General features: G+C 43.7%; 2 protein-coding genes across 4 annotated transcripts; both read left to right on the plus strand.

Moving 5' to 3' along the window:
* Window positions 1–54,268: 54,268 nt before the first annotated feature.
* On the plus strand, window positions 54,269–196,846 carry LOC120989484 (protein mono-ADP-ribosyltransferase PARP14-like). Its single transcript, XM_040417611.1, has 15 exons — window positions 54,269–54,496; window positions 60,149–60,243; window positions 73,244–73,271; window positions 95,988–97,192; window positions 110,936–111,193; window positions 153,740–153,964; window positions 163,675–163,741; window positions 167,463–167,606; window positions 169,182–169,241; window positions 178,523–178,702; window positions 180,519–180,713; window positions 185,874–186,518; window positions 187,827–187,957; window positions 188,669–188,846; window positions 195,781–196,846. Exons 1-15 carry the CDS (start codon window positions 54,286–54,288, stop codon window positions 196,068–196,070), a joined length of 3,912 nt encoding a protein of 1,303 aa, XP_040273545.1. The 5' UTR covers window positions 54,269–54,285; the 3' UTR covers window positions 196,071–196,846.
* LOC120989485 (translation initiation factor IF-2-like) lies at window positions 147,205–152,391 on the plus strand. 3 transcript variants are annotated; one of them, XM_040417612.1, is made up of 3 exons: window positions 147,217–148,189; window positions 150,663–150,743; window positions 151,666–152,391. In XM_040417612.1, exons 1-3 carry the CDS (start codon window positions 147,295–147,297, stop codon window positions 152,259–152,261), a joined length of 1,572 nt encoding a protein of 523 aa, XP_040273546.1. In that variant the 5' UTR covers window positions 147,217–147,294; the 3' UTR covers window positions 152,262–152,391. The 3 variants fall into 3 exon arrangements, 2 of the variants coding, with proteins under 2 accessions (XP_040273546.1, XP_040273547.1); XR_005776268.1 differs by having other exon boundaries at window positions 147,205–150,743; XM_040417613.1 differs by lacking the exon at window positions 150,663–150,743.
* Window positions 196,847–288,358: the final 91,512 nt, after the last annotated feature.

Below are 288,358 nucleotides of genomic sequence, written 5' to 3' on the forward strand. Positions count from 1 at the left end.
GATTCTCAATTGGATTCAAGTCTGGACTCTGGCTGGGCCACTCCAAAATGTTAATGTTGTCTGCTAACCATTTCTTCACCCCTTTTGCTGTGTGTTTTGGTTCATTGTCATGCTGAAATGTCCATTGGTGCCCAAGGCCACATATCTCTGCAGACTGCCTGATGTTGTCTTTGAGAATCCTCATGTATTGCTCTTTTTTATGGTGCTGTTTACTGTGATTAGGTTCCATGGTCCATTGGCTGAAAAACACCCCCAAAGCATTAGGTTCCCACCACCATGTTTGACAGTGGGGAGGGTGTTCTTTGGTTTGAAGGCTTCTCCTTTTTTACACCAAATGAAGGAAACATCATAGTGACCAAACAATTAAATTTTTTGTTTCATCTGACCATAACACAGAAGACCAGAAGTCTTCTTCTTTGTCCAGATGAGATTTTGCAAAGGCCAAGCAAGCTTTTGTGTGCCTTATCTGGAGAAGTGTCGTCCTCCTTGGTCTGCATCGGTGGAACCCAGCAGTGTGCAGTGTCCGTTGGATTGTCTGCCTTGAGACATTGCCACCAGCAGAGCCCAGATTCACCAGGATGGCCTTGGTTGTGATCCTTGGATTCTTTTTCACCTCTCTAACTATCCTCCTGGCCAGCACAGGTGTCACTTTTGGCTTCCGACCACGTCCTCTGCGATTTTCCACAGTGCGGAACATCATGTATTTTTTAATAATACTTTGCACTGTAGCCACTGGAACTAGAAATGGCCTTGTAGCCCTTTCCTGACTTGTGAGCAGCCACAATGCACAGCCGCAGGTCCTCACTGAGCTCCTTTGTCTTAGCCATGACTGTCCACAAACCAACTGCAGAGAGCTGCTGTTTTTCACCTGTTGAGTTGATAAAAACTGTTCCCAATTAATCAGGGTAATTAGGATGCTTTAGAACAGCTTGGACTATTTGGAATGGTATAGAACTTTTGATTTTCCCACAGACTGTGACAGTTTGTGAAGGGTATGAATAATTTTGGACTGGACACTTTTTGCTCAAATGTAAATAAAAGCTGAGAAATGTCTTTCTTTTTTACAAAATAATGCCTCTTGTACATCATCTTATTATCTTTTGGGAGACACATGTCATTTCCCGTCAAAAAAATTACTTGCTGGTTGAATAAAAGTAACTTAGTCAAAATTTGCCAGGGGTATGAATAATTATGGGCAGCACTGTATACACACCTTTTTTGAAAGGCCTCAAAGGCTGCAACACCTAAGCAAGAGGCATCCCTAACCAAACACTGCCATGAAGACCAAGGAACTCTCCAAACTAATAAGGGACAATGTTGTTGAGAAGTACAAGTCAGGGTTAGGTTATAAAAAAAAGATCCAAATCTTTGATGATCCCCATCAAATCTATTATAACCAAATGGAAAGAACATGGTACAACAGCAAACCTGCCAAGAGACGGATGCCCACCAAAACTCACGGACCGTGCAAGGAGGACATTAATCAGAGAGGCAGCACAGAGACCTAAGGTAACCCTGGAGGCTCCCAAAATATATGGACTAAGGCTACTTTCACACTTGCGTTCGGAGCGGATCCGTCTGATGTTTCATCAGACGGATCCGCTCCGATAATGCAGACGTTCGCATCCTTTCAGAACGGATGCGTCTGCATTAAAACTTAGAAAATTTTCTAAGTGTGGAAAGTTGTCTGAGCGGATCCGTTCAGACTTTACATTGAAAGTCAATGGGGAACGGATCCGCTTGAAGATTGAGCCATATGGTGTCATCTTCAAGCGGATCCGCCCCCATTGACTTACATTGTAAGTCTGGACGGATCCGCTCGCCTCCGCACGGCCAGGCGGACACCCGAACGCTGCAAGCAGCGTTCAGGTGTCCGCTCACTGAGCGGAGCGGAGGCTGAACGCTGGCAGGCGGATGCATTCTCAGTGGATCCGCCTCCACTGAGAATGCATTAGGGCCAGACGGATGCGTTCGGGACCGCTCGTGAGCCCCTTCAAACGGAGCGCACGAGCGGACACCCGAACGCTAGTGTGAAAGTAGCCTAAGGTGCTCTGGTCTGATGAGACTAAAATTGAACTTTTCAGCCATCAAAGAAAACGCGATGTCTGGCGCAAACCTAACACATCACATCACCCAAAGAACACCATCCTCACAGTGAAACATGGTGGTGGCAGCATCATGCACTGGTCAGAGTTGAGGGGAAGATGGATGGTGCTAAATACAGGGATATTCTTGAGCAAAACCTGTAACACTCTGTGCGTGATTTGAGGCTAAGACGGAGGTTCACCTTCCAGCAGGACAATGACCCCAAACACACTGCTAAGGCAACACTTCAGTGGTTTAAGGGGAAACATGTAAATGTGTTTGAATGGCCTAGTCAAAGCTCATATCTCAATCCAATAGAAAATCTGTGGTCAGACTTAAAGATTGCTGTTCACAAGCGCAAACCATCCAACTTGAAGGAGCTGGAGCAGTTTTGCAAGGATGAATGGGCAAAAATCCCAGTGGTAAGATGTGGCAAGCTCATAGAGACTTATCCAAAGCGACTTGGAGCTGTGATTGCTGCAAAAAGTGGCTCTACAAAGTATTGACTTTAGGGGGGGGTGAATAGTTATGCACATTGACTTTTTCAGTTGTTTTGTCCTATTTGTTGTTTGCTTCACAATAAAAAAAAAATAAACAAACATCTTCAAAGTTGTGGGCATGTTCTGTAAATTAAATGATGCAAATCCTCAAACAATCTATATTAAAGGGTTTCTGTTACCCCATTAAACCGTTTTTTTTTTTTCTTTACTAATAATCCCTATAGTGCGATCTCATGATACATAAGCAAATTAATCATTTTGGTTCAGTAGAATTTGCTAAAAATCGATTTTTAAAATATGCTAAATACCTTGCTACCAGCAAGTAGGGCGGCTACTTGCTGGTAGCAGCCGCATCCTCCGATGGTAATGACGCCCACTCGGCATGCTGATTGACAGGGCCAGGGAAGGGAATCGTTCTCTGCTGGCGCTGTTAGAATTTGAAATCTCGCGCCTGCGCCGTACCTGTCTTCAATCGGCGCAGGCGCACTGAGAGGCGGCCGCTCTCTCGACCGCTCCATCCTCAATGCACCTGCGTCGATGACGTCATCAAGTACACCCGGAAGAGATTTATTATTAATAATCGTTGGTGGTATAGTGTTAATAACTGTCATTTTTATAAAATTATTTATTCCCATTTCATTGGTGGTTTTTGTGGCAGCATGCTTATTATGTACATACTTACCTGATTCAAGCATCCAGCGACGTCACCAGACTCTCCGCCTCCTTCCAGCGATGCCGGCGTCTTCTCTTCCGGGTGTACTTGATGACGTCATCGACGCAGGCGCATTGAGGATGGAGCGGTCGAGCGAGCGGCCGCCTCTCAGTGCGCCTGCGCCGATTGAAGACAGGTACGGCGCAGGCGCGAGATTTCAAATTCTAACAGCGCCAGCAGAGAACGATTCCCTTCCCTGGCCCTGTCAATCAGCATGCCGAGGGGGCGTCATTACCATCGGAGGATGCGGCTGCTACCAGCAAGTAGCCGCCCTACTTGCTGGTAGCAAGGTAATTAGCATATTTTAAAAATCGATTTTTAGCAAATTCTACTGAACCAAAATGATTAATTTGCTTATGTATCATGAGATCGCACTATAGGGATTATTAGTAAAGAAAAAAAAAAAAACGGTTTAATGGGGTGACAGAAACCCTTTAATTCCAGGTTGTGAGGCACCAAAATATGAAAAAAAGTCAAGGGGGGTGAATACTTTTGCAAGGCACTGTGTGTAATATATATATATATATATATATATATATACACTGCTCAAAAAAATAAAGGGAACATAAAAATAACACATCCTAGATCTGAATTAATGAAATATTCTTCTGAAATACTTTGTTCTTTACATAGTTGAATGTGCTGACAACAAAAATTAAAAATGGAAATCTAATTTTTCAACCCATGGAGGTCTGGATTTGGAGTCACACTCAAAATTAAAGTGGAAAAACACACTACAGGCTGATCCAACTTTGATGTAATGTCCTTAAAACAAGTCAAAATGAGGCTCAGTAGTGTGTGTGGCCTCCACTTGCCTGTATGACCTCCCTACAACGCCTGTGCATGCTCCTGATGAGGTGGCAGACGGTCTCCTGAGGGATCTCCTCCCAGACCTGGACTAAAGCATCTGCCAACTCCTGGACAGTCTGTGGTTGGTGGATAGAGCGAGACATGATGTCTCAGATGTGCTCAATTGGATTCAGGTCTGGGGAACAGGTGGGCCAGTCCATAGCATCAATGCCTTCGTCTTGCAGGAACTGTTGACACATTTCAGCCACATAAGGTCTAGCATTGTCTTGCATTAGGAGGAACCCAGGGCCAACCGCACCAGCATATGGTCTCACAAGGGGTCTGAGGATCTCATCTCGGTACCTAATGGCAGTCAGGCTACCTCTGGCGAGCACATGGAGGGCTGTGCGGCCCTCCAAAGAAATGCCACCCCACACCATTACTGACCCAATGCCAAACCGGTCATGCTGGAGGATGTTGCAGGCAGCAGAACGTTCTCCACGGCGTCTCCAGACTCTGTCACATGTGCTCAGTGTGAACCTGCTTTCATCTGTGAAGAGCACAGGGAGCCAGTGGCGAATTTGACAATCTTGGTGTTCTCTGGCAAATGCCAAACGTCCTGCACGGTGTTGGGCTGTAAGCACAACCCCCACCTGTGGATGTCGGGCCCTCATATCACCCTCATGGAGTCTGTTTCTGACCGTTTGAGCAGACACATGCACATTTGTGGCCTGCTGGAGGTCATTTTGCAGGGCTCTGGCAGTGCTCCTCCTGTTCCTCCTTGCACAAAGGCGGAGGTAGCTGTCCTGCTGCTGGGTTGTTGCCCTCCTACGGCCTCTTCCACGTCTCCTGATGTACTGGCCTGTCTCCTGGTAGCGCCTCCATGCTCTGGACACTACTCTGACAGACACAGCAAACCTTCTTGCCACAGCTCGCATTGATGTGCCATCCTGGATAAGCTGCACTACCTGAGCCACTTGTGTGGGTTGTAGACTCCGTCTCATGCTACCACTAGAGTGAAAGCACCGCCAGCATTCAAAAGTGACCAAAACATCAGCCAGGAAGCATAGGAACAAGTGGTCTGTGATCACCACCTGCAGAACCACTTCTTTATTGGGGGTGTCTTGCTAATTGCCTATAATTTCCACCTGTTGTCTATGCCATTTTCACAACAGCATGTGAAATTGATTGTCACTCAGTGTTGCTTCCTAAGTGGACAGTTTTATTTCACAGAAGTGTGATTGACTTGGAGTTACATTGTGTTGTTTAAGTGTTCCCTTTATTTTTTTGAGCAGTGTACACTCACCTAAAGAATTATTAGGAACACCTGTTCTATTTCTCATTAATGCAATTATCTAGTCAACCAATCACATGCAGGATAACAGGCCGAACTGGATGGACTGGATGGACAAATGTCTTTTTTCGGCCTTATGTACTATGTTACTATGTTACTATGTTACATGGCAGTTGCTTCAATGCATTTAGGGGTGTGGTCCTGGTCAAGACAATCTCCTGAACTCCAAACTGAATGTCAGAATGGGAAAGAAAGGTGATTTAAGCAATTTTGAGCGTGGCATGGTTGTTGGTGCCAGACAGGCCGGTCTGAGTATTTCACAATCTGCTCAGTTACTGGGATTTTCACGCACAACCATTTCTAGGGTTTACAAAGAATGGTGTGAAAAGGGAAAAACATCCAGTATGCGGCAGTCCTGTGGGCAAAAATGCCTTGTGGATGCTAGAGGTCAGAGGAGAATTGGCCGACTGATTCAAGCTGATAGAAGAGCAACGTTGACTGAAATAACCACTCGTTACAACCGAGGTATGCAGCAAAGCATTTGTGAAGCCACAACATGCACAACCTTGAGGCGGATGGGCTACAACAGCAGAAGACCCCACCGGGTACCACTCATCTCCACTACAAATAGGAAAAAGAGGCTACAATTTGCACGAGCTCACCAAAATTGGACTGTTGAAAAATGTTGCCTGGTCTGATGAGTCTCGATTTCTGTTGAGACATTCAAATGGTAGAGTCCGAATTTGGCGTAAACAGAATGAGAACATGTATCCATCCTCTGATGGCTACTTCCAGCAGGATAATGCACCATGTCACAAAGCTTGAATCATTTCAAATTGGTTTCTTGAACATGACAATGAGTTCACTGTACTAAAATGGCCCCAACAGTCACCAGATCTCAACCCAATAGAGCATCTTTGGGATGTGGTGGAACGGAAGCTTCGTGCCCTGGATGTGCATCCCTCAAATCTCCATCAACTGCAAGATGCTATCCTATCAATATGGGCCAACATTTCTAAAGAATGCTATCAGCACCTTGTTGAATCAATGCCACGTAGAATTAAGGCAGTTCTGAAGGCAAAAAGGGGTCCAACACCGTATTAGTATGGTGTTCCTAATAATTCTTTAGGTGGGTGTATATGTGTATATATATATATATATATATATATATATATATACACAGTACAGAACAAAAGTTTGGACACACCTTCTCATTCAAAGAGTTTTCTTAATTTTCATGACTATGAAGGCATCAAAACTATGAATTAACACATGTGGAATTATATACATAACAACCTTTTGCTTTGATTACTGCTTTGCACTCATGGCATTCTCTTGATGAGCTTCAAGAGGTAGTCCCCTGAAATGGTCTTCCAACAGTCTTGAAGGAGTTCCCAGAGATGCTTAGCACTTGTTGGCCCTTTTGCCTTCACTCTGCAGTCCAGCTCACCCCAAACTATCTCGATTGGGTTCAGGTACGGTGACTGTGGAGGGCAGGTCATCTGGCGCAGCACCCCATCACTCTCCTTCATGGTCAAATAGCCCTTACTTTCAAAGTTTTCCCAATTTTTCGGCTGACTGACTGACCTTCATTTCTTAAAGTAATGATGGGCACTCGTTTTTCTTAACTTAGCTGCTTTTTTCTTGCCATAATACAAATTCTAACAGTCTATTCAGTAGGACTATCAGCTGTGTATCCACCTGACTTCTCCTCAACGCAACTGATGGTCCCAACCCCATTTATAAGGCAAGAAATCCCACTTATTAAACCTGACAGGGCACACCTGTGAAGTGAAAACCATTTCAGGGGACTACCTCTTGAAGCTCATCAAGAGAATGCCAAGAGTGTGCAAAGCAGTAATCAAAGCAAAAGGTGGCTACTTTGAAGAACCTAGAATATGACTGTTTGTTATGTATATAATTCCACATGTGTTAATTCATAGTTTTGATGCCTTCAGTGTGAATCTACAATTTTCATAGTCATGAAAATAAAGAAAACTCTTTGAATGAGAAGGTGTGTCTAAACTTTTGGTCTGTACTGTGTGTGTATATATATATATATATATATATATATAAAATCAAGGAAAAAAGGCGGCACTGGAACAAAATCAAGTAGAGTTAGGGTGCACGTTCCAAGGGGAATAGGCTTCTTACCCCAATGTATAGATCCAGAAAAACGGGCGGCACTCCAAAGGATAAAAGAAAGTGAACCTTTATTCACCCAGGTGGTGCAATGTTTCGGCTCTGCACTTGAGCCTTTTTCAAGCAAAGATACAACTCAAATCACAGCATTATATACAAGTGAATCAATTAGCATATCAACATGTGATCACACTCCACCCAGTGGGTGTGTTACAAATCATGACAATCATATGTGAAAACAATGTAAGCATCGCATAAAGACAATAAACAAAGTGCGGATCAGGTAGGAAATACATGTAACATACATGTCATATATAATGTGACTAGAAACACATGCCACAAATATCTGTTAAAAGATCGATCTATCCGATCGGTGCATTTTAGTGTAATATACTTTACAGGAGGGAGGAACAGAGAGGAGGGGCGATCAAGCAAACATACCAAGAAGGCGAGGTGATTCCTGTCATGCCGCTGTTCGACGTTGTTTACCATTGTCTTTATGCGATGCTTACATTGTTTTCACATATGATTGTCATGATTTGTAACACACCCACTGGGTGGAGTGTGATCACATGTTGATATGCTAATTGATTCACTTGTATATAATGCTGTGATTTGAGTTGTATCTTTGCTTGAAAAAGGCTCAAGTGCAGAGCCGAAACGTTGCACCACCTGGGTGAATAAAGGTTCACTCTCTTTTATCCTTTGGAGTGCCGCCCGTTTTTCTGGATCTATATATATATATATATATATATATATATATATATAGAGAAGAAAATCCAGTGGGAGCACCAACCAGAATGTGGGTGCACGGTCCAACGTAGGGAAGCGGCAATCCCCAATGGTATATAGAAAGGAAGAAGTAGGACTGCACTCCGGAATAGTGGTAAAAACAGCAGTAATTAATTCACCCATACTATGGCAAGTCTTGCGACGTTTCGGCTCACAAGAGCCTTCCTCAAGCATGGTAACAGTGAAAGTGAAGACATATAAAGGCATTTACAAAGTGTCCAACCCATCAGGGTGTGGTTACAATCAGTTACAATTACATACATCTGATATAAAAAAAGTGCGTGTGCATAAAGTGACATGTGACATACAATCTACAACTTAGGGATGCCATCCCTTTTAATGTGGAATAAACTGTATACAGTACTTAGTTTAAATTGCATTCGTAGTTGCATAAGTGATAGTATAATGAATATGGATCACAGAAATAAGACCTTGGGTAGCCATGGGGCCCGCATATACCATCGCGTTCGTTGCGCGTCTCCAACTCTTCATTGCGCATGACCACACTGACATCATCGTATGAGTCATAGTGCAAAGGTCATACGCAAGCGTTCTATGTAGTCGACATAAGAACGCCATTTTACTTAAGGGAAACATACCCTCTAGTTCCGTTCGTGTTCTGTACCTAGCTGCTATCTGGACAAAATAATGATATACGACCGCTGTAGGGATCTCCTACATATCCCAGCATCTGGACCGGGATCCCGACCTTGCGAGCGGCACACCAGATCAGAAAGCCGCGAGTGTCAGAGGGGGACATTTCCATGATCCCCGCCGACAGTCAAAGCCCAATTGCTGGTAATTTAGCAGTCATGGAGGGATGGTCCCTCTACCATTACAGCAGCCATATCTTGTTAAAGGATAGTAATACATCTGGAGTAGCGCATAAGTACAAGAACGCTGATGTCCGCATTGGGCCGCATTGCTTCCAAAAGGTCAAAGTTCAAGGATCCACACCGCCTATATCTCCTCCTTTCATCAACGATAGCCGTAATCTAGCGATGCGCGAGCTCGCGCATGCGCAGTTCTTTCCCTGAGGCTGATGCCAGCACAGGGAAGGAACACTATACCGGCACTGCGCATGCGCGAGCTCGCGGCTATCTATCGTTGATGAAAGGAAGAGACATAGGCGGTGCTGGGCTCCTTCACAGGCAGGCGTGGCTGGGCACAAGGAAGGTTAGTCACCTGAAGTAGGCGGATCGAATGAAAGGGAGGGCGGCGATTTCAGCTCAGAAGGCGGCGCTGGGCACCTAAACGAGATGGCTGCAGCCGGGCACCTTTCACCATGAGACGTCCCCTTGGACACATTTTGAAGTGATTGAGAGGTGATATAAACAGTTTTTTTTATGAATATAGAGCCACAGGGGCATTTGATAAACTCACTTTAGGATTCTGTGTTTTACAAGGGACATCGCCATATGTTTAGCTTATAGGGCTCATTTCTGATGACAGAATCCCTTTAAAAATAAACAGATGAAAAAAAAATATATATCTGCACCAAATAAATGAGCCCAGGTGCTGAACAGTCTATTATGGACTGATCAGCGCTTGGCGTTCACAGCTTGCACACAAAAAATCTGGTGCAGAGTAGGAAAAAAAAGCCAGATAAAAGTGACAAAAAAGGTCACAATTTGTTCGCCATTGGCAAAATCAGACGCAGGAGGGGGGGGATAGGGACAGGGATTAGGGCTTGGGGAGGGGGGTTGTATTAGGGATCTGGAACTTCTGCTGCTGCAAAAAAAATATATCACTGCAGCAGATGTTCCAGGTGTTCTTCTTTCTTCTTCTTTACAGAAAGCAGTAGATCGCTGTGGTGGTGAACCACAATTCACAGAAAGCAGGTACAGCACAGAAGGGCACAGGTCCACTCTGCATGCAGTCGCCAGCTAAAATGACTGCATGCAGAGGGATTCTTCTGGTTCCCTCTGCTGCTGTAGCACTACCATTGGCTGGAGAGTTGTTCCAGCCAATCGCAACTCTGGCAGGGGATGCCAAATACTGAAGTCCCCTGCCTGACCTCAAAGGAGACTGGTGCTGACTAGTTCAGCACCAGTCTCCTCCCCATGACCCGCCCCACAGCTTCCTTCTGCTTCCGGCGCTGCGATGTGCCGGTCTTCGTTGACCGGTCAATCACAGTGCTTGGAGCTGCAAGGGGGGGGGGGGGGGGGGGGGGGGGCGGAAATACACCATACTGCCCTTACCTGGCATGGATGCCTGCCGGTAAGAGCAGCCATGATGCCCTGATTCCTCCGCGATTTCTTCCCAACACCCGGAGGACCTTACGCCGTACATGTACAGCGCTGGTCCTTAAGTCACGTCCAACTGCGCCGTACATGTATGGCGTGGGTCTTTAAGGGGTTAAGCAATAACAATATATGAGGTACTTAGCAAATATACATTGATAAAAATTCTTTATGCCCATCCACCATGTCCAGGTGAACTCTTTTAGATGGGACACTAAAATGACTCCTCTCCTGGTGCGAATAGGCCTCAAATGAATTCAGGAAAAGTAGGCTCCGGCTATAAACAGATTAAATACAGCTTGTGGAAAAGATTTCATAGGATGTGCATTTAGAGGTGTGGCTGTCTCCATCTTGTCATCCATTCCTAATAACCCAACTTTCCCACAGGGTGATAGCTGGAGCTTCCTTTCCCTCAATTCATTTGAGGCCTGTTGCACGAGTAGAGGAGTCATTATAGAGAAGGGTCCCATCTAAAAGAGGTCACCTTGTCGTGTTGGGTGGGCACAAATGATTGCGATCAAAATACATTGGCTAAGTACCTGATTATTTTATACAGTGAATATAGCTTTAGTTAAATGTATTATATTCAGTGTATGCAGAAATCTGTTGCATTGTGTTTGGTTTTATTTCATTACTTACTTTGGCCTCTGTTGGGCAGATATGCAGCACCATTTTATTTAATAATTAATAGTAATATAGTAAAGGGCTGCAGACCTCACTTCCTATACAGTGGGCCACTGCAAATATCAGTGTACTGTGTGTGATTGGTATCGCTCTTCCTATAGGAGAATGAAGCTGGTCAATACAGATTTTAGCAAAATGACTAGGTTAGTTTAATTAAAGAGTAACTAAACTTTTAATTAAGTTTTTTGTAAAATGTCCTAAATTCCCTAATAATACTTTTTGTATCATACTTTATTAATGGATTTTCCCATGCACCTTTCCCTATGCACTTTAAATTCACTTTTCTGTACACCGCTGACTTCTCAGCAGTGTACAGTTTATCAACACATTGCTTCTCCTGCCTGTACCCCACCGAGGTTTACTAAATCCTGGAATAGCACATGGGTACCCTGTAACCATGTGCTATGCCAGGATTAGCTGAGCGGAGCTGCTCCTGCCTGTGCCTGCTTCGCTAAGCTAAGAGCTGACATGCAGTGTGTGCTCATGCCTGTACTCCGTGCGCTGTGGCCCCATTGATAAACTGTAGACTCCGTACACTGCTGAGAAGTCAGCGGTGTGGAGAATACAGAATTTAAAGCACACAGGGAAATCTGCGCTTTAGGGAGGGAAAACTATAAAAAATCCATTAATAAAGAATATTACAAAAAGTGTTATTGGAGTATTTAGGTTATTTTTACTAAAAACTTAATTAAAAGTTTAGTTACTCTTTAAGTCACCTAGTGCCACAGAGACATAGGGTCTCTGTCATCAGTTTTTTCTGCCCTCAAGACAGCATAAAATTGCTGAGGCTAGTTTCATACTAGCGTTCGGGAGATCCTGCAGGCTGTTTTGGCATGGAGCAGCCTGCCAGAGGTCTCTGGATCTGGGCCCATTCACACGTCCGCAAAATGGGTCCGCATCTGTTTTGTGGAATGGGTGTGGACCCATTAATTTTCAAAGGGGCCGCAAAAGATGCGGACAGCACACCGTGTGCTGTCTTCATCCGCACTTCGGTTCCGCGGCCCCGGAAAAAAATAGAACATGTCCTCTCCGTGGACACTGTCCACGGACAAGAAAAGCCATTTCTATTATAGTGCTGGCCATGTGCGGTCCACGAAATGCACATGGCCGGTGTCCGTGTTTTGAGGACCGCAAAACAGTTGCGGATATGTGAATAGACCCTAACTAATAATGGGGACCGGTGGAGATCCATACATACATCATCATTGCATACAACAGCCGATCTCTCACATGCCAACTCTTAACTGTCTCTTAGGGCTCATGCACATGACCGTTTCCTATTTTGTGGTCTGCAAATTGCGGATCTGCAAAACAAAGATACCGGCCATGTGCATTCCGCCTTTTGTGGAACAGAACTTCCAGCCCATAATAAAACAGTCCTATCCTTGTCCATTATGTAGGCAAGAATAAGACATGTTCTATATTTTTGAAAGGACATATGGATGTGTGCTGTCCGCATCTTTTGCAGCCCCATTGAAGTGAATGGGTTCGCATCCGACCCACAAAAAATGCAGATCGGATGTGGAGGAAAAAATGTTTGTGTGCATGAGCCTTTAATTTTAGTAAAGTCAATGAAAATGGGTTTAAATGCCTTTCAGAGGTAAATAAAAAATAAAATAAAAAATTATATGAAATATACTTACCTCAGCTACTTGAACGAGCTGACACTCGCTCTGCATTGGATGGCATGACACTGGGAGCGTCAGGTCCTTCCAGTGAAGAGAAAGTGTCAGCATGTTCAAGTGTATTTTTTTTATTTTTTTTGGGCACCAAGAAAGAGTTACTAATTTATACTGGAGGAGCTGTTGGTGGCATTTGAAAAACCGGGGAGGGGGGTTATTTAATACATAAGGTGGCACTTTTGGGGGATATTTTATACTTGGGAAACACGATTGGGGAGGATTTTATATACAAGAGGCACTGTTGGGGGGATTTTACATACAGGGGGCACTGTGGGACCTTATACAGGTTCTTTAAAAAAAATTAGCATATTGTGATAAAGTTCATTATTTTCTGTAATGTACTGATAAACATTAGACTTTCATATATTTTAGATTCATTACACACAACTGAAGTAGTTCAAGCCTTTTCTTGTTTTAATATTGATGATTTTGGCATACAGCTCATGAAAACCCAAAATTCCTATCTCCAAAAATTAGCATATTTCATCCGACCAATAAAAGAAAAGTGTTTTTAATACAAAAAAAGTCAACCTTCAAATAATTAAGTTCAGTTATGCACTCAATACTTGGTCGGGAATCCTTTTGCAGAAATGACTGCTTCAATGCGGCGTGGCATGGAGGCAATCAGCCTGTGGCACTGCTGAGGTGTTATGGAGGCCCAGGATGCGGCCTTAAGCTCATCCAGAGTGTTGGGTCTTGCGTCTCTCAACTTTCTCTTCCCAATATCCCACAGATTCTCTATGGGGTTCAGGTCAGGAGAGTTGGCAGGCCAATTGAGCACAGTAATACCATGGTCAGTAAACCATTTACCAGTGGTTTTGGCACTGTGAGCAGGTGCCAGGTCGTGCTGAAAAATGAAATCTTCATCTCCATAAAGCTTTTCAGCAGATGGAAGCATGAAGTGCTCCAAAATCTCCTGATAGCTAGCTGCATTGACCCTGCCCTTGATAAAACACAGTGGACCAACACCAGCAGCTGACATGGCACCCCAGACCATCACTGACTGTGGGTACTTGACACTGGACTTCAGGCATTTTGGCATTTCCCTCTCCCCAGTCTTCATCCAGACTCTGGCACCTTGATTTCCGAATGACATGCAAAATTTGCTTTAATCCGAAAAAAGTACTTTGGACCACTGAGCAACAGTTCAGTGCTGCTTCTCTGTAGCCCAGGTCAGGCGCTTCTGCCGCTGTTTCTGGTTCAAAAGTGGCTTGACCTGGGGAATGCGGCACCTGTAGACCATTTCCTGCACACGCCTGTACACGGTGGCTCTGGATGTTTCTACTCCAGACACAGTCCACTGCTTCCGCAGGTCCCCCAAGGTCTGGAATCGGTCCTTCTCCACAATCTTCCTCAGGGTCCGGTCACCTCTTCTCGTTGTGCAGCATTTTCTGCCACACTTTTTTTCCTTCCCACAGACTTCCCACTGAGGTGCCTTGATACAGCACTCTGGGAACAGCCTATTCATTCAGAAATTTCTTTCTGTGTCTTACCCTCTTGCTTGAGGGTGTCAATGATGGCCTTCTGGACAGCAGTCAGGTTGGCAGTCTTACCCATGATTGCGGTTTTGAGTAATGAACCAGGCTGGGAGTTTTTAAAAGCCTCAGGAATCTTTTGCAGGTGTTTAGAGTTAATTAGTTGATTCAGATGATTAGGTTAATAGCTCGTTTAGAGAACCTTTTCATGATATGCTAATTTTTTGAGATAGGAATTTGGGGTTTTCATGAGCTGTATGCCAAAATCATCAATATTAAAACAAGAAAAGGCTTGAACTACTTCAGTTGTGTGTAATGAATCTAAAATATATGAAAGTCTAATGTTTATCAGTACATTACAGAAAATAATGAACTTTATCACAATATGCTAATTTTTTTTAAAGAACCTGTATACACTGGAGCTACTATGGGCAGCGTTATAGAACCTGGGAACATTACACTGTGGGGTGAACTGAGGGTACTGCAGGGGTTAGGTCCATTCACATGTTTGCAAAATGGGTCCGCATCCTTTCCGCAATTTTGCGAAACGGGTGAGAACCGGTCATTTTCAATGGGGTCGCAAAAGATGCGGACAGCACACGGTGCACTTCCATTCCGCGGCCTCGCAAAAAAAATAGAACATGACCTATTCTTGTCCGTAGTCATGGACAAGAAAAGTCATTTCTATCATAGTGCCAGCCATGTGTGGTCCGCAAAGTGCGGAACGCACATGGCCGGTGTCCGTGATTTGCGGATCTGCAGTTTGCGGACTGCAAAACATTTGCGGATGTGTGAATGGACCCTTAGAATGCTGGCACGTCGAGCTGACACATGCGTGGCCTAGGTAAGGCCTCGCTCCATGCTGCCTAGGCCACTTGGAGGAAGATCCCCAAGGCAATTAGGGGCTTGTTTAGGGTCCCTGGGTGGCAGGACTGACCAGTTGTTCTTCCAGCACCAGCCACCTGGACCATTCTTTACTGGTGAGCAAGGTGAGCCATTTTATAGTTGGGAGAGATCTCCTAAATTCATGATTCCATAATGAGATACCTGCAACAATTTTGGCCACAGTGATTCCCCCCATTGTTCATAAATATACCTTATTGAATTTCCCCCCACCTACTCATTTATATTAACCTTCATATGGGGACTGCTCACAATATTCTTATTTCTCTGCCAGTTGTAGGACGCTACTACCATTTTGTGGCTGATCCTGGAATATGTGGTGTACTCCTTCTGTATTTATGCTGTGCTTTACCTGCTATGCTCACAGATATAATGCTACTATGGGGAGACACTCTCCCAGTGGGGGACTCTCCTGTAACTGTATAAGGCCCTAATTGGACTTTAATTTAACTCCCTCCATGGAAGTTTAGACTCTCTGGTTGTTGCAATTTACTCCTGCTCTAGCCATATCTACTATTTGTGCCTGTTACTTGCTATCATCCTCCTCTGCTTTTTTATTCCCCTCTACCTGGAGTTATGGCTCCTAATAAGGGCTCATTCAGACGGCCATATGCTGTCCGCAAAAATGCGGATTGCATTGTGTTTTTTTGCTGACCCTTGCACTTCAATGGGGCCATGTCTTGATTTTCACTGATAAGTAGAGGACATGTTTCATTTGTTTTGCTGAGTCGTAGAACAGAAGAAAAGGGCCCCATAGAAGTGAATGGAACAGCATCTAATCCACAAAAAAATGGATCCGTTTGAATGAGCCCTAATGCTGTACGGAGCAGTATAAGGCTACATGCACAAGAACGTTGTATGTTTCTGTGTTAAATTCATTTCAATGGGTCCGCAAAAAATGCGGACAGCACACCGTGTGCTGTTCGCATCAGTATGTTCGTTCCGTAGCCCCGCAAAAAAAATAGAACATGTCCTATTCTTGTCCATTTTAGGCTACATGCACACTACCGTATGTGTTTTGCGGGCCGCAAAAAAACTAATGACATCTGTATGCCATCCGTTTGTTTTTTTGGGCGGATCCATTGTAACAATGCCTAAAACGGACAAGAATAGGACATGTTTTTGCAGGGCTACGGAACGGACATACTGATGCGGGCCCATTGAAATGAATGGGTCCACATCCTATCCGCAAAAAAAAACGGAATGGACACGGAAACAAATGTTCGTGTGCATGTAGACTTAGTCATTGTTACAATGGATCTGCAAAAAAAAAAATGATGGCATACAGATGTCATCCGTTTTTTTTTTTTGCAGACTGCAAAACACATACGGTCGTGTGCATGTAGCCTTAGTATGTATTGACTCCGATGAGCCGAAGTTATTGTTTTGCGAATCAATTTGTACTGTAAAAAAACATTTCCCGAACTTGGGTTCGGTTACAAGTGGTACCTTGGAACTGAACCCCAGTTCGGTAAATGTTTTTTTACAGTACAAATTAATTTATGAAGTTATTATAAACTAGTTATTATATCCCTAGTGAGGATTACTGCTCCTTCTAAAACTCAGTAATCGGAAAATCCTCCTATACGTGCTGCTGAACCAACAGAGCAGCACACTGAGCAGGAGACTACCCCACGAATACAAGCTGGACCAACCAATTTATTTTCTTCACTACCCTCACAGATGTACTCAACATCTATCACAGACTTTTGCGCTGCCCTCACTGGGAAGATTGATGCCCTCCAGTCAGACTTCAGTCTCCTCTGGGATGTACAGACCTTGCGGGAGCACACCTCTGGCACAGAGTCCCACATTTCTAAGTTTGAAGATGTAGTGACGCCCCTTAGGGGTTGACAATAGACATTAGATGACACTTCAGCTGCCCACTAGAGATGTCCCGAACTATTCGCCGGCGAATAGTTCCCGGCGAACATCGCTTGTTCGCTGCGGCGGGCGAACATATGCGATGTTCGGTCCGCCCCCTATTCGTCATCATTGTGTAAACTTTGACCCTGTACCTCACAGTCAGCAGACACATTCCAGCCAATCAGCATCATACCCTCCCTCCCACCTCCTGGACAGCATCCATTTTAGATTCATTCGGAAGCTGCATTCTTAGTGAGAGGAGGGACAGTGTAGCTGCTGCTGCTGATTTAATAGGGAAATCGATAGCTAGGCTAGTGTATTCAGTGTCCACTACAGTCCTGAAAGACTCATCTGATCTCTGCTGTAAGGACAGCACCCCAAAAAGCCCTTTTTAGGGCTAGAACATCATTCTGCTTTTTATTTTTTTTCCTGTGTAATCTAATTGCAGTTGCCTGCCTGCCTGCCAGTGTGTGTGTCAGGCTCACAGCGTTTACTGTGCCCACTTGCCCAGTGCCACCACTCATATCTGGTGTCACAGTAGCTTGCATTAAAAAAAAACTAAAACTTTTTTGACTGTAATATAATAGCAGTCAGTTGCTGGCACACGTGTGTGTTTCATGCCCTGAAAGTGCACAGTGTCACCAGCGCAACTCATATCTGGTGTCACATTCGATTCCATTTAAAGAAAAACAACCATTTTGACTGAATAAATAGCAGTCAGTTGCACACACGTGTTTGTGTGTTTAAGGCCCAGCTGCAAGCGCATAGTGTCACTTCAGCGCCATTCATATCTGGTGTCACATTCGATTCCATTTAAATAAAAACAACAATTTTGACTAAATAAATAGCAGTCAGTTCCACACACATGTTTGGGTGTTTAAGGCCCAGCTGCAAACGCATAGTGTCACTTCAGCGCAACTCATATCTGGTGTCACATTCGATTCCATTTAAAGAAAAACAGCAATTTTGACTGTGAATAAATAGCAGTCAGTTGCACACACGTGTTTGTGTGTTTAAGGCCCAGCTGCAAGCGCAAAGTGTCACCAGCGCAACTCATATCTGGTGTCACAGTAGCTTGCACACATAGTACAACTTAACGAATCTAAAAAAAATGACAGGCAGAGGCAGGCCACCCCGCAGGGGCCGTCGTGGTGCTGTGATTCCCTTTGGCCCTAGAATAATGCCCAGTGTTCAGAGGCCACGTACCCTGAACTCGAAAAGTTCTGAGGACATAGTTGACTGGCTAACACAGGACACCCAATCTTCTACAGCTTCCGCCCGGAACCTTGACGCACCATCCTCCTCCAGCTCAGCTTCGGGCACCTCTCAAGTTACCACTCGCCCGCCTGCCGCAACCACCAACACTAGCACCACAGCTGCTTCACTTGATCTGTCAGAGGAGTTATTTACACATCAGTTGGAAGAAATGAGTGATGCGCAACCATTATTGCCAGAGGATGTAGATAACAGGGATATGTCTCAGTCAGGCAGCATTACACACATGGACGTACGGTGTGATGATGATGATGATGATGTTGTACCCGCTGCTGCTTCCTTTGCTGAGTTGTCAGATACAAGTGAAGCGGTTGATGATGACGATGTGTCCGTGGATGTCACGTGGGTGCCCGCTCGAAAAGAAGAAGAACAGGGGGAAAGTTCTGATGAAGAGACAGAGAGGAGGAGGAGACGAGTTGGAAGCAGGGGGAGGTCATCGCAAGGAGCTAGTGGCACAGTCAGACAGCATGCATCGGCACCCGGGGTCAGCCAGACAGCACGCCAATCAACGCATGCTGTTGCCACCACCAGAATGCCGTCATTGCAGAGCTCAGCAGTGTGTCTGCCTCTGACAACAGCGATGCTATTTGCAACCTGTGCCAAAAGAAACGGAGTCGTGGGAAGTCCAACACCCACCTTCGTACAACTGCTTTGCGAAGACACATGATCGCACATCACAAACGCCTATGGGATCAACACATGAGTACAAGCAGCACACAAACTCAAAGCCGAAATCCTCCTCCTGGTCCAGCATCTTCAGCCACGTCAACCACTGCTGTCCTCCTTGCCCCCTCTCAACCATCCGCCACTCCGTCTCTCGCCTTGAGCAGTTCCTGCTCATCTGCCCACAGTCAGGTGTCTGTCAAGGACGTGTTTGAGTGTAAGAAGCCAATGTCACAAAGTCACCCCCTTGCCCCGCGTCTGACAGCTGGTTTGTCTGAACTCTTAGCCCGCCAGCTTTTACCATAAAAGCTGGTGGAGTCTGAGGCGTTCAAAAAATTTGTAGCTATTGGGACACTGCAGTGGAAGGTACCCGGCCGAAATTTCTTTGCACAAAAGGCAATCCCCAACCTGTACTCGATTGTGCAAAAGGAAGTAATGGCATGTCTGGCACACAGTGTTGGGGCAAGGGTCCATATGACCACTAATACCTGGTCTGCAAAGCACGGTCAAGGCAGGTATATCACCTAAACTGCGCATTGGGTAAACCTGCTGACGGCTGCCAAGCATGGAATGCGTGGCTCTGCAGAGGAGTTGGTGACACCGCCCCGACTTGCAGGCAGGCCTGCTGCCACCTCCTCTACTCCTCCTACTCCATTCTCTTCCATAACCTCCTCAGCTGAGTCCTCTTCTGCTGCTGCGGCTTGCTCCACATCAACGGCACCCCCCCAGCTCCCCAGGGGCTATTCCACATCCCGGATACGGCAGTGTCACGCCGTCTTGGGGTTGACTTGCCTGAAAGCAGAGAGTCACACCGGACCAGCACTCCTGTCCGCCCTGAACGCACAGGTGGATCAGTGGCTGACTCTGCACCAACTGGAGATCGGCAAAGTGGTGTGTGATAACGGAAGCAATTTGTTGGCGGCATTGAATTTGGGGGTGCATGGCACATGTCTGTAATCTGATCGTACAACGCTTTGTGCATAAGTACCCAGGCTTACAGGACGTCCTGAAGCAGGCCAGGAAGGTGTGTGACCATTTCAGGCGTTCCTACACGGCCATGGCGCACTTTTCAGATATCCAGCGGCGAAACAACATGCCAGTGAGGCGCTTAATTTGCGACAGCCCAACACGTTGGAATTCAACACTCTTAATGTTCGACTGCCTGCTCCAACAAGAAAAAGCCGTCAACGAGTATTTGTATGACTGAGGTGCTAGGACAGCATCTGCGGAGCTGGGAATTTTTTTGCCACGTTACTGGACGCTCATGCGCAATGCCTGTAGGCTCATGCGTCTTTTTGAGGAGGTGACAAACCTAGTCAGTCTCACCGAAGGCACCATCAGCGACATCATACCATTTGTTTTCTTCCTGGAGCGTGCCCTGCGAAGAGTGCTGGATCAGGCCGTAGATGAGCGTGAAGAGGAAGAGTTGTGGTCACCATCACCATCACCACCAGAAACAGCCTTATCAGCATCGCTTGCTGGACCTGCGGCAACGCTGGAAGAGGATTGTGAGGAAGAGGAGTCAGAGGAGGAATGTGGCTTTGAGGAGGAGGAGGAAGACCAACCACAACAGGCATCCCAGGGTGCTCGTTGTCACCTATCTGGTACCCTTGGTGTTGTACGTGGCTTCGGGGAAGAACATACCTTCAGTGAGATCACTGAGGACGAGGAACAAGACATGAGTAGCTCGGCATCCAACCTTGTGCAAATGGGGTCTTTCATGCTGTCGTGCCTGTTGAGGGACCCTCGTATAAAAAGGCTGAAGGAGAACGACCTGTACTGGGTGGCCACGCTACTAGACCCCCGGTATAAGCAGAAAGTGCCTGAAATGTTACCGAATTACCGCAAGTCGGAAAGGATGCAGCAGTTCCAAAATAAATTTAAAAGTATGCTTTACACAGCGTATAAGGGTGATGTCACAGCACAATGGGAATCTAACAGGGGAAGAGGTGAAAGTATCCTCCCACGACCACGCCGGCAAGGACAGGACGCTTTACAGACGTGTTGTTGATGGAGGACATGCAGAGCTTTTTAAGTCCTACGCATCGCCACAGCCCTTTAGGGTCCACCCTCAGAGAACGACTCGACCGACAGGTAGCAGACTACCTCGCCTTAACTGCAGATATCGACACTCTGAAGAGCGATGAACCCCTTGACTACTGGGTGTGCAGGCTTGACCTGTGGCCTGAGCTATCCCAATTTGTGATAGAACTTATGGCCTGCCCTGCTTCAAGTGTCCTGTCAGAAAGGACCTTCAGTGCAGCAGGAGGTATTGTCACTGAGAAGAGAAGTTGCCTAGGTCAAAAAAGTCTAATTACCTCACTTTTATTAAGATGAATAAGGGATGGATCCCGAAGGGACTGACAGTGGGCGATACAAAAGGCATGATGAGATGAGCTGCCTTGGGCTAAAAATGGTCCACACGCTGCTGTATTTTATCTCTGAATGCCGGGTGACTTGCGTGACTTATCCACCACCAACTAGGGTTCAAGCCACAATGTTTTAGGGCACTTTCTGCCTGGGAAACAAACATCAATTTTTCTGGCTGCTGCTACAGCAGCGGCTGCAACAATACCTAATTTTTAAGGCATGTGTACATGCCTAATTTTTCTGGCCTCTGGTGCTGCACTGTGGCTTCAAAAACCAAACAAAAAAAAAGGCACATACATGTGTCAATTCCCCTTCGTGATCGTTACCTTCTTGTGGTGAAGGGGCTTGCGTATCACAATGAAGCGACCACCTCTATGAGTGTGTTGGCAATGGCAATGTTGGCACACCCCAGATGATAAGGTCGTTGCTTCATTGTGAACAGACCAAAAGCGATCGGCTGGATAATTTTGCATAGAAAAAACATTCATTTTCTTTGTGATCATCTAAGGTGATCATTAAAGCCTACTAGGCCAACAATGGGCCCACACTGCAGACTCATTGTTTTCTGGGTCACTTAACTGTCACTGAACTACCTCAGCACGACCATAGGCTTTGAAAAAACCTCCATCGCCTGCAATCTCCCAAACGTGCGCATGAGCAGTCATAACTACACCAAGATTGACGCATAGAGGTATAAAATTTATGTCATGAGTGTGTCGACTATTGACAACTCTTTGCGGTTGTCTAAAATCTATTCCATACACCTCCCCTGATAGGGGACGTAACAGGGATTAAACTGATAGGAATAGTACTACTTAACACACCACTCATATCTGGTGGCACGGTACATTGCACGGCGCACGCGATGTGCCCCAAATTGGAAGTAAGAGGACCAACCAAGCATCTTTTTCCATCTCCCAGTTCCTAAAATCTATTCCATACACGTCCCCTGATAGGGGACGTAACAGGAATTAAACTGATAGGAATAGTACTACTTAACACACCTTATAATAACACAGAGAGAGGCAACGCAGAGAGAGGAGTCTGAAGAAGAGGAGTCAGAGGAGGAAGGTGGCTTTGAGGAGGTGGAAGACCAAACAAAGCAGGCGTCCCAGGGGGCTTGTTGTCACCTTTCGGGGACCCTTGGTGTTGTACGTGGCTGGGTGGAGGAAGAGACCTTCAATGACATCAGTGAGGACAAGGGACGGGACATGGCTAGCTTGGTATCCAACCTTGTGCAAATGGGGAGTTTGCGGTTGTGCAAATGGACTGCTTGCGGTTGTTTGCGGTGCATTAAACAGGGAGTTTGGTCTGTCACTGTGAAGCGGGCGTAACCGTTACACTACCTGATCGATACAACATCATACCTGATGTTTTAAAGCACGTTATTCCAAACAATTTAGGAATGTTAGGTGATTTCTGCCCTTTATGGATTAAAACCCGACTCTGTGTCAACTACGTAATTTTCCATGGGAGTTTTGCCATGGATACCCCTCCGGCATGCCACAGTCCAGGTGTTAGTCCCCTTGAAACAACTTTTCCATCACTATTGTGGCCAGAAAGAGTCTCTGTGGGTTTTAAAATTTGCCTGCCCATTGAAGTCAATGGCGGTTCGCCCGTTCGCGGACATTTTGCGAAAATTTGCGTTCGCGGCATTTGCGAAAATTTTATGTTCGCGACCTCTCTACTGCCCACCAGAGAAAGATCGACATTCTGGTAAACCGCCAGCAGAGATGTAACATCGCCTAGGGGGTCTGCCTGAGGGAGCAGAAGGAAAATCTCCTTAAAACTACCTTTGGAGCTGACTCTTTTTCTCCTCTATGTGTGGAACACGCTCATAGTATCCCTGGCAGGGCCCCTCGCCGTACCTTTTATAGCTAAGTTGCTCAATTATCGGGACTGTGATAAACTCTTGGATCTTAACCCAGGGATCCCATTATTGTTAGAGGGCAGGAGAGTAAGATTTTTTCTGATATTTAACTCGAGGTTCAGAGGAGGTGTCAGAAATTTACAGAGATGAAGGACCAAACAACTTAGTTATGCTATGTTGTATCCTGCTAAACTTCAGGTCTTGAAGGACGATTGCGCACACTTCTTTGAGAAGCCAGAGGATGTCATTGATTGACTAGAGCACAACTCGACAATTTCCTTGTTTCTGTTTCCTCAGCCTGATTTGCACTTGAGTTGTCTCCTGTTGCTGCTATCAAGAACTCTCAGCATGAATATGTTATCTCTGTTGATATTGCAGGGGGACACCTACTGGGTATTTATGGTCTCTTCTTCTATCATTAATTACGTTTGGACTTTTATTGAGGTTGCATTCTTGGGATATAATAATTGTATTACTTTGCAGAAGAGCTTCTACTCCTTTTCTGCTGTTGAAGGGATAACCTTTAATTAGTCCCCCTTCTAGTTAGTGCTAGGCAGGCTTAGTTATCCTCTCCATTACTTTAGTTGTGGTTATGGGATATAGACCTGTTATGGGTGGGGTGGGTTTGGGATACTGTTTTATTAACATACTCTATTGCAATTGCTTTACCTGTGGTTTGTTCTCCCTCCCTTTTTCTTCCCTCTAGCGCAGCCATCTCCTTCTGACCTTACTTTTGTAAGTCCACATGGCTGATTTAAAGTCTAAAGTTATATCGTGGAATATACGAGGTCTCAATTATAAAAATAGCAAAATAGCCTTAGGCTGGGTTCACATCACTTTATCCCATCCATTTAAGGCCTCTTGCACACAACCGTGTGCCCCCCGTGGCCGTATTGCGTCCCGCATACGGCGGGTCCGCAATACACAGGGCACCGGCCGTGTGCATTCCGCATCACGGATGCGGACCCAATCACTTGAATGGGTCCGCATATCCGGAGATGCGGAACGGATGCATGGAACAGAACCCTACGAAAGCACTACGGAGTGCTTTCGTGGGGTTCCGTTCCGTGCTTCCATTCAGCAAAAAGATAGAACTTGTCCTATCTTTTTGCAAGACAGACGGAACGTGGACCCCATTCAAATGAATGGGGTCGCGATCCGCATGCGGCATCCCCACGGTCGGTGCCCGTGCTTTGCGGGCCACAGCACGGGCACGGCCACCACACGTTCGTGTGCAAGAGACCTAACTTATACAAAAAAACTGATACGTTAAACGGATCCCTCAGACTCATGCCATACAGTGGCATCCGTTCACCATAGAATTCCACTGTAAAAAAAAAAAAATTAAATATATATATATACAGTGTGTGTGTGTATATGTATATATATATATATATATATATATATATACAGTGCCTTGCAAAAGTATTCACACCCCTTGACTTTTTTCGTGTTTTGGTGCCTCACAACCTGGAATTAACATGGATTGTTTGAGGATTTGCATCATTTAATTTACAGAGCATGTCCACAACTTTGAAGATTTTTTTTATTTTATTTTTTATTGTGAAGCAAACAACAAATAGGACAAAATAACTGAAAAAGTCAATGTGCATAACTATTCACCCCCCCCTAAAGTCAATACTTTGTAGAGCCACCTTTTGCGGCAATCACAGCTCCAAGTCGCTTTGGATAAGTCTCTATGAGCTTGCCACATCTTACCACTGGGATTTTTTTGCCCATTCCTCCTTGCAAAACTGCACCAGCTCCTTCAAGTTGGATGGCTTGCGCTTGTGAACAGCAATCTTTAAGTCTGACCACAGATTTTCTATTGGATTGAGATCTGCGCTTTGACTAGGCCAGTCCAACACAATTAAATGTTTCCCCTTAAACCATAAAGTGTTGCTTTAGCAGTGTGTTTGGGGGCATTGTCCTGCTGGAAGGTGAACCTCCGTCCTAGCCTCAAATCACGCACAGAGTGGTACAGGTTTTGCTCAAGAATATCTCTGTATTTTGCACCATCCATCTTTCCCTCAACTAGGACTAGTTTCCCAGTCCCAGCTGCTGAAAAATTGTGTTCTTTGGGTGATGTGTTGGGTTTGCGCCAGACATAGCATTTTGTTTGATGGCCGAAAAGTTAAATTTTAGTCTCATCAGACCACAACATCTTCCTCCATACATTTTGGGAGTCTCCCACATGCCTTTTCGCAAACTCACAACATGCCTTTTTGTTTTTAGCTGAAAGTGATGGCTTTCTTCTGGCCACTCAGCCATAAAGCCCAACTCTATGGACCATACTGCTTATTGTTGTCCTATGTACAGATACTCCAGTCTCTGTTGTGGAACTCTGCAGCTCGTCCAGTGGTACCTGAGGTTTCTGTGCTGCCTCTCTGATTAATGCCCTCCTTGCCATGTCCATGAGTTTTGGTGGGCGGTCGTCTCTTGGCAGGTTTGCTGTTGTGCCATATTCTTTCCATTTGGTTATGATAGATTTGATGGTGCTCCTGGGGATCATCAAAGATTTGGATATTTTTTTATAACCTAACCCTGACTTGTACTTCTCAACAACATTGTCCCTTACTTATTTGGATAGTTCCTTGGTCTTCATGGCAGTGTTTGATTAGTGATGCCTCTTGCTTAGGTGTTGCAGCCTCTGGGGCCTTTTAAAAAAGGTGTGTATATGTAATGACAGATCATGTGACACTGAGATTGCACACAGGTGGACATCATGTCACTAATTATGGGACTTCTGAAGGTAATTGGTTGCACCACAGCTTTTTATGGGCTTCCTAACAAATTCACCATACATACGCACATCCCAATTTTCTGTTTTCTATTTCTAAACAGTAGTTTTATTTATATATTTTTCTAATTTCACTTCACCAACTTAGACTACTGTGTTCTGATCCATCACATAAAATTCAGATTAACAAATCATTGAACTTGGTATCTGATATTACTGTAGGGGAAAGCTTGGGATCTAGTGATCACCAGTCAGTGTGGTTTACTATAAGTACAGTGATTGATTCACACCACACAAAAACAAAGGTTTTAGATTTTAGAAAAACTGACTTTTCTAAAATTAGATTAGTGGTATACGAGTCCCTATCAGATTGGAACAGTTTCAATGGAGTCCAGGAGAAAAGGGACTACTTAAAAGTGGCACTATTGAAGGCAACAGAAAATTGCATTAGGCATGTCAGTAAAAGCAAAAAAAGGAAGAGACTACTGTGGTACTCAGCAGAAGTGGCCAAAATCATTAAAAACAAAAAGATAGCATTTAGGAATTATAAAAAATAAAAAAAACGAGGATGACAGGCTAATTTACAAGATTAGGCAGAGAGAGGCCAAACAAGTTATAAGAGCTTCTAAAGCACAGGCAGAAGAGAAATTAGCTCAGTCAGTGAAAAAAGGCGATAAGACATTCTTCAGATACATAAATGAAAAAAAGGAAACTAAAACAAGGAATTACCAAATTAAAAACAAAAGAAGGAAGGTATATGGAAGAAGATAAAGAACTAGCCGACTGCCTCAATGAATACTTTATGGATCCAGAAACTGGGGACATTAACACCACACGGCCTAAATCGCGAATGTGATTTCTTTATGAACTTGTGACAATATTGATGTATATGAACATATGTGTCTCTCATTTTTTCTACAGACGCACTGAATTGTCCACAGCGGGTGAGGGTGATGTATTGGCCTCTGTTCCCCATGTTCCCTTTCTCCGCTTCCCCCCCCTTCCCCTCCCCCCCCCCCGCCCTTTACCTTTCCTTCCCCCCCTACCTAGACTATATAATGCCTTTTTGACTAATGTAGTTGTTGTCTCCTATATACCCCTGGGACCTAATAATCACATATATACACATACGTGTAGAGGATGCCATAATATAGCCCAGTAAGACACCACTGACCGTTATATATAGATCTCAACAGGGTTGATTTCGCCCACATTTATCCTCGTATCATATTACATATCTAGGTAGTCGTGCTCTCTCACCAACAGAATACTCTGATATTAATATACCATGCGTGTAACCTAATCCCACACCCACGAGGCCACCTACCTCCCCTCCCTATCTAATATCCTTAGAAAAGGCTAGTGTCACCTTTCCTAACAACCTCCAAAGCAATCCATCCTCATTCTATATTATTACACTCTATTCTTCCCCAATAACGTTCATTCTAGACTAACGTCATTCCCCTTGCAGATCGCATCCCATTCCCCCCCTATCATATTCCACTATCCCATACTATATAGATCGAATCACATACAGTGGGATATAACGTTTATCTAGCTCTATCCGCAGTGGAACGCATAATTATAACTGTGAATGTCCACATGCTTATATAACATCCCCCATGGGATGTATAGCCTGTTTTTTCAGTACTTTATATCTGTGAATATCCACATGTCTACATAACATTCCCCATGGGGTCTATAGCCTGTTCTCTCCATATGTTATAGCTGTGAATATCCACATGTTTATATGACATCCCCCATGGGATCTATAGCCTATTTTTTCAGTATGTTTTCTCAGTATGTTGTTTTTTCCGGGACGTCCTCCCAACATGCTTCTCCACATTGGATATAAATACTATGTTCGATTAACCGTCTATGCAAATTGCACAAGCATCCATGGGATTGGAACTTAATATACGCAGTTTGAGCAAGCAAATCTCCACGAATATTGCCACATCTGACTCTGACACAGATGAGATGCTTTTTAGTGCAATTAACATAGACGATACAACAACGATCTTTATAATCATGTTTCAAATTCCCATAGAATAATGTTTTTTTTCCCCTCTTTCATCATTTGCCCCCCATTATAATTCCTCTGGTTCACATCCAAATAATCATGTTTGACAAACTACATTCGACTACTATGAATATATGAATTTTTCCATGAATTTATACGTATACGTCTCTACCAACCCCTGGACGCTTATCCACTCTGCTGCTATAACTTTATAAAATTTTGCTTGTAAATTATTTATTGTCTTGTTATGTTATATTATTATTTATGTGACTTCATGCTCTGCCATCCATATAAAAACACTTTAAATATGTATTTAATACTGTTCCAGATAACATGACCACTGATGAAGGTCCACCGTGACCGAAACGTCTGGTCAGAAATAATCTGTTATTCCTTAATTTACCACGGGCATATGGATGATGCAGAAAAATGAAAAAATAAAAAATACATTTTAATTGCAAAACTTCCAGACTGAGTGCCTCAAATTTTTATCACTTAGATTAAAACTAGAGACTTGCCGGTGGATTGGCACTTCCACATTTCTATTGCTATTATTGAGCCAGCCAGTTAGTGTATGCCCATTGGTAGTTGACTGCTAGTGATTATAATCCGGCAGTGAGTCTGGCAGTACTTGGCCTGACTAGATCTCTGCAGACACTTCTTTTAAGAGGTGTTACTTTAGACTGTCTCTTTCTCTCTGCACCCATGATGGTTACCCTATGAGAGTGGACTCTTTCTTTGAATCTGACACTTGAGCAGGGCCAGATTAAGAGCATCATGGGCCTGGTGTTGAAGATTTTAATGGGCCTTTTTTTTTATAGAAAATGAAAACGCAACGCCTATAGGCATATCTGTTTATAATAGCTGATCTATTTCTCACCTAGCTTTTCCATGCTCCTGAATGGCATATCTGCTTATAATAGATCAGGCTCAGCTATTATAAAGATATATGCCTATAAGCAGATATGCAATTCAGGAGCATGGAAAAGCTAGGTGAAAAAAATCATCACCCAGCTTTTCCATGCCCGTGAATGACATATGTGTAAATTATACAGTATAATAGGTGAGGTGAGCCAATGCTGAGTTACTTTCTTACCGCCTAATAAGTTGTTTTCTGGGCAAGTGGGCAGTACACTGAAGGCTGCTGAACGCGACTCACCGCCGGCTGCCAGAACCGCACCTGACTCCAAGCAGAAAGAATTTTTAACTTCTGCGCACAGCTGACCTGTCACTGTCCTGGTGAGTTCTGTAAAGGGGCGGCCTGGGAGATTACTCCTTGCGGCACCGGCCCTGTCATCATCTGACAGTTGGCCCGGTCCTTCTAACTGGGTAGCGGGGCGGCCACCAGGCGACTTAAGCGAGGCCGAGGCAGTGGCGGATCCAAAACCTGGTCTCGGGAGGGGAACTTCCAGATTATTTTCTGTCCGCTGCCACAAAACAATGGTGCTTATAGAACAGACTACACAGTGTAGCGGTATACTGTATATTGTGTGGCACAGTGTATGCTATATGTGTATAACAAACATATTTCACATGAAAACTTACAATTACTTGGCTTGGCCCTTGGGGATCTTGGATACCACTTCAACACTTTGGCTGGGGGGCTCAGCGGAGCTGATGTTGTGTTTTATCCTAATGAGAAAGATTTCATAATAAGGATTTGGAGAAGGGGCAGAGGGGTCGCAGAGCAGGGAGTGGCTAGTGCTGCTACTAGGGGGCTTATACCATGGGGGAGTAATAAAGCCCACCATAATGCCCCCCCCAGTAGAAATAATTCCCCTTATAATGTGACAGTGCAAAAAATACCCCCTTGTAATGCCCCCAGTTAAACTAATGTCCCCATAGTGCCTCCATAATGTGCCAGTATAAAATACCCCTATATAGTGCCCCAGTAAATGCCCCTCTCCCCTTCCTCCTAGTGCCCCCCATAATGTACCAGTATAAAATGCCCCATATATAGTGCCCCAGTAGATGCCCTCAGTGTCCCCCATAATTTGCAAGTATAAAATACCCCTTCTTAGTGCCCCCGTAGATGACCCCATAGTACTCCTCTCCCCAACAGTACCCACCATATTGTGCCCCAGTATAAAATGCTACTGTACAGAGCCTCTATAGTGCCCACCAAGAATGTGCCAGTAAAAAGTGCCCCCAATAATGTGCCAGTAAAATGTGCCCCCATAGATGCCCCCCATCATGTGCCAGTAACAGGAGGGCCCCCCATCATGTGCCAGTAACAGGAGGGCCCCTCCATCATGTGCCAGTAACAGGAGGGCCCCCCATCATGCGCTAGTAACAAGAGGGCCCCCATCATGTGCCAGTAACAAGAGGCTCCCTTATGCCCCATCATGTGCCAGTAACAAGAGGCCCCCCATGCCCCATCATATGCCAGTAACAAAAGGGGCCCCCCATCATGTGCCAGTAACAAGAGGGCCCCCCCATCATGTGCCAGTAACAAGAGGGCCCCCCATCATGTGCCAGTAACAAGAGGGCCCCCCCATCATGTGCCAGTAACAACAGTAACAATGGCTCCCTTAAGCCCCATCATGTGCCAGTAACAAGATGCCCCCCCTCCATCATGTGCCAGTAACAAAAAGACCCCCCATCATGTGCCAGTAACATGAGGGCCCCCCATCATGTGCCAGTAACAAGAGGGCCCCCCATCATGTGCCAGTAACAAGAGGCCCCCCCATGCTCCATTATGTGCCAGTAACAAGAGGCCCCCCATGCCCCATCATGTGCCAGTAACAAGAGGCCCCCCACTATGCCCCATCATGTGCCAGTAACAAGAGGGCCCCCCATCATGTGCCAGTAACAAGAGCCCCCCCATGCCCCATCTTGTGCCAGTAACAAGATGGCCCCCCCCTCCATCATGTGCCAGTAGCAGAAGGGCCCCCCCATCATGTGCCAGTAACAGGAGGGCCCCCCACATCATGTGCCAGTAACAAGAGGGCCCCCCCATCATGTGCCAGTAACAAAAGGGCCCCCCATCATGTGCCAGTAACATGAGGGCCCCCATCATGTGCCAGTAACAAGAGGGCCCCCCATCATGTGCCAGTGACAAGAGGCCCCCCCATGCTCCATTATGTGCCAGTAACAAGAGGCCCGCCTATGCCCCATAATGTGACAGTAACAAGAGGGCCCCCTCATCATGTGCCAGTAACAAGATGGCCCCCCATCCATTATGTGCCAGTAACAAGAGGCCCCCCATCATGTGCCAGTAAAAGACTTACTAAAAGTATTGTAATACATATAAAAAAAAAACACTTAGGCCTCTTTCAGACGGGCGTTGCGGGAAAATGTGCGGGTGCGTTACGGGAACACCCGCGATTTTTCCGCGCGAGTGCAAAACATTGTAATGCGTTTTGCACGCGTGTGAGAAAAATCGTGAATGTTTGGTACCCAAACCCGAACTTCTTCACAGAAGTTCAGGCTTGGGATCGGTGTTCTGTAGATTGTATTATTTTCCCTTATAACATGGTTATAAGGGAAAATAATAGCATTCTGAATACAGAATGCATAGTAAAATAGCGCTGGAGGGGTTAAAAAAAAATAAAAAATAATTGAACTCACCTTAATCCACTTGATCGCGGAGGCCGGCATCTCCTTCTGTCTCCTTTGCTGAACAGGACCTGTGGTGAGCATTCATTACAGGAAAATGACCTGTGGTGACGTCACTCCGGTCATCACATGATCCATCACCATGTTATAAGGGAAAATAATAATGATCGGGTCTCCATCCCGATCGTCTCCTAGCAACCGTGCGTGAAAATCGCACCGCATCCGCACTTGCTTGTGGATGCTTGCAATTTTCACGCAACCCCATTCACTTCTATAGGGCCTGCGTTGCGTGAAAAACGCAGAATATAGAGCATGCTGCGATTTTCACGCAATGCACTAGTGATGCGTGAAAATCACCGCTCATGTGAATAGCCCCATAGAAATGAATGGGTCGGTATTCAGTGCGGGTGCAATGCGTTCAACTCACGCATCGCATCCGCGCAGAATACTCGCCCGTGTGAAAGGGGCCTAATACTTACCTACATGTCAGCCATGCAGGCCTCTTCCGGCCTGTGTCTCGTGCTGTATGTTACAGGCGGCCTCTGATAGGCTGCCGGCACTAGGCCGGAAGCCTATCAGAGACACAGGGGAGGGACACGCCTCTCCCTCCCCTGCCGCAGGACAGCGATACAGATAGAGATGAGCGCTTTCACAATGGAAGCGCTCATCTCCCTGTGCCGACACGCCGGCAGGCCGCCACCTACTTTAAGTTTTCACCAGGGACATGGTCCAGGGCCGTGCCGGGCTGCGGCGCAAGCTCGGGGGGAAGGGGGGGCAATTGCGGGCTGCTGCCCTGCTGGGCCTATTTTCACACAGGGGCCTGGAGCTGCAGCTCCATCCGCCCCTACGTTAATCCGGCCCTGCATCCCAGTGAACCATCATTGACTTGTGTCCCTTCAAGAGTCCTGTTAAGGGCGCAGCAAGAGTAGCAAAGTGGGGAGCAAACCTTATGTAATAGCCCACCATTCCCAGGAATTACTTTATTTGCCTAGTGGTGACAGGTTGGGGCCAATGCCGTATCGCCTTTATTTTGTTCACTTGTTTGATGACTCTGTGCCCAATGACATAGCCCAGGTACTTAGTCTCTTCTAACCCTAATGCACATTTTTTGGGGTTAGCGGTTAGGCCAGCTTTCCGAAGGGAGTCCACTACAGCCTGCACTTTGGGTAGGTGACTTCTCCAGTTGGTACTGTGGATGACAATATCGTCCAGGTAAGCCGAAGAGTAATGACGATGTGGACAAAGCACTATGTCCATTAGTCGCTGAAAAGTGGCAGGGGTGCCATGCAGACCTTATATTGATACAGCCCCTCAGGCGTGATGAAGGCAGTTTTCTCTTTGGCAGCCTCCGTTAAGGGCACCTGCCAGTACCCTTTTGTGAGGTCCAAAACAGAAAAATACCAGGCTTGTCCTAACCTCTCGATGAGCTCATCCCTCAGGGGCATGGGATACGCATCGAATTTGGAAAGCTCGTTAAGTTTTCAAAAGTTGTTACAAAACCACAACGTCCCGTCTGGCTTGGGTATCAATACTATAGGACTGGTCCACTCACTTTTTGACTCCTCAATGACGTCTAGCTGCAACATTAGCTGCACGTCCTCCGATATGGCTTGTCACCGAGCCTCGGGTTACCCGGTATGGTTTTAATCAGACTTTTGCCTGTCATGCTGGATTACGGAAGTGCGTCTAGGAAGGTCCGAGAACACATCCGTATTCCGATTAACGAACTCCCTGGCCTCCTTAGTCTGTTCAGAGGAGAGGCTGTCAGCAATTTTTACTGTGGCAGCCACTTCTCTTGCATCAGACAGAGGGGCCGGTACCTCTTCTCCTAGAAAACCCAGCCGCGGGCTGTCTTCTGTACAGGTTTCCTTATCTTTCCACGGTTTGAGTAAATTCACATGGTAAACCTGCTCTGGCTTTCGCCGCCCTGGCTGGTGTACCTTGTAGTTTACATCTCCAATTTTCTCGAGTACCTCGTAAGCCCCTGCCACCTAGCCAGGAACTTACTGTCCACGGTCGGCATCAGAACCAAAACACGATCACCCGGGTTAAAGATCCGGGCCCAAGGCTGCCGATTAATTATAGACTCTGGGCTCGCTGAGCTGCCACCATATGCTCCCTAACAAGAGGCAACACTGTCTCTATCCGATCTTGCATCTGGGTAACGTACTCAATGACACTTTTATGTGGAGTGTGTTGTTGTTCCCACGCCTCTTTGGCCACATCTAAGAGACCGCGAGGGTGTCTGCCATATAGCAGTTCAAAGGGCGAGAACTCAGTAGAGGCCTGGGGTACCTCTAGCACTGCGAACATGAGATAGGGCAGAAGCAGGTCCCAGTCCTTCCCATCTTTAGACACTACCTTTTTCAACATATTTTTTAATGTTAAATTAAACCGTTCTACCAGGCCGTCCGTTTGCGGATGGTAAACGGACGTCCGTAGTTGTTTTATGTGCAGCAACTTACAGAGTAACCTCATCACCTTGGACATAAAAGGGTTCCCTTGAACGGTCAGAACCTCTTTAGGTAGTCCTACTCTGGAAAACATCTCCATTAACTCCTTAGCTATAAGTTTGTCCGAGGTATATCGCAGTGGCACTGCCTCCGGGTACCGAGTGGCGTAGTCTAGAATGACCAAAGTGGCGGTCACCCCTACCGCTGGCCCTTTGGTCTCAGGTTCCCAGGGTTCTGGTCTCCCCCCTGAGTCGGGCCACTCTGCTAGGGTTACCCCTGTCTCATGGCTATCAGTCACTCTCACAGGCCACAGTGCCGGGAAGCCCGGGAAGTCTCTCCCTATTATAAGTTCATAATGTAGATTTGTGGCGACAGCCACCTCGTGGGTCCATCTACCGGCCACCATGGTTAGAGACACCAGTGCGGTGGGGTAGTCTTTCAAGTCTCTGTGGATGCACATCAACCCGATTTTCCAGCCAGTATACCCAGTGGACTGCACCAGGGTGGCCCTTACTAGGGTCACCAGACTCCCTGAGTCAAGCAGAGCCTCTGCCAGAGTGTCTCCCACTTCCACCTGGCACAAGTGATCTAGAGGCTATGGGATACCTGTTGCACACAGCCTCCTGGCATATAGCGACTGAAGGTAGCCATAGTTAGTGTCCATGGGCTCAACCCGATAGGGACAGTCAGCCCTTACATGGCCAGGCTCCTGACACCACCAGCAGACTATCGGAGCCAGGTCCGCCATGGGTACATCCCGGGCGGGTTTTATCGGCTCAAATCTCCGGGCCTGGGGTGGAGATTTACGGGGCTTGCCAACCCCACTCCCAACAGAACCCTCCTTTAGATTCCTGGTAGCTTCATAGCGTTCCACCAGGTCCACCATCTCAAGGGCATTGCCAGGAGACACCTGACCGATCCAGTGCTGAGAGGGTATGGCAAAGCCCTCCAGAACATATCGGCTAATAGTCTATCCAGCATAGCCGGGGGACTCAGCACATCAGGCTGTAGCCACTTTTGCAAGAGGTGGAGTAAGTCATAATACTGGGTCCTCGCATGCTCAGCTCGCTTAAACCCCCACTAATGTACCCGCTGGGCCCGGACCAACACATTTACCCCCAGTCTTGCCAAAATCTCACCCTTTACTATTTGGTAGTCGGCCGCTTGATCGTCCGGCAAGTCGAAATACACCCGCTGGTAATCGGATGCCAGGAATGGAGAGACGACCTCAGTCCACTGGTCACAGGGTAGCTTTTCCCTGATGGCCACTTTATCGTACATCGCCAGGTAGTTTTCGATGTCGTCTGCGGGGGCCATCTTAGGAATCACAGCACGGACTGCTTTTCGGGCATCTTGGACACTCGGGGTTGCTCCTGCTGTCTGCAAAGCCATCACGTGTTGTAACAGCAACTGGTTAGTCTCCTGCTGCTGCTTATTAGCCTCGCGTTGCTGCAGGTTTGTCTCTCGCTGCTGCAGATTAGCCTCCATGAGGGCCTTCACAACAGCATCCATTTTGTCGTGGGGCACTGGTTGTAATACAGCTGGTTTAATGTACGACATACAACTGTGCCTGAAAAATGCAGAAACCAAAAATATCGGCGTTCACGCCAGCCTCACTGCTGTTGCCCGCATCCTCCACCCATTATAGGTACTCGCTCTAGTAGACAGGATTAGTGGATGCAGTATAGAGGCAACAACAAGTTCTTTGGATTAAACAGTTCAGTGTTTTATTCACACTTTAGGCAAGTGACAAAGCAGTCATATTCAAACAAAAAGTCACCTTGCGGTGTTGGTGGTAATTCACACCATGCGGCAATTCTGCCTCAAAGAGTCCTTGCTCATAGCAGCACCAACCTGTTTTCACACCTTCATCCAGACACAAGGCTCCAAGATCCCAACACAGAGACATGGCTTCTGAGCCCAGCTGCCTATTTAAGGACAGCCAGGTGCTGCCAAAACCCGGACCGGCATTTAAAATCCGGTCCGGTATTTCACCTCACCTGGCTGTAAATCAGCCCAGCAGCACATGCTGGGAGGAAAATACCTGTTTTCCCAGACCAAACCTCTCAGTGTATCACAATATATATAGAAATCAATTTTAGTTAGGTAGTGTTAGTGTAGATTTTGCACGCACATAATATCTGTGTGCGTGCGTCTTGCACCTGCTGAGCCCTGATCAGAAACATAAATTTTTCTGACCGGTCTGCTCAGTTTACTGCGCAGATTTTTTATTATTTTTTCTGTGTAGTTATATCTAAATATATATATAATGTAGCAAAAGAAGGCAGCACTCCAGTTTGCAGTAAAAAAGTGGACGGTTTATTCACTCATCAGCAACGTTTCAGCTCTCACATTGGAGCCTTTTTCCAGCTGAGTAACATGTGCAAAATTACATACATATATAGTGCAAGTAATTACCAAAATACAAATTAACCCATCATATAATAAAGTGCAAATGCATAGACATAATCATCACATTACAAATATAATCAGTGTATTGTCATAATTTGATATAGCAGCAATACAGACATAACCGTAAGAAAATTCATAATATAGTGGATGTGATATAAAATCACCAAACTGTCATAATGACCAATCAAATGTGAGGGTGAACAGGTGTTTTCAAACATGATATAACAATCAAAAAAGATTAAAAAACCTTTGAATGAGTCACTTGCGGCTGACAGGGCATGGTAGGAACTGTTGGCGTCCGGAAAGGAGCATGGCGCATGCGCCGCTCCAACCACTATCGCGAGATTCACTGAGGTAATGTGTGGTAAAACAACCACATCAAAGATGGCCACTTTGGAACAATGTATTAGGGCGCATGTGTGTACCAATGCTACCGCCCATACGAGTTTGACAGACACAGATACAGTGTCCGAGCGCCGCAGTATACAGCAGAAACAGCTGATCTATTCATCGGGGACCGACGGGTCAACGTGGGTCACCAGTGAGATATCTGTACATGTGGGATGATGCGGTTGTCACACCGTTAGCATCCCACTGTCCAGACTGCCAGTATATCCGCTCTATGTCCCTTATAGCCATACAGTAGACGATGTCCACTTGAAATCGGCCTGAAGGACACAGATAGAACTGCATCGGGGCTCATAGTATATATAAATGTATATAGAATAGGTCAACTGTGCCCGTCTGTATAGGTGTCACCCCAGTCCCAAAGGGGGCTTAAGTCACACCATGGCACAGACCGGTACTGACCATAAATATTAATAGAACTTATTACAAGATTATGAAAAAAGGGGATCGCCAACATGTTCCTCCAGGCTTCGCCATACGTGAACATTCGAACTTTTATGCTTCAGAATAATTTCCTATAAAAAAAGAAAAAATATTTAATGTATAGCACATGTTGTTTTCCATATGAGTCATCAAATTGGGAGAGAACACACATAAATTCAATGACTAGACAACCCTAAACTCCACATTTAAACCTTGTGGCCTCAAAGTGCCAAGTGTGTAGATCCAATAAAGTTCACGCTTTTTCAATAACTTTATCCGATCTCCACCTCGCCTTGACAGAGATATTTGCTCCAAAATTCTAAACCGTAGGTCATCTTGTGTATGTTTAGCTTCAGTGAAGTGTTTGGACACTGGGAGATCCATTTTTTGTTTTCTAATTGAATACCTGTGTTGGTTGAGACGGGTTTTGACGTCCCAAGTGGTCTCACCAATATAAAGCAGACCACACGGGCACACCAACAAATAGATGACATAAGACGAATCACATGTTAAATATTGTTTGATCTTAACCCTGTAGCCCAGGGTAGGGTGCAAAAAAGAATCCCCTCTCAACATTAGTTTACAATTGATGCAGTTATAACAAGGATAACAGCCTTTGCGTGTGGAGCCAAAGTAGCTCTCACATGTCTCCCTTGTGGATCCAATATCTGACTTCACCAGTTTATCACCTAAATTAGGGCTACGTCGGTATGAGCATAGAGGTGGCGATTTGAACTCCTGTACTTTCTCAAAATTGCTATTGAGAATTCGCCAGTGTTTTTTAATTATGGCAGCAATCTTACCACTATTGGTACTGAATTCTGATACAAAAGGGATTCTTGCCTGTGTGGACCTGTGTTCACCTAAACCTTCTCTGATGGTTTCTCTAGTAAGTGAATTGATTCTATTCAGTTGTTCTCGAATCAATTTTTTGGGATACCCACGTGTTTGAAATTTGGACCCCATTTCTTGTAATCTGTTCTCCGCTGTTTCTGGATCTTGAACAATTTTTTTGACCCTGAGAAGCTGACTGAAAGGGAGAGACCTAATCATAGGTTTGGGATGATGGCTCTCATAACGTAACAGGGTGTTTTTATCTGTGGGTTTCACATATATATCCGTCACTAACCTGTCATTTTGTATGCCAACTTGTGTGTCCAAAAATTGCAAAGATGTCTCTGAATGGGTCAATGTAAACTTTACACTGGGATCAATGGTGTTTAAAAAGCTATGGAAAGCGATGAGGTCCTCCGTGGCGCCGACCCAAATCAGGAAAATGTCATCAATGTAACGCCACCACCCCAGCACATGGCTGAAGTGGTGGCTCACATAGACGACAGACTCCTCAAGATGTGACATGTAAAGATTTGCATAGGTCGGCGCCACGTTAGACCCCATCGCGGTCCCCCGTAACTGTAAAAAGAAGTCATCCTGAAACAGGAAATAATTTCTGGTTAGGATGAACCTCAACAAAGTGCTCAAAAATCGTTGACAGTCCTGACTATAATTTGTTTTCTGTAAAACATGTTCAATAGCTTGTATGCCCAATTCGTGTTCAATCGAGGTATAGAGGCTTACTACATCGAAAGAGGCCACTAGTGCCCCCTTGGGGATGGAGAGACCACCGATCTTGGTCAAGAAGTCACTAGTGTCTCTGATGTATGATCTTGAGGATAGAGCAAACGGACGCAAAATTTTATCAAGAAAAATCGCTGCTTTACAGAACAGTGAGTCCATCCCCGAGACAATAGGACGTCCCGGGGGTGAAGTCAAAGACTTGTGTATCTTAGGCAAAGTGTATAGGATTGGCGTGGCAGGCTTATCACTATATAAAAAAGCAAAGATTTTTTCATCAATTATATCTTTCTCTTTATAATTGATGAAAAAATCTTTGCTTTTTTATATAGTGATAAGCCTGCCACGCCAATCCTATACACTTTGCCTAAGATACACAAGTCTTTGACTTCACCCCCGGGACGTCCTATTGTCTCGGGGATGGACTCACTGTTCTGTAAAGCAGCGATTTTTCTTGATAAAATTTTGCGTCCGTTTGCTCTATCCTCAAGATCATACATCAGAGACACTAGTGACTTCTTGACCAAGATCGGTGGTCTCTCCATCCCCAAGGGGGCACTAGTGGCCTCTTTCGATGTAGTAAGCCTCTATACCTCGATTGAACACGAATTGGGCATACAAGCTATTGAACATGTTTTACAGAAAACAAATTATAGTCAGGACTGTCAACGATTTTTGAGCACTTTGTTGAGGTTCATCCTAACCAGAAATTATTTCCTGTTTCAGGATGACTTCTTTTTACAGTTACGGGGGACCGCGATGGGGTCTAACGTGGCGCCGACCTATGCAAATCTTTACATGTCACATCTTGAGGAGTCTGTCGTCTATGTGAGCCACCACTTCAGCCATGTGCTGGGGTGGTGGCGTTACATTGATGACATTTTCCTGATTTGGGTCGGCGCCACGGAGGACCTCATCGCTTTCCATAGCTTTTTAAACACCATTGATCCCAGTGTAAAGTTTACATTGACCCATTCAGAGACATCTTTGCAATTTTTGGACACACAAGTTGGCATACAAAATGACAGGTTAGTGACGGATATATATGTGAAACCCACAGATAAAAACACCCTGTTACGTTATGAGAGCCATCATCCCAAACCTATGATTAGGTCTCTCCCTTTCAGTCAGCTTCTCAGGGTCAAAAAAATTGTTCAAGATCCAGAAACAGCGGAGAACAGATTACAAGAAATGGGGTCCAAATTTCAAACACGTGGGTATCCCAAAAAATTGATTCGAGAACAACTGAATAGAATCAATTCACTTACTAGAGAAACCATCAGAGAAGGTTTAGGTGAACACAGGTCCACACAGGCAAGAATCCCTTTTGTATCAGAATTCAGTACCAATAGTGGTAAGATTGCTGCCATAATTAAAAAACACTGGCGAATTCTCAATAGCAATTTTGAGAAAGTACAGGAGTTCAAATCGCCACCTCTATGCTCATACCGACGTAGCCCTAATTTAGGTGATAAACTGGTGAAGTCAGATATTGGATCCACAAGGGAGACATGTGAGAGCTACTTTGGCTCCACACGCAAAGGCTGTTATCCTTGTTATAACTGCATCAATTGTAAACTAATGTTGAGAGGGGATTCTTTTTTGCACCCTACCCTGGGCTACAGGGTTAAGATCAAACAATATTTAACATGTGATTCGTCTTATGTCATCTATTTGTTGGTGTGCCCGTGTGGTCTGCTTTATATTGGTGAGACCACTTGGGACGTCAAAACCCGTCTCAACCAACACAGGTATTCAATTAGAAAACAAAAAATGGATCTCCCAGTGTCCAAACACTTCACTGAAGCTAAACATACACAAGATGACCTACGGTTTAGAATTTTGGAGCAAATATCTCTGTCAAGGCGAGGTGGAGATCGGATAAAGTTATTGAAAAAGCGTGAACTTTATTGGATCTACACACTTGGCACTTTGAGGCCACAAGGTTTAAATGTGGAGTTTAGGGTTGTCTAGTCATTGAATTTATGTGTGTTCTCTCCCAATTTGATGACTCATATGGAAAACAACATGTGCTATACATTAAATATTTTTTCTTTTTTTATAGGAAATTATTCTGAAGCATAAAAGTTCGAATGTTCACGTATGGCGAAGCCTGGAGGAACATGTTGGCGATCCCCTTTTTTCATAATCTTGTAATAAGTTCTATTAATATTTATGGTCAGTACCGGTCTGTGCCATGGTGTGACTTAAGCCCCCTTTGGGACTGGGGTGACACCTATACAGACGGGCACAGTTGACCTATTCTATATACATTTATATATACTATGAGCCCCGATGCAGTTCTATCTGTGTCCTTCAGGCCGATTTCAAGTGGACATCGTCTACTGTATGGCTATAAGGGACATAGAGCGGATATACTGGCAGTCTGGACAGTGGGATGCTAACGGTGTGACAACCGCATCATCCCACATGTACAGATATCTCACTGGTGACCCACGTTGACCCGTCGGTCCCCGATGAATAGATCAGCTGTTTCTGCTGTATACTGCGGCGCTCGGACACTGTATCTGTGTCTGTCAAACTCGTATGGGCGGTAGCATTGGTACACACATGCGCCCTAATACATTGTTCCAAAGTGGCCATCTTTGATGTGGTTGTTTTACCACACATTACCTCAGTGAATCTCGCGATAGTGGTTGGAGCGGCGCATGCGCCATGCTCCTTTCCGGACGCCAACAGTTCCTACCATGCCCTGTCAGCCGCAAGTGACTCATTCAAAGGTTTTTTAATCTTTTTTGATTGTTATATCATGTTTGAAAACACCTGTTCACCCTCACATTTGATTGGTCATTATGACAGTTTGGTGATTTTATATCACATCCACTATATTATGAATTTTCTTACGGTTATGTCTGTATTGCTGCTATATCAAATTATGACAATACACTGATTATATTTGTAATGTGATGATTATGTCTATGCATTTGCACTTTATTATATGATGGGTTAATTTGTATTTTGGTAATTACTTGCACTATATATGTATGTAATTTTGCACATGTTACTCAGCTGGAAAAAGGCTCCAATGTGAGAGCTGAAACGTTGCTGATGAGTGAATAAACCGTCCACTTTTTTACTGCAAACTGGAGTGCTGCCTTCTTTTGCTACATTATCTACATTTGGGATCTTGGTCGCAGGTCTCCTGGGAGGATTTTTTTGCACCCGTTCATTTTTTGTGTGCTGCTTTCTTTCTTTTTCTTTTTTAAATATATATATATATATATATATTTAGTGATGCAAATTCAGGGCAGCACACCTAGTAAAAAATGCTGGTTGCCAGCGGTGTCGACACTAGGTCCAAAAGTGTCAATAGACAAAGAAATAAGCACACCGCAGCACACCCGTCTGGTGAAAAAGTGGTGGGATCCTTTATTCACCCAGGTAGCGACGTTTCGGTCCGCTTACTGGGACCATTTTCAAGCTTGAAAATGGTCCCAGTAAGAGGACCGAAACGTCGCTACCTGGGTGAATAAGGGATCCCACCACTTTTTCACCAGACGGATGTGCTGCGGTGTGCTTATTTCTTTATATATATATATATATATATATATACCAGAAGAAAATCCACAGCACTCCTTGAAGTAAAAAATGTGCAATTTATTCACACATGTCAGCAAAGACAACGTTTCGGTCCTCTCACAGGGCCTTTCTCAAGTCAAGTGAATATAAAAGTGCATAGTGCAACAATAAATACATCTCTACATCATGACCCTTTACATTGTTAACCAATAGGGTACTAGTGCACTCCCATTCGTGGGTGTGTTACAATTCATATAATTAACTCCACATGTTAACATATACACCAACGAAAGTCAAAGCGTACCAGTGATACATTTGATAGTGTTCAATCTTCATGAGTGTATACAAGTGCATACAGTAAAGTGAACAGTGCAATTTAAAAAAGCATAGACTATAATACCTTGCCAATCGCCTGACCGTGGATCAAAGAGCATGAGGAGAAGGCGTCTTTACTTGTCTTGGGAGCGCGCCACTCATCCGCGTCCACTGCTCCTTACTGCGCATGTATCTCTCCCACTTCCTCTATGACGCAGCATATAACCATCATGCGTCGCCTCTGGGGTGGACGCCAGCGTGGTGACGCCAGATCGACCGCGTCCGAGCGCAGCACACACTGAAAGTGTGCGTCAGCACGCAGCTCAATCGTCCGCGCCTCACCACGAATCCTCGTCCACCATCTTAAATCAGGGCACCCGTTTGGGCAATATCATTACGTCTCCATACCACCTCATGTCTCCTTGTCCCCATCTAGTACCCGGCACAGGCAATAGTCAATACATACAAATATATATGTTAATATAGACATATCACTCTAGCTTCTAATCAATTCACCTTATACAGCGAGCAGACAACATCAGGTCATAGGTCATATAGACTGGGTAATTAGCTAACCATTCCTCCTGTCACCCTAAATTCCACATTTAACCCTTTCGGTTTCAGGGTATCCAGCCTAAAAATCCACCTTAGTTCTGTTTTCTTTAATTTACTCAATCGGTCACCTCCTCTCTCCAGTGGTTTCACATGGTCTATAATCATAAATTTTAAATCACTTTCTTTATGATTTTTTTCCGCAAAATGCTTTGATACGGGCAAATCTCTTCTTTTATTCCTAATTGATTGTCTATGGTTATTCAACCTAGTTTTAAGATCACAAGTGGTTTCACCAACATATAATTTTTTACAAGGGCACCATAGTACATATATCACCCATGACGAGTCACAGGTGAGATAATGCCTTATTTCAAAGGTCTTACCCGTGTCTGGATGCGTGAACACAGATCCCTTGGCCATCTGTTTACAGTTCACGCATCCCAGACACGGGAAAGAGCCCGTGCGTCTTGTTTTGAAAAACGTCTGTCTCAATTGTCCTTTGACTGGTACTTTAGAGTGTACTACCTTATCCCTGATGTTCCCTGCTCTTCTGTATGCCATCATAGGTGAATTTTTAAAGGCAGCAACATTGGGATGCCCACTACTTAGTAAGCCCCAATGTCGCCTCTCTATCTTTTCAATGTCGGGACTTAACTCATTATATGATGATACAAACGGCAATCTATCACTAGTTTGTCTTAGTTTGGGGGTCAACAACTCATCTCTAGGGATCTTTTTGGCTCTTTCCGCATGTTTCTTTACTAGCCTTTTAGGGTACCCCCTATCTATAAAGGACTGTTCCATATTTTTCATCGCTGAATTCATATTCTCATCTTTATCAACTATTCTCCGTACTCGTAGCATTTGACTGAACGGCAGAGAATCCACCATCCTTCTTGGATGCCCACTGGTGAAGTGCAACAATGTATTCTTATCTGTGGCCTTAATATTCAAATCCATATGCAGCTGTTCATCCTCAATATATACTTGTGTATCCAAGTATTGCACCCGGTCAGTCGATGCCGTTAACGTAAACTGGATCTCCCGGTCAAGAGAGTTCAAGTATACGCGAAAGTCCATCAACTGCTCCATAGTGCCACCCCAAATGAGGAAGATATCGTCTATGTATCTCCACCACGTCAAAACCTGGTTGAAGTGGGGAGATACATAGACAAGACGTTCCTCAAATGACCGTACAAAGATATTTGCATAAGTGGGCGCGGCATTAGAGCCCATCGCCGCACCCATCTTCTGCAAAAAAAAAATTGTCCCTGGAACACAAAATAATTGTTCCTCAGGGACAGTTCCAACAGTGTCAGTATAAGGGATCTGTGTTCACGCATCCAGACACGGGTGAGACCTTTGAAATAAGGCATTATCTCACCTGTGACTCGTCATGGGTGATATATGTACTATGGTGCCCTTGTAAAAAATTATATGTTGGTGAAACCACTTGTGATCTTAAAACTAGGTTGAATAACCATAGACAATCAATTAGGAATAAAAGAAGAGATTTGCCCGTATCAAAGCATTTTGCGGAAAAAAATCATAAAGAAAGTGATTTAAAATTTATGATTATAGACCATGTGAAACCACTGGAGAGAGGAGGTGACCGATTGAGTAAATTAAAGAAAACAGAACTAAGGTGGATTTTTAGGCTGGATACCCTGAAACCGAAAGGGTTAAATGTGGAATTTAGGGTGACAGGAGGAATGGTTAGCTAATTACCCAGTCTATATGACCTATGACCTGATGTTGTCTGCTCGCTGTATAAGGTGAATTGATTAGAAGCTAGAGTGATATGTCTATATTAACATATATATTTGTATGCATTGACTATTGCCTGTGCCGGGTACTAGATGGGGACAAGGAGACATGAGGTGGTATGGAGACGTAATGATATTGCCCAAACGGGTGCCCTGATTTAAGATGGTGGACGAGGATTCGTGGTGAGGCGCGGACGATTGAGCTGCGTGCTGACGCACACTTTCAGTGTGTGCTGCGCTCGGACGCGGTCGATCTGGCGTCACCACGCTGGCGTCCACCCCAGAGGCGACGCATGATGGTTATATGCTGCGTCATAGAGGAAGTGGGAGAGATACATGCGCAGTAAGGAGCAGTGGACGCGGATGAGTGGCGCGCTCCCAAGACAAGTAAAGACGCCTTCTCCTCATGCTCTTTGATCCACGGTCAGGCGATTGGCAAGGTATTATAGTCTATGCTTTTTTAAATTGCACTGTTCACTTTACTGTATGCACTTGTATACACTCATGAAGATTGAACACTATCAAATGTATCACTGGTACGCTTTGACTTTCGTTGGTGTATATGTTAACATGTGGAGTTAATTATATGAATTGTAACACACCCACGAATGGGAGTGCACTAGTACCCTATTGGTTAACAATGTAAAGGGTCATGATGTAGAGATGTATTTATTGTTGCACTATGCACTTTTATATTCACTTGACTTGAGAAAGGCCCTGTGAGAGGACCGAAACGTTGTCTTTGCTGACATGTGTGAATAAATTGCACATTTTTTACTTCAAGGAGTGCTGTGGATTTTCTTCTGGTATTGATCCCGTCCCATATCGAGGGACCACCGCGGGCACCCATACCATTACAGCAGTAGCTGAAGGAGTGCTGCCTGACCTTTTTCCATGTATATATATATATATATACTAGCAGAAGGACCCGGCTTTGCACGGGTATATTTCATCTATTTCATTTAATGTTTGTGTGTGTCGTTAAAAGATATCGACAGTATCCCCCATAACAATGACCTTTACAGCACCTCGCCCCTTTAACAGTGAACTCTACAGTGCCCCGCCATTTTAAAATGGGACCTCCACAGCAGCCCATCCCCTTAACTTTGACTTTCACAGCAGTCCATCCCTTTAACAGTTAGTTTCACAGCACCCCACTCCCTTGACAGTGACCTCCGCAGGGGCCTGCCCCCTTAACAGTGACCTCCACAGTACCCTGCTACCTTAACAGTGACCTCACAGTACCCTGCTGCCTTAACAATGACCTCCACAGCAGTTGCCCCTTTAATAGTGGCCCCTTACCCCTTAACAGTGACCTCCACAGTGTCCAACCCTTTAACAGTAACCTCCCCTTAACAGTAACATCCACAGTGAACGCCTCTTTAACAGTGACCTCCACAGTGCCCGCCCCTTTAACAGTGACCTCCACAGTGCCCTGCCCCTTTAATGCTAGGGCTACACGACGACATGTGTCGCGCAACATTTTGTCTCAACAATTTTTATAATGATAGGCTATGGTGTCGCACTGCGACATGTGACATGCTGCGACTGCGACTGCGACATGACAGTTGCAGAAAATCCATACAAGATGGATTTTTCTGCTACTGTCGTGTCGCAGTCGCAGCATGTCACATGTCGCAGTGCAACACTATAGACTATCATTATAAAAATTGTTGCGCGACATTGGTGCGACATCAATATCGCACTACACATGTAGCAGTGTAGTTGTGCCCTATGTGTCGTGCGACTTATTGTCCCGAGAAACATGTCATCGTGTAGCCCTAGCCTAAAGCTGACCTACATCAGTGAAAAAAAATGGCTGGGTTGTTTTGGAAACCTGGAGTAAAACTATGTGTATGTGGAGACTAAGGGCCTGCGAGCTTCTATTGGCTGATAAGGGATATGTGACCGTGTGCATGACAGTTGGGATATGAAGAGAAAGACTTGCAGGCTTGTATTGGCTAATGCAGGTCATTTTTGGGGAATATCTCAGGAATGGTACGTCCTAGAGAGCTGTGACCCCGACAAGATTTCTTTCCAGGTAGCAAGGGATGTGTATACCAAGTTTTGTTGAAATCGATGGTTGCATTTTTGAGTGATCGAGGAACATACATACACACACATATATAGGTCCTTCTTTTTTATACCGTATTTTTCACCCTGTAAGACGCACTGGCCTATAAGACGCACCCAGGGCCGGATTAAGAGCATCATGGGCCTGGTGCTGAGGATTTTGCTGGGCCTTTTTATGGAACTGCACTCAGTGTCTTAATTACACTTAATTAAATTATGGACACAGCTCTCAGCATGCTTAGCCAGCCTTCTATCTGGCTGTGCTTCTTGAGAGTCACAGTCCACAGGCTCAGAAACAGCCTGTGTACTGTGACTCTCAAGATGCAAAGCCAGATAGAAGGCTGGCTAAGCATGCTGAGAGCTGTGTCCATAAATCATAACAGCACTATGATTGCCCTCCCTTCCAACTGGATGAGTTTATCTGATACCTGCTCCAGAAGCTCCTGATGTCTCGCGGGCTGGTGTGGCTGAGCGCTGTGGGCCGTGTGCTGGTCGAAACTGCTGAGCAGGTTGTACACAGCGCAGCCTGCAGGAGGGATAACCGCGGGCGCACTGAGGTCATATCCGGCGGGCCGGCATTACAGGAACCGCACCAGCTGCTCTGAAGTCCTGCCGCCGGATATCCTGTGACGTATATCCGGCGGCAGGACGTCAGAGCAGCTGGTGCTGTTCCTGTAATGCCGCGGCCTGCCGGATATGACCTCAGTAGTGATGGGAAGTTCGGATCTTTCAGATGAATTGGTTCATTTGAATCAGCTCATTCAAATGAACCGATTCATGAATCGGATCTTCGGTTCACTTGCTGAGTCACTGACTGCTGAGCTGACTCGCAAGTGAACCGAAGACTCTAGGTGCCGGTGCGCATGCGCAGATGCTATCCATTCGATTCACTTGCTGCTGCTGACTCAGTCGGCTCTTCAGCACTCTAATGAGTGAGTCAGGATCAGGAAGAGTGATTGATTATAGTGATAGTGAAGGGAAGCTGAGGCTGGCGCCGGACAGGAGGACTCAGGACAGGAGTCAGGAGCTGTCACTGTGGTGTGCATTGTTGTCTGTTGTGCATTGTTACCCACAGTGACAACAGTCTGACACTGACAGTAGTACAACGAACCAAGTGAAGTGAAATGTGAATGCACGCACAGGGAAAACTATGTGCTGAATTGATAACAGTATTACAGTAACACAGTCACTGGCTGATAATAAAATAGTCCCCACAGTCCCCACTTAACGGAATCCATAAAGGAGATGTGAACCCACCCTTAGTTATATAGCTACTGAACGAGATGCCTTTAACATATATATATCTCCTGATAAGCCAATTTGATCCTAAAGGGTTAATTCAACCTGTAATGTAAACTCTGTGTCATCTGTCACTTCTCTTATCTCTCTGCTCCTGTCCCTTAATCTTATCACTGCTGCAACAAAAGCATCAGCCTAAGTGTAACCTGTTCTAGACTCTGACTCACGGCTCTTTTAACTCAAAGAATCGAATGAGTCTCTAACTAATCGGATCTTTAGATTCTTTTAACCTGAGACTCATTCGATTCATTTCTATTCTTAGACTCCCTGTACAGACGGCTCAGAGCTGCTAGTGCTTGCCTTGCCTCAGCTCTGATTGGTTGGTGGGCGGGGAGGGGAGGGGCTGGCAGAAGCAGCTTCCACTCTAGGATCATATTACGCTCCTCCCGAGTCCCTCCCTCAGGCTCCCTGCTGCCAGCGTGAGGTGAGCGTCTCTGCATTGTCTGTGTGCTGTGTGACGCTGCGCTGTGTACAACAGAGGACTTTTAGCGCGGGTCGCTCCCGACGGCCTTTTGGCTGGCGGATGGGGCCATTTTATGGTAGGGGCCTGGAGCTGCAGCTCCATCAGCCCCTACGTTAATCCGGCCCTGGATGCACCTACGTTTTAGAGGAGGACAATAAGAAAAAAAAAATGTTTCATTAGACCTAAGGTCAGACCAGCAATCAGACCCCCAATATTAATCAGACCTCAGCTGACATCTCCAATCAGACCCCCCCAATGTTAATAAGACCCCAATAAAACCTTAGATCAGACCCCAAAGTGTACGGCCCCCAATCAGACCTCAGATAAGAGCCCCCAGCAGCCTCTCATCAGACCCCAGCAGCCTCTCATCAGCCCCAGCAGCCTCTCATAAGCCCATTCTTATCAGCCCCCTATCCTCTTCTAAGCCCCCTAGCCTCTCATCAGCCCCCAGCCTCTCATCAGCCCTCTTACCTTGTACACAGGAGCAGGCAGTGTGAAGACTTAGAGGGGGAGCAGGCATGTGTGGCAGGAAAGCCTGTTCCCTCGCTCCCACCAACGTTCTCACTGCCGGCCGGTCCCGATCAACAAGCCCCAGACAGGGCCGGCCGATCTCTATCACCCTACTGCCGAGCGCATGCCGCAGCAGACCTTTCCTTACCACCCAGCGCATGCCGTGGCCGGTCTCTATCAGTAAGCACGCGCTGCAGCCGCCAGGCTCTTCCTTTTCAGGTAACTTGGATGTTTGGTACATCGTAGGCTGCTGTTCGTATGCAGCGCAGCCTGCCATGTACCGAGCATAATCAATGCGCCGCACATTTTATATGTCTTTGCCCTGTATTCACCCCATAAGACGGGGAAAAAAGTGCGTCTTTTGGGGTGAAAAATACGGTATATAGATATAAATCTCGATATACATATATATAGAAATCAATTTTAGTTAGGTAGTGTTAGTGCAGATTTTTGTGCGTGCGTGCGTGCATCCTGCACCTGTAATTTTTTTCTTTCTTTTTTTTCTACTCCTTTTATCTGTATTTCAAATTTATTACAAGCCCCTTCACGTATGAAAACACAACATACACACCCCTCACACTAAAGGTTTACACATTTTTTACATCCCAATAAAATAAAAATGGCCCGTCCGTTCCAACTAGTATACTCAGCTGAAGAGGTATACACCATCCTTGCCTCCAATACTGAGTCTGCCAGTGAGGGAGAAGAGTATGCCACTTTACTCTACTCCTCTACCCCCTCATCATCCACATCCCCTTATGAGGGACCCTCTAGAAGTCACCCCAGGGTAGCATTGGAGGCAGCCCCACCCCCTGACAATTATCAGCCCCAAATTCCGGATTTTGAGGGCAGCTCCGGAATACAGATAGACTGTGCAGGCTTCACTGAACTAGATTTTTTAAAAATATTCTCAGAATTTAATGGTGGCTCAAACCAATTTATACGCCCAACAATTCATTGCTTAGAACCCTACTTCGGCATACACTAGATCCCTAGGATGGACCCCAGTAAGTGCATCAGAGATGATGAAGTTTTAGGGACTCGTGCTGCATATGGGCATTGTAAAGAAGCCAAACGTTAGACAATATTGGAGTTTGGACATTTTCTATCAGACTCCAATTTACAGTAACACCATGACCCGGAAGCAATTTGAGTCAATTTGGAAATTCCTATACTACAACGACAAATGCTCAGTGCTCCCCCAAAACGACCCGAAATTTGACCATATGTTCAAGGTTAGGCCTGTCATTGACCACTTTAACACCAAGTTTGCTGAGGTGTACAAGCCAGATAAAAATGTCTGTGTAGATGAGTCCCTATTACTTTTCAAAGGGAGGATTAGATTCCGCCAGTAGCTGCCTAGCAAACGGGCAAGGTATGGCATAAATATTGACAAACTTTGTGAGAGTAGCTCGGAGTACACCCACAAGTTCCGCATTTACGAAGGGAAATATTCCCAGATAGAACCCCCAGAATGCCCCCCCCCATCCTAGGAGTTAGTGAGAAGATCGTGTGGGACTTACTGCACCCACTGCTGGATAAGGGTTACCACCTCTATGTGGATATCTATTATACCAGCATACCCCTATTCATGTCCCTAACTGCCAGAGAGGCCTCCCTAGATCCCTGGTAGGGCAACCACTGAGAATGGGTGAAAGTAGGGCTCTCCTCCATGAGAACATGCTGGTGGTTACGTACAAGGACAAGAGGGACGTCCTTGTACTGACCAACATTCACACTAACACCAGCTCCTCTTCTCCTGTATGAGGTACCACAACCACTTCCCTGAAACCAGTTTGTATTCTGGCCTACAACAGGCACATGATAGGGGTGGATCTTTTAGATCAACTTTTGAAGCCCTACAGTGCCAAACGAAAAATGAAAGTCTGGTACAAAAAGCTGGCCGTACACATACAGACGTACAATGTGTAAGTGCTATTTCAATCTGCAGGCCACACAGGAACTTTCCTTCAGTTCCAAGAGGTGATTATCAAGGCCCTAATTTTTCAAAGCCAGGCCGGGGAGGGTCCCAGTATTTCAGGAAGTCATGGTGCCTGTGTTGTACCAGGGCAACATTTTCCAGGTCAAGTCCCCCAGATAGCAAGGAAGGGAAGGACCCAAAAAAGATGCAGGATGTGTTCCAAAAGGGGGATAAGGAAAGACACCAATTACCACTGTGAAACCTGCCCTGAAAAACCTGGCCTGTCCATTCAGGAGTGTTTTAAAATCTACCACTCATCCATGGAATATTAATTTAATTTCATCCTTGATGTACCCTGTAGTTTTACCACCTTATACAGTATCTCTGATTTAGTCTGCATAGCTTACATATCCACTTTTCACCAACCACTACATATTAATTTCTGTGAAACACCTGTTAGGTCAAAAGTACCCTTTCCACCCCTTAAAATGTTTGTACGGGGGTGCACTTTCCAAAATGGGGTCACTTCTTGGGGTTTTTAATTTCTGGGGACCTCCGGAATTTTTTAAATGTGACATGGCACCTAAAATCAATGTCTGCCAATTCAGGTCAGCAAAATCCATATTTTGCTGTTTGACTCCAGTTCCCTGCTGTGTGCCCATACATCATTTATTGAGCACATATGGTGTGGTGCCGTATTCGGGGGGAAATTGGGAACAAAATGTGGGGTGCATTTATCCTGTTACCATTTGAGAAAGTGAAAAATGTTGGTGTAAATCAACTTTTTCTAGAAAAAAAAATGCAATTTTTCATTTTCACTGCGAAGTGTTTCCTAATTCTAGGAAACACCTTTGAGGTCAAACTGCTCACTACACACTTTGAAAGATTCCATTAGGGGTGTAGTTTCCAAAATTGCATCACTTTTTGGGGGTTTCCACTGTAGGGCCACCTCAGGGTGTCATCATATGCGACATAGCTCCCAATTTCCATCCCAGCTAAATCGGCTCTCCTAAAGCCATATGGTGCTCCTTCCACTCTGAAGCCTTCTCCTATACATCAGTTTTTGAGCACATATGGGGTGTTTCTGTAAACTCCAGGACCAGGGTAATAGATTTTGAGTTTTGTTTGGCTGTTAACCCTTGATGTGCTGCAGAAAAAATGGATTCAAATTTTAAATCTGCTAAAAAAAAGGGAAATTTTGAAATTTTATTCCTATTTTCCTTTAATTCTCGTGGGACACCTAAAGGGTTAACAAAGTTTGTAAATCAGTTTTGAATAGCTTGAGGGGTGTAGTTTCTAAAATGGGGTGATTTATGGGTGGTTTCTAATATGCAAGCCACAAAAAGTGACTTCATAACTGAACTGGTCCTTAAAAAATTTGGTTTTGGATTCTTTTTTTTTTTTTTAAGATTTGCTTCTAAACTTCTACCTTCTAAAGTCTCAAAAAAATAAAATGTCATTTTCAAAATGATCTAAACATGAAGTAGACAGATGGGAAGTGTAAAGTAATAACTATTTTGGGAGGTATTACTATCTATTTTAAAAGTAGAGAAATAGAAAATTGGAACTTTGCACATTTTTCAATTTTTTTTGTAAATTTGGTATTTTTTGTAAATAAAAAAGAAATATTTTGAATCAAATTTACCACTGTCATGAAGTACAATAAGTGGCAATAAAACAATCTCAGAATGGCCTGTATAAGTAAAGTTATTACCATATAAAGTAACATGTCAGATTTGCTAAAAATGGCGTGGTCCTTAAGGTGAAAAATGGCAGGGTCCTGAAGTGGTTAAAGTCTCCCACTGCAGCTGCAGTCAGTCATTGGCCTAACAATTTTCCCCATCATCCATTTATTTTTTTTACGGAAAAAATAATTATTACACTGGATAACCACAACAGTGACATTTCAGCTACATTTATTTGACCTATAATTACTGTAGATGACACTTCGGCATGCACGTAAGGCACCGGCCACAGTGGGCCAAAATGGAATCAGGATATAATTGTAAATATTTTTGATTGTGTTCAGTGGGTTTGAGGAAGAAATAGGGATCTATTTCGAAACGCGTCTGGAATCGATGGGATATTCATAAAGAGTCCGAAATTTTAAGCATGGCCATGCAACAATGAAAGATACCAAGGAAATTACTTACTGAAACGAACGAAAGAAAACCGACTGGTGGTCGACTTTATTAACGGCTGGCTACTGATAGCAATCTATAATCACAAGATCGAAGCTTCACTGCGATGTTTAGCCGAGATTGAAGAGTCTGTATTATGCGAAAGAAAAAGTAACAGCTCATCTTGCGATAATTGAAGCGATCTTACGGAGTTCCGATTTTATGACGTCAGTAGGGAACTACACTCTGCCGTTTGCATTTGATTGAATTGACCCCGAGGTAAGCGCTCTTACATGTGGGGCGCCACAGAGTTGCGCTTTAAATAGTGAGTACCCTACTCATCATACTATGAGACTGTTTGCTATGGATTTTGCATATTAGGTATTATTTTCATAAGTACGGGACATTATCCATTTTCTCCAATTACCTGCATCTTATGGACTTGACACATGAGATAGTCCATCCATTATCTCATCCATCCCACTATTACGTGTATGTATGCTTTTATGTTTTAATAAATTGCACTATTTTACATTATTGGTTCTTTGCGGGAACCCATATGTTTGAGTGCCGGTCCAATACTATTTCATTTTACTGTTTTTGAAGGGGTGATTCATTTTGGACATTGGCACCTATCCGTGTATATAGAGAGTGAGCCGTCCCTCCCATTACTATTCATTCACTTGATCTGCTTTTATGTAGTATTTCCTTCCTTGCTTTTTGCTCAGTAAATTTCCAGCCTGATGCTTTCACTTTCATTTGCTGACTTGCTCTGATCGACTGTGGATGTCTTATTATGACCTATGTAAAACGAATATGAATAACATGGATAAGATTTCTTATTCCATAGCTGTTAAGAGCAGCAAGGAACTGAGTGAAAAGCAAGAAAAAGAACTAAAGCATTATTTTTCTTTGAGGAAAAAGTCTAATGGAGGAGAATGTGAAGTGAACAAGCTGGGCCCTTCCTTGTACAGAGTCAGCTATCAGAAGAAGGAAGGTAAGACATGTTAGTACTTGTAGTCATCAAAACCAGGATCTTGATTAGAAACCCCATGGTTAGCAGAAGGAAGAAATTGATAAGTTGGGAATAATTTAGGAAGCATAACTTCATTCGACATGTAAAATCTATAAAGGAGCATTATTACTTCAATATAAATTTTTGAATGTAATTTGATAGTTCTTTTGTATTCATTTTTTCAGTGTTCCATTTTGTTCTTGTATTAAAGCTTTTTCACAAGAAGCCAGGTAGTTAGGGCTGGGCCCTTCTAATATTTCCTGATAAAGTGCTTCAGTGATGTTTCTGGATCGCGGACCCCATTCAAGTAAATGGGTCCGCGATTCGCATGCGGCTGCCGCAATTTGCGGTCGGCAGCACGGGCCCGGCCAGCACGCGGTCGTGTGCATGAGCCCAAACAGAGCAGCAAATAGGCCAAAAAATTTGTACAAGTATGTGCACATATTAAACCTCAGACACACAGCCATAGTTTTGGTCCACATCCGATCTGCATTTTTTGCGGATCAGGCACAGACTCATTCATTTCAATGAAGCCACAAAAGATGCAGACAGCACACCCGTGTGTTATCCGCATCTGTATGTTCATTCCGCGGCCCCGCAAAAAAATATATGTCCTATTCTTGTCTGTTTTGCAGACAAATGGTCCGGTTTTCAGAAAATAGTGACACAAAAAACATGATTTATTTTTCACTAATACTTTCATTGTATAAGACTGGAATAAAATTAAAGAAATATACATATTAGGTATTGCTACGTCTGTAATGACCTGCTCTATAAAAAATCACATGATCTACCCCCTCAGGTGAACGCTGTTAAAAAAATAATAAATAAAAACTGTGCCAAAATAGCAATTTTTTGGTCACCTTGCCTGAAAAAAGTGTCATATTGAATGATCAAAAAAATCATATGTACCGAAAAATGGTACCAATAAAAATGTAAGCTCTTCCTGCAAAAAAAGAGCCCCTGCACAAGATGATGAAAATGGAGACACAAAAACATTATTTTTATTTTCAACAATGCTTTATTAGGTAAAACTGAAACAAAAAAATTTAAAATGCACATATTTGGTATTTTCCTGTCCGTATCAACCTACTCTATAAAAAGAACACATGATCTATCCTGTCAGGAAAACTCCGTAAAAAACAAAACAAAAAAAACCTGTGCCACAACAGCCATTTTTGGTTTACCGTATTTTTCGCCCTATAAGACGCACCGGCCCATAAGACGTACCTAGGTTTTTGTGGAGGAAAATAAGAAAAAAAACATTTTTAACCAAAAGGTGTGCTTTTGGTGGGTTTGGAACTAATGGTGGTCTGTGGATGGCACTATTACTGGGGATCTGTGAAGGACACTGTTATGGGGGGATCTGTGGATGACGGACACCCTTAAGGGGGCATCTGTGGATGACGGACACTGTTATGGGGGGATCTGTGGATGACGGACACCCTTAAGGGGGCATCTGTGGATGACGGACACTGTTATGGGGGGATCTGAGGATGACGGACATTGTTATGGGGGGATCTGTGGATGACGGACACTGTTATGGGGGGATCTGTGGATAACGGACACTGTTATGGGGGATCTGTGGATGACGGACACTGTTATGGGGGATCTGTGGATGACTGACACTGTTATGGGGGATCTGTGGATGACGGACACTGTTATGGGGGGATCTGTGGATGACGGACATTGTTATGGGGGGATCTGTGGATGACAGACACTGTTATGGGGGGATCTGTGGATAACGGACACTGTTATGGGGGGATCTGTGGATGACAGACACTGTTATGGGGGATCTGTGGATGACTGACACTGTTATGGGGGATCTGTGGATGACGGACACTGTTATGGGGGGATCTGTGGATGACGGACACTGTTATGGGGGGATCTATGGCTGGCACTGTTACAGGGGGGGATCTGTGGATGGCACTGTTATATATGTGCCATCCACAGACCCCCCACCCCATAACAGTGCCATCCACAGACCCCCCCAGCCCATAACAGTGCCATCCACAGACCCCCCCAGCCCATAACAGTGCCATCCACAGACCCCCCCAGCCCATAACTGTGCCATCCACAGATGTCCCCCCATAAAAATGTCATCCACAGACGTACCTAGGTTTTTGTGGAGGAAAATAAGAAAAAAAACATTTTTAACCAAAAGGTGTGCTTTTGGTGGGTTTGGAACTAATGGTGGTCTGTGGATGGCACTATTACTGGGGATCTGTGAAGGACACTGTTATGGGGGGATCTGTGGATGACGGACACCCTTAAGGGGGCATCTGTGGATGACGGACACTGTTATGGGGGGATCTGTGGATGACGGACACCCTTAAGGGGTCATCTGTGGATGACGGACACTGTTATGGGGGGATCTGAGGATGACAGACATTGTTATGGGGGGATCTGTGGATGACGGACACTGTTATGGGGGGATCTGTGGATAACGGACACTGTTATGGGGGATCTGTGGATGACGGACACTGTTATGGGGGATCTGTGGATGACTGACACTGTTATGGGGGATCTGTGGATGACGGACACTGTTATGGGGGGATCTGTGGATGACGGACATTGTTATGGGGGGATCTGTGGATGACAGACACTGTTATGGGGGGATCTGTGGATAACGGACACTGTTATGGGGGGATCTGTGGATGACAGACACTGTTATGGGGGATCTGTGGATGACTGACACTGTTATGGGGGATCTGTGGATGACGGACACTGTTATGGGGGGATCTGTGGATGACGGACACTGTTATGGGGGGATCTATGGCTGGCACTGTTACAGGGGGGGATCTGTGGATGGCACTGTTATATATGTGCCATCCACAGACCCCCCACCCCATAACAGTGCCATCCACAGACCCCCCCAGCCCATAACAGTGCCATCCACAGACCCCCCCAGCCCATAACAGTGCCATCCACAGACCCCCCCAGCCCATAACTGTGCCATCCACAGATGTCCCCCCATAAAAATGTCATCCACAGATCCCCACACAGCTCCAGTATACTAATATAAAATGTCTTATTCAATTAAGTTATTAAACATGCCCCCCAACTCCTAATAGTACCGTACATCCTAACCGCTTCAGTACAACGCAGGCAGGCCGGGCGGCCGGCGCGTCACTCACTGACGTCACTTGCCTGAGCCGCCTGCTTCATTCATAAAGTAGGCGGCACAGGCACGTGACATCAGGGAGTTACGCTGCCGCCCGCCCGGCCTGCCTGCATTCTACTAAAGCGGATGTACGGTACTATTAGGAGTGGGGGGGCATGTTTAATAACTATTAATTGAATAAGACATTTTATATTAGTATATTGGAGCGGCGGGGCTACAGTACACTGACTGAACCGCCCTGCCGCTATTGCCGGCCCCCAGCTCCTCCTCCCAGTCCCTTCCCCGCTCGCTCGTACATCGCAGCTTGCGATGTAAAACTGCTAGCATTCGCCCCAAAAAAATTGCGTCTTATGGGGCGAAAAATACGGTACCTTACCTCACAAAAAGCGTATTATTGAGCGAACAAAGTCATATGTACCCCAAATAGTACCAATAAAACTGTCACCTCATCCCGTAGATTACAAAATGGGGTCACTTTTTGGGAGTATCTTCTGTAGGGGTGCATCAGGGGGGCTTTAAATCCGACATGGCAACTTAAAATTATCCCAGCGACATCTGCTCTTCAAAATCTATATGGTGCTCCTTTCCTTCTGCTCCCTGTCGTGTGCCCATAAATTTGTGGTGTTTCTGTAAACTGCAGAATCAGGGAAATAAATATTAAGTTATGTTTCGCTATTAACCCTTGCTGTGTTACAGGCAAAATAGATTAAAATAGAAAATCTGCAAAAAAAAGTGAAATTTTTAAATTTCACTTCCATTTTCCCTTCATTCTTGTGGACCACCTAAAGGGTTAACAAAGTTTGTAAAATCAGTTTTCAATAACTTGAAGGGTGTGGTTTCTAGTATGTAAGCCCCACCAAGTGACTTCATAACTGAACTGGTCCTTATACAAGTGGGTTTTGAAACAAAAATAAAAAATGCAAGAATTACTTCTAAAATTCTAAGGCCCCTTTCACACAAGCGAGTTTTCCGTGTGGGTGCAATGCGTGACGTGAACGCCTAGCTCCTGCACTAAATCCTGGTGATGGATCATGTGACGGACCATGTGATGAACGTAGTGACGTCATCAAAGGTCCTATTCCTCACAGAACAAGACAGAAGAGATACCGAACAAGTGGATTAAGGTGAGTTAAATTATTTTTTATTTTATTTTTAACCCCTCCAGCCCTATTGTACTATGCATTCTGTATTCAGAATGCTATTATTTTCCCTTATAACCATGTTATAAGGGAAAATAATAAAGATCGGGTCCCCATCCCGATCGTCTCCTAGCAATCGTGCGTGAAAATCGCACCGCATCCGCACTTGCTTGCGGATGCTTGCGATTTTCACGCAGCCCCATTCACTTCTATGGGGCCTGCGTTGCGTGAAAAACGCACAAAATAGAGCTTGCTGCGATTTTCACGCAACGCACAAGTGATGCGTGAAAATCACGGCTCATGTGCACAGCCCCATAGAAATGAACGGGTCCGGATTCAGTGCGGGTGCAATGCGTTCAACTCACGCATTGCACCCGCGCGGAAAACTCGCCCGCATGAAAGGGGCCTAAAGGGGTTTTCAAGTATATAGGAACAAGCCATCTCATAGAAGTGACTGGCCTGTAGTTACTCACCGCTGCGCTGTAAACAATGAATGGAAGGCTGCGCTGGCATGAGCGCTGCCTTCTCTTCAAACAGCTGATCGGCAATGGTGCCAGGTGTTGTAAACCCGCCGATCTGATATTGATGACCTGTCCTAAGGATAGATCATCAATATTAAAATCTGGGAAAACCCCTTTAACATTACCCTTTGAGCCCCGGAGTTTTTATTAATTTTTGCGTTTTCATTTTTCACTCTCTGCCTTTCTGGGGACAATAACTTTTATTTTTATGTTCACATGTCCAGCAAAAATAAGCCCTCATGTGGCTAAGTTGCACTTTCTAATGTCACCATTTAATATTGCATGCAATGTAGTGGGGAGCTAGAAAACAATTCCAAATGGGGTGCAATTGGAAAAAGACGCAATTCCACAACAGTTTTATGGAGTTGTTTTTTTACGGCGTTCACTATGCTGTAAAACAGTTACTTTCATTCTCCAGGTCAGGATGATTACAGCGATACCACATACTGTATGTATACTTTTTCTTGCGTTTTAATACTGGAAAAAAAAAAATTAGAATTTTTTTTTCTGAACCCTATAACTTTTTGTACTTATGTGTACGGAGCTGTGGGAGGGCTTATTTTTAGCGGGCGATCTGTACTTTTCAACAATATAATTTATTGGGGTGTGTACAACTTTTGTGTACAATGTTTTGATCACTTTTTATTTCATTTTCTGAGCCGTCTCACAAAAAATTTACAGCAGTATGCACAATACCAAGCATTGACTGAATTGGACCAGAAAAATGAGTTGAGTTTGTTGTAGAAGGCTCAAGTGACCCTCTGAATACTGATTTGCTAAAATGTTATTTAATTAAGACAAAAATCTTTGCTTTCTCTTTAACATTCTTTATTATTATTTTTTTTTATAGTGAAGGAGAGAGTGCTAAATCATAAAGACCACAGAATAGAGTCTGAGGGAGAGTTAATACAATTTACTGTTCAGGAAGAGGAAGAAAATGACCAGGTAAGGTGGAAGGGGTTTTCCAGTCTAAAATAAGTATATATGTCAAAAAGTTTAATATGTATTGAACTGTCATTTTGTAATATAATTTACTTACCCGTGTAGACTATATCTGCAGATCAGAACTTCAGTACTCCATAAACAAGACAGAGTTTTCACCAACCTCACATCCTCTTCTTCTGTCATCTAATCCAGAGTGCATCACTAGGCAATGCTCAAATCCTTTCCACAGTCATGGCTACGTACCCTATATTAAGAGCACATGCACCATTATTAGGCCACATGCACAAAACGGCATGATCCACATTTTTTGTGGATCGCACATGGACCTATTAATTTCTATGTGTCCACAAAAAATACAGATTTCACGTAGATGTCATCCGTGTGCTGTCTCATCTGTGTTGCTATTCCACAAGATGTAGAACACGTCCTATACTTGTCTGTTTTCGAACAAGAATTGCCATGTTCTAATGCTGTGAGAAAATTGTGGAATGCACATACCGTAGCTGGTATCCGTATTTTACAAATCCGTGGTTTGTGAACCGGAAAACGGATATTGTTGTTTGCATGAGGCCTTAGTGAAAGGATTCTGACACTGCATAATAACTGCCCATGTGATGTCTGTGGAAGGTGCCAGAGTTTCGATCTCCAGATACAGACCACACAGGTAAGTAAAGTACAGTATATCACAAAACAGCGGTTGGATACATATTAAAATTGTTGACCTATATGTATTTTAGACTGCAAAATTCCTTTAAATACCAATGGACAAACAGTCCTCCATTTTTTCAGAGCATACAAAATGGTGCTGAACTAGCTACAATAAGCCCCATTTCAAAACTGTGCTCATCAACTGGTTCACATAACTATGTAAACTCTAGATACTATATAAGTAATTTAAAGCTGTTCTCTACCTAAATGTATTTATACAAAATTATGGTTAATTTAACACTAGGACACATAGGGGAAATTTATCATGAGGGTAATATTTGAAGTCAAGTTTGCTTGAGTCTGCTTTGGAGTGCTTTGCACAAAATGTATTAAAAATTGCATGTTTGTTACATTTGATGCATCTTTAAATCACTTATTTAGAAATGCTATTCTAATGTTTCTATGCCACCTCCCTTCTGGAGTGAGTTTGCAATTTTTTTTTATGACCTATTAAAACTGTTGCAGTAATAAAACTGTAGCGAAACTCATTAACCTCTTAAGGACATAGGGCGTACAGGTACGCCCTTGTGCCCTGGTACTTAAGGACACAGGGCGTACCTGTACCTGCGCGGCGGGCGGTGATCGGAACCCCGTGCCTGCTCAAATCATTGAGCAGGCACTTGGGGCAAATGCGCCGGGGTCCGGTGACCCCCCCATGTATGCGATCGCAGAAAACCGCAGGTCAATTCAGACCTGCGGTTTTCTGCGTTTCCGGGTTGTTAGGGTCTCTGAAGACCCGATAACCCGGAACAGGATGGTGATGGTGGTGTGATTTCACCCCACCAATCACCATCCAGCGATCCTCAGTGGTGATGGTGACATCACCACTCAGGATCGCTTTCTGATTGGTCTGTAGGCGGTCCGGCGGCAAATTCAAAAGAGGCAGGCGCTCCTCTCCTCCTCCTTTTGTGTTCCGGAGCCGGAGGAGAGAGGAGCTGCCTGCACGTGTGTCTGCCATCGCTCCCAGCACCCCCCATCAGGTACATAGGGACAGCACAGGGAAAGTTTGGTTTAGACAGGGAAAAAAAAGGGAAAGTTAGTTTCTGAACTTTTCTAAACTTTGATTGCATCACAGCTGTGTGACCCTAGACCCCCCAGGGGTGCTGCCACTTGCCCCCCCACACCCCCTGCCCCCCCCCCCAGCTTTTTTGGGGTGCATTTTTTTTTTTTTTTTGTGTACGCTGACTGTGGCCGGCACTTAGTGTCCGACCACTGTTAGCGCATCTCACACCCCACCGCTGATCAACTTCGGACGGTTGATCAGCGGTTTTGAATTTTTTCCCCCACATTTTTTGCCCTTTTTTTTGTTAGTTTATTTTTTATTTTTTATGTTAGTTTTAGGGTGAGTTCGTGAACACCCGTGCCCCCACACACACCCACACAAAATAAAGAGTTACACACACGCACATATACACGCAGACACACACTCCCCTATGGCCCGCCGGACGTTCTCGGCCGAGGAGGCATACGCCCAGCTTGCCTCCGACTCCGAGAGTCCCAGTGAGGATGAGGATGACCCCACATTCCTGTTGTCATCCGCATCCTCCTCATCATCTAGCGATGATGATGAGCCCCCAAGGCGGCGGAGACGCCGCCAGGCGGAGCAAGGGGACCGCCATGTTAGGGACCCTGTGGCCCACACTAGTACGAGCAGCTCTGGGGCTCGTACTGGTTTCCCGGCCCACCAGTTAAATCCACCGGAGCCCCCTGCCGGTGAACTTGTCTGGTGTAGCCCAGAGCGATACGAGCCCGTGATTCCTGATTTTGTAGGCCAATCAGGAATCCAGATTTCCACAGTGGGCTACACTGAATATGACTTTTTTTGTCATTTTTTCAGTGACCCACTGGTAAATCTGATGGTGGAGCAGACGAATCTGTACGCCCAACAGTTCGTCGCTCAACACCCGGGCTCCTTTTTGGCCAGACCCGGTGGCTGGACGCTGGTCAGTGCAGCCGAAATGAGGATATTTTGGGGCCTCGTGCTGCATATGGGCCTGGTCAAAAAACCCAGTGTCAGGCTGTACTGGAGTGGGGACGTCCTATACCAGGCTCCACTTTACAGTACAGCCATGACACGCTCCCGGTTTGAGGCCATCCGGAAATGTCTGCATTATTCCGATAATGCAGCATGTCCCCCCCGAGGTGATCCTGCCCATGACCGTCTGTATAAGATACGGCCGGTCATCGATCACTTTGGGGCCAAATTCATGGAGGCCTATGTACCTGGAAGGGAGGTCGCGGTTGATGAGTCTCTCATTGCGTTCAAGGGGAGACTCATTTTCCGCCAGTATGTGCCCTCCAAGCGGGCGAGGTATGGCGGGAAGCTATACAAAATTTGTGAGAGTACCTCAGGGTACACTTACAAATTTTGTGTGTACGAGGGGCGAGATTCCCGGATTCAACCCCCAGAATGTCCCCCCACTCTGGGTGTTACCGGGAAACTTGTGTGGGACCTTATGTACCCACTGCTGGATAAGGGTTACCACCTTTACGTGGATAACTTTTATACCAGTATCCCCTTGTTCCAGTCCCTTGCCGCCAGATCCACGTCCACTTGTGGGACCGTGCGGAAAAATCAACGCGGCCTCCCTGCCCACCCCCTCCAGGTACCTATCCCCAGGGGTGAGACCCGTGCCCTTACCACTGGAAACCTGTTGCTGGTCAGGTATAAGGACAAGAGGGATGTCCTTATGCTGTCCACAATTCATGGTAACGGCATCACCCCTGTCCCTGTGCGAGGTACCGCGGCAACGGTCCTCAAGCCCGATTGTTTCGTCGCCTACAATCGGTATATGGGAGGAGTTGATCTCTCTGATCAAGTCCTCAAGCCATATAATGCCATGCGCAAAACCCGGGCATGGTACAAAAAAGTTGCGGTCTACTTGGTGCAGGTTGCCATGTACAACTCTTTTGTACTATCCCGAAGCGCTGGCAGCACAGGGACATTCCTCCAGTTCTATGAGGCAGTCCTCAAGGCCCTGATCTTTTCGGACCGGGAAAGAGCAGGCCGGAGTACCTCGGGAACTGTAGGTGCCTGGATCGTCCCTGGCCAACACTTTCCAGGTGTGGTCCCCCATACTGGAAAGAAGGGACGAACCCAAAAAAAGTGCAGAGTGTGTCGCAGGAGGGGGATACGGAAGGACACGACTACTCAGTGCGACACGTGCCCCGATCATCCGGGCCTCTGCATTGACGGTTGCTTCAGGGAGTATCACACTTCCATGGAGTACTAAATTTATATCCCAATTTAGCACTGACATCGGATAAAAAAAATTGGTTCCCAGACTTGAGACACCCAAAAAAACTAAAATAATTTATTAAAAGTAGACATATTAGGTATCGCCGCATCGGTAATAATCTCCTCTATAAAACTACCCCATGACCTAACCCCCCAGATTAACACGGTCAAGGGGAAAAAAAAAAAAACTGCAAAAAAAGTTTTTTTTTGTCACCTTACATAATAAAAAGTTTAATAGCAAGCGATCAAAAGTCATATAGCCCCCAAAATAGTGCCAATAAAACCGTCCGCTCATCCCGCAAAAAAATGAGCCCCCACATGAGATAAATGGATAAAAAAAAATTAAAAGAAATGACCCTTAGACTTTAGAGATACCCAAAAAAAATTTGTATCAAAAAAGATAATATAGTCTAAAACCCCCCAGATTAACACGGTAAAAAAAAAAATAGGTGCAAAAAAAGATTTTTTTTGTCACCTTACATAACAAAAAGTTTAATAGCAAGCGATAAAAAAGTCATATAGCCCCCAAAATAGTGCCAATAAAACCGTGCGCTCATCCCGCAAAAAATGAGCCCCCACATGAGATAATTGGATAATTTTTTTTTTTTAAAATGACCCTTAGGCTCAGTTCAGACCTGAGCGTTTTACAGCGCGTTCCTACGCGCTGTAAAACGCTCAACAAGGAGAAACCAATGCTTCCCTATGGGAATGGTTCTCACCTGGGCGTTTTACAGCGCGTACGATCGTGCTGTAAAACGCCCGACGCTCAAACAAGTACAGGAGCGTTTTTTTGGGCGCTTGTCGCGCGTTCCCGTACATAGACTTTCGGGAACGCGCGACACTGTGTGTACGCTTGTCTCTGTATGCGCGATTGTAAACGCCCGTACAATCGCGCATACAGAGCGCTCCTTTCAGAACGCTCAGGTCTGAACTGAGCCTTAGACTTTAGAGATTTAGACTTATTAGGTATTGCCGCGTCCGTAAGAATCTCCTCTATAAAAATATCCCATTACCTAACCCCCCAGATTAACACGGTTAAAAAAAAAAAAAAAAACGGTGCCAAAACCGCTATTTTTGGCACTTTTCCATTTCAATCCGTTTTTTCCTGTAACAAAACAAGGGTTAACAACCAAACAAAACTTAATATTTATTACCCTGATACTGCAGTTTACAGAAACACCACATTTGTGGTCGTAAACTGCTGTATCAGTAAAAGGGAGGCCGCAAAAGGAAAGGACCGACATGGTTTCTGGAAGGCCGATTTTGATGGCCTTTTTTATTGACACCATGTCCCTTTTGAAGCCCCCCTGATGCACTCTAGAGTAAAAACTCCCCAAAACTGACCCCATCTAAGAAACTACACCCCTCAAGGTATTCAAAATTGATTATACAAACTTTATTAACCCTTTAGGTGTTCCTCAACAGTTAATGGCAAATGGAGATGAAATTTCAGAATTTCAATTTTTGGTAACCTTGCCTCACAAAAATGTAATATAGAGCAACCAAAAATCATATTTACCCTAAAAATAGTCCCCAAAAAAATGCCACCTTATCCCGTAGTTTCCAAAATGGGGTCACTTTTAGGGAGTTTCTACTCCAGGGGTGCATCAGAGGGGTTGAAACAGGACACGGTGTAAATAAACCAGTCCATAAAAATCAGCCCTCCAAAAACCAAACGGCGCACCTTTCACTCTACGCCCCGCTGTGTGGCCGTACAGTAGTTTACGGCCACATATTGGGTGTTTCTGTAAACGGCAGAGTCAGGGCAATAAAGATACAGTCTTGTTTGGCTGTTAACCCTTGCTTTGTTAGTGGAAAAAATGGGTTAAAATGGAAAATAGGGCAAAAAAATTAATTTTTCAAATTTCATCCCCATTTGCCAATAACTCTTGTGCAACACCTAAAGGGTTAACAACGTATATAAAATCAGTTTTGAATACCTTGAGGGGTGTAGTTTCTTAGATGGGGTCATTTTTGGGTGGTTTCTATTATGTAAGCCTCGCAAAGTGACTTCAGACCTGAACTGGTCCCTAAAAATTTAGTTTTTGTAAATTGCTGAAAAATTTCAAGATTTGCTTCTAAACTTCTAAGCCTTATAACATCCCCAAAAAATAAAATATCATTCCCAAAATAATTCAAACATAAAGTAGACATATGGGAAATGTAAAGTCATCACAATTTTTGGGGGTATTACTATGTATTACAGAAGTAGAGAAACTGAAACTTTGAAATTTGCAAATTTTTCAAATTTTTCGTTAAATTAGGTATTTTTTGGTGCAAAAAAAATATTTTTTTTTACTTCATTTTACCAGTGTCGTGAAGTACAATATGTGACGAAAAAATAATCTCAGAACGGCCTGGATAAGTCAAAGCGTTTTAAAGTTATCAGCACTTAAAGTGACTCTGGTCAGATTTGCAAAAAATGGCCTGGTCCTAAGGTGTAAAAAGGCTGTGTCCTTAAGGGGTTAAAGGGAATGTGTCACCTATTGTTTAAATCACATTTAAACCAGTTACAAAACCAAAACAAACAGTAGTCATTCACAATTAACCCTTAGCATACCGGAGGGTTTTTTTAAAAAATTTTTTTTTACTTTTTTAACGATTTTTAAGCTCGTATTTGAGCCTACAAAGTCCTTTTTTTTCTATTCTGAACAATCATGGATTGTACAGAATGGCTCATTTCTTATGTTGGCCTGCCACCTGCTGGCCAAAATAAGAATTGCAGCTTCAATACCCTGGGTCTTTTCAGAAAGACTCAGCCCATTAAATTCAATTATCTGCATCCTCATTGGTCACAGAGGATGCAGGTAAGAATTTTCACCCTTTAGATGCCATGATCTCACTTTGATCATGGCATCTAAAGGCTTTAACCACCTCAGCCCCCCTAGCTTAAACACCCTTAATGACCAGGCCACTTTTTACACTTCTGACCTACACTGCTTTCATCATTTATTGCTCGGTCATGCAACTTACCACCCAAATGAATTTTACCTCCTTTTCTTCTCACTAATAGAGCTTTCATTTGGTGGTATTTCATTGCTGCTGACATTTTTACTTTTTTTGTTATTAATCGAAATTTAAAGATTTTTTTGCAAAAAAATGCCATTTTTCACTTTCAGTTGTAAAATTTTGCAAAAAAAACGACATCCATATATAAATTTTTCGCTAAATTTATTGTTCTACATGTCTTTGATAAAAAAAAAATGTTTGGGTAAAAAAAAATGGTTTGGGTAAAAGTTATAGCGTTTACAAACTATGGTACAAAAATGTGAATTTCCGCTTTTTGAAGCAGCTCTGACTTTCTGAGCACCTGTCATGTTTCCTGAGGTTCTACAATGCCCAGACAGTAGAAAAACCCCACAAATGACCCCATTTCGGAAAGTAGACACCCTAAGGTATTCGCTGATGGGCATAGTGAGTTCATAGAACTTTTTATTTTTTGTCACAAGTTAGCGGAAAATGATGATTTTATTTTTTTTTTCTTACAAAGTCTCATATTCCACTAACTTGTGACAAAAAATAAAAACTTCCATGAACTCACTATGCCCATCACGAAATACCTTGGGGTGTCTTCTTTCCAAAATGGGGTCACTTGTGGGGTAGCTATACTGCCCTGGCATTTTAGGGGCCCAAATGCGTGCGAAGTAGTTTGAAATCAAAATCTGTAAAAAATGGCCGGTGAAATCCGAAAGGTGCTCTTTGGAACGTGGGCCCCTTTGCCCACCTAGGCTGCAAAAAAGTGTCACACATCTGGTATTGCCGTACTCAGGAGAAGTTGGGCAATGTGTTTTGGGGTGTCATTTTACATATACCCATGCTGGGTGAGAGAAATATCTTGGCAAAAGACAACTTTCCCATTTTTTTTATACAAAGTTGGCATTTGACCAAGATATTTATCTCACCCAGCATGGGTATATGTAAAATGACACCCCAAAACACATTGCCCAACTTCTCCTGAGTACGGCGATACCAGATGTGTGACACTTTTTTGCAGCCTAGGTGGGCAAAGGGGCCCACATTCCAAAGAGCACCTTTCGGATTTCACAGGTCATTTTTTACAGATTTTGATTTCAAACTACTTACCACACATTCGGGCCCCTAGAATGCCAGGGCAGTATAACTACCCCACAAGTGACCCCATTTTGGAAAGAAGACACCCCAAGGTATTCCGTGAGGGGCATGGCGAGTTCCTAGAATTTTTTATTTTTTGTCACAAGTTAGCGGAAAATGATGATTTATTTTTTATTTATTTTTTTCTTACAAAGTCTCATATTCCACTAACTTGTGACAAAAAATAAAAACTTCCATGAACTCACTATGCCCATCACGAAATACCTGGGGGTGTCTTCTTTCCAAAATGGGGTCACTTGTGGGGTAGTTATACTGCCCTGGCATTTTAGGGGCCCGAATGCGTGAGAAGTAGTTTGAAATCAAAATCTGTAAAAAATGGCCGGTGAAATCCGAAAGGTGCTCTTTGGAATGTGGGCCCCTTTGCCCACCTAGGCTGCAAAAAAGTGTCACACATCTGGTATCACCGTACTCAGGAGAAGTTGGGCAATGTGTTTTGGGGTGTCATTTTACATATACCCATGCCGGGTGGGATAAATATCTCGGTCAAATGCCAACTTTGTATAAAAAAATGGGAAAAGTTGTCTTTTGCCAAGATATTTCTCTCACCCAGCATGGGTATATGTAAAAAGACACCCCAAAACACATTGCCCAACTTCTCCTGAGTACGGTGATACCAGATGTGTGACACTTTTTTGCAGCCTAGGTGGGCAAAGGGGCCCACATTCCAAAGAGCACCTTTCGGATTTCACCGGCCATTTTTTACAGATTTTGATTTCAAACCACTTCTCACGCATTCGGGCCCCTAAAATGCCAGGGCAGTATAACTACCCCACAAGTGACCCCATTTTGGAAAGAAGACACCCCAAGGTATTTCGTGATGGGCATAGTGAGTTCATGGAAGTTTTTATTTTTTGTCACAAGTTAGTGGAATATGAGACTTTGTAAGAAAAAAAAAAAAATCATCATTTTCCGCTAACTTGTGACAAAAAATAAAAAATTCTAGGAACTCGCCATGCCCCTCACGGAATACCTTGGGGTGTCTTCTTTCCAAAATGGGGTCACTTGTGGTGTAGTTATACTGCCCTGGCATTCTAGGGGCCCTAATGTGTGGTAAGTAGGTAAATGACCTGTGAAATCCTAAAGGTGCTCTTTGGAATGTGGGCCCCTTTGCCCACCTAGGCTGCAAAAAAGTGTCACACATGTGGTATCGCCGTATTCAGGAGAAGTTGGGCAATGTGTTTTGGGGTGTCTTTTTACATATACCCATGCTGGGTGAGAGAAATATCTCGGCAAAAGACAACTTTTCCCATTTTTTATACAAAGTTGGCATCTGACCAAGATATTTATCTCACCCAGCATGGGTATATGTAAAATGACACCCCAAAACACATTGCCCAACTTCTCCTGAGTACGGCGATACCAGATGTGTGACACTTTTTTGCAGCCTAGATGCGCATTCCTTTTATGAGGGCATTTTTAGACATTTGGATCCCAGACTTCTTCTCACGCTTTAGGGCCCCTAAAATGCCAGGGCAGTATAAATACCCCACATGTGACCCCATTTTGGAAAGAAGACACCCCAAGGTATTCAATGAGGGGCATGGCGAGTTCATAGAAATTATTTTTTTTGGCAGAAGTTAGCGGAAATTGATTTATTTTTTATTTTTTTCTCCAAGGTCTCCCTTTCCACTAACTTGGGACAAAAATTTCAATCTTTCATGGACTCAATATGCCCCTCACGGAATACCTTGGGGTGTCTTCTTTCCGAAATGGGGTCACATGTGGGGTTTTTATACTGCCCTGGCATTCTAGGGGCCCTAAAGCGTGAGAAGAAGTCTGGAATATAAATGTCTAAAAAATTTTACGCATTTGGATTCCGTGAGGGGTATGGTGAGTTCATGTGAGATTTTATTTTTTGACACAAGTTAGTGGAATATGAGACTTTGTAAGAAAAAAAATATATATTTCCGCTAACTTGGGCCAAAAAAATGTCTGAATGGAGCCTTACAGGGGGGTGATCAATGACAGGGGGGTGATCAGGGAGTCTATATGGGGTGATTACCCCCCTGTCATTGATCACCCCCCTGTAAGGCTGCATTCAGATGTCCGTATGTGTTTTGCGGATCCGATCCATGTATCCGTGGATCCGTAAAAAACATACGGACATCTGAATGCAGCCTTACAGGGGGGTGAGCAATGACAGGGGGGTGATCAATGACAGGGGGGTGATCAGGGAGTCTATATGGGGTGATCACCCCCCTGTCATTGATCACCCCCCTGTAAGGCTGCATTCAGATGTCCGTATGGGTTTTGCGGATCCGATCCATGTATCCGTGGATCCGTAAAAAACATACGGACATCTGAATGCAGCCTTACAGGGGGGTGAGCAATGACAGGGGGGTGATCAATGACAGGGGGGTGATCAGGAAGTCTATATGGGGTGATCACCCCCCTGTCATTGATCACCCCCCTGTAAGGCTGCATTCAGATGTCCGTATGTGTTTTGCGGATCCGATCCTTGTATCAGTGGATCCGTAAAAATCATACGGACATCTAAATGCAGCCTTACAGGGGGGTGAGCAATGACAGGGGGGTGAGCAATGACAGGGGGGTGAGCAATGACAGGGGGGTGATCAGGGAGTCTATATGGGGTGATCACCCCCCTGTAAGGCTGCATTCAGATGTCCGTATGTGTTTTGCGGATCCGGTCCATGTATCCATGGATGCGTAAAAAACATACGGAGATCTGAATGCAGCCTTACAGGGGGGTGAGCAATGACAGGGGGGTGATCAATGACAGGGGGGTGATCAGGGAGTCTATATGGGGTGATCACCCCCCTGTCATTGATCACCCCCCTGTAAGGCTGCATTCAGATGTCCATATGTGTTTTGCGGATCCGGTCCATGTATCCATGGATGCGTAAAAAACATACGGAGATCTGAATGCAGCCTTACAGGGGGGTGAGCAATGACAGGGGGGTGATCAATGACAGGGGGGTGATCAGGGAGTCTATATGGGGTGATCACCCCCCTGTCATTGATCACCCCCCTGTAAGGCTGCATTCAGATGTCCGTATGTGTTTTGCGGATCCGATCCATGTATCAGTGGATCCGTAAAAATCATACGGACGTCTGAATGGAGCCTTACAGGGGGGTGATCAATGACAGGGGGGTGATCAGGGAGTCTATATGGGGTGATCACCCCCGTCATTGATCACCCCCCTGTAAGGCTCCATTCAGATGTCCGTATGTGTTTTGCGGATCCGATCCATGTATCAGTGGATCCGTAAAAATCATACGGACGTCTGAATGGAGCCTTACAGGGGGGTGATCAATGACAGGGGGGTGATCAGGGAGTCTATATGGGGTGATCAGGGGTTAATAAGTGGTTAATAAGTGACAGGGGGGGGTGTAGTGTAGTGTGGTGCTTGGTGCTACATATTACTGAACTACCTGTGTCATCTGGTGGTCGATCCAAACAAAAGGGACCACCAGAGGACCAGGTAGCAGGTATATTAGACGCTGTTATCAAAACAGCGTCTAATATACCTGTTAGGGGTTAAAAAAATCGCATCTCCAGCCTGCCAGCGAACGATCGCCGCTGGCAGGCTGGAGATCCACTCGCTTACCTTCCGATCCTGTGAACGCGCACGCCTGTGTGCGCGCGTTCACAGGAAATCTCGGCTATCGCGAGAGGACGCGTATATACGTCCAGGAGGAATCAATCAACCAACCACCTCCAGGACGCGTCGCTGCGTTCGGCGGTCCGGAGGTGGTTAATGACTGCGGTCGGCATTTTTGCCATTGTGGTCATTAGCCGCGGGTCTCTGCTGTTTGAAACAGCGGAGACCGGCCATGGCGCTTGCTGCACGCGTGAGCAGGCGCCATGTACGGTGCTGGTAGCGAGCGGGTTAACAGATCATATTTGGTTGTCTCTCAAGAGGTCGAATTGAAAACATGCATGGTGTCAAGCCTTTGCAATCCAGGGTTACAGTATTCTCTATGTGCTAAAAATGACATGACAACCTTATTCTGTGGGTCAGTACAATTACAGGGATCCACAATTTATAAAGTTTCTATTATGTTTTACTATTTTTAAGAAAAACCCTTTCAAAATAGTTTTTTTTATGCCATGCCATATTCGAACACCCATAACCTTTTTATATTTCTATCTAAAGAGCTACAGTATATGAGAGCTTTTTTACCAAGGAGTCCTGTACTTTTTTTTATTGGTACCACTTTTCATAAAAAAATTTCTTGGAGTGACCTGCATTCACCACATATTATTAGTTAAACATATTTGGAAGTAGCGATACCAATCCGGTGTTTTTTTGTTTATTTTTTTATATAAAATTTGGATGGTGATTTTAATTCAGAATATTTTTTTTAAATATTTTTAAGAATGTTAATTTTTTTATTTGCTGTATTTATTAGTCCCCTTAGGGGACTTTAACATGTGATTCTTTGATCACTTATACAGTAGTATACAGTAGCATACTGTTGCTGCTGATTCTTGCTGTCTTCCTTTTAAGCATTGCCTTCATAAAGCCTCAGTCTGCCATAGCAACTGATTGGAACCCTGCAAATTCACTGCGGGAGTCCGATCTAATGTCAGAGGGAGTCCCCTCCCTCTGTCCAACCTTTCAGATGCCACATTGACTGCAGCATCTTAGGGGGTTAAAATGACTGGAATTGGAGTTCTGCCATTTCAGTCATTGCAGCCAGGTATCAACTGTATTAGACACTGAGCACTTGTCATGTGTGGAGCAGGGTCAGCTCCTCAGCCTGCTCGATACATTTCTCATGCGTATATGATGGATATATCCATCATTCATTGTTAAGGGGCTAAACAATTTATATTTTTGTCTTTCTAGTTAGCCCTATTTCTTGTCTTGAAAACATCACAACAAATGTATTAATAGTCAAGAAGTAGACACATAAGAATTAAACTAGCTGACATACTTTATTTTATTTAATTTGCAGACAAATGTGCATTCCCAAGAAATGTCTGGTAAGTAAGACCCAGGAGCTTTATTAATTAGTTTAAATGCATTTTGCAACATATAGACTGCAGTTTTTATTTTAAAATATAGAACATGTAGAGCTTAGTCATTGTGTAATTAAAGGTTGAGGTGGCTATATCTCAATTTTCTTTGCATAATTAAATATTATGTTAAAAAATTCAGAATATTGTATTACATTATATGTTTTAGCCTAAAGAATTTGGATGTACACTGAACTAAAATATAAACGCTTTCGGTTTTGCTCCCATTTTGCATAAGCTGAACTCAAAGATCTGAAGCATTTTCTATATACACAAAAGACCCATTACTCTCAAATATCGTTCACAAATCTGTGTTAGTGAGCACTTCTCCTTTGCCGAGATAATCCATCCCACCTCACAGGTGTGGGATATCAAGGTGCTGATTAGACAGCATGAATATGCCTTAGACTGCCCACAATAAAAGACCACTCTGAAATGTGCACAGTTTTGCCTTACTGGGGGGGGGGGGGGTGTCAGAAAACCAGCCAGTATCTGGTGTGGCCACCATGTGCCTCACACAGTGCAACACAGCTCCGTCGCATAGAGTTGATCAGGTTGTTGATTGTGGCCTGTGGAATGTTGGTCCACTCCTCTTCAATAGCTGTGCAAAGTTGTAGAATATTGGCACGAACTGGAACACGCTGTCGAATACGCCGATCAAGAGCATCCCAAACTATCACGGCTGAGGATGGGGGAAATCCTCAGCCGTGCGCTGCCATGTGCTGTAGGCCTACTCGGCCAGGAGAACAGGATAGGGAGCAGGTCACCTCCTACAGCGTCCCTACCCTGACCCTAACTCCTAACTGCATGGGCCGACCTTAAAGGTAGGAGGACCCATGCGCAGGAACCTCGGATCCCTAACTCACCCTCCGTCCGGTCCCTGCGCTAGGAGTCAGGATAAGACGACCTACTCCTCCTAGGCACGGAGGAGCAGGAGTCTCAATGGCCAAGCTGTTGGGAAAAGGGGAACTCATACAGCCTTACGGGAATGACAGGCGAACTATTAGTTCCACCAACCTGTCACAGCCTTGCTGACTGGATCCCTGCGCAAACAGGAATCCAGAACCGTAAGCTGCACCAAACACATAGAAAGATCCCAACAGAACATAACATACAACATCAACACACAGCAGACATAAACATAAGGACAATATCTTTATGACCACAGGGGTGGCTCTCACTGGCAGATAGTAACACAGGAGACTGCTCCAGCAAGCATGGCTGAAACAACCCACAGAGCCATGCTAACAGTGAGGCTATATAGGCCAGGAAGCGACACCCCACAGTCGGACACACCCAGTGACACACACACACACTGGGAAGGAAGTTAACCCTTCCAACACCCGGGAAGGGAAAACACAACATTAAAGGGAAAGTGTCCAACAGTAGCAACCCACTGTGGTTGTTGCCGCTGGCCACGACATGGGTGGCAACCGTGTCCTGGGGAATAGCCCAGAGCCCGGGACACTGCCACCACATGTACAGACAGCCAAACGTTGCCACGGGCAACCACAGTGCAGGAAAAGTGTCAGTGCACACAACACACTACACAGAGTGCACACAGACAAACAACACAGTGAACACAATTCACACACACCTAACATAGGGGTTGCTAGGTGCAACCGCATGCACAGCAGGAAAGCTGCCACAAGCAAGCGTTGTCAGCGGCAACCACAGGTGAGGCAAATACCACTGCCCTCACCTGTGATTGACAACAAAACCAAACCGCTGACAATCGCATGCGGTTGAAGAGTCACGGTCATAGCCATGGCCGTGACACAAACATGCTCAATGGGTGACATGTCCGCTGAGTATGCTGGCCATGCAAGAACTGGGATGTTTTCAGCTTCCAGGAATTGTGTACAGATCCTTGCAATATGGGGCCGTGCATTATCATGCTGCAACATGAGGTAATGGTCGTGGATGAATGGCACAACAATCGGCCTCAGGATCTCATCACGGTATCTCTGTGCATTCAAAATGCCATCAATAAAATGCACCTGTGTTCGTAACATAACATACGTTTGCCCAAACGTTTGCCCATACCATAACCCCACCGCCACCATGGGCCACTCGATCCACAACGTTGACGTCATCAAACCGCTCACCCACACGACACCACACACACTGTCTGCCATCTGCCCTGAACAGTCAAAACTGAGACTCATCCGTAAACAGAACGCCTCTCCAACGTGCCAGACGCCATTGAATGTGAGCATTTTCCCACTCAAGTCGGTTATGACGACGAACTGCAGTCAGGTCCAGACCCCGATGAGGACTACGAGCATGAAGATGAGCTTCCCTGAGACGGTTTCTGACAGTTTGTGCAGAAATTCTTTGGTTATACAAACCGATTGTGGGTGCAGCTTTCTGGGTGGCTGGTCTCAGACGATCATGGAGGTGAACATGCTGGATGTGGAGGTCCTGGGCTGGTGTGGTTACACGTGGTCTGCGGTTGTGAGGCCGGTTGGATGTACTGCCAAATTCTCTGAAATGCATTTGGAGATGGCTTATGGCAGAGAAATGAACATTCATTGCACGGGCAATAGCTCTGGTAGACATTCCTGTAGTCAGCATGCTAATTGCACGCTCCCTCAAACGTTGCGACATCTGTGGCATTGTGCTGTGTGATCAAACTGCACATTTCAGTGTCCTTTTATTGTGGGCAGTCTAAGGCACACCTGTGCAATATTCATGCTGTCTAATCAGCACCTTGATATGCCACACCTGTGAGGTGGGATGGATTATCTTGGCAAAGGAGAAGTGCTCACTAAACTAACACAGATTTAGACAGATTTGTGAACAATATTTGAGAGTAATGGGTCTTTTGTGTATGTAGAAAATGTTTCAGATCTTTGAGTTCAGCTCATGCAAAATGGGAGCAAAACCGAAAGTGTTGCGTTTATATATTTCTTCAGTGTAGTTACAATGCGTGAAGAAATAATACATTTTAGTCTACAATCTTCCTTCCGTTTGCAAGCTACTGCTAGTTTCAGACTTTTCACATATGGATATGCCCCTGCCAGTAATGCATGCTGGATCGGTGTGTCCAGGATGCTGCTGTCTCCCCCTGCAAACTGCGTTCTATGTTATTTCCTCCCAATCTATAGCCTGTATCTCCTTCCTTTCTTCTCTTCTGTGTACGATTGTTTTCTTTTACACTGAACATGCACACTTCTTCCTACCCCTGTTGCCAGTCCTAGGCTGCTTTGTCTTTCTAGTACTTTTAGTCCTCCCTGCTGTGTAAGATTATTATCTCCTGGCAGCCCAATTCTTTCTACCCCTGTCGAATTATCTTCTATATAAAATTAATCTTCATATAAAAGAGGATCCTAAAAAAATCTAATATAAAATGATTGTATCCTCTAGGCTGACATATCACGTCTAAGTTCTTTGATAAGGAATCTTAATTTGTTTTGTGCAATCAGTGAAACAAGGGACAAATATGTATGAAAAAATATATGTAATAATTTATTTATAAATGAGTAAAATCCAATACAAAACAGACATAAAATAAATGGATAGACAAATTGACGCACTACCAACAAACCACCACTAGATGGTGGTGTAACCCAATATTAGTTTCTCACCAGCACAAAATTATCAGAAAGCCAATGAAATATATATCATACAAAATTGAAGATAAAAAGGATAAACACGGATTAATACAGGAAGAATAACTGATCCACTGTCTCCTTATGACCAATCAAAAAAATATATGAAATTAATATGATATTATACCCCACTCGGCAATCAGACTATGGAAATATAATTTCCCAAGGGTTTTTTCTCTACTCAGATAATGTCTAATCTCCCATTAGCAATATGCATCTTTGCTAAGAGGACAACTAGCATCAGGGAGGTGTTTAACACTATATGTTCCCACAGTATGGGAACTCTTGACTATATACTGAGAGGAATATCTTATTAATACCACGATCAGTAAGTACAATATACATTCACCTAAAGAATTATTAGGAACACCATGCTAATACGGTGTTGGACCCCCTTTTGCCTTCAGAACTGCCTTAATTCTACGTGGCATTGATTCAACAAGGTGCTGATAGCATTCTTTAGAAATGTTGGCCCATATTGATAGGATAGCATCTTGCAGTTGATGGAGATTTGAGGGATGCACATCCAGGGCACGAAGCTCTCGTTCCACCACATCCCAAAGATGCTCTATTGGGTTGAGATCTGGTGACTGTGGGGGCCATTTTAGTAAAGTGAACTCATTGTCATGTTCAAGAAACCAATTTGAAATGATTCGAGCTTTGTGACATGGTGCATTATCCTGCTGGAAGTAGCCATCAGAGGATGGATACATGTTCTCATTCTGTTTACGCCAAATTCGGACTCTACCATTTGAATGTCTCAACAGAAATCGAGACTCATCAGACCAGGCAACATTTTTCCAGTCTTCAACAGTCCAATTTTGGTGAGCTCGTGCAAATTGTAGCCTCTTTTTCCTATTTGTAGTGGAGATGAGTGGTACCCGGTGGGGTCTTCTGCTGTTGTAGCCCATCCGCCTCAAGGTTGTGCATGTTGTGGCTTCACAAATGCTTTGCTGCATACCTCGGTTGTAACGAGTGGTTATTTCAGTCAACGTTGCTCTTCTATCAGCTTGAATCAGTCGGCCCATTCTCCTCTGACCTCTAGCATCCACAAGGCATTTTTGCCCACAGGACTGTCGCATACTGGATGTTTTTCCCTTTTCACACCATTCTTTGTAAACCCTAGAAATGGTTGTGCGTGAAAATCCCAGTAACTAAGCAGATTGTGAAATACTCAGACCGGCCCGTCTGGCACCAACAACCATGCCACGCTCAAAATTGCTTAAATCACCTTTCTTTCCCATTCTGACATTCAGTTTGGAGTTCAGGAGATTGTCTTGACCAGGACCACACCCCTAAATGCATTGAAGCAACTGCCATGTGATTGGTTGACTAGATAATTGCATTAATGAGAAATAGAACAGGTGTTCCTAATAATTCTTTAGGTGAGTGTACGTTACCGGATCAAGGATGAACAGAGTTTCGGGTGTGATCAGTTCTCAAAAACTTTTCCAGTAGACAAAAATTAATCCAAGTTTCTTTGTGGTAAATCTTCTTATGGACAATTTTCTCTGTGCCAATGTTTCTTTGTAGCAAGTTTTTTATTTTTTGTGTTGTAGTTCTTTTTAGTTGTAGTTGTATTGTATATGTAGTATCCTAACCTCCTACATGCATACTTTATACCCCATGTTATCTAAGAACCCATCCCCTTCTAGATTAGGGATTTCCAATCAGACAAGGTGGGTGTATTCGTATGCAGATAACAATGATGTCATTTTAACCCTTGAAATACTGGTGAAAATGACATACTATTATCCATCTACCTCCAGATGGCACTGTTGTACCACATAATAATTTCAGACATTTAAGAATTAACACATATAAATGGCTTCTTATACAACTTAAACTTTAACCTTTCCCAACTTAAATCAATTAGGAGGGATTCTTCTTGGACACTTTAGAATCACTTTCCCAGACATCACGGATCCAGCTTGACAGTTAACATACCATCTTATTTATGGTCAGATAAGAGAACAATAATCTTTTAACTTTTCTCCTGGTTTGTGTACCCTAAGGCTACATTCACACGTCAGTATTTTTCTATATCCCGATTTTTGGTCCGTTTTTTGCGGATCCGTTGTTCCTGAAAAATTTTCCGTATGTCATCCGTATGTCATCCTTTTTTTGCGGATCCGCAAAAAACGGAAACATGTATAAATTTCAATAAGTAAATAAAATTGTTTATAAAAGTTTATAAAATAAAAATTTAATTTCCAGGAACGGAATCCGCATAAAACAGATGACATACGTAATGACATACGAATGTCTTCCGTTTTTTGCGGATCCGTTGACTTTGTATTGTACCAGGATCCGATTTTTGCGGAAAAGAATAGGACACGTTTTATATTTTTTCGGACATGCGGAACGGAACAACGGAAACGGACAGCACACATTGTGCTTGTAGTAAGAAGACCAGCACTCCGTAATTCCAATAATGAAAAGGATTTTCTTTATTCGTCACCCATATGTGACGCGCGTTTCGACACTACTCTGTGTCTTTGTCAAAGTACAGGTGATAACAGCTCAATTCCACATATGTAAAACACCACTTAAATACAATTCAAATAGCCCGCCTCCCAGTCACGTAAGTCATCACATGACCGGGACCGGACTAAACCGCGCCCAGCCATATGACAAGTCACGCGACCATAACATCACATTGCTACACAACCTGTCCAAATCAAGTTGAATCTTCTAGAATTGGAACGCGGTAAATCATGCATCTGAATCCATAAACCATTGGACATCTGAGCAATCCATAATAGATTATATATTAGATTAAACATTTTTCGTAATATATCGTTCAGATGCACTGAAAACATGCCGTCTCCTAGTTATGCAAGCAGTCACGTGATTCGGGAAGAATCCCGGTCACCTGACCAGTCACATGATCATGACGTCACATTGCTATGCAACTAGTCCAAACCAAGTTGGATCTAACTGAGGACAGATTGTGATGCAATACATATTGAGATCCATGCTATGTATCTACTTCTGAATCATGCGTGATCTATCACCGGACCCGGAATACACATCTGGTAAACATTTATACATATATACAAAGCACCATTATAATACCACTTCAATACAATACAAATGGCCCACCTCCCAGTCACGTAAGTCATCACATGACCGGGACCGGATTGAACCGCCCCCAGCCATGTCACAAGTCACGCGACTGTATCATCACATTGCTACGCAACCAGTAGATACATAGCATGGATCTCAATATGTATTGCATCACAATCTGTCCTCAGTTAGATCCAACTTGGTTTGGACTAGTTGCATAGCAATGTGACGTCATGATCATGTGACTGGTCAGGTGACCGGGATTCTTCCCGAATCACGTGACTGCTTGCATAACTAGGAGACGGCATGTTTTCAGTGCATCTGAACGATATATTACGAAAAATGTTTAATCTAATATATAATCTATTATGGATTGCTTAGATGTCCAATGGTTTATGGATTCAGATGCATGATTTACCGCGTTCCAATTCTAGAAGATTCAACTTGATTTGGACAGGTTGTGTAGCAATGTGATGTTATGGTCGCGTGACTTGTCATATGGCTGGGCGCGGTTTAGTCCGGTCCCGGTCATGTGATGACTTACGTGACTGGGAGGCGGGCTATTTGAATTGTATTTAAGTGGTGTTTTACATATGTGGAATTGAGCTGTTATCACCTGTACTTTGACAAAGACACAGAGTAGTGTCGAAACGCGCGTCACATATGGGTGACGAATAAAGAAAATCCTTTTCATTATTGGAATTACGGAGTGCTGGTCTTCTTACTACAAGTATCTGGGGAATCAACCTACTGACCGTGCACCTGGACCCCTACCGAAGCACAGTGCCGCCCATTTGCCTTTGATCCAGTTACTGATTTTTTGGAGCGTGCACGTGCAGCTGAGCTCGACACACAGATGAGTACCTACAGCTATGATGATGAGGAAGCCCGTGCAATAGTGGCACGTATTGATTCATCGGCAGAGTTCCTGAGAATACCTCCAGGTGAACTGAGAAGCCGTGATTTGGAGAGAACCTCCAAGCATTTGGTCTCTTTACAATTGCATGCAACGACTCTAGCAGAGTATCATCGTTCCAAGCGTATTCCACGAGGACTACGAGTAAACCTGCGACCTACTTTTTTCCGAGAGAGCGTTGAGTATTGTGCCCGCTTCGCTAATATTTTAAATAAGTGTTCATTGGACATTATAGTACTGACAATTGAACACTTGACCAAATCAATTGCAGAGTGCCAAGAGAGTATTGCTACCATAGAGTCCCAATTAAGAGACTGCCTAAAAAAAGAAGATCTTGATACCTTAAAAGAAAAAATCGATAAGCAATGTATCGAATTACAAAGCTCCATACAAAATACAAAGAGAACAAAATATATTCGGGACATGGAGGATTATCAAAGGAATCAAGAATACAGATGGCAGGACAAAGCCGGCACTGCTACATCTCAACCACCACGTCGATCCGGACGCAGAGCAGGCACAGCATCCTCCGACTCTGGAAGCGACTCTACAACTGGTCAACGCATGAATTTTTTAGGAGCACGCAGACGCCCAAGAAGGCCAACACCAGGCGCTCAGGTCGACGCCATCATCGGGGACGCCGAAGCTCCACGTCTAACTCGGTCACAGGTACTCAGCACACCTTAGTTTTAAATCTATCTTCCAAGAATCTCTCTCCACTCCAAAATGGACTCCTTGAAAAGGGACTATCCTTCAGTCCGACGGCTAGTCTGGACACATTTGGACTGGACATGGATTTGAACCGTTTTTTCCGTAACATACGGCTCAAAAGCCATTTTTCAAGTGTATCTACGCATGATTTTGTTTCCACTGATAATGTTCATTCATTGTTAAATTTGCAACAATTTGGTTTAAAACTAAAGAGCCATTACATGCCTCCGAAAATATATCATCCTAATGAAACATATATACAACTTGTGCAGCGTGATATTACTTTGTTACTTGGAAAATTTAAAAAGGGAGATTATTTCATACACCATAATTTGTCCGCTGAGGAGAGACAGGTAGTCAATCATCTGATAGATGATGACTCCCTGGTCTTTAAGCCCGCAGACAAAGGGGGAGCCCTTGTCATATTAGATAAAGACTATTATGTCAAAGAGATTCTTGGACAATTATCCGACCACAATGTCTATGAAATATTGCAGGGGGATCCGGTCTGGACAATCAAGCGGGAGTTACAGGTCTTGGTTGATGAGAACTTAGAACAACATGTCATTGATAGAAAGCTAGCGGAATTTCTAGTCAACCAACACCCTGTGACACCTGTGTTCTACACACTTCCCAAGGTGCATAAATCCCTGGAACGGCCTCCGGGCCGTCCGATAGTCGCAGCCACGGATTCGGTCCTTTCTCCCCCTGCAATATTTCTCGACAAAGTGTTGACCCCTCTCACTAAAAAGGCCCCTTCCTATCTTAGGGACACACAACACTTTTTGGAGACGGTGCGGGAGATTGAGCTGTCGCATGATTGTGTCCTGGTCACTCTAGATGTCTGCAGTTTATACACCAGTATAACTCATGAAAAGGGTCTGGAGGCTGTCCAGGCACTACTAAATGACAGCACATACACAGAGAAAGAGAAAAACTTTTTTCTGTCTTTGCTTTCTATTGTCCTACGTCGCAACTATTTTTTATTCCAAGACACTTTTTTCCAGCAGCGGTGCGGGACCGCGATGGGGTCCAATGCTGCACCGCCATACGCAAATTGCTATATGGCACATTTTGAGAGAGAGTACATCTACCCAAATGGTCTATATCAGAATCATTGCATATTTTGGAAACGTTTCATAGATGATGTTTTCTGCGTATGGCGGTGCAGCATTGAGACCCTCATGTCCTTTATGGACTATATTAATAACATAAGACCTGAATTAAAATTCACCCTGCACCAAGATCTACAACGTGTTTCCTTTCTTGACACATGGGTGATTAGAGGAATTAACAACAGGATTACCACTGACTTGTATGTCAAAGAAACGGATAGAAATAGTCTGTTATCATTCCATAGCAATCACCCCTCGACTGTGAAAAAATCACTGCCGTATTCACAGTTTAAAAGGGTGGCTAACATTGTAATGGATCAGGACACACGTGACCTTAGGATGCAGGAAATGACCCAGAAGTTCATGGATAGAGGCTATCCCCCTCATTTATTACATGAACAACGAAATAGAATAGAAAGTTCCGTAGAACCACAAAAGAAAAAAGACAAAGGACAGAGAATACCATTGATTGTAAAATACCACCCCTGGATGGATCGTGTTAAAGCTGTCATTAATAAACACTGGAGCATTCTGCAGAAATCATATCCCACGATTCAGGAATTTAGGGAATATCCCATGATGTGCTATAAGCGTAACAAAAACATTAGGGACATGATCATCCGTGCGGATATAGGAAGTGACAGGACACTTCAGCGACAGCTCACTCTCTCTACCGTCAAAAAGGGAACATTTCCCTGCCTTAATTGTGTCCACTGTTCAAATGTCATCAAAGGCTCCAACATCTCACACCCACATACAGGACAACAAATTCCCATTCGGGGTCACTTTACATGTGACAGTAGTTTCGTCATTTATTTACTTAAATGTCCTTGTGGGTTGTGCTATGTTGGAGAGACAACAATGCGCATAAAAGACCGGGTAGGGAAACATAAGTCCACGATTAGGAAGGAGAACATTCTATTACCTATCCCTCAACATTTTAAAGAAAAAAATCATCGCATCTCACAACTGCGTTTTCAAATTATAGAGGAAGTGACCCTGCCTCGGCGTGGAGGAAATCGGATCCAGATGCTCCACCAACGTGAAGCATATTGGATCCACCGGCTTGAGACGCTTGCTCCTAAAGGCCTCAATAAGGAATACTCATTAAGTAGTTTTACTTGATTCAATATATAGAACGTGTGATTACTAAGTATTATTCTGTATAAATGCTTACCAGATGTTTGTCCTTGGTCTCGTGACAGATCACGCATGATTCAGAAGTCGAAACACAGTATGGATCCCAGTATATATTGCACCGTAACCTGTCCATTGATAGATCCAACTTTGTTTGGGCCGGTTGCGTAGCAATATGATGTCATGATCATGTGACTGGCCATGTGACCAGGATTCTTCCTGAATCATGTGACCGCTTGCATGTTCAGGAGGCGGTATGACCTCAAAGCATCTGAATGATATATCACGAAAAATGTTTAGTCTGATGTATATTATATTATGAATTGCTCAGATGTCTAATGGTTCATGGACTCAGATGCAAGAATTACCGTGCTCCAATTTTAGATGATTCAACTTGGTTAGGACTGGTTGCGTAGCAATGTGATGATACAGTCGCGTGACTTGTGACATGGCTGGGGGCGGTTCAATCCGGTCCCGGTCATGTGATGACTTACGTGACTGGGAGGTGGGCCATTTGTGTTGTATTGAAGTGGTATTATAATGGTGCTTTGTATATATGTATAAATGTTTACCAGATGTGTATTCCGGGTCCGGTGATAGATCACGCATGATTCAGAAGTAGATACATAGCATGGATCTCAATATGTATTGCATCACAATCTGTCCTCAGTTAGATCCAACTTGGTTTGGACTAGTTGCATAGCAATGTGACGTCATGATCATGTGACTGGTCAGGTGACCGGGATTCTTCCCGAATCATGTGACTGCTTGCATAACTAGGAGACGGCATGTTTTCAGTGCATCTGAACGATATATTACGAAAAATGTTTAATCTAATATATAATCTATTATGGATTGCTCAGATGTCCAATGGTTTATGGATTCAGATGCATGATTTACCGTGTTCCAATTCTAGAAGATTCAACTTGATTTAGACAGGTTGTGTAGCAATGTGATGTTATGGTCGCGTGACTTGTCATATGGCTGGGCGCGGTTTAGTCCGGTCCCGGTCATGTAATGACTTACGTGACTGGGAGGCGGGCTATTTGAATTGTATTTAAGTGGTGTTTTACATATGTGGAATTGAGCTGTTATCACCTGTACTTTGACAAAGACACAGAGTAGTGTCGAAACGCGCGTCACATATGGGTGACGAATAAAGAAAATCCTTTTCATTATTGGAATTACGGAGTGCTGGTCTTCTTACTACAAGTATCTGGGGAATCAACCTACTGACCGTGCACCTGGACCCCTACCGAAGCACAGTGCCGCCCATTTGACTTTGATCCAGCACACATTGTGCTGTCCGATTTTTTCCAGGACCCATTGAAAATGAATGGGTACAGAACTGGTCCAGATCTGTTCCGCATAAAACGGAACAGATCAGGAAAGAAAAAACGGACGTGTGAATGGACCCTAAGGCTGAGTTCACACGAGTGTGTCCGGATAAGGTCCGGATGCGTTGCGGCAAACCCGCGCGAGTAGGTACCCAATTGCAGTCAGTTTTGACTGCGATTGCGTTCCGTTGTTCAGTTTTTATCACGCAGGTGCAATGCGTTTTGCACGCGCGTGATAAAAAACTGACTGTGGTACCCAGACCCGAACTTCTTCACTGAAGTTCAGGTTTGTGTTCGGTGTTGTGTAGATGTTATTATTTTACCTTATAACATGGTTCTAAGGGAAAATAATAGCATTCTGAATACAGAATGCTTAGTAGGTGGTCGATTAAGGGTTAAAAAATAAAAAATAATTAACTCACCTTCTCCTCTTGATCGCATAGCTGCCGGTCTCTTCTTACTTCTTTAATCATGAGCTGCCGGCTAAAGGACCTTTGGTGATGTCAGATCACATGGTCCATCACCACGGTGATGGATCATGTGATTGGACCATGTGATCTGACGTCACCACAGGTCCTTTAGCCGGCAGCTCATGATTAAAGAAGTAAGAAGAGACCGGCAGCTACGCGATCAAGAGGAGAAGGTGAGTTAATTATTAAAAAATTTTTAACCCTCAATTGACCACCTACTAAGCATTCTGTATTAAAGAATGCTATTATTTTCCCTTATAACCATGTTATAAGGGAAAATAATACAGTAAATAGACTGTCATTGTTGCAGAGCTTCAAAGTATACTATCAATATCTCCACTTAAATCCCCTTGTAGCTGAAGAAACAGGTCAATATCCAAGAGACATTTCCCCAGTAACTGGACGACACACAGTTTGGGAGTCAACTGACTTTACTAGGCATGCGCACCTGGTTTCAAACCCCCAAAAGCCTCATTTATATACAATACATAGATTACTATGGTACAAGGATAGGTGGGGTCAGACAATAGCAAGGGCTGATGGGAGGTTGAGGGGGGACACTGCAGCTAGTTTAACCCCTGCCCAACCGCAATCTGTATATATACCTGATAGCTGCACATACCCCATGCAGCTACCACGTATATAAACGTCAAACCAGCTCTTTAATCCAAGCGCTGCAAAGCGCTTGGATTAAAGCTTCTGCCTGAGCCCTGCTGCTGTCATGGACAGCATACAGTCTAGTAATGCCGGCAAGGGACCAATCAGAGTGGCCCCTTGCCGACAATCGATCCGATTGGTTAGTCTGTGCAGACTAACCAATCGGATAGCGGCAGTGAAAAAAATGCCGGTTTCATGCTCTGATCTGCGCTCTGCAGATCAGAGCATGAAATCAGGTAGGGTCCTCATAATACCCCCCCATCTGTGCCCCCGATCTGTGGCTGTGCACCCCATCTGTGCCCCTCCAAGCCCCCCCTTGTGTCCGCCTGCAGCTCATCTAGAGGCAGCTGCCCTGATGCGGTTCGCCCCCTCCCCGCCCCATCCCCGCCCCATGCTTTCATTCTCACCCGCCCCTCCTGCCCCAGCCTCCCTCAATATTGGAGGCCATACCCCCCCGATCCCCCCCTTTCCAGCGCTGCCCCCGAACCCCCCTGATCCCCCTGCTGTGTGTGATGGCGGCGGCTCCATTACTGAGCCGCCGCCATCAGCAGAGAGTGTCAGCTCTATGCTGACACTCTCCTGTAACCCCATAGATGCCGCGGTTGCGACATTTATGGGGTTAATAGAGGGAGGGAGCTCCCTCTCTCAACCATCGGGGCTGCAGCGCTGTGATTGCAGCACCCGATGGTTGCCATGGCAACCGGACGCTTTGCAAAAGCGTCCGCTGTTGCCACCTACAGGGCACCTAATAGTACAGGGATGGCCAACCTGAGGCTCTCCAGCTGTTGCAAAACTACAACTCCCAGCACGCCCAGACTGTCTACAGCTATCAGCCTACAGCAAGGCATGGTGGGAGTTGTAGTTTTTCAACAGCTGGAGAGCCGCAGGTTGTCCATGCCTGTAATAGTATTATACTTTGCAATGCAAGAGCATTGCAAAGTATAGTACAGCCATCAGCCCCACTGGATCTTCATGATCCAAGAGGGACTTGATAAAAAAAGAAAGTGAAAATAATAAAAATAAAAAATAAAAAAATAAATAAAAATGTAAATTAAAAAAAGAAATTGCCTTTTCCTATAAAAAAAATGAATAAATAAAATAAAATACACATATTAGGTGTCACCGCGTCCATAACAATCGTCTCTATAAATATATCACATGATAGACCCCGTCCGATAAACACCATAAAAATAAAATTAAAAAAACAGTGCCAAAAAAGCTATTTTTGTCACCTTACATCACAAAAAGTGCAGCAGCAAGCGATCAAAAAGGCTTATGACCCCCAAAATAGTCACCTCGTTCCGCAAAAAATGATACCCTATTTAAGACAATCGCCCAAATAATAAAAAAGCTATGGCTCTCAGACTATAGAGACACTAAAACATCATTTTTTTGGTTTTAGAAATGCTATTATTGTGTAAAACTTAAATAAATAAGAAAAAGTATACATATTAGGTATTGCCACGTCCGTAACGATCTTTTCTATAAAACTATCACATGACCTAACTCCTCAGATGAACGCTGTAAAAATAAATAAATGAAAACTGTTCCAAAACAGCCAATTTTTGGGTCACCTTGCCCCATAAAGTGTAATAATGTTATGATCAAAAAATCCTATGTACCCAAAAATGGTACCAATAAAAACCTCAACACTTTCTGCAAAAAACGAGCCCCTGCACAAGACGATCGGCAGAAAAATAAAAAACATATGGCGTTCAGAAAACCAATCCAGCACAATCTGCCTTCCAAAAACCGTATGGCATTCCTTTCCTTCTGCGCCCTGCCGTGCGCCCGTAAAGCAGTTTACGACCACATGTGGGGTGTTTATGTAAACCGCGGAATCAGAGTAATAAATATAGAGTTTTGTTTGGCTGTTAACCCTCAATGTGTTAAAGAAAAAAAAATTATAAAATGGAAAATCTGCCAAAAAAGTGAAATTTTGAAATTTAATCTCCATTTTCCTTTAATTCTTGTGGAACGCCTAAAGGGTTAACAAAGTTTGTAAAATCTGTTTTGAGTAACTTGAGGGGTGTAGTTTCTACAATGGGGTCATTTATGGGGGTTTCCACTATGTAAGCCCCACAAAGTGACTTCAGACCTGAACTGGTCCTTAAAAAGTGGGTTTTGGAAATTGTCTTAAAAATTTTAAGAATTGCTTCTAAACTTCTAAGCCTTCTAACGTCCTAAAAAAATAAAATGACATTTCCAAAATGATGCCAACATAAAGTAGACATATGGGGAATGTTAAGTAATAAATATTTTATTAGGTATCACTTTCTGTTTTAGAAGCAGAGAAATTGAAATTTGGAAAATTGTGAATTTTTGAAAATGTTTGGTAAATTTGGGATTTTTTCATAAATAAAGGTGAAATATATTGACTCAAATATATGACTATCATGAAGTACAATGTGTCACGAGAAAACAATCTCAGAATGGCGTGGATAATTAAAAGTGTTCCAAAGCTATTACAACATAAAGTGACGCATGTCAGATTTGTAAATTTTGACCTGGACACTGGGGCATCAATGACCCTTGGTCATGAAAGGGTTAAACAGGTTTGTCAGTGTCCCTGGGACACCGCCCTAATCTTGGGAAACAATGGAACAGGAAAGTGGGGAAGGGGAAAGGGGGTATACAGACAGTGGAACATAAAATAATATAAAAGGGTCCATCTGTTACACTGCTCCCCCTTAACCACAAGCCAGCATACACAGTCTGATCCCCCAACGGATCGGCTTGGGGATGTCTGGGAAGTACTCACAAATCACTTTTCCAGTTCAGTTTGTCGTGATAACCCGTCAGCATTGCCATTCTGTTTTCCAGGGCGGTAGTGAATTGTAAAATCGTATGGTTGTAACGCCAAGCTCCAGCGCAACAACCGGGCATTGTCCCCTGCCACACGATTTAGCCATACTAACGGGTTGTGATCCGTGAGTAATGTGAACTGCTGTCCATACAAGTAGGGTTGAAGCTTCTTTAGGGCCCACACCACAGCCAGGCATTCCTTCTCTATGGCGGCGCAGCTCACTTCCCTGGGTAGAAGCTTCCGACTCAAGTACACCACGGGATGTTCACCGCCATCTTCTCCAACTTGGCTCAGTACCGCTCCCAATCCAAACATTGAAGCATCTGTGTGAACGAGGAATCTTTTAGATGGATTGGGAGCAGCGAGTACAGGACTATTAACAAGGGCCTGCTTGAGCTGTTGGAATGCCTGCTCACACTCTGGGGTCCAGACTACTTGGCGGGACGGTTCTTTTTGGTGAGGTCAGTGAGGGGTTTGGCCAGGGTACTATAGTTTGGGACAAATTTCCGATAATAGCCCGCGGTCCCTAGGAAGGCTAACACCTGCGTTTGGCCACTGGGCTACTGCCTCTACTTTAGCAGGCTCAGGCTTTTGCTTCCCACAACCCACGCGGTGTCCTAGGTATGGTACCTCTGCCATCCCAATATGGCACTTGCTGGGCTTTAGGGTTAGGCCAGCCTCTCTGATGCGGTCTATCACGGCACTTATGTGTCTCAGATGCTCTTCCCAAGTTTCACTATAAATAGCAATGTCATTCAAGTATGCACATGCATAATCTTGGAAGCCATCAAGCAGCCGGTCCACCATACGTTGCAACGTGGCTGGGGCATTTTTCATCCCAAATGGCATGACCTTAAATTGGTAGAGACCAAACGGGTGACAAAGGCCGACTTGGGAATGGCATCTGGCGCTAAGGGAATTTGCCAATAGCCCTTACATAAGTCGATGGTCGTGAGGTATTGACCTCTAGTCATCCTATCTAAGAGCTCGTCTATCCTGGGCATAGGATAGGCATCAGAGACAGTTTTATCATTGAGACTCCAGTAATCTACACAAAAGCGGGTCGTGCCATCCCGCTTTGGTACTAGAACTACCGGAGAGGCCCAAGGGCTATCCGATGCTTCTATGACCCCTAAGTGGAGCATTTCCTGAATTTCCTGTCTCATGTGCTCCCTGACAGCCTCAGGAATTCTGTAGGGCGTCTGTCTAAGGGGTTGTTGATCGGCCATGTCTACCCTATGGGTAGCTAGTGTAGTGTAGCCAGGTGTGTTAGAGAATGTGGTGCCCTTTGTGGCTAACAGTTGACGCACCTGGATACGCTCTTGGGGACTTAGTCTCTCCCCTAGCTGAACGCCATCTAGGGTCGCTAGTTTATCATGCTCCCCTAGAAGATCCGGTAGGGGAAGATTCTCAAAGTCGTCAGAGGCGGGCGCACATATAGCGGCCACATTCTCTGTTCTCTCATAGTAGGGTTTGAGCATATTCACGTTAAACATGCGTCTCCCCCCACTACCAGAGCATGGGCCGATCACGTAAGTGGTGTTGCACCTCTGCTCCACCACTTGGTATGGGCCCTGCCAGGCGGCCTGGAGCTTGTCATGGCGCACAGGTTTCAAAATCAACACCTTTTGGTCAATCCAAAAGCTCCGGTCCCTGGCACCTCTGTCATACCATCGGCACTGACGGGTCTGCGCCGCCTGGAGGTTAGTATGCACTTTCTGAGTCAATTCCTCCAAGCGGTCACGGAACTCCAGCACATAGGGTATGACAGGGGTACCATCCTCACCTACTGCTCCCTCCCAGTGTTCTCGGATTAAATCTAGGGGACCTCTAACTCTCCGTCCGAACAGTAGTTCGAAAGGCGAAAACCCTGTCGATTCCTGCGGCACTTCCCTGTAAGCAAAAAGGAGGTGGGGTAGGAATTTTTCCCAGTCCCGACGGGTGTCAGTAAAGGTGCTAAGCATCTGTTTTAAGGTGCCATTAAATCTTTCACACAAGCCATTCGTCTGGGGGTGGTAAGGTGAACTAACGATGGATTTGATGCCGCACAGTTTCCACAGCTGTTGGGTAACTTCTGCAGTGAACTGAGTGCCCTGATCCGAGACTATCTCTCTGGGAAAACCCATCCGAGAGAATACTCGCATCAATGCCTCCGCCACCGTCTCTGCCTGTATATTAGTCAGAGCCACAGCTTCTGGATACCATGTTACATAATCCACTATAGTTAAAATATACCTTTTGCCTGACGGGCTGGGTTTGGCCAACGGTCCTATAATATCTACCGCTACCCGTCCGAACGGTTCTTCGATGATGGGTAGAGGTTGCAACTTAGCTTTGTGGCGATCCCCTCTTTTACCTACTCGTTGGCATGTGTAGCATGTTTGACAGTACTGCCTAACATCTTTAGAGATGCCAGGCCAAAAAAAAGTGTGGGTAAACCTGTATCTGGTGCGGCTGACCCCTAAGTGTCCTGCCAGGGGGATATCATGCGCGATCTGTAATAACTCCCTCCTGTACTTCTGTGGGACTACTAGCTGTCGGGTGGAAATAGGTGGGGACCCTGCTGTGACCCTTTCAGAGTCCCGGTACAATAACCACTGCTGCCAAAAATATCTCTCTCCTTCTATTCCGGTCTGGGCCTGGTTTACTTTATCCCTATAAACCTGCAAAGTAGGGTCACTAAGGGTTTCTTGCCCAAATGCTGCGGGGGTATCCCAGGGGATAGGGTGAACGTTTTGGGGAAGGGTTCTTACCTGGACCTCAGAGTGTGCCGGGTTGTTCAGGGAGTGGGCCTGTGACCTGGTGGTAACAGGATAGGTCTCGTTGGTACCCTGGGAAGGTACAAAAGTGGAAGTCATACAAAAGCGGAAGTCATCGGGCCAAGATCATTTCCCAGCAAAACATCAGTGGTTAGGTCTTTTATCAACCCAACATTAACCATTCCCGCCCCCACACCCCAATGTAGATGTACCCTGGCTGTGGGTAATTTGTGGATGGTCCCTCCCGCCACCCGTACAGCTACAGAACCCCCAGTGCAGTCGTTCTCTGGAATCAGATGTCGTCGCACCAGGATGAGAGTGGCACCAGAATCGCGCAGCCCCTGGGTCTCCTTGCCGTTGAGGATAACCATCTGCCTGTGAAGCTGTCGATTATCAGTCTCCGCCTGTATTGGGTCTGCCTCGTGTAGAACACCCCAGTGTTCCTCTGGATCCTCTGTTCTGATGTTAAGCGGGACAGCCTCATTATGGTAGTAGTGGGCGTCTGCCCGCGCTGGAGGAGGTGGACCTGGATGGATCCATGCAGCCTGGTTTTGTTTATGGGTACAGTCCCTAAGATAATGCCCAAACTTTTCGCAGGCATTGCACTGTATGGTGCTGCGATTAGGGTATTTGTTCGCTGGGATACTAGGCAGGAGCCCTGTGCGTCGTGGTGCTGGTGGCCCAGGGGGTATTGGTCTGGTATTGGGTCTGAAGCTTACCCTGGATTGTCTGCGGGCATCCTGGTAGTCATCTGCCTGTCCCGCTGCATTGGATAGAGTGGTAGGTTTCCGGTCCCTTACCCACTCCTGCACTTCTGGATTTAGTCCATTGAAAAATTGTTCCAGTAGAACCAGCTGGGTAATTTCCTCTGCTGAAAAAGCTTGGCTTGCCTGTAGCCAGGCTAGGGCTGCCATCTGCATGCGGCAGGCCCACTCTTTGTTTGAGTCTTTTTCCTGTTTTTTAGTGTCCCTGAATCGTCTCCTGTATGCTTCTGGGGTGATGGCATATCTTGCCAAAATTACCTCTTTCACCCGGTTATAGTCTGCAATCTCCTCGTCAGGTACAGCTCTATATGCCTCTGCTGCATGGCCATCGAGCTTACTAGCGAGGATCCGTACCCAGTCTGCTGGGGGTACCTGGTGTAGCCTGCACTGCCGTTCAAAGTCTTGCAGGAAGCCATCGATCTCATCCTCGGCTTCCACAAATTTTTTAAACGCATCATGCGGTACCTTGACTTTAGGTTCAGGAACCGGAGTACTAGTTAGCGATCTTTCCAATGCCCACTGCTCTGCTATCCGGAGTTGGTTCTCTCTCTCTTCCCTAGTAGTGATCAAGCTATCTACCTGGTTCATGGTGGCCTGTACCAGCTCTATTGAGGGATTCTCTCCATAAAATGCTAGCCTGCGTTTCACCTCTCTGTCGAACTCTGACTCTCTGGTTTCTGTAGCCATACTGTGTGCCCAGTCTCCCTTGGTCAGTTCGGCAATTAGTACGGCCTTCGTTTTATTGCTGGCTATCTGCCCTCTCGCTTCCAGCAATTCCTTTAATGTTGTCCGTTTTAATCCAGCATAGTTCGTCTCCATTCACAGTTCCATTAAACGACCTGTTATCTGCACGAACCGCTGCTGCTTTCTTCTGCTGCAAGGCTTGTATCACGCCGCTTGCCACCAATTGTTACGGAGCTTCAAAGTATACTATCAATATCTCCACTTAAATCCCCTTGTAGCTGAAGAAACAGGTCAATATCCAAGAGACAATTTCCCCAGTAACTGGATGACACACAGTTTGGGAGTCAACTGACTTTACTAGGCATGCGCACCTGGTTTCAAACCCCCAACAGCCTCATTTACATACAATACATAGATTACTATGGTACAAGTAAAGGTGGGGCCAGACAATAGCAAGGGCTGATGGGAGGTTGAGGGGGGACACTGCAGCTAGTTTAAACAGTTTGTCAGTGTCCCTGGGACAACGCCCTAATCTTGGGAAACAATGGAACAGGAAAGTGGGGAAGGGGAAAGGGGGTATACAGAACATAAAATAATATAAAAGGGTCCATCTGTTACAGTCATCTTAGCAACCATGCGTGAAAATCACACCGCATCCGCACTTGATTTCAGATGCTTGCGATTTTCACTTCTATGGGGCCTGCGTTGCATGATAAACGCACAATATAGAGCATGCTGCGATTTTCACGCAACGCATAAGTGATGCGTGAAAATCACAGCTCATGTGCACAGCCCATAGAAATGAATGGGTCCAGATTCAGTGCGGGTGCAATGCGTTCACCTCACGCATTGCACCCGCGCAGAAATCTCGCCCGTGTGAACTCAGTCTAACTGTCTCAGCTATTGACTAATGATGTTTGAAATAACATCAGCTCCTCTGAATGGATCCTATTAGGAAAATTCAACTTAAATGCTCTTCTACATCTTCTAAGATTATATATCCACTTAGTGAGATACACACGGTATAAAATATACATTAACAATATTTGGTTATAATATATCAATATTGCATATTATATATGAATCATTAATAAGTTCAAACGCTAAATAAATGCACACAGGAATATATATATATATATATATATATATATATATATATATGGTATAAAAAACTACTGGCAGCACCACCTTTGGAAAAGACGGGTGCAAAGTCCAAGTACGGTAACTGGAGCTTACCCACTAGTAGACAATAGAAAAATCGGACAGCACTCCGGACGGTTTCTTCAGTAAAACAAGTAGTGTTTATTTACCCATATGGTGGCAGCAAAAAGCAACGTTTCGGCTCAACAGGAGCCTTTCTCAAGCCTTGAGAAAGGCTCCTGTTGAGCCGAAACGTTGCTTTTTGCTGCCACCATATGGGTGAATAAACACTACTTGTTTTAATGAAGAAACCGTCCGGAGTGCTGTCCGATTTTTTCTATTATATATATATATATATATATATATATGTGTGAATATACAGTATGAATAGATATCTATTTCACACCAGATGTGTTTGATGGACATATCTTCTTATCAGATCATGGCTTAGCCATGAAACACCCATTGTTCCTCAGACAGACATGTTTAGAGAAACCAGTACATTCCCTATAGATAAATCCATGTCTCTAAGCAATAATTAAAAGTATAATATTCTCTATATATTCACTTTTAACACATTGAACCTGCCATGAACCCATCTTGTTTTTTTTCAGGTTCATGCTGATCACATGCTGTTAATGGCAATGATCATTTATATTGAATATAGTATCATTAGATACATTGTACACTTATGAAAATGCACAACACCCCCTAATACCACTCCAGGATGTACTGAGTGTACTGCCTGTTGTGCGGTGCTGTAAGAATACCGCTAGAGAGAACAGCCTGTGTGCTGAGGAGGTCAAGGGTAGCTTCTACTGAACCTGATTAAAGGTATTAAATACAAAATAATTAAAGTGGTTGGCCAATTTTAAAGAAAATGCACTAAATGGGCACACAGTCTGTGCTGTACTACAATAAACACATGGAACCTTTTAGCTCAGCAGAGCGGCTTGTCTGTCTACAGTCTATGTAAAATGCTGACAGCACTGGCCGCCCATCCATGGCAATCAAAATGGCTATGTCATGTGGTTTAATTATGTGAACGCTTTCTTACCAGTCCATAGCCACATCCTCTTATGCATATTTGCTGGACCTGCTCAACTACTGTCCAGCACCTATTCAGAAGAAGCCATGGAGGAGTAATAAAGCAGCCTTGTAAGTAAACCACATGACCCCCACCATTTTGGTTGCCATGGACAGTGGGCTGCTTGCATAGCCTGTGGATGGGCAGTCAGGACCTTCTGACAAGCTTTTCAGGTGAGCTTAAAGGTTCCTATGTGTTTATTGTGGTACAGCTTGGACTGTGTGCCCAATTAGCATATATTCTTTTAAAGTATCGGACCCCTATAATAAAGATGTTTTACAAGTGAAATACGTTTAGTTTTGATACTTATTGGGCCCACCTTGTCTAAAGAAACTTTTCCTTTAGGGCAGACCTAGTATATGGACTGGTGATTCCAATGGTCAACATTAAAAATATGCAATAATTATCTTTCATCAGGTAATGTTGGGAGTCTAACGGAATCGTCTAGACCTTCAGAAAACACAGAACTGAAAGAGATGAAATCGTTTATTCTATTGGACAGTAATTTTCAGTATAAAGTAGCGAAAGATAAAATTGATGCCTTATGTCAGTATTTTCCATCGTTAAAAGTTTGCTGTGAGAACAGGGAACTAATACTGTCTGGTAATTTATCAGACATAAGATCTGCACGTGAGGAGATCAAGAATATACTGCATTTAGTTAAAGTTCGAAAAATTCAAGTTTCAAAAGCCATAACAGATTTCCTTATCTTCAGGGATAGTAAGGAGATGTCTGAAAAGTTATTTGGTGACTTATCTGAAGGCATGGTGATTTTGGATATTCCCAGAGGATTTTTTCTCTATGCTTTTTCTATAAATCTTCTTGACGATGCTGAAGTGGTCTTGCAAAAACGTCTTCTGCATGGTAGTATCAACATTAAGGTAAATGAGAAAGACATTGTCTCATCAGAACCTTGGAAATCGCTGTGGGATAAGTTGATAGGTAATGCAGATATCAAAATGTCTTTTCACAGCAATGAGGACAATGGGAATCTCATTTTGTCCATTGTGGGTTTTACTGAAGAAGTGAAAAAAGCTTTGAAGGAATGTGAAGATCTTTTACATTGCAGAAAAATTGTTAACAAGGACATTTACTTGGACCCTCACGCAGGTATTTTGATAGAAAACCGAAAGGAATTGCTTGAATGGTTTAATCTTGGGCAGTTATCAGCTGCTGTACAGATTTCAAGGACCAAAGATCAAACTATGACTTTAACTGGAACACACGAGGAGGTGGAAAAATCTAAATTTGTACTCCAAAAGCTAATGCAGAAACATGTTGATAGTTTTTGTATTAATAAGTACGGGGCAACACATTATTTTAATAACCAAGGAAAAACACTGTTAGATGATGTACAAAAGAAATATGACTGCCGCGTCTTCATTCGTGACTCTGAAAACAAAAAGAACAATGCAGAAGTTATAGAAAAAACTAAAGATGGATCTGCAAACCTGGTGGACAAAGGCTTCAATAAAAAAGAAGTGAAAAGAGAGGATTCAAGAGATAAGGGGACTCACAAGGATAGAGCTAGTAGTAGTAACCAGAAAACAGAGAATCCGTTAAAAAAAACAACACCTACACTCCAGCTTGTGCTGAGCTTTGGAAACCTTGAAAATAAAAAGGTAATTTTCCAAAAATAATTTAGCGCTAAGTGAAAGTTAAATTCATGGTACATTATATATTTGGATGGTACAGTGACACAATGGACATTGCCCAGTTTGTTGACCCACTGCTTGTTTGTAAATACCCCTGTAGTTTAGTGTACATCCTTGATGGTCCACTGGTTTAACCCCTTTCAATTCTGTGCCACTATTCACTTTGAGTCCCAGGCCAATTTTTGCAAATATGACATGTGGTAATAGCTTTGAAACGCTTTTACTTATATAACCGATTTTGAGACTGTTTTCTTGCAACACATTTTACTTTATATTAGAGGGCACACAACACATTTTCCTTTATTTATTTCTGTCCTTTTAAAACAGAGTAAGGCCTCATGCACACGACCGTTGTGTGCATCCGTGGCCGTTGTGCCGTTTTCCGTTTTTTTTCGCGGACCTATTGACTTTCAATGGGTCTGTGGAAAAAATCGGAAAATGCACCGTTTTGCGTGATCCGTGTATCCTGTCCGTCAAAAAAATATGACCTGTCCTATTTTTTTGACGGACAACGGTTCACGGACCCATTCAAGTCAATGGGTCCGTGAAAGAACACGGATGCACACAAGATTGGCATCCGTGTCCGTGATCCGTGGCCGTAGGTTACTTTAATACAGACGGATCCGAAGATCCGTCTGCATAAAAGCTTTTTCAGAGCTGAGTTTTCACTTCGTGAAAACTCAGATCCGACAGTATATTCTAACACAGAGGTGTTCCCATGGTGATGGGGACGCTTCAGGTTAGAATATACTAAAAGAACTGTGTACATGACTGCCCCCTGCTGCCTGGCAGGTGCTGCCAGGCAGCAGGGGGCAGCCCCCCCCCTGTAGTTGACACATTGGTGGCCAGTGCTGCCGGCCCCCCCTCCCTCCCCTGTAGTTAACTCATTGGTGGCCAGTGGGCCCCCCCTCCATCCCCTGTAGTTAACTCGTTGGTGGCCAGTGGGCCCCCCCCTCCCTCCCCTGTAGTTAACTCGTTGGTGGCCAGTGGGCCCTCTCCCCTCCCTCCCCCTCCTAATTAAAATCTCCCCCCCCCTATCATTGGTGGCAGCGGAGAGTACCGATCGGAGTCCCAGTTTAATCGCTGGGGCTCCGATCGGTAACCATGGCAACCAGGACGCTACTGCTGTCCCGGTTGCCATGGTTACTTAGCAATTTGTAGCAGCATTATACTTACCTGCGAGCTGCGATGTCTGCGTCCGGCCGGGAGCTCCTCCTACTGGTAAGTGAAAGGTCTGTGCGGTGCATTGCTTAATAACCTGTCACTTACCAGTAGGAGGAGCTCCCGGCCGGACGCAGACATCGCAGCTCGCAGGTAAGTATAATGCTGCTACAAATTGCTAAGTAACCATGGCAACCGGGACAGCAGTAGCGTCCTGGTTGCCATGGTTACCGATCGGAGCCCCAGCGATTAAACTGGGACTCCAATCGGTACTCTCCGCTGCCACCAATGATGGGGGGGGAGATTTTAATTAGGAGGGGGAGGGAGGGGAGAGGGCCCACTGGCCACCAATGAGTTAACTACAGGGGAGGGAGGGGGGGCCCACTGGCCACCAACGAGTTAACTACAGGGGAGGGAGGGAGGCCGGCCGCACTGGCCACCAACGAGTTATCTACAGGGGAGGGAGGTGGGCCCACTGGCCACCAATGAGTTAACTACAGGGGAGGGAGGGGGGCCCACTGGCCACCAATGAGTTAACTACAGGGGAGGGAGGGGGGCCCACTAGCCACCAACGAGTTAACTACAGGGGAGGGAGGGGGGCCCACTGGCCACCAATGTGTTAACTACAGGGGGGGGGCTGCCCCCTGCTGCCTGGCAGCACCTGCCAGGCAGAAGGGGGCAGTCATGTACACAGTTCTTTTAGTATATTCTAACCTGAAGCGTCCCCATCACCATGGGAACGCCTCTGTGTTAGAATATACTGTCGGATTTGAGTTTCACGATGTAACTCAAATCCGACGGTATATTCTAACATAGAGGCGTTCCCATGGTGATGGGGACGCTTCAAGTGAAAATATACCATCGGATTGGAGAAAACTCCAATCCTATGGTATATTAACTCCTGACTTTACATTGAAAGTCAATGGGGGACGGATCCGTTTGAAATTGCACCATATTGTGTCAATGTCAAACAGATCCGTCCCCATTGACTTGCATTGTAATTCAGGATGGATCCGTTTGGCTCCGCACGGCCAGGCGGACACCAAAACGACTTTTTTTTTCATGTCCTTGGATCCTCCAAAAATCAAGGAAGACCCACGGGCGAAAAAACGGTCACGGATCACGGAAAAACGGAACCCGTTTTTGCGGACCGCAAAAAAATACGGTCGTGTGCATGAGGCCTAATACCTCATAAAACAGTTATCAACCAACATTCCCCATATGTCTACTTTATATTGGCATGTAATGTATTTTTATTTTTTTAACAACGTTAGGTTTTGAATTTTAGAAGCAATTTTTCAAATTTTCTATCAAATTTACAGAACCCAGTTTTTTAAGGACCAATTCAGTTATTAAGTCACTTTGAGTGGCCTAAATAATTGAAACCACCCATAAATGACCCCATTTTAAAAACTACACACGATTATTTTAAAAACTTTGTTAACCCTTTAGGTGTTCCACAAGAATTAAAGAAAGAATGTAGGTAAAATTTCAATATTTCACTTTTTTTTAAAGATTCTTGTGTAATCCACATTAGTATGTGTTCCATTATTGACAGCGCACTCCAGTACACATCTTGTCTAATGTATGCAGCCCTGGAAGAGCTGTTTGAGGGTGCATATCTCTGTTCAAAATGTAAGCAAATTGCCCGTTTGGAATCGCACATCGAGTATCTAAACAAGCGAGCTTTCAACACTGAGAAGCGTTGGCAATTTGGAAAAGAGTTTGCTGCTCACTGAGCAAGCACTCTATGATGTCTAGATGTGGGAGACGTGGTAGCGAGGAGGCTCAGGAAAGTGAGGTAGGCAGCTGGATAACAGAAAGCGGAGTAGAGGGAAGAGTGCCAGGGAGGCTAGCCCTGATCTGACACACCCTAACAAGGTTGGCAGATGAGGGGATGTCAGTTCAGGGACGGCACTGCTGCAGCCAGACATTTCCTCTGCCAGTCAGGGGAATGTCAACTCCAGTAAGCAGGGGACCAGAAGAGCAGGGCAGACCAGACAGGTGCTGATAGTGGGAGACTCAATTATTAGGGGTACAGATAGGGTGATCTGTCACAAAGACCGGGATCATTGAACAGTGTGCTGTCTTCCTGGCGCTCGAGTTCGACATATCGCGGATCGGTTGGACAGATTACTGGGAACCAATGACAAAGTTAGTGGAGCGTCCTTAAAAATGATTTTAGGGATTTAGGCCACAAACTTAGGCCGAGTTCACACGAACGTGTGTGACCCGTGCCTGTGCAAATAGCGGGCCGCAATGCACGATCGCCGGCCGTAGGTCAGCCGCATCGGATCGCGGACCCATTCACTTTAAGGGGGTCCGCGATCCGGCCGTTCCGCTAAAAGATAGGACTTGTTCTATCTTTTAGCGGAACGGAAGTACGGGACGTAACCCCACGGAGGCACTCCGTAGTGCTTCCGAGGGGTCCCGTCCCGTGCGGCCGTTCCGCGATTCCGGATTTGCGGACCCATTGAAGTGAATGGGTCCGCATCCGTGATGCGGAATTCACACGGAACTGTGGCCGTGTATTGCGGCCCGCGATTTGCGGGCCGCAATACGGCCACAGATCACACACGTTCGTGTGAACTTAGCCTTAGGGCAAAGACCTCAAAGGTAGTGTTTTCTGAAATACTACCTGTACCTCGAGCGACAAAATAAAGGCAGTGGGAGGTTTATTAAGGAGGTTAACAAATGGATCAAGAACTGGTGCAGGAAGGAGGGGTTTGGGTTCTTGGAAAATTGGGCTTATTTCTGTGTCGGCTACAGGCTCTGTCGTAGGGATGGGCTGCGCCTCAATGGGGAAAGTACAGCTGTTTTGAGGAGAAGATGGCTAGAATGTTGGACGAGTGTTTAAATTAGGGACTTGGGGAGACAAGGATTGGGGCTTAGGAGGGGTCTATTAGGGAACTGGAACTGCTGCAAATGGAAAAAAAATCACTGCAGCAGTCCCGAGGTGGTTGTTCTTTTATTTTTTCATTGGAAAGCACTAATTGCTGTGGTGCACCACAAGTCCCAGCAAGGAAAAGAGCAGCACAGAGAAGCACAGAACCTCTCTGCAAGCAGTCACTAGCTAGAATGGATGCCTGCAGAGGGATTCTTCTGTTTTCCTCTACTGCTATAGCACTGCCATTGGCTGGAGCTTTGTTACAGCCAATTGCAGCACTGGCAGGGGACGCCAAACATTGGAGTCCCCTGCCTGACCTCGGGGAATAAAGGTGCTGACTCATTCAGCACCAGTCACCCCTGTCTGACCCTCTCTGCATGCCCATAAATGGTTAGCAGTGCTGCCGGCACTGCATTGGGCCAGTCTTCACAGACCAGCCAATGACAATGACCAGGACTGCAGGGGGGTGGAAATACCACCAGAGTCCCTTAGTAAACATGGCTGCCAGCTGTGTAGAGCAGCCATCTAACTCAGGTTACCATGCAATTAGGCATGGCGACTGGGAAACCGGTCATCCGTATTTTTTGCGGATACATTTTTTGCTGACCTCAAAATACTGAAAAAGCCATACGGTCGTGTGCAAGAGGCCTTAATAGTATGGATGGGTTGGTATCTGAAAGTTTACAGTCTCTTGCAGACTATTGGAAGATGCCACTATATCCTAATATGGTATATTACAAAGTTTTATGCATTCAGATGTACAATATTATTGATCTATGTAAATTAAAATGACAGGGATGTTTTCATTCAAATGCTTCCTATACAATATGAATTATATTCTATTTCACTATTACTTAAAGGCATAACATTACTGTTAGGAGAATTTACTCTCTTTTACCTAACTTGTCCCTGTCTTCAGATTATCGGTGATCAGCTTGAATTAACCCTAACTGGTACCAGGAGAATGAATAAGATAACACTGAAGAGTGTGTAGTTCTAACCCATTCTGGTTTATTCACAGCTGGCAAACAGTTTTAAAAGAGGGGGTTGAGCTTCCTTTACATCCAATCATATGTTAGCATTAGTATTTGACCAATAGTATGGTCACACATAAACTTCTGCTTTAACATAATAGCTGACTCATAGTAACAGCATTTGACCAATCAGGTATATACACATAGGCCAGCATACAGTTGAGCGAGATGGCCTTTTATGGTAGGAAGGCTGTTCAAACTTACAACCTAAGGAATGTATGGATTTCATGAAACAGTTTAAGGAAGTGTCTCACATTCATAGGGGGAAGGGAGGTTTTGTAGTGCACTAACCAAATATAATACACGTGGCTAAATAAGACAAAATGGAGTCACATATATCCCATCAAATCCCCTCTTAGAACCTTATATATATACCTTATACTATATGGTTCTTTCTCTGCTCTTCCTTGGTTTGCTTGTAAGCCTTTAGATATTCCATATACCCTTCAGGAGTATAATCCTCAGGCTTTGTTGAGGTTGGGTTCACCTCTTCTACCTCTACCGGAGTATAGAGGAATGTTGAGTGTACCCCTCTTTCGGCCACATTTTTACATATGGTAAGAAGGGAGGGCACACACTGCAGACAACAGCAGAGACACACTATTGCAGCGACCACGGCAAATGCCACTCCTACAACATATCTTATTTGACCAAAGTCAGGTATCCAGCCAAAAAGCCAGTCCCACCAACCTTGGTCAACATCTTGTTTTATATGTTTTATCATCTCCTCTAATTGGCCTATTTTATCTTTTATACCACGGGAGTGATCTGATAGATTGAAACAACACATCCCTGCGAACGCTGAGCATCCTACACCATGTTGGAGCAATAAATAATCAATAGTTGCCCTATTCTGCAAGATAGCCTTTTTATATGATTGTATATCCAGCAGCATATCTTGCAGAATTGCACTAGTGATATTTATCTGTTTTACCATAAAACAGGCAAGTTTTGATATTGTCCTGTGGTTATATACGGCCAAACCTGGTACTCCTATCAAAGACATCCCTAAACTCATATATTCTGATCTAGAGAGGAGATTCACATTATAATCACAATTTTCTGGTAACTGTAGGGAAGTGTCTCTCGTGTGTCGTGTCTGCATTGCTGGGAATAGTGGTATCATTGCTAACGTCAACCTAGCTATTGTACAGGGTCCCTCTGTAATATTGGCCGGTATGTATGTGTAACTAGTATTCCCACAGGCCAATACCCATCCTGTTGGTAGAGGTACATGTTTGTCTAGGGATGGTACTGTTTTAGTAATATTACATTGCATATTTTTTCCTGATATTATCTTTTTACAACTACCTAAATCTCTATCACAAATATTTGGCTTAGTCTTATTCTGCATTTTTGCTTGTATGCAGGGAGGCAATAGTGTCTCATCACAGGTGAAGTTATAACATATTTCTGCTGCTGTGACAAGACCTGTAATTATTTCTATCATATTACTCTGCAGATTCTCATATGTAGGACAGTCATAACAAGCATGATAAGGATTTACATATCCATATTTAACATCATGATCCTCCAAGTCTGTGTCATTCCATTGGGAACGTAGGAGCCCCGTCCATACAGCTACTGGGGTGGGGACTGCTACCAGACATGTCTCCAAAATGTTAGATGCGGATAAAGTGGTTCGGAGACAAAAGTCAGTTAAGTTCAGAGTTTTGGCCAGGTACAGCCATAAGTTCTCCTTTGTCTTCCATAAATTGTCTTCCCCTCTGCATTCTGTTTTCAAGTATATCTGTCTGTCCCACAGCCATGGGACAGTAAGTAGGAGACACAAAACTGCAATTATTAAGGCACTGCATCTCAGCCATCTCGAGGAATTTCCCGACTGCGTCATCTCGTTGAGGGTCAAGGCTGTCTGCCTCCGTTAGTACCCCTTCTGTATCTTCTTCGAGGTCAAGGCTGTCTGCCTCCGTTAATACCTCTGGGCCTCGTTGGAGGTCAGGGCTGTCTGCCCCCGTTAGTACCTCTCTTTTCTTCACCAACTTAATCCTTGTGGCGTGGATCCACGTGGGCGACTGTTCAGTGAGGACTGCTGTTCTGGTGATCGCGACTACCTCGGTGGGTGGTCCGTAGGTGAAGCTTCCTGGTTCCTTTCCCTTTTTTAAGATCTTAATCATCACCTGGTCGCCTACCCGGAATGGATGGGTTGGTTCCTGTGGAAGAGAAGGAGACTTACAAGCAACTTTTTCTTCAGTTTTACTGAGGATTTTGATCAGATTAGTAACATACTCTTCCCTGATCAGGTCCAAGTCCCCTTCCTGCACCACCAAGGGGCGTTTTGCCCATGGTGTGGGGAAAGGCCTACCCATGAGAATTTCAAATGGTGACATCCCTAACTTCTTATTAGGCGTCATTCTAATTTCTGCAAGTATTATGGGTAGGATTTGCTTCCATTTTTCAAATGTACCAGCAGTGGCCTTCCTGAGTTTGTCCTTAACTGTCCTGTTCATTCTTTCCACAATGCCTGAGCTTTGTGGATGGTATGGAATATGAAATTTCCATTCCACCTGTAACAGTCTAGCTACCTCCTTGTTAAGTTTTGAGGTGAAGGCTGGCCCCTGGTCTGATTCAATAACCAGAGGACAGCCCCACCTTGGGATTATTTGCTGAGTCAGAATTTTGGCTGTAGTTTTAGCATCTTCTGCCTTTGTAGGGAAGACTTCTGGCCACCTTGAGAACATGTCCACTATCACTAATGCATACTCTTGTTTCCCTTTTGTTTTAGGTATATGCGTGTAATCCACCTGCAAGTGGGTGAATGGTGTAGTGGGGTAGTCAAGGTGTTGGTGAGGTATTTTCAGTGGGTTGTTAGGGTTGTTTCTCAAGCACGTAATACATCTGTGTATGTAGTCTGTGACTAGCTGTTTGCTATCAGTGATGTAAAAACTTTGGCTCAACAACATATGGGTAGTTTGTATGCTGTTGTGTCCTACCCCGTGAAAGTGTGCAATGAAGATGGATGCACTATGCTGAGGTATGCAAGGCTTCCCCTCCTTGCAGATCAATCCAGACTTTGGATTTTTCTGCAAGATTGGATAGCACCAATCCTTCTCCTCTGTTTCAGTTGCATACCTTTGTAGGTCTGTTAGCATGTGTGTCAAATCAGGTGAGGGTGGGTGTAGGACTGCCATTTCCCAATTGTCATGATTCATTCTATTTGGATTACTCTTGGCTGTGTCTCTAGCTACACTATCTGCAAATGCATTACCTCTTGAAATTCTGTCTTTTCCATTTGTATGTGCCCTGCAATGTACTATAGCTAGATCTGAAGGCAATCTGATTGCAGCCAGGAGGTCCGTGACTAGCTGTGCATGTGAGATTCTCTTACCGTCTGCTGCAGTGAATCCTCTCCTCTGCCAAATCATCCCATGATCCCATACTACACCATGAGCATATCTGCTGTCTGTGTAAATAGTGACAGGTTTATTGGTGTGTAGTATGCAAGCCCTTGTGAGTGCAATGAGTTCAGCTGCCTGTGCAGACTGGATGGGAATTGGGCTTGCTTCCAAGACTATATCTGGCAGCATAACAATAGCGTATGCTGCACAGAATATAGTATCAGTGGGGCGAGAGCATGATCCATCAACAAAAACTTCTGGTGCATCAGGTATGGGAACAGTTGATAAGTCAGCCCTAGGTGACGTCTCATGATTGAGCACCTGTAGGCAATCATGTGTGTCAGGAAGGGCATCTTCTGTTCCTTTCAGCCCTAGTAATGCATTCAAAATAGGTGCTGGTCCTGTAATGTTGGATGCATATTTAATCTGGAGTGAAGGGTTACTGAGCAACAGGATCTCATATCCAGATAATCTTTGCGCTGACACATGTTGTGTATGTACACCTCTGAGTAAGCCTACAACATCATGTGTAGTGTGCAAGAAGGTTAAATGTCCCAGGGTGAAAGTAGTTGCTAATTCTACCATCATTGCACAGGCTGCAAGGGAACGCAGACATGCCGGCATCCCCTGGACAGAGGTGGGCATAACCTTTGAGAAAAACGCACAAGGACGCAACTTGCCTCCGTGTTCTTGTGTCAGTACCCCCGCCATGGTTTTACAATTTTGGCGTGCAAACATGTGGAAGGGCATATTATAGTCAGGGAGGCCCAGCCCTGGACTCGACATGAGTGAACATTTTAGACAATCAAATGCATTGTACATTTCAGAAGACCATTTAATCAGATCTGGATTTCCATCCAGAGTGGCTTGCCTCAAAACATTGTCATAATAAGAGCAATCAGGAATCCATTGTCTACAGTAATTTATCATACCAAGGAAAGATAACATTTCTTTCTTGGTGTGCGGGGCGACCAAACCCGCAATAGACTGGACTCTTTCTGCGCTGATTCTCCTTTCACCTTTTGTGAGGACAAAGCCCAAGTATTCAACCTGCATTTTACACCATTGCATTTTCTTAAGTGTCACTTTGTGACCACATCCTGACAACCATTGTAACAGTGATAAACCATCCTGAATGCTGGCCTCCGCTGACATGCTACACAGTAACAAATCATCAACATATTGCAGCAACACAGAGCCTTGGGGGGGGTACCAGGATTTTAACGTGGCTTGGAGGACTATGCTGTACACTACAGGTGAATCAGCAAATCCCTGAGGCATTCTGCACCAGGTCAGTTGTCGTCCATCAAAGGAAAAAGCAAAAAGTAGTCTGGTTGCCTTATCAACTGGGATAGAGAAGAAAGCATTCTTCAGATCTATCACACTGAAATAGACAGCGTCTGCAGGAATTGCAGAAAGAAGTGAGGTGACATCTGGGACAATAGGAGCAATAGGCACAATGATATTATTTATTGCCCTTAAATCCTGCACAAAGCGGGTAGTACCATCTGCCTTTGTCACTGGATTCACGGGCGTGCTGTAGGGTGAAATCACCTCTTCCAGGATTCCCTTTTGTAGGAATTCCTTAATCATTGGCCTAAGCCCATCAAGTTTCTCTTTTGACAGTGGGTATTGTTTCTGATATACAGGTGTACTGCCCTCTTTGATGGTTGCTTTGTATGGTGTGCAGTCAATGAATCCTGTATCATAGTCCCCTCTTGCCCATAATGATGGGTCTATTTCCTCTAATTCTGAGTGATCTTGTAAGTTTGTAAAGATCAGAGGTGTGGGGGTTATTATGGGCAAAGCATCAGAGTATACACTGATGCCATTGTTCTCAACAGTAATTTGCAACTCTAACTTAATGAATAAGTCTCTTCCCAGAAGGCTCACAGGACATTCAGGTATGATGCTAAAAGCATGATTTGTAATGTGTTCCCTATCAATAGTTTCTACTGGTAAGGAATCTGTTCTGTATGTCCTCGTCAGTACCCCATTTATTCCCATAGAGGGCGCACACTTCCTTAAAGGCCCTTTGTACATTGAATTGTTTAACACACTAGAAGTAGCTCCACTATCTATTAAGAATCCCACTTTTCTTCCTCCTACTCTAAGTAGAATTACTGGTGTGTCCTTCCAATGTGTGGTGACCTGCGTGAAAGCGGGGCTTTGTCCCTCTGGGCATCTTCAGTATGAGTTTTGCTGGTGCCAATCTAATGGGAATCTGGGCTGACTCTGTGGACCTTGTCTGTGGTTTATCTGACTTGGTTGATTATTTTGTGACTGAGTGTCAGGTTTCTGTGTGTTGTAATCTTGAATTCTCCCATCCCGCTTTGGCGCACGGCATTGACGTGCCCAATGTCCTTCTTTTCCACAGTTATAACAACAATTATTTGGCAATGAGTCCTGTCTTTCATTGTAGGTTCTATTATTTCTGCCCCTCCTCCCCCTCCCCCTCCCTCTGCTAGCATATGCGTGTGTGGGGGAAATTGCTTTCCTAATCTCAAAGCATCCAGCTGCTTCCTTTTCAAAGAGATGTTTCTCAAACTCATCAGTTGTATCTGAAGTCCAAGAGGACACATTTTGTTTCACAGTTAGGATCAATTTATCTGATAGATTGTTTACAAATGTGGAGATAATCAAACTATCATTGTCACGCACAGGTAGACCCGCCTCGGTCTTCCAGCAATCAATAAATCGCTTCCAAAATTCAGTGACCGACTCAGCAGATTTCTGTTTGCAGGCTACTGCTACGGGCAATGAAGATTTTTGTTTGAATACCTCATTCATATGTTCCTCAATCTCCGCCCATATCCTTTTCTGACCCACTTCTGTATTACATACATAATCTAGAGCATCACCGCGTTGTGTAATAGTAGATATGGAGCTAACCTTGTCCCAATCCCAGGTTGTGTGTGTTCCTATAATACCATCCAGGATAAGCCTTAAATCTTCCTGTGTGTAGTTGCGCCCTCTACAGGCCTTTTTTAGGTATGTAATAGTCCCTAGTGGGGCTATGGAAGGTTTGGGACAATACTTTATAATTTTGTTGAGATCCTCTATTTCTATGGGCTTTTTTACTAAGTGCTGTCCTACTGTCAGAAAGGGAGCGATTACTTGGACTTCCTCTTTTGATTCTTCCTTTTCTGTTTCATCTTTCATTCTACTTGTACTGCGTGTAGTATAACTAGTATGCGGTGTGCCAATATTTAGACTGCGCTCTATTATGTTTCCAAATGTTGGCATGGGGGGTCGGTATTTTTCTTCTAGTTTTAATGGTATAACCGCTGTTACAGCATCTTCCTCAATCTGAGTCAGAACTGGATACAGCGGTGCCGTGGGGGTGGATTTATTATAAGGTGGAGGGGATTTCTGACTTCTCTTCTTTGTGCCTACCTCCTGTTCTATTTCATGTAGAGACCTATCATTTTTGGGACTTTTTAGATTCTTATTCTTCTTGCTATTACCTGCATCATACCAGTGGGGGGCTATTTCCAGCCATTGTTCTGCACCCCTGGACATGTAATCAATGTCCCAGGAAGGATCCGCATCAAAATGCGGCCAGGCTGTTTTATCACCTAGACATAGTCCTTTGACCATATCCATATGATAAATGCTATTATCACCGTCCCTGGGGAATGGATCTGCAGCATCCATTACCTCAGTCCAGCCTGCTAGATTGTCTACCCACGGGTTGATCAGGTAATAGTTTGTTGGACTAACACGGGCTACATAGATTTTGCAAGTCTCTCCTGGTTCTGGTTTAGGGAATTTAGTTTTAGACCCTTGTCCTCCCATGTTAGTATTTATAGTTCAAAGAATAAGTGAGACAATCGCTGTCAGGACTGGCTGTACTGCACTGAAATAGCGCCGACAAGACCTGTCAACTGATCAGCTGATTCGTATCTTAATGTCTCTCTATACTCTTTGAACCCCTATCGACTATTGTTGTTTCGGACCGCCACTTGCGTTCAAATTTTCCGGGTCAACAGATCACAGATCCTAGCCGAAAAACAGGGGCGTCTTGCAGTCCTCCACAACACAAACAATTTTACACATTAACAGTAGTTAACCCAAAATACATCAATTTGATAATAACAGTGGGATGCGACCGTACACTTACCAACCGATCAGTATCTCACACAAACAGATAATCTTATCACTTCTAAAATACTTATACTATATATATATAAGAGTTAATCCAAGCTTGTAACCTTCTGTTTCCTAAACAGAAATCCTTAGTGCACTATACTGATATGAGCTCCTGGAGCTTCTTATAATCAACAACTTTTTTTTAAAGCTATCTATAGCTTTCTGCGTGTACCCAGACACCGCAATTCACCGAAATCATAAATAGATGGTTCGACTTACTTGGATGAGATTTTGGTCAGTGCTCCAGGTCCAAGAGTTGGACAAAAATTGATGTCTTTCACTGTAGACCTGAAGAGGACCCTCCCAATCCCGGACCCGAGACCCCAAATTCTGTTAGGAGAATTTACTCTCTTTTACCTAACTTGTCCCTGTCTTCAGATTATCGGTGATCAGCTTGAATTAACCCTAACTGGTACCAGGAGAATGAATAAGATAACACTGAAGAGTGTGTAGTTCTAACCCATTCTGGTTTATTCACAGCTGGCAAACAGTTTTAAAAGAGGGGGTTGAGCTTCCTTTACATCCAATCATATGTTAGCATTAGTATTTGACCAATAGTATGGTCACACATAAACTTCTGCTTTAACATAATAGCTGACTCATAGTAACAGCATTTGACCAATCAGGTATATACACATAGGCCAGCATACAGTTGAGCGAGATGGCCTTTTATGGTAGGAAGGCTGTTCAAACTTACAACCTAAGGAATGTATGGATTTCATGAAACAGTTTAAGGAAGTGTCTCACATTCATAGGGGGAAGGGAGGTTTTGTAGTGCACTAACCAAATATAATACACGTGGCTAAATAAGACAAAATGGAGTCACATATATCCCATCAATTACATTTACAAGTTAAATTTCATGTACTGCATCTATAGTTCAGTATTTATATCTATCATAGCTGTGTATTTACTGTAAGTAGACCTGTTGAGAAGTCTCATGTGGCTGCCTTCTGTATGTTTGAGGATAGCAACAAAATCAGATAAAGTTGCTGAAATTTTCAAAAATGCATGCACCAAGAACATGTATCTGGTTATATTTTAAAACCACTTGTCACACATATAAGGTGTTTTGGTAGCCAAATTTTTTTTAAATGAATGTGTATGATTTCATTTTCAGGCAAATGCAATTGTTGCTCCTCTGCTTTCAAACAATCCAGTTCTTGAAGCTATGAATGTAACAAAAGGGCTAAAGAAGAAAGCAGGAGATAGATTTTCAAACCTTTTCTCTGCAGTTTTTGGATGCCATAATAGTCTACAAAGTGGACAACACTTTCCGATGGCAGTGATTGGAGAAACCAGCTACTCGCTGATCTGTGAATATGTCATTTTTATTGCATGCCAGCCATGGGATGGACCCGATGGCTCATCCGTTAAGGTTAGTTGTGCAGCAATTCAACTACCTTTTTCTGTATTTTAATCAGATTAGATATACAGTTGGAAGAAAAAGTATGTGAACCCTTTGGAATGATATGGATTTCTGCACAAATTGGTCATAAAATGTGATCTGATCTTCATCTAAGTCACAACGATAGACAATCACAGTCTGCTTAAACTAATAAAACACAAAGAATTAAATGTTACCATGTTTTTATTGAATACACCATGTAAACATTCACAGTGCAGGTGGAAAAAGTATGTGAACCCTTGGATTTAATAATTGGTTGAACCTCCTTTGGCAGCAATAACTTCAACCAAACATTTCCTGTATTTGCAGATCAGACAAGCACAACGGTCAGGAGTAATTTTTGACCATTCCTCTTTACAGAACTGTTTCAGTTCAGCAATATTCTTGGGATGTCTGGTGTGAATCGCTTTCTTGAGGTCTTGCCACAGCATCTCAATCGGGTTGAGGTCAGGACTCTGACTGGGCCACTCCAGAAGGCGTATTTTCTTCTGTTTAAGCCATTCTGTTGTTGATTTACTTCTATGCTTTGGGTCGTTGCCCTGTTGCAACACCCATCTTCTGTTGAGCTTAAGCTGGTGGACAGATGGCCTTAAGTTCTCCTGCAAAATGTCTTGATAAACTTAGGAATTCATTTTTCCTTTGATGATAGCAATCCGTCCAGGCCCTGACGCAGCAAAGCAGCCCCAAACCATGATGCACCCACCACCATACTTCACAGTTGGGATGAGGTTTTGATGTTGGTGTGCTGTGCCTTTTTTTCTCCACACATAGTGTTGTGTGTTTCTTCCAAACAACTCAACTTTGGTTTCATCTGTCCACAGAATATTTTGCCAGTACTGCTGTGGAACATCCAGGTGCTCTTGTGCAAACTGTAAACGTGCAGCAATGTTTTTTTGGGACAGCAGTGGCTTACTCTGTGGTATCCTCCCATGAAATCCATTCTTGTTTAGTGTTTTACGTATCGTAGATTCGTTAACAGGGATGTTAGCATATGCCAGAGACTTTTGTAAGTCTTTAGCTGACACTCTAGGATTCTTTTTCACCTCATTGAGCAGTCTGCGCTGTGCTCTTGCAGTCATCTTTACAGGACGGCCACTCCTAGGGAGTGTAGCAGCAGTGCTGAACTTTCTCCATTTATAGACAATTTCTCTTAAAGTGGACTGATGAACAGCTAGGCTTTTGGACATACTTTTATAACTCTTTCCAGCTTTATGCAAGTCAACAATTCTTAATCGTAGGTCTTCTGAGAGCTCTTTTGTGCGAGGCATCATTCACATCAGGCAATGCTTCTTGTGAAAAGCAAACCCAGAACTGGTGTGTGTTTTTTATAGGTCAGGGCAGCTGTAACCAACACCTCCAATCTCATCTCATTGATTGGCCTCTACTTGGCTGACACCTCACTCCAATTAGCTCTTGGAGATGTCATTAGTCTAGGGGTTCACATACTTTTTCCTCCTGCACTGTGAATGTTTACATGGTGTGTTCAATAAAAACATGGTAACATTTAATTCTTTGTGTGTTATTAGTTTAAGCAGACTGTGATTGTCTATTGTTGTGACTTAGATGAAGATCAGATCACATTTTATGACCAATTTGTGCATAAATCCATATAATTCCAAATGGTTCACATACTTTTTCTTGCAACTGTAAATACATGCAGTGCCCCACAAAAGTATTTAGCCATTTAACAAGTCACCTGGTTTGTCTGAATAACAAATCGCAATTAGGGGCTATTCACCCCCTGACATACACGCTAACCGTGTCTAGGGCTCCTTTACTTATTCTGAGGTCAAAAGAGTATCATTCTGCCCACCGTCTCTCTGGTATACCTTAGTATAATGCAAAAAGAAAGCATGGAATAGCGTAGTAGACTGCGCTACTCCATCTTCCAGTGTCCTGTAAAAAAACTTATCCAAAATGTTTCTTTACTCTGCAATTTTTTCTTATGGTCTCCCCCACGGACTGGGGCTTTGACCCTTTCTATCCCATGTACCGAAAGCATGGAGACATCCCCTTCATGGACAGTTGCAAAGTGCAAAGTAGCTGTAGATACATTTCTAGTCTTATAATGTGGAATATCGGAGATATGCTTGTGTATCCTAGTTTTAGGCTATATTCACACTAGCGTTTTTGCTGGATCCGGCAGGGTTCAGCCAAAAACGCTTCCGTTACTGATAATACAACAGTCTGCATCCGTTCTGAACGGATCCGGTTGTATTATCTTTAACATACCCAGGACGGATCCAATGAACTCCATTGAAAGTCAATGGGGGACGGATCCGTTTTCTATTGTGTCAGATAGTGTCAGAGAAATTGGATCCGTCCCCAATGACTTGCATTGTGGATCATGACAGATCCGTCTTGCTCCGCATCCCAGGATGGAAAGCAAACTGCAGAATGCTGCGGTTTTCTCTCCGGTATGAGAATGGAATGCATTTTGGAGCATTCCGTTCTGTTCAGTTACGTTTTGTCCCCATTGACAATGAACAGGGACAAAACGGAAGCGTTTTTTCTGGTATTGAGACCCTATGACGGATCTCAATACCGGAAAATATTAACGCTAGTGTGAAAATAGCGTTAATCGCATTAGTAGTGCACCCCACATATTGCATAGAGCACTCTCTGCATGTTATTAAATAAACTGCATATTCAGTATTACAATAAATATATTGTTTAATCTGATACTGTTTACCATTAGCATTGGAAACAATCTCCTGGGTAACCGTCATGAAGTTACAACATATACACCTATTGTGGCCACATTTGAAACTCCCCTTATGACGTAACCAGACCGGTTTGGAAATAGGGAGATTATGAAAAAGACTGGGACTTATTTTCTGATGCAAGGTGGGAGCTCTGCGTGCTGCACATTTAATGCCCATAGTTGCAATTGCACTCCAATCCTGATCATAGTTCAAAACTGACAGATGTTTTTTAACTATGGTACAAATCTGGTTGTATTCCTTACTGTAGTTTGTAATGAAAGTTCTATTATTATTTGATATAGAATTAAAATTTTTCTTCCTTTTGGCATGATCAGGGAAAATCAATGTTCTACAATTAAAACTGTGCCCAATTTTCCCCTTTGCTTATAGCATACGGAGAGTAGTTTCTCATCTGCAATCTCGTGGAAATCATTTCATTTTTCATGTTGAAGGAGAGATCGTCGGAGCAATTTCGTCTGGCTCCGACTATCCCGCCCCTAGGGATATTCCTAATCACATGAGCTGGATGGCAAGAATCAGCTAAAAGAGTTGTGTTTCCTGCAGTTTCTTTTCTGAATGTTTATCGGGATCACCCCTGAAGTGCCAATCCAAAAAAGAAATGGAGTGTGAATTATAATGAATGGTAAAGGAAAGAGAATAGCCATTATCATTAAGAAATTTTCCAAAAGGGGGCATGGCCGCCACATCGCCCGACCAAACAAACAGCAGGAGGTCGATGTACATACCATAACACCCTATGCATTCAAAATAGGGATTAGTATCCACAAAAAAACATTGATTCTCCCACCAGGCCATAAAAATATTTGCTATGGAGGGCGAAAATTTTGCCCCCATAGACGCACCAGATACCTGTAAATAATAAACTGAATCAAAAACATCAAAAAAAATTATGTGTTAGTAGAAACTCAACCACAGTAGAAATATATTCTTGCAACTCAAAAGTATAGTTGCTGTAAGTCATCAAAAACCATTTCAGTGCCAATATGGCAAGATTGTGAGGAATATTAGTATATAAAGAGACTACGTCGGCTGTAATCCATGTGTATTGTGAACACCATATAATGGGATCAAAGGATTGTAGAACCGACCTAGTGTCTTGAAGATAACCTGGTATGTGTTGCACTAAGGCTGGGTTCACACGGACGAGATTTCCGCGCGGGTGCAATGCGTGAGGTGAACGCATTGCACCCGCACTGAATCCGGACCATTCACTTCTATGGGGCTGTGCAGATGAGCGGTGATTTTCACGCATCACTTGTGCATTGCGTGAAAATCGCAGCATGCTCTATATTGTGCGTTTTTCACGCAACGCATGCCCCATAGAAGTGAATAGGGGTGCGTGAAAATCGCAAGCATCCGCAAGAAAGTGCGGATGCGGTGCGATTTTCACGCATGGTTGCTAAGATGAAAGTCTATTCACTGTATTATTTTCCCTTATAACATGGTTATAAGGGAAAATAATAGCATTCTTAATACAGAATGCTTAGTAGAAGGTCAATTGAGGGTCAAAAAATAAATAAAAATGAACTCACCTCCTCCTCTTGATCGCGTAGTTGCCGATCTCTTCTTATTTCTTTAATCATGAGCTGCCGGCTAAAGGACCTGTGGTGACGTCACATCACATGGTCCAATCACATGGTCCATCACCGTGATGATGGACCATGTAATTGGACCATGTGATGAGCTCAGTGACGTCACCACAGGTCCTTTGACAGGTCCTGAAGAAAGAACAGGAGACCGGCAGCTACGCGATCAATTGGAGGAGGTGAGTTAAATTATTTTTATTTTTTAAGCCTCAATTGACCTTCTACTAAGCATTCTGTATTAAAGAATGCTATTATTTTCCCTTAATAACCATGTTATAAGGGAAAATAATTACATCTACACAACACCGAACACAAACCTGAACTTCAGTGAAAAAGTTCGGGTCTGGGTACCACAGTCAGTTTTTTATCACGCGCATGCAAAACGCATTGCACCCGCGCGATAAAAACTGAACAACGGAACGCAATCGCAGTCAAAACTGACTGCAATTGTTTATCTACTCGCGCTGGTTTGCCGCAATGCACCCAGGACGCATCCGGAGCCAAAACGTGACGCCCGTGTGAACCCAGCCTTAGGCCTCTTTCACACGGGCGTTGCGGAAAAATGTGCGGGTGCGTTGCGGGAACACCCGCGATTTTTCCGCGCGAGTGCAAAACATTGTAATGCGTTTTGCACTCGCGTGAGAAAAATCGCGCGTGTTTGGTACCCAAACCCGAACTTCTTCACAGAAGTTCGGGCTTGGGATCGGTGTTCTGTAAATAGTATTATTTTCCCTTATAACATGGTTATAAGGGAAAATAATAGCATTCTGAATACAGAATGCTAAGTAAAACAGGGCTGGAGGGGGTTAAAAAAAATAAAAAAATCATTTAACTCACCTTAATCCACTTGCTCGCGATGCCGGGCATCTCCGTCTGACTCTTTTACTGTATAGGACCTGTGGAGAGCATTAACTATAGTTTAAGGACCTGGGATGACGTCACTCTGGTCATCACATGGTACGTCACATGATCTTTTACCATGGTGAATCATGACGGAGTGACGTCATCCCAGGTCCTTAAACTATAGTTAATGCTCTCCACAGGTCCTATACAGTAAAAGAGTCAGACGGAGATGCCCGGCATCGCGAGCAAGTGGATTAAGGTGAGTTAAATGATTTTTTATTTTTTTTAACCCCCTCCAGCCCTGTTTTACTTAGCATTCTGTATTCAGAATGCTATTATTTTCCCTTATAACCATGTTATAAGGGAAAATAATAAGGTTCGGGTCTCCATCCCGATCGTCTCCTAGCAACCGTGCGTGAAAATCGTACCGCATCAGCACTTGCTTGCGGATGCTTGCGATTTTCACGCAACCCCATTCATTTCTATGGGGCCTGCGTTACGTGAAAAACGCACAAAGAGGAGCATGCTGCGATTTTCACGCAACGCAAAAGTGATGCGTGAAAATCACCGCTCGTGTGCACAGCCCCATAGAAATGAATGGGTCAGTATTCAGTGCGGGTGCAATGCGTTCACCTCCCGCATCGCATCCGCGCGGAATACTCGCTCGTGTGAAAGGGGCCTAAGGGTTGTAGTAGGCTATCCACCCACTCCGAGAATTTCTCGGAGTAGGAACCGATGCCTGCCACAATAGGTCTCATAAAAGGAGGGGTAGATAGCCTACTACAAGATTTGCACTTGAGGGGTGATCCCGATAAACATTGTGTATTTACCTGCACATTAAGAAAAGAAACGGCAGGAAACACAACTCTTTTAGCTGATTCTTGCCATCTAGCTCATGTGATCAGGCATATCCCTAGGGGCGAGATGGTCAGAGCCAGACGAAATTGCTCCGACGATCTCTCCTTCAACGTGGAAAGTGAAATGATTTCCACAAGATTGCAGATGAGAAACTACTCTCCGTATGCTATAAGCAAAGCAAAAAATTGGGCACAGTCTTTAAATTGTAGGACATAGATTTTTCCCTGATCCTGCCAATAGGAAGAAAAAGAAAAAACAATATCAAATAATAATATAACTTTCATTACAAAATACAACCAGATTTGTACCATAGTTAAAAAACATCTGTCAGTTTTGAACTATGATCAGGATTGGAGTGCAATTGCAACTATGGGCATTAAATGTGCAGCACGCAGAGCTCCCACCTTGCAACAGAAAATAAGTCCCAGTCTTTTTTATAATCTCCCTATTTCCAAACCGGTCTGGTTACGTCATAAGGGGAGTTTTAAATGTGGCCACAATAGGAGTATATGTTGTAACTTCACGACGGTTACCCAGGAGATTGTTTCCAACGCTAATCCCAAACAGCATAAAACCATACCAGTTCGTCTATCAAACTGGGGGCCCTGCAGTTATGTACTCATGTGGATCCCCATTTATATATAGCAGTGGCAAAAGTACTAATTGAAATAAATATAAAGAAAAAACGAAATAGATGTCACAGATCAATGACGTCACTATATCCTTTTCTATGGTGCTTATTAGTAAAAAAAAAAAAAGTAAAACAAATGTTTATACTGTGTGCCTCTATTAAAATGATGCAGATTGTTTTTACATTTTAGTAGATGCACGCAGTATACACATTTTTTACTTTTTTTTTACTAATAAGCACCAAAGAAAAGGATATAGTAAAGTAATTGATCTGTGACTTTATATTTATTTCAATTAGTATTTTTGCCACTGCTATATTTATTTATTAAATGTGGATCCACATGAAACATAACTGCAGGGCCCGCAGTTTGATAGATGAACTGGTATGGTTTTATGAGATTACACCTATTGTGTTTTTTATGTATCTACACATTGTTAGCCCAGCGGTCTGTGCCGGCGCTGCTGCCCCTACCCGCGGGCATGTACGCTGGGCTCCCTCTTTACCTTCTGCTGCCATGTGCCGTTCTGACAAACACGGGCAGCAGGTAGCTTAAAGGGGTTCTGCAGTTTGTTTAAAGGGGTTCTGTCACCCCACTAAACTCTTTATTTATTTTTTGTGTACTTATAATCCCTATCCTGCGATATATCTATACATTATGTTATTAATCATTTTCGTTCAGTAGATATGTCCAAAAACGTACTTTTATAATATGCTAATTACCTGTCTACCAGCAAGTAGGGCGTCTACTTGCTGGTAGCAGCCGCAAAAAAACGCCCCCTCCTCCTGTTGATTGACAGGGCCAGCCGTGATCTCCTCCTCCGACTGGCCCTGTCAGCATTTCAAAAATCACGCGCCTGTGTTGATTCGGCGCAGGCGCTCTGAGAGAAGGAGGCTCGCCTCCTCAGCACTTCCTCAGTGCGCCTGCGCCGATGACGTCTTCTCTCTCCTCCCTTGTGAGTCACCGAAAGAGAAGACGTCATCGGCGCAGGCGCACTGAGGAAGTGCTGAGGAGGCGAGCCTCCTTCTCTCAGAGCGCCTGCGCCGAATCAACACAGGCGCACGATTTTTGAAATGCTGACAGGGCCAGTCGGAGGAGGAGATCGCGGCTGGCTCTGTCAATCAACAGGAGGAGCGTTTTTTTGCAGCTGCTACCAGCAAGTAGACGCCCTACTTGCTGGTAGACAGGTAATTAGCATATTATAAAAGTGCGTTTTTTGACATATCTACTGAACGAAAATGATTAATAACATAATGTATAGATATATCGCAGGATAGGGATTATAAGTACACAAAAAAAATAATAATGAGTTTAGTGGGGTGACAGAAGCCCTTTAAACTGATGATCTATCCTCTGGATAGATCATCAGCATCTGATCGGCGGGGGTCCGACACCCAGGACCCCTGCCGATCAACTGTTTGAAAAAGCAGCGGCCTGGGCACGGCTAAGCTCTGTTCACTTGAATGGAGTTTAGCCCCGCCCAGGCCAGTTGATACTAGTCGTGACGTCACTGGGCCTGCGGTAAACAGTGAGAAGGCCGAGGCACTCCTGGAGCGCCGCTGCCTTCTCAATCAGCTGATCAGCAGGGGTCCCGGGTGTCGGACCCCCGCCGATCAGATGCTGAAGATCTATCCAGAGGATAGATCATCAGTTTAAACAAACTGCAGAACCCCTTTAACTGTTGCATTTGTGCTCCATGACAGAGTTTACTTCCTGCTGAAGACCTGTACTGTTTGTTAGGGCTTGCATGGGTGGGTCTCTCCTCCCTTGTGAGGCAGCACGTACACGCTCTCTGTCTTACCAGCCTATGGCTGGATTGCAGAAAGTATTTAAAGGGTAACTGTCATGTTTTCTTTAAAAAAAAATCTATTTTAGCATATGTTACTGCTTCAGCAGCATTATGCAGAAAGCAATCTTTAGTTTCTTCACATACCACTGTTTTCCTTGAGTTTTTCCCTTAGTTACGGCTGTTTAAACATTTACAATATGAGAACCTTCTCAAGATGGCTCCCCTGCCAGTTCTCTGAGGCCAAAACTGCTTTCCCTCACTTCCCATACACACTTGCTGTAGCCAGCAGCTCCCTGCCAGCCAAACAGATTGAATTACTGAGAGACACGCCTCCTCACTCTGAAGCCTAATGCAGGCATGCAGTGTGAAGGACCGCCCCTCTCTCTTCTGTTTGTACTAAACGGAAGACAGACTAGCCAGAGCAACGGTGTCACGAGGGTGTCAAGAGCCACGCCCGACTCCGTTATACCGGGGGTCAGGAAGTCGCAGCGGGTGGCTGCGCGCTCTATGTCTAAAGACAGTGCTGTTTATTAATGGTAGCTTTCTGGGTTTGCCTTGCAATCCTTTTTGGCTCACTCAGGGATCCGTAGCTTCTCCTCCTCAGCTGTTTCTTGTCCAGCAATCCCAACCTCCTTATATTCCCATCTCTCACTTCTCTGGTTGCCAGATATAGAGCTTTCTGCCTGGACTTCTATACTGACCCACTGGAGCTGTGTAGCTGTGTTTCCTGGTTGTTGTTCCAGAACGTTACCCTCCGGATTCCTGTTGGGCCTTGGTGGTCTGCTGTTGTCGCCCACCTGGGATTATATGTTTGTCTGTATTGTCTGTCCTCTCCTTGGTGTTTTCCTCTTAGTGTCAGTGGTGCGGACTAGTGATCCCACCGCCCCGTTCACTACATAGGGCTCATCTTAGGGAAAGCCAGGGTTTAGGCACGTGAGGAACCCGTCTAGGGACGTCAGGGCAGTCAGGTGCCAGCCGCAAGGTGAGTCAGGGGTCACCATCTTTCCCTCTCCCTTGGACAGGGCCTTCCCATTTCCCTCCCTTTGCGTGACGCTGGTCATTACAAACGGTCTTTTAAAGGGGTTGTCCGGGATCAAATATATATTTTTTAAAAGTGTACTCACTATTAACAGCTGATTAAAGTTCCCCTCATATGTTTTTAGGTATTTTCCCGACTTCTACAGGGCTCCGACAGTCCCCCACGCATTGTTTACATCTATTTTATCTTTGCCTAACTTCCTGCCGCACTGCCCTGTGGGTCCCAGCGCAGTGTGGCATCACGTGGTTACAGCTGCGTATCATCCCGCCATAACTCTGCCCCCTCATTAATATTCTGCCTCCTTCATTAATTAGCAAGTGCCATGCCCAGTGATTGCACCGAACCAGGGTATTCGACGAGCCAGGATGCATCACCTCATCCATATCCTCTATACTGTGGTTGCGTTAAGGGAGCCAATCCGTGGGCCAGTATGCAGTCCAGTCCCATACGCTAGGCTCTGAACTAGGCTGGAATAATGAGGCACTTTTGGCTACCTTTTGGGATGGTCTCTGTGGGAAAATTAAGGACAAGCTGGCCAGACGAGATGTTCCTTCTAACTTGGATGACCTCATCTCTCTGGCTACTCAAATTGATTTGCAGTTCCAGGAACATTCCAGAGAGGTGGCATGTGAGAGGATACCTTTTCGCCTGGCGTCTTCCCTTGAGCGAGCTCCTACCCCTCAGCCTTCCATGTTGTCTGCAGCTCCAGAGCCCATCCAGGTCAGGCTGTTTGAATAAGAACGTGTTCACCACCGTGCTAAAGGACTTTGTTTTTATTGTTGTGGTTCTGATCATTTTCTCCGTGCTTGTTCCCTGAAGCTGGGAAACTCCCGAGCCTAGGGTCTGTTGGAGAGGCAGCCCTAGGTTAAGATAATTCCTCTCTACCCCTGACTCTGCTGGCAACTTTGTCGTTTGGAGATAATCGATTCACGGAGACGGCCCTTTTGGATTCTGGAACGGCAGGAAACTTCCTGCAGTAAGCCATAGTGGATCGACATCGTATTCTAGTCTGACAGCTGCAGAGACTATTGATGGTGTCATCTGTCGATGGAAGGGCTCTACCCGAGTCCGTACAATTTACTACTGAACCTGTAAAACTACAGGTGGGAGCTCTCCATATGGAAGAGATTTTGTTCTTGATTCTTCCAAGTCTGTCTCATCCTCTTCTTTTGGGACTACCATGGCTCCGTATCCATGAACCTGTTCTTGATTAGAAGTCCGGAGAGGTGCTTCATTGGGGACAGTCCTGCCTTGGAAAATGTCTTTATCCTGTTCAGCCTGCTCGCTTACCCCGGGTACCACTAAATCTTGAAGGTCTGCTTTCAGTATAAATATCATGCCTATGCCAACGTCTTTGATAAGAAGGAGGCTGAGACATTACCTCCACACAGGCCCTATGATTGTCCTATTGGCCTGGTTCCTTGTTCTTCACCTCCCCGTGGTCATATTTATCCCCTGTCACCAGCAGAGACACAAGTCATGTCTGAATATATTAATGAAAATCTTGATAGAGGATTTATCCGGAAATCATCTTCTCCGGCTGGCGCTGGCTTCTTCTTTGTGAAGAAAAAAAGATGGTTCTCTGCGGCCATGCATCGATTATAGGGGTCTAAATAAGATCACAGTCAAGAACAAATACCCTCTTCCCCTTATTCCAGAGTAGTTTGACCGCCTCAGAGGAGCTAAGATCTCCAAATACTATGAGTATCTGGTAAAGCCCTTTGAGCTAAGCAATGCCCCGGTGGTATTTTTCAAGAATTCGTCAATGATATCTTCAGAGACTTACTCTATTCCTGTTTTGTGGTCTATCTCGACGGCATTCTAATCTTCTCCTCAGATTCTTTTTAAAGTGATGCTTTAATACATATTTGTGCAATTACATAATTTTGTGTTTAATTTCCATCCAGAGTATGTAGCAATATATGGGGCCATAAAAGAAAGTCCCAATGTCTCGGTCAGTAGCGTCCTTTATCAAGGGATCTTGGCCCATGTATGAAGCGAACACTTCTGGATAATCCAGAAGTGTTCGCTCCATACATAGGCCAAGATCCCTTGATAAAGGTCGCTACTGACCGAAACGTTGGGACTTTCTTTTATGGCCCCATATATTGCTACATACTCTGGATGAAAATTAAACACAAAATGATTTAATTGCACAAATATGTATTAAAAAAATCTTTTGGTGTGCCATAGATCTTCCACACTTCTCTTCTTTGACAGCTCCCATCTGAGCCTTGACACGCAAAGGGGCAAATCCCAAAAATTGGACTGCTGAGACTGAATCAGCCTTTCAAGCCTTGAAGCAGGTCTTCTCTACAGCTCTAGTACTCCATCGTCCTGATGCCAATAAGCACATTTTTCTAGAGGTGGATGCATCGTCTATTGGAGCTGGGGCGGTGCTTTCACAAAAGTCTCCCTCAGATACCTGTGGCTTCTTCTCCAGGGCCTTCTCTGCTCCTGAGCGCAACTACTCGATTGGGGACAGATAGTTGTTGGCCATCAAGATGGTGATCTATACCGACCACAAGAACCTCACCTATCTGCAGTCTGCACAGAGACTTAAGCCTCGACAAGCTAGATGGTCCCTGTTCTTTGCCCGTTTTTGATTTTGTTCTTTACTTTCGTGCTGCAGATAAGAACATCAAAGCAGATGCTCTCTCGAGAACCTTTGATTCTACCGACCAGGGGGAGGAGCCCCAACATATCATCGATCCCGCTAAAATCTCTGCCTGCCCTGTTAAGCTATCCGAGATTCCTTCTTTAAAGACCTTTGTTGCAGAGTCTCTCAGAAAGCAGGTCTTACTATGGGGCCATTCATCTAAAGTGGCTGGTCATGCCGGTCAGTGAAAGACCTTCAGATTGATCATGCAGCGGTACTGGTGGCCATCCATGCGACAAGACATACAAGAATTTGTCACTGCTTATCCATCCTGTGCGCAAAATAAGACTTCCAACCAATGTCCAGCTGGCCTTCTGCTTCCTCTTCCTGAGGTTCCCTGGCAACAAATAGCCATGGACTTTATTACGGATCTACCCACTTCCTCTGGTTGTTCTGTGATCTTGGTAGTGGTAGACCGCTTCTCTAAAATGGCACATTTTGTTCCTCTGCCTAGACTCTCTTCTGCTCCCCAACTGGCCAAGAAATTTATCGAGCACATTTTCCGTCTCCATGGCTTCCCTCTCTGTATCATGTCCGATAGAGGCATACAATTTACGTCAAAATTCTGGAGAGCTGTCTGCAAGCTACTGAATGTATCCCTGGACTTTTCTTCAGCGTATCATCCATAGTCCAATGGTCAAGTGGAGTGTGTCAACCAAATTCTTACCAACTTTTTGCGCCACTTTACTAATATTCATCATGACAACTGGGTTGAACTATTACCCTGGGCTAAATTTTTGTACAACAATCATGTCAGCGAGTCTTCCAAGAGATCACAATTTTTTGTTGTTTATGGTCAACAACCTAACATCCCACTCCCGACTTCTTCTACTTCTGGTATCCCTGCTGCGGATGCAACTTCAAGAGAGTTCTCTAAAATCTGGGAGGAGAGCAGGGGAGCTCTGAAAGAGTCTTCTGTGCGCATGAAGGAGGCTGCTGATAAGAGGCGTAGAGATTCTCCTGAGTTCCATCCTGGTGATAAAGTGTAACTTGCCTCCAAATACAGTTACCTACACTCCCTGAAGTGTATGGTATCCGTCATGGCACCTAACAGGTAGAATTTAGCGTAGGAACCCGTCTAACAGAGATTGCCTTGACGCTCGGCAGACGGGCTCAAATAATTTTGTACAAAACGATTTGCCAAGTATCTCGCACTTATAGTGTAGCACTTGTTATTATTATGCAATTTTGTACTCTATATTGCAGTTAATTGTCGCATTGCATGTTTCTGTCTTTCAATGTTGTTCCCTGCCATAGCAATGTGCTTCTGCGGTTTGGTATGTGCTGACTGACCCCCTTTTTTGGTTTTTCTTTGCAGTTTATACTGGAGGTGTGGCTGCCTCTTCAGTCATGCACTCCTGACCACCCTGTCTGCCCTATAGGCTGATTTTAATTAGAGTTAGTACATAGTCAGGCCTGCTCCCCTTCACTCACTGAAGCCATTGCAGCAGGAGTGGGATAGTTTGTGGACTCTCACTGCAGTCCTTGGTAGCCATTTGGCGCCGGTGATTTCGTGGAGTGGGCCTGCTGTGTAACCTACACTCCCTGAAGTGTATGGTATCCGTCATGGCACCTAACAGGTAGAATTTAGCGTAGAAACCCGTCTAACAGAGATCGCCTTGACGCTCGGCAGACGGGCTTAAATAATTTTGTACAAAACGATTTGCCAAGTATCTCGCACTTATAGTGTAGCACTTGTTATTATTATGCAATTACGTACTCTATATTGCAGTTAATTGTCGCATTGCATGTTTCTGTCTTTCAATGTTGTTCCCTGCCATAGCAATGTGCTTCTGCGGTTTGGTATGTGCTGACTGACCCCCTTTTTTGGTTTTTCTCCAAATACAGTTGCAAGAAAAAGCATGTGAACCCTTTGGAATGATATGGATTTCTGCACAAATTGGTCAAAAATGTAATCTGATCTTCATCTAAGTCACAACAATAGACAATCACAGTCTGCTTAAACTAATAACACACAAATAATTTAATGTTACCATGTTTTTATTGAACACACCATGCAAACATTTACAGTGCAGGTGGAAAAAGTATGTGAACCCCTAGAGTAATGACATCTCCAAGAGCTAATTGGAGTGAGGTGTCAGCCAACTGGAGTCCAATCAATGAGATGAGATTGGAGGTGTTGGTTACAGCTGCCCTGCCCTATAAAAAACACACACCAGTTCTGGGGTTTGCTTTTCACAAGAAGCATTGCCTGATGTGAATGATGCCTCGCACAAAAGAGCTCTCAGAAGACCTACGAATAAGAATTGTTGACTTGCATAAAGCTGGAAAGGGTTATAAAAGTATCTCCAAAAGCCTTGTTGTCCATCAGTCCACGGTAAGACAAATTGTCTATAAATAGTGAAAGTTCAGCACTGCTGCTACTCTCCCTAGGAGTGGCCATCCTGTAAAGATGACTGCAAGAGCACAGTTCAGACTGCTCAATGAGGTGAAGAAGAATCCTAGAGTGTCAGCTAAAGACTTACAAAAGTCTCTGGCATATGCTAAGATCCCTGTTAGTGAATCTACGATGCGTAAAACACTAAACAAGAATGGATTTCATGGGAGGATACCACAGAGGAAGCCACTGCTGTCCAAAAAAAACATTTCTGCACGTTTACAGTTTGCACAAGAGAACCTGGATGTTTCACAGCAGTACTGGCAAAATATTCTGTGGACAGATGAAACCAAAGTTGAGTTGTTTGGAAGAATCACACAACACTATGTGTGGAGAAAAAGAGGCAAAGCACACCAACATCAAAACCTCATCCCAACTGTGAAGTATGGTGGTGGGGGCATCATGGTTTGGGGCTGCTTTGCTGCGTCAGGGCCTGGACGGATTGCTATCATCGAAGGAAAAATGAATTCCCAAGTTTATCAAGACATTTTGCAGGAGAACTTAAGGCCATCTGTCCACCAGCTGAAGCTCAACAGAAGATGGGTGTTGCAACAGGACAACGACCCAAAGCATAGAAGTAAATCAACAACAGAATGGCTTAAACAGAAGAAAATAGGCCTTCTGGAGTGGCCCAGTCAGAGTCTTGACCTCAACACGATTGAGATGCTGTGGCATGACCTCAAGAAAGCGATTCACACCAGACATCCCAAGAATATTGCTGAAACAGTTCTGTAAAGAGGAATGGTCAAGAATTACTCCTGACCGTTGTGCACGTCTGATCTGCAACTACAGGAAACGTTTGGTTGAAGTTATTTCTGCCAAAGGAGGTTCAATCAGTTATTAAATCCAAGGGTTCACATACTTTTTCCACCTGCACTGTGAATGTTTACATGGTGTGTTCAATAAAAACATGGTAACATGTAATTCTTTGTGTGTTATTAGTTTAAGCAGACTGTGATTGTCTATTCTTGTGACTTAGATGAAGATCAGATCACATTTTATGACCAATTTGTGCAGAAATCCATATCATTCCAAAGGGTTCACATATTTTTTCTTGCAACTGTACATCAGGCTCAAAATACCTTCTTACAAATTGGGTCCACGCTTCTTCGGTCCATTTGAGATTCTTAAGCAAATTAATGATGTTTCTTACAAGCTTTAGCTGCCGGCCTCTTCCACGTCTCCCTGCTGAAACTGGTCATCCTGAATAGTGATGAGCGGCAGGGGTCATATTCGAATTTGCGATATTTCGCAAATATTTTGTAGAATATTCGTCGAATATTTGCGAATTTAAATATTCTTTATATTCAAAAAAAAATTCACTCGAAAAATCGGCAAGGTAATGATCGTGTAATATGTGATTATTACGCGATCAATACAGGCGTGGGTCAAAAACAAATATATATCACTATAGAATTTAGTGCTATATATTTGTTTTTTAGAATATTCGTCTTTTTTTTCCATCTGAAGTCATGATTAAGGAATCATGACTTCAGATGAAAAAAAAAAAGACGAATATTCTAAAAAACTAATATATTTGATATAGTGCTATATATTTGTTTTTTACAATATTCGTAATATTCTAAAACAAGAATATATAGCAATATAGCGAATATTCAAAAAAAAATATAAAGAATATAGAGCAATTTAGCTACTATAGTGCTATTATCTTTTTTTTAATAGTTGTAATTTTTTTCCAATCTGAACTATTAGACAAAGAAGATTATAGCACTATATTAGCTAAATTGCTCTACATTTGTTTTTTCAAATATTCGCTATATTGCTATATATTCTTGTTTTAGAATATAACGAATATTCTAAAAAATAAATATATTAGTTTTTTAGAATATTCGTCTTTTTTTTTTCAATCTATACAGTTGTTCCACTTCGGCATACTCCTCCCCGTCAAGCATCCCCGTCACCATGGGAATGCCTGGGGGTTAGAATATACAATCGGATCTGAGTTTTCACGATCTCAGTGAGATAGTGAAAACTCAGATCCGATTGTATATTCTAACCCCCAGGCGTTCCCATGGTGACGGGGACGCTTGTCAGGGAGGAGTATGCCGAAATGGAACAACTGTACAGATTGAAAAAAATGAATATTCTAAAAAACGAATATATTCGATTATAGTGCTATATATTCGTTTTTTAGAATATTCATCATTTTTCCCATCTAAAGTCGTACTTCCTGCCTGCTTAAATTGCTTGTGGGCCAATGACTCATTGGCCCACAAGCAAGAAGCAGGGAGGAATCATGTATTCAGATTTAAAAAAATAACGAATATTCGATATAGTGAATATATAGCACTATATTCGAAATATTCACGAATTCTCGAAGTTGCGATATTCGAGATAAATATTCGTAATTCGAATATTCGCACTCAACACTAATCCTGAACTGTTTTGTCAAAAAACCTGTCTCAGCTCCTGTTGCAGTCAGTGATGAAAACCTTTATGAGGTAAAAGCTATTCTGGGGATGAAGAAGAGTAGAGGTAAAACCCTTTTCTTGTGGATTGGAAGGGGTTTGGTCCTGAGGAAAGATCTTGGGAACCTAGAGATCAATGCCCCTCTTCTGAATTTTTTTTTCTCTAGGGACAGACCTGAGGAGAGGGGGTGTACGGGGGGGTACTGTTATCCCAGCGATCCGGGTCGGCACTGCTGCCCCTACCTGAGGGCATGGATGCCGGGCTCCCTCTTTCCCTCCTGCTGCCATGCACCGTGCTGACAAGCACGGGCAGCAGGTAGCTTAACTGTTGCATCTGTGCTCCATGCCAGAGTTTACTTTCTGCTGAAGACCTGTACTGTTTGTTAGGGCTTGCATGGGTGTGTCTCTCCTCCCTTGTGAGGCAGCACGTACACGCCCTCTGTCTTACCAGTCTATGGCTGGATTGCAGGAAGTACTGTATTTAAAGGCGCTTCCTGCCCCAGGAAGATGCCAGACCAACTCATGGTCACTAGCTTGTCTAGTTCCTTGTGTGAAGGTGTTTTTGAAGTTTTGCTTTGCTGTGTACCAGGCCCTGCTTTTGCATTTATCGGATTTTGCTTGTTTGCCGCCTGCCTCTGACCTTGGATTTCATTTACGGACCTTGCTTGATCGCTTCCTGCCCTGACCCCGGACTTCCTGACCACGTACTTCCTCTCGGGTGTCTCTGACACCCTGGTCAGCTGCCACTGACTCTGGGACTGCTCTGGAGTGGCACCTGGCAACTACGGCCCAAGCCTATCCTCGCCATCAGAGGCTCTAGTGACGCCCCTCCAGAGTATAGCCAGTCAGTGGCGCAGTGGGTCCACATCTGCTTGCATAACACACATCCATTTAAATAATATTTTATTTGCTTTTTTTTTATTTCTATAATAAAAAAACATTTGCACATGTTTGTTTTGAGCACCTGTCCATTATTTTATATTATATTTTCATCCATGAAGAGGTCTGTGAAGGATACATTTTGGTACGTGTATCAGTTTTTTCCCTCCGTGTGTCACCTGTATTCCACGTAAACTGCTAGGCTGAAAATTAGGAGAAGCGTGATAAGTTATCATTTTAGGAACACCCAGGGGTGCATCTAGCTTTTCTGATGTCTGAGGCGAAAACTGAAATGACGCCCCCCTATGCCAAATTATCAACTTAACCCCTCCCTCCAGCCTTACTGTTAAAGGCATACATGGAAAACATTACATATAGTGCTACAAAACATACTGGTTAATATAGCGATACAGTTGAATATGCAGAGCTTCCACAATAAATACACTTATTGCCTAAGGCCTTTCTGATGCCCCCAACTTGTCCCTATCTGGTGCTGCCTGAGGCAATCGGTTCACCTCGCCTCATTGGCGGTGCACCCCTGGGAACACCCTTTGAAGTGTGTATAGCCCTCTTTATGTTAAAGAGGACCTTTCACTGATTATTACACTATGAACTAACTATACAGACATGTAGAGTGGCGCCCGGGGATCTTACTGCACTTACTATTATCCCCGGGCGCCGCTCCGTTCTCCTGCTATGCCCTCCGGTATCTCCGCTCACTAAGTTATAGTAGGCGGAGATTCCAGTCACTAAGTTATGGTAGGCGGAGTCTGCCCTTGTTCTGCTCTAGCGCTGGCCAATCGCAGCGCAGAGCTCACAGCCTGGGAGGTTATTTTCTCCCAGGCTGTGAGCTCTGCAATGCGATTGGCCAGCGCTACAGAAGAACAAGGGCAGACTCCGCCTACCATAACTTAGGGAACGGAGATACCGGAGGACATAGTAGGAGAACGGACCGGCGCCCAGGGATAATAGTAAGTGCAGTGAGATCCCCGGGCGCCGCTCTCCATGTCTATATAGTTAGTTCATAGTGTAATAATCGGTGAAAGGTCCTCTTTAAGTCCGGGTCCATGACACACCAATTTCAACTGACATTTTTACCAGCCTGATAAAAGCTTAACTGTAGGCCTTGTCTACTAGCATATGTAGGGGATGGCAAGTAAGATACATTTGTGTGTTGCTTTAAAGTGTATCTAACCTTTCAATAAACTTTGCATTATTTAATAGTACAGTGTGTGTACATGAGGGGTAATGCTTTTTTTCTGGTCATTCTCTCTGCTTTATGATATATTTTAGTTTATAATTCTCCCAGAACTGGTGGGTGGTGACTAACTCCTATCCACTGCACACAGAAAGTAGGGGACAATCTGCTTTCTGTTTTCTCTCACTCAGAAGCAGTCCCAGGATCATGCAAGACATTACAGAGAAGTAATGACCAATACTGATGTGAATAAAGCACTTGGGCTAAGACAGAAACTGTCTATGCAGTCTCTACCTCTTTGTGTGTGCCTGCCTCCTCAGTTCTTGCTCACTCCTCCCTCTCAACTAGACTTTTATTGACAGGTGTAATCTGATAATTTTGTGAGCCGCTCCATCTCAAGATGGATTCAAGAAAAGGGTTTCCCAAGTCAGAGGTTGGGGTCTGGAGAAAAACAGCTCCTAACAGTATAAGAACATTTTTCTCTGATAAGACATATTGCAAAGTTTCTTATCAACACTTGTACTATTAATTTCTGCAAATTTGTGTGAAAAGTTAGTGACTATTTAAGGTACATTTTCAAAATCCCAATTCATTGTCAAAATTTTCTAAAAATTAAATTAGAAAAGTGATATCCAAAATAAGTTTCTAGGAGTATAGCCCCTCACAGGTGAAGAAGTTCTGCTGATGAGATGAATGGATTTGTTCGAATGCATTCGCTCATCTCTACTGTGAACACTACATTGTTATCATCTTGGTGCTTACTAGAAGGTCAGAGGCCAGGGCTGGACTGGGGCAAAAAAGTATTCCTGGCACATAAACCCCACCAGCCCACAAACATAACAAGGTTTGCCGGTTTTCTCACTTTATCTAGCACAACTGATACTCGAGATGAACAAATTGATTCTAAATGAATCAGATTCTTCATGAATTTCACAAAAGTTTTTTTTACAAACAAATCCAAACAAATTAGCCTCAGATGAATTACGCAAAACGGTGCCCACCATTTTTTAATTGAAGTTTAGTACACTAATGATTGAAACAGGGCAGGGAAGATGAATGTGGAGGATCACATGACTCCGGGTGGGGCCCCAGCTTGCAGGTTTGCCCACAGTGCTTTGCAATTAGCCTGACAGTCAATCAGGGGGTAGAATATTGTCTGGTCTATCAGGCTCTATGCTAACTTTGAAGCACATATGCCATTGTCAGCTTAGCCACTGATGTGGCAGGACGTGTCTGTGCTATCTGCAATAGACACAGAAGAAGACGACACTTTAGTGTCTTGCAGGGACAGTGTAGGGATTGTGAAGAGGATATGTTTACTTAGGTAGATTGAATTACTAGGTAGAAAGTCTGATTTTATCATTAGGAACAGCATAGGTGCAGTTAGTATTTTCATAACTTCATGTGTTGTGCTGCACAAGATAAAGTCTTTTAAAGGGACAATACTTTGTGCATGAGCCAGCCTTGTGTGCCCAAATACCTGTTGCAAAGCTTCCCAGCATCAACAGCAGCGTATATTTTGCTGCATATGCTGCACATTGGCACCTTTTCTTTCTACAAACCTGTTGAAATTTTTCTACCATATATAAGTGCACAAATAATTATATTTTAGTGCGACAATAGTAGTGTATAGTTTGGTCGCAGCCAGGAGACATTTATTTAGGCCTGTATTTTAATAAAAGTGTGCAATCAAGCATATTTTAGTGCATTAGTATATAGTGTGGTCACAATCAGAAGACCTCCAATTAGGCCTATATTTTTTCCAAAAAAACTTGTTGCAATTTTTCTACTGAATATAAATGTGCAATTAAGTGTACACTTTCAATAGTGTGTATTTTAGTAGCAGCCAGGGGACATCTAATTGTGCCTTTTTGGACCACTTACACTACTTTTTGGACCATTACAAGCCACTGTTTTTTCCAATACCACCATGTGTTTAAACACTGACAGGCATCTGTCCCCAAAAGGGACAATTTATAAACTTTTTAATTTTTAAAAAAAATACAATGGTGCAGTATGTTTTATAGACAAAGGGGGTAATTTATTAAAACTGGAGTTTTAGACACTGGTCTAAAAAAAGCCCTGCGCTGGACCTGCAGAAGTTATGAAGAGGTGACGTCCTCTAAATAATTTTGGCGCATCCACCACCAAGTAAATGTAAGCCAGCTTCCTCGCTGGCTTAAATTTAGACAATTTTCTATGCCTAAAACAGGTGTAAACAAAATGATAAATAAGACGGGCCTGCTGACCATGCCACCTTTTTTAGACCTGGGGTGAGTGGGGAAAAGTCGCAAATTTTTCCCTGTGACAGATATACTCCAGAAAGCCGACATATATCTAATAGTAAATGATACCCAAGTGTTAACACATAACTATACACATAGCTATAAATGTTAGTGTTAGGCCTCATTCACACATCGATGTTGTGGTCAGTGAGCCACAACCACGATTGGACTATACAGTTGTGTTCAAAATAATAGCAGTGTGTTTAAAAAGTGAATAAAGCTCAAAATCCTTCTAATAACTTTTATTTCCATACACACAAATGCATTGGGAACACTACACATTCTATTCCAAATCAAAACATGAAGAAAAATCTATCAAATTTATGAATATTAGACTGTTCAAAAAAATAGCAGTGTTTTGTATTCTTCTATATAAACTGAAAAATGTTTGAAGATTTTGCTTTCCTTTGAATCATTTAACTAATATTTAGTTGTATAACCACTGTTTCTGAGAACTGCTGTACATCTGTGTTGCATGGAGTCAACCAACTTCTGGCACCTGTGAACAGGTATTCCAGCCCAGGATGATTGGACTACATTCCACAGTTCTTCTCTGTTTCTTGGTTTTGCCTCAAGCTGTATTTTTGATATCACCCCACAAGTTTTCTATTGGATTAAGATCCGGGGATTGGGCTGGCCACTCCATAACGTCTGGAACCAAGATGTTGCACGTTTACTGGTGTGTTTGGGGTCGTTGTCTTGTTGGAACACCGATTTCAAGGCATTTCCTCTTCAGCATAAGGCAGCATGACCTCTTCAAGTATTCTGATGTATTCAAACTGATCCATGATCCCTGGTATGCGATAAATAGGCCCAACACCGTAGTATGAGAAACATCCCCATATCATGATGCTTGCGCCACCATGCTTCACTGTCTTCACAGTTTACTGTGGCTTGAATTCAGTGTTTGGGGGTCATCTGACAAACTGTCTCCGGCCACTAGACCCAAAAAGAACAATCTTACTTTCATCAGTCCACAAAATGTCTCTTTAGGCCAGTCAATGTGCTCTTTGGCAAATTGTAACCTCTTCAGCATGTCTTTTTTCCAACAGCGGCACTTTGCGGGGGCTTCTTGCAGATAGCTTGCCTTCACATAGGCGTCTTCTAATTGTAACAGTACTCACAGGCAACTTTAGACCTTTTTTGAGTCCTTGCCATTATGTCTATTCTTCTATCCATTCGAATGGTAGTTTTTCAGGTTTTGGTTGCCATTGGTCTTTCAGGTTTTGGTTGCCATTTTAAAGCATTTGCAATCATTTTAGCTGAGCAGCCTATCATGTTCTGCACTTCTTTATATGTTTTCCCCTCTCCAATCAACTTTTTAATCAAGGTATGCTGTTCTTCTGAACAATGTCTGGAATGACCCATTTTCCTCAGAATTTCAGAGAGAAATGCACTGTAACCAGCATGTACAACATTTGCTGGCTTCCTTCCTTAAATAAGGGCGATAATTGCCACCTGTTTTTCAAAGAATAAATGACCTCACTCATTGAACTCCACACTGCTATTATTTTGAACATGCCCCTTTTAACCACCTCAGCCCCCAGTGCTTAAACACCCTGAAAGACCAGGCCACTTTTTACACTTCTGACCTACACTACTTTCACCGTTTATTGCTCGGTCATGCAACTTACCACCCAAATGAATTTCCCTCCTTTTCTTCTCACTAATAGAGCTTTCATTTGGTGGTATTTCATTGCTGCTGACATTTTTACTTTTTTTGTTATTAATTGAAATTTAACGATTTTTTTGCAAAAAAATGACATTTTTCACTTTCAGTTGTAAAATTTTGCAAAAAAAACTACATCCATATATAAATTTTGCTCTAAATTTTTTGTTCTACATGTCTTTGATAAAAAAAAATGTTTGGGTAAAAAAAAAATGCTTTGGGTAAAAGTTATAGCGTTTACAAACTATGGTACAAAAATGTGAATTTCCGCTTTTTGAAGCAGCTCTGACTTTCTGAGCACCTGTCATGTTTCCTGAGGTTCTACAATGGCCAGTCAGTACAAACACCCCACAAATGACCCCATTTCGGAAAGTACACACCCTAAGGTATTCGCTGATGGGCATAGTGAGTTCATAGAACTTTTTATTTTTTTTTTTCTTACAAAGTCTCATATTCCACTAACTTGTGACAAAAAATAAAAACTTCTATGAACTCACTATGCCCATCACGAAATACCTTGGGGTCTCTTCTTTCCAAAATGGGGTCACTTGTGGGGTACAACTTTTCCCATTTTTTTATACAAAGTTGGCATTTGACCAAGATATTTCTCTCACCCAGCATGGGTATATGTAAAATGACACCCCAAAACACATTCCCCAACTTCTCCTGAATACGGAGATACCAGATGTGTGACACTTTTTTGCAGCCTAGGTGGGCAAAGGGGCCCATATTCCAAAGAGCACCTTTCGGATTTCACTGGTCATTTTTTACAGAATTTGATTTCAAACTCCTTACCACACATTTGGGCCCCTAGAATGCCAGGGCAGTATAACTACCCCACAAGTGACCCCATTTTGGAAAGAAGAGACCCCAAGGTATTCGCTGATGGGCATAGTGAGTTCATGGAAGTTTTTATTTTTTGTCACAAGTTAGTGGAATATGAGACTTTGTATGAAAAAATAAATAAATAAATAAATCAGCATTTTCCACTAACTTGTGACAAAAAATAAAAATTTCTAGGAACTCGCCATGCCCCTCACGGAATACCTTGGGGTGTCTTCTTTCCAAAATGGGGTCACTTGTGGGGTAGTTATACTGCCCTGGCATTTTCCAGGGGCCCTAATGTGTGGTAAGTAGGTAAATGACCTGTGAAATCCTAAAGGTGCTCTTTGGAATATGGGCCCCTTTGCCCACCTAGGCTGAAAAAAAGTGTCACACATGTGGTATCGCCGTATTCAGGAGAAGTTGGGGAATGTGTTTTGGGGTGTCATTTTACATATACCCATGCTGGGTGAGAGAAATATCTTGGCAAAAGACAACTTTTCCCATTTTTTTATACAAAGTTGGCATTTGACCAAGATATTTCTCTCACCCAGCATGGGTATATGTAAAATGACACCCCAAAACACATTCCCCAACTTCTCCTGAGTACGGCGATACCAGATGTGTGACACTTTTTTGCAGCCTAGATGCGCAAAGGTGCCCAAAGTCCTTTTAGGAGGGCATTTTTAGACATTTGGATACCAGACTTCTTCTCACGCTTTGGGGCCCCTAGAATGCCAGGGCAGTATAAATACCCCACATGTGACCCCATTTTGGAAAGAAGACACCCCAAGGTATTCAATGAGGGGCATGGCGAGTTCATAGAATTTTTTTTTTTTTGGCACAAGTTAGCGGAAATTGATATTTTTAATTTTTTTCTCACAAAGTCTCCCGTTCCGCTAACTTGGGACAAAAATTTCAATCTTTCATGGACTCAATATGCCCCTCACGGAATACCTGGGGGTGTCTTCTTTCCGAAATGGGGTCACATGTGGGGTATTTATACTGCCCTGGTATTCTAGGGGCCCTAAAGCGTGAGAAGAAGTCTGGAATATAAATGTCTAAAAAAATTTACGCATTTGGATTCCGTGAGGGGTATGGTGAGTTCATGTGAGATTTTATTTTTTGACACAAGTTAGTGGAATATGAGACTTTGTAAGAAAAAAAAAAATAATTCCGCTAACTTGGGCCAAAAAAATGTCTGAATGGAGCCTTACAGAGGGGTGATCAATGACAGGGGGGGGATCAATGACAGGGGGGGTGATCAATGACAGGGGGGGTGATCAGGGAGTCTATATGGGGTGATAACCACAGTCATTGATCATGCCCCTGTAAGGCTTCATTCAGACGTCCGTATGCGTTTTGCGGATCCGATCCATCTATCAGTGCATCCGTAAAAATCATGCGGACATCTGAATGGAGCTTTACAGGGGGGTAATCAATGACAGGGGGGTGATCAGGGAGTCTATATGGGGTGATAACCACAGTCATTGATCATGCCCCTGTAAGGCTTCATTCAGACGTCCGGATGCGTTTTGCGGATCCGATCCATCTATCAGTGCATCCGTAAAAATCATGCGGACATCTGAATGGAGCTTTACAGGGGGGTAATCAATGACAGGGGGGTGATCAGGGAGTCTATATAGGGTGATAACCACAGTCATTGATCATGCTCCTGTAAGGCTTCATTCAGACGTCCGGATGCGTTTTGCGGATCCGATCCATCTATCAGTGGATCCGTAAAAATCATGCGGACGTCTGAATGGAGCTTTACAGGGGGGTAATCAATGACAGGGGTGTAATCAATGACAGGGGGGTGATCAGGGAGTCTATATGGGGTGATAACCACAGTCATTGATCATGCCCCTGTAAGGTTTCATTCAGACGTCCGGATGCGTTTTGCGGATCCGATCCATCTATCAGTGCATCCGTAAAAATCATGCGGACATCTGAATGGAGCTTTACAGGGGGGTAATCAATGACAGGGGGGTGATCAGGGAGTCTATATGGGGTGATAACCACAGTCATTGATCATGCCCCTGTAAGGCTTCATTCAGACGTCCGTATGCGTTTTGCGGATCCGATCCATCTATCAGTGCATCTGTAAAAATCATGCGGACATCTGAATGGAGCTTTACAGGGGGGTAATCAATGACAGGGGGGTGATCAGGGAGTCTATATGGGGTGATAACCACAGTCATTGATCATGCCCCTGTAAGGCTTCATTCAGACGTCCGGATGCGTTTTGCGGATCCGATCCATCTATCAGTGGATCCGTAAAAATCATGCGGACATCTGAATGGAGCTTTACAGGGGGTAATCAATGACAGGGGGGTAATCAATGACAGGGGGGTGATCAGGGAGTCTATATGGGGTGATAACCACAGTCATTGATCATGCCCCTGTAAGGTTTCATTCAGACGTCCGGATGCGTTTTGCGGATCCGATCCATCTATCAGTGCATCCGTAAAAATCATGCGGACATCTGAATGGAGCTTTACAGGGGGGTAATCAATGACAGGGGGATGATCAGGGAGTCTATATGGGGTGATAACCACAGTCATTGATCATGCCCCTGTAAGGCTTCATTCAGACGTCCGGATGCGTTTTGCGGATCCGATCCATCTATCAGTGGATCCGTAAAAATCATGCGGACATCTGAATGGAGCTTTACAGGGGGTTGATCAATGACAGGGGTGTAATCAATGACAGGGGGGTGATCAGGGAGTCTATATGGGGTGATAACCACAGTCATTGATCATGCCCCTGTAAGGCTTCATTCAGACGTCCGGATGCGTTTTGCGGATCCGATCCATCTATCAGTGGATCTGTAAAAATCATGCGGACGTCTTATGGAGCTTTACAGGGGGTTGATCAATGACAGGGGGGTAATCAATGACAGGGGGGTGATCAGGGAGTCTATATGGGGTGATCAGGGGTGATCAGGGGTGATCAGGGGCTAATAAGGGGTTAATAAGTGACGGGGGGGGGGTGTAGTGTAGTGTAGTGGTGCTTGGTGCTACTTTACTGAGCTACCTGTGTCCTCTGGTGGTCGATCCAAACAAAGGGGACCACCAGAGGACCAGGTAGCAGGTATATTAGACGCTGTTATCAAAACAGCGTCTAATATACCTGTTAGGGGTTAAAAAAAACACATCTCCAGCCTGCCAGCGAACGATCGCCGCTGGCAGGCTAGAGATCAACTCTCTTACCTTCCGTTCCTGTGAGCGCGCGCGCCTGTGTGCGCGCGTTCACAGGAAATCTCGCGTCTCGCGAGATGACGCATATATGCGTGACTGTGCGCAGGGCTGCCACCTCCGGAACGCGATCCTGCGTTAGGCGGTCCGGAGGTGGTTAATAGGTGATTAAATTACACAGAATCAGCAGCATGCATGTCATGACTGTTGGGTATGTTGAGTTTCTATTACTCTACTAAACCTGCTAGTAAATTATTTGCCATGTAGAAATATCATTTCTACCAAAAACAATGATTGATCAGGTTAGTGATGTCTGACTGCTATTATTTTGAACACAACTGTAAATGCTCAACAATTATACGTATGTACTGTATACGTCCCTAAATATGTAATTGAAAAACTGCCTGATAGGAATGTTAAAAATAAAATAACAACTTTATTGTGTCATTTCTAAAATAGGAATCAGAAACTAACACTCAAGTGGCGAGTGTATCAGGCTAGAGCAGGGGTACTCAACTGGCGGACCGCGGTCCAAATACGGACCGCGGCCGCCAGTTGTCCGGACCCCGGCCATCCTTCAGAGCGCTCCTCCAATCGATTCAGTTCAGAGTGATCCGATCCGTTTGAAACGGCTCAGCTCAGTCACAGCACACAGACACTGCAGACAGAGACGCTCAGCTCACGCTGGCAGCAGGAGCCTGAGGGAGGGACTCGGGAGGAGTCAGTAATATGATCTTAGAGTGGAAGCTGCTTCTGCCAGCCCCACCCCTCCCCGCCCACCAACCAATCACCGACCAGAGCTGAGGGGGCGAGGCAAGCACAGCACACTATCAGCTCTGACTCCTCTCTGAGTAGTGCAGGGTCAGGGAGTCTAAATGAATCGAATGAGTCAAAAGAATCTAAAGATCCGACTCAGTCAGTGACTCATTCGATTCATTGAGTTAGAAGAGCCGGGAGTCAGACTGTAAAACAGTTTACACTGAGGCTGAGGCTCTTGTTGCAGCAGTGATAAGGAGCAGAGAGATAAGAGAAGGGACAGATGACACAGTTCAGCACATAGTTTTCCCTGTGCGTGCATTCACATTTCACTTCACTTGGTTCGTTGTACTACTGTCAGTGTCAGACTGTTGTCACTGTGGGGAACAATGCACAACAGACAACAATTCACATTGCACACCACAGTGACAGCTTCCTCCTGTCCGCCTGTCCAACGTCAGCCTCAGCTTCCCTTTACTATAAAAAAATCACTCTTCCTGACTCACTCAATACTAATCAGAGACGAGTTCAACTTCAGAGAGCTGAAGAGCCGACTCACTGCAGTGTCACTGACTGAGTCAGCAGCTGCGCATGCGCACCGGCACCTAGAGTCTTCAGTTCACTTGCGAGTCAGCTCAGCAGTCTGACTCGCCAAGTGAACCGAAGATCCGATTCTGATCCGAATGAGCTGATTCAAATGAACCGATTCACCTAAAAGATCCGAACTTCCCATCACTATCTCCTGCACACTGTGCCGTGCAGGAGGAGGAGCTTACCGACGCACTTCCTCCTGTCCCAGAGCGCAGTGAGACAGGCCGGCTCCCTCCACATATAGCGCTCCTCCTCCTGCACACTCTGGTACGTGCAAGAGGCGGAGCTTACCGGCAAACTTCCTCCTTCCCAGGGGCGCAGTGAGAGACGGCTCCCTCCACATGCAGGCACCAGCGCTTTCATCCGGCACCTGCAGGTGGAGGGAGCTTTCTCCCTCAGTGCGCTCACAGGTCCCTCCTCCCCTGCAGCAGCGGCAGCACGTAAGGGAGCTTCAAGCTCCAAAGGACACTTACGTGCTGCTGGAGAGGGGAGGGACATCACCACTGCCACCAATGAAATAAATGTCACATTTGGAAAGTAAGGGGTGCAGTGTCGTGTTCCCATCTCCCCTGGGCCATCTTCTTTAGGTAATCTGATTAAATAAAGTGATAAAGCCCCATCAAACCATGATAGTTTTGTTCCGCATCCAATTCCCATTATTGGGGCATTGGATGCGGACCCCTTAGTTTCAATGGAGCGGAAAAAGATGCAGACAGCACGCAGTGTGCTGTCTGCATCTCTTGTGGCCCCATTGTAATTAAGGGGCCGCATCCAATCCCCCAATAATGGGAATTGGATGCGGAACAAAACTATCATATGTCTGTTCTGTGGCTTGGGTTGCCACCCGGCCAGTAGTTAACCAGCAAGGCTGGTACTTTAGTTCCCCTGCCGGTGCCAGAATTTTCCTGTAAGGACTGTTAGGGTACTTTCACACTTGCGGCAGGACGGATCCGACAGGCTGTTCACCCTGTCAGATCCGTCCTGCCGCTATTTCGCCGGACTGCCACTCCCCATTGACTATAGCGGGAGTGGAGCTACGGTGCAGCATGGCAGTGCACGGCGTGAGGCCGCCAGACGGAAAAGTCGGACATGTAGTACTTTTAGTCTGGCAGCCTCTCATCGTGCTGCGCCGTAGCTCTGCCCCCATCCCCATTATAGTCGATGGGCACAGAGCAGCGGCACGGCGAAGTAGTGGCAAGATGGATCTGACAGGGTGAGCAGCCTGTCGGATCCGTCCTTCTGCAAGTGTGAAAGTACCCTTACTAATGAGCGCTTCCATCATGGAACGCCCATTAGTACAGCCGTTACCTCCACCGCTACTTGTGCTAGTAAAAAAATTAATAAAATTACGGTACCTCCACCTCCATTTGCTCACGCTGTGAAGAACACTCCCTGCTGACTAGAAGCTCAAGACAGGACCTACAAGACGTCATCACGTTGGAGCACCGGTCCTGAGCTTGCAGTCAGCAGCGAATGTTCACCGCAGCCAGGTGAATGCAAATTTTATTTTATTTTTTTGCAAAAGCAGAGAAGGGGGGCACTAATGGGGGCAATACTCTTACTGGGGGCACTAATGGGGACATTATTCTTACTGGGGGCATTATTCTTACTGGGGCACTAATGTGGCCATTACTAATTCTGGGACTTACCCGGGGCGCTCCACTATAACGTCAGAGCGCCCCACGCGCATGTATCACATGATCGCATGGCATCTTTACTGTTGGCGTTCAGCTCGGACCTTCACCTGACTGCAGACCCAGGTATGTGGACCTTTAATAAAACTAGTTGAGTACCCCTGGGCTAGAGTGTTGCCTCTCAATATGGGGGAAGAACATACGTCATATAAATTATGTTCCCCAGCCCCACAATTATTTAGTGGAGTATAGGAAGGCGTATTATTCAACACTACAAATATAGTGGCACTGATGGATCAAGGTGCCTCCTATAGTAACAGCACAATTTAGACCCTGTGGTCTTACAGTCTGCATCCTAAAAATCCACTGAGCCTCTTTCCGTAACAGAATGGTGTCCATATCACCACCCCGTATGGGTCGTGTGACATGTTCGATACCCTGAAATTTGACAACCTCAGTTTGTCCTTCATGGCATTCACTGACATGGCGTGCGATTGGTGTATCTCTCTCGTTCCTAATGTCAGAGAGATGTTCGAACAGAGGCTCAGTGGATTTTTAGGATGCAGACCGTGAGAACACAGGGTCTAAATGATGCTATTTCCTTTGTGTGTTTTTATATGATTGTCTGCGGAATACACACTGATTATTACTCATCTGATGGGCCATATTATAGACACCCCAGGATAATTACATCTTTCTGGGTCGTTACCATTGTGCCCTTTCATTTAATGCGCCCCTCTGCACCATTTGTAGTCTTTTATGGTTTGCTTGCGTGTGTAATTGGTATGATTTTAGATATCTATTCTGCCTTTATCATCATCTAAACCTATAGTTTATAGGTTTTGTCATTTGTGGATTGATAATTATCGGTCCCCCCATACAATATCATCTTGCTTGACATTTATGCATTCCAATTGGATTTAATGCCCTTAGTTAGTTTTTACCTAGGGCATTTTCTTGTTGTATATAATCGCTGGCTAAATAGCCGCATCAAGGTCCCCCATATACCTAGTTTCCAACACTAAGGCCCCTTTCATACGAGCGAGTTTTCCGCGCGGATGCGTTGCGGGAGGTGAACGCACAGCATCCGCACAGAATCCTGACCCATTCATTTCTATATGGCTGTTCACATGAGCGGTGATTTTCACGCATCACTTGTGCGTTGCGTGAAAATCGCAGCATGCCCCTCTTTGTGCGTTTTTCACGTAACGCAGGCCCCATAGAAGTGAATGGGGTTGCGTGAAAATCGCAAGCATCCGCAAGCAAGTGCGGATGCGGTGCGATTTTCACGCACGGTTGCTAGGAGACGATCGGGATGGAGACCCGATCATTATTATTTTCCCTTATAACATGGTTATAAGGGAAAATAATAGCATTCTGAATACAGAATGCATAGTAAAACAGCGCTGGAGGGGTTAAAAATAAATAAAAAATAATTTAACTCACCTTAATCCACTTGTTTGCGATGCCGGCATCTCCTTCTGTCCCCTTTACTGAATAGGACCTGTGGTGAGCATTAATTATAGGTCAAGGACCTTTGATGACGTCACTCCGGTCATCACATGGTACGTCACATGATCTTTTACCATGGTGAATCACCATGGTAAAAGATCATGTGACGTACAATGTGATGACCGGAATGACGTCACCACAGGTCCTGTTGCTGCACAGAGATCAGATGAAGCCAGAAGGAGATGCCGGGCCGCGAACAAGTGGACTAAGGTGAGTTAAAAATTTATTTTTATTTTTTTAACCCCTCCAGCGATGTTTTACTATGCATTCTGTATTCAGAATGCTATTATTTTCCCTTATAACCATGTTATAAGGGAAAATAATACAATATACAGAACACCGATCCCAAACCCGAACTTCTGTGAAGAAGTTTGGGTTTGGGTACCAAACACGCACGATTTTTCTCACGCGAGTGCAAAACGCATTACAATGTTTTGCACTCGCGCGGAAAAATCGCGGGTGTTCCCGCAACGCACCCGCACATTTTCCCGCAAAATGGGTCCGCATCCTTTCCGCAATTTTGCGGAAAGGGTGCGGACCCATTCATTCTCTATGGGGACGGAATGGTTGCGGACAGCACACAGTGTGCTGTCTGCAGCCGCAATTGCGGAGCGCGGCCCTGATTTTGGGTCCGCAGCTCCGCAAAAAGATAGAGCATGTCTTATTCTTGTCCGCAGCTTGCGGACAAGAATAGGCATTTCAATGGGGGTGACGGGCTGGTGTGTTGCGGACCCGCAATTTGTGGATCCGCAACACACCACGGACGTGTGAATGTAGCCTAAGGCTGGGTTCACACTTGAGCCCATTTTATATGCGCGTTTAACGCGCGTTTTTGTCGCGCGTTTTTATGCGCTTTTTTTGCAATAGTAAACGCGTGTTTGACGCGCGTTTGTGTGATTGACTGCAGTGTCCTATGGCCACAAACGCGCGTCAAAACGCCCCAAAGAAGCTCAAGAACTTGTTTGAGCGTAAGGCGTTTTTCAGCGTGTTCAAACGCGCTGTAAAAACGCTCAAGTGAGAACCAGGGCCATAGGGAAGCATTGGTTTTCATGTGATGAGCATTTTACAGCGCGTTTGAACGCGCTGTAAAATGCTCAAGTGTGAACCCAGCCTAAGGCCCCTTTCACACGAGCATGACGGATTAGGTCCGGATGCGTTCAGGGTGCGTTCAGTGAAACTCGCACTATTTTGCAAGCAAGTTCAGTCAGTTTTGTCTGCGATTGCGTTCAGTTTTTTCCGCGCGGGTGCGATGCGTTTTGATGCGTTTTTCACGCGCGTGATAAAAAACGGAAGGTTTACAAACAACATCTCTTAGCAACCATCAGTGAAAAAAGCATCACAGAAGTTCGCGAACAAGTGGATTATGGTGAGTTAAATGATTATTTTATTTTTTTTAACCCCTCCAGCGCTGTTTTACTATGCATTCTGTATTCAGAATGCTATTATTTTCCCTTATAACCATGTTATAAGGTAAAATAATAATGATCGGGTCTCCATCCCGATCGTCTCCTAGCAACCATACGTGAAAATCGCACCGCATCCGCACTTGCTTGCGGATGCTTGCGATTTTCATGCAACCCCATTCATTTCTATGGGGCTTGCGTTACGTGAAAAACGCACAAAGAGGAGCATGCTGCGATTTTCACGCAACGCACAAGTGATGCGTGAAAATCATCGCTCATGTGAACAGCCCCATAGAAATGAATGGGTCAGGATTCCGTGCGGATGCTGTGCGTTCACCTCCCGCAACGCATCCGCGTGGAAAACTCGCTCGTGTGAAAGGGGCCTATGGGGCCAGGGCTGCATGAAAAACGCAGAATATAGAACATGCTGCGATTTTCACGCAACGCAGAACGGATGCGTGAAAAACAACGCTTATGTACACAGACCCATTGAAATGAATGGGTCAGGATTCAGTGCGGGTGCTATGCGTTCACGTCACGCATTGCACCCGCGCGGAAAACTTGCTCGTGTGAAAGGGGCCTAAGGAGGCAACATCACTCAGCAGCGGAATATCCTACCTGGGACGACGCCACGCAGTGGGGTGTGATGTGTGACACACCTCCGCTAGGATTGGGTGCCGTCCAAGACCACGCCTACTGAGGGGAGGAGTCACGGTTATTTAAAGCCTGCGAGCGGGCGGCCGACACGGCAATCAAAGCGCCGATGCTTCCATGCTGCACGCCACTCTGTGTGGCGAGTTTATGTAACAAAAACTTACAGTACCTCGTTAACTGTTCTGCTCCTGATGAAGTGCGGGTTCACTACCGCGTTGAGTGGAGGCAGTGTTAATAGAGGGCACATAGGTAGGGAGATTACTATCTAGGGAGTGTGCTTTAGCTAGTCTACTAGCTCAGTCCGAATTGAGCTGCAGCATACATTGGACTGACATACTCCTTGACTGCTCTGCATGTAGCCCTGTTTTGGCAGTATGTGGATAGGGTGATGTGGACAATGTATAAGGTATATGCCTGAAACTATAGGAAGCACCTCGATCCATATCCTCTAGTAGCACTGATGTCAATATCAACATTATCAGTGCTACTATATTTGTAGAGTGTTGAATAATACGCCTTCCTATACTCCACTAAATAATTGTGGTGCTGGAGAACATCATTTATATGACGTATGTTCTTCCTCCATATTAGGGGCCGACACTCTAGCCTGATACACTCGTCTTAGTCTCTGATTCCTATTTTAGAAATGACACAATAAAGTTTTGGTATTTTATTTTAAAGTTCCTATCAGGCAGTTTTTCAACAACCAGGATTGGAGCTACACAGACACGGCATAAGGGAAAGATCTGCACCTGTTCTGTTTTTAGGGCCACAACTGGGTTTGGCTCAAAATCACTGATGGAAATCACTGAAGTGTGAATGAGGCTTTACTCTTACATTATTTACTATTGTGTTAGAGTTTGAAGGGTTGGTGGGATGTATAAACTGAACAAAAAATTAATTAATTAAAAGAGAGAATAAGAATTGATTCTGACCTCAATCAAATGTTTTCACCAATTTGTTAGAATCTGACCTGAAACTAATTTCAAGAAATTCAATCATCTCTAATTACACCCTATTACTGTACATCAAAGAAAGGTCAAATAGTCAATAAAGAGGCATACAAAAAAGATAACATTTTTGTAATCAGACTACATAATTTACATTTTTTCAGCTTCCATACATTGGTTTATTTCCTTTTTTCCCCTCATACTTTCATATTCATGTCCTATCCTCAGGACCAGTATCGCATTGTTGCCAATGTTGTCTGTTCTGAAAATAGGCCATTAATGTATAGAGCGCATAACAGCCTGCAGGAGAGGCATGTTAGTGGTTGGATAGGATAGGAGTGGTGGCAGAGACAATGAGGGTGGTTGTAGTCCTCACACTGGCTATTCCCTGCTCCAGCGCTTTCGCAGGCTATATGTGCAGTGAAGTGGCATGGTTCAACCCCTTCCCCTCTGGTGGTGGCTGGAGTGGCTTTGATGTTAGCTTAGAAGCTGGGTGCAAGACAGAAGAATCGGGAAGAACAGACACAGTAAACACAGTTCTAAAGCACTTCAGAGTAGTCTTTTCCCAAGCGCTGTGTATAGGAGGTGGCCATTTTAAATGGTGGTCATGCCTGAGTCTCTTTCTCTCCATAGACACTAGCAATCTTCCCAAATGACTAAAGGCATCTCTGCAATGCCCAACTGTAGGGTGCAGTCCTAGATTATATGGCCAGTCTGTCTCACTAGTGTGGCAGGCATCAGAAGCAATATAACCCAAACCATGGGCAGTAAGGTCTAAAGCCATATGCATACGTTACCTTTACTGACTCATTCCAAGCATGGCCCTTAAAGGATATGAAAACCTTCATGGGCAATTTTTTTTTTTATGATTGAATTTTACTCATTTTGAGCCAAAATCATTTTAGTTGGTCTTTATTAAACATTTTCAGCCATTTTAGCCTAGCTATGAGCATCTTACTTTCACTTTGTGCCATCATCTGATAACACATCTCTAAATTACTTGCAGCTCATAAATACTTAGGTAAGCCACATTCTTATTAGTAACATAAGAATTTAGCTATAATGAGTATTTATGAGATACTTCACATCAGCCGAGCATCCTGACAGTGTGAGCTAAGAGCCTACTAATAGAGAATATCAACCCTGTAAAGAGAAAGGGGCAGAACATTTTTAATAAAGGTGCCCCAATGGTATCCATAGCCTTTGTCTAGAGTCACACAACAGCATTATTTCAAACATCAGTAGATTAGGGCCACACACTCAGGACAATCCAGAAAAGTTTTCCACAGATGCTAAATGAAGAGTAGTGCAGCAGAGTGGTCAAGTGAGGCCGGACGAAGCGGCACGCTTCAGGGGAGGCCGGCATGAGGGGTTTTGTGAGCAAGGGTCAGGGAAGGTAAGGGTTAAGTGGATGAGTGCAGGAAAAAGGGGGAGGAGCTAGAAAGGGGCGGGGAGCGGCAGGCTGAAGTAGTGGTGAGGCAGGTCAGCGCCCGCCATTTTAGGAGCAGAGAGCCAGCATCTGGCAGAGAGCCAACATCTTCTGAACTGCAGCATCGGATTCAGCAATGGCAGAAGCAGTGGAGGTGATGCTGCGGCGCTTGAGGGAAGCGGCGGACACCAGGGGCAGCGACTGGCTGGAGCAGCAGGTGACCGCATTGCTAGGGGGGGCGGAGGTGGGTACGTCTAGCCCTACTCCAGCAGCTACACGGCCGCGGCGGGTACGGCCGCCGGCGCGCCTGAGCCCTGATTTACCCCCCCGGGTCCGGCGCCGTGTCAGGAGCCCCACAAGGGACCCTCCACGCCGGGAGCATTCTAAGGCTACTGCGGCCTCCCGGCGTGGGAGGAATCCATATGTCCGGCGGGACCCTCCAGAGGCTGTGGGGCCTTCCCCTCAGCCCATCGCGCCAGCAACAGGGGAGTCAGGACCTGGTTCTGCAGGATCCCCTCCTGTCCCCAGGAGTCGGAGGCCTGCTCAGCGTGGGAGAGGTAGTGGCAGCAGAGGCAGCAGCGGGGCTGCGCGGTCGGCCAGGGCGGCCCGGCGCAGGCCCTTACAGGATGAGCCCCTTTCAGTGGCACACGAGGCTGCGCCTGTAGGTGCCAGGGACGGGCGCAGGCCTTGCCATGATGCGCTTCTTACAGAGGAGGAGGACGAGGCTGTTCTGGACGGCTCCCCGCCCCAGAGCAGGCCTCTTGGGCATGAAGACAGGCGTGCAGATGCTTATATGGAGGACAGGGAGTTGCGCAGGCCATTTCCTGAGGGCGGACAGTTCGCTACTGGTCCTGACACCGTTGAGGACAGAGGGCGTCCCGGAGCCATCCCTAACGCACCCAGCAGTGATCCGGCTGGGGTGCTGCCGGCGAACAGCGCAAGTACCCATCAAAGGAACGTCGTGGATCCAGGAGTCGTCCGTCAGGAATCAGGACCTGCGGCTGCCGGGTTCACAGCACCCGGGCAGCTAGGTGAGACATCACTGGGAACACTGTTATCTATATTTAATGTGGCGCCTGGGGCGGGGGGGAGCAATAGTGCTATTATCGGTGGTTTGGGGCGCTTGCTGTGTGGTTTAGCTGGGGTTAGTCAGGATAGGGGGGCAACGGGGGCTACCCCCTTAGCAGCGTGGGGGTTGGGGGCAGAAAATAGCAATGTACCGGCGACCGCTAACAATAGTAATGTAGCAGTGGCCAATAGCACGGGTGTAGCCGAATCAGTGTCAGTGCAGACGCAGGCGGGAGGTGAGGAGGATAGGCCCAGATTAGATGACGCCGCAAAAGGGGAGGTGTATGTTTGCTTTGAGGGTCCCCTGGGAGCGCATTTGAAAACGGAGGTGCGTGAGAAAATTTGGAAGGGAGAGTATATAGAAATTTTTTCGCTGCTTCCGTTGGAGCGGTTCAACCTTGATGTGGTAAAAAAGGATGGAGTAAGAAAGGAGGATGATGATAAGCGTCGCTATCGCCTTATCCCTAGGTCATTTAGTAATTGGCTACAGGCCTTTGCTATTTTGGCAAGTGTGATTGGGGAGAAGAGTCCGGAATGCTGTTCCCCTTTATTTTGCTATCTGGATGCTATTGGGGAAGCCTATAGAGTGTATGGGGGTTCCGGGTGGTTACGTTATGACGAGCAGTTTCGTCAGAGGAAAGCGGTCCGTCCTAATATGAGATGGGACCATAAGGACATTGCGTTATGGATGAGGGTGACAGCGCCAGGTAGGAGTGGTCAGTCCTTTCGGAGTGAGTCAGGGGTTGGGGTACAGCAAGGTACAGGGACGCCCCCAGTTGGAAGAGGATACTGCTTCCTTTTCAATGAGGGAAGTTGCAAATTCGGCCAAAAATGCAAATTTAGGCATGAATGTTCCGTGTGTGGCGGGGGCCATGGGGCTAGCAGATGTTTTAGAGGGGGTAGACAAAGGGGGGGGGATAGTTTTGCAAAAGGGGCAGACCCCAGTGCGAGTGGAAAGGATGGTGGGGCATCTAAATAGATATCCGAACCAGGAGTTAGCTGAATTTTTGTATTCAGGGTTTAAGTTCGGTTTTCATATACCTTCACACCCGTTACCAGTCTTAGAGAAGCGGAAGAATTTGCGCTCGGCATTGCAGTTCCCGGACATAGTGACAGGAAAGTTAGCTAAAGAGGTTTCCCTAGGGAGGATGGATGGTCCGTTTGTTACATCACCCATCAGTAACTTGCGAGTTTCCCCTTTGGGTTTGATCCCTAAGAAGGAGCCTAATAAATTTAGGCTCATCCACCATTTATCATTCCCTAAGGGTGCGTCGGTCAATGAGGGCATTGACCCGGAACTTTGTTCTGTGGTTTATGCCTCCTTTGATGCGGCTGTGGAGTGGGTAAGGAAGCTGGGTCCGGGTACCCTGTTGGCAAAATGTGACATTGAAGCGGCATTTCGGTTGTTGCCAGTTCACCCGGATAGTTTGTATTTACTGGGTTGTTTTTGGAATGGCGCTTATTTTGTGGATAGGTGTTTGCCAATGGGCTGTTCAATATCGTGTGCATATTTTGAGCGTTTCAGTTCTTTTCTGGAGTGGGTGGTGGTTCAGGAATCAGGTTGTCACTCTGTCATTCATTATTTGGATGATTTCCTGTGTTTGGGGCCGGGGGGATCCAGGGTTTGTTCGTTGTTGTTATCCACATTACAGTCTGTTTTTGAGTGTTTTGGAGTCCCGTTAGCGGTGGACAAAACGGTGGGGCCGGCTACTGAGCTAAGTTTTTTGGGTATTGTCATAGATACACAGCGGATGGAGTGTAGGCTACCAGTAGACAAAGTGTCAGATTTAAGAACAGAGGTGGCGGCGGCATTGACAGCAAAAAAGATTCGTCTGCGGGACCTGCAGTCTTTGTTGGGCAAATTAAATTTTGCATGCAGAATCCTACCTATGGGCCGCATTTTTAGTAGGAGGTTGGCTTCGGCGACAGGAGGGGTGGTGTCTCCCCACCATTTTATTAGACTAGGCAGTGAGTTGAAAGGGGATTTGAAAGTTTGGGATTCCTTTTTAAAACAGTTTAATGGCAGAGCATTAGTTATGGGGGGGGGTGGTTGATGCGTTTGATTTCGAATTGTTTACGGATGCTGCGGGTGGAGCGGGTTTTGGGGCGTACTGTGAAGGGCAGTGGTGTGCGGGTCGGTGGCCTGAGTCCTGGGTACGAAAAGGGTGGGTAAAAAACGTGGCATTGTTGGAACTCTTCCCCATTGTGTTGGCAGTCACGCTCTGGGGGGAGAAGTTTCGGCACAAGAAGGTTCGTTTCCATTGTGACAACTTGGGAGTTGTGCAAGCCATCAACAGGGTAACGGCTTCTTCCCCCCCAGTTATTTGCCTATTGCAGCAGTTGGTTCTCCGGTGTTTGTCCCTTAATGCTTGGGTGTTTGCGGTGCATGTGCCTGGTTCCTCTAACTGTATAGCTGACGCACTTTCTCGTTTTCAGTGGGAGCGGTTTCGCCAGCTGGCCCCGGAGGCGAGTCAGGTCGGATTGGTGTGTCCAGAGTCGTTGTGGGAGATCCTGGAGGTACCGTAGCTTGTCTGTTGCAGGCATCATTGAGTGAAGGCACGTGGAGGATGTACGATAGGGCTTGGAGTAGGTGGCAGCAGTGGTGTAATGACCTAGGGGTCGAGGTACTGGACGGGGAAATTCCGTTGTTACTGTTCATTGGCCACGTGAAGGATCAAGGTTGGTCGGTTGCCAAGATCAATGGTTGCATGGCGGGCTTGGCTTTCGGATTCAAGTTGCGGAATTCCCCGGACATTACTAAGTCCTTTTTGGTCCGACAAATTTTGAAGGGTTATAGAAGGTTTCAGCGTGTCAAAGATTCCCGCCTACCGGTGTCCTTTTCGTTATTGTTACAGTTAGGGGAGCAGGTAGCTGGAGTGTGTCGCTCGGCTTGGGAGGTGAGCTTATTTAGACTAGCCTTTGCTCTGGCTTTTTTCGGAGCCTTTCGTTTAGGGGAGTTAGTGTGTGCAAGTGTGCAGCGGGAAGGGGGTCTGAGGAGTGAGGATGTAACGTTATATGACGACAGGGTGCTGATTTATCTGAGATTTTCAAAGACGGATCAGGAGGGGAGGGGTCATTTAGTCTCATTGTTTGAGGTGCCGGGATGTCTATTGTGTCCAGTACGGTGTTTGCGGGATTTTCAAGGAAGGGCAGGGGTCGCGGCAGGACCGATTCTCAGACACGAGGATGGCTCCTTTTTATCACGATTTCAATTTATAGCGGTATTCAAGAAATGTTTGCGTAATCTAGGAATGGACTCTGGCAAGTTTACGGGTCATTCCTTCAGGATAGGTGCTGCCACGGAGGCTGCTCGCTTGGGGGTGCGAGATGAAGTGATTAAGCGTATTGGGAGGTGGGAGTCGGAGCGTTTTCGGCTGTATGTGCGTTTAGGGGCAGTTTAAGGCTGGGTCTAACCATGTTTGTCTCGTTCTTTTTTCAGGTGATGCCCCGTTATTAGTTTGGATCCTGGGCCATTCGTTCGTGTTCTGGGGGGCATTACGAGCGGATGTTCGGCAGAATGGGCGGCAGCTGGGGTTTGATCGGGGGACAGCCATAGTAAGATGGATCGGACGCAGAGGTATGGTGTGGGGTAGTGTTTTGCAGGAGGTTCATCGGCAAGCCAGGTTAGATAGAGTCCCAGATATCTTGGTGTTGCATGTTGGGGGAAATGACCTAGGGGTCCGACCTTGCAGAGAGTTGATCAGGGACATACGTTTTGATTTTTTGCGTTTGTGGTCCCTCTTCCCGTCAGTTGTCACTGTGTGGTCGGACATTGTCCCCAGGAAGGTCTGGAGGGAGGCGAGATCGGTTGAAAGGCTGAATAAGGCTAGGATTAAGCTGAACAGGGTGATTGGGCGGTTCTGTGCCAAACATGGGGCGGTGGTGGTGAGGCACCCCGAGTTGGAAGCAGGAACAGGAGGCTTTTGGAGACAGGATGGAGTCCACCTCAATGCGGTGGGCATTGATTTGTGGTCACTGGACTTGCAGGGAGGTATTGAAACAGCCCTCCGGGTGTGGCGGAACGCGCGAGCTTAAGGGCTGTCAAGCTGCGCGTTGTTGGCGGGGGGAGGTCATAGAAGCTGGGGCTACTGGATGGTAACGGTGAATGAGAGGGCCTCAATGGTGGGGCTGGACTCTCAGAGTTGGGGCACCTGGTTGGCTTGGTATGGCGTCCGTCAGTTGGTGTCCCCGAGCTTGTGGTACGCGGCTGGGGGCAAGATGGAATTGCCGTGGTGGTTTGTGGTCGTTTAAGGTGCAGTTAGGCGGCTTCTAGGACCCCCCCTCGTCAGTTAGACATGTATATATTTATATATATATGTCATTGTTATATCAAGTGTTATGTTTATTCATGTTATTTATATTATTTAATAAAAGACGGCTGCTGTGGCCGATTTAATCCAAACAGTGGCTGTGTGTGGTTATTGGGAGAGGAAATGGGGAAGGTTAGTTAGCTAAATGATGGGGTAGTGGACCCGAGCGTAGCCAATAACCCTACTCAAGTGAGGCCGGACGAAGCGGCACGCTTCAGGGGAGGCCGGCATGAGGGGTTTTGTGAGCAAGGGTCAGGGAAGGTAAGGGTTAAGTGGATGAGTGCAGGAAAAAGGGGGAGGAGCTAGAAAGGGGCGGGGAGCGGCAGGCTGAAGTAGTGGTGAGGCAGGTCAGCGCCCGCCATTTTAGGAGCAGAGAGCCAGCATCTCCCTCCCTCCCTCCCTCCCGTAGTGTGTACTTGGATGTTTCAGGGCGGCAACGGTATATATTATAGAGGGGATGCATATATAAAAAAAAAAAAAAAAAAAAAATGTGTATTTTATAAATAAATAAATGTATAAAAAAAAAAAAAAAAAAATGGACAAGGGGTGGTGGACGGAGTGTGTCTTTAAGTGTTGCGTTTGTCGCAGCAGTCGTGGCGGGGGGAGGTCATAGAAGCTGGGGCTACTGGATGGTAACGGTGAATGAGAGGGCCTCAATGGTGGGGCTGGACTCTCAGAGTTGGGGCACCTGGTTGGCTTGGTATGGCGTCCGTCAGTTGGTGTCCCCGAGCTTGTGGTACGCGGCTGGGGGCAAGATGGAATTGCCGTGGTGGTTTGTGGTCGTTTAAGGTGCAGTTAGGCGGCTTCTAGGACCCCCCCTCGTCAGTTAGACATGTATATATTTATATATATATGTCATTGTTATATCAAGTGTTATGTTTATTCATGTTATTTATATTATTTAATAAAAGACGGCTGCTGTGGCCGATTTAATCCAAACAGTGGCTGTGTGTGGTTATTGGGAGAGGAAATGGGGAAGGTTAGTTAGCTAAATGATGGGGTAGTGGACCCGAGCGTAGCCAATAACCCTACTCATGAGCTTTTGCGGTCAATCCCTCCATTCTCATGATCCCATGCAACTCCAAAGACCCGTTCAAATAATAAAAGAATACTACATCTTTCTGCTGAGTGAGCGTGTTTCGCATAGTGTACTATACTTTATAGGCTGACTATAAACTGAATTAATAATCTTGTCTTTTGCAGGCTCTGATAAAAGGACTTTCTGCTACTCTCAATTTCTGTCAGGTTAAGAATTTGCATTCTGTGGCTATGTCTGTTATAGGACCTGGAGCAAAACTATGTTTTCCCCCTGAAGCAGCAGCACACATAATTGGAGAGGTAGTGAAATCCTTTGTGGAAAAAGAACCAAACACATGTGTGAAGAGAATAGAGTTTGTGATTCCCACAGAAAATGAAAATCTTTACTATGTAAGTGACTTTAATGGAATATTTATTGTGTTTTTTTGTCCCCACAAAAGCCTGCATTTCTCCATTGCAAGGGGTCATCTATAAGTAATTTCAAGTTCAAGTAAAATACAATATAAGGGCTCATGCATACGGCCATTGTTGGCCTGTGCACGTGTTGTGGTCCGCAATACAAGGGCACCGACCATGTGCCCGCCGTATGTGGACCCATTCTACTTTTTTGTGGTGCTGAGGCACTGACCAAAAACCCATATAAGCACTCCATAATGCTTCCTTTCTCGACCGCACCTTCCGAATTCTGGACCCATTCAAGTGAATAGGTCCATATCTGTGATGGGGTGCACAAATGGCCGATGCCCATATATTGCGGACCTGCCGTGTGCATGAGGCCTAATCCCATTATTGTCCTAACTATACCTAGCACACTGGAACTTGATAATGATTTACAAGTTAATCTCACCCTTCACTTGGTAAGTATTGTACAATGGTACAGTCTTCAGCATTTAAGGTTGTCCAAGATTAGAAAAACATGCCTCCTTCTTCCAAAAACAATTCCATAGGTTGTGTGTGATGTAGAAGTTCATTTCCATTTATTTTAATAGCACTGTGTAATGTGGGAACAGTGTCAGACCTTACGAAAGGATCTTTTCAGCCCATAAGTGGTATACAAGGTTCTCCACTCAAGGAAAAAGGAAACAGCAGGTGGACACAGATCTAACAGGAACAGCATTTAATGAACTCATCTGAGGCAACAAGCTTGATGTTACAAACTAGATGACTAGATTAGTGGTTGCATACTCATGAGGGTCAACAAGCGTTTCAGTTCTGGCACTTACATAAAAGGCTCATCAATGGGTTTCTAGTGGGCCTAACTACTCCACTGACCCAGCTCTTGCATGTCTCTGACAGCTAACCCCTTCCTGCCATCAGTTCACAATGCAGTTTTACAATTAACAAAGTGCTTTTCACAGTGTGGTTTACCACCACTATAAGTGCAGCACCCATCATCATCCTGCATGGAGAATGAATCCCAGTGTGTCACTCCTCTATTGCAGGCTACCTGTGATATCACCAAAATAGTATATAAATAGGCACATGCCCTCAATACATACAGGCCGTTTCACACTCAGTAGTACAATTACATTTTACCATTCCCTGGTATCTCACAGTGGCATAAGGCACATATATCACATAGCGTATCATAGATCTGCAATAGAGCCGGATTAGGGTATGCACTCTGACGCCAATAATATGCAATGGCTGGGTCAGGTGTAAGTGATAGTTTATAGTTTTGTTCGTGACGCCAATTGCAGCGTGCGCAGGGTACTAACACAGGGCCCTTTAAGGTGTTGTAACGCACGTACCAGGTTAGGAATGCCAGAGTGGTGTAATGTCTCTGTGTGGTAATGGCAATAGTGTCAACGGTGTCTCCTACCTGGGTACGGCTGGACTTCTGGATCCTGGCTCACTTGCAATAAAATGAGTGTGGTGCTAGTAGGAGTAATTGAGGAATTAGCAGCAGTAATTGAGATCCAGACCTTGAATAAAGTTCAAACTTGTCTTTACTGGTAGTAGCTTTCATCCAAGCAAGGTACAGCAATAGTCTTTGGTCCCAGCAGGTATTGGCAATGTGTGGCAGGAAACTATCTTCTGCTCTATCATGTGCCTGGAGCTTTTGCAGGAAAGGGACATCTGCTTAGTAGCTCTGGAATGTGGCAGGAATTTGGCTTCTGCACTATCTATCTTCTGCTGTCTTGGGACTGACTTGCTGAGGAGGATTATGGCTTCTCCTGGGGTCTCTGGACTATGACTCAGTTAGCTTCACAGGGTATGCTTCTTCCTGGAATTCTGGAGTTGTCTGCTTGCTTCTACTATCTGAGGCTGAAGGGCTCAGGCTGGGGATGATGATCAATGTCTCAGCTGAGACAAGATCCTGGCTTTGGATCCCTATATCTGGGAGCTCCTACACGCACAGCCTTCCCCAAGCCAGGGTGGCTGGCACACTAACTTAACTTCCTTCCCTCCCCATGAGGCAGGATATAGGAGCCTCCCACTCTGCTTAAAGAGGGGGGAGCTAAACTGGAATGAACTATTCCAGCTCAGAAACACTAAAACTGACTTAAGTCCTTGCTGAATACATTGCTGCCACCTGCTGGTGAACATGAAGAATGACAACAATATACAGGGTGGGCCATTTATATGGATACACCTTAATAAAATGGGAATGGTTGGTGATATTAACTTCCTGTTTGTGGCACATTAGTATATGTGAGGGGGGAAACTTTTAAAGATGGGTGGTGACCATGGCGGCCATTTTGAATCCAACTTTTGTTTTTTCAATAGGAAGAGGGTCATGTGACACATCAAACTTATTGGGAATTTCACAAGAAAAACAATGGTGTGCTTGGTTTTAACGTAACTTTATTCTTTCATGAGTTATTTACAAGTTTCTGACCACTTATAAAATGTGTTCAATGTGCTGCCCATTGTGTTGGATTGTCAATGCAACCCTCTTCTCCCACTCTTCACACACTGATAGCAACACCGCAGGAGAAATGCTAGCACAGGCTTCCAGTATCCGTAGTTTCAGGTGCTGCACATCTCGTATCTTCACAGCATAGACAATTGCCTTCAGATGACCCCAAAGATAAAAGTCTAAGGGGGTCAGATCGGGAGACCTTGGGGGCCATTCAACTGGCCCACGACGACCAATCCATTTTCCAGGAAACTGTTCATCTAGGAATGCTCAGACCTGACACCCATAATGTGATGGTGCACCATCTTGCTGGAAAACTCAGGGAACGTGCCAGCTTCAGTGCATAAAGAGGGAAAAACATAATCATGTAGCAATTTCGCATATCCAGTGGCCTTGAGGTTTCCATTGATGAAGAATGGCCCCACTATCTTTGTACCCCATATACCACACCATACCATCAATTTATTTGTTCCAACAGTCTTGGAGGGATCTATCCAATGTGGGTTAGTGTCAGACCAATAGCGGTGGTTTTGTTTGTTAACTTCACCATTCACATAAAAGTTTGCCTCAGCACTGAACAAAATCTTCTGCGTAAACTGAGGGTCCTGTTCCAATTTTTGTTTTGCCCATTCTGCAAATTCAGTGCGCCGATCTGGGTCATCCTCGTTGAGATGCTGCAGTAGCTGGAGTTTGTAAGGGTGCCATTTGTGAGTAGCTAATATCCGCCGAAGGGATGCTCGACTAATGCCACTCTCCAGTGACAAATGCGCGAGTGCTACGCTGTGGGCTCTTGCTGAATGAAGCTAGGACAGCCACTGATGTTTCTTCATTAGAGACAGATTTCATGCATCCACATTTTGGCAAATCCAACACTGAACCAGTTTCACGAAACTTAGCAAGCAGTTTGCTAACTGTAGCATGGGAGATGGGTGGTCTTGTAGGGTATCTTGCATTGAAATCTGCTGCAATGACCCGGTTACTGCGTTCACCAGACATCAACACAATTTCTATCCGCTCCTCACGTGTTAACCTCAACGACATGTCAATGGCTGTAAACAAAGAGAAACTTGTAAATAACTCATGAAAGAATAAAGTTACGTTAAAACCAAGCACACCATTGTTTTTCGTGTGAAATTCCCAATAAGTTTGATGTGTCACATGACCCTCTTCCTATTGAAAACACAAAAGTTGGATTCAAAATGGCCGACTTCAAAATGGCCGCCATGGTCACCACCCATCTTGAAAAGTTTCCCCCCTCACATATACTAATGTGCCACAAACAGGAAGTTAATATCCCCAACCATTCCCATTTTATTAAGGTGTATCCATATAAATGGCCCACCCTGTATATTTACAAGGCCTAGAATGCACATTTGTGGAGATATTATGTAAAATCACATAAGATGACAATGTCAAGGCCCTTAACAGATTGTAGCAGGGTAAAAGAGTTTCGTAACACAACTCTGGGGTGTTACAGATCACACACAAGTGTGGGGAGATATGAGGTATTTTGATATAATAACCCCTTTAAGCCACTTCCACAAGGTGGTGCTTCTCTTTAATTGGAAAATATCGTTTTGCATAGGGACAATCACAACGCATAGCAGCAGGCGGTTACCACAAAGGACACATGGTTATTCTTTTGTAAGGGGGTAAGGGCATTTACATCTTACATATGGACAGTTGTGTCACTGTTGCTGGAATTAAGCAGACTTGTCTTTCTAATCTGGTGCAGCCCCTTTAATTTTAGCATTTTATAATGGACATCTAGGCAGTTATTAATGGATCTTCAAGCAAAATTGTGTGGAGTAGAATCCATAGCTTTTCTCTGCTTTAGGTCTCATTCACATCTATTTGTATGTCAAAATAAACGATGGGACCAAAACACAGAAAAGTAATAATGGAAAGATATGTACCCACTAATTGTTTTGGCATTCAAATACTGATGCAAAAATTTGACCAATATACAGTTGCAAGAAAATGTATGTGAACCCTTTGGAATGATATGGATTTCTGCACAAATTGGTCATAAAATGTGATCTGATCTTCATCTAAGTCACAATAGACAATCACAGTCTGCTTAAACTAATAACACACAAATAATTAAATGTTACCATGTTTTTATTGAACACACCATGTAAACATTCACAGTGCAGGTGGAAAAATTATGTGACCCCTTGGATTTAATAACTGGTTGAACCTCCTTTGGCAGCAATAACTTCAACCAAACGTTTCCTGTAGTTGCAGATCAGACGTGCACAACGTTCAGGAGTAATTCTTGACCATTCCTCTTTACAGAACTGTTTCAGTTCAGCAATATTCTTGGGATGTCTGGTGTGAATCGCTTTCTTGAGGTCATGCCACAGCATCTCAATCGGGTTGAGGTCAAGACTCTGACTGGGCCACTCCAGAAGGCGTATTTTCTTCTGTTTAAGCCAGTTGTTGATTTACTTCTATGCTTTGGGTCGTTGTCCTGTTGCAACATCCATCTTCTGTTGAGCTTCAGCTAGTGGACAGATGGCCTTAAGTTCTCCTGCAAAATGATTAAACTTGGGAATTCATTTTTCTTTCGATGATAGCAATCCGTCAAGGTCCTGACACAACAAAGCAGCCCCAAACCATGATGCCCCCACCACCATACTTCACAGTTGGGATGAGGTTTTGATGTTGATGTGCTGTGCCTCTTTTTCTCTACACATATTGTTGTGTGTTTCTTCCAAAAAACTCAACTTTGGTTTCATCTGTCCACAGAATATTTTGCCAGTACTGCTGTGGAACATCCAGGTGCTCTTGTGCAAACTGTAAACGTGCAGCATGTTTTTTTTGGACAGCAGTTGCTTCTTCTGTGGTATCCTCCCATAAAATCCATTATTGTTTAGTGTTTTACGCATAGTAGATTCGCTAACAGGGATGTTAGCATATGCCAGAGACTTTTGTAAATCTTTAGCTGACACTCTAGGATTCTTCTTCACCTCATTGAGCAGTCTGCACTGTGCTCTTGCAGTCATCTTTACAGGACGGCCACTCCTAGGGAGAGTAGCAGCAGTGCTGAACTTTCTCCATTTATAGACAATTTGTCTTACCGTGGACTGATGAACAGCAAGGCTTTTGGAGATACTTTTATAACCCTTTCCAGCTTTATGCAAGTCAACAATTCTTAATCGTAGGTCTTCTGAGAGCTCTTTTGTGCGAGGAATCATTCACATCAGGCAATGCTTCTTGTGAAAAGCAAACCCTGAACTGGTGTGTGTTTTTTATATGGCAGGGCAGCTGTAACCAACACCTCCAATCTCATCTCATTGATTGGACTCCAGTTGGCTTACACCTCACTCCAATTAGCTCTTGGAGATGTTATTAGTCTAGGTTTTCACATACTTTTTCCACCTGCACTGTGAATGTTTACATGGTGTGTTCAATAAAAACATGGTAACGTAATTATTTCTGTGTTATTAGTTTAAGCAGACTGTGATTGTCTATTGTTGTGACTTAGATGAAGATCAGATCACATTTTATGACCAATTTGTGCAGAAATCCATATCATTCCAAAGGGTTCACATAATTTTTCTTGCTACTGTATACAAGTATGAATAAGGCCTTATAAAAGCAGTGGAAATGGTACTGGGAATTCATATATCTAAGAGTATGTTCACACGGCTTAGAGGACATTCACACGACTGCATGTATTTTGAAGTATGTGAAATATGGATACGCAAAATACGAATGATGTCCTTGTCAAATAAGTGTTGCATCCTTTTTTTGCTGACCGATTGACTTCAATGGGTCCATGGTGCTTTTTTTCCCCTATGTCCTTTCCACAAAAGGTAGAACATGTCCTATTCTTGGCCGCAAATGCAGACCACGGATTCATTGAAGTCAAAGGCCCCTTGCAGACGAGCGTGTCCGGATTAGGTCCGGATGCGTCCTGGTGCATTGCGGCAAACCCGCGCGAGTAGATACGCAATTGCAGTCAGTTTTGCGTTCCGTTGTTCAGTTTTTATCGCGCGGGTGCAATGCGTTTTGCACGCGCGTGATAAAAAACTGAATGTGGTACCCAGACCCGATCTTCTTCACAGAAGTTCAGGTTTGGGTTCAAGGTTGTGTAGATTGTATTATTTTCCCTTATAACATGGTTATAAGGTAAAATAATAGCATTCTGAATACAGAATGCACAGTACAATAGGGCTGGAAGGGTTAAAAAAAAAGAAAAAAATATTTAACTCACCTTAATCCACTTGTTCGCGCAGCCGACATCTCTTCTGTCTTCTTTTGTGAGGAAGTGGATTAAGGTGAGTTAAATTTTTTTATTTTTTTATTTTTTTTTAACCCCTCCAGCCCTATTGTACTATGCATTCTGTATTCAGAATGCTATTATTTTCCCTTATAACCATGTTATAAGGGAAAATAATAATGATCGGGTCCCCATCCCGATCATCACCTAGCAACCGTGCGTTAAAATCGCACCACATCCGCCCGTGTGAAAGGGGCCAATCTCGCCCGTGTGAAAGGGGCCAAAGGGTCCACAAAGAAAAAGGACATCACATGGATCTGGACCACAAAATACATAATCATGTGAATGTACCCTTAGATATTTGGTGAGGCTTGCCTAGCAAATACAGATTTTTTCCTATGTACAGTTGCAAGAAAAAGTATGTGAACCCTTTGAAATGATATGGATTTCTGCACAAATTGGTCATAAAATGTGATCTGATCTTCATCTAAGTCACAACAATAGACAATCACAGTCTGCTTAAACTAATAACACACAAAGAATTAAATGTTGCCATGTTTTTATTGAACACACCATATAAACATTCACAGTGCAGGTCGAAAAAGTATGTGAACCCCTAGACTAATGACATCTCCAAGAGCTAATTGGAGTGAGGTGTCAGCCAACTGGAGTCCAATCAATGAAATGAGATTGGAGGTGTTGGTTACAGCTGCCCTATAAAAAACACACACCAGTTCTGGGTTTGCTTTGCGTTCACAAGAAGCATTGCCTGATGTGAATGATGCCTCGCACAAAAGAGCTCTCAGAAGACCTACAATTAAGAATTGTTGACTTGCATAAAGCTGGAAAAGGTTATAAAAGTATCTCCAAAGCCTTGCTGTTCATCAGTCCTCGGTAAGACAAATTGTCTATAAATGGAGAAAGTTCAGCACTGCTGCTACTCTCCCTAGGAGTGGCCGTCCTGTAAAGATTACTGCAAGAGCACAGCGCAGACTGCTCAATGAGGTGAAGAAGAATCCTATAGTGTCAACTAAAGACTTACAAAAGTCTCTGGCATATGCTAACATCCCTGTTAGCGAATCTACGATACGTAAAACACTAAACAAGAATGGATTTCATGGGAGGACACCACAGAGGAAGCCACTGTGTCCAAAAAAAACATTGCTGCACGCTTACAGTTTGCACAAGAGCACCTGGATGTTCCACAGCAGTACTGGCAAAATATTCTGTGGACAGATGAAACCAAAGTTGAGTTGTTTGGAAGAAACACACAATACTATGTGTGGAGAAAAAGAGGTACAGCACACCAACATCAAAACCTCATCCCAACTGTGAAGTATGGTGGTGGGGGCATCATGGTTTGGGGCTGCTTTGCTGCGTCAGGGCCTGGACGGATTGCTATCATCGAAGAAAAATGAATTCCCAAGTTTATCAAGACATTTTGCAGCAGAACTTAAGGCCATCTGTCCACCAGCTGAAGCTCAACAGAAGATGGGTGTTGCAACAGGACAACGACCCAAAGCATAGAAGTAAATCAACAACAGAATAGCTTAAACAGAAGAAAATAAGCCTTCTGGAGAGGCCCAGTCAGAGTCCTGACCTCAACCCGATTGAGATGCTGTGGAATGACCTCAAGAAAGCGATTCACACCAGACATCTCAAGAATATTGCTGAACTGAAACAGTTCTGTAAAGAGGAATGGTCAAGAATTACTCCTGACCGTTGTGCACGTCTGATCTGCAACTACAGGAAACGTTTGGTTGAAGTTATTGCTGCCAAAGGAGGTTCAACCAGTTATTAAATCCAAGGGGTCACATACTTTTTCCACCTGCACTGTGAATGTTTACATGGTGTGTTCAATAAAAACATGGTAACATTTAATTCTTTGTGTGTTTTTAGTTTAAGCAGACTGTGATTGTCTATTGTTGTGACTTAGATGAAGATCAGATCACATTTTATGACCAATTTGTGCAGAAATCCATATCATTCCAAAGGGTTCACATACTTTTTTTGCAACTGTATATTTTGCCATATGAACATGATCCGATGGACATTCAGACAGTGACATGACAACCTGGAGATACTGTAGTTGTAACTAAATGGCATCTATCACTGCATATGACTACAAACAGGCCCATAATCCTCCGGGCAGAATTGGTATAAAATAATCAAAGAACACATATTTACCCATTTTATCCCATCTCCACCTGATCCTCCCCATTGCTGAAGCCATGATGTCATCTTCTTGGCAGCATTGGCAACAGTGATGATGTGCCAGTATACCCTGGTCACATGAACTATATGGGTATGTCATTGTTGCAGCCAAAGTGCAGTGAGGAGGACTAAAGCTGTAGTACTTGAACCTACGGGGATAAAATAGGTAATTATATTAATTATTTTTTTATATATCTTAGGCAAGCCTTTTAACTTACTGCACTCACATTTAGGCCTCTTTCACACTGGCGTTTGCGCCCCGTGGTCGTGCTGCAGCCCGCAATGCACGAGCACAGTCCGTGGGGCAGCCGCAATGGATCGCGGACCCATTCACTTGAATGGGCCCGCAATCCGGCCGTTCCGCAAAAAGATAGGACATGTTCTATCTTTTTGCGGAACGGAAGTACGGGACGAAACCCCATGGAAGCACTCCTTAGTGCTTCCGTAGAGTTCCGTTTCGTGCTTCCGTTCCGCACCATTCCGCATCTCCGGATTTGCGGACCCATTTAAAGTGAATGGGTCCTCATCTGTGATGCGGAATGCCCACGGAACGGCACCCGTGTATTGCGGATCCGCAAATGCGGTCCCCAATAAGGCAACGGGGCGCACACGCCCGTGTGAAAGAGGCCTTACAATTATTCATTTGATTCCCTGTTAGTAAGGAGTCTAATATATTGCAACTTTTGTAATTGCTTCTAAGTTGTTGCCATTTTATGCTCAATTTTATTTGACAATAATTGTGGTAAATTATTATAAATACGTATTTATATCAGTGTTGTAAAATTTCTCTATCAGGTCTGTAGAGAAAAGCTGCTGGAAATGAATTTAGGTGACCAAATTCAGCTGTGTAATAACGATGGGGGTAAGAGTTTATTCTGCTTATTAAAGCTTCTAATTACAATGATGACATTTAAGAATTTTGTCTATTTGGCAAAACTATAGCTTAGGTAACTGTATAAAATCTGACTCTATATGGCAGGACCCAAGACCAATTTAGGAGAGTATGTAGCTGCATAAGAAGATTGCACCAATCTAAATAATCCTTCATGCTAAAACAACAGATCTCAGATGGAAATGACTAAGGCCTCTTGCACACGAATGTGTGCACCCCGTGGTCGTGCTGCGGCCCGCAAAATGCGAGCCGCAATGCACGAGCACAGTCCGTGGGGCAGCCGCAGTGGATCGCGGACCCATTCACTTTAATGAGTCCGCGATCCGGCCGTTCTGCAAAAAGATACTCTCCGTAGTGCTTCCGTAGGGTTCCGTTCCATGCTTCCGTTCGCACCATTCCGCATCTCCGGATTTGCGGACCCATTGAAGTGAATAGGTCCGCATTCGTGATGCGGAATGCCCACGGAACCTCACCTGTGTATTGCGGATCCGTTTGTGTGTAAGATGCCTAAAACAGATGCTAAATGAGCATAACGGATGATTAAAATACAGGATCTGTTTTTTTCTTTATTATTCTGTTCTTCTGATCAGAAAAATGGAAAAATAAACGGTTATGTGAACCTGGCATTATGTGTTATTTTTGTTCTTCTGCTCCTACAACAGTGCAGAACAGTGGAAGTAAATAACACTGGTGTGAAAGAGCCCTTATACAGCAGATAACGCCCATGTTCTGCTGCTGAATCGGTGGCAGATTTTATCATGTGGACATAGCTTTAAAATTCTCAATCAATGCAGAGGTCTTGATACACAAGTGGATAGTAAATTACATATCTAATTTAATTGACCCCTTACCGACATTTGTCATATATGTATCACCACTGAGCTAACTTGTGTTTTCAAGTTTGGCGTACAAGGTTTGGGTCCGGGTTATCTAAGAATTCCGTTATGGATTCCGTTACCACGGACCATAACTTATGGTCCGTAGTAGCAGAATCAATAAAAAACGAATAAAAAACGAAGCAGAATCAATAACGGAATTCTTAGATAACCCGAACTTTGTACACCAAACTTGAAAATAGAAGTTCGCTCAAGATTAATCACTACCTTCAAAAATGCCTTAAACGGTTAAAATATAGAAGTATTTATTCTGTATGGTGAATGTCATGGAAAAAATAAAAACCCAAATGCTCAAATCACAGTTTTTTTGGTTGCTTTGCATCTAAAGAACAAAATGTAATAAAAAAGTAAACAAAGTCATATACAGTGGGATGCGAAAGTTTGGGCAACCTTGTTAATTGTCATGATTTTCCTGTATAAATTGTTGGTTGTTACGATAAAAATGTCAGTTAAATATATCATATAGGAGACACACACAGTGATATTTGAGAAGTGAAATGAAGTTTATTGGATTTACAGAAAGTGTGCTATAATTGTTTAAACAAAATTAGGCAGGTGCATAAATTTGGGCACTGTTGTCATTTTATTGATTCCAAAACCTTTAGAACTAATTATTGGAACTCAAATTGGCTTGGTAAGCTCAGTGACCCCTGACCTACATACACAGGTGAATCCAATTATGAGAAAGAGTATTTAAGGGGGTCAATTGCAAGTTTCCCTCCTCTTTTAATTTTCTCTGAAGAGTAGCAACATGGGGGTCTCAAAACAACTCTCAAATGACCTGAAGACAAAGATTGTTCACCATCATGGTTTAGTGGGAAGGATACAGAAAGCTATCTCAGAGATTTCAGCTGTCTGTTTCCACAGTTAGGAACATATTGAGGAAATGGAAGACCACAGACTCAGTTAAAGTTAAGACTCGAAGTGGCAGACCAAGAAAAATCTCCGATAGACAGAAGCGACGAATGGTAAGAACAGTCAGAGTCAACCCACAGACCAGCACCAAAGTCCTACAACATCATCTTGCTGCAGATGGAGTCACTGCGAGAGTGATGCAGAGGAAGCCTTTTCTCCGCCCACAGCACAAAAAGTGCCGCTTGAGGTGGGCTAAAGCACATTTGGACAAGCCAGCTTCATTTTGGAATAAGGTGCTGTGGACTGATAAAACTAGAATTGAGTTATTTGGCCATAACAAGGGGCGTTATGCATGGAGGAAAAAGAACACAGCATTCCAAGAAAAACACCTGCTACCTACAGTAAAATATGGTGGTTGTTCCATCATGATGTGGGGCTGTGTGGCCAGGCAGGGACTGGGAATCTTGTCAAAGTTGAGGGACGCATGGATTCCACTCAGTATCAGCAGATTCTGGAGACCAATGTCCAGGAATCAGTGACAAAGCTGAAGCTGCGCCGGGGGTGGATCTTTCAACAAGACAACGACCCTAAACACTGCTCAAAATCCACTAAGGCATTTATGCAGAGGAACAAGTACAACGTTCTGGAATGGCCATCTCAGTCCCCAGACCTGAATAGAATTGAAAATCTGTGGTGTGACTTAAAGAGAGCTGTCCATGCTCGGAAGTCATCAAACCTGAATGAACTAAAGATGTTTTGTAAAGAGGAATGGTCCAAAATACCTTCAACCAGAATCCAGATTCTCATTAGAACCTACAGGAAGCGTTTAGAGGCTGTAATTTCTGCAAAAGGAGGATCTACTAAATATTGATTTCATTTCTTTTTTGTGGTGCCCAAATTTATGCACCTGCCTAATTGTGTTTAAACAATTATAGCACACTTTCTGTAAATCCAATAAACTTCATTTCACTTCTCAAATATCACTGTGTGTGTCTCCTATATAATATATTTAACTGACATTTTTTATCATAACAACCAACGATTTATACAGGAAAATCATGACGATTAACAAGGTTGCCCAAACTTTCGCATCCCACTGTATACCGCAAAAAAAAAAAACGACAGTATCAAAACGATAACAAAAACTATATAAACTTTGTATTTCTAATCACACTGACCTGCAGAATAAGGCTACATGCACACGACCGTGTGCCCCCCCGTGGCAGTATTTGGGCCCGCATACAGTGGGTCCGCAATACACGGGCACCGGCCGTGTGCATTCCGCATCACGGATCGCAGACCCATTCACTTGAATGGGTCAGCAATCACGGAGATGCGGAATGGAGGCACGGATAGGGACCCCACGGAAGCATTACGGAGTGCTTCCGTGGTGTTTCTGCCCGTGCCTCCGCACTGCAAAAAGTAGCACATGCACTACTTTTTTGCGGTGCGGACCATCGGATGCGGATCGCGGACCACATTCAAGTGAATGGGTCCGCGATCAGCATGCGGCTGCCCCACGGTCAGTGGCTGTGCATTGCGGACCGCAATTTGCGGTCCGCAGCACGGGCACGGAGCCCTAACGTTCGTGTGCATGTAGACTAATTGTCATTTTACTGCCCAGTAAAAAAAAAGCTAATAAAAACCCTCGAAAACACAAAAATGTAAGAATGGCACAATTGCAGTTTTCCAATGTTACGCCATTAAAACATTTTTTACAGCTTCCCAATGCATCACATGGAATATTAAATGGTGCCATTAGAAAAGTGTAACTTTTCCCGCAAGAAGACAAGCCCTCATATGGCTGTGTGAAAAGAAAAATAATAAAAGTTATAGCTTTTGGAAGGCAGGGAGAAAAAAAATGGAAAATGTCTGCCATGGGAAGGGGTCAAAGCACAGAGTATAGTACCAAGGACTCAAATCTAGTCTTCTTTCCACAGATACTTTCCCAAAATTATCTAAGGGTGAACAGACTGAAGCGAAAATTGGAGATTTGTCTGTAGTTGTGACTTACACTGATATAACAAAGGAATCTACGGATGTCATTGTAAACTCCACCAACTTCAGTTATTGGGACAAAGATAGTAAGTACTGGTCTAAGTTTTGCCAGAAGTGATTGATATTATTTATTAAATCCAAAGAATTGACATGTCTGATGTACTAAAAAAAAAAGTTGCTTTTCTAATAAGGCTTTATTTGTGCCTTAGGGAAACTTGGTGCAGCGGTATCTCAAATCGCATAACTATTTGGTTTTGGGGCAACTATTTTAAGTTTACTTTTTTTTTTTTTGGGCAAAACTCTGCAATACTAGTGTTTCTAATGCTGTCGCAATGTCATTATATGAAAAAATAAAATGAACATAATACAAAATTAAGCATAGAACTATTAAAGATAAAGCAAGTCCTTAAATATTACACTCAGATGGAAGATGTAATTAGCTTTCTGTATGGAAGATAGGAGCTTCTTCATGGTCCTGTAGAGTACACACAGTATAAATGCCACCATTCACACTTGAGGCCATTGTCAGCCCAATCTATCATTTACAGTGGGACCAGCCAACAGTCTTATGTGTTGTTGGGCCTCTGGACTCTCTGCCAACAGATGATGTTGGGGGAAGGAAAGGATCGGGTGCTTTAAATTTCAGCAGTGCAGTCCTTATGTTCTTTCAGCAGATGAGCTAAAGCCAGAGGTGTCTGGCAATGGCTCTCCCCATTTGAAACACATACATGCTTAGGGCTTGTTCACACAAACATTTTTTGCATTCATATACGGGCCGTTTTTTGAGTTCTGTATACAGTTCGTATATGGAACCATTCATTTCAATGGTTCCGCAAAAAAAACTGAATGTTTCCGTATTTCTGTTTTTCCGTTCAAAGATAGAACATGTCCTATTATTGCACGCAAATCACGTTCCGTGGCTCCATTCAAGTCAATGGGTCCGCAAAAAAATGGAACACATACGGAATGTACTCCGTATGTCTTCCGTATCCGTTCCGTTTTTGCAAAACCATCTATTGAAAATCTTATGTCCAGCCCAATTTTTTCTATGTAATTTCTGTATACTGTATATGCCATACGGAAAAACGGAACTGGAAACATTACTGAAACAAAAAAAATGGAAAACGGATCCGTTAAAAACGGGCCGCAAAACACTGAAAAAGCCATACGGTCATGTGAACAAGCCCTTAGTCATATGAGTCATGAGAGATAGCTGAATTAGCTTTCTACTGACAGCTATTGAATGTGCATGAGCACCTTAACAGAAAAATAAAATGGAGACACCCTCATCCGGTGTCCAAAGCAACAGGTCATCCTGACACAGGTAAAGAGAAGGATAGAACTGAGTTAAGGCTGTATTATACCAGCCGATTCTGCAGGAGATAGTTGGGAAAGACATGTTCCTTCCCAGCAATCTCCTGCTCGCTAGCGGAGGAGACTGCTGCTAGTACATGCAGTGATCTCCTGCACAGCATGAGGAGGAGCGATCGTTATGCCACCTCTCATCCTCATTCGGTCTAGTTATTTGCCGGCAGCAAATCGTGATTAGAAAGCACAATCTGCCACGGGCAAATCATGATCACATTTGTTTCCCTTATAATATTTTTGTGTAATATAAAATATAACCGGTAATATCATTAAAATGTTTCTGTCTTTTACAGCTGTGGCTCATGCTATTTTTTCAGCAGCTGGAGCAAATATTATAAGAGCAGCTCAGCATGGTAAGCATTATAACAAGTATATTCTATAACAAAAATCACAGTTAAAGGGAACCTGTCAGACAGCATGTTTTAGAGCAGATTTACATATAGTTTTTTGGGAAAAGAGTCATTACCTTATCATTAGAGGGTGGAAAATTTTATGCCAGCTCTTTTTTACTACTGGAGATCTGGATTAGGGCTCCATGCCCATATTGCGGACCGCAAATGGTGGGTCCACATTATACGGGCACTGGCCGTGTGCACTCCATGCCGCAGATGCAGACCCATTGACTTGGATGGGTCCTCAATCCGCAAGATACAGCTAAAGATGTCCTATCTTGTGCAGACCGGAGGCACAAATCGGAAGCCCATGGAAACACTCGGAAGTGCTTCCGAGAGCTTTTGGGTCTGTGCCTCCACAACGCAAAAAATAGGACATGTCCCATCTTTTGCTGTATTTTGCAGATCGTGAACCCATTCAAGTCAATGGGTCCGCATCCGCAGCACAGAGTGCACACGGCCAGTGCCCGTATATTGCGGACCACTATTTGCAGTCTGTAGTACAGGCACAGAGCACTTACGTTTGTGTGAATGAGCCCTTAGGCAGGATCATGACATGTGCAGGCACAAGGCACTAAACTGAGTAAGAATAGCAGCAGTCAGGATGGAAATGCACCACCTCACTTTCTCTATGAATCGGCAGTGAGTGGTGAGTTCATTGGGATGGTAAATGTCCTCCTGTTCCTGGTTGCCAACTCTGTGAGGGTGAGCAGCCAGTGGCTCCTTTTGTTTTGTGTAGGATGTGAGCAAGAAGGTTGCGGGTAGGAAAGGGTCCATGGGTAAGGGGTGCACAGAGAAAGTGATGATAAAAAACAAAAAAAAACAGTCACTTGGATAAAGCCACAGTACATAAAGCATAACCAAAACATCAAAGAAACGCTTGCCTGTCTGGGAGCTAACTGTACAAAGAGTTTTTTCTCACCTATGCTTTCAGCGGCCAAGGCCTTTGACTCGGTAGAATGGCCATATCTATTGGAAGTACTAAACTGTTTTGGCTTTGGTCCAGTGTTTGCCCAGTGGGTACTTATGCTCTACAAACACCCTAAAGCGAACATACTGGTGAACGGTTCACATTCAGGTCAGTTTAACCTTGGCAGAGGAACCAGGCAAGGGTGCCCTCTGTCACCCCTCCTGTTTGCAGTAGCAATAGAGCATTTAGTACTTAGACTTCGGCAGGATGGGTTTACAGTGGAGTTTCCCTGGGTGGCAGGGAGGACCGTGTCGGCTTATATGCCGACGACCTGATCCTTTTTATGGATAGGGCGGATCATTCGCTGCCCAGAGCGATTGAGCTAATTGAAACCTTCGGCCGCTTTTCTGGACTGCATATCAACTGGTCCAAGTTGGCTCTGATGCCCCTTAAACCTGCAGGTTGGCCTACGACATACTGTAATCTCCCAGTGGTAGACCGGTTTAAATACCTAGGAATCATAATAACCAGAGACCCTCCCTTAGCATATACATTGAACACTGAGCCTCTAGCCTCTACATTTGCTAAGAAATTTGCTGCATGGCAATCCCTCCCCATCTCAATGATGGGTCGTCAGAACCTCATAAAGATGGTCCTCCTGCCTAAGGCTCTGTATGTACTGGAGCATGTTAGCACGACCATCCCGAGACGTTCTTTGACCATCTCCACTCCATGATGTCGACCTTCATTTGGGGAAAGGCTAGAAGGAAATTGGCGCTCCATACTTTACAGAGGCCTAAACTACAGGGGCGAGCGGCACTCCCGGACTTATTCCTGTATTTCCTAGTGCGTCAGTTACGTTACCTCACGACCTGGGTATCCTCGCAATCTCTCCCCAATGCAGAATTTTATCTGCAATATTTTCTGCAGATCCATTCCTTATGGCCAGTATTGGAAGATATTAGTCTGTTCCATAGACGGGCCCTTCTATTACATAGATTGGCCCATCAGGTATGGGAAGCAGCTAAGCTCAAGTCCTATAAAGACCTGTCAGATGCAATACCCCTGTGGGAGAACCCTATGTTTTGACATGAGTCGACATGATGGAGCTGCATTGTGGAAGGAACATGGGGTACAGACCCTAGGTGACTTATATGAGGGAGGATCTATGAGGTCCTTTTCTCAACTTCAAGACAAATTTGTGATTCCGAGACATATGTTCTTCAGATACCTCCAGATTAGGTTATTCAGAATGGGTAGAATGGAGAACAGTAATTGCCTCAGATGTCACCAGGCCAATGCCAACTTCTGGCACATGATTTGGGAATGTAGACATATACAAAGATTGTGGCGAGATGTGACATCATTCCTGTCAGATCTTGTGCCAGGAACTATCCCTCTTTGTCCCAAGGTGTGTTTGCTGGGAATTGTAGACTACGAGCAGTGGTCTCATCACCACAGGATATTTTTGGAGGAAACCTTATTCCTCGCTAGGAAGTCGATAGCGCTTAGATAGATGGCCGATATAATGCCTAATCTAAATCAATGGAAACAAATAGTAAACCAGATCATACCGCTGGAAAAAGTAGTATACATACATAGGGGGTGCCCTCAGAAATTTCAGAAAGTGTGGGGGGAGTGGTGTGCGTCCACTAATACGTTAAATACTTGCTGAAGCCCCATATATGTATGTATGCCTTGAATGGAGATATGGAATACTATTGTAACCAAATGCCACTTAAGAAAGGGCCCCTGAGAAGCCACGTGTAATGATGTTCGGGAAATGTTCTAATACTTAGCAGAGACCCTGCTGCGCACAGGGAAAAACTATTAAGTACCATGTACCACGTGTTGTTTTCTTTTTTGTTTTATGTCGTTATGTTTTTTGATTTTGCTTTCTCATTTGCTGATTTTACTGTCATGTGACATAAGTCATGTACTTTACTATTGCACCATTATACTCCAATAAAACGAGTTAAAAAAAAAAATAGTTTTGCGTTAAAAAAGGCAAAATATTATAGCAGTGATAACTTTTTTTTGGCTAACAAAAAATGTTTTTTTTTATCAGCTTTCACAGCACAGAGGCTCCTTCATCAGACAGTATAGAAATGAATTTCTAATTTGTGTCTGATGAAGGAGCCTCTGTGCTCTGAAAGCTTGCTAACTGATAAAAATGTTTTTTTTTGGGGTAACCAATAAAGGTATCACTGCTATAACACTTTTGTTATTTTTAACGCAAGAATATTTAACATCACATATGTCGATTTTTCTGGCTGACACGGCACAACCTTATTTTAGCTATACGTCATTCTTTGTAATGCAAAGAGTAAAACCCACAGCAAGATCTTAGTGAAAAACGGCTGTGTGACAGACGTTTTTGTAATGGCTGTCATATGCCCATTTGAAGTCAATGGGGCTATTCACATGGCAGCTTTTAAAGGCCAGTTCAGACATGTCCTATTTTTGGCTGTTTTCACCACCAGACAGACTCCATTAAAATCAATCGGACTGTTTTTAACATAAAAAATGGGTACACTAGTGAAAATGGCCTTTTAGGGGTTAAAATAAAATGAAAAATGACCTCATCCACTTGCAAGCTCAGAGACAATTGTTTCTCTCTTGATACTGAAGGACCTGCACTCCCAGTGTGATGTCATCACCCTTGGAGCGCAGGTCCTTCTGCATTATTATGGCTGGGATATACTCTGGGAGACATTATTACTGCTGGAAGCCACTCTGGATGACATTATTACTGCTGGGATCTACTCTGGGTGACATTATTACTGCTGGGATCTACTCTGTGAGACAATATCACTGCTGGAATCTACTCTGGGAGACATTAGCACTGCTAGGAGCCACTCTGGGAGGCAATACTACTGCCAGGGGCCACTCTGAGTGACATTATTACTGCTGGGATCCACACACAATGGTTTTTGGTGCAAAGAGATAAGAACTTGGCTTGTCAGAGACATGATCCTGTCTTTATTTTGAAGTAAGACAATTCAGAACTACAGGTTATAGCTTTTTTGCAGCAACATCAACCTATTTATACAAAATAAATACCTGCATGTCTGGCACTTTCTTTTCCAAACCCATTCATTTGAATGAATTATTAAATGAGTTCATCTCGAACGGAAAATGGAAAAAAAATTCCATACTGCTGTTTTTTTATGCACAGACTTATGGTCCATGAGAAATACTGGACATTCGTGCATGTATAGAAATCAATGCAATCTGAATGAGTCCTTTTTCACACAGCCAGTGATACATTTTGTCCAGTGAGCATCTACAGTGCCTTGCAAAAGTATTCACCCCCCCTTGACTTTTTTGTATTTTGGTGCCTCACAACATGGAATTAACATGGATTGTTTGAGGATTTGCATAATTTAATTTACAGAACATGCCCACAACTTTGAAGATTTTTTTTTGTTTTTAAGCAAACAACAAATAGGGCAAAATAACAGAAAAAGTCAATGTGCATAGTTATTCACCCCCCCTAAACTCAATACTTTGTAGAGCCACCTTTTGCGGTAATCACAGCTCCAAGTTGCTTTGGATAAGTCTCTATGACCTTGCCACATCTTACCACTGGGATTTTTGCCTATTTCTCCTTGCAAAACTGCTCCAGCTCCTTCAAGTTTGATGGTTTGCACTTGTGAACAGCAATCTTTAAGTCTGACCACAGATTTTCTATTTGGTTGAGATATGGGCTTTGACTAGGCCATTCCAACATTAATTACATGGTTCCGCTTAAACCACTCAAGTGTTGCTTTAGCAGTGTGTTTGGGGTCATTGTCCTGCTGGAAGGTGAACCTCTGTCCTAGCCTCAAATCACGCACAGAGTGGTACAGATTTTGCTCAAGAATATCCCTGTATTTAGCTCCATCCATCTTTGCCTCAACTCTGACCAGTTTCCTAGTCCTGGCTGCTGAAAAACATCCCCACACCATGTTTCACTGTGGGGATGGTGTTCTTTGGGTGATGTGATGTGTTGGGTTTGCGCCAGACATAGTGTTTTCTTTGATGGCCGAAAAGTTTAATTTTAGTCTCATCAGACCAGAGCACCTTCCTCCATACATTTTGGGATTCTCCCACATGCCTTTTCGCAAACTCACAACGTGCCTTTTTGTTTTTAGCTGAAAGTGATGGCTTTCTTCTGACCACTCTGCCATAAAGCCCAACTCTATGGAACATACGGCTTATTGTCGTCCTATGTACAGATACTCCAGTCTCTGCTCTGGAACTCTTAGGTCCCTGTGCTGCCTTTCTGATTAATGCCCTCCTTGCCCGGTCCGTGAGTTTTGGTTGGCGGCCATCTCTTGGAAGGTTTGCTGTTGTGCCATGTTCTTTCCATTTGGTTATGATAGATTTGATGGTGCTCCTGGGGATCATCAAAGATTTGGATATTTTTTTATAACCTAACCCTGACTTGTACTTCTCAACAACATTGTCCTTTACTTGTTTGGAGAGTTCCTTGGTCTTCATGGCAGTGTTTGGTTAGTGATGCCTCTTGCTTAGGTGTTGCAGCCTCTGGGGCCTTTCAAAAAAGGTGTGTATATGTAATGACAGATCATGTGACTCTTAGATTGCACACAGGTAGACATCTTTCACTAATTATGTGACTTCTGAAGGTAATTGGTTGCACCAGAGCTTGTTATGGGCTTCCTAGCAAAGGGGGTGAATACATACACACATGCCAATTTTCTGTTTTCTATTTCTAAACAATAGTTTTATTTATATATTTTTCTCATTTCACTTCACCAACTAATTTAAGGCTGTAATGTAACAAAATATGAAAAAAGTCAAGGGGGGGGGGTGAATACTTTTGCAAGGCACTGTACCTACGCAGACTGGCTTCTGTCAGAGAGAGAAGGAAAGCATGCACTGCTATAGGCACCACTACACCAGGTCCTAACGCATCCAGTGTCAGGATGTAGTATATGTCATTATATGGAGGCATTTGATCTCAGATTTTTTTTTTGTGGTCTAAATTTAGGTGAAGGGGTTTGGACAGGGATTAGCAACCTCCGACACTCCAGCTGTGCTGAAACTACAAATCCTAGAATGCTTCATTAAGTTCTATGGGAATTACAAGAGCAGCCATGCAAGTGTGCAAGCTGGAAGTTGTTCGGCATGTGCCAAAGCTTGTTGACCCCTGGTCTAGGATTTAAATAAATTTGGGATTCTGGTCTGGGGTGTGATTAAGGGTTGTCGACTTCTAAAAAAATAAACATATAGACATGAGAAAAAAATGGTTGCCACCTCTGAATTCTATGGTTTCACGTATCATGACATTAAAACAAACATCTGGTCCTTAGAAGGTCTGAAAATTAGGTAAACACAACCTCAGATGAATAAAAACATATGATAAATTACTTTGCGTAATTGAACAAAAGCTAGGCCAAAATGTAGAAGCTGTGTGTGAAAAATTATGCATACCTTGTAAGAAGGAACAAGGGGCCGTCATTGCCGGAAGATACGTGTCACCGAGGTTTCTGGCCTCGGTGAGGTAAGATCCGGGTTTTTCCCTGAAGTGTCAGTTTTGCAGTTGCAGTCTGACACTTCAGCTGTTAGTATGGCTGTAAAGCCGATCTGGGCCGGTTCTTATTGGGAGCAGCCAAAGAGCAGGGTGGGTGGCTGTTCCCCACGGTTCCAGGCCAGGTTTTGGCTGGGATATAAAAACCCAGCCAGCATATTCAGCTGGTGTGGATTATCCTCCATGACAGAGAAGCTGTGGAGTCTGTGTCTTGATACACTGAGGCCATCTATTTGTAAGAGCCGCATGCTGGGGAAACAGGCCTCTAAAGCCTGCTGTGGACTGCGGGTGGAAAACTGCTGACCAGGTGAAGGCTTTTTGCACTGTGGACTTTGTGTGGTGTGAACAGGTACCAAAACTGAACACCGTTACTTTTGGCTTGTTTTTTCTTATGTGTGAATAAACACTGAACTTTGCTTTACAACCTTGTTTTTGCCTCTGTACTGCGTCCGCTTACCCTGCCTACCAGAGCGAATCCCCACGAACTTTACTACTTCCATAGGAATTACCAGGGTAGGTAGCAGCCAGGTGCCGCTAATCACAGGCCCTTGATTAATTTATTATCAGCATTGTGACCACCTCTATACTAGAAGAAGTTTTGGCAGTTTGCTGGTCCCTAGCATTCAGGAGTGTGTTAAAGGGGTTGTGAAAGGGTTTTATATTGACCTATTCTCAGAATAGGTCATCAATATCTGATCGGTGGCGGTCCAGCACCCAGTATCCCTGACAATCAGCTGTTTGAAGAGGAGACGGTTCTCCATGCAAGTGCTGCTTCTTCTTCATTACACTATACAGTACATCCAGTGAATGGAGCAAGTACTTGTAATTACGCTCTCTTCCAAGACGACGGGCAGTGTCATTTTAAAGGGATTCTGTCACCAAATACATCATTGGATACAAATTTGGAGATGTCTTTCAATTTAGGTTGTAAAATTTTCCGGCAGGCTGTCCGGGTAGAGAACAGTCTGCAGGAGTTCACCGGATCTGGAACTGCCACTTTCCAGCATTTTGGCTGAACAAATAGTTTTTGTCCTGACGAATGCCGGCATTTTTGCCAAATTAGGCTGATGGATCATCTCTGATGGAGATGTGAACGCAGCCTAACCCATTTTTCCCACGGGCTGATTTTAATTATTGTAGTGTAAAGCTGAACCTTGCTCTCCCTGTGTTCATTGGAGGCCAGCTGACAGCAGGAGAGGTAGAATACAGAGTGGGTCCAGTATGTATGTGTAGCCTACCTTCCCCAAATTCATTAGAGGCCGGTTGACACCAAAAGAGATAGCACTTAGCATAGGTTCCTATCCAAAAGAGGTTACCCTGCCATGGTGGAGGGACACAAATAATTTTAATCCAAATGTATTTGTTAAGTACCTAACATTTATTCATATAGTGAGTACAGCATTAGTTAATATAGTTTGTGTTTGTAAAATGCTGTTGCATTATGTTTAATTTTGTATTTTAAGCCATGACAACGGCCACCTGCACATTACCATTAGCTGACTATTCAGTATAGAGAGAGTATTTATTTATTTCAACCAAATGGGCCTGGTCATTGTCAGCACTACACCTGTTTTCTTGCCTTGCAGTCCACTACCAATCTAACACCAAGTGGCACTTGACCTAGTAGGAGACCTCAAATCCAGTATGTAGCCTAAAGGAAAGAAGGGTTACAACCGTTCATTCACTGCTCTCATGGCCTGGGAAAGCACTGGAGATGGAATTAGCCACCATGAGGACTACAACCACCCTCATTGCCTCAGCCACCATTCCTATCCTTTCCACCTTATGCCTTCCCCTGTGGGCCAGTGTGCTGAACCACCATGAGGACATTTGGGTAATATGTTGCATGGTCAGGCCTTTGGATTTGGTGTCAGGCTAAACCTAGGGCTGAAGTGTAGGCATTTGTGTGATTTTCACTTAAAAATGTGGTATGGAACTGAAAGGGATTTTTCATAAATCTTTTGATACATCACAGATAAGACATATATTATACAAGCCTCATCTCTTATGCATGCAGCACATCGAATTAGCACATGACACACCCTCTGCCAGTGCTGGACACAATAGCAGCATCTCTGAACAAAGGAGCTATTTAACATCTCACCTCACATACAATGAAACAAACTAAGATAGCCCATTCAACTTGTTAGCATATAGAGGGAAACCTGTTCAATGTAAAATAGCTCTTTTGCAAGTATTGTATACAGCAGATACCAGCATTGTTTAACAAAGTTTCAACTGTAATTTGGTAACATGTTCCCAGGGCCTCTTTAGAAATACCAGGATTGTTCCAATTGGATCTTGAGAAACAATATGCGCCCACCCCCAAAAAGCCCTATAAGTATGTGATGAAAAATAAAGATGTCAGATATTTAACAACCTATGTTGACTCACGGTGGTTATTTATCTCCTGATCAGACGCAAACCCGATATTCCTTGCACAGGGAAATATTCATGGGTTGGAGGTCTGATGCCTCATCTTATACCAGCATAAACCTGCCTGAAGAAAACCGCTAACAGGAACTAATGCAGGGTAATACCATAGGCTGAGCATCAACTGTCGATGGCCAGAAAAGGAGAAGGGCAACACCCAGTATTGTGTAATTTGTGCATATGGTAAAGAACACTTGTAAGGCTTATTGCATTTGGCAGCAAGCACATAAGTGTCCAGGTAAATCTATATAAAAAAAAGGCATCCACGTATGAAACCAAAAAAAGGGTTGTCCTTCTACTGTCAGAGATATAAGGATAACAGATGAATGAAAATAGCTTACTTCTATTTTGTTCCCATCTTAGGTGCCTCTAGAGAAAAAGTGGTTATGACAGAAGCTGGATCTGGGGATCTAAAATGTAAATACATCATGCACTGTAATTGTAAGCAAGATTTGGTCAACATTTATGCCCTTGTGCAGGAAATTTTACTTAAGTGTGAAAATGTGGGTCTACATTCTGTGGCCATTCCAGCCATTGGCACAGGTAAGCTTAAATGTAGTTAAAGGGGCATTTAATTCTCTGATAAACAGCAAATTTTTAAAAATACATTAGAAAATTCATCTGGAGAATGTCTATACATACAGTAGCATATTTAAACACAGTGCAGTATTTCCTGCATTTTATTATGCTGTTTCCTAGGCTCCTTCATTGGCAATGATATGCAGTATTACTGAAAGGGTGTACTCACATTGCATTTATTTCCCTCAAATTTTATGTGTAAAATTATAACAAAAGCACGGCATGACGGCACTATGTGAACACACCCAAAAAAAGCTTTTGTTTTCCACATTTTTGGACTGCTTGTTCAAAACAAACCATTGTATCTGCTGATACCACTGTGTATGTTTGAACACTGGCAGGCATCTTCCTTAAAGAATGGGTAATTTGTTTATGAGTAAAAAAAAAAAATGATTAAAAAAAATCCATGCATTTACCCACAGGTATAGGTTGCTGTTATTTTGACATTACTATTGTTGTGGTGTTAAAGATCTTGAAAGGGGTTGGATACAGTCCTATGAAAGTGAGTTTTCAAGGTAGTTTGAGCATTTTCCATTCGAACTGAATTTATTTAGTCCAGAATTGAATTTGTCAACTGTTTTGTTAAAATCAGTCTCAAAATGAATTTCTAATAATTTGCTCATCTCTAGCTTAAAGAGGTTATCCCATGAATAATGTAAATTCAAATCAGACATCATATAGTACATGACAATCTCTTACTAACAAAGCTAGAATCCTGTGCCTCACATGGATCCAGAGACCTCCCCATTTATTGCTGCACTAGATTGATATCAAGCTGACAGCTCAGGGGGAGTGTCTTTTCTGCTGCAGCTAAGGGGGCGTGTCCATGCTCTCCCTATTACAGCTCAGGAGGTAGTTGAAGGATGAAACTGAGCATGTGCGGCCATTTCAGTATGCAGGACAAAGAAATAAGAAAAAAACTGTAGGTGGCGCTATACAGATACACTTTATTGAATAACTCAGTAGCTATACAACATTTTTAATTACATTCAATTACAAAATAATTCAGATCCAGGTGCTTGTTTGTAAACTGTAGAATATTTTTTGTGGGACAATTGTTTAAAGGGAATTATCATCTTAGACATTTATAGCATATCCATGGAAACTGTCATAAATTTCTGATAGATGTGTGGGTCCATCTTCTGGGATAAATTTGAAATTCTCATACAAATGCATACACAGACACCTCTCCTATTAAAGTTCAAAGTCTTCAAGAAGAATGGACTATCAGGCAACTCCTTCTGGAATTAGGTGTTATTTGCAGAGGTGAGACCAACATAAATTAGACAAATATAGCATATCAGATATGGAAGATAAGGATAAGCCTTTAAATTTAGAATACCCTTTGTGCAATGTTAGTATTAAAAGGGAATCTGTCACCAGTTTAATGTTGCTAGGTTCTAACAGCTCCAGCACATGCCAATGAGTCCTGATAGTCCTGAGCTTCTGGTTTTCTCCACCCCTGCCACTGATTGACAGTTTTTTCTACAACTGAATTAGCAGCCGGTGGTCGGAGAAAATCAGGAGCTCATGAATATTCAGGACTCATCAGCATACACTGGAGCTGTTCAATACAATATTTTAACAAAAAGTCTAGGTAAATTAAAAAAAGTGACCCAACATTTTGCAAAGAGGATCTGTCACTAGTTTATGTTGCCCTTAGTTAGGACACCATAAGACTGGTGACAGATTATCTTTAATATTATTTTGGTGCAAAGCACACTATCACTACATTTACAGTAGGTATTAACCCGAAAAATTGTTTTGTTTTGATGTTCAGGTGCATGTAAACTAGACCCAGGGATTGTGGCCCATCATATGATGGATTGTATATTAACACTTACCAGGACTAGAAACCTTACTAGTTTGTCCTCAGTTCATCTGGTGACATTTCATCCCTCCATTTACTACATTTTTTGTGCGGAGCTGAAAAAGTTGTCCAGTCCCGTACAGGAATTATTTTGGAATCCATTGGGTGAGTTAATGATTTTTTGTATGTTTTTAATAACGTAGGCTATACAGTAATGTCAAGTGTTTCTTTTTCTTAGTATGCTATAAAACAAGAATTTTCATCTTGAAGGGAACCTGTCACAATTGAAAATTATGTCTGAACTGTAGGAAGCAGGTTATAGAGTAGAAGGAGCTGAGAAGATTGATTTATAAGTATACATATTTATATGAGAAAAAATTTCTGTATAACAGATAATTGACTTCTTTCTCTTTATGCACAGTTTTCTATAAGAAAGGCTGTCAATTACTGATTAGGACTGCCCACAGGACTCCTGAGCACATAAAGAGAAGAAATGTTAATGAACAAATTGCAAGTTATACTAAATCTTTACCATTATCCTGTTTTATGCACTCATTAACATTGGAACTGTAACACCAAGCATGAAAAGTCAGGGTATTCAGGAAATCACAGGATCGATAGACATGTTAATGATATGCAAATGAGAAAAAAATGGGAACAAAATATTCAGAACATCTTGATTTATTCAGTATAGAGTATGAGCGCTATGCGCAAAAATACATGCACTTGCACACCTTGTCATGTTAACAATGAGGAAATGAATGGTTATCTGAGGAATGTTCTGCCACGCTGAATGCACGCAAAACATCAAGATTTTCTGCTGGCAGCTCCGTTTGCAATTACCAACCAATGACGCAAAAGATGTGCTTGATAGGATACAAGTCCGGAGACTCTGCAGGCCATGGTGGCCTATTTAGGGTACACTGGCAGCTCACTACGAGTAACATGTGCCCCCACGTGGTTCTGTTGAAAAACGGTTCTTGGGGCAGTTTGGAGAAGTGGCCATACCACTGGATTCATAACCAAATAATGTAGTGCTGGGGTGTTAGTTTACCTGAAATGATGACTATAGGGGTCGGGCTACTGAACACTTTGCTACCCCACACCATAATTCCGCGAGACTGACTTGTGTGGTGTGATGCTGCCTTCTGAAGGCCCATGTGGTTTCCAGGCCAATGTCTGACTATGATGGAATCATAGACAAAAGCGATACTCATCGCTGACTCCATTCCAGTCTTGCTGTGCACCATGAAAACCTTTGAGAGCAGTGATGTGAAGTCAATCGAACACCTGTATTTGGAAATCTGGCTTGAAGCTCAGTGTCGCACAAATGCTTTCTGATGGTTTGTGTAGATACTGCTGCCCTAGGCTTAGGATGTGACGTTTCATTTCATTTGCAATACAGAATGGATCACTGTACATCAGTCTTCTAATGAGACAATTCATCTATGTAGAGGTTTGCCTCTGTGCACCTCTTGCTCTCATTCTAGTTCATTGTTCTCCCATCCATCCTGTTTTGGAACAACAAATACCCTTGAGTAGACCCCAGAGTTCTGCTGATAAAAGGGGACATGTTCCAATGCGTCTTTTCTGACAAACTGATATACAGTCAGGTCCATAAATATTGGGACATCGACACAATTGTAACATTTTTGGCTCTATACACCACCACAATGGATTTGAAATGAAACAAACAAGATGTGATTTAACTGCAGACTATCAGTTTTAATTTGAGGCTATTTACATCCAAATCAGGTGAACGGTGTAGGAATTACAACAGTTTGCATATGTGCCTTCTTGACAGAAGTTCAGGTTTGGGTTAGTTGTAGTGTAGATTGTATTATTTTCCCTTATAACATGGTTATAAGGGAAAATAATAGCATTCTGAATACAGAATGCTTAGTAAAATAGCGCTGGAGGGGTTAAAAAAAATAAATAAAAATTAACTCACCTTCTCCTCTTGTTTGCGAAGTTCCCGGTATGATGAGTTGTGGGCTAAAGGACCTTTGGTGACGTCAGATCACATGCTCCAATCACATGGTACATCACCACGGTGATGGACCATGTGATTGGAGCATGTGATCTGACGTCACCAAAGGTCCTTTAGCCCACAACTCATCATTAAGTAAAGAAGAGACCGGAAACTTCGAGATCAAGAGGAGAAGGTGAGTTAATTTGTTTAGTTTTTTAACCCCTCCAGCGCTATTGTACTAAGCATTCTGTATTCAGTATGCTATTATTTTCCCTTATAACCATGTTATAAGGGAAAATAATACAGTGAATAGACTGTCACCTAGCAACCATGCGTGAAAATGGCACCGCATCCGCACTTGCTTGCGGATGCTTGCGATTTTCACGCAACCCCATTCACTTCTATGGGGCCTGCGTTGCGTGAAAAACGCAGAATATAGAGCATGCTGCGATTTTCACGCAGCGCACAAGTGATGCGTGAAAATCATCGCTTATCTGAACAGCCCCATAGAAATGAATGGGTCAGGATTCAGTGCGGGTGCAATGCGTTCACCTACCACATTGCACCCGCGCGGAAATCTCGCCCGTGTGAACGCAGCCTTAAGGATATTATCCAGTTGAGGACCAAATAGGCTACTAGGATGAATAGAAGGGATGGAACAAAAAATTTTTTTTAGAAGGCACGTTGCCAGACCATGCTTTCATCCATAGGGCTCTGCACTAGAAAAAGTCAAGTTTTTTGAAGCAAGCTGTAGAATATCCATGGGGAAATCAAGAATGAATTCAGAAGCTAACTTAATGTTCACATTAATTAACATTTTTTCTGTAGACACCCCTTCTTGAAGTTCATTAGAAAGCTCACTAAGCCATTTTCTCACAGCCCTGGCAATGGGAATAGAGGATAAAGCTGCTCTACAAGAAGCTGCTGCTGAATAATAACTGCACTAAGAAGACATTCCACTTTGCGATCCACTTGATCTTTCAACAAAGTTGTCTCATCAGATTCTCAATCGTCCATTAATTTGGGATCTAAACGGTACAAACATCTAAACCGGAGGTCTAAAATGGGCTTCTTCTCTGGCTTAGACCAATGAAGCTGAAAAAAGTCCTTCAATAATTGGTGTTCTGGAAGAAATCTGCCTGACTTCTTTAGAAGACAACACACAATCCTTAACTGCCTTCAATAATACATTAAATGTATCCTTGTTAAACAGAAAGTAATCTTCTGAAACCCCTAGGTCAGAATCCTCAGAGTCTGAAATACATTCTCCTTCCGATAACTCATTAGACTCAAAAGAGTTTTGAGATCAGACCTTCTCCATTAGTTCTGAGCTTACTCTACCTAAACAATTCATTCTTAATTTCCTGGAAGGATTCTAACAGGTGAGCCTTAAACCAGGTGACAAACTGATCAGCTTGCTGTTGAACACCAGACACTTCAGTAAGCTAACAGTTTATACAAACATCTGACTCAGAAATAGGCTGGCTGCAGCGATTGAATAACGTGTGCCTAGGTTTTCTGGTCCTCTTCTCTCCATGCCACTAAGAAGCAGACATCTAGAAGAGAAAGACAAGAAGACATGAGGACTTGCAGAAAGACAAACAATGTGGGAGAATGGGACCCTGCATAGCCTACCTTGATCATTGAGCAGAGGTGTGAGCCTCGCAAGTACCAGCCACAGCAGAGATCCCACTCTGATTTTAAAGTTCATGTGAAGCTTTGAAAATCATACTCATGCGCACCAATGTCGCAGCCTGTAACTGTCCAGTAATCCAATACACGGCAGCTCTGGTAGGCACAGACACACTCTCCTAACCTGTAGGGGCAAATGTCACGATAGGTTCGACCAGCACAAGCTGGATTATATAGCAAACTTGACTCGCAGCCAATACAAGGTGAGGAGGTGCAAACAATAGAGCACAGCACTGAAGGAGTTAATGAACACAGACTTCTAGATGGTGTGGTCATTCCCAGGGAAGTCTGAATAGCATGACACCTGGTAATGAAGGCTTTACGGTCAAACCATGTTTGTCAGTAACACCAGTGGGGGCAATCTGATCACTTTGCAATGTGGTGCAATCCTCAAGAGGATGTGCATAAATATGAGTAAGGCCTCATGCACACGAACGTATTTTGTTTCCGTGTCCGTTCCATTTTTTTTGCGGATAGGATGCAGACACATTCATTTCAATGGGTCCGCAAAAAATGCAGACAGCACACCGTGTGCTATCCGCATCCATATGTCGGTTCCGTAGCCCCGGAAAAAAAATAGAACATGTCCTATTCTTGTCCGTTTTAGGCATTGTTACAATGGATCCACAAAAAAACGGATGGCATCAGTTTTTTTTTTGCGGATCCGCAATTTGCAGATCCCAAAACACATACGGTCATGTGCATGTAGCCTAAGGCTACTGATGCGTACAGCTACATGCACACGACCGTATGTGTTTTTCGGTCAGCAAATCCGCATCACATCCGGTTTTTTTTTTGCGGATCCATTGTATATGCCTATCCCTGTCTGCAAAACGGACAAGAATAGGACATGCTCTACTTTTTTTTTTGTGGAATGGAACCACGGACAATGGACGCTAAAAACAAACGGTTGACTATCCGCATTTTTTAACAGCTCCATAGAAATGAATGGGTCCGCATCCTATCCGCAAAAACAGAACGGACGTGGAAACAAAATACGTTTGTGTGCATATAGCCTTAGTCTGATTCCTGATGTTGAAATTAACCTCAGTATCCCACCTCCACATTCAGGTTTCAAGTCATATGTGGAGGTGCCATGGTTCCCAGGGTACCTGCACATGGTGCAGATTGGTATGCAAAAAATCTGCATGAAATCTGCACAAAAAACGCACATAAAACTCTATTTATTGCGTTTTTGTGAGTTTTTATGCGTTTTCTTTGTGTGATTTTTCATGCAGATTTTCTGTTTACGTTAGCAACCTCAAGGAAGTAAATAGGGAAAACCACTCTACAGAAGGTGCGGGATTGCACAAAAAAAATTGGGATGCTGACGATTCTAAAATTCACACAACAGGTGTTCCTTCCACACAGAAGAAAAAAGCAAAGTGTACATGAGATTTATCTAATCTCATTCACTTTGCTGGTACTGTATTGCTGCCGTTATTCCTCGCAGTAAAATGGCATATCATCCCCAGTATGCAAATCTCCATGTCTTTTTTGTGCGGATTTCTTTGCGTTTCTGCACCAAAAAATGCATGTGTTGCTTGCAGTTTTTGGTGTGAATTTGATCCGGTTTTGCCACAATCCTGCATGGCATCATTACTAATCACTGATCCACCATGACGCTCATGTGCCCCTTAATTTTTGTCTTTTCCTTGTAGACTTGCTGACTTCACGATTAAAGTATCATTGGCTTCCAGAAAATGAAGGAATTAAAGACCTTCCTGCTCTACGGCAGCCACTTCTGCCTCCAACAACACAGTTGGTCGTTGTCACAGACAAAAAGGATAAAGTGAATGAAATCAAGTGTTCTCTTCTGAAAGGTTTTGAAAATGCAGTAAAATACAGAGAGGAGAAAATAGAGCAATCATTACTGCAAACATTTTCGGTGGAGGAAATTGAGATGATTTTCTCTGTACTGAATGATGACACTGACGTTGGCATGATACTGGATCGGTTGAATAACTGCATCATTATTGAAGGTTGTGAACAGGATGTTATTGAAGTGGCTATGAAAGTCCATACCAATCTCATGACTGTTGTAACAGCAAGACTTCAGATGGTAACAAAGGAGAGAGCAGGGCTATTGGTGCAGTGGGGGTATTCTGATGGTACAGATTCAAACCCTTTCACAGTGGAGGCCAGTCAGTTACTTGAAGATAGCTACCTGGCCGGGAAACGTGATGTTGTAATAGTCAAACTTGGAAATGGGGTGAAAGCTGTTGTTAACCTGCAAACTATGAAAGCAGTACTTGATGAAGCAATCAAAAGGAAGGTGAAAGTTCTAAGACGAGACTTGAAAGAAGGTATGCACATACAATGTACTACTCCTCCTCATCTCAGTGACTATATATGTGCACATATTGTGTTATTACAGAAACCAAATTATGATCTGAAGTTACCCACGTCCAGAGGTTGATGCAAGTCAACTGGAAGTTATGAAACACAATACATTCATTTGAATGGGAATGAGCAGCACAAATGCCCTGTGACTAATGGATGTGATATCACAAACTGGCCACAACGCTATATACCATACAGTAGATAGATACATAGAAAATGCCAAGACACAATTGCCTCCACACAGTAGTTATGCCCACTTAGTGCCCTCACACTGTAGTTATGTCCTGTTAGTGCCCCCACACACAGTAGTCAGGCCCCTTTGCTGACTCCACAGTTGTTATGCCCCTTAGTCCAACTATACTGGAGTTTTGTCTCCTTAGTGCCTCCACACAGTAGTTATGCCCCTTAGCACCCCTACACTGTAGTTATGCCCCCTTAGCAGCCCCACACCGAAGTTATTCCCCCTTAGCACCCCAACACTGTATTTATGCCCCCTAAGTGTCCCCACACAGTAGTTATACCCACTAAGTGCCCCCACATAAAGTAGTTATGCCCCACACAAAGTAGAATACTTCCTTAGTCCCATAGTGCCCCCTCTCAATAGTGCATACCTTAGAATAGTAAAGCCCCCTTACAGCAGTGAAACCTTTACTGTTAATAAAAAAAACACCACCCACCTAGTTCTGTTCTCCCACCATCACGCCTGACTTCATCATACCTGCTGAACTGAGAACAAGAGCGCACAGACTGGGAATTATCATAATTTCCTGGCCTGTGCTCTCTCCTACTCACTTCAATTCGCCTGCTGTGGGGAAGAGCACAGACTGGGGACTGGTGAAGCAGGGAGCTGACAGCTCCCTGCTTCACCATTACATTCAACTGTATCTGTGTCCTCAGGACACAAAGACAGTTGAATGCGGGACATGCCACACCCATCCTGGGACTATGGGACAGCTATCAAAATCGTGGACTGTCCCACTGGATCTGGGACTCTTGGGAGGTATGCATTGTAATGAAGTTTCGCTCCAGAATGGTTTAACCTGGAACTGTAGTAGAATGACCATACAATCTGCCACAGCTGGGGATCAGTGAGGTAACATTGTTTTAACCCATTTTGGCCTTTAAAAAAAATAGTTTTCCTTGTTAAACCACTTTTATGGAGAGCTTGCAGAATAATTTGTTAATAAAGTTCCTAGTGGAATTAAACATTGTCACATTTCATAGTTTTAATCTGATATTGGTTGTATATTAAATGTACTATTATTTTCCAGAAACTCAATGTCCTCTCCACTGGGATAGTATGAATGCACTCTTGATGCTGGTAGAACTGGATCCTCACTCTGAGGAATATGAAACAGTTAAATCCAATTTCAATAAAACTGTCAACTGTCTTATTAAGAAGGTAAAATGATCACTTTTAGAATGCTGTAAATAATTAAGTATAGTAATGTGAAAATTACAATTTATTTCCAAACAGCTCGAATTTGCAGATTTTCTTTTTACATCCGAAGAAAATATTTCTAATACATGGTGGTAAAGGGTTAATAAGATGGGCCTATTTTTACACATCATAGAACTTTTGGTTAAAAGAAATCTGTCAGTAGTTGTGACCATGCTGAACTGCTGACAGCGCTCAGGGCTGAGGAAAGCAGGAAAAACATACCTTTTGCAACGCTGTTATTATCAGGTGTAGTGTGAAAATGAATTTTTATTCTGCCAGATTTTGCTCCTGCAGGGGCACTGGAGGTGGAGCGTCACTGTGAAGAGCTCTCTGCATTGAATAACCACTCTACACCGAGTGACAACTGTAGTGATCTTCTGGTTGGATTCTACAGCTGTCACTCAAAGAAGGGACTGCGAAGTAGCTCAGTTCAGAGGGCATGTCACAACGTAGCTTCGCCTCCGCCCCAGAGAACTTGCAGGAGCAGAATCTGCCAGAATAAGAATTTATATCCACCCTACTTCTGATAATAAAACCTCCACAAAATGTATATTTGTGCTACTTTCCCCAGCCCCTGTGTAGCACTGTGATCAGTTTAGCATGGTCCCAGACAGACAATGCCGACAAACTGCCTTTAACTTATTTTTTTTTTTCATATTTATTTCTTCACAGATTGAAAGAATCCAGAACACATATCAATACACAGCATACATACTGAGGAAACGCTACATTACAGAGAAAAATGGTCCATCCAATGTAAATGAGAAAAATCTTTTCCATGGCACGGCACCCCAAAACTGTCATTCAATCAACTACAGTGGATTTAATAGAAGCTTTGCTGGACACAATGGTAAAATGTTTAAACCATCACAAAACTTATTTAGTATATGTAATTCATTTTGCTTGTGTCATAAATACAGTATAGATGAACACAACCTAGGTAAAAAGCTGGTCACACAATAAATATCAATGGCGCCCAAAATATGGAATCTAAATAAATTGAATATTGGAATGCCTTAAAATGTATCTTTTTAATAGTACCGTTTAAAATAATAGGCCCAACAATAATGGAAGTAAACAATTACCTCGCTTGGAGGTTGCACACAACTGCCAACCAAAGATGAACTGGTAGGGAGAGTAAAATGCAGCCAGGAGGTGTGTTCACTGGCTCACTCAGAGGGTGACTTAGGAAGAAAACAGGGATAGATGATAAGAGGGAGACAGATGCTGGGTCTCTTCCCCTAAAACTATCCCTGTATCCTAACTAAAAACGTGGACCCTCTCTGACTGTCCCTAGATAGCCCTCAGACCTATCCGTTGACTGCCCAGCTTCGTCGGAAGCAAAAAAGACCAGTCACTTGCTAGGGCAGGCAGACAGATGAAAAATAATAAACAATGTCCCTACGCGTTTCACTGGCGGATACCAGATCATCTGGGGACCAAACAATGCCAGGATCGCAGGCAGACAGTAACAAACAATAGGTGCCTGTCACAGCCTAGATTATAGGCTATGGCAATTAATAAGACAGTCCTATCGATGTATCAGGATGTACTTAGCTTGCCAGGTAGTATGCTTGCGTCCTCGGTCCGCACCTCTCCTGCGTATGGCAGTGGGAGCGGGTTACTAGCGCTGGCATCCTTTTTAAACCTAGCGCGTCACATATGCTCCTCCCCCCGCATCACATGATCCGTCACGTGACGCATGACGAATGCCATCACGTCACTATCGGGAATCACATGATCGGGTGCGGCAGAAAGCCGTCCATTCTATTGCGGCCATATCTCTTCAATATCTGATAGGTCCAGCAGTACAGGGGAGCGGATGCCAAGGTAAACTGATGGCGATGTGGAGGTGGGCTAATTACACTCCCCACCAGTTACCTAGTATTCCGGCTAGAATAGCCAAATAGAGGTGCGTCGCTTCGTACTGTCACAAGAGGCGCTACCTGGGGTATTTAAATAGCAACTTTAAATGGTCAAAGACTGGATTGGTACATATCAATGGTGTAAAGTTGATGCATATTGATAGATGAATATAATCGCCCCATACATATAGATCTTACATGTCAGGGGACTAAACGGACAGTATATCTATCGGTGAACAAAAGTGATCACCGAAAGAAATAAATCCCATGTGAATTAATGCGAGGGCAAGGGAAAAGAAGAAGAGGGGGGGGGGGGGGGTGAGAAATCCTGGGGACTGGAAATCCCATATGGACAGGTAAGTTTGAGCCAGGGTATGTCGCTATAAAATGAACAACAACATAAAACCTTTATGGCCCCTGTAAAGGTTCAAATAAAGGGCACACAAAAATATATATAAATATACCTAAGCCCATAAATGGTCCAATGGAGCTATTGTTTCAAGGAAACTATAGACGGTGTATATATCCTATCCGAATGGGGCATATTGTGGCAAGAAAACTGGGTATATGACAGGTGTATTAACCCTGTCAAGAAGATTAATTCATGACAGTTGTGGATATGCAGGTGAGTGTACTGAATAGGTAGGTTCACCCCAACGTCAGTGGGTGAATCTAGTGTCCTAAATCAGTGGGTGGATCTTGCCTCCTCAATGAAGCAGCTAAATGAAAGCTGCTCATTAAGGCCGGTAGGATTAGAAGTTTTAAGCACAAATATCCACCACGTCTCACGCTGCAATATCCTCCTGTCCCAGTTACCCCCTCTCTTCAAGGGAGGGATTGATTCAATGCCCATAAAGGTAATACCCTTATAGTTTCCATTGTGGCTGGTTTCAATATGTTTGGCTAATGGGGTGTCTCTTTTGTGCCTGATGTCTCCAAGATGTTCCCCCACCCTCCTTCGAAATTCCTGTGTGGTTTTGACCACGTATTCCATACCACAATGACATGTGGCTCTATAAATTACTCCTTTGGATCTACAATTTAAAAATCCCTTGATGGAATAACTGTTGCCGGTTACATTACTTTGGAATTCACATCCTTTATTGATAAAGGGGCACGCGACGCATCCACTGCAGCGAAAGCAACCCGCAGGCGGTTTGAGCCATCCACCTGACCGGTCGTTGGTCTCGCTGAAGTGGCTGCGTACTAGGCGGTCACGTATAGAACGACCCCTACGATACGTGATATTAACAGTGGATGCAACAACATCCTTAATATCTGGATCAAGCAAAAGGATGTTCCAGTGTTTGGATAAGACCTCCCGTACCTCTTTTGCGGCCCCATCAAAGGTGCCAATTAGGCGAATCTGTTTTTCCTCTTTCTCTATTTTATTGGGATGTAATAATTCTGTTCGATTTTTTGAGCAGGCCCTCTGATATGCTGTTCTAAGAGTCGATTCGGGGTAGCCTTTTGCCCTAAACCGGATAGGTCTGAGGGCCATCTAGGGACAGTCAGAGAGGGTCCACGTTTTTAGTTAGGATACAGGGATACTTTTAGGGGAAGAGACCCAGCATCTGTCTCCCTCTTATTATCCATCCCTGTTTTCTTCCTAAGTCACCCTCTGAGTGAGCCAGTGAACACACCTCCTGGCTGGATTTTACTCTCCCTACCAGTTCATCTTTGGTTGGCAGTTGTGTGCAACCTCCAAGCGAGGTAATTGTTATAATCCATTATTGTTGGGCCTATTATTTTAAACGGTCATAAATACAGTGCAAATTGTCTATTTAGACAGTAGCAGGGTTGGTTTACATAAAGCACAAGCTAAATTTATAAAAGGACAGCACGCAGGAAAGGTCTGCTGAAGAGTATCAGCCATGTTCTTAAATTAAAAGGGTTTTCTAGTACCATCGATATCTGATTGGCCAGGGTCTGACACCCCACACCCCTCCTTATCAGCTGTTTGGGAGCATCTCTTCTGCCATTGTGTAGTGGACTGAGCTAGTTACTACAGAGCTGCTCTCACTGAAGTACCAATCATCAGGGGTGCAGGGTGACGGGCCCTCACGGATCACAAATTGTTAGACCTAGAAATGGATGATAAACAAAAGAAAATCATATTCACAGTGTTTGCCTGTCTGCAGGATTTTGCGCTTGTCCCTAAAACAAGTTTGCTCAATTTTTAGAGAATGCAGGTGTTAAATTAACTCTAAAAAACAAAACAAGTATTGTGTGCCATTTTATTTACCATCACTCTGATGTTGGGGCAAAAAAAAAACGACATTACCACCGCATGTAATTAAACCCTTATACTTTGTACTATTTTGTATCTTATTGTAATAAAAAAAATTGAGGGGGAGAAAGTAAGTCAGTGTAAACTTAGACAGACAGACTTAAGGCACATGCACACGACCATATGTATTTTGCTGTCCACAAAACACAGATCCGCAAAAAAAGTGTGACATTCGTGTTGCATCCATTTTTATTTGTAGATGCATTGTAACAATGGGACATGTTCTATTTTTTTGTGGAATGGACTTACGGACATACTGAAACAAAATGCACACGGAGTCATTTCAGTTTTTTTGCTGACCCATTGACGTGGATGGTTCGGCATACGGGCTGCAAAGAAAACGGAACGGACAAGGAAATAAAATACGGTCATGTGCATGAGCCCTTAAACTGTGCCAAATTTGACTGATGCTGGATGATAAATCTGGTGCACTTTTAGACTGTAGTCTAACTTTACACCATCTTTTAAAAATTTTGATGCTATTTTTGCCAACATTTAAGCCACTCCAAAGATCTAGAGATGATAAAATTCAGCTGACGCCCCAGAGCATTGTTGGTCATTCTACTAGCTCACTATCTGCTGTGTAATTCACATTCCAAGCCCTTCTTGGCAAAGCAGTCATACTGCTTTCTTCCCAGAGACTTGCACAGTTTCGGCAGGCGATCTCTTTCTTAAGATGCTCACAGGCTTGTGTCACAGTTTTCAACCTCAGGTCACCATCACTCTGTGACAGCCTCAAGTCCCTCCTGTGTCTTCCTCAGAAGAGCAAGCTGACCTCTTTAGTAACCAGATCCCAGCCTATTCTTCACACAAATCCATTCAGGTCTAGCACCCCAAGCAGATTACCTGGACTTTCCTAATGGCGTCAAACTTCTTCCTTGGATGGGCCCTCTTCTGTTCCTTTCTGACAGCATGGTGGTGTAGTGTATTGGCATTGCTACGCTTCGTCCCCAGCCAGCACCAGGTTCTTCCTGGCCATACCTCTCCTGTCACCCATGGGATTGTCATTCCTTGGTACAGTCACAGCACCACACATGCAATAGTGCCATAGGGCACTGCAGCTTGCACCCAGTTGACCTGAAAAAAATAACAATATATACAGTGTGGCATAACATATATACACATAGTACAAATAAAAAAACATCTGTGCAGTCTTTCAGCAAAAGATTTAGCACATTTATTAAGATCAGCGTTTTAGATGCCAGTCTTAATAAAGGCCCTGTGATGGCGATGAATCAGCCGAAGTTATGAAGAGACGCTGGCCTCTCCATAACTTCGGCACATCCAGCTCCAGTTCTAAATGTAAGAACGCTTTCAAGCTGTCTTACATTTAGACCATTTTCTATGCCTAAAACAGGAGTAGAAAATTATGAATGAGACGGGCCTGCTGGCTGTCCCCTTCCTGCCCACGCCACTCCCACAATTATAGACCTGGCATGAGCAGGGCGAAGTCTCAGATAGTGGCGCACCTAACCATTGCGCCACCATCTGCGCCTGAAGTACGCCTAATTTAGGCATATTTCAGTATAGTAAATGACCCCCTTAGTCCTCTGGTAAGAACAGGCAGCCAAGAGATGATGCATGAGCTGTCCATTAGCTTTACTTGGAATGCTCAGTTCACCACTCTTACAAAAAGATGCAAAAGAACAGAAAATTGATATGATTGCTGATGTTTCAGGGGGTAACAATGTTTTGAACTTTTAACCTTCAGACTACCATTATTTTATAGACAATCATCTTGGCTATGTCATACATAAACTTGACTTACAACTATTTAGCATATGATTAGTTATGCAGATTTTTGTCATGTAACTGCATTGTTACTGTTTTGCTCCTAAAATTCTAAATTTTTATTTTTATTATTTTGTTAGTATTTTGTAAATCCACCTTTGGCTTTCAACGCTGCATGAATCCTTCTGGGCATGCTCTCGATAAGATTCAAACATGTCTCTACCAAAATCTGTTTCAAGGTTTCCTCTACACATTCCCAATGTTGTTGCATATTGGTCGACTCACTTAGGTGCAAATACAGCTTTTTCTTCAACTCTACCCACAAGTGTTCAATTGGGTTGAGGTCTGCGGACTGTGGGGGCAAGTCCAGCACCTCTACTTCATTGTCATTGAACCATTTCTTTGCCAATCTCGATGTATGCTTCGGGTCATTGTCCTTCTGAAACACTATGTCGTCCTTTTCATACCCATAGTAACTCGTCTTGTAGGATACTCACATATAGCTCAGCATTGAGACCACCATTGATCCTGGTCAAGTATCCAACGCCTTCGGCTGTGAAACAACCCCATATCATCAGGCTTCCTACACTAAACTTGGCAGTTCCTTTAATTTCTGCATCAGTTAGCCCCTTTTCCCTTGTTTCTTCCAGACCCATTTTCACCCATCAGATCTCAGTCTATTGACATTTGTCTCATGGCTCCAAAACACCTGTTTCCAATCTTCTACTGTCCACTGGTCGTACTTTTTTGCAAACTTGAGCTGACTGTTCTTATGACGATATTAAAGTGAAGGTTTCTTCATCTTTTTTTTTTGGGCCACCATTCCAGACTTGTGTAATGCACGTCACACGGTGCTTGCATGGATGTCTGTGATCTCACTATTATGAGGCATACAAGCTACCTCCACTGACGTGTTTGTTGCGTCAGAACTGATTGACCATGTGATGAGTCGATTTGTTGACTCCGATATCTTGCCTGGACGTCCTCCTCTTGGCTTTGGAATGGATGGACTGACTTCATTCCGTATTCTTCCAACTGTCATGGCTTACATGATGCAGTTTGGCAATTTTCTTGGGAAATCTTCATGGCTGCTCCTCGATTCGAACCAGTGACCTTTTGCTTGAAAATCAACCTTATAACACACTGAGCTATTAGGGAATATGAGGACAGGTTGTAATTTGTAGTATACAAGAAGAAAAAGATTGTTCCACCACCAGAAGAAAAACAGTAACAATGCAGTCACATGACAAGAACCTGCATAATTTATCATATGCTAAATACATGCAAGTCCAATTTATGTATGAGATAGCCAATATGATTGTCTATAAAATGATGGTAATCTCACGTTTGAAGCTGTAGTGGATGGTGAGATATGGAGCCTGAAAGTCAAAAGTCCAAAACATTGTTACCCTTTTGCTCTTCAGTGTATGTTGCTACAACCCCTTTAGTGTATTTTAGGAAAAATAATTCTATTACAATCAAAGTCTAAAAGCAAGCCTTAAGAAATAAAGCATCATTATTATTTATTAATCTAGCTACTCGATAATTTATCCATAGTGCTTTACAGTATATTGTATTTACATTCTGCACAGTAATATGGTTATAACAAGCAAACACTTTCAAACTCATAGTTTTGAAAAGCAAACTCGTTTTAGACACTAGATGGCATAGGAAATTCACATATAAACTTCAGAAACCTCATAACATGTTCACGAAATTGTGAAGAAATCTTAAGATGAAATAACACCATTCACCTGTTACTTTTCCAGGTACAGACCTGACATATAAAGACCAGGCTTTGTTAATGTGGATGTGAAGGAAATGCATTATTTTACATCACTGCTGAGGTGGAAGCATTGTATTAGTAAGCTGTTTGATAATGCTTTTGTTCTTTACAGCGGCTTCATTTGGTAATGGAGTATATTTTGCTGAGAATGCCAGCTACTCAGCTAATCAGACCTATTCTCCTCCGGACCCGAACACTGGAGAGAGGTTTATATACCAAGTGAAGGTACTAGTTGGTCGTCACACCAAAGGACAACAAGGAATGAAACACCCACCTAGCAGAACAGAAAATGATCCATTTGACTACTATGATAGTTTAACGGATAAAGATACCAATCCATCCATGTTTGTTGTGTTTCACGATGACCAAGCATACCCTGAATACCTAATTACCTTCACATAATTCCTACATTCTTGGTTGAAACTCAGAAGTATGATTGTAACGAGCCCCTTCGCTTGCTCTGTTTCGCTCTCCCGACACTCCCCAGACTTCAGACCGCAATGTCTGATTGTTCAGTCATTCGGTAATCTGAGATTCGAACTACAGCTATGTGCCATTCAAATACAGTGGTATTCGCTCAGCACAAACACCAGGCAGGCTGTATGTAAGTTCAAACAGGAATCTCTCATTTATTGAATGCACACAAACCACTTTTATACACAACAGTTTGAACACCCCGCCCAAACAACCACTTCCTAGTCCTCACTCAGGTCCTCTTGGCCATGCAAATAAGGACTTGAAACAGGGTAAGCAGGGATTGGTCCGATAGCTTGACTGGGCGGGCGGATGTGTATGGCTATGCAGAGAAGTCCTAGGAGATAATTAAGTTACCTAAGCAAACAAACAGAACAATGCCTTCCTTCCAGAACACAGAGCCGTTTGGAGGGGATTATCCTAAAGACAACTGAGAACAATGAAACAACCACAGAGTGATTCGATCCAAAGACAGGGTGGAGGACCCACCACTGTGTAATATAATCAAGTAAACATGGTTCAGTATTCCAAGGACCATGACAATGATATATGTATGCATCATTGCACTTTTCAATCAGAATATACTATACTTGACCCTATGACAATATAGAGTATATCACAGCTATAGTAAAGCATAATATGCTTCTTCTTCTCACTATCCATGAATATACTGAAGTTATTATTGACAGCAATAAAGTATTTACTCTGAACTAGAGTCATCTTTTTCTGAATATGTACTGGGTTTGTGTGTGCAGTTTTTCACCATTAGGGCTTATGCGCACAGCCCAATAACATGGATCTTAAATGAGGTGTCCATACTTTATCGCCAGTTCTACATAAAAGCACACAAAGTACTCTGAAGGGCCCTTTACAGGGGCAGAGAATCCTAAAGATAATCGCTAATGAGCATTCATAGGAATGCTTGTTAGCTATTATCTGGCAGTGCAAATGTACGGCTGATTACACAATGAATGAGCGAAATAAAAAAATTAATAAAGTAAAAAAGAAAAAAAACTCCCCTTTCCCCCTATTTTATAATAAAAAACTGAAAACAAAAAACAAAATCAACACATATTAGGTATCGCCGAGTCCGTAATGACCGGCTCTATAAATATATCACATGATCCACCCTGTCCGATAAACACCATCAAAAAAATAAAATAAAAACAGTGTAAAAAAAAGCGAAATGCTCGTTCATCAGGGAATTCAGTTGTTTGTGCGAACACAAAAATTGGCGTTTGCCTACAGAAGACTGTCCTGATCTGCTGCCAGCAAACAACGAGTCAGTATGAGGACGAGCGATGGCATTAGTGATCGCTACTCATCATACTATGAAGGAGATCACTGCATATAATAGCAGCTCTCTCCTCCACCAGCGATCAGAAGATTATCGGGAGGGAACGCCTCTGTCGTCCCGTGTAAAGGGACCTTTAGAATGCAAATGATGATGTGTCCTAGAGACTGGAGACTTCTCTTTCCCAGGATGCCTTGCAATAACCCAAAATGCATTGCATTACCCACTAAACACTCCTGAGATACCATGACTGAGGCAGAAGTGATCTCTAATGATTTTCTAACCCTGCTGGGAAGAACACTAAGGCCCCTTTCACACGGGCGAGTATTCCGCGCGGATGCGATGCGTGAGGTGAACGCATTGCACCCGCACTGAATACCGACCCATTCATTTCTATGGGGCTGTTCACATGAGCGGTGATTTTCACGCATCACTTGTGCGTTGCGTGAAAATCGCAGCATGCTCTATATTCTGCGTTTTTCACGCAACGCAGGCCCCATAGAAGTGAATGGGGCTGCGTGAAAATCGCAAACATCCGCAAGCAAGTGCGGATGCGATGCGATTTTCACGCACGGTTGCTAGGAGACGATCGGGATGGAGACCCGATCATTATTATTTTCCCTTATAACATGGTTATAAGGGAAAATAATAGCATTCTGAATACAGAATGCATAGTACAATAGCGCTGGAGGGGTTAAAAAAATAATAATAATAATTTAACTTGCCTTAGTCCACTTGATCGCGCAGAACGGCATCTCCTTCTGTCTCCTTTTCTGAACAGGACCTGTGGTGAGCATTAATTACATGTAAAGGACCTTTGGTGACGTCACTCCGGTCATCACATGATCCATCACATGATCTTTTACCATGGTGATGGATCATGTGATGGCCGGAGTGACGTCACCAAAGGTCCTTTACCTGTAATTAATGCTCACCACAGGTCCTGTTCAGCAAAGGAGATGCCAGGCTACGCGATCAAGTGGACTAAGGTGAGTTAAATTATTATTTATTTATTTTTAACCCCTCCAGTGCTAGTTTACTATGCAGTCTGTATTCAGAATGCTATTATTTTCCCTTATAACTATGTTATAAGGGGAAATAATACAATCTACAGAACACCGATCCCAAGCCCGAACTTCTGTGAAGAAGTTCGGGTTTGGGTACCAAACATGCGCGATTTTTCTCACGCGAGTGCAAAATGCATTACATTATCGTGGGTGTTCCCGCAACGCACACGCACATTTTCCCGCAACGATTGTGTGAACCCAGCCTTAGGGTTCATGGACGCTACTGTATTTTTCTTCATTTCTATGTGGCTATGTACATGTCTTTTTTTATTTTATTTTAAACATGGTCATGTGCATGAGGCCTAATGCATGTAACTAAGCAAGCCCAAATCACTCTCCTTAAAAGCTAATCTCTAGAACTGCTTATTAACAGAAAAAAAAAAATGAAATAAAAAGTGCAAAAGTTCCACATAGTAAATGTGCCATAATCCAGGTCTAATCTCACTTTTAGCTTTTAAATATAGACCACTGTGAAAGGAGGTGAGCATCATGAAATGCCGCAAAAATGTTGCAGGTGCCATGGAAATGTTGCAGTTGTCATGGCATGCAGGTGAATCACTGTGGCACAGTCAATAGTTCTATGTATACAGGGTGGGCCATTTATATGGAAACACCTTAATAAAATGGGAATGGTTGGTGATATTAACTTCCTGTTTGTGGCACATTAGTATATGTGAGGGGGAAACTTTTCAAGATGGGTGGTGACCATGGCGGCCATTTTGAAGTCGGCCATTTTGAATCCAACTTTTGTTTTTTCAATAGGAAGAGGGTCATGTGACACATCAAACTTATTGGGAATTTCACAAAAAAAACAATGGTGTGCTTGGTTTTAACGTAACTTTATTCTTTCATGAGTTATTTACAAGTTTCTGACCACTTATAAAATGTGTTCAATGTGCTGCTCATTGTGTTGGATTGTCAATGCAACCCTCTTATCCCACTCTTCACACACTGATAGCAACACCGCAGGAGAAATGCTAGCACAGGCTTCCAGTATCCGCAGTTTCAGGTGCTGCACATCTCGTATCTTCACAGCATAGACAATTGCCTTCAGATGACCCCAAAGATAAAAGTCTAAGGGGGTCAGATCGGGAGACCTTGGGGGCCATTCAACTGGCCCACGACGACCAATCCACTTTCCAGGAAACTGTTCATCTAGGAATGCTCGGACCTGACACCCATAATGTGGTGGTGCACCATCTTGCTGGAAAAACTCAGGGAACGTGCCAGCTTCAGTGCATAAAGAGGGAAACACATCATAGAAACATAGAATGTGTCGGCAGATAAGAACCATTTGGCCCATCTAGTCTGCCCAATATACTAAATACTATGGATAGCCCCCGGCCCTATCTTATATGAAGGATGGCCTTATGCCTATCCCATGCATGCTTAAACTCCTCCACTGTATTTGCAGCTGCCACTTCTGCAGGAAGGCTATTCCATGCATCCACTACTCTCTCAGTAAAGTAATACTTCCTGATATTACTTTTAAACCTTTGCCCCTCTAATTTAAAACTATGTCCTCTTGTAGCAGTTTTTCTTCTTTTAAATATTCTTTCCTCTTTTACCTTGTTGATTCCCTTTATGTATTTAAAAGTTTCTATCATATCCCCTCTGTCTCGTCTTTCTTCCAAGCTATACATGTAGCAATTTCGCATATCCATTGGCCTTGAAGTTTCCATTGATGAAGACTGGCCCCACTATCTTTGTACCCCATATACCACACCATACCATCAATTTTTTTATTCCAACAGTCTTGGAGGGATCTATCCAATGTGGGTTAGTGTCAGACCAATAGCGGTGGTTTTGTTTGTTAACTTCACCATTCACATAAAAGTTTGCCTCATCACTGAACAAAATCTTCTGCGTAAACTGAGGGTCCTGTTCCAATTTTTGTTTTGCCCATTCTGCAAATTCAGTGCGCCGATCTGGGTCATCCTCGTTGAGATGCTGCAGTAGCTGGAGTTTGTAAGGGTGCCATTTGTGAGTAGCTAATATCCGCCGAAGGGATGTTCGACTAATGCCACTCTCCAGTGACATGTGGCGAGTGCTACGCTGTGGGCTCTTGCTGAATGAAGCTAGGACAGACACTGATGTTTCTTCATTAGAGACAGATTTCATGCGTCCACATTTTGGCAAATCCAACACTGAACCAGTTTCACGAAGCTTAGCAAGGAGTTTGCTAACTGTAGCATGGGAGATGGGTGGTCTCGTAGGGTGTCTTGCATTGAAATCTGCTGCAATGACCCGGTTACTGCGTTGGCTGTAAACAAAGAGAAACTTGTAAATAACTCATGAAAGAATAAAGTTACGTTAAAACCAAGCACACACACTATTAAAAAAAAAAACAAGCACACAATTGTTTTTCGTGTGAAATTCCCAATAAGTTTGATGTGTCACATGACCCACTTCCTATTGAAAAAACAAAAGTTGGATTCAAAATGGCCGACTTCAAAATGGCCGCCATGGTCACCACCCATCTTGAAAAGTTTCCCCCCTCACATATACTAATGTGCCACAAACAGGAAGTTAATATCACCAACCATTCCCATTTTATTAAGGTGTATCCAAATAAATGTCCCACCCTGTATATAAAGATGCTCAAGTCCATAATACACACCCATTTAACCCCTTCCCGACCTTTGACGTACTGTTACGTCATGGGAACCACTGAGTTCCCGCAATTTGACGTAATAGTACGTCATAGTGATCGCACGGGCACCAGAGCGGTGCAAGCGCGATCACTGCAGGTGCCCGGCAGTTCGTGGTAGCCGGGCCCCTGCTGTATCCGCCGGCATCGCTGTAAAAGCCGATGCCGGCGGATTAACCACTTCTATGCCGCGGTCCACATAGAAGAGGTTTGTGTCAGGTGAACGATCGCATTGAGTCCCCGCACTGCTGTGGCGGGGACCCGATGCGACACAAGGCAGCCCGATGCTGTGCAGAGGCTGCCCAATGCCTTGCATGGCATTGGGAACTGCCTTCTACGGGAGCTGAGGAGATCCAGCCTCAGGCTGGGTCTCCTAGGCAACCTGTTAGTGTATGACTCAGTGTCATACACTAACAGGCAATGCATTACAATACAGATGTATTGTAATGCATTGCAGAGGGGATCAGACCCCAAAAGTGAATGTCATAAATAAAGTTAAAAAAATAGTGTTTTTAATAAAATGAATAAAGTAATAAAATGAATAAAGTAAAAAAGAAAAAAATCGCCCCTTTCCCCTTATTTTATAATAAAAAACAGAAAACAAAAAACAAAACAAACACATATTAGGTATCGCCGCATCCGTAATGACCGTCTCTATAAATTTATAACATGATCCACCCTGTCCGATAAACACGATAAAAAAATAAAAACTGTGTAAAAAAAGCAATTTTTGTCGCCTTACATCACAAAAAGTGCAACACCAAGCGATCAAAAAGGCATATTTCCCCCGAAATGGTATTAATAAAACCGTCACCTCATCCCGCAAAAAAAGAGCCCCTAAGACAATCGCCCAAAAAATAAAAAAACTATAGCTCTCAGAACATGGAGACATTTTTTGTTTCAAAACTGCTATTATTGTGCTAAAGTGAAATACATAAAAAAATATGCATATTAGGTATCGCCACGTCCGTAACAAACAGCTCTATAAAAATATTGCATGACCTTACCACTCAGAGGAACACCGTAAAAAAAAAAAAAAGTAAAAAAAAAAAAGCAATTTTTGTCACATTACATTGCAAAAATTGCAACAGCAAGTGATCAAAAAGGCGTATGCCCGCCAAAATAGTAACAATCAGACCGTCACCTCATCCTGCAAAAAATGAGACCCTACCTGAGAGAATCGGTCAAAAAATATAAAAAGCTATGGCTCCCAGACTATGAGACACTAAAATATCATTATTTCGGTTTCAAAAATGCTAATATTGTGTAAAACTTAAATAACAAAAAGTAGACATATTAGGTATTATCACATGCATAACGATCTGCTCTATACAAAATTCACAAGACCTAATCCCTTAGGTAAACGCTGTAAAAATAAAAAATAAAAACGGTGCCATTTTTTTGTTACCTTGCCTCACAAAAAACATAATATAGAGCAATAAAAAATCATATGTACCCCAAAATAGTACCAATAAAACTGGCACCTTATCCCGTACTTTCCAAAATGTGGTCAGTTTTTGGAGTTTCTACTGTAGGGGTGCATCAGGGGGGCTTCAAATGGGACATGGCATCTAAAAACCAGTTCAGCTAAATTTGCCTTCCAAAAACCATATGGCGTTCCTTTCCTTCTGCGCCCTGCCGTGTGCCCGTACAGCAGTTTACGATCAAATGTGGGGTGTTTCTGTAAACGGCAGAATCAGGGTAATAAATATTGAGTTTTATTTTTAACCCTTGCTTTGCTACTGGAGAAAATGGATTAAAATGTAAAATCTGCCAAAAAAGTGAAATTCTGAAATTTCATCTCCATTTTCCATCAATTCTTGTGGAACACCTAAAGGGTTAACAAAGTTTGTAAAATCAGTTTTGTATACCTTGAGGGGTGTAGTTTCTAAAATGGGGTCATTTTTGGGTGGTTTCTATTATGTAATCCTCACAAAGTGACTTCAGACCTGAACTGGTCTTTAAAAAGTGGGTTTTGGAAATCTTCAAGATTTGCTTCCATACTTCTAAGCCTTCTAACGTCCCCAAAAAATTAAATGTCATTTTCAAAATGATCCAAACATGAAGTAGACATATGGGGAATGTAAAGTAATTACTATTTTTGAAGGTATTACTAACTATTATAAAAGTAGAGAAATTGAAATTTGGAAATTTTCTAATTTGGTATTTTTTTATGAATAAAAATGATTTTTTTTAAACTTATTTTTACCACTGTCATGAAGTACAATATGTGACGAGAAAACAATCTCAGAATGGCCTGTATAAGTAAAAGCGTTTTAAAGTTATCACCACATAAAGTGACACATGTCAGATTTGCAAAAAATGGCCTGGGCAGGAAGGTGAAAACAGGCCCGGGGTTGAAGGGGTTAAAAGCATATAAAAAAATAGAAAATGCAATTTTTACTCTATGTATCCCTATGGGTGATATACAGTTGATATGGTACAGACACCGTATAAAGGCAATATAAGAGATCTTCTCCATGAAGAGACCTGTATGTAGATACTAGATGACCTTAGAAATAGATCCCGTTGCTGCAATCTATGGCTAGTAGGAGTGTCAGAAACTGTCCCACTTATAGTAGTCTTTATAAAATGTGCACTGTGGATCTGTAGCAAGCTTTGGGCTTGACTGCCACTTTCAAGGTTAAATTGCATAGCCCAGAATGAGCAAATTCTGGACGGGTCCCAAATAGAGATAAGCCTCTGTGACCTCGGCAGGTTCTAGCTAAGTACTAGATTATGCCGAGCAAGAGGCTATATTACGTGCTTATGAGCTAAAACAAGCTCCAGTGAACTTGGATGGTGCTAGAGTGGTCCTCTTTGGGATTATTTGGCAGAACGTAAAAATACTGGGTAAAAAGATCCGTGGCATTACTGGGTAAAAAGATCCGTGGCTTTTGTCCAGGGCCCCAAAAGTAGTGGCTGCCAACCAGTATGACCACAGGGTGGTCATACAGTTGAATACTGTGGTGAGGCACAGGATCTGATAGCTACGTTCCCTCCTGTTCACCCTCACAGTTCTCAGGCTACTAGTTCCGAAGCATATGATGCAGTAACTTGTCGCAGGAAGTCACGAAGAAGTGACATTATCGCGTTTGGTGTCGCAATGACATCATTCAACTGCCCACACCAAGATGCAGATGGCATGCTGACTTCATCGCAACCACCTGAGCTGGAACTCAGGAAATTCAAGTCACTTATCACTTACATAGGTGCAGGATGGCTGGGATTGGTTGCACAGGTCATATGTGCAAAACCCTTAATTCACAGGAAGTGATGTGTGCCGACCCTTAACGAGGTACTACAGGGAACTGTCACGGTCAGTGGTTTGTTTTGTGACACTTTCCTTCACTTGGTTGCCCGTGGCAACGTGTGGTGTTGTGTGCATGTGGTGGCAGTGTCTCAGCCCTATGGCTGATCCCCAGGACATGATTGCCACGCATGCCGTTGCCCGCGGCAACAGGTGAAGTGTGTTTGTTTATGTGTGTATTCCCCTTTAAGAGTCCGTCTTCCCTTGCCTGGTGTTGGAAGGGTTAACCTCCTTCCTAGTGTGTGTGTGCACTGGGTGTGTCTGACTGTGGGTGTGGCTACTTGGCCCTATAAAGCCTCAGTGAATATCACTTGTCTGAGGGGTACTTCAGCCATGGTTAGCTGGAGCAGCCGCCTGTGTATTCCATCTGCCAGTGGGGGGCCACCCTTGTGGTCATAGGTTTATGTATGGTGTTTAGAAGATGTATGTTTGGTCTTTATTTATTGCAGAATATGGTTTCCTGGGTTCCCGTGTGATGTCTTTGTGTGCGGTGTCCTTTGTGTTGTTTGTGGACAGCAGCACTTGCACGTGGGTTCCAGGTTGTGTGTCTGTGGCAGGTAAGTGTGGTTCTAGTTGCACTTACCTGCCATTGCCATATGTCTGTTTATGTTCCCCTTTCTTTATAGCTTGGCCATTTTAGACTCCTGTTACTCCGTGTCCAGGAGGAACGGGCTGTCTACCCAGCTCCTAGTACAGGGATCGTCAGAGGGTCAGAAGGGATCCGAGGTTCCTGAGCATGAGCCCTCCTACCTTCAAGGGCGGCTCATGCAGCTAGGAGTCGGGGTCAGATTAGGGAAGCTCTAGGAGGTGACCTGCTCCCTAATTCTGTGTTACTGGCCAAGTAGCGACCTTACATCTCCTGATACCGCACGGCTGAGGGTTTTCCCGATCCTCAGCCGTGACAGGAACAGGCTGGAAAACAGGGTGGACGGTGTCTGTAAGGACAGAGCCCAGGACCGCGGTGGTGAATGGGAAGACACTGGGAGCTGATCACCGCCGCTATCTGCCCCGCAATGCAGCTGGACAATGACAATGATGCGGACAGTGTCAGAGGCGGCCAGGGAGGACAGTACTTGTCTGTAGCCGGGGACCGTTATGGTAAGTAGGGGAACATCAGCGGTCAGCAACCACCGCTACACCTACCAAGGGTAGTAGACCGTGCCCTACATGATTACTGAGCTAGAAGGGGCATTATAGGAGGTAGAACTACTTGGGGCTCTACAGGGGTCTTATGGAGGGGCCATTGGTATACTTCCAATAGACGCAGACAATGCAGCTGCTATGGGGCCCATGGGGAAGGGGGGCCTCACCCCCTAATTTTACTTAATACAGGCTCTAGCCCCAAGCACTTTCTCGTGGATCTCTGCTCTCTCTCTCCTGTGTCCAGGCCCCAGCTTACCCAGCACATCAATGACTAGTTCGACGACTGCTCTGAGAAATTCCTGCTGGTCCTGCAAACTTGTTGGCATTAGGATCTTTGGTTCACCTGAGTAGGCTGCCAGATTGGAACCTTGGCTCTTTAGCTGCAACCAGGAGGGGAGAAGGAGGAGACTGCTGGACCAGAAGGAAGGGGTGGCGCAAGAGGGAAGGATGAAGGAAAATAATTCATGGATTGGAAAAGACAGGAGGATGGAAAGAAACAGTAAGGAGGAAGGGGAGACTTAATGGCCTGAATAAGTGAGCAAAGTGGGCTGTAAATGGAAGCATAATTCAGTGTGGCATTACACTATGTGAAGGGGGGCACTAGGTGACAGGCATAGTTATTGTTTACACACTGCTTTATTGCTGGCACATTGTTATGGATGCTAATACTAGTTTGACATTGTTACTATGCATAGCTACTAAATGTCACTGACTCCTTCTTATGTAAATGCAATGTGGCAAGGTATATCATTTATCCATTAAACACAGCCAGCCATGCCACATTGCTTTTCCATAAGAAAGTATCAGTGACATACATTAGCTGTGTCCACACAATAACAATATCACACCAATAGCACTAGTAATACTCATACCAATATGCCAGCAATAAATTGGGACCTAAAAATAATGCTGCCTGTCACATAGTAGCCCGCCCCACGCACAATAATTTTATATCTATTGTGGGGTTTTGCTCTGGTAGACAGGCTAGCGGACGCAGTATAGAGGCAATCACAAAGTCTTGAACTTAAACAGTTCGATGTTTATTCACACATAAGGATAAACAAAATGACTGTTCACAGTCTTGGTGTTTGTTCACACTACACAATGTCCATAGAACAAAATCTTCAGCTGGTTAGCAGCTTTCCATCTGCAGTCCACAGTAGGCTTTAGGGGCCTGTTTCCCGGCAAGCGGCTCTGAGCCCTTTAGCACGGCACAAATTCACAGGTCCCAAAACACAGAGACTCCCCAGCTTCTCTGTCAGATTGAGGATAAACCACACCCAGCTGAGACTGCTGGCTGGGTTTTATATAGGCCAAAAAAGACCCCGCCTGAAGCGTGGGGAGCAGCCACCCACCCAGCACTTTGGCTTCTCCCGGTAAGAGCCGGCCCGGATTGTCTTTACAGCCATACTAACAACAAAACAGTGTCAGTCAGCACTAGCTGCCGCTGACACTTAAAACTACTGGCTCTTACCTCCCCGAGGCCAGGAATCTCGGTGACACATACCTTCCATTGATGACGGTCCCTTGTGCCTTCCTACACTATGTATTATGTGAACGAGGTGCAAAAGCACAATAATTGTATGCCCTTGTATGTATGCGAACGGCGTATAAAAGCCCCATTCACTTGCATTGGATGTAGAAGATTAACTGATTTGATGAGGATTTCGGTGCAGAATCTGCACCATCATCCTCATCATGTCTGAACTGTGAAAACCCATCGCCTTTGTTTAACATTTCTTTTCTAACAGTAGTATGTAACTATAAAACCACTGTGAAGGGGGGCACTAAGGGAGCATAACTACTGTGTGGGAGCACTAAGTGGGGAATAACTACTGAGTGGGTGGAAGGTTGTGGCATGTGGGGATGGTCTTGACTAGCTGTAGGAAGGAGGGGTGATGGGAAGTTGCTCAAGGAGGATGGGGCCTTCAAAAAAAGTTATGTGGCCCAGTCTTTTCTAGTATCTAGGAGCCTTATTACTACTGGGGACACTTTGGAGAGCTTTATAACTACTGGGGCCATTATTATAACTGGTAGTACTGTGGGGGAATTATTATTAATGGGCACAATATGTAAGACACTGTTACTATCTGGTTCATTTTTGTGGAGTCGTAATACTGTAGGTGGCACTATTACAAATGAGGGCACTCTAGGGAGAAATTATTTATATTGGTGAGACAAATGGTAGCACTTTGGGGACTATCTGTATGGCACTTCTATTCCTTAAGTATAGTATTTGGGGGCATTAGCAGCAGATGGAGGAAGATGATAGAAAAGTGAGGAACCTACAATGTCTGTGTGGCAAACTCTGCAATGACGAGATGTGGCTTAAAGAAGTTGTCCTGCTTGTATGGGCCAGATGGAAAAGATTAGGAAAGAGAACATGTACCGTATAATCAGAGGAGACGTCACTGGATGTAATAGGTACGTGCAGGGGTGCACCTAGCCTTTCTGCTGCCTGAGGCGAAAACGGAAACCTAACCACTTTCCTCCAGACATACTGTTAAAGACATACTTAGAAAACACTACTTACAGAGATACAAAACATACATCCTCCTCCCACCTTCTGAACACCCCACCCTGCCACTATGCTTCCCAATACCATACTGCAAAAACAGTCCTCCTGAAAATATTCGTACCATACAGATAGTTCCCCTTCAATAATTATTGTGCACACAATGCCCTAAAAAATAACTGTTCCCAGCAAATAGTGTCCATGAAACTTATAGTTCTGTAAACATAGTGTCCTCCAAAAATACTGTGTCAGGGTGCCTCCCAATGTAACAGTCCTCCCAAAGGTCCAACCAGTAGTAATAATTCTCTGCCAGAATGCACTGTGGTAACAGTGCAACCAATAGTAATAATGTCCCTCATTTTGCTCTTGGAAGTAATGATGCCCCCATAGTGCCCACATTAGTAATAATTCCCACTATAATGTGTGCCTGTACAAAAAAATGACCCCTTATAATGTTTGCCAGTAATAAAATTTCCCCTTGCAACGTGTACCAGTACAAAAATGCTCCCTTATAATATATGACAGTACAAAAATACCCCCTTATGTGTGCCAATACAAAGAAATGCTCCCTTATAACATGTGCCAGTACAGAAAAAAACTTTCAGTGCCCCCATGTAGAACAAATTAACAAATGCCCCCATAGTGGTCACCTTAGAATGTGTGTCAGTACAAAAAATGCTACTTTATAATGTGCATTAAGTACAAAAAATGCTCCCTTATAACGAGTGTCAGTACAAAAAACGACACCCTTTTAGTGTCCCCAGTAGAACAGATGTCCCCACAGTGGCCTCCTTGTAATGTGTGCCAGTACAAAAATGCTCCTTTTTACAGCCGCAATGTCCCCATAGTGCTTTCTCGTTACAAAATAATGACCCCCAACCCATTGTGGCCCAACAGGATGCTGCCAAATAAAAATAATAAACTCAAATACTTACCTCCATTTTGCTGTCAGCAATGCAGTGCAAGACACAGACCTCTTCTAGTCTGTGCCCTGAGCTCTATACAGCCCGGCTCAGGCAGCGAGATAATGATGACATCAGCCTCGGAACTAGGACTAAAGCATTTTAGAGGAAACGGTGGGCCAGGGAGACATCAGTCCCTTGCCCTGTCACGGCATTCAACTGTATTGCTGTCCTGCGTACAGCAATGCAGTTGAACCTGTAGAGAAGAGCGTTTTCACAATGGAAGTGCCCATTGCCCATGGCCCTTCCGCTGCCCCCCTCTTACCCCTACCTGGTGCTGTCTGAAGCAATCGCCTCACCTCGCCTCATTGGTGGTGCACCCTTGGGTACATAGTGCTATAATATCCTGTATATGTAATAGCGCTGAACAGGGGCGTTGCTAGGGTCTGAAGACATCCGGGGCACGAGCCCACATGAAGCCATGCCCCCACCCCATGAAGCCACGCCCTCATAGGCACCGGGGGGGCCTTCACAGTAGTTATTAACCCCTTTCAGCAGTCACCCCTTCAGTGAATGGGGGACTGTTGAAAGGGGTTAATAACTACAGTGAAGGGCCTAGTCGTCTGGGCAACCCCACAGATCATCCTAACCTATGTTCAGCCTAATTTAATATTAAGCAAACCCCCCAACTATAAACTAATCACAGAAGTTGGAACTCATCAACCCCCCTTGTACATGTTCCGCTACTTGCAGGCTGAGTGGGCATGAGTTCAGAACTTCTGACCGAATTGACTGAAGTTCTGAACTCATGCCCGCGCAGCCTGCAAATAGCGGAACAAGTACAAGGGGGGTTGGGGGATGATCTGTGGGATTGCCCAGACGGCTAGGAATAGCCTAATAAAATAAAAAAATCCCACCAGCATAGGCATGCGCAGCCTATTGCATTAGGGTGTGCACCCTAAAGCACAAACACACACGCTGAGCGCGCGCGTGTATGTATGTATATATTATATACACACACTATATATAATATATATATATATACTGTATATATATATATATATATATATATATATATATATACACACACACACCCAAATACACTCTGCATACATACATACCCGCACTATCAATATAATGAAGGGAGAAGAAATCATTTTTAACCCCTTATGGACACATGACGTACCAGTACTGCATGTTTCCCGAGTGTACCGGTACGGCATGTTTCCCGAGTCTTTAAGGACTCATGACGTACCGGTACGTCATGTGTTGTTCCGATCACCGCCGCCCGGCGGGCGGTGATCGGAACAAGGTGCCTGCTCAAATCATTGAGCAGGCACCTCGGCTAAATGCGCAGGGGGGTCCTGTGACCCCCCCCATGTCGGCGATTCAGACCTGCGGTTTGCGGCTTTTTATGGTGCGGCAGCGGTGCCATCGGGTCCCCATGGGGCTGTGGGGGGGACCCGATGGCATGGAAGGCAGCGCGATGCCTTCCTGGGCATCTGCGCTGCCTTCCGGTGAAGAGCCTGTGAGATCCAGCCCTCTGGATCTCACAGGCCCCGGAAGCTGTATGAGTAATACACGCAGTATTACTCATACAGCCAATGCATTCCAATACAGAAGTATTGGAATGCCTTGTAAAGGAATATACCCCCAAAAGTTCAAGTCCCAAAGTGGGACAAAAAATAAAGTGAAAAAAAAAAGTTGAAAAAATAAAGTTTTCCCCCAAAAAATTTAAAGTTTCAAGTAAAAATAAAAATTGGTAAAAAATAGAGGGGGGAAAAAGTATACATATTAGGTATTGCCGCGTCTGTATCGACCGGCTCTATAAACATATCACATGACCTAACACCTCAGATGAACACCGTAAAAAATAAAAAATAAAAACTGTGCTAAATAAACCATTTTTTTGTCACCTTACATCACAAAAAGTACAACAGAAGCGATCAAAAAGGGCGTTTGCCCACCAAAATAGTACCGTCACCTCATCCCGCAAAAAATGAGCCCCTACCTGAGACAATCGCCCAAAAAAAAAAAATATATGGCTCAGAATATGGAGACACTAAAACATCATTTTTTTTGTTTTAAAAAAGCTGTTATTGTGTAAAACTTACATAAATAAAAATAAAATAAACATATTTGGTATCGCCGCATTCGTATCGACCGGCTCTATAAAAATATCACATGACCTAACCCCTCAGATGAACACCGTAAAAAATAAAAAATAAAAACTGTGCTAAATAAAAAAAAATTGCCACCTTACATCACAAAAAGTGTAATAGCAAGCGATCAAAAAGTCATATGCACCCCAAAATAGTGCCAATAAAACCGTCATCTCATCCCACAAAAAATGAGACCCTACCTAAGATAATCGCCCAAAAACTGAAAAACTATGGCTCTCAGAATATGGAGACACTAAAACATGATTTTTTTTTTTCAAAAATGACATTATTGTGTAAAACTTACATAAATAAAAAAAAGTATACATATTAGGTATCGCCGCGTCCGTATCGACTGGCTCTATAAAAATATCACATGACCTAACCCCGCAGGTGAACACCGTAAAAAATAAAAAATAAAAACTGTGCAAAAGAAACAATTTTTTGTCACCTTACATCACAAAAAGTGTAATAGCAAGTGATCAAAAAGTCACACGCACCCGAAAATAGTGCCAATAAAACCGTCATCTCATCCCGCAAAAATCATACCCTACCCAAGGTAATCTCCCATAAATTTAAAAAATTATGGCTCTCAGACTATGGATTCACTAAAACATGATTTTTTGGGGTTCAAAAATGAAATCATTGTGTAAAACTTACATAAATAAAAAAAAAGTATACATATTAGGTATCTCCCCGTCCGTATCGACCGGCTTTATAAAAATTTCACATGACCTAACCCCTCAGGTGAACACCGTAAAAAATAAAAAATAAAAACTGTGCTAAATAAACAATTTTTTGTCACCTTACATCACAAAAAGTGTAATAGCAAGCGATCAAAAAGTCACACGCACCCCAAAACAGTGCCAATAAAACCGTCATCTCATCCCGCAAAAATCATACCCTACCCAAGGTAATCGCCCAAAAACTGAAAAAATTATGGCTCTCAGACTATGGAAACACTAAAACATGATTTTTTTTGTTTCAAAAAAGAAATCATTGTGTAAAACTTACATAAATAAAAAAAGTATACATATTAGGTATCGCCGCGTCCGTATCGACCATCTCTATAAAAATATCACATGACCTAACCCCTCAGAGGAACACCGTAAAAAATTTTAAATAAAAACTGTCCTAAATAAACCATTTTTTGTCACCTTACATCACAAAAAGTGTAATAGCAAGCGATCAAAAAGTCACACGCACCCCAAAATAGTGCCAATAAAACCGTCATCTCATCCCGCAAAAGTCATACCCTACCCAAGGTAATAGCCAAAAAAATGAAAAGATTATGGCTCTCAGACTATGGAAACACTAAAACATGATTTCTTTTGCTTCAAAAATGAAATCATTGTGTAAGGCTTACATAAATAAAAAAGTATACATATTAGGTATCGCCGCATTCGTGACAACCTGGTCTATAAAAATATCACATGATCTAACCTGTCAGATGAATGTTGTAAATAACAAAAAATAAAAACGGTGCCAAAACAGCTATTTCTTGTTATCTTGCCTCACAAAAAGTGTAATATAGAGCAACCAAAAATCATATGTACCCTAAACTAGTACCAACAATACTGCCACCCTATCCCGTAGTTTCTAAAATGGGGCCACTTTTTTGGAGTTTCTACTCTAGGCGTGCATCAGAGGGGCTTCAAATGTAACATGGTATAAAAAAAAACAGTCCAGCAAAATCTTCCTTCCAAAAACCGTATGGCATTCCTTTCCTTCTGCGCCCTGCCGAGTGCCCGTACAGCTGTTTACGACCACATATGGGATGTTTCTGTAAACTACAGAATCAGGGCCATAAATATTGAGTTTGGTTTGGCTGTTAACACTTGCTTTGTAACCGGAAAAAAAATATTAAAATGGAAAATCTGCCAAAAAAGTGAAATTTTGAAATTGTACCTCTATTTTCCATTATTTCTTGTGGAACGCCTAAAGGGTTAACGACATTTGTAAAATCAGTTTTGAATACCTTGAGGGGTATAGTTTCTTAGATGGGGTCACTTTTATGGAGTTTCTACTTTAGGGGTGCATCAGGGGGGCTTCAAATGGGACATGGTGTAAAAAAAAACAGTCCAGCAAAACCTGCCTTCCAAAAACCGTATGGCATTCCTTTCCTTCTGCGCCCTGCCGTGAGCCCGTACAGCGGTTTACAACCACATATGGGGTGTTTCTGTAAGCTACAGAATCAGGGCCATAAATATTGAGTTTGGTTTGGCTGTTAACCCTTGCTTTGTAACCGGAAAAAAATTATTAAAATGGAAAATATGCCAAAAATGGGAAATTTTGAAATTGTATCTCTATTTTCCATTAATTCTTGCGGAACACCTAAAGGGTTAACAAAGTTTGTAAAATCTGTTTTGAATACCTTTAAGGGTGTAGTTTATAGAATGGGGTCATTTTTGGGTGGTTTCTATTATGTAAGCCTCGCAAAGTGACTTCAGACCTGAACTGGTCCCTAAAAATTGGGTTTTTGCAAATTTCTGAAAAATTTCAAGATTTGCTTCTAAACTTCTAAGCCTTGTAACATCCCCAAAAAATAAAATATCATTCCCAAAACGATCCAAACATGAAGTAGACATATGGGGAATGTAAAGTAATAACTATTTTTGGAGGTATTACTATGTATTATAGAAGTAGAGAAATTGAAACTTAGAAATTTGCCATTTTTTACAAATTTTTGGTAAATTTGGTATTTATTTATAAATAAAAATGAATTTTTTTTACTTCATTTTACCAGTGTCATGAAGTACAATATGTGACGAAAAAACTATCTCAGAATGGCCTGGATAAATCAAAGCGTTTTAAAGTTATCAGCACTTAAATTGACACTGGTCAGATTTGCAAAAAATGGCCTGGTCCTTAACCCCTTAAGGACCGGGCTCATTTTCACCTTAAGGACCAGGCCATTTTTTGGAAATCTGACCAGTGTCCCTTTAAGTGCTAATAACTTTAAAACGCTTTGACTTATCCAGGCCATTGTGAGATTGTTTTTTCGTCACATATTGTACTTCATGACACTGGTAAAATGAAGTCAAAAAAAATATTTTTTTTGCACAAAAAAAGACCTAATTTACCAAAAATTTGGAAAAATTTGCAAATTTCAAAGTTTCAGTTTCTCTACTTCTGTAATACATAGTAATACCCCAAAATATTGTGATGACTTTACATTCCCCATATGTCTACTTCATGCTTGAATTATTTTGGGAATGATATTTTATTTTTTGGGGATGTTATAAGGCTTAGAAGTTTAGAAGCAAATCTTGAAATTTTTCCGAAATTTACAAAAACTCAATTTTTAGGGACCAGTTCAGGTCTGAAGTCACTTTGCGAGGATTACATAATAGAAACCACCCAAAAATGACCCCATCTAAGAAACTACACCCCTCAAGGTATTCAAAACTGATTTTGCATACATTGTTAACCCTTTAGGTGTTGCACAAGAGTTATTGGCAAATGGGGAGGAAATTTGAGAATTTCATTTTTTTGTCTAATTTTTCATTTTAACCCATTTTTTCCACTAACAAAGCAAGGGTTAACAGCCAAACAAGACTGTATCTTTATTGCCCTGACTCTGCCGTTTACAGAAACACCCAATATTTCGCCATAAACTACTGTATGGCCACACAGCGGGGCGTAGAATGAAAGGTGCGCCGTTTGGTTTTTGGAAGGCAGATTTTGCTGGACTGTTTTTTTGACACCATGTCCCATTTGAAGCCCCTGATGCACCCCTAGAGTAGAAACTCCATAAAAGTGACCCCATCTAAGAAACTACACCCCTCAAGGTATTCAAAACTGATTTTACAAACTTTGTTAACCCTTTAGGTGTTGCACAAGATTTAATGGAAAATAGAGACACAATTTCAAAATTTCACATTTTTGGCAGATTTTCCATTTTAATATTTTTTTCCAGTTACAAAGCAAGGGTTAACAGCCAAACAAAACTCATTATTTATGGCCCTGATTCTGTAGTTTACAGAAACACCCCATATGTGGTCGTAAACTGCTGTACGGGCACACGGCAGGGCGCAGAAGGAAAGGAATGCTATACGGTTTTTGGAAGGCAGGTTTTGCTGGACTGTTTTTTTTACACCATGTCCCATTGTCCCCCCTGATGCACCCCTAGAGTAGAAACTCCAAAAAAGTGACCCCATTTTAGAAACGGCAGGATAGGGTGGCAGTTTTGTTGGTACTAGTTTAGGGTACATATGATTTTTGGTTGATCTATATTACACTTTTTGTGCGGCAAGGTAGCAAGAAATAGCTTTTTTGGCACGTTTTTTTTTTTTTGTTATTTACAACTTTCATCTGACAGGTTAGATCATGTGGTAATTTTATAGAGCAGGTTGTCACGGACGCGGCGATACCTAATATGTATACAATTTTTTTTATTTATGTAAGTTTTATTCAATAACTTCATTTTTAAAACCAAACCAAAAAAATGTTTTAGCGTCTCCATAGTCTAACAGCCATAGTTTTTTCAGTTTTTGGGCGATTATCTTGAGTAGGGTCTCATTTTTTGCGGGATGAGATGACGGTTTGATTGGCACTATTTTGGGGTGCATATGGCTTTTTGATCGCTTGCTATTACACTTTTTGTGACGTAAGATGGCAAAAAAATGCTTTTTTTACACCGTTTTTTTTTTTTTTTTTTTTTACGGTGTTCATCTGAGGTGTTAGGTCATGTGATATTTTTATAGAGCCGGTCGATACGGACGCGACGATACCTAATATGTATACTTTATTTTTATTTATGTAAGTTTTACACAATGATTTCATTTTTGAAACAAAAAAAAATCATGTTTTAGTGTTTCCATAGTCTAAGAGCCATAGTTTTTTCAGTTTTTGGGCGATTATCTTGAGTAGGGTCTCATTTTTTGCAGGATGAGATGACGGTTTGATTGGTACTATTTTGGCGTACATGCAACTTTTTTGATCACTTTTATTACCTTTTTTGGGAAGTAAGGTGGGTAAAATTTCAATTTTCTCATAGTTTTTATTTTTTTATTTTTATGGCGTTCACCATGCGGGGAAAGTAACATGACCGGTTTATAGATCAGGTCGTTACGGACGCGGCGATACCTAATATGTGTAGTTTATTTTTTTTTATTTTTTTTTATTCAGTGATAAATGTTTTTTTTTTTATCTTAACTTTTTTCACTTTTTTTTACATTTTTTTGACCCAGACCCACTTGGTTCTTGAAGATCCAGTGGGTCTGATGTCTGTATAATACAGTACAGTACAATATATATTGTACTGCACTGTATTTTACTTACACTGAACAGATCTATGCTTTTAGCATAGATCTGTTCAGCACCATGGACAGCAGGACGCCTGAGCAGGCGTCCTGTTGCCATGGGAACCTTCCCCGTCTGCCACAACTTCGCAGACGGGGAAGGGTAAACACAGGGCTGAGGGGGGCTGTCGGGGGGCTCTCTCCCTCTCCATCGGGGGGGCTGCAAAGGCACAGCAGCCCCCCGATGGAGAGGGAGGGAGCTCCCTGACCGATGACAGTTAACTTTTTCCATACAGCGGTCCGTACGGACCGTGGTATGGAAAGGGTTAAACGGCTGACATCTGCACAGATGTCAGCCGTTTATACCAGGGTGTCAGCAATGTGCTGGCACCCTGGTATACCCACTAGAAGCCAACGATCATTCAAGGGGAAGCGGGCGGGGGATCGCGATCCCGCCTGCCGCACCGCCCGCCTCCCGCAACGCCCCCACCGCCTGCGACACCCCCCCCGCACCACCTGCTGGCATCAAATCGTGCAGGGGTGCAGGGGGGGGGTAAAAAATATTGATTTTAGGCACTCTAAAGTTTCCCGCGGGGATCAGAAACGGCAAAAAGCGCAGCAAACCGCAGGTCTGAATTGACCTGCGGTTTGCTGCGATCGCCGACATGGGGGGGGTCACATGACCCCCCCTGGCGTTGTGACAGGATGCCGGCTGAATGATTTCAGCCGGCATCCTGTTCAGATTAACCCCTGGGGCGCCGGAATGCCTATTTAAAGTTAGGACGTACCGGTACGTCCTTGGTCCTTAAGGACTCGGGAAATAGGGCGTACCGGTACGTCCTATGTCCTTAAGGGGTTAAGGGGTTAAACTTACCCGTATTTTTCGCCTTATAAGACGATCCGGCCCATAAGACGCACCTAGGTTTTAGATGGGGACAATAAGAAAAAAAATATTTTTCATTACACCTGAGGTCAGACCACCAATCAGACCCCCAATGTTAATCAGACCTCAGCTGACAGCCCCAATAAGACCCCCAGTGTTAATAAGACCCCAATAAGACCTCAGATCAGACTGCAATGTGAATGACCCCCAATCAGACCTCAGATAAGAGCCCCAGTGCCTCATATCAGCCCCCAGTGCCCCTCTTCAGCCCCCCAGTGGCCCTCTACAGCCCCCCAATGCCTCATATCAGCCCCTCAGTGCCTCATATCAGCCCCCCAGTGTCTCATATCAGCCCCCCAGTGCCTCATATCAGCCCCCCAGTGCCTCATATCAGCCCCCCAGTGCCTCTCTTCAGCCCCCCAGTGCTTCTCTTCAGCCGCCAATGCAATTTTGCAGATGGGTGCAGACCCATTCATTTTCAATGGGGCCGGAATGTGCAGTCCGCATACGCAAAAAAATAGAACATGTCCTATGGTCCGCAATTGCGGACAAGATTAGACATTTTCTATTATAGTGCCGGCGATGTGCGGTCCGCAAATTGCGGATCCGCAGAACACTTACGGACGTGTGAATGGACCCTTACTCTGACGACTCTTTGCAAACATTTCTGGCTACTCAGAAAGCTGAAGCAGACATCCTTGATTTTCTAGCATTACAAGGCAATGTTGGAGAATGGAAAGAATCTCATTGTTGGGATGCCACTCTTCTGAGGTGTTTTACTGAGGATCAGGCATCAAAACATCAAAGATTTCCAAGATGCTAGGAGGTCTTCTGCCAAACTAAATGAAAGTCTTGTGAGATATATTTCTCTACTGTTTGCAGAACAAGACCACTCTTAGCATTTATAGTTTTGAAGACTTCAATGTACCTGGTTTCTGTGAGTGTCTGCCCTCTGGTACAGCTGCACATACAGTATACAGTTGCAAGAAAAAGTATGTGAACCCTTTGGAATGATATGGATTTCTGCACAAATTGGTCATAAAATGTGATCTGATCTTCATGTAAGTCACAACAATAGACAATCACAGTCTGCTTAAACTAATAACACACAAAGAATTAAATGTTACCATGTTTTTATTGAACACACCATGTAAACATTCACAGTGCAGGTGGAAAAAGTATGTGAACCCTTGGACTTAATAACTAGTTGAACCTCCTTTGGCAGCAATAACTTCAACCAAACGTTTCCTGTAGTTGCAGATCAGACTTGCACAACGGTCAGGAGTAATTCTTGACCATTCCTCTTTACAGAACTGTTTGAGTTCAGCAATATTCTTGGGATGTCTGGTGTGAATTGCTTTCTTGAGGTCATGCCACAGCATCTCAAATCGGGTTGAGGTCAGGACTCTGACTGGGAAACTCCAGAAGGCGTATTTTCTTCTGTTTAAGCTATTCTGTTGTTGATTTACTTCTATGCTTTGGGTCGTTGTCCTGTTGCAACACCCATCTTCTGTTGAGCTTCAGCTGGTGGACAGATGGCCTTAAGTTCTCCTGCAAAATGTCTTGATAAACATCAAGCTGCAAGGTAATTCTTAATCGTAGGTCTTCTGAGAGCTCTTTTGTGTGAGGCATCATTCACATCAGGCAATGCTTCTTGTGAAAAGCAAACCCAGAACTAGCGTGTGTTTTTTATAGGGCAGGCAGATGTAATCAACACCTCCAATCTCATCTCATTGATTGGACTCCAGTTGGCTGACACCTCACTCCAATTAGCTCTTGGAGATGTCATTAGTCTAGGTTTTCACATACTTTTTCCACCTGCACTGTGAAGGCGGCATTAAGCAGGTAAGTATGAATCTTCTGTTTCAGGGGCCATGCTGCAGGAACTTGTTAAAAGTCACTTTTATAGGAAAAGTGGCGACATTTCCTTCCATCCTGCAACCTATTCATAAATCAGCGATTTCCTTCAATGCAGAGGATGGCGCTCCCTGGTTATTACCACCTCCTGCCAGTTACAGATGCCATGCAATAACCAGTAAGCATTTTCCCTTACTAGTGGGGAAAGCGCTTATTGGTTAACACTTTAATAGCCAGGCCTGAACAGACACTTTTTTTGTGATTTAGCGCACGTGGTGTAACTTTTTTATGTGTTGGGACTACCAAAATCATTTTTGCAACAATTTTTCACTTGACACATAGGGCCTCATAATAATTTTTAAAAAATTATTTGGGGGAAACTATACAAAACATTTTTAAAAAGTATTTTTTTTTCTCCAAATTATAGCTCCTTAGTCTTTTGTGTCAGTCGTTGTGTTATATAATATGTATAGTTTCACGTAAATAGGGCGATAATGGCGACTGGTTTGGTTGGTGTGGGTGTTTTTTCTTTTTTGTATTTTATTATTTTTTATCTAACTTCATTTTTAATATATTTCTGCTACAAATAATATCCCCCAAGAGGTCATAAAAAGACCTTTGGGGGGCACTGACAATTTTTCACTTTTTCCTTTTTATTTTTTACTTTTATTTGTATTTTATTATTATTTTATTGTATTATAATTTTTTTTTAAATTGGTTTATTACCGTACTTATTATTTAAATATATTTTTGCCACATAATATGTACCACAAGAGGTCATAGAAAGACTGTTGGGGGACAATGAACACTCTACTATTTTGCACAGTTTATTTTTTTAAGTTTTCCTTTTATTTTTTTTATTTTATTTGTATTTTATTTCTTTATAATTTTCTATTTTTTGACACATCATATTTTATTTCTTTTATTTGTGTTTTATTATATATTTTTTGTTTTCAAAAAAAAAATTCCATCATTTTTAAACTTATATTTTAATGTATTTTTTCACCATAATTTGTCCCCAAGAGGTCACTGAAAGACCTTTGGGGACACAGACTTTTTTTTGTACTATTTACACTGTAACTGGGGCATACAAAGGAGTCCCAGTTACAGGGGAAACCAGCCTGCTGTAGGGGCATTGTATACAGGCAGAGCTGATCAGGGTCTCCTCACCCTGCAGCTCTGTGCTCCTCTGCCCCCATGCCGGGTCCACCCTGCATAGCGCTCACCTATCTGAGGAGAAGGCAGAAGCGCTGACACATTGCTTCTGCCTTCTCCTCGGCTTCCCCGCTGTCAATGACAGCCGGAGACCAGTCCTGCTCCTGCTACAGTGCAGGAGCAGGAGCTGTAATGCTCTGTCGTGCGGCGATGTGGGCAGAAACACAGTTGATCATGCAATCAGCTGTGTTTCTGTCCAGGAGGACGAGGGGCCGCAAACCTTGACTCTGGGGGCCGCAGGTTGTACACCCCTGGTGTAAAGAAACTTTTTTGATGGAAAAAAAATGCAACTTTTCATTTTCACTGCCAAGTGTTTCCTAATTCTAGGAAACACCTTTGATGTCAAAGTGCTCACTATATACCTTGAAAGATTTCTTGAGGGGTGTCATTTCCAAAATGGGGTCCCTTTTTGGGGGTTTCCATTGTAGGGCCACCTCAGGGTGTCTTCATATGCGACATGGCTCCCAATTACCATTCCAGCTAAATCCACTCTCCAAAAGCCATATGGTGCTCCTTCCACTCTGAAGCCTGCTGTGCACCCATACATCAGTTTCTGAGCACATATTGGGTGTTACCGTATTCGGGGAGATATGGGGAACAAAATGTGGGGTGCATTTTGTCATATTACCCTTTGGGAAAGTGAAAAATGTGGGTGTAAAGCAACTTTTTTTGTGAAAAAAAAATGCAATTGTTCATTTTAACTGCCAAGTGTTGCCTAATTCTAGGAAGCACCTTTGAGGTCAAAGTGCTCACTACACACCTGGAAAGATTTCTTGAGGAGTACAGTTTCCAAAATGGGGTCACTTTTTGGGGGTTTCCACTGTAGGGCCACCTCAGAGCGTCTTCTTATGCGACATAGCTTCCAAGTACCATTCCAGCTAAATCCGCTCTCCAAAAGCCTGTTGGCTACCTCGTCCTCCTCCACCGCCGCTTCCACCTACACCGCTACGTCCACCGCCTCCTCAACCCCCTACTTCATATGGACCTTGTCCTCCTAGTGGACAGGTTAATAAATTTCACAAATTTTTCTGTTACATAGCTGGGTGACATTCACCAATTTTTGGCTGTGATATACCCCTGCTCTACCTAGTGGACAGGTTAAAAAATTTCACTAATTTGTCTGTTACATTGTCGGGTGACATTCCCCAATTTTTGGCTGTGATATACCCCTGCTCTACATAGTAGACAGGTTAATAAATTTCACAAATTTGCCTGTTACATTGTCGGGTGACATTCACCAATTTTTGACTGTGATATACCCCTGCTCTACCTAGTGGACAAGGAAATACATTTCACTAATTTCACTGAAAAAACCCTACTCTGCATAGGTGACAGGGAATTAAATTTAAAAAATTCGTCTTTAATTGACGTGAGCCCCATACTTTCATTCGATGCTTCAACTTTAACAACTTGTCACACATTTCCGCTAAATCCCATTGGAGCCATTGACCTCCCTTGGATGTGGTATCTCTTTCTCACGCTCCCTCTCTAGCGTGGAACCCTGATTCACCGTTAACTATGATCAACATAGTAGGCGCAGAAAAGAACATCAAAAGTTGATAGAGAAGATATCCAAATGGATGATGGACGTCATGGGGACGTGCGATCAGGCAGAAGTTATCTAGAGTCAACAAAGCGGCAGCAGGGCCTCTCCTGTCTAACGTTTACAAATCCAAACTACCCCAGTGACATTTCCTATAATTTTTTATTAATCATTCCAATAACAGGGCATCTTAAGAGTCCTGTATTGTTATTTATCGTCACTACCTCTCCGAGTCGGGAGTGGATAATTGCCGTGCACCCCCTCCTTTTACTTGGAAGCTTTGGCTTCAATAATTTGTCCCACATTTCAGCTTGATCACATTGCAGCCATTGACCTCCCTTGGATGTGGTCTCCCTCTCTCATGCTCCTTCTCCGGCGTGGAACCCTGATTCGCCGCTAACCGTGATCAACATGGTAGGCGCAGAAAAGAACATCGAAAGTTGATAGAGCAATTGGATCGTGGACATCATGGGGTAGTGCGACATGGTGGAGCAGTATGTGTACACACGCCTACACGTACTGACTAATGGGTCTGCCCCCTTCAACTTCTGGGTCTCCAAATTGGGCATATGTCCTGAGCTTGCCCTTTACGCCTTGGAGGTGCTGGCCTGCCCTGCAGACAGTGTATTGTCTGAACGTTTGTTTAGCACGGCTGGAGGGGGTTATCACAGGTTATATTTCCCAATGTTTTGGAATGTTTTGGGGTGTACCCTAACTTAAACAAAAAAAATAATAATTAAGACCAAAAACCAGCGTTGGCTACCTCCTCTTCCTCCTCCACTGCCACTTCCACCTCCACCACCACATCCACCTGCCTCCTCAACCTCCTACTCCATATGGACCTCGTCCTCCTAGATCAAGATTATTATTATTATTTTTTTGCATATTTTATGTTATTTGAAGTCATTTCCCTATCCACATTGGTTTGCAGAGCACTTGCCATGCTCTTAACCACATTTTGTTTTGCCATTTACAGCCCTCTAACCCTTTCCATGACTTTTTTAGAGCCATTTTAGTGCTCCAAAGTTCATGTCCCCATTGAATTCAATGGGGTTCAGGGTCAAGTTCACGTCGAACCCGAACATCCAGGTGTCCGCTCGACTCTACCTGTAATAATTCCCGGGCATCACCTTGTCACGACCCTGCTAGTGCGACATCACCACGTTCAAGTAAAACACCAGGGCCTATTGTTTACTGAAGGGAATCGGACTATGGATTGTTGGAGCAAAGAAGTGTGTGAGCAAGCTCATATTCAACTGCGTTACCTGTCGCAAACTTCGTGACATGTCGCAGAATCCAAAAATGGCCAGTCTCCCAACCGAGAGACTCAGTACAGATTCTCCTTTCACGAACGTTGGTCTAGATGTATTCGGTCCTTGGTCAGTGGCTACACGGCACAGTAGAGGTATTCACGCTAGTTCAAAACGCTGGGCAGTCATGTTTACTTGTATGTCCAGCAGAGCTGTCCATATAGAAGTGATCGAACCCATGGACACTTCAAGTTACATAAACGCATTTCGACAGTTTGTTGCCATTAGAGGGCCCGTGAAGCATATTTGTTCGGACAGAGGCACAAATTTTGTTGGAGCAGTTAAAGAACTTCAAATTCCTTCCAACTTGGACTCTACCAATGTGGAAAGGTACTTGAGCGAGCAAGGATGCACCTGGACCTTTAATCCACCTCATTCTTTTCACATGGGAGGCATCTGGGAAAGGATGTTAGGGATAGCAAGGAAAATCTTGGATTCCATTTTCTTTCAAGTAGGGAGTATAAGACTCACACACGAAAGCTTGACCACATTCTTGGCGGAAGTCTCAGCCATCATGAACGCAAGACCGTTAACTACCCTTTCCAGTGACCCTGAAGATTTGACTATCCTCACTCCTGTCATGTTACTCACACAGAAGACTAGCACCCCGAATGCTCCTCTTGAAGAATTTAATGACAATGACCTCTATGGACGACAATGAAGGCAGGAGCAAAGTCTTTCTAATGCCTTCTGGGACAGGTGGAGGAAGCAGTATATCTCTACCTAGTAGTCTAGAAGGAAGTGGCAAACTAACAAGCCGAACATCAGACCTGGGGATGTCGTGCTCATGACAGCCAATCACATCAGAATGAGTGGCCACTGGGCCTCATCACCAACACATTTCCAAGCAAGGATGGGAACGTGCACAAAGCCAAGGTCAAAATCTGGAAGCTTGGTGAGTGCAAACTATTCCTCAGACCGGCAGCAGAGCTTGTTTTGTTGTTTTCCCCTGAGAGACCTAGTAGTGGCGTCCATTGATAGAGAGAGTTCAGAGAAGAGCTACTAAACTAGTACATGGATTGCAGGATAAAACTTACCAGGATAGGTTAAAGGACCTAAATATGTATAGCTTGGAAGAAAGAAGAGACAGAGGGGATATGATAGAAACTTTTAAATACATAAAGGGAATCAACTCGGTAAAGGAAGAGAGCATATTTAAAAGAAGAAAAACTACCACAAGAGGACACAGTTTTAAATTAGAGGGGCAAAGGTTTAAAAGTAATATAAGGAAGTATTACTTTACTGAGAGAGTAGTGGATGCATGGAATAGCCTTCCTGCAGAAGTGGTAGCTGCAAATACAGTGAAGGGGTTTAAGCATGCATGGGATAGGCATAAGGCCATCCTTTATATAAGATAAAGCCAGGGGCTATCCATAGTATTCAGTATATTGGGCAGACTAGATGGGCCAAATGGTTCTTATCTGCCGACACATTCTATGTTTCTATGTTTCTATGTTCTGCCTCCAGCAGAGGGAGATTAATTTCAGTTCACTTCTATTTCATTTCTAATTCATTCTGCTGCAATTTCTGTATTTCTGTAGTTATTAGATAGGTAACAGCACCATCTAGCGGTGGAAAAAATGTATTGCATCTTGTTTTCTTGTTAATAAAGATTATTGCTTTGTGGGAGGTGCTGGGCATTGTGGGTAGTACAAGGCATTCTGGGAAGGAGAAGCCCAGTCTTCAGTCTACATACAGACTACAGGACTTCAGCAGAGCTGTTCCATGCAGTTCTTGGGCAGACTAGATGGGCCAAATGGTTCTTATCTGCCGACACATTCTATGTTTCTATGTTTCTATGTTCTCCTTATTAAATTCCACCATCTGTGTGCAAGTATATCTGGTAAATGACATCCACCTTTGTTTCAGGGACAGTATGTTATGCAGAACGGTTTAGTTAGGTATAAGTGTCACTCAGGGAGTTATTTCTGTTAGCTAGACAAGCAGTTCCATGCATAGGCAGTCATTTTGGACATATGCTTTCTATGTCAATGTGTTACTGTACATGCTATTCTATATATTTTACTTACACAAGCCATTTGTATTCTTGGAGTTTTACCAATTCACAATCCTGTTGACCAATAAACAAGTTAGACTACAGAAAACAGTCCTCTTATTTAGAAGACAGGAATGGTTTATACTGAATGTCAGACTGCATACTGTATGAATGTGTATAAAGACAGAACATTGTTGCTCAGGGCAATTAAAATCCAGCATAGAAATCACTATCCAATAAGTCACTTGGTGATAACATAAATTCATATTTTACACCAATGATCTTGAAGTTATCTATATCTTCACTGTGTGCAAGGGAATCGCCAAATCAGTTTTAAGAATATTCTCAGCCCCGGATTGTAAATCTGCACAAGTTTGGCAAAACTGAATTCTACAAATGTATTTTGCATAAAATTCAGTGCCATTAAATTAAATTGCAATACATCAAAAACTGACTTATCTTGTCATTCTTACTGGAAGTGGAATTAATTTCTGAATGAGTGCCCTGAAGCATGTTGTTTTCATCTGGAAATGTTCTGCACATACCGTCCCTGTGGATAAGATCAAGGGATTACATATTCTCAAAGGAACATGTTATTATGCACAATCATTTCACATGAAAAAGATAGTTCAGCTTCTACAGTTTATAACTCAAATAAGAAGGGATTTGCTTCTTACAAAAGCAGCAGGATGAATTCTGAAGTGTTTCGGGCAATATTATCTGCTCATATTCAGCCAAATGCTTCAGAACTCATTGAACGGCGCTTCACAGTGCAGATGGACAATGACCCAAAGCATACTGCAAAAGTAACCAAAGAGTTTTTTAAGGGAAAGAAGTGGAATGTTATGCAATGGCCAAGTCAATCACCTGACCTGAATCCGATTGAGCATGCATTTCACTTGCTGAAGACAAAACTGAAGGGAAGATGCCCCAAGAACAAGCAGGAACTGAAGACAATTGCAGTAGAGGCATGGAAGAGCATCACCAGGGATGAAACCCAGCATCTGGTGATGTCTATGCGTTCCAGACTTCAGGCTGTAATTGACTGCAAAGGATTTGCAACCAAGTATTAAAAAGTGAAAGTTTGATTTATGATTATTATTCTGTCCCATTACTTTTGGTTCCTTAACAAGTGGGAGGCACATATGCAAACTGTTGTAATTCCTACACCATTCACCTGATTTGGATGTAAATACCCTCAAATTAAAGCTGACAGTCTGCAGTTAAAGCACATCTTGTTTGTTTTATTTCAAATCCATTGTGGTGGTGTATAGAGCAAAAAATGTTAGAATTGTGGACCTGACTGTAGCTGAGGAAGAAGTGTTGGGTTCCATTAAGAGATACAAATTGGGAAAGGCACCAGGTTTGGGATGGAATTTCTCCAGGGTACTTTTTAGCAATTTTTTATGTCCTTATTATGGGAGTCATTTATTAAACGTGTAAAGTAGAACTGGCTTAGTTGCCCATAGCAATCAATCAGATTCCTTAAAGGTGGAACCTATATTTTTTTCATGATTCTTTGGGAATTATTTATTTTGAGGGCTAATTTTTTTCTTGTGTAAGGGATTGCCTTCTTTCAGGGGGTCACAATCACAGATTTCTTCTTGGACACCAGGATTAAAGTCCAAATGACGGTTTATTTTCACCAGCCCAAACATAAATAATACAAAATAAACACCTGCCTGTCTAGGCACTTGCTAATACAAACATCTTATCCCTGACTCACCTAAAGAACACAGCTTAGGGTCAGGGTCTCAGGCTCCAAGCCCTTAGTCGGTCCGCTCATCAACCAACAGTCAACACCAGGAAGAGATCAGGCCCCTCAGTCCTCCTCCTGGCTGAGACCACTGAGAGCCTCTGCAGGTCTCTGTTCCAAATCACTCTCTCCCCAGACTGATAGACTGGGATGGGCTTTTACTTCCCACTAACGATCCCAGGTGGATTACACCTGGGGATCCCTTATGCTAGGGGAAAACTTTCCCTGGAATGGGGTGGATTGGAAAGGTCCCACTACCAAACCTACCTTCCCAATCCAAATAAAATCCAGCCCATACAAAAATAAACAAAAATAGCTCCAGCAACTATGCTTGCTGAAGCAAGCGCCATTCTGGATCTTACTTACCTCACCCAGTTGAGGAATCTTGGTGAGATATACCCCTCTTCCGGGACTTTAGCATACCCTTCACTGTTCACATCTCCACACTTGATTAATGGAAAGCTGGAGAGTTTAAATAAATATATTGAAAAATGGGATATACCAGCTGGTAAGTTTTATAGGTTTCTGCAGATCTATCATTTTGTTGAGAGAGTTTATGATAGAGGAGAGAAAAAAGAAACGTGACTTTAAAAACTATATAAGATCCTATGAGAATAATTGCATGTTTATATCAGGAGCAGCAATATACTAAATTGGAGAATATGTTAGTTGGGAACAAGATCTGGGGTTTGACTGAACAGCGTAAAATTAGTGAGAATTTATTTAGAGGTAGTAGACAAATGTCAGTTGTGGAAATATTACTTGATAGAGCTTATTTGACTCCAGATAGCTTATGTAAGATTTTCAATATTAAAGAAGATAAGTGTTTTAGCAGGGGCGGACATACTGCCTGTGCAGCTGGTTCAGCTGCACAGGGGCCCAGCAAGGGAGGGGGCCCATCCCAGTGCCAGCAGAGGGGTTTATTTTTTTATCTTAATATATTTTTCATTCCCTACCTCTGCCAACAGGGTAACCTGAACAGGCAGTGTTTCTCTAAGAAAAACACAGAAGGCACACCATAGGGTAGTACAGTCCAGTTAAATAAATGAACATAAAGTACTCCAGATTGGAGGCACACCTTGATGGGATCAATAGGCACAACACTACTGAAGGCTTGGAGGGGGTCGTAATAGGCCCCCTAGACAGATGGTCATGCAGCCAGGGATGTACGCACTTCCACGTAGGGATGCCTGGAGTCCCCAAGAAGGCGGATAAATCTAAATAGAAAGAAGAAAATCCTGTGGCGCAAATACCAATCGTTGATGATAATACAAACTTGATTTAATAACTTGGCAGGTGGTACAACACGTTTCGGGGCAGAAAACACCCCTTCATCAGGTACAGACTGCTCATACAAAAAAGACAACTTCAGAACACACTTAAATACATTAAAAAAACGCCAAAATGGCATGGGAGGGGGAGTGGAGGGGGAGGTCCTGACCCCTCCACATGTCAAGTACTAAACCTGCAGAATAATTTGGTACAATCTTTGAATGTGGGACAATAGTGGATAAAACATTGATGGTCAGTGTGATAAATTCAAAATAATCATGCCTATAAGCTTGCTTAGTGAATTAGATCAGCCAGACACCGGCTGAATGGACGTTCTGGAACGTCCATTCAGAGATCGCAGCTGCCGAGTGGGGGGCCCGCTGTCAGTGACAGCAGGGCACCCCAAGGAGAAGGCAGGGACCGTTCCTGGGTGTCCCTGCCTTCTATATTGCTGTGTATACAGATCAGGAGGCGCTATGCCACTTCCTGTCCCGGGCCGGTGGTCATGTGAACGCCGAGGCCGGGGGAGTGCAGGAGCTGTCAGGTCTTTCAAAGACCACGATCAGCCCTGCACTGAAGCTGTACAGCTCAGTGTACTGCTGTACAGCCTCTCTGGGGGGTGTATTTCCACTGTAACTGGGGCTCCTATGTCAGTCCCAGTTACAGGAGAAATCAATAGTGAAAAAATAATAATAATTGCCCCCCAGAGGTCTTGTATGACCTTATAGTGGACAAAAAGTGTAAAATAAAAAATTTTAAAAATGTAAAAATAAAGTGTTTTAAAAAAAAAAAAAAAAAAAAGTTTCACATAAAAAAAAAAAAATCCCCCCAAATTCGTTATTTAAAAAATGTTAAAAAATAGAATAAAAAAAATTAAATAGACATATTTGGTATCACTACGTCTGCGACGACCGGCTCTATAATAATATCATATGATCTACCCCATCAGGTGAACACCATAAAAAACTAAATAAATAAACTTTGCGCCAAAACAGTTTTTGTGAGCTCACCTCACAAAAAAAAATAATGTTAATAAATCCAAAAGTTGTATGTACCCCAAAATGGTAGCAATAAAAACGTTACCTCATTCCGCAAAAAATTAGACTATAGCCAGAAAAATGAAAAAATATGGTTCTAAGAAAATGGCAACACAAAAACATGATTTTTAAAAAAAAAATGTTTTTATTGTGTAAAACGTAAAAATAAAACCAGACATATTTGGTATCGTTGCATCCGTAATGACCAGATCTATAAAAATATCACATGATCTACCTTATCAAGTGAACGGTGTAAAAATAAATATAGAAAAATGGCACCAAACAGCTTTTTTTGTGACTTCACCTCCCAAAAATGAGATAAAAAGCCACCAGAAAGCCAAATGTACCCCAGAATGGTGCCAATAAAAACTATAGCTTGTCTTGAACTAAATAAGCCCTCACGCAGCTCATTCAACAAAAAATATTAAAAGTTATTGTTCTTAAAAACCATGACAGAAAATTCCATGTTAGAAAATCCAGATGCATGCATTATTTATATATCTGCTTCATTATATTTTATTGAGAGTGACGTAACTCTCATGTTTGTAATCTTAAACTTTTTCAAAAATAAAAGAATTTACAAGAAAATAGCAAGGTAACAAGAAATAGCTTTTTTGGCACCGTTTTTTTTTTTTTGTTATTTACAACATTTATCTGACAGGTTAGATAATGTGGTATTTTTATAGAGCAGGTTGTCACGGACGCGGCGATACCTAATATGTATACAATTTTTTTATTTATGTAAGCTTTACACAATGATTTCATTTTTGAAGCAAAAAGAATCATGTTTTAGTGTCTCCATAGTATGAGAGCCATAGTTTTTTCAGTTTTTGGGTGATTATCTTAGGTAGGATCTCATTTTTTGTGGGATGTGATGACGGTTTGATTGGCACTATTCTGGGGTGCATATGACTTTTTGATCGCTTGCTATTACACTTTTTGTGACGTAAGATGACAAAAAATAGCTTTTTTTACACGTTTTTTATTTTTTTACGGTGGTCACCTGAGGGGTTAGGTCATGTGATATTTTTATAGAGCTGGTCGATACGGACACGGCGATACCTAATATGTATACTTTTTTTTTATTTATGTAAGTTTTACACAATTTCATTTTTGAAACAAAAAAAATCATGTTTTAGTGTTTCCATAGAATAAAAGCCATAGTTTTTTCAGTTTTTGGGCGATTATCTTGGGTAGGGTATGAGTTTTGCGGGATGAGATGACGGTTTGATTGGTACTATTTTGGCGTACATGCGACTTCTTTGATCACTTTTATTACTTTTTTGGGAAGTAAGGTGGGCAAAATTTCAATTTCCTCATAGTTTTTATTTTTTTATTTTTATGGCGTTCACCGTGCGGGGAAACTAACATGACAGTTTTATAGATCAGGTCATTACGGACGCGGCGATACCTAATATGTGTAATGTATTTTTTATTTTTATTTTTTTTATTCAGTGATAACTGTGTTTTTTTTATCTTTACTTTTTTCACTTTTTAAAAAAAAAAAAATTGACCCAGACCCACTTGGTTCTTGAAGATCCAGTGGGACTGATGTCTGTATAATACAGTACAGTACACTATATAGTGTATTGTACTGTATTTTACTTACACTTTGTCTGAACAGAGCTATGCCTTTAGCACAGATCTGTTCAGCACCATGGACAGCAGGATGCCTGAGAAGGCGTCCTGTTGCCATGGGAACCTTCCCCGTCTGCTCAGTTGTGGCCACAACTGAGCAGACGGGGAAGGGGAAGGAGGGGGACTCCCTTCCTCTGTGACCCCATCCTGTCTGGGGGCTGCAAAGGCACAGCAGCCCCCCGATGGGAGAGGGAGGGAGCTCCCTGACTGTTAACCTTTTCCATACAGCGGTCCGTACGGAGCACAGATGTCAGCCATTTATACCAGAGTGTCAGCAATGTGCTGACACTCTGGTATAACCACTGGACGCCAATGAATATTCAAGAGGAGGCGGTCGGGGGATCGCGATCCCGCCTGCCGCACCGCCCGCCTCCCCCACCGCCCGCACCACCTGCAACCCTGCACCACCCGCCGGCATAAAATCATTCAGGGGTGCAGGGGAGTGAAAAATCTTAATTTTCGGCATATTAAAGTTTCTGATCCCCCTTCTGATCAGAAATAGCAGAAAGCGCAGCAAACCGCAGGTCTGAATTGACCTGCGGTTTGCTGTGATCGCCAACATGGGGGGGTCACGGGACCCCCCGCGCATTTAGCCAAGGTGCCTGCTCAATGATTTGAGCAGGCACCTTTTTCCGATCACCTCCCGCCGGGCGGCGGTGATCGGAACAACACATGACGTACCGGTACATCGTGTGTCCTTAAGAACTCGGGAAACATGCCGTACCGGTACGTCATGTGTCCTTAAGGGGTTAAAAAAGTGGGTTTGGAAATTTTCTTAAACATTTTTAGAATTGCTTCTAAAATTCTGAGTCTTCTAACGTCCTAAAAAATAAAATGACATTTACAAAATGATGCCAACATAAAGTAGACATATGGGGAATGTTAAGTAATAAATATTTTATGAGGTATCACTTTCTGTTTTAAAAACAGAGAAATAGAAATTTAGAAAATTGAGATTTAAAAAAAAATTTGGGTTCATTTTGGGATTTTTTCATAAATAAAGGTGAAATATATTGACTCAAATTTATGACTATCATGAAGTACAATGTGTCACGAGAAAACAGAATCTCAGAATGGCTTGGATAAGTAAAAGCTTTCCAAAGTTATTACCACATAAAGTGACACATCAGATTTGCAAAATTGGCCCTGGTCAGGAAGGGGGTAAATGGCCCAGTCTGGAAGTGGGTAAGTACAGCTGGTGCTGCCATCATGCCACTGCCGCTGTCACCCTCCCTGCCAACATGTACTATATGGCTGCAGCTGCTACTCCTGGTAGTTAATCCCCTAGTGCCACCACTATTAATGTTATACTACTAACTTCTACTACCACCAACTACTACTACTTTAAACTACTACCTACTACCACTACCACTACTCATAAACAGCTGATCTACTGCATTGTATGTTTTGGGCCAGGGGTGCACAACCTTTTCTGGTTAGGGGCCACAATCTCAGACTGAACCAACCCCAAGGGCAAAAATAAAACTTAAAGGGGTATTACCAACTGAATTACTATATTTATGACATATACAGTATATATCATAAATGTCTAGTTATACTTCAAGGACTCCCATTTAATGAGGAAATACATGAAAGATACATGTGAGCAGCCACAATACATAGACATACATGTCTGTTACCAGATGGTTGGGGGCTGCAAAGAATGGCATTGAGGTTATGCACCCCTGTTTTGGGTTATGCTGCTATTATGTTTCAGCCAAATGCCGTTATTACCTTACCGTTTACACTGTACAGTCCACACTGTACTCCTGCTGCGCTCAATTTAAAGGCAGAATTTTTCTAGGCTCGTTCAAAATGAGCCACTTTTTCTTCTGCAAATCATTTCTGAGTGTTGTGGGGACTCGCTCTACTAGACAGGATTAGCGGACACAGTATAGAGGCAACAACAAGTTCTTTGGATCAAACAGTTCAGTGTTTTATTCACACTTTAGGCAAGTGACAAAACAAGCAGTCATAAACAAGCAAAAAGTCACCTTACGGTGTTGGTGGTAATTCACACCATGCAGCAATTCTGCCTCAAAGAGTCCTTGAGCATAACAGTACCAACCTGTTTTCACGGCAAACAGGTAGCAAGCCTTCATCCAGACACAAGGCTCCCAGATCCCAACACAGAGACCTCGCTTCTGAGCCCAGCTGCCTATTTAAGGATAGCCAGGTGCTGCCAAAACCCGGACCTGGCACCGGTATTTGACTTCACCTGGCTGTAAATCAGCACCGCAAGACATCCTGGGAGGAAAATAACTGTTTACCCAGACCAAACCTCTCACTGTGCTACAGTGTATAAATATTGGCAAGCATTCTGCCCTCACTCTGTTAACACCATCAATCATATGTTTGCCATAGATAAGTATGTCACTCTGATATTTGCTATTGCTATCATTGCGTTCAAGAGTATAGGAAGGGGTAGGGGGAGAGAAAAAGCAAAAATTTAAAAAAAAATTACGAAAAGAGATAACATCTTTTCCTTAAAATTCTAGAGTCCTAGAAGACTAGAGGGTGTTCTAAAAAATTTTCAGGGCAATTGGAGCAACTTTAATTAGTTTGGGTAAGAACCAAATATTTTGAAAAATTAAAGGAACTTGAAATTAACTGAATCTCAAAAGGTTTGCTCATCTCGAATATACAATGGCATGCAAAAGTTTGGGCACCCTTGGTCAAAATTACTGTTACTGTGAACAGTTAGGCCTCATGCACACGACCGTATTTTTTTGCGGTCCGCAAAACGGGGTTCCGTTTTCCCGTGATCCGTGACCGTTTTTTCGTCCGTGGGTCTTCCTTGATTTTTGGAGGATCCACGGACCTGAAAAAAAAGTCGTTTTGGTGTCCGCCTGGCCGTGCGGAGCCAAACGGATCCGTCCTGAATTACAATGCAAGTCAATGGGGACGGATCCGTTTGACGTTGACACAATATGGTGCCATTTCAAACGGATCCGTCCCCATTGACTTTCAATGTAAAGTCAGGAGTTAATATACCATAGGATCGGAGTTTTCTCCAATCCGATGGTATATTTTAACTTGAAGCGTCCCCATCACCATGGGAACGCCTCTATGTTAGAATATACTGTCGGATATGAGTTAGATCGTGAAACCTCATTTCCGACAGTATATTCTAACACAGAGGCGTTCCCATGGTGATGGGGACGCTTCTAGTTAGAATATACTACAAACTGTGTATATGACTGCCCCCTGCTGCCTAGCAGCATCCGATCTCTTACAGGGGGCTGTGATCAGCACAATTAACCCCTCAAGTGCCGCACCTGAAGGGGTTAATTGTACTATCATATCCCCCTGTAAGAGATCAGGGCTGCCAGGCAGCAGGGGGCAGACCCCCCCCCCCATCCCCAGTTTGAATATCATTGGTGGCCAGTGCGGCCCCCCCCCCTTCCTCCCTCTATTGTAATAAATCGTTGGTGGCACAGTGTGCGCCCCCCCGCCCCCCCCCTTCCTCCCTCTATTGTAATAAATCGTTGGTGGCACAGTGTGCGCCCCCCCCCCCTTCCTCCCTCTATTGTAAAAAATCGTTGGTGGCACAGTGTGCGCCCCCCCGCCCCCCCCCTTCCTCCCTCTATTGTAATAAATCGTTGGTGGCACAGTGTGCGCCCCCCATCGGCCCCCCCTCCCTCTATAGCATTAACAACATTGGTGGCCAGTGTGCGGCCTCCCATCTCCCCCCCCCCCCCCCCCCCGATCATTGGTGGCAGCGGGTTACTAGCAATAGTACAATAGTTAAAGATTCATACTTACCTGTGAGCTCGATGTTCGTGTCCGGCCGGGAGCTCCTCCTACTGGTAAGTGACAGTTCATTTAGCAATGCGCCGCACAGACCCTGTCACTTACCAGTAGGTGGAGCTCCCGGCCGGACACGAACATCGCAGCAGCAGCCAGCAGCAGGTAAGTATGAATCTTCTACTATTGTACTATTGCTAAGTAACCATGGCAACCAGGACTGTAGTAGCGTCCCGGTTGCCATGGTTACCGATCGGAGCCCCAGCGATTAAACTGGGACTCCGATCGGAACTCCGCTGCCACCAATGATGGGGGGGGGGGGGGGGGGAGATGGGAGGCCGCACACTGGCCACCAATGTTGCTAATGCTATGGAGGGAGGGGGGGCCGATGGGGGGCGCACACTGTGCCACCAACGAATTATTACAATAGAGGGAGGGAGGGGGGGGGGGCGCACACTGTGCCACCAACGAATTATTACAATAGAGGGAGGGGGGGGGGAGGCCGCACTGGCCATCAATGATATTCAAACTGGGGAGGGGGGGGGGGGAGGTCAGCCCTGATCTTTTACAGGGGGATATGATAGTACAATTAACCCTTTCAGGTGCCGCACCTGAAGGGGTTAATTGTGCTGATCACGGCCCCCTGTAAGAGATCGGGTGCTGCCAGGCAGCAGGGGGCAGTCTTTTACACAGTTTGTAGTGTATTCTAACTAGAAGCGTCCCCATCACCATGGGAACGCTTCTGTGTTAGAATATACTGTCGGTTCTGAGTTTTCACGAAGTGAAAACTCAGCTTTGAAAAAGCTTTTATGCAGACGGATCTTCGGATCCGTCTGTATAAAAACTAACCTACGGCCACGGATCACGGACACGGATGCCAATCTTGTGTGCATCCGTGTTCTTTCACGGACCCATTGACTTGAATGGGTCCGTGAACCGTTGGCCGTGAAAAAAATAGGACAGGTCATATTTTTTTCACGGCCAGGAAACACGGCTCACGGATGCGGCTGCCAAACGGTGCATTTTCCGATTTTTCCACGGACCCATTGAAAGTCAATGGGTCCGCGAAAAAAAAACGGAAAACGGCACAACGGCCACGGGTGCACACAACGGTCGTGTGCATGAGGCCTTAAGCAAATTTAAGATGAAATGATCTCCAAAATGCATAAAGTTAAAAAATAACACATTCCCTTTGTATTTTAAGCAAACATTTTTAAATTAACCAAAAAGGGAAAAGGGCACAAAGCAAAACTTTGGGCATCTTGCATGAATAGTACCTAGTAGCATCCCCCTTTGACAAGTACTTTATCACAGCTTGTAAATGCTTTTTGTACTCAAGAGTCTTTTAACTCTTGTTTGAGGGAATTTCATTCATTCTTCCTTGCTATAGTCTTCCAGCTCTGAGATTCCTGAGCCGTCTTACATGCACTGCTCTTTGAGGTTCAGATCAGGGGACTGTGAGGTCCATGGTAAAACCTGTATCCTGCACCTCTTGAGGTAGTCTTTTGTGGATTTTGAGGTGTTTAGGATCATTATCCATTTGTAGAAGCTGTCCGCTTTTGATCTTCAGCATTTTACAGTTGGTGTTATGCTTGCTTCAAGAATTTGCTGGAATTCCATTGAATCCATTCTTCCCACCACCTGTCAAATGTTCCCTGTGCCATTGGCTGCAACACAACTCCACATGTTTGATCCACTGAAATTCCGTGCCCTTTCTATCTCCAAACATACCTTTGCTCATTGTGGCCAAAAGAGTTCTATTTTAACCCCATCGGTCCACAGGACTTGTTTCCAAAATGCATCAGGCTTGTTTAGATGTTCTTTTGCAAACTTCCGATGCTGAATTTTGTGGTGAGGATGAGGGAGAGATTTTCTTCAGAAGACTTTTGCATGAAGGCCATATTTGTTTGTGCAGGTGTTGGTGAACAGTACCACAACTGAGTATTTTTAATCTTTCTGAAGGTCTTTTACAGTCAAGCGGAAGTTTTGATTTGCCTTTCTAGCAATCCAATGAGCAACTGTCTCTGAAACTTTTCTTGGTCTTTCAGATCTTCTCTTGACCTTCACTGTTCCTGTTAGCTGCTATTTCTTAATTACATTTCAAACTGAGCAAATGACAACCTGAAAATGCTGTGCTATCTTCGTTTACCTTCTCCAGCTTTTTTAGTCTCAAGCATTTTCATTTTAAGAGTGTTTGTGCTTAGAAGAACCCATGGCTGATGTTTTTGGGACAAAGTTAGAGGAGTCTGGGTATTTATAAAGCTTTGAAATATGTATCACCTGGCCTTTATTTAAGGTCTGAAACCTCGGTCAAAGTTATCTGAGTGCTCAATTCTTCTTGGGTTCCCATACTTTTGCAAGGTACTCCTTTCCTTTTTTCATTCTAAAATAATACAAAACCAAAATAAAACACTGATATTGTTTCATCTTTAACTTTGTGCCTATTGAAAATCATTTCATCTTCAACTTACTGTTGACAATAACTGTAACTATATATATATATATATATATATATATATATATATATATATACAGTTGCAGGAAAAAGTATGTGAACCCTTTGGAATGATATGGAATTCTGCACAAATTGGTCATAAAATGTGATCTGATCTTCATCTAAGTCACAACAATAGACAATCACAGTCTGCTTAAACTAATAAAGCACAAAGAATTAAATGTTACCATGTTTTTATTGAACACACCATGTAAATATTCACAGTGCAGGTGGAAAAAGTATGTGAACCCTTGGATTTAATAACTGGTTGAACCTCCTTTGGCAGCAATAACTTCAACCAAACGTTTCCTGTAGTTGCAGATCTGACGTGCGCAATGGTCAGGAGTAATTCTTGACCATTCCGTTTTAGAGAACTGTTTCAGTTCAGCAATATTCTTGGGATGTCTGGTGTGAAACGCTTTCTTGAGGTCATGCCACAGCATCTCAATTGGGTTGAGGTCAGGACTCTAAATGGGCCACTCCAGAAGGCGTATTTTCTTCTGTTTAAGCCATTCTGTTGTTGATTTACTTCTATGCTTTGGGTCATTGTCCTGTTGCAACACCCATCTTCTGTTGAGCTTCAGCTGGTGGACAGATGGCGTTAAGTTCTCCTGCAAAATGTCTTGATAAATTTGGGAATTCATTTTTCCTTCGATGATAGCAATCCGTCCAGGCCCTGACGCAGCAAAGCAGCCCCAAACCATGATGCCCCCACCACCATACTTCACAGTTGGGAAGAGGTTTTGATGTTGGTGTGCTGTGCCTCTTTTTCTCCTCACATAGTGTTGTGTGTTTCTTCCAAACAACTCAACTTTGGTTTCATCTGTCCACAGAATATTTTGCCAGTACTGCTGTGGAACATCCAGGTGCTCTTGTGCAAACTGTAAATGTGCAGCAATGTTTTTTTTGGACAGCTGTGGCGTCCTCTGTGGTATCCTCCTATGAAATCCATTCTTGTTTAGTGTTTTATGTATCGTAGATTCGCTAACAGGGATGTTAGCATATGCCAGAGACTTTTGTAAGTCTTTAGCTGACACTCTAGGATTCTTCTTCACCTCATTGAGCAGTCTGCGCTGTGCTCTTGCAGTCATCTTTACAGGACGGCCACTCCTAGGGAGAGTAGCAGCAGTGCTGAACTTTCTCCATTTATAGATAGTTTGTCTAACCTTGGACTGATGAACAGCAAGGCTTTTGGAGATACTTTTATAACCCTTTCCAGCTTTATGCAAGTCAACAATTCTTAATCGTAGGTCTTCCGAGACCTCTTTTGTGCGAGGCATCATTCACATCAGGCAATGCTTCTTGTGAAAAGCAAACCCAGAACTGGTTTGTGTTTTTTATAGGGCAGGGCAGCTGTAACCAACACCTCCAATCTCATCTCATTGATTGGACTCCAGTTGGCTGACACCTCACTCCAATTAGCTCTTGGAGATGTCATTAGTCTAGGGATTCACATACTTTTTTCACCTGCACTGTGAATGTTTACATGGTGTGTTTAATAAAAACATGGTAACATTTAATTCTTTGTGTGTTATTAGTTTAAGCAGACTGTGATTGTCTATTGTTGTGACTTAGATGAAGATCAGATCACATTTTATGACCAATTTGTGCAGAAATCCATATAATTCCAAAGGGTTCACATACTTTTTCTTGTAACTGTATGCTAGCAGAAGGAACCGGCTTTGCATGGGTATATTACTATTTCCTTTAATGTTTGTGTGTGTCATTAAAAGATATCTACAGTGACATCTACAGTACCCCGCCCCTTTAACAGTGATCTCCGCAGTGGTCTACCCCTTAACAGTAACATCCACAGCGCCCTCCCCTTTAACAGTAACCTCTACAGTGGCCATCCCTTTATTAGTGACCTCCACAATACCCCGTCTCGTTAACAGTGATTTCCACAATAACCCTCCCCCTTAACAGTGACCTCCACAGAGCTCTGTTTCCTTAAAATGTGACCTCCACAACACCCCGCCCCTTAACACTGACCTCCATAGCATACCGCCCCCATAACTGTGACCTCCACTGTTCCCTGCCCCCTTAACAGAGACCTCCACAGTGCCTGCCCCTTTAATAGTGACCTCCACAGCTGCATGCCCCTTTAACAGTGACCTCCACAGCATCCCGCCCCCTTAACAGTGACCTCCACAGTACCCCATCTCCTTATCAGTGATTTCCACAACACCCCGTCCCGTTAACAGTGGCCTCTACTGCAATCTGCCCCTTAACACTGACTTCCATAGTGGACCGTCCCCTTAAATGTGACCTCCACAGCAGCCTGCCCCTAGGGTGGCCAGAGGTCCATTTTAGGCCGGACATTCCGGCTTTCAGACTCCCTGTCCTCCATCCAGCGCAGGGCCTGGAGGGACACAGGGATGTCTTTTTCAATAGCTCACGCTCAGACAGCAGTGGTTTTTAAGTCCGTCTTTTGAGGGTGGTCTGAATGGCCACCCTACCTGCCCCTGACCTGTAACCTCCACAGCACTCCACTCTTTAACAGTGTCATCCACAACATCCTGCCCCTTTAAAGATGACCTACAGCAGTGAAAAAAAATTGCTGGGTTATTATGGAAACCTAGTGTAAAACTGTGTGTATGTGGAGACTATAGGGCTGCAAGCTTCTACTGGCTGATAAGGGCCATGTGACCAGGCTTCTATTGGCTAATGCATTTTTGGGAATACCTCAGGAATGGTACATGGTAGAGAGATGAGGCCCGATCTAAAACCATCCTGGACACCTGATGTACCTGTGTGCCAAATTTCGTGATGCGACGGTGCAGATTCCTTTAGCGGACATACATACACACACACACATGCATACACTAAGCTTTATATAGTAGATATATATATATATACACACGCACATATTGGGTGGTTATCTCCGTGATGGCTGCAACACAGGGCACAATATATTTTAAATGTCAGTTTTACACCCATATATGAGTGAGGAAGGCAGCAGTTAGCTGTAGCATCTTCAATACTGCACTGTACTGGACTGTGACAATTGACTTTCCTTGGCAACGATCATTTAGATAGCTCTGCTAAGGGGCAACTTCAGAGCAATTCTTCTCATAGAAATGTACAAATTCACTGAATAAAGTATATTACAAAAATATTCCATATCACTGCCCCAACACAAAATTGACAGTTACACTTGTGAAACCGGGTCAAACTGAATGATAAAAAATTTTGCAGATAAGAAATGAAAGACTATTTTGAATTGTCTTTCTCTGTTGATGATTTAAGTATAAAATGCAGCTAGGGCATAGCAATTTTTTTTTCATTTTTACTCGTCACATTTCAAAAGCTAGAACTTTTTCATCTATCAATGTAGCTATATATGTTTTTTTTGCAGGATTATTAACATTTTCCATTGGCACCATCGTGGGGTGCATCTAAATTATTGACTAAATTGGATTAACTTTTTATTTTGAAGATAGGTCATCAGTTCTAAAATGAACACATCAGATCACATTACATAGATAATTAGGGCTATGGCAAAAATGGAAGGGACCTTGGTGGGATGTGGCTTATGTGATACAGCATTGTTAACTATATTTAGATCCCCAATGTTCATCTATGACCACAGACCAGACTTATAATAAATATACTATATTAAAGAAAATGTGTCACCAACATTTTTTTCTGCCAGTTAAAACCAGATAACACACTTTTTTTCTAATCTGTTTTTATTTTCTGATTGCAGGTTTTTTATTCTTTTTTCTGTACATGATTAAGGGGGTGCCCATCTTGCTTGAGCTGTTATTAACAGCATTTAGAAAGCATTAAGAAATTTTCTTTACAGCAGCGCCATGGTCCGTAGACACAATGGACAGGAGGGGAACTCATTGACTTCTATGGTTGTGTTTTCTAGGCATGATCTGTGACCCGTGCAGAGGTCATTGTAGAAGGAAAGAATAGATAAGATTTGGCAATCACCTATTGTGAATAGTGGATCCTGTCTTATCTATACATAGAGGTGATCTCCTTAACATTACAGGAAGGTTTAGAATAATATATAACTGCAGTAAAGTGATCTGTACAGACCAAGAAGTGGCGCCAATTTTTAGGTTTAGTGGCCAGTGAGAAAACTGCAGAAATGTATGTTTGTTTAGATATGCATGTTGACATGGAAAATGAAAAACATTTTTTGCCAACATTATTTTAAATATATGCTAAACATAAAAATGTAATTCAAACAATATGTAATTTTCTGTTGACACATTCCCTTTAATATCAGATCCCAGACAAATTATATTCAGATCCTTTTATTATTTTCAGAACAAATTTGGGAAGAAACATAAGACATACAAATATAACAGCTAGTGTTGATCGAGCACCAAAGTGCTCGGGTCGAACACATCAGGATGCTAGGGTGCTCTACCGAGCACCCGAATAAAATAGAATAGAAGTCAATGGGAGAACCCAAGCATTAAACCAGGCACCCCCTGCTCTGAAGAGGAGAGGGTGTCTGGTTTACAGAAAAAGGTTAGAAATTGATAGAAACACCACCAAAATGGTTTGGAAACAGCATGGGGAGGACATCTGGATGCATCTTGGACTCCTATTACCTACAATAGACAACCACACAAAGGCTATACAGGGAGTGCAGAATTATTAGGCAAATGAGTATTTTGACCACATCATCCTCTTTATGCATGTTGTCTTACTCCAAGCTGTATAGGCTCGAAAGCCTACTACCAATTAAGCATATTAGGTGATGTGCATCTCTGTAATGAGAAGGGGTGTGGTCTAATGACATCAACACCCTATATTAGGTGTGCATAATTATTAGGCAACTTCCTTTCCTTTGGCAAAATGGGTCAAAAGAAGGACTTGACAGGCTCAGAAAAGTCAAAAATAGTGAGATATCTTGCAGAGGGATGCAGCACTCTTAAAATTGCAAAGCTTCTGAAGCGTGATCATCGAACAATCAAGCGTTTCATTCAAAATAGTCAACAGGGTCGTAAGAAGCGTGTGGAAAAACCAAGGTGCAAAATAACTGCCCATGAACTGAGAAAAGTCAAGCGTGCAGCTGCCAAGATGCCACTTGCCACCAGTTTGGCCATATTTCAGAGCTGCAACATCACTGGAGTGCCCAAAAGCACAAGGTGTGCAATACTCAGAAACATGGCCAAGTTAAGAAAGGCTGAAAGACGACCACCACTGAACAAGACACACAAGCTGAAACGTCAAGAAATATCTCAAGACTGATTTTTCTAAGGTTTTATGGACTAATGAAATGAGAGTGAGTCTTGATGGGCCAGATGGATGGGCCCGTGGCTGGATTGGTAAAGGGCAGAGAGCTCCAGTCCGACTCAGACGCCAGCAAGGTGGAGGTGGAGTACTGGTTTGGGCTGGTATCATCAAAGATGAGCTTGTGGGGCCTTTTCGGGTTGAGGATGGAGTCAAGCTCAACTCCCAGTCCTACTGCCAGTTTCTGGAAGACACCTTCTTCAAGCAGTGGTACAGGAAGAAGTCTGCATCCTTCAAGAAAAACATGATTTTCATGCAGGACAATGCTCCAACACATGCGTCCAAGTACTCCACAGCGTGGCTGGCAAGAAAGGGTATAAAAGAAGAGAATCTAATGACATGGCCTCCTTGTTCACCTGATCTGAACCCCATTGAGAACCTGTGGTCCATCATCAAATGTGAGATTTACAAGGAGGGAAAACAGTACACCTCTCTGAACAGTGTCTGGGAGGCTGTGGTTGCTGCTGCACGCAATGTTGATGGTGAGCAGATCAAAACACTGACAGAATCCATGGATGGCAGGCTTTTGAGTGTCCTTGCAAAGAAAGGTGGCTATATTGGTCACTGATTTGTTTTTGTTTTGTTTTTTAATGTCAGAAATGTATATTTGTGAATGTTGAGATGTTATATTGGTTTCACTGGTAAAAATAAATAATTGAAATGGGTATATATTTGTTTTTTGTTAAGTTGCCTAATAATTATGCACAGTAATAGTCACCTGCACACACAGATATCCCCCTAAAATAGCTAAAACTAAAAACAAACTAAAAACTACTTCCAAAAATATTCAGCTTTGATATTAATGAGTTTTTTGGGTTCATTGAGAACATGGTTGTTGTTCAATAATAAAATTAATCCTCAAAAATACAACTTGCCTAATAATTCTGCACTCCCTGTATGCCAAAAGCCGGGTATGTGCAAGCCAACAATCTATCCATGAGACAGATACAGTCAGCACACCTTTCAATGGCAGCCTTGTGCACTATGAGACATTCAAAACCAGCTCTCATCTGACTGAGAACCAGTAAGCCTCAAAGCTGCTCCATATCTGTTGGATGGCTTGGGTGGACCTGCGCACCTAGATCATTATCATTAGGGTGACAAAAAGTTTTCTGATTGTCCTAACATAATATTCAATAATCTTTCTATACAGTTTTGTCATGTAAACTCATTTGCATAAACATGGGCATATGGGAAAGACATGCAAATGAGCAGAATCTGCCTTGATTTTCAGCTGAAAAAAACATTTGCATGGAAAATTCGCGATCTACACTACTCATAGTCTTATTATAAGACTATGAATCCAATAGATGGCACTGTTCATGAGTCATGAACAGCGCCATCTATTGGATTCATAGTCTTGTCATAAGACTATGAAACCAATAACATATAAAGCATCATCAATCCTTACATAAAGACGCACTACCATGAGACTAAACGACAGTAAATCCACATGAACTCCGAAATGAGACACTGTACACCTCCAGGAATACATATAATAAAAAGAAAACTTTAAACCACATCACCTGTATAGAAGGGGGGAGGGTTGGGGGGGAGTGAAATGTTTAGGTAAAGGATTATTGCACTGTTTATATGTGTTTTATCTTTGTTTTCACTGCACATATCTGTAAAAAAGGAATATGACCTGTAATTTGATCCAATATGTACCTTTGAATGTAAATGTAAAAATTATATCAAAATATAATAAAATGTATTTTTAAAAAAAGACTATGAAACCAATAGATGGCGCTGTTCATGAGTCATGAACAGCACCATCTATTGGATTCATAGTCTTGTCATAAGACTATGAAACCAATAGATGGCACTGTTCATGAGTCATGAACAGCGCCATCTTTTGGATTCATAGTCTTTTCATAAAATTTTTATCGCAAATTTATCATGCAAATGGTTTTTCAGCTGGAAAAAAAGCAGATTCAGCTAATTTGCATATACCCACGATTAAGCAAATTAGTTTACATGAGAAAACTGTATAGAAAGGTTATTGAATATTATGTTAGGACAATCAGAATTTTTTTTGTCACCCTAATGATAATGATCTAGGTGAGCAGGTCCACCCAAGCCATCCAACAGTTATGAAGCAACTTTGAGGCTTACTAGCTCTCAGTTAGATGAGTCTTGAGTTCCTTCATCTCGATCTTCTGAATACGATCAAGGCATGCCCGGATGTGATCGGAGGGTGCGAAGTTTCAGCTGATTTTTTTTCTGTGGCTTTGGCTGACAGTTCCTAAAGATGGCTGGAATCCCGCACACCATTCATTTGGAAGTGGACCTGAAAGAATACTTTGGAATTTATTGTGATCGAGCTTGTGGAAAAGAAGGCTGGAACTGGGAGACATCTAATTTATATTTTCCAAAACTTCCCTAAAACAGGTGTGTACGATTTAACTTTTCTTAATGAGAACCTTTGTTTGGAGGCATATGAATGGTTCAGAAACAATTCAGAAGATCTTGAATTAATGGGAGTGAAGATAACTCCGTTGTTTGGTCTTCATGAAATTTCAATTGTAGTACATATTTATAATCCTTTTACTGAAGTTAATTTGATTATGGACTTTTTGCTGAAATATTCTGAATATGTGGGAAAACCTGTGCCTCAGAAGAATCATCTTGGTATTTTGAATTGTAAATACCGTTTCAAAGCTAAATTGAAAAAGGACCTGCAGCGTGTGGGAGGTTTTAGTCACCTGCCGGCTAATTTTTCAGTGGCGGGTAATAGAAGTTACTTAATGTACCCTGGGCAGCCGCCATATTGCAGAAAATGCTATTCTTTTGGACACACTCAGGAGCGTTGTCAGAAAGGTGTATGTTGTAGGAACTGTAAGCAGGAGGGACATACTGCTGGGCAGTGCCCAACTCCTAAAGCATGTGAATTGTCCAAGTGCTGAAGCCGAAAGAGACAACAACATGAGGCAGCAGCAGATAGTTCAAGAGGAGCGGGAAAGGAGAAGGCTAACCTATGCAGCTGTGGCGAGTTAGGGTGTGAGGAGGGAAGGAAGAGAAGGGACTGTGTTGCGCCCTGCTACAAGACTTGATTGTGCAACCCTCCCTAAAGCACTTCCTGTAAGAAGCTTGGAGAAAGTTATAGAAGATCTTTCAAGTGCGTCTGATCCAATAAATATTGAAGAATTTATGTCTGGAGAGGCGTCTTGAGCAGAGCGGTCTGGAAAGAGTCAAAGGGAGGGTGGTGGGGAGTCCAACACAGAAGAAGAGAGCTCTTCAGTCGTACGGAAGAGTAAGAGTGTCAAAAAGAGGAGGGGCTATACGAGTGGACCAGAAATCAGCAACCACTACGAAAGCCAGCAAGGGGAGAGCATGGATTCTGGGGGAGGTGGCAAAACTGTATGACTTAAGCTACCTGGAAAATATGGATGAATTTAAAATGTTTTTTTTCTTTCCGTAAAATAAATAAATAAATAAATATGGGTTTCAAGATCTGCTTACAGAATGTAAGAGTATTTAAAAGTAAGATTAGAAGAGCGGCGATTCTCTAATTTCTAGCACAAGAAGATGCTGCAATTTTTGTTTGCAGGAATGTGGTCTGTGTGAAGTAGTAAGAGAAGAAGAGTGGATGCCCCTGACAAAGCTTTTTAGATCGAAACCCAGGTCGGGTGTTTTATCTGTACACTGCTTGTTATTGAACTAAATTTGTGAGTATAATAAATCCTTTTAACTCAACTCATGTGAAGGTGTGTCACTATTTTCGCAACCTTTGGTTTTTCACAGAAGCTTAGATGAAAGAGAGAGGGAGGCTTCATGTGACTTGAAAGCTTTCCCATGTCCAATTTTTGTGTTTCTGGCGCAGGAATTTTTTTCCGTGACCTCCTGAAGCAGCGTGGTCCAAACAAAAACGCAAGAGAAGAAGAGTGGATGTATGGAAAGTCTGTGTGGTCTGGGAGTGTTTTAAATAAAAACTATGGTGTTGGTTTCTTAGTTAAAGGTTATCTTTAGTAAGTTAGGTGTATCTTTAGTAAGTTAGGTATATCTTTAGTAAGTTACATGGTAATAGAAGAAGGTAGGTGTATATTATAAATTTTTGAATATAAAAATGTGAAATTTTGTGTGATTAATATTTACGCACCTATAAATAAGAATGAACGGAAACTTTTGTTTGAGAAGGTGAGATTGTTTATCCCTGGGAGAATGCCAGTAATTCTTGCGGGAGATTTTAATTGTGATTTAGATAAGAGTCATATTGATGAGTCTGGGAAAGGGTTAACAGACTTACTTTCGGATTTTAAATTATTTGATATGCAAAGTTTATGTAAAGTTGAACCTAAATTGAAGACCTATCATGCAGATAGTGGCAGATTTCATAGCAGGTTAGACAATTGTTTTGTATCACAAAATGTGTGTCCTTTAAGTTATGAACAGAAAGAAGTTGTTTTTTCGGATCATGAATGTGTGATATGTGAGTTGGATATAGAATCAAGAGGAGTATATGGACGTGGGTTGTGGAAATTAAAAGTTTTTTGGAAAATGAGGAGGTTAAAATGGATTATAGAAGATTGTATAAAAGTTGGTGTTGGAGAAAGAGTGAGTTTAGTGATATGTCTAAGTGGTGGGATTGGGTGAAAATGAAAACAAGGTATTTTTTTAAGAAATTAGGTTATAAAATAGTGACGGCATAAAGAGAGCTGTATGTAAGATTGAATGCTAGGTTCAGGTATTTGTATAAATTAAGAGAGGGGGGCGTTGATGTAAGTGAGGATATTGTGGGAGTAAACGTGAGATTAAAGAATTTTTGATCAAAAAAGGAAGAAGTATAATTTATAGGCAAAATGAGAAAACTTGGAGAAGAATGAAAAATGCACACTTTTAAAAAAAAAGGTGTTTGGAAAGAGGCAGTGCATTAATGTATGTTATAATCAGAGTGGTAATGAGGTGAATGGAGAAGAAATGAAGGAAGTAGTTGCAAAATTTTATGAAGAATTGTATGCTGAGAAATGGAGGGATGAAAGGTTGGAAGGGGATGTGTTAAGTGTGATAGATAAGAAGAAAGAGTGGGAATTATGAGGGATATAACAAGTAATGAAATATGGAGGGTGGTTAGTAGTATGGCAGCAAATAAGACGCCAGGGGAGGATGGTCTTCCGGTTGAATTCCATAGAAAGATGTGGGATGTGGTAGGTACTGATGTGGTAGCATTGTATAAGTTTATGTGGATGAATGGTAAAATGGCTCATAGTATGCGGTCGGGGGTGATTACCTTGATTCCGAAAAAAAGTGACTGTAAGGATTTAAGGAATTGGCGACCGATAACGTTACTTAATTGCGATTATAAGATTTACGCAAAGATGTTTGCAAATAGAATGAAAGAGGTGATCGATAGAGTGATAGGGGAAAGACAGTGTTGTGCGATACCAGGAAGGAGGATTCATTAAAATATGTGTATGTTGAGATATTGTTTGTGGGACTGTATGGAGAGGAAGAAGGTATTTTTGTTAAGTTTGGATTTTGAAAAAGCATATGATAGGTTGGCTCATAAGTTTGTGTATAGAGTGTTGTTAAGAATGGGATTTCCAGCTGAGTTTGTGTGGAAAGTGAGAAGTATGTATGATGGAAATTTTAGTCGAGTGTTGTTTAATGGTTGTATAGGTAGAAGAGTAAATGTGTTTTTAGGGGTGTGGCAAGGGTGTCCATTGTCACCTATTGTGTTCATATGTGGGATTGAACCATATTTGTGTTTGTTAAGGAAAGATAAGGTGATTTGTGGAGTGCAAATACCAGGAGGTGGTGGGAGTGAATGGAAGGTGACTGGTTATATGGATGATGTGTGTTATGTGATTCCGAGTGTTCAGTAGGACGGGTGAAATTGTTAGTCTATATTTTGTGGAGCATCTGCTTTTCGTGTGAATTGGAATAAGAGTGAATGTAAATCTTTTGGAGGAGTGATTGGGAGGGATGTGGGAGTTAGCGTGGTGGAAGGTCAGATTAAGGTTTTAGGTGTGAAATTTGATGAGAGGTGACAGTTAAAAATAAGTAAAGTTTTTGGCGGACGAGGGATTTGTTCTTTTTTGGTAAAATAATGGTGATTAAACGTGTTATCTTGCCTATTTTTTTGTACACTGCAATCATTTTTCCACCAAGTTATAGAATGTCGAGAAATCTGAATAGAATTTTGTTTGTGTTCCTCTGAGGATCAAAGATGGAGAGAGCCAAGAGGGAAGTATTAGTTAAAAGGATAAGTAAAGGAGGTTTGGAGTTTCCAAATTTGGAGGTATATTTTGGAGTTAATACTATTTTGTTTTTACTAAAGATAGTTAAAGGGCTTCTGTCACCCCACTAAACTAAGTTTTTTTTTGTGTACTTAGTTATAATCCCTATCCTGCCATATTGCCATACATTATGTTATTAATAATTTTCGTTCAGTAGATTTAGCAAAAAACTTACTTTTATGATATGCTTATTACCTTTCTACCAGCAAGGAGGGCGTCTACTTGCTGGTAGCAGCCGCAGAAAACCGCCCCCTCCTTCTGTTGATTGACAGGGCCAGCCGCGATCTCCTCCTCCGGCCAGCTCTGTCAGCATTTCAAAAATTGCGCGCCTGTGTTGATTCGGCGCAGGCGCTCTGAGATAAGGAGGCTCGCCTCCTCAGCACTCCCTCAGTGCGCCTGCGCCGATGACGTCTTCTCTTTCGGTGATGTCATCGGCGCAGGCGCACTGAGGGAGTGCTGAGGAGGTCTCCCTAGGTCTCCCTTGAGCGCCGAGCTGATCACTCGGTGCTCGACTTGTTTGTCTGTTGGTCATGTGACACTGGCCACGTCACATGACCCTCACTCCCCACTATAAATACAGGCAACCTGCTGGCTACAGTTTGCCTGTGATTTTGGTCCCTTAGGCTGTGTATTATTATTGTTATTTAGCTTACCTTTGGATTTGACCCTTGATCTGCTTCCTGACACCTCTTCTGCCTGCTCCCTGAACCTTGACGCTACCTCTCGGATTTTGACCTCGGTTGCTTTTGGACTTTGTCTTTGCCTCTTCTCTTGTACTGACGTGACCTCCTGGACTGACCCTGGCTAGTTGACCCACCTCGCCCTTCCGTTTTTGGTGGTACCTTGCTTGTTCCACCTCTCTGTCTGCTCTAGTGCTACCTCTCATTGGCTGTCCGCTTCCCTGCTGTCTCTATCTCTCTACTTGCACTTACTCAGCTCAGGGACTGTCGCCCAGTTGCGCCCCATCACCTAGGGTGGGTGGTGCAAGTAGGCAGGGACAGGGGACCGGGTGGCAGCTCAGGGGGTGCACCTCCGCTCTATCTTTATACCCGCGACTCTACCCCGTGACAGAATCACAGGCCTTAATTTAGCATGGACCCTCTACAGAGCCTCACCGAACATGTGCAGGGTTTTGCTCAAATAGTACAGGAACTTGGGGAGAGGCTACAGGTTCAGGTGACCGTCCGTACTCCCCCCATTCTTGCTCTCGCCACCGTTCAGGTAGAACCACACATCAAATACCCGATCAGTTTTCGGGTGACCGCCGAAGTTTTTTAGCTTTCAAGGAAAGCTGTAAACTTTATTTTCGACTACGTCCTCACTCCTCTGGTCCTGATCCACAGAGGGTTGGTATTATCATCTCCCTGCTTCAAAGGGACCCCCAGGAATGGGCCTTTTCTTTGGCTCCGGATTCCCCTTGTCTTAATTCTGTGGACCTCTTTTTCCAGGCGTTAGGGGTTCTTTATGATGAACCAGACCGAGCCTCTGTGGCAGAATCCAATCTTAAGGCCCTCACTCAGGGGAATCGTCCCGTGGAGGATTATTGTACGCAGTTCCGCAAGTGGTGCGTTCCCTCGGGTTGGAACGAACCAGCGCTCAAATGTCAATTTAGGGCAGGCTTGACTGAGAAGTTAAAAGACATGCTGGTTTGTTATCCCTGTCCTGACTCTTTAGAGGAGACCATGACGTTAGCCATCAGACTAGATAGACGGATCAGACAGAGACAGCGAGAGCATTTGTTTTCTCCTCATACCCTTCTTCAACCTGAGGTTTCCCCCATTGAACCCAAGATGGAGGCCCACTCGGACGAGCTCATGCAACTCGGGATGACGCGAAGAGAGCTACGCCGTCGTCGGGGCTCTTGTTTTTATTGTGGGGATCCCGACCACTGGATCCGTCAGTGTCCTAAAGCTCCGCCTTCTGGAAAGTCATCCAAGTCTGAAGTTTCCAAGGACAAGGTACTCCTGGAGGTGGTAGGAAGTAAATTATTGTTGCCGGTTTCTATTGCCTTTGGAGTCTTAAAGGGGTCAGGAAATGCCTTTGTGGATTCAGGGTCAGCTTTTAGTTTTATTGATTACAAATTTGTTGAACAAATGGGAATTCCTATACTAGAATTGTCCACCCCGATCCAGATTGTCCTTGGTATGCCCTGGCTTCAGCAACACAATCCGGTCATTAACTGGAGTTCGGGCGAGTTAGAGAGATGGGGGCCTAACTGTAGTTCTTGCTTAACCGTAGTTCAAGCTGGGGTTTCATCAGATATTATTCCTCATTTTATTTCTGATTATTCAGATGTTTTTTCCACCACTGAGACAGATACTCTCCCTCCCATAGGTCTTATGACTGTGTTATCGACTTGGTACCCGAGTCCAAATTTCCTAAAGGACGGATTTATAATATTTACAGTCCTGAGCGCAGGGCCATGAAAGACTATATCCAGGAGAGACTCAAGAAGGGACATATTAGGCCCTCCACCTCTCCCCTGGGAGCAGGATTCTTTTTCGTTAAAAAGAAGGAAGGTGGTCTCAGGACCTGCATTGACTATAGAAATTTGAACAAAATCACTATTAGGAATCAGTATTCCATCCCGTTGATTCCTGATTTGTTTAACCAGATTTTGGGTGCTTCGTGATTTTCTAAATTTGATTTGAGAGGAGCATATAACCTAGTTCGTATAAAGGAGGGAGATGAGTGAAAAACTGCTTTTAATACTCCAGAGGGACACTTTGAGTATCTTGTTATGCCATTCGGTCTTTGCAATACCCCAGCTGTGTTTCAGAATTTCATGAACAACATTTTTAGAGAACTCATCGGCAAAGTTATGATTGTTTATCTCGATGATATTCTTGTCTTTTCACCTGACTGGGATTCTCATGTGTCTCACATCAGATTGGTTCTTAAAATCCTCAGGGAGAATCATCTGTCCGTTAAATGAGAGAAATGTTTGTTTGAAGTTCAAGAGATTCCTTATCTCGGCTATATTCTTACTCCTCATTCATTTCAAATGGATCCCAGTAAGGTTCAGGCTATCCAAGACTGGGTAAGACCATCCTCCTTAAAGGCACTCCAACGCTTTTTAGGATTCGCCAATTTTTACTGTAAATTCATAATGAATTTTTCTGTTATTGCCAAGCCCCTTACTGACTTAACAAAAGGTTCTGATCTGGTTAACTGGTCGTTGGAGTCCTGTCGGGCCTTTGATACCCTTAAAAATTGTTTTCAGATGGCTCCAGTCTTGGTTCAGCCCGATACCGAGGAACCTTTTGTGGTGGAGGTTGATGCCTCAGAGGATGGTGTGGGGGCCATTCTTTCTCAGGGGTCTTCTAACCTCACTAATTTAAGGCCATGCGCCTTCTTCTCTCATAAGTTCTCTCCTTCGGAGAGAAATTACGATATTGGGAACCGCTAATTACTGGCCATAAAATGGGCATTTGAGGAATGGAGGCATTTTTTAGAAGGGGCTAGACACCGTATTACTGTCCTCACCGTGTTTCTTGAGGCGGCCAAACGCCTTAATCCTAGACAAGCCAGATGGGCCCTGTTTTTTACTCGTTTTAATTTTTCTGTTACTTCCAGACAAGGTAGTAAAAATATTAAGGCAGATGCCCTTTCCCGGAGTTTTAATGCCGCCCAACCAGTGGCGTCGCCAGGGGGGGGCCAGAGGGGGCCACGGCCCCCCCTACATCATGCTGTGCCCCCCCCATGCCTTCCAGGCAGGAAAGGCAGTGAGTGCAGAGCCAGTAGCCGGAGCATGAATGAAAATGAAGAACTGAAGTCCAGACTCCAGGCAGAGAGTGATTCAAGCGACCCAGAGTGAGTGACAGTCCCTGAGTGCAGAGTCCCACCCTGTGTAATTAGGTGAGAGGAGGGGAGAGGCGGCCATTATATTAATAACAAAGAGGGGGACATTATATTAATAATAAATAGGGGGTCAATACATTAGTATTAATGTAATGTCCCCCTCTTTGTTATTAATATAATGACCCCCTCTTTATTATTAATATAATGACCCCCTCTTTATTATTAATATAATGTCCCCCTCTTTATTATTAATGTAATGGCCCCCTCTTTATTATTAATGTAATGGCCCCTCTTTATTATTAATATAATGTCCCCTCTTTATTATTAATGTAATGGCCCCCTCTTTATTATTAATATAATGGCCCCCTCTTTATTATTAATATAATGGCCCCCTCTTTGTTATTAATATAATGGCCCCCTCTTTATTATTAATATAATGGCCCCCTCTATGTTATTAATATAATGGCCCCCTCTTTATTATTAATATAATGGCCCCCTCTTTATTATTAATATAATGTCCCCCTCTTTATTATTAATGTAATGGCCCCCTCTTTAATAACAAAGAGGGGGCCATTATATTAATAACAAAGAGGGGGCCATTATATTAATAATAAAGAGGGGGCCATTATATTAATAATAAAGAGGGGGACATTATATTAATAACAAAGAGGGGGACATTATATTAATAATAAAGCGGGGACATTATATTAATAATAAAGCGGGGACATTATATTAATAACAAAGAGGGGGCTATTGTATTATTAACAAAGAGGGGAACATTATAATATACAGGGGAAATAATATTATGAGGAATGGGGGACTATCTGTCTGGCTCTAGCACAGTATTGGGGGGCGGCAGGATGACAGTGTTGAGACACCAGGAAGGAGAGGATGAGAGTAAAGTGAGGAACCTAAAAAAATTTCTGTGAAACTCTGCAGAGACGAGAAGCGACTGAAAGAAAGTATCATGACGTCATCGCGCCGCCTGAGCCTTACAGCACGGGACACAGAAAGAGTCTGCATCGCATCGCTGACACTGAGGTAAGTATAAGTGTTTTTTTTTTGTTTGTATTTTTACAATAGTGTTACTGGCACATTATGGGGGCTTATTACAATGGGTGGGGACTTAATACTGGCACATGATGGGGGGGACTTAAAACTGGCACATGATGATGGGGGGGACTTAATACTGGCACATGATGATGGGGGGGGACTTAATACTGGCACATGATGATGGGGGGGACTTAATACTGGCACATGATGATGGGGGGGACTTAATACTGGCACATGATGATGGGGGGGACTTAATACTGGCACATGATGATGGGGACTTAATACTGGCACATGATGGGGGGGACTTAATACTGGCACATGATGATGGGGGGACTTAATACTGGCACATGATGATGGGGGGGACTTAATACTGGCACATGATGATGGGGGGGACTTAATACTGGCACATGATGATGGGGGGACTTAATACTGGCACATGATGGGGGGGACTTAATACTGGCACATGATGATGGGGGGGACTTAATACTGGCACATGATGGGGGGGACTTAATACTGGCGCATGATGGGGGGGACTTAATACTGGCACGATGGGGGGCTTAATACTGGCACGATGGGGGGCTTAATACTGGCACATGATGGGGGGGCTTAATACTGGAACATGGGGGGCTTAATACTGGCACATGATGGGGGGGCTTAATACTGGCACGTAATGGGGGGGCTTATTACTGGCACGTAATGGGGGGCTTATTACTAGCACGTAATGGGGGGCTTATTACTGGCACATTGGGGGGCTTATTACTGGCACGTAATGGGGGGCTTATTACTGGCACGTGATGGGGGCTTATTACTGGCACGTGATGGGGGGCTTATTACTGGCAAGTGATGGGGGCTCTTGTTACTGGCACGTGATGGGGGCTTATTACTGGCACATTAGGGGGCTCTTGTTACTGGCAGTGGCACGTTATTGAGGGCACTTATTACTGGCACATTATTGGTGGGCACTATAGCGGCATCTACTGAGGCCACAAAGAAGGGGTGTTTTATATGGGGGGCTCTGTACAATAGCATTTTATACTGGGACACATTATGGTGGGTACTATGGAGAAGGGGAGACAGGAGTACTATGGAGTCATCTACGGGGGGCACTAAGAAGGGGTATTTTATACTTGCAAATTATGGGGGACACTGAGGGCATCTACTGGGGCACGATATATGGGGCATTTTATACTGGTACATTATGGGGGCCACTAGCAGGAAGGGGGGAGAGGAGCACTATGGAGGCATTTACTGGGGCACTATATAGTTTTTTTTTATACTGGCACATTATGGGGGACATTAGCTCAACTGGGGGCATAAGGGGGTATGTTTTGCACATTATAAGGAGAATTATTTCTACTGGGGGGCATTATGGTGGGTTTTATTACTCCCCCATGGTATGACCCCCTAGTAGCAGCACCAGCCTCTCTCTGCTCTGCTATCCCTCTGCCCCTTCTCCAAATCCTTATTATGAAATCTTTCTCATTAGGATAAAACACAACATCAGCTCCGCCGAGCTCCCGACCAAAGTGTTGAAGTGGTGTCCGAGATCCCCAAGGGCCAAGCCAAGTAACTGTAAGTGTTCATGTGAAATATGTTTATTTTATATATGTACACTCCTGTGAGAGGCGGGGAGGGAGATCTGTGGGTGACACTGTTATGGAGGGGGAAATGGGGATGACACTGTCATGGGGTGGATCTGTGGATGACACATATAGCATAAGATGCTATATACGGTATGTGGCATCCACAGATCCCCCCCATAGCAGTGTCATCCACAGATCCCCCTCTCTATAAAAGTGTCATCCACAGACAGCTGTACTTTTCTTCCCTGTTGCGGTTTTAGGTATTGGGTAAAGTATTGCAGCATTTCTAAGCATACTTGTGTAAATGTATCGTTGTTATAGCTGCCCCCCCTACTTTTGTCCTGGTCCCCAGTGTGCCCCCCCAAAATTTGAAAGTTAGAGACGCCACTGTGCCCAACCTCCTGACACCCCCCCGGAACCCATCTTGCCGGCAAGCATCTTTGTGGCAGCAATTTCTGCGGATCTTTCCTCTGAGATTCAGCGGGCTCAGCAACTTGCTCCTCCACAAACACCGGCAGATAATATATTTGTTCCTGAGTGCTTTTGTTTTCAATTATTGGGTGAATGTCATGACTCCGTGCTCTCTGGTCATCCGGGAATTGCTGCCACTAAGGAATTGCTGCTGAGGTCTTTCTGGTGGCCCACTTTGTCTAAGGATGTACGGTCTTATGTTTGGCTTGCGATGTTTGTGCCAGGTCTAAGACCCCGAGAACACTTCCCGCTGGTGAACTACAACCACTACCCATTCCCTGCAAGCCATGGTCTCACATTTCCATGGATTTTATTTCTGATCTGCCCCCTTCTGAGGGGAAATCAGTGGTGTGGGTAGTGGTTGACCATTTTAGCAAGATGGTGCACTTTGTTCCTTTAAGTAAGCTCCCTGATGCGAAGACCTTAGCATCCTTGTTCATTGAACATGTGGTACGTCTGCATGGTGTCCCTGAGAATATCGTCTCTGATAGAGGCGTTCAGTTTGTTTCTGGTTTCTGGAGGGCTTTTTGTCAAAGATGCAACATCTTTTTATCCTTTTTGTCTGCTTTCCATCCACAGACCAATGGGCAGATGGAACGGTTAAATCAGGCAGTGGAGCTTTTTCTAAGGTGCTATGTATCACATAACCAACTCTTATGGGTGCGATACCTCCCGTTGGCAGAATTCGCTATTAACAATCGAGTTAATTCTTCCACGGGGGTGTCTCCTTTTTTTTGTAACAGTGGTTTGCATCCTCGCTTTTGTTCGAGTCCCTCTGTATCCTCACTCAACCCGCAGGCAGATTCTTTTACCTCTAGACTGTGCACAGTCTGGGCAAAGGTTCAAACGAACCTGGAAAAGGCCCAGGAAACCCAGTGTAAACATGCCAATAAGAGACGTTCCAAGGGGGTAAATTTTGTACTCTGCGATAAGGTGTGGTTGTCGACTAAGAATCCTGCTTTGAAACAGTGTTCTAGGAAATTCTCTCTGCGTTTCATTGGACCATACAATATTATTGAAGTTGTTAACCCAGTGTCCTTTAGACTTAAGCTACCCGACTCCTTTCGTATTCATGATGTGTTTCATAATTCGCTGCTTAAGAGATATGTGTCACCAGTGGTTCCGGTTAAAAAACCTCCTCCACCTGTGGAGGATGAAGGTCAGGAGGAATTCATCATCTCTAGAATTATTGATGTTAGAAAGGTTAGAAACTCCTTTCAATACCTGGTCCACTGGAAAGGCTATGGACCCGAGGAAAGGTCTTGGGTCCGAGCTACTAAGATCCACACCCCGAGGCTCATCAAGAAGTTTCATGATGAGCATCCTGGGAGATTTGTACCCAAGGGCTTGGGTCCGGTGGCCCCTCGTAAAAGGGGGGGTACTGTAACGGGGTGCCAAAGGCGCACTCGGTCTCCCATCAGCCGCAGACCTGCTGCTTAGCTTCGGGAGCGAGGATCTGTGTTCTGCCTCGTTCCCAGGGCGGCTTTTGCTAGCTGGGAGGCTCCCTGCTCCTAGGTCTACCATGAGCACTGAGCTGATCACTCGGTGCTCGACTTGTTTGTCTGTCGGTCATGTGACGCTGGCTAGGTCATATGACCTCACTCCCCACTATAAATACAGGCAACCTGCTGGCTACAGGTTGCCTGTGATTTTGGTCCCTTAGGCTGTGTATTATTATTGTTATTTAGCTTACTTTTGGATTTGACCCTTGATCTGCTTCCTGACACCTCTTCTGCCTGCTCCCTGAACCTTGACTCTACCTCTTGGATTTTGACCTCGGCTTGCTTTTGGACTTTGTCTTTGCCTCTTCTCTTGTACTGACGTGACCTCCTGGACTGACCCCGTCTAGTTGACCCACCTTGCCCTTCCGTTTTTGGTGGTACCTTGCTTGTTCCACCTCTCTGTCTGCTCTAGTGCTACCTCTCATTGGCTGTCCGCTTCCCTGCTGTCTCTATCTCTCTGCTTGCACTTACTCAGGTCAGGGACTGTCGCCCAGTTGCGCCCCGTCACCTAGGGCGGGTGGTGCAAGTAGGCAGGGACAGGAGACCGGGTGGCAGCTCAGGGGGTGCACCTCCGCTCTATCTTTATACCCGCGACTCTACCCCGTGACAGTCATTTTAATTGATCAGCATTGCTAAAGCCAAAAATCAGGATTGGAACCGAAACAGAGATGACACGTGATGGGAATATTTGCATGCCTTCTGTGTTTTGTACCCACTCCTTCTTTTGGCTTCCAAATCATCATCAAATCCTGATGCAAAATACTGACCGTGTGATAGAGGCCTTATGGATGCTCCAAAGACAGGATCTGTTGTGGGTTTTTTTTTTTTTCATTTCTTCTGACAGATCAGAAGGAGTGTAAAATAAACAGTGATGTCAACAAGGGTGGCAACAGCATGAGGAGTCAACATAGTGGCCCAATCACAGAGTGGGGAGGGTGGCAACAGCATGAGGAGTCAACATAGTGGTCCCGTCACAGAGTGGGGATGGTGGCAGCATCAGAATAGTGGCTTAAGCAAGTGGCCAGAAGTAACTGACCATTGTTCTTAAAGTTTTTGTGTGGCACCCAGAATGATCTAGTCTGATGCATCAGGCACTGGCATATGAAAATTCTGGCTGATCCACACCTGATTAATCTTCACAAAGGTCTGTCTCAACATTTTGTGTCGAAAGGCTAGTTCTCGTTGGGGCAACTATGCCCCCCGCCGCACTAAACACTCGCTCTGATGCACATTACTGGCTGGGCTGGAAAGCTTGTCCGGGGCAAACTCGGTCAGTTGCGGCCACAAATCAAGTTTGGCTGCCCAGTAGTCCAGGGGATCTTGGATCTGGGGTGGCAGGGTGTACCCAAGTATGCGACCACCTGCTCGTTTAGGTTCTGGTTTCTTCAGTAGGCGGGTAAAGAAAAGTACTCATTAGAGACTCCAGACTTAAGTTCCTGCTGATGGAGCTGGTGCTGCTCCTGCCCCCACCACCGTCCTCCAGCAGTCATGGCAGTGTAGCGTGGGCACAGAGGGCCCCCCGAATCAGACCTTCATGAGGATGGGCGATGGCACACACAGGCAGCGAACAACTGACTACATACGATGTCTCGATAGTTGAATTTATCCTCCCTCTCAGCAGGTGAAAAAAAGGACCCCATTTTGGACCAGGAGCGAGGGTCTAACATGGTGGAGAGACAGTAGTCCTCTCTCTGCAGAATGGTGATAATACGGCTGTCACTACGCAAGCAACTCGGCATGCATCTGGCCATTTGCGCAAGGGACTCGGAGGGACTCCCTGCCTTCATCTCCACTACATATTGCCATGGTGTTTCTGTCACGGTGGGGAGTGGGGGAAACCCCCCACCGTACAATGTTAAGGGATAAAGGGTAGCAACTAGGTCAGGACGCCGGGATCAGGGAGCAGGTCACCTCCTATTGCGTCTTTAATCCTCTCCCTAGCTCCTAACCGTATGAGCGGACCCTGATGGTAGGACGGCTCATACCCTGGATACCTAAAATCCTGAGTCGCCCTGGAAATCCCTCACTTAGAAGCAGGGGAGAGACAACCTGTTCATCCACAACACAGAGGAACAGGAGTCTCTAAAGGCCTAGAAGCAGGGAAAAGGGAAGCCCATACACAGCATAAGGAGATGGCAGGTAATCAAAACCAATAACACACTTACCTGCCACAGACACACTGACTGGAACCCGTGCACTAGTGCTGCTGTCCACACCAACATTAAAGGACACAGCACACACCACAAACCACACAGGAACTCAGGACATCCATAGCTGCAATAAACATGAGACGGGGGAATGTCTAGCAACCATGCTGGACACCAAACACCACCAGACATGTAACACCAAACTAGACATACAAACACCCTGAACATAACCCACTCCATACAAATAGGGACAGGAAGGGAAGGAGACACCGGGATGACATTGATGACCACAAGGGTGGCCCTCACTGGACAGATGGAACACCCTGGACTGGAGCAGAGTTCCAGCACCAACCACAGCTGAAGTACAACTGACTCCAGCCAGGAAACGACAGAAGATATAAGCCAAGTGACCACACCCAGACAGGGAGTTAACCCTTACAGCACCAGACAGAGGGAGGCTACAACTTAAAGGGGAAGTGCACACACAAGCAGACCAAACACGTTACCACCGGCAACAGCATGCGTGGCAACCATGTCACAGCAATCACCCAGAAGGCTGAGACACTGCCACCGTATGCTCTCACAGCAACACGTTGCCATGGGCAACCGCAAGTGTGGCAACAGTGTCACAGCGTACACCATAGGCCGTGACAGTTTCTGAGTCATCTGTCTGGACCAAAACCTTCCAGCTCCTCATGTTCCTCCTGCTGCTCTCTTGTCACTTGTGCAGGTAAACCACCCATTTCTGTATAAATTGCTTATTCATGAATATCCTTATCATCATCGTCCTCTGCCAGTTCAGCCCCCACAGGGCTCAGGTGGCCGTGAGATGTAGGCACCACGTCTCCTGATTTATCAGCATCTGCTCCAGGACGTGAAGGAGGAATGGCATTATTCATCCCGTAGTCCTGGCAACTGACATATACACTGCGTGCAGAATTATTAGGCAAATGAGTATTTTGACCACATCATCCTCTTTATGCATGTTGTCTTACTCCAAGCTGTATAGGCTCGAAAGCCTACTACCAATTAAGCATATTAGGTGATGTGCATCTCTGTAATGAGAAGGGGTGTGGTCTAATGACATCAACACCCTATATTAGGTGTGCATAATTATTAGGCAACTTCCTTTCCTTTGGCAAAATGGGTCAAAAGAAGGACTTGACAGGCTCAGAAAAGTCAAAAATAGTGAGATATCTTGCAGAGGGATGCAGCACTCTTAAAATTGCAAAGCTTCTGAAGCGTGATCATCGAACAATCAAGCGTTTCATTCAAAATAGTCAACAGGGTCGCAAGAAGCGTGTGGAAAAACCAAGGCGCAAAATAACTGCCCATGAACTGAGAAAAGTCAAGCGTGCAGCTGCCAAGATGCCACTTGCCACCAGTTTGGCCATATTTCAGAGCTGCAACATCACTGGAGTGCCCAAAAGCACAAGGTGTGCAATACTCAGAGACATGGCCAAGGTAAGAAAGGCTGAAAGACGACCACCACTGAACAAGACACACAAGCTGAAACGTCAAGACTGGGCCAAGAAATATCTCAAGACTGATTTTTCTGAGGTTTTATGGACTGATTTAATGAGAGTGAGTCTTGATGGGCCAGATGGATGGGCCCGTGGCTGGATTGGTAAAGGGCAGAGAGCTCCAGTCCGACTCAGACGCCAGCAAGGTGGAGGTGGAGTACTGGTTTGGGCTGGTATCATCAAAGATGAGCTTGTGGGGCCTTTCTGGGTTGAGGATGGAGTCAAGCTCAACTCCCAGTCCTACTGCCAGTTTCTGGAAGACACCTTCTTCAAGCAGTGGTACAGGAAGAAGTCTGCATCCTTCAAGAAAAACATGATTTTCATGCAGGACAATGCTCCATCACACGCGTCCAAGTACTCCACAGCGTGGCTGGCAAGAAAGGGTATAAAAGAAGAAAATGTAATGACATGGCCTCCTTGTTCACCTGATCTGAACCCCATTGAGAACCTGTGGTCCATCATCAAATGTGAGATTTACAAGGAGGGAAAACAGTACACCTCTCTGAACAGTGTCTGGGATGCTGTGGTTGCTGCTGCACGCAATGTTGATGGTGAACAGATCAAAACACTGACAGAATCCATGGATGGCAGGCTTTTGAGTGTCCTTGCAAAGAAAGGTGGCTATATTGGTCACTGATTTGTTTTTGTTTTGTTTTTGAATGTCAGAAATGTATATTTGTGAATGTTGAGATGTTATATTGGTTTCACTGGTAAAAATAAATAATTGTAATGGGTATATATTTGTTTTTTGTTAAGTTGCCTAATAATTATGCACAGTAATAGTCACCTGCACACACAGATATCCCCCTAAAATAGCTAAAACTAAAAACTACTTCCAAAAATATTCAGCTTTGATATTAATGAGTTTTTTGGGTTCATTGAGAACATGGTTGTTGTTCAATAATAAATATAATCCTCAAAAATACAACTTGCCTAATAATTCTGCACTCCCTGTAAAGTGGCCTCCTCAAAGGTCCTGAGCAAACGGCAAGTGTCACAAATGACATCAAAGTTACACATTGAGTTTACACAGGGGCGTACTCCTGTCCACCTGTATCATCAAAAAATTGTTCACGGCCTTCCTCTGCTCATATAGTCGGTCCAAAATGTGGAGGGTGGAGTTCCAACTAGAGATGAGCGAATTTCTTAAAAGTTCAATTCGGCTGATTCGCCGAATTTCACAAAAAAATTTGCTTCGTGACAAATTACTTTTTTGTAAGTAGCAGGTGCAATGACAGGGAGCTGCGATAGTGCCACCCCCGTCATTGTACCCCTCAGATGCCGCGTTCATACATGATCTGAGTGTAAATTTAACAATAATTTTTTTTTTAAATCAAACTTACTGCCTTCATTTGCTCGCGACGGGCCGGCCACCGCCATCTTGCTTGAAGATATTGGCCGAAATCCTGTGCGGCGCGAGATTAAGGTATAGTAAGGACCAGCACTCGCTTCAGTAATAATTTCAAATAGATTTAATGGTCACATACAAATGATAAGTGACGCGTGCGTTTCGGCTACTGTGAGCCTTTGTCAAAACATAGTGTGTACAAGTTACAGACAATTTAAATAGCCCGCGATAGAGCAGGAAATGACATCAGGTTACCATGGCAACATTGTAAACAAAGGACACAACAATGCAGAGATAGTGATAGAACAAGTGGATGAGCAGCTGACACTAATTGCTTGATAGGGCACCAGGCTAGGCACTGCTGTAAGCTGTGAATCATATAATGCTGAGGATATAATATAACATGCTGGATGCTAGTTATTATAACAAACTAATTCAGAGGAAAAAAGAGGAAAAAAGAGCATAATTAATTCACAGTACACCATGCTTTACACTGCCACATTTTGCTAAACCTTGTTATATGATGCAAAATACTGAATGCAGCGGTGCTGCTATTATGCGTGGTAAACTTACGCTCTGATCAAGCACTGAATGATATATTTCCAAAGATATAATATAACATGCTGGATGCTAGTTACTATAGCAAACTAATTCAAAAGAAAAAAGAGGAAAAAGAACATAATTAATGCACAGTACACCATGCTTTACACTGCCACATTTTGCTAAACCTTGTGATATAATGCAAAATACTGAATGCAGCGGTGCTGCTATTATGCGTGGTACACTTACGCCCTGATCAAGCACTAAATGATATAGATTGGAGTCAAGTTCTCTGTGAAAGAAAGAAAGAGGGAACATGTTAAGAGGGTCACTGCACAATAAAGTTTATAAAAAACAGTTTAAGTCATAATCACGATTTAATCCCTTTGGTTCTAGGGTTTGGAGGCGATGGATCCAGAAGGCTTCTCTTTTTTTTTGAGCATTTTACACCTGTCTCCTCCTCTCCTGGGCAGTGATACGTGCTCTATAATCTGGAAGCGTAGCTGGGAAATGGCATGTCGGTGTTCCTCAAAATGATGTGGGATGGGGAGTAGTAAATTTTTCTTTCTAATAGTAGATTTGTGTTTACAGAAACGGTCTTTCATCCTCATGGAGGTCTCACCGACATACACAAGACCACAGGGACACTTCAGGAGATAGACAACGAAATTACTATTACAAGTAAAGAAGCCATTTATTTTAAATTTTTCCCCTGTGTATGGGTGGGTGAAGTGTTCCCCTTTAATGACACTAGAGCAGTGTATACATTGAAGGCATGGGTATGTCCCATTCTTGGGTGTTGAGAGGGTGGCCTGGCGCTGGGTATGTCTGTCACTACCTACATCAGCCCTGACTAGGATGTCTCGGATGTTTTTGCACCTTTTGTAGCATATCATAGGGGGAGATTGAAATTCCGTGACATTGGGGTAGGCTCTGCTGAGAATACTCCAATGTTTGTTGAGGATAGTCCTGCATTTATTGGCCCAGGGGTGGTATTTCACCACAAAAGGGACCCGTGGCGGTTTAACACTAGTAGTGGTACTGTCTTTAGGCGGTTTCGCCTGTTGTGTATTTAACAGATCTCGCGGATAGCCTCTGTCACGGAATTTGTCTAACATTTCCTCCTGACGCGCCGTTCTCATGTCGGTGTCAGACACTATCCTATTCACTCTCTGTAGTTGTGAATAGGGAAGTGATTTTTTGACTGCAGGTGGATGGTTGCTGGTGAAGTGCAGCAGACTGTTGCGGTCAGTATCCTTGGTGTACAGGTCTGTATGTATCTGTCCCTTCTCATCTTTTATGACCCAAGTGTCAAGGAAATTAATTTTAGACATATCTGAATGCATGGTGAACTGCAGTTCCTTCCACACAGAGTTGATGTAATGCATGAATTGTTCGAGGGTTCGAATGTCGCCCCGCCACACGCAAAATATGTCATCGATAAATCGTCTCCAGAAAATGCAGTGGTCCTTATATAAAGTGTCATCATATATATATTCTTTTTCGAACCATGACATATAACAGTTTGCATAAGGCGGTGCGGCATTCGAACCCATCGCGGTCCCCCGCTGCTGGCGAAAAAAAGTGTCCTGAAATAGGAAGTAATTTTCATGCAGTATGGTGGTGAGCAAACTTAGGAAAAAGTTTTTTTCATTGTCATTATAGGTGGATAATGCCAACAACCATTCAACTGCCCTAATGCCTTTCACATGTTCAATGGATGTATACAGGCTACATACATCAAATGTAGCCAATATATCACTTTCCAAGAGTTGGAGATCACGTATTTGTCTCAGGAAATCATTGGTGTCAAGTAGATATGATGGTGCTTTTTTGGTAAGTGGAGTAAGTGCTTTTTCTAGAATAATAGCTGGGGCTGACAAGATGGAATCTGTGAGTGCTACAATAGGGCGTCCTGGGGGGCTGGTGAGGGATTTGTGCACCTTTGGTAATGTGTAGAATACAGGTGTGGTGGGGTGTTGATGTATAATGTATTCCCCCATTTTCACATCAATGGTATTGTTTTTAATGTAGTCATTAGTGATTGCCTGTAGCTTAGCTTTAATAGTATATACAGGGTCAGAGGTCAATGACTGATATGTATCAACATCAGATAACTGTTGCAAAATCTCCCCCACATAGTACTCTCTATCCAGCACGACCAGGGCTCCCCCTTTGTCTGCAGGTTTCACTATTATAGATTTATCCTCCAACAGTTGTACAAGAGCATCTCTTTCTAGAGGTGATAAATTTTGTGACATATGATAATCCCCTGTCCGGAGACCATGCATATTCTTGGAGATGTCACGTTGTACCAGAGATATAAACGTTTCAATGGGATGGTACGTTTTTGGTGGTTGAAATCTACTTTTGGTCCTTAAACCAAATTGTTGCAAGGATAGTTTTGAAACGTCCATTGTCTCATTGGTACACTGTGATCCTGTCTCAGTAGCAAAGTGCGCTTTGAGCCGCAGGTTACGAAAAAACCTTTGGCAGTCCATTTCCAGTTCAAATGTGTCTAAATGTCCAGTGGGGCTGAAGGATAAACCCTTCTGCAGCACTTGCATTTGAAGTGGACTTAAAATATTAGATGAAATGTTCAGGACTAAAGATGTGTCTGTACCTGTGAGCGCGTGGTCCTCGGCGCGTCGATTCCTCCTATGATGGCGTCCTGCCCTTCTGGTGTTCTTTTTGCTGCTTGGGTTTTCTTTCTCCCTAAAAAAGGAGCGCGGCGGGCACCAGGAGTATAGTCGCTGCCAGATCCAGAAGACTGGGAGTCCCATCGGCGTGTTGTATTCCTCGTAAGTGGTGTTGCGGTTCCAGATAAGTCCTGCCATCTGTAGACCCTTTTGGACTGATAATCTTCAAAGTCCCTGATGAACTTATTGCGTTTGGTCACCTCAATGTCTTTCCTGAGGTCGCCACAGACCTTATCCACTTTGGACTTGATGGCTGTGAGTTCATCAATGGACAAGGTGTCCTTTAATTGGGATTCGATGGAGGAGATCTTCTCTCTGCTTTCCGCTAAAGCCTGGGTCAGATATTCAATAGTCAGGACCATAAGGTCCGCAGAACATTTATTCAGAATGTTCGCAAATTGGGTGCAATAGTTTATATTGTCACAAAAAAATGTTGGTCTGAGGTTTACTCTGAGGCCTCGTGGGATGCGTTGAAGTCTGCAGTATTCAGCCAGCGTAGTAGTGTGCAGCTCCCAAGCTGTCTGTTTCCTTGCTTCCTTCTCCCACTCGCGTCCCTTGTACTCAGCTGATGGTACCTTCAGAAAATCGGCATTCGCGGTAATCCCGGACACTATTTCTCGTATCAGTCATTGACCTCTGACCCTGTATATACTATTAAAGCTAAGCTACAGGCAATCACTAATGACTACATTAAAAACAATACCATTGATGTGAAAATGGGGGAATACATTATACATCAACACCCCACCACACCTGTATTCTACACATTACCAAAGGTGCACAAATCCCTCACCAGCCCCCCAGGACGCCCTATTGTAGCACTCACAGATTCCATCTTGTCAGCCCCAGCTATTATTCTAGAAAAAGCACTTACTCCACTTACCAAAAAAGCACCATCATATCTACTTGACACCAATGATTTCCTGAGACAAATACGTGATCTCCAACTCTTGGAAAGTGATATATTGGCTACATTTGATGTATGTAGCCTGTATACATCCATTGAACATGTGAAAGGCATTAGGGCAGTTGAATGGTTGTTGGCATTATCCACCTATAATGACAATGAAAAAAACTTTTTCCTAAGTTTGCTCACCACCATACTGCATGAAAATTACTTCCTATTTCAGGACACTTTTTTTCGCCAGCAGCGGGGGACCGCGATGGGTTCGAATGCCGCACCGCCTTATGCAAACTGTTATATGTCATGGTTCGAAAAAGAATATATATATGATGACACTTTATATAAGGACCACTGCATTTTCTGGAGACGATTTATCGATGACATATTTTGCGTGTGGCGGGGCGACATTCGAACCCTCGAACAATTCATGCATTACATCAACTCTGTGTGGAAGGAACTGCAGTTCACCATGCATTCAGATATGTCTAAAATTAATTTCCTTGACACTTGGGTCATAAAAGATGAGAAGGGACAGATACATACAGACCTGTACACCAAGGATACTGACCGCAACAGTCTGCTGCACTTCACCAGCAACCATCCACCTGCAGTCAAAAAATCACTTCCCTATTCACAACTACAGAGAGTGAATAGGATAGTGTCTGACACCGACATGAGAACGGCGCGTCAGGAGGAAATGTTAGACAAATTCCGTGACAGAGGCTATCCGCGAGATCTGTTAAATACACAACAGGCGAAACCGCCTAAAGACAGTACCACTACTAGTGTTAAACCGCCACGGGTCCCTTTTGTGGTGAAATACCACCCCTGGGCCAATAAATGCAGGACTATCCTCAACAAACATTGGAGTATTCTCAGCAGAGCCTACCCCAATGTCACGGAATTTCAATCTCCCCCTATGATATGCTACAAAAGGTGCAAAAACATCCGAGACATCCTAGTCAGGGCTGATGTAGGTAGTGACAGACATACCCAGCGCCAGGCCACCCTCTCAACACCCAAGAATGGGACATACCCATGCCTTCAATGTATACACTGCTCTAGTGTCATTAAAGGGGAACACTTCACCCACCCATACACAGGGGAAAAATTTAAAATAAATGGCTTCTTTACTTGTAATAGTAATTTCGTTGTCTATCTCCTGAAGTGTCCCTGTGGTCTTGTGTATGTCGGTGAGACCTCCATGAGGATGAAAGACCGTTTCTGTAAACACAAATCTACTATTAGAAAGAAAAATTTACTACTCCCCATCCCACATCATTTTGAGGAACACCGACATGCCATTTCCCAGCTACGCTTCCAGATTATAGAGCACGTATCACTGCCCAGGAGAGGAGGAGACAGGTGTAAAATGCTCAAAAAAAGAGAAGCCTTCTGGATCCATCGCCTCCAAACCCTAGAACCAAAGGGATTAAATCGTGATTATGACTTAAACAGTTTTTTATAAACTTTATTGTGCAGTGACCCTCTTAACATGTTCCCTCTTTCTTTCTTTCACAGAGAACTTGACTCCAATCTATATCATTTAGTGCTTGATCAGGGCGTAAGTGTACCACGCATAATAGCAGCACCGCTGCATTCAGTATTTTGCATTATATCACAAGGTTTAGCAAAATGTGGCAGTGTAAAGCATGGTGTACTGTGCATTAATTATGTTCTTTTTCCTCTTTTTTCTTTTGAATTAGTTTGCTATAGTAACTAGCATCCAGCATGTTATATTATATCTTTGGAAATATATCATTCAGTGCTTGATCAGAGCGTAAGTTTACCACGCATAATAGCAGCACCGCTGCATTCAGTATTTTGCATCATATAACAAGGTTTAGCAAAATGTGGCAGTGTAAAGCATGGTGTACTGTGAATTAATTATGCTCTTTTTTCCTCTTTTTTCCTCTGAATTAGTTTGTTATAATAACTAGCATCCAGCATGTTATATTATATCCTCAGCATTATATGATTCACAGCTTACAGCAGTGCCTAGCCTGGTGCCCTATCAAGCAATTAGTGTCAGCTGCTCATCCACTTGTTCTATCACTATCTCTGCATTGTTGTGTCCTTTGTTTACAATGTTGCCATGGTAACCTGATGTCATTTCCTGCTCTATCGCGGGCTATTTAAATTGTCTGTAACTTGTACACACTATGTTTTGACAAAGGCTCACAGTAGCCGAAACGCACGCGTCACTTATCATTTGTATGTGACCATTAAATCTATTTGAAATTATTACTGAAGCGAGTGCTGGTCCTTACTATACCATTATCTGTGGATCTTCCTCCCGGGACACGCGCACCGCACCGCTGAAAGCAGAAGTGCCGCTTGTATCTTCTCTTGGATCGGCGCGAGATTAAGTCATCGCGCTGGCTGGCGTGGTGACGTATGAGATCATCACGCCGGCAAGCGTGATGATGTAATCTCGCGCCGCATGGGATTTTGGCCGAGATCTTCAAGCAAGATGGAGGCTGGCGGCCCGTCGCAAGCAAATGGAGGAGGTAAGTTTGAATTTTTTTGTTTTTTATACTATTTCAGGTTAAATCGATTCGCTGATACGAAGCACAAGGAAATTCGGCTTCTAGGCGAATCGAATATATCCTGAAATTCGGATTGAATTCCACTTTGTGGGATTCGATTTGCTCATCTCTAGTTCCAACGTGTGGAAATGCTGCATATGAGGCGATGTTAGGGAACGCTATTCTTTCTTTGAGGACGTGTTTTGCAGTGAAAGAGCGGCTAAAGTGCATGCACAGTTTCCTGACCATTTTCAAGATGTCTTGCAGTTGGGTGGAAGACTTCAGGAACCGCTTTACAACCAGATTAAAGATGTGTGTCATGCAGGGAGCATGGGTAAGCCGTCTATGACGCAGTGCTGACACAATGTTCTTCCTGTTATCGGTGACCATAGTTCCGAAACTTTAGCCAGAATTCGATTTTCTCTTGAAAGACGTGGAGTAGTTCCTCCTCATTGTGACTCTATTTTCCCAGGCAAACCAGGTGCAGAACAGCGTGACAACGCCGTGTTCTGCATAGGTGTTATGCTGGAGGACCACTCCGAATTGTGCCTACAGTAGATGCTGAGGACAAAGTTGAGGGTGAGGAGGCAGAGGAGGACATTGGCGCAGGAATAACAGCTTGAGAACAAGGAGGCAGCATTGCCGTCACCTGGCCAAGTTGCTGCTGGGCTTGGGCAGGAACCACATTTACCCAGTGGGCCGTAAAGGACATAAATTGTCCTCGACCATAGTTAAAGCTCCTCATGTTGGTGCTACCGTAAACTTTACCAGGCACTGACAGGCTCAAGGACTGGCCCACCTTCTGCTCAACATGCATGTGCAGGGCTGGTACAGCCTTTTGGGAGAAGTAATAATGGCTTGGGACTTTCCAACATGGCTCGGTACAAGCCATCAGTTCTCTGAAAGGTCCAGAGTCCACCACATGGAAAGGGAGGGACTGTAGTACCAGCAACTTGACCAGGAGCACGTTTAGCTTCTGCGCTGTTGGATGAGTGCACTCTTCTGTGCATGTTGTCTTTTGGCAATGGCCTCCCTGATGATTGCTAGTGAAATTAGTGACGAGGGGTAGTAGTAGGAGGAGGATCATCAGGATCAGTAGATGATGGGAAGGAAACCCAACTTCATTCTGTTGAGGTGGTGGAGCCCTTACTGCTGGAAAAGGGTTGTGGGCCGCTAGGAGATTCCTCAGGCTGTACCACAATATTAGCTCCACAGCTTTCCCAGGCCACTTTATGGTGACGCTCCAGGAGTTGACACAGGGTGTGGTGCGATCATTGGCACCCTGGCCACAGTTCACCTTCCGCCCACCGATTCTACACACAGCCACACTGATGTGACTTCATGAAAAATTCCAACACCGGCAAAAATGACATTTTACCCCCACCAATCTGTGCTAACTGCCTGCTGCTGCCTCTATAAACCCGTGCAGCGCTAATTGTTTCTGGACAGATAGGCTCCTGAGCAGAAGATGGTCTACCACGGGCACTTTTGGCTCCAGACTTCACACTGCTGTCACCCTGCTGACTCATGGCCACAGTTGCACCCTGCTGGCAAACTCACTGTCTCATGTGCAAGCTTCCAAGATAATGATGAAGCCTCCTCTTCACCCGGCTCCCACATACAATCGGCTACATCATCCATTACTCTCTGCACATCACTGATGTCACCCTCACCACTCACAACACCTGCTCCCACACTAATAATCGTCGCTATTTGCCCACCTACAGAAGGAAGCACCAGATCTCTCCTCCAAATCTTGGCTTGGCAGCAGCTGCTAACTGTCCTCAATAAGCTTGTCCTCGCCGAAAAGCAGAGCAGAGCTGGCAGCATACAATACTTTCTGAGCAGAAGGAACAGAAAATTAAAGAGGCAGGTTCAGCACAGAGCTTATTCCTGGGCCATGCCAACTAAGAGTGGTGTCAGAGGAACCCAGCGACTCCTGGCTGGGGGTGTCTGATGTCAGTTTAGATGATGTTGAACACAGAGTCAACCGTTCAAGGGCAGCTGGGTTGCTGGTTGGATGACACTGGCAGCTCTGGTCTGTTGCTACAACTGCTGCTATTACCCCCCCTTCTTCTGCTGCTACTTCTGACAGCTCCAGAAACATTTTTGCCACTGCCCGTTCCCTTCGAAGGCCCTGGCACCTGTCTGTCAGACATACTGTACAGTAACAGTAACTGTAAGTGTAAAATAGCAGAAGTATTAGAATGCTATTTCACCCCAATTACAGAAACAAGACCTAGTGGAATTACTTTTGTCAAAAAACTATGTGAACACCCCAAAATCAGTAGTAATAAACTGATATTTCATGCCATTTACAGAATCATGGCCTAATGGAATTACTTATGTATAAAACAATGTGAACAACCAAAAAGCAGTAGTATTAGACAGCTATTTCACCCCAATTACAGAATCAAGGCCTAATGGAATTACTTATTAGTGATGAGCAGCATAGGCAATATTCGTTTTTGTGATATTTCGCTAATTTATAGCCTAATATTCGCCATAAATTCACGAATTCTAGAATTCGCGATCTCCAGTCATTATTTTCTTGATTGCTAAAATCGGCAATGTAATTTGCAATACAGGCATGGCTCACTTTTGCTACATTTGTCAAGCTGCTAGAAGTTTCCTGAGACTGCAGAAAATGGTTGGCTGCAACTGTCGTGACTGTGAGGAGGAACTCCTGACTCCAGCCATTTTCTGCAGTTTTTTTCAGTTTTGAAAGAGAGAGCAGTGTCATTGCTGTGCTCTGTGCTTTGCTGAGTCATCTGGATCCTTATTTAATTACATCAACTCATATATATAAGTGGCAAGTTCACCAAAGAGCCTTCTCATTGGCCCACAAGCAAGAAGGGAGGTTACTGATAATAAAAAAAACTAGAATATTCGCGATTACGAAGATATAGCAATATATTCTAGATTTTCGCGAATTCTCGAAGTGCTGATATTCGGGTTAAAAATTTGCGATTTGAATATTCGCGCTCAACACTACTACTTATGTATAAAACAATGTAAACAACCTAAAAGCAGTAGTATTAGACCTCTTTTTCACCACAGTTACAGAATAAAGGCCTAATGAAATTACTTGTCTATAACACAAGGTGTAAATCCAAATACGTGAGAAAATATTTAGAGTCCTATTTCACCCCAATTACAGAATCAAGGCATTACAGAATTATGTATGTATAAAACAATAGCAGTAGTGTTAGACCGCTTTTTAACCCCAATTAGAGAATCAAGGCGTTATAGAATTGCTTATCTATTAACCAAGGGGGACACTGTTCTATCAGCCCTGTACTCTCCCTATGATCTCCATACAGTGTGGATAAAGTCTCCCTATGATCTCCCTATCATCTTCCTATACTGTCCCTGAACTGTTCCAAACTAAAATTTTACATATAAAGTCTTTCTTAATCACTTGTAACAGAGGCTGCTGTGCGCTGCTGTTCTCCTGCTTACCGCCGCGGTCATGGGCCATGTTCACCTGGGATCTGCTGCCTTTGCTTCCCCATTCACCGCTGCAGTCCTGGGCTCTGTCCTTGAAGGTACTGTTTGTTCTGAGATCCGCGCCACAGTTTCCTTTCAGCCCTGGCCACAGAATGCTTGCTTCTTGTTCCCTGCAGCACTTCCTTAAGGGCCTTCACTTCCTGTGCTTTATGGGTTAGATCATGTGACCTTGCTGACCAATCCTAGCCCTCCTGCGCGTATATAAGTGGCTCAGCCCCCTTCCCAGATGCCTGAGTGTCAAGGTCCTTGTGTCCTGCAAAGGTTGCTGATTTCTTTGCTTGTGTACCTGACCCGTGCTTGTGTTTCTGGACTCCGCTACCTGTTTGACCCCTGCCTGCTTGCCTTGACTCAAGAGAGAGAGAGAAACCTCTCCAAAAGATCACCTCTTTTAGAAGACCACCCAGTTCCATAATATACTATGTACATAACTCAAATCCTTTGAGAAGACCAATCCTTTAAAAGACTACATTTCAATGCAATTTTGATTGGTCATCTCAAAAGGGTTACGCAGTATATATGTAACCCAATATTATTGCCATACAATGTATATATATATATATATATATATATATATACAGTACAGACCAAAAGTTTGGACACACCTTTTCATTCAAAGAGTTTTCTTTATTTTCATGACTATGAAAATTGTAGATTCACACTGAAGGCATCAAAACTTTGAATTAACACATGTGGAATTATATACATAACAAACAAGTGTGAAACAACTGAAAATATGTCATATTCTAGGTAGAGATGGCCTGAATAGTTTGCCGGCGAATAGTTCCCGGCGAACATAGCTTGTTCGCGTTCACCGCGGCGGGCGAACATATGCGATGTTCGGTCCGCCCCCTATAGATCATCATTGAGTAAACTTTGACCCTGTACCTCACAGTCAGCAGACACATTCCAGCCAATCAGCAGCAGACCCTCCCTCCCAGACCCTCCCACCTCCTGGACAGCATCCATTTTAGATTCATTCGGAATCTGCATTCTCAGTGAGAGGAGGAACAGTGCTGCTGCTGCTGATTCAATAGGGAAAGCGTTAGCTAGGGCAGTGTTCTGTGTCCACAGACTCATCTGCTGTAAGGACAGCACCCCAAAAAGCCCTTTTCAGGGCTGGTACATCAGTCTTCTTTTTTATATATATATATATATATATATTGCAGTTGCCTGGGCGTGTGTGAGAGGCTGCAGGCTCAGTCACAGACAGTACTGTGTGCACACCATTCATACAGGGTGTGACAGAAAATACCTTGCAACTAATCACAGTTGCAAGCCAGTGTGTGTCAGGCCCACACAGACTGTATTGTGGCCACTGGCTAGTGGCTAGGCCTCCACTTATACCGTTACAGGGTGTCACTCACTCACAAATACCTCGCAGATAAATAAAAATTCTATTTAATATTTTTCTGTGATATAATCACATTTGCAAGCCAGTGTGTGTCAGGCCCACACAGACTGTATTGTGGCCACTGGCTAGTGGCTAGGCCTCCACTTATACCGTTACAGGGTGTCACTCACAAATACCTCGCAGATAAATAAAAATTCTATTTAATATTTTTCTGTGATCTAATCACATTTGCAAGCCTGTGTGTGTCAGGCCCACACAGACTGTATTGTGGCCACTGGCTAGTGGCTAGGCCTCCACTTATACCATTACAGGGTGTCACTCACTCACAAATACCTCGCAGATAAAAAAGGGGAGTTTTTAGTCTGTCAATGTCTGTGAAGCGGGCGTAACCCTTACACTACCTGATCGATACAACATCATACCTGATCGTATACACACACTGGATGTTTTAAACCACGTTGTTCAAAAAAAAATTGGATTGTTAGGTGATTTATGCCCTTTATGGATTAAAATCCAACTCTGCGTCAACTATGTAATTTTCCATGGGAGTTTTGCCATGGATCCCCCTCCGGCATGCTACAGTCCAGGTGTTAGTCCCCTTGAATCAATTTTTCCATCACTACTGTGACTAGAAAGAGTCCCTGTGGGTTTTAAAATTTGCCTGCCTATTGAAGTCTATGGCGGTTCGCCCGGTTTGCCCGTTCGCGAACTTTTGCAGAAATTCGCGCTCGCCGTTCGCGAACTGAAAATTTTATGTTCGCGACATCTCTAATTCTAGGTTCTTCAAAGTAGCCACCTTTTGCTTTGATTACTGCTTTGCACACTCTTGGCATTCTCTTGAGCTTCAAGAGGTAGTCCTCTGAAATGGTTTTCACTTCACAGGTGTGCCCTGTCAGGTTTAATAAGTGGGATTTCTTGCCTTATAAATGGGGTTGGGACCATCAGTTGCGTTGAGGAGAAGTCAGGTGGATACACAGCTTAATAGACTGTTAGAATTTGTATTATGGCAAGAAAAAAGCAGCTAAGTAAAGAAAAACGAGTGGCCATCATTACTTTAAGAAATGAAGGTCAGTCAGTCAGCCGAAAAATTGGGAAAACTTTGAAAGTAAGGGCTATTTGACCATGAAGGAGAGGGATGGGGTGCTGCGCCAGATGACCTGGCCTCCACAGTAACCGGACCTGAACCCAATCGAGATGGTTTGGGGTGAGCTGGACCGCAGAGTGAAGGCAAAAGGGCCAACAAGTGCTAAGCATCTCTGGGAACTCCTTCAAGACTGTTGGAAAACCTTTCAGGGGACTACCTCTTGAAGCTCATCAAGAGAATGCCAAGAGTGTGCAAAGCAGTAATCAAAGCAAAAGGTGGCTACTTTGAAGAACCTAGAATATGACATATTTTCAGTTGTTTCACACTTGTTTGTTATGTATATAATTCCACATGTGTTAATTCATAGTTTTGATGCCTTCATAGTCATGAAAATAAAGAAAACTCTTTGAATGAGAAGGTGTGTCCAAACTTTTGGTCTGTACTGTATATATATATATATATATATATATATATATACATATATATATACATACATACAGTGCAACCTCTCCAAAAGATCACCTCTTTGACTACCTCAAATGGGTTTCACTGTATGTACAGTGTACTGTATATATAATTGCGGCAGTCATATCATGATCTGCAGTATATAGCAGAGAGTTTCCAGGGGTTTGTTTTAACAGAAAACACTTCAACATGGGTAAAGGAAGGCACCACGGCCATCCAACAAAAATAAGTGGATGGAATGATCTCATCTTCCCTGAACAAGCTGTGCTCTGTGAACTAGAGAAAAGTTGTTTTTCCATTTTAATTCACAGAAGTGTGACATTTAAAAAAAATAATGTACGCACTTTGAAGAACACTTATCATACACTGAAATGTAAAAAGTGTTTTTTTGCTAAGTTGTTTTTATGAGTGTTTTTATGCAGTACACAAAATATGTAACTGAAATTGTAATTGTTCAACTTTCTTATATTTCAAACAAAACTTCTGCATTGTATACTATTTTTGCATTATATGGTATTAACCAATTTCTAATGAAGGTGCAGGGGGCAAAACAGTCTTTCTGCCACATTGGTGGAAATCGATACTATATATATATATATATATATATATATATATATATATATATATATATAGATAGATATAAAAAGTCTACACACCCCTGTTAAAATGTCAGGTTTCTGTGATGTAAAAAAAATGAGACAAAGATAAATCATTTCAGAACTTTTTCCACCTTTAATGTGACCTATAAACTGTACAACTCAATTGAAAAACAAACTGAAATATTTTAGGTAGAGGGAAGAAAAAATATAAAAATAAAATAACATGGTTGCATAAGTGTGCACACCCTTAAACTAAGACTTTGTTGAAGCACCTTTTGATTTTATTACAGCACTCAGTCTTTTTGGGTATGAGTCTATCAGCATGGCACATTTTGACTTGGCAAGATTTGCCCACTCTTCTTTGCAAAAACACTCCAAATCTGTCAGATTGCGAGATCACCCCACATATTTTCAATCAGATTCAGGTCTGGGCTCTGGCTGGGCCATTCCAAAACTTTAATCTTCTTCTGGTGAAGCCATTCCTTTGTTGATTTGGATGTATGCTTTGGGTCGTTGTCATGCTGAAAGATGAAGTTCCTCTTCATGTTCAGCTTTTAAGCATAAACCTGAAGGTTTTGTGCCAATATTGACTGGTATTTGGAACTGTTCATAATTCCCTCTAGCTTAACTAAGGCCACAGTTCCAGCTGAAGAAAAATAGCTCCAAAGCATGATGCTGCCACCACCATGCTTCACTGTGGGTATGGTGTTTGTTTGGTGATGTGCAGTGTTGTTTTTGTGCCAAACATATCTTTTGGAATTATGGCCAAAAAGTTCAACCTTGGTTTCTTCAGACCATAACACCTTTTCCCACATGCTTTTGGGAGACTTCAGATGTGTTTTTGCAAAATGTAGCCTGGCTTGGATGTTTTTCTTTGTAAGAAAAGGCTTTCGTCTTGCCACTCTACTCCATAGCCCAGACATATGAAGAATACGGGAGATTGTTGTCACATGTACCACACGGCCAGTACTTGCCAGATATTCCTGCAGCTCCTTTAATGTTGCTGTAGGCCTCTTGGTAGCCTCCCAGACCAGTTTTCTTCTCGTCTTTTCATCAATTTTGGAGGGACGTCCAGTTCTTGGTAATGTCACTGTTGTGCCATATTTTCTCCACTTGATGACTGTCTTCACTGTGTTCCATGGTATATCTAATGCCTTGGAAATTCTTTTGTACCCTTCTCCTGATACCGTTTAACAATGAGATCCCTCTGATTCTTTGGAAGCTCTCTGTGGACTATGGCTTTTTGCTGTGGGATGCGACTAAGAAAAGTTCAGGAAAGACCAACTAGAGCAGCTGAACTTTATTTGGGGTTAATCAGAGGCACTTTAACCACCTCAGGACCGCCGTACGCAGGATTGCGTCTTTGCGGCGGTCCTGTTGTTCTGGGTGGACGCGCCGGTGCGTCCTCTCGCGAGACGCGAGATTTCCTGTGAACGCGCGCACACAGGCGCGCGCGTTCACAGGATCGGAAGGTAAGCGAGTGGATCTCCAGCCTGCCAGCGGCGATCGTTCGCTGGCAGGCTGGAGATGTGATTTTTTTAACCCCTAACAGGTATATTAGACGCTGTTTTGATAACAGCGTCTAATATACCTGCTACCTGGTCCTCTGGTGGTCCCCTTTGTTTGGATCGACCACCAGAGGACACAGGCAGCTCAGTAATATGTTGCACCAAGCACCACTACACTACACCCCCCCCCCCCCCCCGTCACTTATTAACCCCTTATTAGCCCTTGATCACCCCTGATCACCCCATATAGACTCCCTGATCACCCCCCTGTCATTGATCACCCCCCTGTCATTGATCACCCCCCTGTAAAGCTCCATTCAGATGTCCGCATGATTTTTACGGATCCACTGATAGACTGATCGGATCCGTAAAAATCATACGGACGTCTGAATGCAGCCTTACAGGGGAGTGATAAATGACGGAGGTGATCACCCCATATAGACTCCCTGATCACCCCCCTGTCATTGATCACCCCCCTGTAAAGCTCCATTCAGATGTCCGCATGATTTTTACGGATCCACTGATAGACTGATCGGATCCGTAAAAATCATACGGACGTCTGAATGCAGCCTTACAGGGGAGTGATCAATGACTGTGGTGATCACCCCATATAGACTCCCTGATCACCCCCCTGTCATTGATTACCCCCCTGTCATTGATCACCCCCCTGTAAAGCTCCATTCAGATGTCCGCATGATTTTTACGGATCCACTGATAGACTGATCGGATCCGTAAAAATCATACGGACGTCTGAATGCAGCCTTACAGGGGAGTGATCAATGACTGTGGTGATCACCCCATATAGACTCCCTGATCACCCCCCTGTCATTGATTACCCCTCTGTCATTGATCACCCCCCTGTAAAGCTCCATTCAGATGTCCGCATGATTTTTACGGATCCACTGATAGACTGATCGGATCCGTAAAAATCATACGGACGTCTGAATGCAGCCTTACAGGGGAGTGATCAATGACTGTGGTGATCACCCCATATAGACTCCCTGATCACCCCCCTGTCATTGATTACCCCTCTGTCATTGATCACCCCCCTGTAAAGCTCCATTCAGATGTCCGCATGATTTTTACGGATCCACTGATAGACTGATCGGATCCGTAAAAATCATACGGACGTCTGAATGCAGCCTTACAGGGGGGTGATCAATGACAGTTGGGTGATCACCCCATATAGACTCCCTGATCACCCCCCTGTCATTGATCACCCCCCCTGTCATTGATCACCCCCCTGTCATTGATCCCCCCCCCCCCCCCCCCCTCTGTAAGGCTGCATTCAGTCTTTTTTTTGGCCCAAGTTAGCGGAATTTTTTTTTTTTTCTTACAAAGTCACATATTCCACTAACTTGTGACAAAAAATAAAATCTCACATGAACTCACTATACCCCTCACGGAATCCAAATGCGTAAAATTTTTTAGACATTTATATTCCAGACTTCTTCTCACGCTTTAGGGCCCCTAGAATGCCAGGGCAGTATAAATACCCCACATGTGACCCCATTTCGGAAAGAAGACACCCCCAGGTATTCCGTGAGGGGCATATTGAGTCCATGAAAGATTGAAATTTTTGTCCCAAGTTAGCGGAACGGGAGACTTTGTGAGAAAAAAATAAAAAATATCAATTTCCGCTAACTTGTGCCAAAAAAAAAAAATTTCTATGAACTCGCCATGCCCCTCATTGAATACCTTGGGGTGTCTTCTTTCCAAAATGGGGTCACATGTGGGGTATTTATACTGCCCTGGCATTCTAGGGGCCCCAAAGCGTGAGAAGAAGTCTGGTATCCAAATGTCTAAAAATGCCCTCCTAAAAGGAATTTGGGCCCCTTTGCGCATCTAGGCTGCAAAAAAGTGTCACACATCTGGTATCGCCGTACTCAGGAGAAGTTGGGGAATGTGTTTTGGGGTGTCATTTTACATATACCCATGCTGGGTGAGATAAATATCTTGGTCAAATGCCAACTTTGTATAAAAAAATGGAAAAAGTTGTCTTTTGCCAAGATATTTCTCTCACCCAGCATGGGTATATGTAAAAAGACACCCCAAAACACATTCCTCAACGTCTCCTGAATACGGCGATACCAGATGTGTGACACTTTTTTGCAGCCTAGGTGGGCAAAGGGGCCCACATTCCAAAGAGCACCTTTCGGATTTCACTGGTCATTTACCTACTTACCACACATTAGGGCCCCTGGAAAATGCCAGGGCAGTATAACTACCCCACAAGTGACCCCATTTTGGAAAGAAGACACCCCAAGGTATTCCGTGAGGGGCATGGCGAGTTCCTAGAATTTTTTATTTTTTGTCACAAGTTAGTGGAAAATGATGATTTTTTTTTTTTTTTTTTTTTTTTTCATACAAAGTCTCATATTCCACTAACTTGTGACAAAAAATAAAAACTTCCATGAACTCACTATGCCCATCAGCGAATACCCTGGGGTCTCTTCTTTCCAAAATGGGGTCACTTGTGGGGTAGTTATACTGCCCTGGCATTCTAGGGGCCCAAATGTGTGGTAAGGAGTTTGAAATCAAATTCTGTAAAAAATGACGAGTGAAATCCGAAAGGTGCTCTTTGGAATATGGGCCCCTTTGCCCACCTAGGCTGCAAAAAAGTGTCACACATCTGGTATCTCCGTACTCAGGAGAAGGTGGAGAATGTGTTTTGGGGTGTCATTTTACATATACCCATGCTGGGTGAGAGAAATATCTTGGCAAAAGACAACTTTTCCCATTTTTTTATACAAAGTTGGCATTTGACCAAGATATTTATCTCACCCAGCATGGGTATATGTAAAAAGACACCCCAAAACACATTCCCCAACGTCTCCTGAATACGGCGATACCAGATGTGTGACACTTTTTTGCAGCCTAGGTGGGCAAAGGGGCCCACATTCCAAAGAGCACCTTTCGGATTTCACTGGTCATTTACCTACTTACCACACATTAGGGCCCCTGGAAAATGCCAGGGCAGTATAACTACCCCACAAGTGACCCCATTTTGGAAAGAAGACACCCCAAGGTATTCCGTGAGGGGCATGGCGAGTTCCTAGAATTTTTTATTTTTTGTCACAAGTTAGTGGAAAATGATGATTTTTTTTTTTTTCATACAAAGTCTCATATTCCACTAACTTGTGACAAAAAATAAAAACTTCCATGAACTCACTATGCCCATCAGCGAATACCCTGGGGTCTCTTCTTTCCAAAATGGGGTCACTTGTGGGGTAGTTATACTGCCCTGGCATTCTAGGGGCCCAAATGTGTGGTAAGGAGTTTGAAATCAAATTCTGTAAAAAATGACGAGTGAAATTCGAAAGGTGCTCTTTGGAATGTGGGCCCCTTTGCCCATCTAGGCTGCAAAAAAGTGTCACACATCTGGTATCTCCGTACTCAGGAGAAGGTGGGGAATGTGTTTTGGGGTGTCTTTTTACATATACCCATGCTGGGTGAGAGAAATATCTTGGCAAAAGACAACTTTTCCCATTTTTTTATACAAAGTTGGCATTTGACCAAGATATTTATCTCACCCAGCATGGGTATATGTAAAAAGACACCCCAAAACACATTCCCCAACTTCTACTGAATACGGAGATACCAGATGTGTGACACTTTTTTGCAGCCTAGGTGGGCAAAGGGGCCCATATTCCAAAGAGCACCTTTCGGATTTCACTCGTCATTTTTTACAGAATTTGATTTCAAACTCCTTACCACACATTTGGGCCCCTAGAATGCCAGGGCAGTATAACTACCCCACAAGTGACCCCATTTTGGAAAGAAGAGACCCCAAGGTATTTCGTGATGGGCATAGTGAGTTCATGGAAGTTTTTATTTTTTGTCACAAGTTAGTGGAATATGAGACTTTGTAAGAAAAAAAAAAAAAAAGAAAAAAATCATCATTTTCCGCTAACTTGTGACAAAAAATAAAAAGTTCTATGAACTCACTATGCCCATCAGCGAATACCTTAGGGTGTGTATTTTCCGAAATGGGGTCATTTGTGGGGTGTTTGTACTGTCTGGCCATTGTAGAACCTCAGGAAACATGACAGGTGCTCAGAAAGTCAGAGCTGCTTCAAAAAGCGGAAATTCACATTTTTGTACCATAGTTTGTAAACGCTATAACTTTTACCCAAACCATTTTTTTTTTACCCAAACATTTTTTTTTAATCAAAGACATGTAGAACAATAAATTTAGAGCAAAATTTATATATGGATGTCGTTTTTTTTGCAAAATTTTACAACTGAAAGTGAAAAATGTCATTTTTTTGCAAAAAAATCGTTAAATTTCGATTAATAACAAAAAAAGTAAAAATGTCAGCAGCAATGAAATACCACCAAATGAAAGCTCTATTAGTGAGAAGAAAAGGAGGTAAAATTCATTTGGGTGGTAAGTTGCATGACCGAGCAATAAACGGTGAAAGTAGTGTAGGTCAGAAGTGTAAAAAGTGGCCTGGTCTTTCAGGGTGTTTAAGCACTGGGGGCTGAGGTGGTTAAACGATGGCAGGTGTATGCTGACTCCTATTTAACATGATTTTGAATGTGATTGCTTAATTCTGAACACAGGTACATTCCCAGTTATGCAACCACATTTTTTTTTTTGTTTTCTTCCCTCCACTTCAATTGAGTGGTACAGTTTATAGGTCACATTAAAGGTGGAAAAAGTTCTGAAATGATTTATCTTTGTCTCATTTTTTTACAGCACAGAAACCTGACATTTTAACAGGGGTGTGTAGACTTTTTATATTCACTGTATGTATGTATGTATATATATATATATAATTTTTTTTTTTTTTTACACAAGATATCTTGTTCTGCTCTAAACTATACCATTACACACATGCTTTTTTGCTGGGAGTGCACAAGGTTAAATAGTTTTTACAGGATCAGTTAAAATTTGCCCTAAGTGGTGGACTTTGGGAAAACATAATAAAATACACAGTACTCTCCAGATAAATTTTCCTGCCATTCCAATGCCACTTTTCTAGTGTTTTGATTACTCAGCTGCAGCGATGACTTCACATCCACAATGGGTGACTGCTAGTGTTGGTCGAGCACCAAAAGTGCTCTGGCACTCAAGTAAAACACCTCGGGATGCTCGGGTGCTCTACTGAGCACCCGAGCACAATGGAAGTCAATGAGAGAACCCGAGCATTAAACCAGGCACCCCCCTGCTCTGAAGCGGGGAAGGTGTCTGGTTCAAAGGAAAAGGTCAGAAATTGATGGAAACACCACTGCAATGGTCCGGGAACCACATGGGGAGGATGTCTGGATGAATCTTGAACTCGCAGGTCGCTGCTGGGAGAGATGTTGTCCGAGTAGTACACCACTTTTACAGACTGACAATAATACACACCAAACCGAAGATAAAATCGATTTTAGAGGAAAAATTGTTAGGAAACATTCTTTCCTATATATTTACTTGTATATAAAATGCAAGTGCTGCTGATCTGACCATCTAAAACATTTTGTGGTCAAGGGCCTGCTGCCGAGCTGACCATCTAAAAAAATGTTGTGGGCGAGGGCCTGCTGCTGAGCTGACCCTCTAAAACATTATAGTTGAGGCCTGCTGGTGACCCTCAAAAACATTATGGGTGAGGGCATGCTGCTGACCCTCTAAAACATTAGGAGCGAGGGCAGCCTAATAAGCATGTTGATATGATGGAGGAGGAGGACATGAAAAGGGAGATTGAACCATATACCCTTTCAGTACATTATAAAAAGCACATTTAAAGTGCCTTTATGTTCAGCCGCTTTCCTCTGGTGGAGTAGAGAATTCAGGGGCAATCCAGGCCTTTTTATAAGAGTCAACCTGTCAGCATTTTCAGTTGAGAGGCGGATGCTCTTATCAGTTATTATGCCCCGAGCAGCACTAAATACACGCTCTGACAAAACGCTGGCGGTGGGGCAGGCCAGCACCTCCAAGGCGTAGAGCGCCAGTTCGTGCCACGTGTCCAGCTTGGACACCCAATAGATGTAAGGCACAGAGGGATCACTGAGGACGCTGACACGGTCTGCTATGTACTCCTTCACCATCTTCCAAAATTTTTCCCTCCTTGTGGCACTAGGCCGCACATCAGGTTGAGGGTGCTGGCGGAGTGTCATAAAACTTTCCCAGGCCTTGGAGAGTGTTGCTCTGCCTCTGTTATAACTGCTGTGTGTTCCCCTCGTCTCCCCTCCTCGGTTGGCCCAGGCCTTGGAGAGTGTTGCTCTGCCTTTGTTATAACTGCTGTGTGTTCCCTCGTCTCCCCTCCTCGGTTGGCCAAGGAACTACGTACTCTGTAGCCAGCGTTGTCAGCTTGAAATTTTGGGAGCAATTTTTCCACAAGGACCTTCTGGTATTGCACCATTTTGCTCATCCTCTCCACCACAGGAATGAGAGATAAAAAGTTCTCTTTGTAGCGGGGGTCGAGAAGGGTGAACAACCAGTAATCGGTGTTGGCCAAAATGTGTAAAACATAAGGGTTGTGGGAAAGGCAGCTTAACATAAAGTCAGCCATGTGTGCCAGAGTCCCAACAGACAAGACTTCGCTGTCCTCATCAGGAGGATGACTCTCAATCTCCTCATCCTCTTCCTCCTCTTCTACCCATTCATATTGAACAGATGGAATAAAACTTCCATGGGTACTACCCTTTGTAGCGGAGGCAACCGTCTCCTGCTCCTCCTCCTCATCATCATCATCCAATTTGCGCTGAGAAGATGAACTGAGGGTGGTCTGGCTATCACCCTGTGTACTGTCTTCCCCCATTTCCACCTCTTCCACATGCAAAGTATCCGCCTCAATTGTGAGCAGCGAGCGTTTGAGTAGACACAGAAGTGGGATGGTTACGCTGATAATAGCGTTATCGCCGCTCACCATCTGTGTTGATTCCTCAAAGTTGCGTAAAACCTTTACAGAGGTCAGACATCAATGCCCACTCGTCTCTTGTGAATAGCGGAAGCTGACTGGAAAGGCGATGACTATGTTGCAGCTGGTATTCCACTACTGCCCTCTGCTGCTCACAAAGCCTGGCCAACATGTGGAACGTGGAGTTCCAGCACGTGTTCATGTCGCACCACAGTCGGTGAGCTGGCAATTGCAAGCGCTGCCAGACCGGTGGAAGCTGTCTATGACTTGCGGAAATGACACATGCGGCGCACCTTCACCAGTAGCTCAGGGTAGGTTTTGAGAAACCGCTGAACCACTAGGTTGAACACGTGGGCTAGGCATTGTATGTGTGTGAGCTTGCTGAGCTCCAAAGCCACCACCAAGTTACGGCGATTATCAGACACAACCATGCCTGGTTGTAGGTTGAGTGGTGAGAGCCACAGCTCAGTCTGGTCCCTTATCCCCTGCCACAGCTCTGCGGCGGTGTGCTATTTGTCACCTAAGCAGATCAGTTTAAGCACGGCCTGTTGCCGCTTCCCCACTGCAGTGCTGCACTGCTTCCAGCTACTGACTGATGTCTGACTGGTGCTGCAAGATGATATATCAAAGGTGGAAGTGGAGGAGGAGGCGGAGGAGAAGAAGGGGGGTTTGCAGCCACTAATTAAGTAGGGCCCGCAATCCTTGGCATTGGTAGCACCTGTGCCATCCCAGGGTACGTCTCGCTCCCGGCCTCCGCAACGTTCACCCAGTGTGCTGTCAGGGAAATGTAGCGTCTCTGGACAAAAGCACTTGTCCATGTGTCAGTCATTAAGTGGACCTTCCCAATAACTGCGTTGGTCAGGACACGGGTGATGTTACAGGACACATGCTGGTGTAAGGCTGGGACTGCATACCGTGAAAAATATTGGCGGCTCGCGGTATTGCGAGCGAAACGGCCGTAGCCGCCGATCATCTGTAATCAGCTGTCCGCCCCTGCACCCCGCTCACAAGTTTCCTGAAAAGAGGAAGAATAAAGCTTTACACTGTTTCAACTTCGGTGAGTGCCGCAAGATACTTTGTTTCTTCTCTTCATGTTGCATTGGATTTTGCTCTCATATTACTATGGCTTGCTGAGCACCACATACGAAGAATTCTTGCTGTGTCGTACGCATTGGTCTGAGGGGATTGTCTGATATAGCACTCGATGCAATAGCAGTGCCACCTTATTCTGCTCTCACACGAATAAAAGCTAAAATATTCCTATTTCACTCCCTACACTATCTCTCCTTTCTGCTCTCCAGCTCTCCGTGACTAAGACTGAGCGAAACACGTGTCATCGGGTACTATATAGCACCCGATGATGCATTTCGGCCAGCCAATCACTGTAATGCCAGTAGCCAACATGGCTACGGCATTACAGTGAATGGCAGTACATACCTGCACATTTATTGGCTGCGTAGCAGCCAACAAACATGCGGGGAGGAGACTCGAGCATCGTGCTCGAGCATACGCGGTTATCAGCCGAAAACCGCGATGTGCCGAGCATCGCGATGCTTGAGTAAAATTGGTGTTCAGCGTAGCATGCATTACTAGTGACTGCTGCAGACAATCCTTGGCTTCAGCGATGCACATCAATAACTAGTGAAGTTCATACTGCTTCACAGTCTTATTTTAAACCTGTTTAATATTTCATTACACCTTTGAGAATACAGCAATTTTTTTGTTTTGTTTTTATCCCTGCCTTCCAAGAGCCATAACTTATTATTCCCCCCCCCCCCATCAATTTAGCATTTAGCTATATATATATAGTTGTTTTTTAATGACAGCATTTTGGGGCACCTATAATTTATAAAAAAAACTTTTTTTTTTTCATATTTGGAGCTTTCATGCGGAGAGAGAAAGAGAGAGAGAAAGGGAACCTGATTCGTATGACTGACTCAAATGGAATTTATAGAAATTCACTCATCATTACTGGCAAATACTGTTAGAGAGAACACATCTATTCAGGGGATCCAGGTCAGGAATGTAGAGCATGAACTCCCGCTTTTTGAAGATCCCTTATCTATATTTTCTCCTATCTAGGATAGGACTCCCTGGGCACTCTATCTCTCTCTCTGAATATATCTAATATATAAAGCTGAGTGTATGTGTGTGTATGTATGTATGTCCACTAAAGGAATCTGCACCGTCACATTTACAATCACGAAATTTGGCACACAGGTACATCAGGTGCCCGGGAAGGTTTTAGACCAGGTCTCAGCTCTCTAGGATGTTTCGTTCCTGAGATATTTCCAAGAAAATGCATTAGCCAATAGAAGCTCGTAGGTCCTCCAGTCTCCACATACACAGCTTTACTCCAGGTTTCCATAACAACCCAGCTATTTATTTTCACTGCTGTAGGAGAGCTTTAAAGGAAATCTGTCACAAGGATAATTGCTATTGAAGTAAAGCCATGGCCTAATAGCACTTAGTACCTTATTTCAAGATGTGCCTTTGTTCCAGCAATAGATGTTTTTATCCTCTGAAAATCCTGTTCATTTGGTATACAAATGAGCCAGTAAGGTGCCCAGAGGGGCGTTACTCTTGCAGGAAGAAGCCCAGACACGCCCCCTGCCACAATGTGCCCACCCTCAAAAGACTTAAAACCCCACCCCCAGGTTCAGCTAAGCCACGCCCCTCCCACTCCTGAGCCGACGGGGATTGAAAAAATGAAGGTAAAAATCAACTTCTGTCAGCTACAGGGGTGGGAGGGAGGGTGACTTTCTCCCTGCAGGTCACGCTCAGACAGCACAGTGCTGCTGTCTTAGAGTGAGCTGTTCAAAAGGACACCCCCCGATCTGGTTAGGCCACGCCCACTCCTACTCCTCAGCCGACTGAGATTGAAAAAATGAAGTTAAAAATCTAATTCTAGGTGAAACACCCCAGAGTTGTGTTACTACACGCCTCTGCCCCACTACTATCTTCTAAGAGCCTTTATACTGTAAGCAGATATAATTTACATTGTCTTCCACAAATGTGCATATAAATCTATGTAAAATGTAATTGTTCATGTAATTTGCCTGGCTACCAGAAGGTACAAGCTACAGTTTAGTGTATCTAAGCTGGAATGGATTGTTCCAGCTTAGCTCTCCCTCTGTGGAGAGGTGGGCTGGACCCACATCCTGCAGTTTGGGTGGAGAAGGAAGTTAGGAGTAGTGTAGCCAAACCCCTGCTAGGGGTAGGGTGTGTGTGTGTGTGTGTGTGTGTGTGTGTGTGGAGTTCCCCTGCATAGGGAGGACAGCAAGGACCTAGTCTTGGCTGAGACATGTCCATATACACTCACCTAAAGAATTATTAGGAACACCTGTTCTATTTCTCATTAATGCAATTATCTAGTCAACCAATCACATGGCAGTTGCTTCAATGCATTTAGGGGTGTGGTCCTGGTCAAGACAATCTCCTGAACTCCAAACTGAATGTCAGAATGGGAAAGAAAGGCTGATTTAAGCAATTTTGAGCGTGGCATGGTTGTTGGTGCCAGACGGGCCGGTCTGAGTATTTCACAATCTGCTCAGTTACTGGGATTTTCACGTACAACCATTTCTAGGGTTTACAAAGAATAGTGTGAAAAGGGAAAAACATCCAGTATGTGGCAGTCCTGTGGGCAAAAATGCCTTGTGGATGCTTGAGGTCAGAGGAGAATGGGCCGACTGATTCAAGCTGATAGAAGAGCAACGTTGACTGAAATAACCACTCGTTACAACCGAGGTATGCAGCAAAGCATTTGTGAAGCCACAACACGCACAACCTTGAGGCGGATGGGCTACAACAGCAGAAGACCCCACTCATCTCCACTACAAATAGGAAAAAGAGGCTACAATTTGCACGAGCTCACCAAAATTGGACTGTTGAAGACTGGAAAAATGTTGCCTGGTCTGATGAGTCTCAATTTCTGTTGAGACATTCAAATGGTAGAGTCCGAATTTGGCGTAAACAGAATGAGAACATGTATCCATCCTCTGATGGCTACTTCCAGCAGGATAATGCACCATGTCACAAAGCTCGAATCATTTCAAATTGGTTTCTTGAACATGACAATGAGTTCACTGTACTAAAATGGCCCCCACAGTGACCAGATCTCAACCCAATAGAGCATCTTTGGGATGTGGTGGAATGGGAGCTTCGTGCCCTGGATGTGCATCCCTCAAATCTCCATCAACTGCAAGATGCTATCCTATAAATATGGG

Source organism: Bufo bufo, chromosome 2 (assembly GCF_905171765.1).
Source record: "Bufo bufo chromosome 2, aBufBuf1.1, whole genome shotgun sequence".
In the NCBI taxonomy this organism is placed as follows: domain Eukaryota; kingdom Metazoa; phylum Chordata; class Amphibia; order Anura; family Bufonidae; genus Bufo; species Bufo bufo.

What these genes read in the sequence shown, in the direction of transcription:
- LOC120989484 (XM_040417611.1), top strand. Translation starts at nt 54,286, where the DNA reads ATGTCTTATTATGACCTATGTAAAACGAATATGAATAACATGGATAAG. An exon ending in CAGTTATTGGGACAAAGATA is followed by an intron (nt 167,607 to 169,181) that starts GTAAGTACTGGT and finishes TGTCTTTTACAG; the next exon opens with CTGTGGCTCATGCTATTTTT. An exon ending in ATTATTTTGGAATCCATTGG is followed by an intron (nt 180,714 to 185,873) that starts GTGAGTTAATGA and finishes TTTTCCTTGTAG; the next exon opens with ACTTGCTGACTTCACGATTA.
- LOC120989485 (XM_040417612.1), top strand. Translation starts at nt 147,295, where the DNA reads ATGGCAGAAGCAGTGGAGGTGATGCTGCGGCGCTTGAGGGAAGCGGCG. An exon ending in CACAGCACCCGGGCAGCTAG is followed by an intron (nt 148,190 to 150,662) that starts GTGAGACATCAC and finishes TCTCGTTTTCAG; the next exon opens with TGGGAGCGGTTTCGCCAGCT. An exon ending in CGTTGTGGGAGATCCTGGAG is followed by an intron (nt 150,744 to 151,665) that starts GTACCGTAGCTT and finishes TTCTTTTTTCAG; the next exon opens with GTGATGCCCCGTTATTAGTT.